This window comes from Phocoena sinus, chromosome 3, assembly GCF_008692025.1.
Source record: "Phocoena sinus isolate mPhoSin1 chromosome 3, mPhoSin1.pri, whole genome shotgun sequence".
Lineage (NCBI taxonomy): Eukaryota > Metazoa > Chordata > Mammalia > Artiodactyla > Phocoenidae > Phocoena > Phocoena sinus.
Genome location: NC_045765.1, coordinates 49,237,857 through 49,526,214, shown reverse-complemented (window position 1 = coordinate 49,526,214; position 288,358 = coordinate 49,237,857). Strand labels below are relative to the sequence as shown.

Genomic DNA, 288,358 nt, shown 5'->3' with positions numbered 1-288,358 from the left:
GTTCTGGAGAACCTAGGGGCAGGACAGGAATAAAGACGCAGATGTAGAGAATGGACTTGAGGACACAGGGAGGGGGAAGGGTAAGCTGGGACGAAGTGAGAGAGTAACATTGACATATATACACTACCAAATGTAAAATAGCTAGTGGGAAGCAGCCACACGGCACAGGGAGATCAGGTCCGTGCTTTGTGTCCACCTAGAGGGGTGGGATAGGGAGAGTGGGAGGGAGACGCAAGAGGGAGGAGATATGGGGATATATGTATAGCTGATTCACTCTGTTATACAGCAGAAACTAACACCCCATTGTCAAGCAATTATACTCCAATAAAGATGTTAAAAAAAAAAAGTAAAGCATTTGAAATCCAGATGTAACTTTTGGACAGGAGAGGACAAGCCCAGCCACTTCAGCTCTCCTCTCCAAAGTCACTTTCCCCGCGGTTCTGGGGCACTCACGTCCCTTCACTCCTCACCACAGCCTGTCCTGCAGTGGCACCTTTACTCACCAGCCATTCTAGGAGGACCACGTACACAAGAGCAGAGACAGTAGTGGAATAAACTGCCTCTACCCATGACTCAAATCTCAATGATTATCAATATTTTGCCAATTTGGGGTCATTTGTAGAGATGTGGATGGACGTAGACACTGTCATACAGAGTGAAGTAAGTCAGAAAAACAAATATCGTATATTAATGCGTATATGTGGAATCTAGAAAAATGGTACAGGTGAACCAGTTTGCAAGGCAGAAAGACACAAGTAGAGAACAAACGTATGGACACCAAGCGGGGAAAGCAGGGGTGGGGGTGGTGGGATGAACTGGGAGATTGGACTTGACATATATACTCTAATATGAATAAAATAGACAAGTAATAAGAACCTGCTGTATAAAAATAAATAAAATTCAAAAAAGATATTTTGCCAATTTGGTTTCATCTCATCCATCGCCCTTATTTCTAGCATATTCTAAAGATACTCCTGGAGCTCTGATCATTCACTTAATATCCCATTATCATTATCATTTGAAGGAATGGTAAAATTCACCTTTTTCACGTTGCAGTTGAGGAAACCGAGGCCCAGAGAGGTTCAGTGCCTCTCTCAGGGACCCAAGTCTGTAAGTTGTGTATTATATCTAGGGGCCACTTCCAGTCCCCAGACCAGATGGCTCCATTATCAGAAACGTTCTGCTGTTTGCCTGAATCCTGTCGTCACCAGTCATTCCTCTTTCAGCTCCAGAAACCTCCACATGGAGGTGAAAGAGAGAAACAACTTGGCGGAGAAAGCCAGTGTACGTGTGACCACAGTTTTTTTCCCCCTAAGTCAGAAAAGTGGTGGTGATGGTGGTGGGAGGGTCATTTGACTCATCTTCCCTCCCTCTGCATGGTGGACTTGGCTCAGTTTCTCGAGCCATATGGAAAGAGACTCATCCACCAAGTGCCACACCTACAGGAAAAGCTCTCTCTGGGAATGGAGAAAATGGAAGGGGGCAGAGTGGCCTCCCAGGAGGAGTGAGATGGCTCTTCCCTCTGTCCTTCAGGCTCCCACGCACCTCCAGCCCTCCCTCACAGGTGCCCTGTACCCTCCTGTTAGAAGAGATGGCAACCAAAATGCTTTGGTTCCCTGGAGAATTCAGTGTTCTGCCACTGAACAGCTCCAGGATCTGGCACCAAGCTCATCTCAAATGCAATCCCAAGCTGTGTATTAAAAACCAGCTTATGTAGGTAGCCAAGAATATGGCCATGAGCATGTCTGGGATTACCTCCTGTGATGGGGGAATGAAATCACCCCAAGGCAATCTCAGAGAAATGTCTGGAAGGAAAAATGAAAGCATGCTAATGGTGACCCTGAAAACAGGCTGCTGGTTATGAATGGTTCTTTCTCTGCCCACTGGCGTAAATCCTGCTTCCTTCCCCCTTTTCCTGCCCTAGGACCCCTGATAACTCAGAAAGAAGGCAGGAGAGACCAGGGGAAAGAAGACTGGCATATTCCTGATGCCTGATTGATATTTGATTAAGGGAGGAAGGAAGGAATGCCGTGCCCACTGACCCACAGTGGCAGGAGATAGATAAAGAAGGAAAATGGACAGACAAAGGATTAATCTCCAAACTATATAAACGGCTCATGCAGCTCAATATTAAAAAAATAGACAACCCAATACAAAAATGGGCAGAAGACCTAAATAGATATTTCTCCAAAGAAGACATACAGATGACCAAGAAGTGCATGAAAAGCTGCTCAACATCACTAATTATTAGAGAAACGCAAATCAAAACTACAATGAGGTATCACTTCACACCAGTTAGAATGGGCATCATCAGAAAATCTACAAACAACAAATGCTGGAGAGGGTGTGGAGAAAAGGGAACTCTCTTGCACTGTTGATGGGAATGTAAACTGATCCAGCCACTATGGAAAACAGTATGGAGGTTCCTTAAAAAACTAAAAATAGAACTACCATATGGCCCAGCAATCCCACTACTGGGCACATACTCTGAGAAAACCATAATTCAAAAAGAGTCATGTACCACAATGTTCAGCTCTATTTACAATAGGCAGGTCATGGAAGCAACCTAAATGTCCATCGACAGATGAATGGATAAAGAAGATGTGGCACATATATACGATGGAATATTACTCAGCCATAAAAAGGAATGAAATTGAGTTGTCTGTAGTGAGATGGATGGACCTAGAGTCTGTCATACAGAGTGAAGTAAATCAGAAAGAGAAAAACAAATACCATATGCTAACACATATATAAGGAATCTAAAAAAAAAGGAAAAAAAAGTGGTCATGAAGAACCTAGGGGCAAGACGGGAATAAAGACACAGACCTACTAGAGAATGGACTTGAGGATATGGGGAGGGGGAAGGGTAAGCTGGGACAACGTGAGAGAGTGGCATGGACATATATACACTACCAAACGTAAAATAGATAGCTAGTGGGAAGCAGCCGCACAGCACAGGGAGATCAGCTCGTTGCTTTGTGACTACCTAGAGGGGTGGGATAGGGAGGGAGACACAAGAGGGAAGAGATATGGAGACATATGTATATGTATAACTGATTCACTTTGTTATAAAGCAGAAACTAACACACCATTGTAAAGCAATTATACTCCAATAAAGATGTTTAAATAAAAACAAAAAGGAAGATGTGGCACATATATACAATGGAATATTACTCAGCCATAAAAAGGAACGAAATTGGGTCATTTGTAGAGATGTGGATGGACTTAGAGACTGTCATACAGAGTGAAGTAAGTCAGAAAGAGAAAAACAAATATCATATATTAATGCATATAGAAATGGTACAGATGAACTGGTTTGCAAGGCAGAAATACAGACACAGATGTAGAGAACAAATGTGGACACCAAGGAGGGGAAAGCAGGGGGGAGGTGGGTGGGGGGGTGGGATGAATTGGGAGATTGGGATTGACATGTATACACTAATATGTATAAAATGGATAACTAATAAGAACCTGCTGTATAAAAAATAAATTAATTAAATTAAATTTTTTTTTTTAAATCACACACACACACACACAAAGGAAGGAAAATGGAGAGCTGTGCTCTCCCAGGTCTGTACCTAGGACTAGAAGAAGAGAGGCTGAGACAAAAGGCTGGGGGGAGAGAAAAAGGAGAGAGATACATGACAAAAGTCACAGGACAGAATAGACTTTTAGATATAGCTATAAGGCCAATAATAAGAACCTTCCTTGCACTAGTTCTCCTTCCATCCCTCAGCATCTCTCACCTCCCTATTCTTCTCTATAACACTTACTCCAACTTGTAATTATGTGTATACTCGTTTATTTATAAGTTTGATCTTTGTTTCACCAGGTAGACAATGCCTGGCATGGGTGGCACTCAAAATGACGCCAGGTAAACAGTCTCTCTGGTCAGGCAGGATATTCCAGGGACTTAGAGAGTTTGGCCCAGGTCAAGGGCCAAAACTTCCATTGGAATCTGCAGGGTTTGGGTAACACAGACTTGCTGAGTTTACGGCATAAAGAAGTATTAGTATTAGCCCCAATTCGTGGATAATCCAAACTAAGAATCAGGAAGACTTAAGTGATTTGGCCAAAGTTACAAAAGCCAGAATGCAAACACCTTACTTGACTCTAACATCTGTGTTCTGTTGCACCCTAGTACCACCCCTGAACAAGTAAAATTCTCTATGAAGGAAGAAACTCACATGGTATGTCTCATAAGCCTGGCCTCAAATTTGAATGTCAGGATTCAGACCTTCTGGTGATCTCAAGCCCCCAAGCACCAGACGGTCTGGGATTTGTCAAGCCTTGATAGATCTGATGCTGTTGAGTGAGCACTGAAGTGTTCCCCCTCCTCACCAGAGAAACATGAGCACAAGGGCCAGCCAGCCCTTTCTAACATATGCTCCCTTGCCCCCGACATCAGGTCCAAAAGGGTTGCCAACATGAGGGAGAGATGCAGGATGGCTCAGTTGTCTAAGCAGCAGCTGGGAAGTTAGGGCCCAGGACAGTTAGCTGACCCTTTGCCTCACGAGTGGAATGAAATCACAGGGGAAGTCACATTTACTTTACCCAGCATTCCCCAGGCCCATTCTGCTAATCCTGCAAAGTGGTCCAGATGCAAATACAAGGTCACATTAGTGGAGTAAAACTTCTGAGAAGCCAGTCAGCAAAAGAGCCTGTGTGACTGGTTCAACTCAGTGATTCCTGAGCTTATTTGAGTATGGAAACCTTTTTGAGTATGGGTAGCACGAAATTGTTAAATTCAGGGCAATTGGAAAAGAGGACCCAAACTCTCCTTTTTTATTTTCTAGTTCATGCCACTAGATCTTTCCAATAATTATTATCAGTCATATTTATTAATCTTATATGCATTCTTTTCCTCCAGGAATGGCAATTCCTGGATGTTTCTTGATTAATTCACAAATTCATTCACCAAGCATTTATGAAACACCTGCTTGTGTCCAGGGCTCAGAGACAGAGTTTCAGAGGTGTTTCAGACACAAATCCTAAACTCTCGGGCAGAGAATTCATAGCCTGGTGAATGATACCTGAGCCAAAGGCCAGGATGTTTTCTCTTGGCTCCATTCTCCTGTGACGGGCCATCTCATGACCAGCTAGAGAGGTAAGCAGTTAGCTCAGCATGTTGGTTTTGGCCCCATCTGATGCCAGAAGTAGAGAACCAGGCCTACCTCTTTCTAAATAAGTGGGAGTGCCACTCATGCATGGTGAACAGTTCATTACACAGGAACAGGCTGAATGCTCACTCCAGCTCAGCTTTTTCCCTTGTCTCATCACTGTGATGATTCCAATCTTGGGCTCCTTTTCTCTTACCCTGTTATCAATCCATATGCCTCCTTCTTTATTTTCCAATTGGAAATAAGCTCAGAGCTCATTGGCAGCTAGTCCTCCTGCTGTTTCTGAATTCTGCTTTTTGGATATTTCACTGCTATGCAGTTTTGTTGTTTCTGGGTTTTTAATATGCATTAATCAGGACTTTTTCAGTTTCAGGGGTCAGAAAATAACTCCAAGCAGTTTCAGTAATAAGCAATACATTGAGGATATCATCTCATTTAACTGTGTATCCTTTAGGCACAGTTGGATATAGACATTCAAATTTTCTTGTGAAGGCTCTATCCATTACTTATCTGTTTATCTCACGATATCTCTAGTTCTGCTGCCTTCTGCAGCTTCACTCAGGAAGGTGTGTCTGCTGGCTGGGAAATATCACCACTGGTAGTCCAAGGCTTGCCACCTCCAGGCTCATGATCCAAAAGAAACACTCTCTTCTTGGGTGTCTATATATCAAACGTCAAAGAAGATTCTAACTGACCCTATTTGGGGCACACGCCTGCCCTGTTCCAAGCTTTATGCCAGGAGGATTTGGGCACTCTGTTGCCGAGCCAAACTTGGGTCCACTCACCCGCACAGTAAAGCCAATCTACTGACATCAGGTTGTGGTGAAGGAAAGTGCGGCGTTTACTGCAGGACACCAAGCAAGGAGAATGGGTGGCTAATGCTCAAAAGACCAAAACGCCCTGAAGGATTTCAGGGAAGGGATTTTCAAGGCAAGGTGAGGGAGAGGGTTGCCGGGTGCCGGATCAGCTCATGGACATTTTTCTGATTGGTTGGTGGAGAGGTAACTGAGTGGTATTTTGGGAGTTAACATCATCAACCTTTTGGATTTAACTGGTCTGGGGTCTACGTGTATATGGTCAGCATGCAGCTAACTTTTTTTCACCTGGGGAGGGTTTTAGTATCTGTAAAACAACTCAAGGACATGGCTAAAATATTACTTATAGTCCTTAAGGAGGAACTGAAGGTCCTTGACTTTGTATTATGGCTAAACTATTATGTTGTCTCACTTGACTGTTTTTGTTTCTGCATTTTCTCATTTTTGATTGAATTTGTTCTCTGGAACTCAGGGAAGGCCTAGGAGGCTAAAGCTCTTTTACAAACAGGAGGCAAGGGACATGGTGGGGGTGGGTGGGGGTGCTTCTGTCCCCAGAAAGGCCTTCACAGGGCCTTGCTCGGTTATATAGCCTTGTTCGGTTATATAACTGGCCAGCCTGGGCCACATACCCATGTGTATGCAGTGTGACCAGAGTGAATAACATGCCCATGAGAAGATGGAGAGCAAATGGGTGGATCCTCAGAGAAGGGATGGCTGCCATTTTATTACCAACACACGTAACTACTACAACATAATTTTACCACTAATGTCTCTGCATACCCCCTGCTTCCTTATTTCAGGGTTCTGTGCTTTATCTTCCATCAAAAGCATGGACCTCGTGTGGCTTTCACCTCACCTTACTGAGATGACAAATCAATAGACAAACTACAGGTGCATAGAAGTATTAATCCTTTTGAATCTCAGAGAAGGAAAGCTTTGTAGGCGCACACACAGCCTTCCACTGGATTATCTGGCTTTCTGAAAAACACCAGGAGAAACATTTGGTAATGACCTGGCTGTGAGACCGCCACACCCACTTTATCCCCATTCTCCCTCCCTCCTGCACCTGTCGAGACAGAAAACAATTGGGGTGGTGTTTTGTTTCACCCAACAAAACAACGGGTGATGGCTGCTGCAGAACTTGGAGTCATTTTCCCTTGAGAGAACCATTGCTGACTAGATAGAATCAACCAGCTGAGTCTCTCCAGGCAGGTGCTTAACTTTTATGCGAGGGCTCTAGAGTTCAATAATTCATGCTCGTGCAGCCAGCAGCAAGCAGATGGCATTCAAACTCTATTCAGATTGTGATTATAAAACATCACCCCAAATGAGTTTTACGATGGAAAAACATACTAGGTGACTTCAGCGGGATGAAAGAGAAATCAGGGCTTTGACGTCAAATGAACGGAAGTCAGTCTCGGGGCCGCTGTACATTGGCTGTGTGACTTTGCCTGAAGGTTGAACGTCTCAGAACCTGTTTCTTCGTCGACAAAATTAAGATAAACCTACTTCACAGGGCTTTGAGCTCATATAAATGAGATAGTACTGTACATGGAAAGTGCAGTAGTGCAATAATGTAAGACAAATTTCTATGGCTTGCCAGAAACACAATAAATGCTAATTTCCTTCCCCTCTTCAGATTCTTTCTCTCTCCTTCCCCACCCCCACCCTCTTTACAGCATGGAAGCCAATGTTTTCTATAAGTATGAATGTAGGACTGAGAGTAAAAGGGGAGAATGAAGAAAAGAGGTGATGAAAAGAATCTTCATGTTAAAAATAGAATTTACAGTTTGCTTCCACAATAGTTTATCTCAACTGAGGGGAGATAGAGAAAAGATGAAGATGGTCAGGCAATTAGTACTCTCTCAGGGTTTCAAAGTCTATGCACCTTCAAAGAGATTTAAGCATTTTGTGCAGTTTTAGTCTAATATACTTGCTCAATAGTCATTAAAATACATAAGCCACCTTGTATGGGAATGTCTTCCAGAAAAGAAAGGGAAAAAAGCAGCTCAGCCATTTACAAAACTACATCAAATCTCCATTTTAGTTAGAATAAGACATAACTCAGACCAGCGGCATCAAACTTGGATGGATGGGAGAGCTGGATAAAAATGTAGCTACTTAAACTGCCCTCTAAGAGATTCTGGTCAAATTGGTCAGGGATGGGGTCCAAGAGTCTGCATTTTTTACATTTCCCGAGACTGTGATCTAGGTAAACCACAGACTTCATTTTGAGAAACACTGGTTGAGTAGTTAAGACCTTGGGCTTGAGAATAGACATACTTGAGCTCAAATTCCAAAATCTACCACTTTCTAGCTTCATGAACTTTGGCAAATTTTTAACCTCTCTGATCCCCAGTTTTCTAATCACAGGTTGTTGTGAGAATTAAATAAAATATACTGTGGAGTGCTTAGCACAGTATCTGGTACATAGGAGGAAGCACTCAATAAATATTAGCTATTGATATTATCATTATTATGCAAAGTCAAAGGAGCTTCAATTCCTTTTTTCCTAATTTTTTCATTCTTCCTTCCTTTTCTTTCTTTTCCTTTTATAAATCCAAAATAACAGTGTATTAGCCAAGATGGAAGTTTATTTAGATTTCAGACACACGTCTGGAAGTAAAGTAGTCCAGGACTTGCCTGGCAGCTCTGCAACCCAGACTACTTTCTCCCCTTTTTAGGTGTGACCCTTATCCTCATTGTTCAAGATGGCAGCTAGAGCGCCAGCTCTGCATCCCACATAGCAAAATGGAGGAAAGAAAAAGAAAGTCAGTCTCTCTCAGTAGGGACACTTCCTAAAATTTGCTTATATCCCATTGGCCAGATGTAGCTGCCAGTGAGCCTGGTAAATGTGACCAGTGTGTGCCAGGTGCTTATATACCCATAAAAATGTGATTTATATCACAGTGTAAAATTGGGAGAAGGCTTAGGGACAATTATTATTCCCTGATATGTCTAACCCTGGGAGTCTAACAGATTCAGATCATTCCCCAGAAATCCTCTGTTCTCGATCTGCTTCTACCTGCTTACTTCTCAGGTAAGGGAGAAGCTTCTCCAAAAGGTAGTTACATGGTTTGTTGATCCCACTCAGCTAGGCTTATTTTCTTCCGAAATTCCTCCCATACCTTTCACTTCTCATCCCCCAGCTTCATTCATTTTCTTTTTACTATCCAATTGTAATAGACAGTACAATTTTTTCATTGTAGAAAACACTGCAAAGCACTTAGGGAAACTTTTTTTTTAATATTCAAAAATCTCATCATTTAGAAATAGCCACTCTTAAAATGTTAGTATATAGCCATCTAGCATTTTCCCCAGGTAAAAAATATATATGTATATTTACAAAGAGAGCCTAGTCTACATAACTGTTTTTAATCTCTTCTATTATACTTAACAGTATATTATGAGTAACTCTCAGTGTTATTAATTATAGATCAACATCATCAGTTTTAATAACTGTAGGGTTTTCCATTGTATGGATGTATCATAATTTATTCAACTGGTTCCATTTATCTACAACAGTGTGTTAAACCTCCTAGCACATACATCTTTGCTCATTTGTCCACCAGTTTCCCAAAGATGAGCTATGTTCCTGTGGTTTTCTAACTCCCCAGGGACCAGCAGAAAACCATTGCTCTGCTGCTGTCCCATCAGCAATATGATGCCATTCAGGCCTTGTCTCGACCCTGAAGCTGCTTGAAATTCCTTTTCAAATGAACACTGCAGACTCTGAAGGTCCTTGAAGGTCCCAGCAAGACTGTCCCCAGCAGAGGGGAATACTCCACCCAATGGCCGAGGAAAGCACAAAATACAATACAATCACAGGTGACACTGAAGGGCTTTCTATAAAACCTAAGTTACTAGAACTTTCCATTTGTCAAACTGACCTCAAACAAGACCAAAGTGACGCCATTTCTCTGTGGAGAAACCAGTTTCACTCAGGAAAAGAAATGCATTTGACTGAAATAATTATTTAGACTGACAATTGATTTGACAAATGACAATTCTTTAGCTGATTTTTTTTAGGTGCTTATTGATTTCTGACTATTAACTCATCTCGGTTGTGCTTCCTAAAGATCCAAACACACATGAGGTTTACACTTTCTAGACAGGCTGAAGACAACTTATAATGCATCACTCTCACGTAGCACTTTCTATTTTCAGGGGGTTTTCACCTCAATTTTCTTGCCATCAACACTGAGCCCTACATTACAGGTGTTAATTCTAAGAGGTGTCATTTATTGAGCACATACTATGTTCCAAGCAATACACAGAATGCATTATCAATATTTTTTAGTCCTCACAGCAACTCTAATGAGGTAGACATTCTATTATTACCCCATTTTTATAAATGAATGTGGTTTAAGAAAGATGAAATAGCTTGACCACAGTCACACAAGAGCAAAGAGGTGGAGCCATAATTCAAAATCAGTATTCAGATCCCAGAAAGAGTCACAGCCTCACTCAAGTTCACATAGTTGTGGAGTCAAGTCCAAAATCCTGTTCCCTGCATAGTGATTAAGAACAGGGTCTGGGCTTCCCTGGTGGCACAGTGGTTGAGAGTCCACCTGCTGATGCAGGGGACATGGGTTCATGCCCCGGTCCAGGAAGATCCCACATGCCGCAGAGCAACTAAGCCCGTGCACCACAACTACTGACCCTGCGGTCTAGAGCCCGCAAGCCACAACTACTGAGCCTGTGCGCCACAGCTACTGAAGCCCGCGCCAAGAGCCCGTGCTCCACAACAAGAGAAGCCACTGCAATGAGAAGCTGGCTCACCACAAGGAAGAGTAGCCGCGTTCACCGCAACTGGAGAAAGCCCGCACGCAGTAACGAAAACCCAACGCAGCCAAAAATAAATAAATAAATGTATATTTAAAAAAAAGAACAGGTCTCTAAAATCAGATTGTCAGAGTTCAAACCCCATATCTGCCATTTCCCAGCTGTGTCACCTTAGGCAACTTCCTAAACCACTCTGTGCCTCAGTCACCTCATCTTAGAAAGGGGAATAATAGTGTTTATCTCAAAGGTTAAACAAGATGACCCACGTACGGCACTTAGCACATAGGAAGTGCCCTGTATTTAGTTATTAATATGATCCCTTGTGTCCCTCCAGCCTCTAAGCCATACATATTTTATTGATCTGTGACACTGCAGGTGCCGCGAGCAAAGGCCTTGTGCAACTACCGAGGGCAGAATCCTGGTGACCTGAGGTTTAATAAGGGAGATGTCATCCTCCTCCGGAGACAGTTGGATGAGAACTGGTACCAGGGGGAAATCAATGGAGTCAGTGGGATCTTCCCAGCCAGCTCCGTAGAGGTCCTCAAGCAGCTTCCCCAGCCACCCCCACTCTGCCGGGCCCTCTACAACTTCGACCTGCGTGACAAGGACAAGAGTAAGAACCAGGACTGCCTGACCTTCCTCAAGGTAAGATTCTGGGCAGCTACCAAAGTCACCAGTGACCACATAAAGACAGGCAGAACCTCGAGTTTTTGTTTAATATTTGCTGATTGTTTTTGATTATATTTTATCCATAAATGTATAAATGTGTGCCTATATATGTAATGTGTATGTATAATTCAAACATATGGTAGTAAAGTTGCCAGAGAAATCTAATAGGAGTTTGACGGGAATCCTCAAACCTTTTCTATTGCAACTGCAAAACTAAGTATCCGCACACTCATTCATTCATTCTACAATCACTTTTGAGCACCTGCTCTTTGCAGACACTGGGGAGACAGCATGAACAAGTCACAGCACCTACCCTCAGGCAGAGTAGTGAGAGAAACAGACACTTGGACAGAAGATTACAGACACGGTTTAACAGCGTGCTGCGTAGAACTACAGATCTTACCTCTTCATTGTGTATCTGCAGGGGTATTCTCGCTGACCAAGTTCTGATCACCTAGTACTACTCGTTTACAACACTCTATTTTGTTTGTAAACATTGCATTCAAAACACTCCAAACAACACAATAACATAATTATGTCTTTACACATAAATCACCTCTTACAAGATATATGTTCTGAACACATTAGTTACCTTAAGGTTTTTTCCCTCTCCTTTTTTTTTTTTGGGTGATTCTTCAGCATTTGCAAGTAAGGACAAGTCTACTAAAGTCTAGACTACAACCATCCCTCGGTATCTGAGGGGGATTAGTTCTAGGACACATTGATTCCTGAAGATACAGAAGCCGCGGACGAGGAGGGTCGACTGTACTTTAAGTCATCGTATTCAGTACTTATTATTCCGTAAACATTTGAATTCTCTCTTAGAAACCAAAGTTGGGGTGATTTTCATTCTTTGCTACTTATGATAAGTAGATCAAATACAAGTACAAGTGGCACTGCTACCGTAGCTCAGGAAAGGTCTTTCGTTTTGTAAAACATTTTTATTCCATCACTACTGGAACTGAGATTTACTTAAGATTCACTCAAACTAGATAACCCCACTGTCCTCCATATTTTGAAATACTGATCTTTGTTATTGTCTTAGCACTTCAGAGTGAGTCCCCTAAGGAATGTCATTCTGTAGCTGACCTGTAAACTTTATACTTTGACTACAGCTGGAGAAGGGCAGTTCAATTCCACAAGCGTTTATTGAGTATTTACTTTGTGCCAGGCATTAGACACTAAGCTCTAGGGACACAGCTGGAGGAAGACATAGGCAGGAAGCAGTACCTGCTTTTTTGCCCTTTTCTGGGAATTTGCAAACTGGGACACTTACCCACCTGCTTGTTCATTCACTGAATCCATCCATGTGCCAAGCTGTCCACTGGAGATAAAGTGATGAGTCACTGTCCCAGTCTTCACGGAGCCAGCAATCTAGTGGAAGGAACAGAAATATAAATGGGAAATGAGGACAGAGGACCCAGAAGAGAGGATTTGATCCCTTCTGGAAGCCTACTGAAGGCCAAGACTACACCAGTATATCTCATGGTCTTCCTAAACACAGCATGTCCAAAAAACCTCAAGATCTTCTCTCCAGAAGCTTTTATTCCTAGTATTTTCTATCTCAGTAAATTTTCCAGTTTATTCACACATGCATTTATTCATTCACGCATGCATGCATTCAAGAAATATCGATTGTTTAAAAACTGTGATTCACTATGTTGTACACCTGAAACTTATATAATATTGTACATCAACTATACCTCAATAAAAAAAATTTAAAAAAGGAATGATTGGTTGACTGCTATAGGGGAGCCGCTATATAAGGTCCTAGGGACAAAATGAACAAAACAGATACAGGCCCTGCACACATGAAGTTTATGGTCTGATGGGGTGGACAGGCATTAAAGAAATCATGACCTATAAATATGTAATTACAGGTTGTAATAAGGACAGAGAAATCTAAGAAAGGGTATAATGCAGTAATGGATTTAGATCTGGATTTGTCTATATTACTAAGGGGCATAGATCAGAAGATCAGAGAGATCAGTGGATGAATATTCAGATTTAGACTGATAACAGGCATGGACATGGAAAGGTATTCCTGATGTGATATTAAGTGAAAATTCAATGTATCCTATATGACTTCATTTGTAAGAAATACAAAATAAGCCAAATGAATGTATTTGCTAGGAGTCAGAGTAGTGGTTACCTCTTGCTATGTGACAGGAAAGAGTACTAAAGAGCCATCTTGGTGCTGGAAGTATTTTATATCTCTTACTCTGGGTTGGGGTTTTGTGGATATATTCAATTTTAAAAATTCATCAAGCTTTACATCTAAAATGTTTGTACTTTATTGCAAGCCTATGCATATTTTCTGAAAAGTTTTTAAAAATCAGTGTGTCTCTATGCACATATATTTTATCCTCATAGAAAAGAATCTGGGAAAAAATGTGTCAAGCAAGATGTTAACAGTGGTTGTACCTATATTGTGATAGAATTCTTTCTTTGTTTTGCTTATCTGTGTTTCCAAGTGTTTCTACAAATCTCCATATAACCTTTGGTAATAAGAAACATTCAAATAAAAAGCCACGTTACGTTTGATACATTAAAAATTAAATAGGGGGACTTCCCTGGTGGTGCAGTGGTTAAGAGTCCGCCTGCCATTGCAGGGGACACAGGTCGAGTCCTGGTCCGGGAAGATCCCACATGTTGTGGAGCATCTAAGCCCGTGCACCACAACTACTGAGCCTGCGCTCTAGAGCCCACGAGCCACAACTACTGAAGCCCATGTACCTAGAGCCCATGCTCTGAAACAAAAGAAGCCACCACAATGAGAATCCCTGAGAAGTCTGCACACTGCAACAAGGAGTAGCCCCCGCTCGCAGCAACTAGAGCAAGCCCACATGCAGCAACAAAGACCCCACGCAGCCAAATATATACATAAATTTATTTAAAAAATTTTTTTTGAACACTGAAAAGTGTTCAAAATCTGAATGAAATTCATTCTTCCTTTAGCTAAGCCAAAATTCTATCTCCCTACCTCTTCCATCTTGGTTTCTCCATCAGATTAATTTAAATGAAAAGCCCAGATTCTGCTGGTGATGGAAAATTAGAGACATTTCCAAGTTTTCCTATAGGATTTCTTCAATGCTCCAAATTACTTCTACTCCTCTTTTGGTCTTGGTGACCCAAATACTGCCCTTTATGAAGAAAGATTATTTTAGTGGAAGATTTTGTAAATAAATTGTGAAAGAGTTATATTCCTTGCCCCTTACACCATCTGAGACTCCAAGCTGATCTCCACTGAAGGCTTTCAGCACCTGAAAACTGACAGTAAATGCTAACCAGGAGACTTTCTCTCTTTCAGGATGATATCATCACTGTGATCAACCGAGTGGATGAGAACTGGGCAGAAGGCAAGTTAGGAGATAAAGTCGGCATCTTCCCAATCTTGTTTGTAGAGGTACGTGACTATCAAGTCTACATCTGATTCAAGCTTACTCAGAATTATACATGTGCTACAGTGAGTAATTCCTATTTGATATGAGGCTTATTTAAGAACTAACTAAAGTCTTGAAAGAAAAGATGCTAGATGATAATACCCATTTCTGGCAAGAGTGTGGGAAAATGGGCCTTTGCGTTCTGCTGATAGGAGTACAAATTGGTGCCATCTCTCGTTTCCAGACTCAAACTCCTATCAAGGATGTTGAAAATGTACATCTCCTTTGAGTCATTAATTCCACACCTGAGAGTTCATTATAAGGAAGTATTAAAACAAGTGTGCAAAGATATGTGTACAAAATGTGCAAAAATGTTCATTGTAGCATTGTGCATAGTGGTGAAAAACCAGAAATAATCTAAAACTCAACAATAAGGATTTAGTTTTTTTAAATTATGGTGATGGAAAAATATATACCCATTAAAAATAATGTTAAAGGAGAATACTCAATATCATGGAGTATCTGGTATTATGGAAATATGTTTGTGATTTATTGTTAAGTAAAATAAAGTTTAATGAGTATAAAGTTTCAGATTTAGAAGATGAAGTTCTGGAGCTCTATTACAATGTGGATAAAATTAACACTACTGAACTGTATACTTAAAGATGGTTATTATAGTAAATTTTGTTATGTGTTTTTTACCACAATTAAAAAAAAATTAACTGCTTGAAACTAGCTTTGTAAATACATATGTGTATATATAAATGGATAAAGGGCTAGAAGACTATGTACCAAGATATTAACAGTGGTGATCACCAGATGGTGAGATTCTAGATAATTTTCATGTTCTTCTGCTGACTTGTATTTTGTAAATCTTCAGAAATGAGCACATATTACTTCTATTGTTTTTTCAAAGCTACTTTGAAAAAAAAAGAAAGAACACATGCTAGGCTATCTACCTATTTCTCCAGGATAGTAATATAACCTATAGCCCCTAACCTCTCTAGCCATCATTCTCACCCCAGCTTGAAGCAGGTCATTACAAATTTAAAAGAGAGGTTTCACTGTTTAACTGCACTTATTGGGTGCTTACCAGGCAGTGCTGAGCTATAAAAGAAGTAGAAGGTATGCTCCCTGCCCTCTAGGAGGGTGGGATGAAACAGAACAGAGGTAGAGTTGGAAAGAAGGGACCACTTCTACCATTCGTAAGAGCCGAAGTGGGTTCTGAAGTGAATGGTGTGCCCAGAACACTGCCCAGCTGTCAAGGTTCCCTCAACCTCTCATCTCAATCTGTATGGAAGAAATGAAAGATGGAAGGGAGGGGAAGAGGAATGGTCCAGAGAGGCTGGTCTTCCTACTCTCTTCACTAAATGATGGTGCTTTTTCTCTTGTTGAAGCCCCTTCCAGGTACAGCCACCCAATTCTCTCTACGTGTTCAACTTCACTCATTTTATGAGGCTCAGCTAGAAATCTTCTTTTTCCATAAAATTCCAGCAACTAGTTGAATACTCAGTTGTCTCTTTCTTCTCAGAATACCTGATGGGTGTGTGGCTTGTACTTCACAGGCTAGCCCAACACAGAGCAGGTACTTCATAAAAAAAAATTAGCTTCACAAGTGAATGAATGAAAAAAATAGTTGGGAGGTGGTCCGACTGACCAGGAAAAAAATTCAGAGAACATACCTTTCAACGTGACCCTGTCCTAAATATATATTCAATCATTCAACTTATTTTTCATTGACTGCCTGCCATGTCAGGTCCTGTGCTAAGTTCCAGTGATACAAGACAGATATGAGTCCCTACTTTCAAGGACTGTAGGGGCAGACATGAATAAATAATTATAAGTATGATGAATGATGCAAAGAGTGAAGGAGAGGGAACTATTGGGGGGAGGAGAGTATGATGTTCAACTTACCTGGGTAGGGTGTCGGCAAATGCCTTGTAAGCCAAGATCTGACAATGATGAGGAGCAAGCATGGAGGGAAGAGTGTTTTAGGGAATGGAGGTAACATGTGCAAAAGTCCTGCAGGATGAGGAAGTGTGGTGCCTCCAAAGGACCAAAGAATACTAGAGCTGGAGCTTAGAGAGTAAGAGAGAGACAAAAAAAAAAAAAAAAAAAAATGAAGCCAGGGAAGCAAATGGGACACACACCACAGGAGACTTTGTAAACCTTCCTGCATTAGTCAGGATGAGCTAGGTTATGCTATGGTAATAAACAGCCCCTGTATCTCAGTGGCTTCACAAAGAAAAAGTTATTTCGAATCCACATTACATGTTCAGCACAGAATGGTGAGAGGCTGTGCTCACACAGTCACTGAGGAACCCAGACTGATGAGGCTGGGCCATCTTGTAGCCGTGCCATCTGGAACATACGGACTTCCTAGGTTTCATGGCGGGGAAGAGTAAAGAAGAGTGAGCTGTGTATCAGCAAAGGTCTCAGCTCTGTGACATTTGTCACTCCCACTCATAGTGCATTGGCCTGAACCAGTCACATAGTCCCACCTGGCTTGAAATCAGCTGAGAAGTATAGGGGACTACTTGGAGTATTTGCTGAGCATCCTCACCTCTGCCGTATCATAAGAAGTTTGGACTTGACCCAGAAGTCAGAAGACACCACTGATAAATTTAAAGTAAGGCAGTGACTCCATCAGATTTGGGGTTCTTAAAGATTGCTCTGGATGCAGTAGGAAGAATAATTTGAGGAGGAGGGATTTAAAAAAAGCAGAAAGATCAATTAGGAGGCTACTACATGGCTCAGTTAGAAAATGATTGTAGCTTTGACTAGTAGATTGGAAACAACTGGACAGATTCCAGGACCTTTTAGGAGGTAGATCCACAGGAGCGGGGGATAGGGGTGAGGAAGTGGTCAAGGATCACGCCCCATTTTCGGATTTGTGTGTCTAGGTCAGTGGTAGAGCCATTTGCTGGATCAAGCAACATATGCTGAAGAGGAACAATTACGATGTTTGGGAGATAACCGTTAAGTCTCCAAGGACAGAGATGAGCTACAACTAATCCTAGTTGGATACATAGGAGGTGCTTAAATTTTTGCAGATTAGAGCTTGCATGGTCCCCTGTATTATTTCAAGAAGCTTCTTCATAGGTCTGGGGGAAAAAGGCATCACTGATTTCATTACCCATTTCTGATATCCTTTTTTCCCAAAACTTCTACATTTAATGATTATTCATTTGGATACTCTCCCCACTATTCCACCTCTAAAATTAGTGATTACAAGAACCCTCACAGTCATCATGAAACTAGGGTCCTGTTCTCCTAATTGCTAGGAGGGGAAAAGATATCAACTGGTTGCTCTAATCTGGGAACCCGGTTTTCAAAAATTACTTGAAATCTAAATTGAGCTTTTTAAAGCAGTACTTAAATTTTGATTCCAGTCATTTCATTAAGACCAGCACTTGCTGAGAACCCTTTAAATAAGTTTTGAACTACCAGCGCCATGCAAAGCAATTGGAAGGAAGGAGAGCTTTCTTCTGAGAGTGAGGTGGGCTTTTTGGCATAAACAGGATTTTTCTTGTTAATGTATCATTTGACTTATTGAATTGCATCTGGGTAAAAGGTGGTAAAACAAACGCGGAGCTTATGCCCGTTCTTGTCAGGACTTCTCCAGCGGGGCCTGCCTGGGTTATACGAACCTCGCTCAGCCCAGTGGACCTCAAGGATATTGTTTCAAATGAGTGGGTGCAAATTGAAGAGCTCTGCAGTCCTTCCCCGGCTGAGCTATTAATCACCCTGGCAGAGGACAGGGAGGACCTAGAGTCACACGGGGCTCTTTGTCTGTGTTGCTGATGGAAACACCCACGGTATTGCTCACCTGGGGGCAGAACAATTAGGTGAAGGCAGAAAAAAATTAACTTATTTCATCGTGGCTATGAATGACCAGAAAGAACTTTACTCAGTCAACTCAGAGAGCGTGTATCATCGTCTTACTGGGTGAACAGTGGCGGGATGGGTGCTCTGGGGGAACAAGAGACATGGTCCAGGCTTCCATCAGAAGCGCCCTAAATAATTTCAGTAATTTCCCAGTTGATCTCCCTCCTTCCCGTCTGGCACTTCTGCATAGCAGCCAGCGTGAGTTTTTATGTATTTATTCTTATTTACATAGAGTAAACTTTGCTCTTTTCGGTGTCTCTGCATTCTGATAAATGCATACAGTATAACCACACTACCATCAAGATATAAAATAGTTTTAACACTTGCCAAAAAATACGAGGGCAGGCTGCCTCTTGGAAGTCCGCTCCTTCCCTGACTGCAACCCCTGGCACCTACTGATCTGTCTTCTGTTCCTGCAGTTTTCCTTTTCCAGAATGTCACAGAAATGGAATCACATAGAATGTAGCCTTTGGAGTCTGGCTCCCTTCACTTAGCATAATGCCTTTGAGGTTCATCCATGTTGTCGGGTGTATTGGCAGCTCGTGCCTTTTCTTTGTTGAGTCATACGCCACGATGCGGATGTGCCGGAGTCTGTCATCCATTCGCCGACTGAAAGACACTGTGATTGTTTCCAATTGTTTGGCAGCTATCACTAAAGCAACTATAAACACGTGCATACCAAGTTTTGAGTGAGCCTGAGTTTTCATTTCTCTTGGGTAATTACCTAGGAGTGGGATGGCTGGGTCAGACGCTAAGGAGGAAACTGTCAAACCGTAGCATGAGCTTCTAAATAAAAGCATACATCAGATCATGTCACCCTTCCACCTAAATCCTGCCAAAGGCTTCCTATTACAGTCAATAGACTCAGAGCCTCCCAGTCGTATGCGATCCGGATCCTGCCTGCCTCCATGGTCTCCTCTTTACCACCTGTTCCTCACTCACTCTGGTCCATCCTTCTTTCTGGTTCTTTCACATCGTTTTCTCAAACAGGCTGAGCTTTCTCCCTCTTCGGGATCTTTCCACTAGCTCGCAATCCCTCTCCTGGAATGTTCTCATGCTTGTCTTCACATGGCTGGTTCCTTCTTGGCATCTGTGTCTCAGCTTGAATGTCACCTTCTCAGCAGGTCTTCCTTGACAGCCCCCCCCCCCGACCAATCTAAAGTAGCCGCCTCCCGCAGTCACCCTCTGACACATGAGAGCATTTATTACCGCCTGGTCTTTTCTTGTTTGGTTGTTTACATGCTGGCTCTGCCATGTATGTCACCCCTTCAGCTCTCTTGTCGTTAAAGTGGGCATAATAATGCCCCTTCCCCTACTTGATGGTTTCTTTTCACAATATTACAAGCTTCTGGCAGCAGGAACTACATCTTTTTAAAAATTTTCTATCTCAACTATATTAATCATCTTAATCATCCTCACATTGTTATTAAAAAGTTCTTAAATGAAGAAAAAGTTCTTAAAGGAGCAAACTCCCTTTTACCTCTATAGGTGAATCTCTAAACTAGAATGAGACACGTGCTTTTAGAGGGCAACTGGTGACAATCACCGTGATGGAAATTTAAGTAACTGTCCTGGAAAGTTTATTCACACAATCCCCTTTGTCAGCATATTTCCGATTTCTGAAGGACATGAACTCACAGGGCCCTTGGTGGGCAGGGTACTCAAAATACAATACAGTCAGTGGTGGTGCTAGAGTTGGCTGGAGCTAGATGGCAAGGGCTGGGTGTTAGGTTTTCAGGAATCTTGCTAGCCAGTTGTTAAACCATTGGTAGATCTTTACACCACAGAGATTGGTAAACTCTACAGATTGGGGTAAGGGGTGTCATTTGTTTGTTTGTTTTGTTTGTTTTTCTGATGTACCAGCACACCACTGACGATAAGAGGTATAGAACAAGAGAGAATGGTGATGAGGTAAAAGTATTTAAAGGAAGTAGTAAAAGGTGGTCTTAGCCTTAGGTGATCCAGGGTCCTGAATGGATTTACATTCTGGTTAAACACTTATCAAACGTATGAACTTGAGCAACTTCATCCACTCATTATTGCACAAACACTCACTGAGCACCCACTCGGGGATACAGCAGAGAACACATGTATAAGGTCTCGGCCCTCAGGCAGCTAACAGTCCAGCGGAGGAAAGGAAGATAAATGATTACCGTGTGGAGTGGGAAAGCATGGGGGCTGCAGGAACACTGAGAAGGACAAATAGCCAAGTCAAGGGTGGAGGGGGGGATTCAGGGGTGGCTAGAGGAAGAGGGAAGTGTCCCCCAGGTAAAGGAGGCTGGGACGATGCTGAGAGACGGGAAAATCAGAGTAGAGTATCATGGCTTGTTTTAAATTCTTCAGACTTCAATAAGAGTCATAGCTACGTTGCAGGAGAGTTGTGAGAATTGATTGATATAGTAAAGGAATTGGGATATATCGATAACAGGTTGAAGCTGACCAAGGAATGACAACTGAGGCGGTGGCATCTGAGCCGACTTCAGACTAGCCTGGGTAAGACACAGCCGCTCACACGAGATCAGGATGCCTAAATTCTCATCAGACCTTTTGCCTTTTCAGCCAAACCTCACTGCAAGACACCTCCTGCAGAAGAACAAAGGCCGTCAGTCATCCCACACAAAAGGCATGTCCCTGGTGTCATCTTCCAGAGGCAAGGCGACCAACGCACCCACACTCCGAAGGGGCCCGGGGTCCAGGAGGAAGGGGCCCGGGCAGTTCTCCATCATGACAGCCTTGAACACCCTCAACAGGATGGTGCACTCTCCCTCGGGGCGCCATATGGTGGAGATCAGCACCCCAGTGCTCATCAGCTCCAGCAACCCCTCTGTGATCACTCAGCCCATGGAGAAAGCGGATGCTCCTCCCAGCTCTGTGGGGCAGGTAGGGAACAAACCCCCGGGATAAGGGCACCTTGGAGTTGGGCACGTGACCCACACCGTGTCACAAGCAATATTGGATCTTTAGTACCTGCTAAGCCCCCATAATGCATTAATAACAACTAATGTCATTATGTGTCAGAACTGTCTACACATGATCTCATTTCATCCTTGAAACAGCCTGTGAGCTAGGTATTATTATTATTGCTATTGTTACCCCCATTTTACAGATGAGAAAACTGAGGTTTAGAGGAGGGGGGTTTGCTTTCCCTTGCTAAGAGCCATGGCATTGATTCCTGTCCCTTTGAGAACTTCCCTCCAAGGAGATAATGACATCTGTTTTCTGGGATCACAGTTTAACATTCACTGTTCCATCATGTGGCAGGGAAGAAAAAGGAAGAAAAAGAAATTATGGGTTATTGGGTGTTTTCAGGACTAGCTATATACTTTGCAAGGCCCAGTGAAAAATGAAAACGCAGGTCAAAAATGATTAAGAATTTCAAGATGGCAACAGCAGAGCATCAGACCAAGTGAAGGGCCCTTCCGAGCACAGAGCCCTGTGTGACTATACATGTCACATACCCTTGAAGCCAGCCCTGGTGGTTTTCATATGGAGCATTTAATGAGATAATGTATGTAAAGTGCTTAGCACAATGCCTGGCACATACTGAGTACCCAATAAGCATTAGCTCTTAATACTATTGTTATTAATACAACTGCTGTTATTATTAAGCCTGGCCACTGAGTTGCCGACTGAAGGGAGATAAGCCAAGGGGCCGTCCTGGCAATCCAGAAGCAGAACTACTTCTAACAGCATGAGGCTATTTAGGTTGAAGGATGCTTTAAAAGATGAAGGACCAGAGGTACAAGGCAAAGTAATTAAGAATTGCATGTCAGGTATTCTGCTATAAACACTCTTTGGAACCATGCAGGTGACAACTTGAAAAGACAAACCTCAACTTGCACTGATGTAATTTTTATTAAGCTGTAAATCTTGTTTTTAAACATGAATCTCTACCTTGGGATTAAATGACTTAATTGGACTCTAATCCCTTTTTAACAAGACAAGGAGGAGGAGAAAGTCAAGGGTTCCTCAGAGACCTGTGTGCTGGTCTAAAAGGAAAACAATCACCTGCTACAGCACTTCAGACCTTATACCACTGTCTGCATCTCTAGGAGGCTGGCTGTTGACATCATCCTGCCCGCCACTTGCACTACATACACACACACAATTACACTCTCCCCTCCCTATACACTCTCCTTGCATTAAAAAACTGTGAAATTCCCTTCCCTTCCTACACGTACACACTCCAAACACTTTTTTACAAGTACATACACACTTTGTGCCCCAAGTTCTACACCCCGTACACACACATACACACACATACATGCTCCAACATGGGAGCCTAGTGACTCACAGTTAAGCGAAAGACTAGCAGAATTTTTCTGAAACCATTCTTTCTAAATATATAGACATAGGTATACGAAGTACAGCCCACACTCAGTAGATCTAGGCTAGCTCACTCAGCTATAAGTTGGCTTCCCAAAGGATTTAACCAAGAGTCACTTTCCCTGTGCCTTTTTCATTCTTCTCCCTGGTCATTTACCTCATCAACAGAGAGGCTGGACTGAAGCAGAGAATCCTAGTAGATTCAAAACAAGTAGTATTCCTTCCTAATGCTCACAAATGGTGAGAATTCCAAAGTGTGGCATTGGCATACCCTATCCCCAGGGAACCACTGCACAGTACTGATAGCCTTTTCTCAATTCATATGGTGGTGGATTACAAGTGTTTCTACATGTTTGCCCAGATGTTGTCAAAAACACACTCTTAAAATGCCCCACTTATGAGCTACATCTAAAGATGAGTGGAAAGTTGAGCAAATGACAAGATCTCCTGCTTCCTTTTTCTCTAACATCCTTGAGAGCTGTGGTTGGGTCTGTCTTATCAAACTCCCCCTCCTTCCCTATCCCAGCACCTTTCATATTACATAGTCCCTAGTAGGTGGTCAGTAAATCAAGGAATCAAGACATTTGGCTTAAACATCTGGGCAGATGGTGGTGATGTATACATAGACAGGGAAGACTGGAGGAGGAATTGTTTCCTATAGAAAGATCACAGGTAAGTGTAATTCTTTCAACCAGTAGACATCTGTTGAGTGCTTACAATGTACTAATTACCAGACTGAGTCCTGGGGATTCTACTACCAAAACCTCAAGAACAGCAATAACAATCTCAAACATTTATTGAAAGTAAAAGAATTGATAGGTAGAAAAGGAAGGAAGGAAGGGAGGGAGGGAGGGAGGAAGGGAGGGAAGAAGGAATTCTTTCTTTGTTTCCAGTGTCCTGAGTCCGGCGCTCCATCCTAAAATATGGTAAGAGCCTTTGTAGGTGAGGTACTCTCACCACTTTACAGTGACGTAATTAAGACCCCCAAAGAAAAATGGTTGGGCCACCGTTCCTAGAATTAGTGAACAGTGAGAGTCTGTTCTGACCATAGAATTGTGTGATTCTGGCCCATAAGCTCTTGTCACTATGCTTCGCCATTAACAGAGACGTCATCAGGCAACACCGTTACATCAATGTAGTTTATCTTGAATGTCTGTAGCCTCCCTTTTCTTGCACATCTTCACTTGACTCCAAGGCCTTCCAGCATTCTCTTCCCTGCCCACCCCTCAGTAAAGAATTTGCCCTAAGTTTTCTGCACCTCAAGAAGGTTTTCATTTACTATCACTTTGTTCCTTTATGAACTACCGTGTCCAAGCATTGTGCACGGTACTGAAGGCACCAGGAGTAAGCTCTTGCCCACAAGGAACTCACAGTCTAGCAGGGATACAGAAAATAAATGACTTACTATGGTGGAGTTAGGGCTTCCTAAAATGAGATGAGCACCCTGATGGCACCCACACTGACTTAGGCGGTGAAGATACTTGGAATTTTACAACACAGAACTGTCGACAGAGAAAGTTACTTCCTTTCCAACTTTCCCCAAGCCTCTTGGTGATATCAGAAAGTCTTAGTTTGGTGCTAGTCTGTCTTTAACGTCCTTTCTCAGGTTTTGCTAATCTCCCTCTGTCAGGAAGAGAAAACCAGGCATCAGGCTCAGAGCCTTGGGCAAGCAATTGCCCATCTCTGAATTTCATAACACTGTATGTTTTCATCATGTTGTCGGATGGTTATCCTCCATATCTTACAAGTGATACCAGTTCTTGTTCACAGAAGTCTATGAAAATTTTTAATACTTTATTAACATGTTTAAGCTTTTTTTTTAAAGAACAGTGAGTTAGTAAAGGTACAAGTGATATGTGGATATGGCAAAAAAACATGGAGATGGGACACAATGCAGTTTAGAAAGCACCAATCCAGAGTAAATATATGCATAATTAGAACATGCAGGAAGTGCTACGGAAGCAGAGAAGAGGGCATTTGTTAGCTTCAGTCCTGTTCCCTGAGAGAGGGATATTTGAATATTTGAACATTGGTCCTTCTGTGACTGATGTGTAAAAAGTCCAGGAAAATGTTTTAGGGAAAAGCCTCTTTAAAGAATGTTCAGTCCCCACCAACTAAACGGAGGGGGCTTGGAGGATCAAGGAGTAGGTTTTCTGAAAACACCTCTAAAGAAACAACGAAGAGGAGGATTGTCCTTCACCTCTTAAACACCAAAGGGTAGCAGTTCCTATCTTCTCACAGAGAGAAGCTGAAGCAAGGAATTCTGTTTTCCTGTTGTCATTGTGTCCTCCCACCCTTGGGAAACCACCTGACACATCTGGCTGGAACGTCAGGAAGTGACCTTAAAGGTGAACTTTGGACTAAACACAATTGTGCTTGAAAATAATTCAGGATTAGACCTGAAGACTCTGAGTAGGTTCCATGGGAAACTGCACTGGAGGAGGTTAAGAAGGGGGATTGGAACCAATGTAGTTGGCCTTTGGGGGAGTCCTGGAGATTATCTCTAGGTCTGCACTGAGGACGGCGATGCCTTTGAAGGAGAAGGAAAGTCAACTGCATGGGACACGAGTTAGAAAGAAGTCCGTCAGTAATGCCTCTTAAGGGAAGTCACAGTGCCAGGTCCACCCTGGAGATTCCAAAACTGACTTCTTCAGGATGTGGAGTCGGTTTGTCCCATCTCCCCACTCACAGCACCATGAGGTGCTCTTGTTTGCTGTAACTCTAGCCTTCCTAAGACATTCTGCTCCCCCAGTCTACGCACCCTCCCTGCCCAGGGAACTCAGCCTCTTCCTCCCTTCCCCCTCCCGCCACTGCCAATCCCTCCAGCCCCCTCCTTCAGCCTGCCCCTTCCCCTGTATCACAGGCCCAGGTGAATGCAACTGCAATGCAGCTATATAGAAAGCCTGTCGTTATTCCAGAGTTCTCTCTTTCCCTCACCTTCTACATCCAGTTCGTCAGCAAGTTCAGTTTGCCACCTAAATTGCAATTGTTTCTATTCATCCCATCCCACTGCCTTAGTTTTGGTCCCCATCACTGCTTCAGTCTCTTCCTGGTCTCCCAGAACCTTGCTCAATCTCAACCCCTCACCCTGCCGACCCCCTCACCCCTACCCATTCTCCCAGTCATAGCCTCCATACTCTGGAAAACCCAAATCCGTTTGTCTGCTTCTCCTCCCCAGACCACCAATGGTTACCTACAGTCTTCAGAAGCGACAATACCTGCCATTAACTAAGTGCCCACTAAAAGTCAGCAACTCTCAATATGAGATGATTTACAGACATTATGACTATTCTCACAACTCTTCAGAGTAGGTGTTCATATGCCCATTTTACCAAACAGAAAAGGTTTGGGACAGAAAAATTAGATAACTTGCCCAAAGTCTGAAAGCTAGAAACAGACCCAGGATTTGGGGCCAGACCTGTGCCTTCTCTCCCAAATGAGTGAAGGCATTCTAAACCCTCCCTGATGTGACGGTAGCCTTCCAACCTCCCCCCATGTCCCCTGCCACAGGCATACACAAAAGGTGCAGTGACCTTCTCAACATTTGTAAGCATAGTGTATACTAGGCCACCTCTTGGCTTTTTGTCCTTGTACCCGGCATAGTGCCTGCATTACTCTGGGCAATGAACAAATGTTTGTGGAATAAATAAATGCTGTTCCTACTGGAATTTATTTTTGGTTCATTTGCCTGTCACAGTCACATGCATACCCCAAGCCCTGTATGTATACCATTTCTTCAAGGAAACTTCTGCCACCCCTCTTCTGCAGAATTAATATCTTTCCCCTGTGTTCACATCACATTGTTTACACTTGTGTTCTTAGTACTATAAGCATCCCGTATGTATCTTATCACCAGGCTTACTAGATTGAAAACTTGTTAGGGGCAGGAGTGGTGTTTTATTCATTTATGTTGCTGTTGACTTTCCAAAGCCCCAATAAAGTTTTCTAATAACATATTTTGCCTCAAGAATCAAAAACAAAGACAGAGGCCTCTGATTTACTTAAATAACTACCAATCCCTTTCCCCTCTTCTGATTACCCAGAAAATAAAAGAGGGAAGATAGAGAGGGGAAAGACAGGCCACTGAAATCATTCCTTATGATGTGATTCCCTCCTCCAGGCCTCCTCCATCCCATCCCAGGATGATAATGGCAAGTCCAAGCATCTTTCCTGGGCTCCTGGGAAGATGAGCTGTCATGTGCCTTAGGGAATTCTGAGGTCTGTAAAGCTGACTCTCCTTTCGATCCAATATTCAAAATATTCTGAAGAAAGTAATTTCTAGGAGCTTCAACTATAAGTCCAGATCTCCTGTGTCCCTTTGTCTCCATCTTTCACAGAAATCTCCCAACCCAACTTTAGGGTACTCAGGACAGCCATGAGAGATGGTTTTTACTGAGTAGTAAGATAATTTTTTTTTCCTTTGGACACAGTGTCAGTGCTAATGTATGTTTAAGATTCTTAGCTAATCCTCCTTCTAAGGTAATTTACAGACATAAACTTCCCCTATGCTTATATTCTTATTTTGATTATCTTCCAATATAAATCTTTATCTTTACAATTTTCACGCAACAAACCCCTGCTCACAAGTGAAGCTGTCAGAGCTCTCTTGAACTGGCCGGATTGGCCCCAAAGTGTCGTGAGTGTAAAGTGGGGAGGCTCCACTAAATGAACACCTGTCCCCTCAAACTGTTCTGTTCCATGTCATCATTATCTTCCCCAAAGTACCTTCTATGGGACCTAACAGGTGCTTGAAATATGTTTATTAAATTTTCAAGAACATACCCCTTGGGTGGAGACAGCCCCTTAGACTGTTCTCATACATTATCAGTTAATGTCTTAGCAGGAGTTCCCTGGCTGACATCTGAAAGCAAAAAAAAAAAGACACAGGGTAGAACCAGAGGGCCTCTGCTGCCCTCTGCTCTGCCAGATCCCCTGGGTAAAGAGCTGTCAGGAGCCACCTAGAGAAGCAGTGTTATGTCCAGGGGAAACCACTCCAGCCTTAGACCCAGACACCTCTCCCCTGTCTCAGCAGTGAGACCTCTGACAAGTCCGTAGCCACTCTAAGCTCCAGTTTCCATCAAAAAAGCAGGAATAAACCCCTGCCTCACAAGGCTGTCGGGAATATCAAAGATGTAAAGTGGGTGTAAAGTGCTTGGCTCCCATTTTTATCATTTTTGTTATTATTAAAAATGTTAGCAGTCAAAATTTCTTAGTAGTCAGTTGCTAGATTTCTCTTCAAGCACTCTCCTCCAGGTTTTTTGAACTTTTTTGTAAGAGAAAATTTCAAACACATATAAATGTTAAGAGAAGAGCACAGTGAACCCTCCGGTACATATCACCCAGTTTCAACAATTATCCACTCACAGGCCTATCTTATTTCAGTTATACCCCCCCCCCCGCCCCCGCTCATGAACCTGCTCCTAACTGAGTTATTTTAAAGCAAAGCTCAGACATAATATCATTTCATCCATACACATCTCAGTATCTCTTTAAAAATTTCAGGGAGTATTTTCTTCCAAGAGTTTAACATAAAAGTGATCCCATTATCACACACTAGAAAATGGAAAATAATTTCTTAAAAACATTAAATGTTCAATGCTCAAATGTCCATATTTGCCTTATAAGTTTCTTACAAGATGCTTTGTTTAAATGACATCTAAATGAGGTAAACACCTTGCATTGGGTTGATATGTCTATTAGATTTCTTTTATTCTACAGGTCCTCTTGCTTTTGCTTTCTCTCTCTGTCTCTCTGTCTCTCTCTCTCTCAGTCTCTGACTCTCTCTCTCTGTCTCTCTCTCTCGTCCTTTGCCATGGACAAGTAAAAAATGCCAAGTCATTTCTCCTGTTGAATTTTCCACATTCTGGGTAGTACTGGTTGAGCCTATGCAATGTTAACACATTCCTCTCTACCATTCATGAGGAACCATTCATGACCATTTATTCGGGGCTGCAAAATGGTGACATTCCAAATCTGTCATCCCTCCTGAATTTTTTTTAATATTTATTTATTTATTTGGTTGGTTGGTTGTGTCAGGTCTTAGTTGTGGCAGGCAGGCTCCTTTAGTTGCAGCTTGCGGGCTCCTTAGTTGTGGCATGCGAACTCTTAGTTGCTGCATGCATGTGGGATCTAGTTCCCTGGCCCGGGATCGAACCCAGGCCCCCTGCACTGGGAGTGTGGAGTTTTAACCACTGCGCCACCAGGGAAGTCCCCCTCCTGAATTTTTTTAAGCTGCAATGCTTCTGTAAGATTGACTACTACCTTCTAAGAGTTGATGATGTGTAAGATCCTATACTGTGAGTTTTAACTAAATTATTTCACAATGATCTCCAAACTTTCATACCATAGGCCCTCAGCATATACTAGGGAATCCAAAGTTCATGTCTTAACCACCATATATTTATTCTCTCCCCACCCGTCCCGTGTTTCTCTCTCTCTCCTCCTTGTTTGTTCCTGGGTGTTTCCCTAGTTCAAAGACAGGACTCATTTCTCACCACCTTCTCTCCTGGCATGTTTGCCATCACTGAACTGCTACTCCTTTTTCCACTGGCCACTGCCAGCTGGGCTAATCTCCCCTGCCTGCCTGTGCCAGTCTGCTTGTTTACATCCTTATCACTGCCCTCAGGCCGGCCTCCTCATCCTGGCCCCTTCAGCCGTGTGTTCACCCTTCTGCCCCTCCTGAGGACTGGTTCCCACAGCTGGGCTAAGACCAGGAGGAAAAGACCAGGTTTCTTCAGCATGGAGAAGAAAGGGCTTCAGTGTTGCTGTGGGAATAGGAGTTGACTTTACTTTTCCAAACATGGGTTTATAGACTGGTTTTGTGTTCCTGTGTCTGGAAGAGGAAAGGAACATAAATCAGCACATGAAGGATTTCATGAGGAACAGGGAGAAATCTCTCCCATCACATAGACTGTTAGAAACTAAGTACTGAAAATGCTGAAGGAGCCTGTGGGTGCTGCTGTTGGATTTTGGGGTGGTTTTTATTTTTCCCTGTAGAGGAAGGCAGCTTAATATAAACAGAAGGGCTCTGAGTCAGGCTAAGCTTCATGCCACGGCTTTGCTACCTAATAACTAAGTGACAGTGAACTAAGTACCTTACCCCATTGAGCCTCAGCATCCCCATCGGCAAAATGGGCAGGTCCTTCCATGCGAGGTCTTTTCAGGGATTAGCCATCACTCAGTAAGCTGCTGCCATTGCTCTTACCTGCTTGCCTCCAAGCAGAGTGTTTAGAATATATCATCATTGGTGTGATTGAGGAGAACCCCTGGCTTAAACCGGGCATTGAGCCAGACATCTTCCAAGATCCAGGTGACCCTTCCAACCTGAATTCCCTAAGGTATATTTTTCACAACTCCTGGCCAACACGGGGGTGATCTTGTCTCATTTTATATGTGAGAAAAATGGCAGGAAAAGGTAATTCCGTAACAGAGTCAACGTCTTCCTCCAAAATCAAATCAACTAAATGTGGCTTAAGACCAAACTAAGAGTCCTTTTACTGCATCATTTAATGCCTCGTCCGTGAGCCATGTGGTCCCAGGCTGCAAGAGTGATCATTAGTACAAGACAGGTGCCATCACCACCTGATGTGCCATGATGTCACCAGTTAGGCCTAGGGATCTGATCCGAATGCTCCCCTCCATCAGCAGCATGACCAGGGGTGGGGGGGGTGCATTTTGCCTCTCTAGGTCCCAGTTTTCTCATTTTCTAGGTGGAGTTAATAAAACAGACCTGGCAGAGCATTATGTGGCTCAGTTAGCGAATAGCACACTCTGAAGGTAAGTGACACCAGGAAGAACAGCTCCTATTATTTAGTTAATGATGGTCCCGGTGGTGATTCCTCTGGTCTTTTCTCAAGCACACTTTCACACAAGAGTTCTCTTTCCTTTCTGGCTACTGCAAAGCTTTCTCAGCCCCAATAGGTGTCAGGTAGAGATCTCCTCTAGGAGTTTTTTAACAAAGAGCTTTTTGGCACTTTAGGGAGAAACAGTATAGTAAGAAGATAAAAATAAGGGCTTTGGGGGTCAGCCAGCTCTCACTCTGCCTCTTACTGAGCAATATAACATTGGGCAAGTTACTTAATCTCTCTGGACCTCTGTTCTTCCATCTGTAAAATGAAAGTGATGTGGTGATTTTTGGTTTTTTTTAAACCTCTTAAGATCGCTGTGAGGATAAAATGAGGTGATGCATGTACATGAGATAATGGCCAGGGTTTGGCAGTGGTAAATGGCTCGGTAAATGTTCACTGTATGATTAATGTTGGGTCGGCTCAGGAAGCTATGACCTGCCCCCATGCCCATGCCCCAGGGCTGGCCTGTGCAAACAGGCCTTGCTAAGAATGCCGTCCGCCAGCAGCACGCTTCAGAAGGATGCTCCATCAGAGCCTGCCTGGGGTGCAGAGGCTTCCAAAAGTCCCCGTGCTTCCTTGTTAAGCAGTGGCAATTCTGGAAGTAGGGAAGGAGTATGGCTTTGGGCTTGTATCTTGCAGCCCCTTGGGGCAACTGTATTTGCTCAGCTCAGACCCTCAGCTATAATCCCAAGGGGAACCCGCAGGAGGGAAGCCATGAAAAAAGACTTTGGACAAAGGAGGAGACCAGGGTGGAGACTGAGGCGGGGCCGTGTTTCCACCATCTTTTTTTCGGCACCTTTCAGCTTTTTCTGTAAGCCACATCCTCATCTGATCTAGTTGCTCAAGCCCCTCACAGCCCACCAGTGAAGCAGCCAACAAAGAGTTGTCAGGTGCCCCCAGTGCTCCAGGCACAGGCAATACAGTGGACTAGGCAGACCTGGTCCCTAAGCTTGTGGAATCTCCAGACCAGCAGGGAAGACAAATACTAAACAAAGTATTATAAATACCTGATACAAGATTGTAAGTGTGCAAAGTTCTGTAAGGTTGAAGGATGGGGAATGAAGAGAGTCTGAGGGTGGTCAGGGAAGCCTACCTGCAGGAAGTGACCTTCAGGTAGAGAGAGACCTGACGGATAAAGGAAGTCAGCCTGGGGAAAGAAGGTGGTGAAGCGAGACCCGCTCCTCAGCCCCAGCAGCCCAGTTCACTTTATACTGAAGCTAACGCCAGAAGACAGCAATGCTCCTGGAGCACCATGAGGCCTGCAGTGCACAGATCCCCGCCCTGCCCAAGCTCCCTGAGGTACTCTGGGGAAAAACCATTCTTGTTTCTGGTGACCAAATCAAGTTCGGTAATTAACCCAGCTTGCTTCTTTGATTGAGCATTTCTTCAACAAGAAGTTAAACTTTACATCATCATTCTGCCCAATTAATCATGGCAGGTGAGCTACTCAGGGACCCCAGCCCTGCCAGGGTTGAAAAAGGGAGCGGCCTGGCCTGCACCACAGACATTTTAACACAGACTCTTTAGCCCCGGGAGCCAGGAGCAAGGGTAACTTATACCCAAGGCCACTGGGGCCCTTAACACACACACACACACACACACTCACAGAATTCAGCATGAAGGAAAAATAGGAGAGGAAAAATAAAATAGAAGGGCAAGAGAAAGAGAAAAGAGGTGTACAGGGCAACAGTCAGGGACAAGGAAGGTAGTATAGAGAAGGGTAGTACAGGAGACATGGACATTCCTTAATGGCACAGGGACCTTGTCCATGTGGCTCAAATTTGCAAGGACTCAGTAATAGCACCTTTCACACAGACCTGTTAGGAAAGTGAATGAGATATTCACATAGAGAAGGATTTGTCAACCTCAGTACTGCTGACATTTGGGGCCAGATAACTCTTTGTTGTGGATACTGTCCTATGCACGGTAGGGTGTTTAGCAGCATCCCTGGCCTCTACCTACTAGATGCCAGGAGCACCCACCACCTGGTTGTGGCAACAACACATATCTTCAGACCTTGTCAAATGTCCCCCAGGGTCAAAATTAGCCCCAACTGGGGGCCATTTATGTGCGGGAGATAGCACAGGGCCTGGCGTACAATACATGTAGAATAAACGGCAGCTGACATAAGGTCTGTGCAAGGCAAATGCCCTTTCTGAATATCAGACCCTTCTTCCCAAACACATGCCAAGAATATAAGGGCTTTGGAGAAAAACTGGAACTTTCCGTAGGTGGGACGGGTAGACTTGCCAGTGCCATCACTGGAAATGTGCAAACAGACTCATGTGCACAGGGATGCAGAGGCTGAAGGGACCTATATATTCACTGGATTGTTGGAACAGGTCCACTTTCCACTCTGCTCAGCTCAGAGGGAAAGGAGCTAATTTTGTGGCGTGGGTAGCAGGTGCCAGGCCCAGTGCCAGGGTCTTATATACAGACCAGCCTCTGTGAGTTCTGTGAATAGATATTATTATTTCCATGTTAGATGGAGGAACTGTGACCCAGAGAGGCTAAGTAACTAGCTCAGTGTTACTCAGCAAGTACATTTCAGGATTTGGGTCAGAACCCAGGTCTGACTCTCTTCCAAGCCCATGCTCTTTCCCCACCCAGGTGGTAGGAGTAGGGCTTCTCATATGCCTACTTGATCATTCACAGTGAGAGTTTAAGAGCAATTCGAGGGCAGCAACCGGGCTTAGTGGGAAGGAATGATGGGATTGATTAGCAATGTCTGCCATGGGCCCAGGAATAGGAAAAGGAGGCAGGTGTTCCAGGTGTTTGCCATCCTTGTACAGACCCATAATCCAAGATTCAGTGATTCTGTATCATCCTAGCTGGCATTTTCTGGGGTCTACACTGGACTAGGGGTACATCCCGGTTTGTTCAGCAAATTAGCTGCTTTCATGCTTTCTCGGGGCATAGCTGAAAATCAAGTCTTCTCCATAGGTGAGGGTTTCTACAGAGGGCACAAGGAGCCTGTTCTTAACACATTGTTCTCATGGAGAAACAAGGTATCACAACCCTTTGTTAATGCTTGAGGAATTTTATTTTTGATGATTAAACTGTTCTCAAAAAAGAAAAGGAAAGAGAAACTTCTGAGGAAATGGGCCATTTTTTTTTCATAGAAAAAAATGTTTGTTGTATTTCCAAAGCACAAGCTTTGGAAGATGCAATATCTATCCTTCTCCCTCTCTTCCCACTCTAAAATAATCCAGCCCTGGTGGAAAATTGCACAACTAGATGCATAACAAAACCTGCTTACACATGCAAAGAACTTTGCAAACACCAGTTCATCTGTTTCCAGACACTTCAGCTAGGGAAACGTGCTTTCTCATGGCTGAGTCTAGGGCAACCCTGAGGACAGAGAGGGTAGAGTCAGAAATGGGAACAGATCCTTCCCTCCTGCTGGGCTTAGTTCAAGCTGCCTAAGTGAGCTCTTGTGCTCCACCTTGGCCTTGACCTTGATCTGTGCTGGCACTGATTAGGGAAGGCTCCTTGCCTTCACGGTCCTGTTCACTAACACAGCGTGCCCACCATGTGCCAGCCAACCATTCATTCAATAAAGACTTACTGATTCCCTGTCATGTGCCAAGTTCTGGGCAAGCACTGGGGAGACCAACCCTAAATATATATGTACCAGGTCATAGAGAGCATTCACAATTTTAATCATTCTCTTGCATCCATTTCAAGTGGGTAGGACATGAATGAGATTGGAGAATGTCTACCCTTGATGTTCAAAGTCATATTCCCTATGACTGGGAGTAGGCCCTTGATGGGCCTCTCTATGCAAATAGAGAAAGCAGTCACCAGGGGAAGGACTATGCACTGCAAACTATTTCTGCTATTGGCACCTGGGAATTATCCACTATTCATTTATTTGCTGGGGAAGCGCTACAATAGGAATGGCAAACTACAGCCCACCAGCCAGATGTGGCCCTCAGCCTCGTTTTGTATGGTACAAAGCTAAGAAGGTTTTTACAGGTCTAATTGGTTGGAGGGTAGGGGGGAATCAAAAGAAGAATACTCCATGACATGTAAAAATTCCATTTTCAGCATCCAAAAGTAAAGTCTTGCTGTCACACGGCCACACTCATTCTTTTCGTATTGTCCATGGCCGTTTTCACACCACACAGCAGAGCTGAGGACTTTCAAAAAGACTGTATGTTCCACAAAGCCTAAAATATTTACTGTCTGATCCTTTACAGCAAAAGTTTGCCAACCCCTAGGTGAAACCTTGCTCTCTCTCTCGCTCTCTCTCTCTCTCTCTCTCTTCCTTTAAAATGCAAATACTTGCTGGTCTAGTGACATCTGAGGTCCCTAATGCCTTGGTGAGAATGCGTGTACCTGGTCACTTGCAGCCCTGCAGGGAAGAGGCCGCAGCAGATGCCTGGGAGGCACCAGCTGAGCCCCCGTAGCCATTCATACCTGCCTCTAGGTACACAGCCGTCACTTTACACCTTGTTTTGGCATTTACCTAACTGCTGCCTTCTTACCCTAAACTCCATAACAGCAAGGTAACTGGTGCCTCCTGACCCCCTCCAGGGTTAATCCTAGTTGAGCCTGGCATGGGGAAATATTTAGTAAATGTTAGTAGATGTCTGAGTGAGGAAGTGAGTGAAACCCAGTGAGTGTACCGATGTGTCTGAGTCAATAAACGTAAACAAGAGACTTCAGAAATGGCTGAAGTAAGGAATGATCAAGTGATCTAGGGGTTGGATGAAAGACAGGAGACATGGATGAGTGAGGGAATGCTTGTAAGAGTGAGGAACTGAAGAAAGGAGTATACAAGTGAAAGTGGGGGATGGGCTGTCTACAAATGCCACGTAAAGGAGATGAAGGGTGTCACCGCCAAGCTCTGCTGATCCCCTCATTTTGCTATTCTTGCTCATGCCCTGCCAGCCGTGGGGATTTTGTGCTTAATCAACACCCTCCCTTGCTGAGGGTGTGCCCATGCTTTAGTGCTTTAGCATCTAGGGCTTCTGTCAGAAGACAAAAACACCTGCGCCCCTGGGCGTGAGGCCGAATGGCTGTGCCTCCCTTACCGTGGCCTCCCATATATGGAAAAGATACACCTTCAGCTGATGCATCCTCAGCCCCATCCCTTCTGTGCACCGCACGGGAATAGGACCTACCCCAAAAGCTGAGGTCCCCACAAAGGCACACTTTCGCAGGGCAAGGAATGGGCAACATGTTGATTTGGCTGACATTCATGGCCACGGTCATCCTAACCAGGTGGGAAGACGTGGAATCAAAAACACCCTCTCCAAAGCCAGCCCCTCCCGGTATTCTGTTTCCCTCCTAGCATGTATTTTTTTTTTTTTTTTTATGCGTTACGCGGGCCTCTCACTGTTGTGGCCTCTCCCGTTGCGGAGGACAGGCTCCGGACGCGCAGGCTCAGCGGCCATGGCTCACGGGCCCAGCCGCTCCGCGGCATGTGGGATCTTCCCAGACCGGGGCACGAACCCGTGTCCCCTGCATCGGCAGGCGGACTCTCAACCACTGCGCCACCAGGGAAGCCCTAGCATGTATTTTTAAGTGTCTTTCCTTGTTTTTTGTTTTGTGTATGTTTATTGTTTTGCCTGTTCCCTCACTAGAATATAAGCTCCCTGAGGACAGAGCCAGGCACATGGAAGTCTCAATAAATACTTGGCGAAAATGAGTGAAACATAGTCTGGAAAACAAGTCATGTAAACCAACCGCTTGAACCAGCTACCAAGACAGGATCCCCTCTCCCAATGGGGACCTGACCTGACTCTGCCACCAAATCCCAAATATGACCTTCAACATGCCATTTCGCCTCTCGTTGGCTCAGGAGATTAAATTAGACTATCTTTAAGGTCCCTTGCAGCTCTCATATACTACAGTTCTAAAGCCAAGGGGAGGGGGCTTCAGATTTTTCAAGGTTCATATATAGTTAGTTAATAAGAACCTCAGTTCCCTGACCACAACTCTAAAAAAAAAACTTTAACTACCTGGCTCATGATGGAGATAAAGTGACACTGGGTGTGGTAACATCTCTGTTTTGGCCAGCGGCCACCTGAGCATCAAGTGTGACTATCCAAATGCAGCCATTCCTCTCCCTTAAGCTTTGCTGAACCTCTGCCCAGAGCCAAAGCCTGGCCTGACATCCCGCTGCCGGTGCCTTATGAAAGCCATGAAAGTGTACCATGAAACCCCAGGGAGAGAAACGACTGGGAAATCTCTTCTCAGCCATCCTTGCAAGATTCCCAGAAACCAAGCATACTTGCCCGGGCTCAGCCCAGCAAATAAGGTACAAACATTGGGAGAGGACTTGTCTGAGGGCTCCAACCCTCACAGACTCCTGCGCTCTGAGAACCCTCCAGCCCTGACAGCCTCTTGATCCAACCTCCAAACTGCACACACTGTTTTGCATACTGTAGGGAGTTCTGAGAGGGTCGGCTCTCAAGTCAGGATGTTTAGGTTTGAACCCCAGCTCTGCTTACTTGCTGGCTCTATGGCCTTGGGAAAATTACTTTCATGGGTTTTGCCTTGACTTTCTCATCTGTAAAATGGGAATGGTGATGACGATAATAATAGTATTTAGCCCTTTGGTGTGTTGTGAAGATGACCTGAGCTAATAGGGTGCTTAGGAATGGATGATCCCTAGGAAGCATTCAAATATTAGCCCTTGTGGTGGTTGTGATTTGCAAAATCTGGGGATGGTGATCCCCATCTTATCTCAGTGAGATTGTACACTCCTTAAGGGCAGGGACTACACCTTCCTCTCAACCCCATCCTCACATTGCCTCATCCAAGGCTGGGAACACTCAGAACCCTTGTCAGTCAACAGGCATCAGACATTCATTCTCAAACGTTGTAGGAGGTCTGCTAGTCAAAATCCATGGGCACTGGCACCTAGCCTTCTTTTGAGAAAAATGACACAGGTTGTGAGAACAGGCTGAGCTAAGGAACATCAAGAGAAGGTAAAGAACAAAAAGTAGAACTCTCCATCCCCCCCCCCCAAAAAAATATATATATACCTTGTTTGGTGTTAACAACTTCGTAATGCCAACAGAAGAGAGAACAAATAAGTGGCAAGAAATTAACTTTCTGAAGATACCAAGTGAACTTGACACTGTCACATGATTTCTGGGCTCACTGAATTCTTTTTCTGGCCATGCCATGTAGCTTGTGGGATCTTAGTTCCTTGACCAGGGACTGAACCTGAGCCCTCAGCAGTGAAAGCACCAAGTCCTAGCCACTGGACCACCAGAGAATTCCCTTCACTAAATTTTTTAGAAGGGAATTGTTTTTTTTAACTCTCCTTTAAGCCCTGCTTCAGTTTGCTTCTCCAGCTACCTCCCTCAAAGTGAAAGCCACAGGCCTATAAAGATTGATAGTCCTTAGAGAAAAACCTACTAAAACTCACCTAAAACAGATGAAGGAATTTAGGACCAGGTAGGTAAATTTAGGACTAGGTTAACTTCCCTAGGGTCACCTGGTAAAAGATTAATAAAGCAGGGAGCCATACCTAGGAAAATCTGAATTCAGAACCCACGTTTTTAGCGATTATGCCATATTGTCTCCTGACTGGTTTTGGTTTGCTGCTTTCCCCATCCAGCTCTCCCTGTGGGTCCATTTTCCTTAGTTCAGGAAATAACTGTCCGCCCCACTCTCTCTGCCATAAAAAGCCACTTTCTAAGTCATGGAGTCTGTATCAGAGGCCAGTACAGCATGTGAATTTCTAGATGTTCAGAAATGACTCCTCTTTGGGTTGCTTGTGTCTGGAAGATGTGCAGGCAGGACCCAGGTTCTGTCGGGTTTTGAGACAGAAGAGTTCTCGCACAGTCTGCGCTATCCTGGTGAGCAGTGGCCTTCGTCATCGATCCCCAGGACCTAGCACAATACTCGGTACTCCGTAGATGCATGACAAGCATCTCCCGGGAATAAATGCCATGAGAGGACCCACAGCAGATTTAAGAGGAACTTTGCTTGTTTAGATTTTTATGGCCCCTAATGAAGCCCAGGGAGAGGATTTAATTATAATTATTGCCAAGCAGTTACTTCTTCAAACGGACCGTTATGACTAGGAGGGCAAGGGTTATAATTAAGGTTTTGGTATACCGTGGCATTTCAAAAAGCACTAATAGCACTCAACTCATCAGATTCTGCTTTGGTACAAAATCCCACCTTGCAGGCAGCAGGCTGTTAGGCTCAGGAGAACATGAGGTCGAAAATGGAAGGGGGAGTGGCAGGGCTGGGGATACTTTTTGCCCAGCCAGAGGACCCAGCTTAAAGAAGGGGATTTTGCCTTTCTGGTTTGAGGTGTCGCCTTTTTTCTGCATTTTCCCAAGAAGCCAGTGCAGAGCACAGCTACAGAGAGGTGCCAGACCCCATCCTTCACTGGAAGCCTCAGGGTACATGAGAAAAGCCCAGTCCAGTGTCAGGAAAGGACTCCTGAATACATGTCCCACACACAGGGCTAGGTGCCCGTCACTCAGTCTTTCTCAAAGGGAATCTGGACTATTGAGGCCCTTGTGTCCCAGAGAATGAATATTTCCTCCTTAAAATCCAATCTCGTGTGAAGCAACTATACTCCAATTAAAAATTTTTTTAAATAAAAAATTTTTTAAAATCCAATCTCATTGAGAAAGTCCTATCTTCTGCTGCTTCTTCTCACACATCTGCTTTGTATGTCTCCCCTCTTGGAAGAGTAACAATGTTACAATTTGGGGGGTATTTCATATGAGCCAGATGTTGTGCAAAGTACTTTGCGTATATGTTCTGTTAAATTCTCACAAGAATTCTAAGGGATAGCTACCGTTATTGGCCCCTTTTATAGATGAGGAAACTAAGGCTCAGAGGAATTATGTCTGAGCCTCACACAGTTGGTTACAGTGCCAAATTTCAAACTCAATTCAGACGGCCCCCAAAGTCCATTCTCTTAGCTATGGTGGCCTAGTGTTTCAAGGACTTACAGAAATCCACCAAATCAGTGACTGTCCCCATGCAGTTCTTCTTGAGTAATGCCATGGGACCCTGGAGACGCTAAGAACTTGAACTGACAGTGTGGTGGTCCACATCACCTGGGTTTTTCCAAGCTTCTGTACAATTATTCCAGGCATCACCTTTTCTCCCCAACGGAGGGCACCAAGCAAATAAATTAATCAGAAATTTATCTTCAGCAAACATGCTTTATGAAAAACATTTTACATCTGGGACACAGTTCTTGGCAACTCTTTAGAATCGTATGATAACCGTTAAAGAAATTTACAATCTTCCCACAAAAAGAACCCCAGACCAAGATAGGTTTACAGGTGAATTCTTTCACGCTTTCAAGGAGGGGATAAATTCACTTTTTACAAACTCTTCTAAAGAATGGAAGAAAAGAAAACATTTCCCAACTCATTTCATGACGCCAAGATATTCTTAATATCAAAAACCAGAAAACAACAACATAGGAAAGGAAATTTTGAGTTCTACTTCAGTTATAAACATAGATGCAAAACCCCTCAAGTGTCTATTAGCAAACCAAATCCAGAAATATAGGAAAATAGAATATACCATGATTAAGTTGGGGTTTTCCCAAGATTTGAAAGGTTAATTTAACATTATGAAATTAATTGTATAATCTATCGCATTAACAAATTAAAGGAAAAAACATCTCTTCAATAGATAAAGAAAAAAAGTTTGATAAAATTCTCTACCCATTCATTACACATATTTAAAAAGTCTTAGCAAGGGCTTCCCTGGTGGCGCAGTGGTTGAGAGTCCACCTGCCGATGCAGGGGACACGGGTTCATGCACCAGTCTGGGAGGATCCCACATGCCATGGAGCGGCTGGGCCCGTGAGCCACGGCCACTGAGCCTGCGCGTCCGGAGCCTGTGCTCCGCAACGGGAGAGGCCACAACAGTTAGAGGCCCGCGTACGGCAAAAAAAAAAAAAGTCTTAGCAAACTAGGAGTAAAAGGGAACTTCCTTAACACGATAAATGGAATCCATGTAAAATCTACAGCAAACATCACACTTAATGGTAAAATGTTGAAGGCATTCCCTTTAAGATTAGGAAAAATAAAAAAATGTCTGTTATGTTTCTACTCAACACTGTCCCTCCCAGAGTACCTGGCCAGTACAGGAAGATAGGAAAAAGAAGTAAAAGGTTAAGTATTTGAAAAGGAGAAACATAGTTGTCATTATTTGTAGATGATACTGTTGTCTATATAGAGAACTCTTAGCTATGGAATCCAGAAAAATGTATTAGGAATAAATAAGAACTTAGCAAGGTTACTGCATACAAATCAATACAAGAGTGTTAATTGCACTTCTGTACTCTAAAAAGAAAACAGAGAATTCCCTAGCAGACCAGTGGTTAAGTTGTGCTTACGCTGCCAAGGGCCCAGGTTCAATCCCTGATGGGGGGACTAAGATCCCACAAGCTGCATGGCATGGCCAAATAAAATAAAATAGAATTATTAAAAATAAATAAAAAGAAAACATAAAAAGATACCATTTACAACAGCCACTCAATTTTTTGAATCCAACAAAAGATATGCAAGCCCTTTATGGAGAAAATGTATCAGACTTTACTGAAAGACATTAAAGAAGACCTAAAATGGTGGAGATGGGATGGATTGGGAGTTTGGGGTTAGCAGATGCAAACTATTATATATAGAATAGATAAACAACAAGATCCTAGTGTATAGCACAGGGAACTACATTCAATATCCTGTGATAAACATAATGGAAAAGAATATGAAAAAGAATGTATGTATGTATAACTGAATCACTTTGCTGTACAGCAGAAACTAACACAATACTGTAAACCAGCTATACTTTAATAAAATTAAAAAGAAGACCTAAAATAAACGAAGAATTATGCCATGCTCTTAGATAGAAAGACTCACTGTCTCCAAAATTTTATTTATAAATTAAAATCCCAGTGGATTCTTTGTGTGGAACTCAAAAGGTGATTCTAAAATTCAAATGGAAGGACAAAAAGCCAATAGCCAAGATGCTTCTAAAAATGAAGATGGAATTTGGTTGGGGTGAAGAGTGGGACCTACCCTATCAGATATCAAGTTTTATTTTAAAGTTATAATAATTGATGGCACGAATTTAGCATAGGGATTCTATTAAACCAATGGAACATACTGGAGAACCTAGAAACAGACAACATGGAGACTTGATTTATGACAGAGCAGGCTTTGCAGATCAGAAGGGAAGGATGAACCATGGTGCTGGGCTAATTGGGTATCCATGTGGAAACAGATGAAATTGGATTCCTCCCTTGTCAAAAAATCAATTCCAGGTAGATTAAAGACTTAAATGGGAAAGACAAAACTATAAAACTTTTAGAAGACAACATAGAAGTATATCTTTATGACCTTGGGATAAAAAAAATAGTATTCAAGATTCTTCAAAAGTATAAGCCATAAGAGAATATATTGTAAATTTGACTCTATTAAAAATAAGAACTCCAGTTCTTCAGAAGACACCACAGAGTAAAAATACAAACTACAAAAAATTCATATCCAAAATATTAGAAGTCCATAACTTAAGAAGAAAATAACCCAAGAGAGGGGTGGAAAAGCAGACAAAGGAAATGAACAGGCATTTCATATAAGAAACAAGAATGGTCCATAAACATTTGAAAAGAAACCCCAGCTCATCAGTACTCAGAGAAATTAATTTGAAACCACAATGAGATATCATTTCACACCCACCACAAACAGGTATTAAAAAGCTCAGCATTAACACACACTGGTGAGACGGTGGGGTAACAAGAATTGTCATTCACTGCTGGTGGGAGTGTAAATTGTTACAGCCATGCTGGGAACCAGTTTGTTATTGCCTAATAAAACTGAGCAGGCTCCTACCCTACGGCCCATCAATTCTACTCGTAGGTGTAGATCCTGGGGGAACTCTTGTACATGTGCACGGGGAACATATACAAGAATGTTCATAGCAACATCCTTCAGGACAGCCCCAAACTGAAAATCACCCAAATGACACATAAATGATAGGATGGTTAAATGGTGGTAGACGCATACAGTGAAATACAGGACAGCAGTGAAAACCAACCACAACAACTTGGTGTTAAGCCGAAGATGCGAGTCACAGAAGAACACACGCAATGTGAATCCATTCACACTGTTCAGAAACAGGCAGACCTCAACCACATATGGTTTAGGGATGTATACCAACGTTGTTAAAAATTACATAGAAAATCAATGGAACAATTAATAAAATTTCAGCATTGTAGTTAGCTCTGGGAGGAGGGAAGAGATCTGATTAGAGAGGAATATGCAGAGGGCCTCTAAGTACAGTATTCAATTCCTATTTTTATTCTGTTTCTTGAGTTGGGTGGTATGTATGCAGGTGTTAGTTTTGTTATTCTTCTTTAAATAACAAAAAATTATATACATTTATTTCTATGCCTACTGTATTTATAATTTTAAATGTCAATAACGAGGGAAAATAACAGAGTGGAGATGGGGGTGGGGGGCATAGAAAGGGCAGGGGTGACAGAAGCAGTGTGACCTGCTCAAGGAGCTGAGAAAAGACCCCACGGCTGAAGGAAGTGAAGCGGGGAGGGGGAGGGGAGGAAGGTGAGGCTGGAGAGCAGGGCAGGGGCTAGACCACAGAGCACATTCAAAGCTTCGATGACTACCTAGAAAATGGAGATATAGTTGGCTTCACAGCATTATATAATATTACCCCTGCTGACCTCGCTGTGTACTTTAGAAGACATTTTTCGAGGTGGACCTAAAGGGACCTGCTGCCAGCTCATGATCGAGTTTTCTTTTTCAGACAACGCTTTTACTCTCAGGGCAAATCAAAGCACTGGATGGTGGCTCCCTGCTCATCCAGAACAGGGAGGCTTTGCAGGCCGGACTGGTTCTGAGACAGGCTTAGAGAAGGAAGGAGAGCAGTCTGGCAAAAGGAGCTCTGACTCTGTTGGGACATCGCTTTGGCCAGGGAAGGAGGAAGATAAACAACAAAACAAAAACAACGTCATATTCAACCTCCCTCCAGATCTATTGTATATTACGGGGGACACTGGCCAGGGATGGTGGTTGTCATGAACATGATATACCTGTGAACATAAAAACAGAATGCTGAATTTGGCTACACGGCTTTTTCCAGGGATGCACAAACATGCCTCACATACTTGAGCCCTCTAGCCAAATGGAGTTAAGTGCTAACCTTGCTGATTCACAGAAGGGGCTCCGGGCCAGAGTCCTTGCTCCTGGTGTCAACTTAACCAGTGACTTGCTGGCCATCTCCTGAACGTCATGTAATCTTTCTATCTTGGCTTCTTCATCTGTAAAAATGGGAATTGATGACAGTGAGGTCTGTGTATCACAAGTTAGTGTTGGAATCATAGGCTGTGACTGAAATACCTCTTGGAGATCAAGGCAAGCATCTCCCAGCAGCGCCCAGAGCACCTTCAGCCCCACCCCTCGGCGGCGCCAACATGCACCATGTTTACATAACTATGGGTTTAAGTGTCTTCCCTGGTATACATGGTGAGATCCACCTGAGGAAGGAGCTCTATGTGTCTTGTTGGTTGCATTAACTCCAGTGCCCAGGACCAACTATGGCCCACACATTGCAATTGCTGACTGTGGCTCTTAAGCCTCTTTTTTTTTTTTTAATTTAGTTTTATTTATTTATTTATTTTTTAACATCTTTATTGCAGTATAATTGCTTTACAATGGCGTGTTAGTTTCTGCTTTATAACAAAGTGAATCAGCCATATGCATACATATGTCCCCATATCCCCTCCCTCTTGAACCCCCATCCCATCCTCCCTCTTGCGTCTCCCTCCCTCCCTCCCACCCTCCCTATCCCACCCCTCTAGGTGGTCACAAAGTACCGAGCTGATCTCCCTGTGCTATGCGGCTGCTTCCCACTACCTATCTATTTTATGTTTGGTAGTGTATATATGTCCATGCCACTCTCTCACTTCGTCCCAGCTTACCCTTCCCCCTCCCCATGTCCTCAAGTCCATTCTCTAGTAGGTCTGTGTCTTTATTCCCGTCTTGCCCCTAGGTACTTCATGACCTTTTTTTTTTTTTTAGATTCCATATATATGTGTTAGCATACAGTATTTGTTTTTCTCTTTCTGACTTACTTCACTCTGTATGACAGACTCTGGGTCCATCCACCTCACTACAAATAACTCAATTTTGTTTCTTTTTATGGCTGAGTAATATTCCATTTTATATATGTGCCATATCTTCTTTATACATTCCTCTGTCGATGGACACTTAGGTTTCTTCCATGTCCTGGCTATTGTAAATAGAGCTGCAGTGAACATTGTGGTACATGACTCTTTTTGAATTATGGTTTTCTCAGGGTATATGCCCAGTAGTAGAATTGCTGGGTCGTATGGTAGTTCTATTTTTAGTTTTTTTTTTTGCAGTACGCAGGCCTCTCACTGTTGTGGCCTCTCCCGTTGCAGAGCACAGGCTCTGGACGCACAGGCTTAGCGGCCATGGCTCACGTGCCCAGCAACTCCGCGGCATGTGGGATCTTCCCGGACCGGGGCACAAACCTGCGTCCCCTGCATCACCAGGCGGACTCTCAACCACTGCGCCACCAGGGAAGCCCCCTATGCTTAGTTTTTTAAGGAACCTCCATACTGTTATCCATAGTGGCTGAATCAATTTACATTCCCACCAACAGTGCAAGAGGGTTCCCTTTTCTCCACACCCTCTCCAGCAAGCCTCTTTTAATTAAAGACGAGAATGAATTTTTAACTTCATAAAGTTCAGTGGTCGACTCTAGATTATCCATAGTGTTGGTATAGAAACTACCGTATAATAGTTAATTTTCTGTCTCTAAAATGCAGCCCTTCTCCCGACCCTAAGTGAACACTCTGTAGGTTCAGGCCCTTGTTAGCTCCTGGGAATACTGAGATGCAGGACCACAAGGGCTTGGGAGTAGGTCACACTCTGTTGAGGAAGATAGTACCCCATACCCACCAAGCTACTGAAAGGCATGAGCCCCGGAGGAAAGAGCTGAGTGCCACAGCATGGGGGTGGGGTGGGGGGGAACAGCAAACTTACATTTGGGAAAGCCGGGGACCTGAAAACTCCTCTAGAAGAGTAGGGCTGCTTACTGCCATCCCCCACTGCATCCTTGGGTCCTGGTCTCAGTCCAAGACCTCGCGGGGCCGTCGCATAAAAGGAGCTGCTCAGCCCACCCCACCCCACCCCGCACAGCAGCTAATCTCTTGGTAGATCAAAATAAGTAGAGTTAATTAATATATACACACTACTATATATAAAATAGATAACCAAATCTAAAAAGAAGTACAAGTGAATGTATTTACAAAACAGAAATGCAATCAGAGACTTAGAGAATGAACTTTTGGTTACGGGGCAGGGGGGAAGGGTGGAGGGAAGGGATAGTTAGGGGGTCTGGGATTGACATGGACACACTGCTATATTTGAAAAGGATAACCAACAAGGACGTACTGTGTAGCACAGGGAACTCTGCTCAGTGTTATGTGGCGGCCTGGGTGGGAGGGGAGTCTGGGGGAGAATGGATACGTGTACATGTGTGGCTGAGCCACTTTGCTGTGCACCTGAAACCATCACAACATTGTTAATCAGCTATACTCCAATATAAAATAAAAAGTTAAAAAAAAAAAGATAACCAACAAGGACCTACTGTGTAGCACAGGGAACTATACTCATTATCTTGTAATAACCTATAATGGAAGAGAATTTTGTAAAAGAATATATATATTTATATATATATATATATATATATATATGTATAACTGAATCACTTTGCTCCGCACCTGAAACTAACACAACATTGTAAATCAACTCTATTTTAAAATAAGTAATATTTATTGAGCACTTGCTTATGATGCACTAAATCCTGTCCATGGATTCTTTTATTTAATCCTCCTAACAACGCTATGAGACAAATACCATTACTGCCCCCATTTTAACAGATGACGAAGTGGAGGAGCCACAGTGTTCAGTCCTTGCCCAAGATCACACATCCTGGAAAATGCTAGAGCTGCATGCTTGAGTACTAGGCTAGACCTGCCTCCAGACTCCTGGACGCGAGCTGACTCTGTGCCCACATGACTGACGAGGCTGGCACAGGGCCAGTGGAATGTTGCAGCAGCTCTGTGCCAGGCGCCGTGCCCCCTTCCTTCCTCACTTAACACCTCGAGACCTGAAAACACCCAGAGGCCACACAGCGGTGGATTCTTCTGTTCCCGATAAAGACTTCTTTTAAATGAGTCATTGCCTTCAAAAAGGAGGAAAAACTGTTTTAAGATCGCAGCAGAAATACCCACCCCTAGCCTCAAGTACATACACTTTCCCTGATCCTGCTCAGATCCCCAAATCCTATCCCAGGAAGCACCAGATGCTAGAGGACCTCGCATGCAGCCTCACAAACCCTTTGTAGCTCGGGGACCTGAGGTCACAACTGACCTCAGGAAACCACCCGCCAGAGGCCCGTTCACTCAGACAGGTTGGGCGTCTGTCTTGGATGCCAGTGACAGGAACAGACTTGCCTCCTCAGAAGTTGGCCGTCTACCTGGTTGTCTTTATTTACTGGGTGGCGCCTTTGTTTCTGTCTTGTTCTGTCTGTCCTCCTTCCCTGCCTTTATCTATCTTGCTCTCTTTTCCTATCACTCCATTCATTCATTCATTCATTTTTGTTTTCACCTTATTTACTGAGCTTCTGTCTGATGCATAGGTTTCCACCTTTGATTTCTCTCCTATTCAGGTGGCCCCCTGCCATGAGGGCCACTGCCTAGCTGTTCACTGTGAAGCTGAGCCATCACCCTTATCTCCTTCGCTGACCAATCCCAGAGCTTGGGCTGGGTCAAGCTATGGCCAATTGGATGTTTCCTGCCAGCTAGATAATATATTCCTATTTTTTTAACAGCTTTATTGAGCTATAGTTACATAAAGTTCAACGATTTTAAGCATACAGTTCAACGACTTGGCAGATGTAAAAAGGTAATGACTAACAAAATCAAGATGTAGAACATTTCTATCACCCCCAAAAGTTTCCTTGTGCCCCTTTGCAATCAATCATCTCTCCCCATCCCTGGCTCTTGGTAATCCCTAATCTTGCCATCACTATAGTTTTGGCTTTTTTTAGAATGTTACATAAATGGCATCACAGAATATGTAATTTTGTGTTTCATGCTTCTTTTACTTAGGATGATGTTAAGATTCTTCCATGTAGTTGCATGTATTCCTGAGGAATATTCCACTGTGTTTGTACCACAGTTTGTTTATTCGTTCTCCCATTGATTGGCATTTGGGTTGTTTCCTGTTTCTGGCTAAAATAAATAAAGCTGCTATGAACATTCATGTACAAGTCCTTGTATGGACATAAGTTTGCATTTCTTTTAGGTAAAAACTTGTGAGTAGGATGCTGAGTAGAGTGGTAAGTGTATATTTCACTTTATTTAAAACGGTCAACTTGTTGTCCTGTGTGGTGGCACCATTTTACATCTCCATCAGCAACATATAAGAATTCTAGGGCTTCCCTGGTGGTGCAGTGGTTAGGAGCCTGCCTGCCGATGCAGGGGACGCGGGTTCGTGCCCCGGTCCGGGAGGATCCCACATGCCGTGGAGAGGCTGGGCCCGTGAGCCATGGCCACTGAGCCTGCACGTCTGGAGCCTGTGCTCTGCAACGGGAGAGGCCACAACAGTGAGAGACCCACGTACCGCAAAAAAAAAAAAAAAAAAAATTCTAGTTGCTCCACATCCTCACCACCACTTGGTACGGTCAGTTTTTAACTTTAGCCATTCTTATAGGTGTATAGTGGTATCTCATGGTGGTTTTAATTTGTATTTTCTTGATAATTGTTGATGTTGAGCACTTTTTCATGTACTTACTGGCCACTCAATATATCATCTTCTGTGATGTCTTTTGCCCACTTTTTAATTGGATTATTTGTCTTCTGAATGGGTTACGAGTTTCCCCAGTCTTTTCTTAATCTCCCTTTTCTTCTTGTTTCCTCTATCCCTCTGGATCTATCTCTTTCTCCCACTGTGTCTCAGTCTCAGTTTCTGACTCTCTCCCCAACTTTCAGAGTTGTCCACTATCTCCCTCTCTCCCTCCCCCTCCTTCTCCATTTGTATTCTTCCTTCTCCTCTCAGACACCTCAAAATCTGAGAATCTGTCCTTGTTTCCCATTCCACATTAGAAGGAACTCCATCACAAGCCCAGTGATTTCAGTTCTGGCAGGGTTCCATGTTCCAAATAGGGGGAAAGATCCCCTCTCTAGTCGAAGACCTAGAGAGGTAAAAAGCCTGGTACAATGAAGGGATGACTTTTTTGCATGCTGGCATTTTCCTCCTCCCTAAGTGATTAACAGTGTTTATGGATGGCAGGGCTTTTTACTCAAACATAACACTGGAAAGTCACAGGTGTTAAGTGAGGTTCATCCTGCTTAATCAGTGGTCCAACAGCCTACACAAACATAAGATTAGTTGTTCACACAACAAGGCCCTCCCTTGGCACATCTCCCAATCCGAGCAGGGTTTTATCTTGCCCAGTTGCAGGGAAGGAGATCCTAGCCCAAAGCCAGCAGCTTGTTTAAGGAAACCAGTATGAAAGTGTTTGATTGCAAAGCTCAGAGCACTTTATGCAGTGTTAGAGGCTTTCAGATGGATAACCATGGAATAGTCTTTGGGGTTTTTTTTAAATACAATTTTTAAAGGTCACACTCCATTTACAGTTATTACTAAATATTGGCTATATTCCCCATGTTGTAAATACATCCTTGTAGCCTATCTTATACACAATAGTTTGTACCTCCCACTTCCCCACCCCTATATTGTCCCTCCTGCCTCTCCCCACTGGTAACGACTAGTTTATTCTTCATATCTGTGAGTCTGCTCTGTTTTTGTGATATTTACTTGTTTGCTGTATTTTTTAGATTCCACATATAAGTGATATCATACAGTATTTGTCTTCCTCTGTCTGACTTATTTCCCTTAGCATAATGCCCTCCAAGTCCATCCATGTTGCTGCAAACGGCAAAATTTTGTCCTTTTTTATGGCTGAGTAGTATTCCATTGTATCAATATACCACATCTTCTTTATCCATTCATCTCTTGATGGACACTTAAGTTGCTTCCATATCTTGGCAATCGTAAATAATGCTGCTGTAAGCATTGGAGTGCATGTATCTTTTCTTTTTTTTAATTTTTGAATTTAGTTTTATTTATTTTTTTATACAACAGGTTCTTATTAGTCATTAATTTTATACACATCAGTGTATACATGTCAACCCCAATCTCCCAATTCATCACACCACCACCACCACCCCCCTGCCGCTTCCCCCCTTGGTGTCCATACGTTTGTTCTCTACATCTGTGTCTCAATTTCTGCCCTGCAAACCAGTTCATCTGTACAATTTTTCTAGGTCCATATATATATATATACATATGAGTTAATATACGATATTTGTTTTTCTCTTTCTGACTTACTTCACTCTGTATGACAGTCACTAGATCTATCCACATCTCAGCAAATGACCCAATTTCATTCTTTATTATGGCTGAGTAATATTCCATTCTATATATGTACCACATCTTCTTATCCATTCGCCTGTCGATGGACATTTAGGTTGCTTCCGTGACCTGGCTATTGTAAACAGTGCTGCAATGAACATTGGGGTGCATGTGTCTCTTTGAATTATGGTTTTCTCTGGGTATATGCCCAGTAGTGGGATTGCTGGATCATATAGTAATTCTATTTTTAGTTTTTTAAGGAACCTCCATACTGTTCTCCATAGTGGTTGTATCAATTTACATTCCCACCAACAGTGCAAGACGGTTCCCTTTCCTCCACACCCTCTCCAGCATTTGTTGTTTGTAGATTTTCTGATAATGCCCATTCTAACTGGTTTGAGGTGATACCTCATTGTAGTTTTGATTTGCATTTCTCTAATCATTACTGATGTTGAGCAACTTTTCATGTGCTTCTTGGCCATCTGTATGTCTTCCTTGCAGAAATGTCTATGTAGGTCTTTGGCCCACTTTTGAATTGGGTTGTTTGTTTTTTTAATATTGAGCTGCATGAGCTGTTTATATATTTTGGAGATTAATCTTTTGTCCACTGATTTATTTACAAATATTTTCTCCCATTCTGAGGATTGTCTTTTCATCTTGTTTATGGTTTCCTTTGCTGTGCAAAAGCTTTGAAGTTTCATTAGGTCCCATTTGTTTATTTTTGTTTTTATTTCCATTACTCTAGGAGGAGGATCAAAAAATATCTTCCTGTGATTTATGTCACAGAGTGTCCTTCCTATGTTTTCCTCTAAGAGTTCTATAGTGTCCAGTCTTACATTTAGGTCTCTAATCCATTTTGAGTTTATTTTTGTGTATAGTGTTAGGGAGTGTTCTAATTTCATTCTTTTACATGCAGCTGTCCAGTTTTCCCAGCACCACCTAATGAGGAGACTGTCTTTTCTCCATTGTATATCCTTGTCTCCTTTGTCATAGAGTAGCTGACCATAGGTGTGTGGGTTTATCTCTGGGCTTTCTATCTTGTTACATTGATCTATATTTCAGTTTTTGTGCCAGTAACATATTGTCTTGATTACTGTAGCTTTGTAGTATAATCTGAAGTCAGGGAGTCTGGTTCCTCCAGCTCCACTTTTTTCCCTCAAGACTACTTTGGATATTCAGGGTCTTTTGTGCCTACATACAAATTTTAAGATTTTTTATTCTAGTTCTGTAAAAAAATGCCATTGGTAATTTGATAGGGATTGCATTGAATCTGTAGATTGCTTTGGGTAGTATAGTCATTTTCACAATATTGATTCTTCCAATGCAAGAACATGGTATATCTCTCCATCTGTTGGTATCATCTTTAATTTCTTTCATCCGTGTCTTATAGTTTTCTGCATACAGGTCTTTTGTCTCCCTAGGTAGGTTTATTCCTAGGTATTTTATTCTTTTTGTTGCAGTGGTAAATGGGAGTGTTTCCTTAATTTCACTTTCGGATTTTTCATCATTAGTATATAGGAATACAGGAGATTTCTGTGCATTAATTTTGTATCCTGCAACTTTACCAAATTCATTGATTAGCTCTAGTAGTTTTCTGATGGCATCTTTAGGATTCTCTATGTATAGTATCATGTCATCTGCAAAGAGTGACAGCTTTACTTCTTCTTTTCCAATTTGTATTCCTTTTATTTCTTTTTCTTCTCTGATTGCTGTGGCTAGGACTTCCAAAACTATGTTCAATACTAGTGGTGAGAGTGAACATCCTTGTCTTGTTCCTGATCTTAAGGAAATGCTTTCAGTTTTTCAACATTGAGAATGATGTTCGCTGGGGTTTGTCATATGTGGCCTTTATTATGTTGAGGTAGGTTCCCTCTATGCCCACTTTCTGGAGAGTTTTTTTTTTTTTTAACCATTTTTAAAAATATTTATTTAGTTATTTTTTTTGGTTGCATTGGGTCTTCGCTGCTGCGTGTGGGCTCCCTCCAAAAGCGGTGAGCAGGGGCCACCCCTCTTTGCGGTGCTCAGGCCTCCCACTGTGGTGGCCTCTCCTGCCGTGGAGCACAGGCTCCAGGTGTGCAGACCTCAGTACTGGTGGCACACAGGCTCAGCAGTTGTGGCCCGCAGGCTCCAGAACACAGGCTTGGCAGTTGTGGCACACGGGCCCAGGTTGGAGTTTTTATCATAAATTGGTGTTGAATTTTGTCAAGAGCTTTTTCTGCACCTACTGAGACGATCATATGGTTTTTCTTCTTCAATTTGTTAATATGCTATATCACATTGATTGATTTGCATATATTGAAGAATCCTTGCATCCCTGGGATAAATCCCACTTGATCATTGTGTATGATCCTTTTAATGTGTTGCTGCATTCTGTTTGCTAGTAATTTGTTGAGGATTTTTGGATCTATATTCATCAGTGACATTGGTCTGTAATTTTCTTTTTTTGTAGTATCTTTGTCTGGTTTTGGTATCAGGGTGATAGTGGCCTCATAGAATGAGTTTGGGAGTGTTCCTTCCTCTGCAATTTTTTGGAAGAGTTTGAGAAGGAAGGGTGTCAGCTCTTCTCTTAATGTTTGATAGAATTCACCTGTGAAGCCATCTGGTCCTGGACTTTTGTTTGTTGGAAGATTTTTAATCACAGTTTCAATTTCATTACTTGTGATTGGTCTGTTCATATTTTCTATTTCTTCCTGGTTCAGTCTTAGAAGGTTATACCTTTCTAGGAATTTGTCCATTTCTTCCAGGCTGTCCATTTTATTGGCATAGAGTTGCTTGTAGTAGTTGCTTAGGATGGTTTGTATTTCTGCAGTGTCTTTTGTAACTTCTCCTTTTTCGTTTTTTAATTTTATTGATTTGAGTCCTCTACCTCTTTTTCCTGATGAGTCTGGCTAACGGTTTATCCATTTTGTTTATCTTCTCAAAGAACCAGCTTTTAGTTTTATTGATCTTTGCTATTGTTTTCTTTGTTTCTATTTTATTTATTTCTGCTCTGATCTTTATGATTTCCTTCCTTCTGCTAAACTTGGGTTTTGTTTGTTCTTCTTTAGCTCCTTTAGGTGTAAGGTTAGATTGTTTATTTGAGATTTTTCTTGTTTCTTGAGGTAGGCTTGTATAGCTATAAACTTCTCTCTTGGAACTGCTTTTGCTGCATCCCATAGGTTTTGGATCCTCGTATTTTCATTGTCATTTGTCTCTAGGTATTTTTTTATTTCCTCTTTGATTTCTTCAGTGATCTCTTGGATATTTAGTAACGTATTGTTTAGCCTCCATGTGTTTGTGTTTTTTCAGTTTTTTCCTTGTAATTCATTTCTAATCTCATGGTGTTGTGGTCAGAAAAGATGCTTGATATGATTTCAATTTTCTTAAATTTACCAAGACTTGATTTGTGACCCAAGATGTGATCTATCCTGGAGAACGTTCCGTGCTCACTTGAGAAGAACGTGTAATCTGCTGTCTTTGGATGGAATGTCCTATAAATATCAATTAAATCTATCTGGTCTATTGTATCATTTAAAGCTTCTGTTTCCTTATTTATTTTCATTTTGGATGATCTTTTCATTGATGTAAGTGAGGCGTTAAACTCCCCCACTATTATTGTGTTACTGTCAATATCCTCTTTTAGAGCTGTTAGCAGTTGCCTTATGTATTGAGGTGCTCCTATGTTGGGTGCATATATATTTAAAATTGTTATATCTTCTTCTTGGATTGATCCCTTGATCATTATGTAGTGTCCTTTGTAACATTCTTTATTTTAAAGTCTATTTTATCTGATATGAGTATTGCTACTCCAGCTTTCTTTTGATTTCCATTTACATGGAATATCTTTTTCCGTCCCCTAACTTTCAGTCAGTATGTGTCCCTAGGTCTGAAGTGGGTCTCTTGTAGACAGCATATATATGGGTCTTGTTTGTTTATCCATTCAGCAAGCCTGTGCCTTTTGGTTGGAGTATTTAATCCATTAATGTTTAAGGTAATTATCAATATGTATGCTGCTATCACCATTTTCTTAATTGTTTTGGGTTTGTTTTTGTAGGTCTTTTTCTTCTTTTGTGTTTCCTACTTAGAGAAGTTCCTTTAGCATTTGTTGTAGAGCTGGCTTGGTGGTGCTGAATTCTCTTAGCTTTTGCTTGTCTGTAAAGCTTTTGATTTCTCCATCAAATCTGAATGAGATCCTTGCCAGGAAGAGTAATCTTAGTTGTAGATTCTTCCCTTTCATCACTTTAAGTACATCATGCCACTCCCTTCTGGCTTGTAGAGTTTCTGCTGAGAAATCAGCTGTTAACCTTATGGGAGTTCCCTTGTATGTTATTTTGTTGTTTTTCCCTTGGTGCTTTCAATAATTTTTCTTTGTCTCTAATTTTTGTCAGTTTGATTATTATGTGCCTCGGCATGTTTCTCATTGGGTTTATCCTGTATGGGACTCTCTGCACTTCCTGGACTTGGGTGTCTATTTCCTTTCCCATGTTAGGGAAGTTTTTGACTATAATCTCTTCCAGTATTTCCTCTGGTCTTCTGTCTCTCTCCTCCTTCTGGGACCCCTATAATGTGAATGTTGTTGAATTTAATGTTGTCCCAGACGTCTCTTAGGCTGTCTTCATTTCTTTTTTCTTTTTTTGCGGTACACGGGCCTCTCACTGTTGTGGCCTCTCCCGTCGCAGAGCACAGGCTCCAGATGCACAGGCTCAGTGGCCATGGCTCACAGGCCTAGCCGCTCCGTGGCATGTGGGATCTTCCTGGACCGGTTCACAAACCCATGTCCCCTGCATCGGCAGGCGGACTCCCAACCACTGCGCCACCAGGAAAGCCCCTGTCTTCATTTCTTTTCACTCTTTTTTGTTTATTCTGTTCAGCAGCAGTGAATTCCACCATTCTGTCTTCCTTGTCACTTATCCATTCTTCTGCCTCAGTTACTCTCTTATTGATTCCTTCTAGTGTGTTTTTCATTTCAGTTATTGTATTGTTCATTTCTGTTTGTTTTTTCTTTAATTCCTCTAGGTCTTTGTTAAACATTTCTTGCATCTTCTCGATCTTTGCCAAACATTTCTTGCATTTTCTTGATCTTTGCCTCCATTCTTTTTCCGAGGTCCTGGATCATCTTTACTATCATTATTCTGAATTCTCTTTCTGGAAGGTTGCCTATGTCCACTTCATTTAGTTGTTTTTCTGGGGTTTTATCTTGTTCCTTCATCTGGTACATAGCCCTCTGCCTTTTCATCTTGTCTACCTTTCTGTGAATGTGGTTTTTGTTCCACAGGCTGCAGGATTGTAGTTCTTCTTGCTTCTGCTGTCTGCCATCTGGTGGATGAGGCTACCTAAGGGGCTTGTGCAAGTTTCCTGATGGGAGGGACTGATGCTGGATAGAGTTGGCTGTTGCTCTGGTGGGCAGAGCTCAGTAAAACTTTAATCTGCTTGACTGCTGATGGGTGGGGATGGGTTCCCTGTGTTCGTTGTTTGGCCTGAGGTGACCCAACACTGGAGCTTGCAGGCTCCTTGGTGGGGCTAATGGCGGACACTGGGAGGGCTCACGCCAAGGAGTCCTTCCCAGAACTTCTGCTCCCAGTGTCCTTGTCCTCATGGTGAGCCACAGCCACCCATCACCTCTGCAGGAGACCCTCCAACACTAGCAGGGAGGTCTGGTTCAATCTCCCCTGGGGTCACTGCTCCTTCCCCTGGGTCCCAGTGTGCACACTACTTTGTGTATGCCCTCCAAGAGTGGAGTCTCTGTTTCCCCCAGTCCTGTCAAGTCCTGCAATCAAATCCCAGTAGCCTTCAAAGTCTGATTGTCTAGGAACTCCTCCTCCCGTTGTCGGACCCCCAGGTTTGGAAGCCTGACGTGGGGCTCAGAACCTTCACTCCAGTAGGTGGACTTCTGTGGTATAAGTGTTCTCCAGTTTGTGAGTCACCCACCCAGAAGTTATGGGATTTGATTTTATTGGGATTGCGCCCCTCCTACCATCTCATTGTGGCTTCTCCTTTGTCTTTGGATGTGGGGTATCTTTTTTGGTGAGTTCCAGTGTCTTCCTGTCGATGATTGTTCAGCAGTTAGCTGTGATTCTGTTGTTCTCACAAGAGGAAGTGAGAGTACATCCTTCTACTCCGCCATCTTGGCTCAGGCTCTCTCGTCATCTTCCACTTGTTGGTCAAGTTCCTCTAGGTCAGGAGTGCATGTATCTTTTCAAATTAGTGTTTTTTGTTGTTATTTTGTTTGTTTGTTTTGGACATATACCCAGGAGTTTAATTGCTGGGTCATATGTTAGTTCTATTTTTTTTTTTTGATAAACCTCTATACTGTTTTCCACAGTGGCTGCACCACAGTGGCTCCCACCAACAGTGTACAGAGGTTTACTTTTCTCCACATCCTCACCAACATTTGTTATTTGTGTCCTTTTTGATGATAGCCATTGTCACAGGTGTGAGGTGATATCTCATTGTGGTTTTGTTTTGCATTTCCCTGATGATTAGCAATGTTGAGCATCTTTTCACGTGCCTGTTGGCCATCTGCATTTCCTCTTTGGAAGCACATCTATTTAGACCTTCTGCCCATTTTTAATCAGTTGTTTGTTTTTTTTAATGTTGAGTTGTATGAACTGTTTACATATGTTGGATAGTAATCCCTTATTGGTCATATCATTTGCAAATATCTTCTGTCATTCAGTAGGTTGTCTTTTCATTTTGTCAATGGCTACATTTGCTGTGCAAAAGCTTTTAAGTTAATTAGGTCCCATTTGTTTATTTTTGCTTTTATCTCCTTTACTTTAGGAGACAGATCCAAAAAAATATTGCTACAATTTATGTCAAAGAGTGTTCTGCCTATGTTTTCCTCTAGGAGTTTTATAGTATCCAGTCTTACATTTAGGTCTTTAATCCATTTAGAGTTTATTTTTCTACATAGCAGGCGGACTCTCAACCACTGTGCCACCAGGGAAGCCCCCTTTCTTTTATATGTAGCTGTCCAGTTTTCCCAGCATCACTTATTGAAGAGAGACTGTCTTCTCTCCATTGCATAGCCTGTTCTCCTTTGTCATAGATTAATTGAACGTAAGTGTGTGGGTTTATTTCTGTGCTCTTTATCCTGTTCCATTGATCTGTGTATCCGTTTTTGTGCCAGTACAATACTGTTTTGATGACTATAAGCTTGTAGTATAGTCTGAAGTCAAGGAGTGTCATTCCTTCAGCTCTGTTCTTCTTTCTCAAGATTGTTTTGGCTATTCGGGGTCTTTTGTGTTTCCATACAAATTTTTAAATTATTTGTTCTAGTTCTGTGAAAAATGCCATTGGTATTTTGAAAGGGATTGCAATGGAGCTGTAGATTGCCTTGGGTGGTATGGTCATTTTAACAATATTGATTCTTCTAATCCAAGAACACAGTATATTTTTCCATCTATTTGTGTCATCTTTGATTTCTTTTATCAGTGTCATAGTTTTCAGAGTACAGGTCTTTTGCCTCCTTAGGTAGGTTTATTTCTAGGTATTTTATTCTTTTTGATGCTGTGGTAAATGGGATTGTTTTCTTAATTTCTCTTTCTGATCTTTCATTGTTAGTGTATAGAAATGCAACAGGTTTCTGTGCATTAATTTCATATCCTGCAACTTTACCAAATTCATTGATGAGCTCTAGTAGTTTTTCTGGTGGTGTCTTTAGGATTTTCTACTCATAGTATTATGTCATTTGCAAACAAGCAGTTTTACTTCTTCCTTTCCAATTTGCATTTCTTTTATTTCTTTTTCTTCTCTGATTGCCATGGCTAGGACTTCCAAAATTATGTTGAATATAAGTGGCAAAAGTGGACATCCTTGTCTTGTTCCTGATCTTAGAGGAAATGCTTTCAACTTTTCATCATTGAGTACGATGTTAGCTGTGGGTTTGCCATATATGGCCTTTACTGTGTTGAGGTATGTTCCCTCTTTGCCTGCTTTCTGGAGAGTTTTTATCATAAATGGATGTTGAATTTTATCAAATGCTTTTACTACATCTACTGAGATGATCATATGCTTTTTGGCATCTTTTTTTAAAGCTTATTAAAATATATTTCACATAACATACATTTAAGCCATTTAAGATGTACAAGTCAGTGGTTTTTAATATATTCACAGATATGTGCAACCATTTTCACCACAATTTTACAATATGTCATCACCTCAAAAAGAAACCCTGTATCCTTAACTATTATTTCTATATCCCCCTATATCCCCAGCCCCTGGAAACCACTAATCTACTTTCTATATAGATTTGCCTCTTCTGGTCATTTCATATAAATGGAATTATGTAATGTTTTTTGTGTCTGACTCCTTTCAATTAGCATAATGTTTTCAAGGCTTATCCATGTTCTGGCATATATCAATACTTCATTTCTTTTATGGTTGAATAATATTCCACTGTATGGATACACCACATTTTGTTTATTCATTCATTAGTCAATGGACATTTGGGTTATTTCCACCTTTTGTCTATTATAAATAATGCTGCTGTAAAATTCATGCACAAGCTTTAGTGTGGACATATGTTTTCATCTCTCTTGGGTATTGGACTTACTGGGTCATATGGTAATTCTATGTTTAGTCATTTGAGGAACCGCAAAACTATTTTCCAAAGGGCCTGAACCATTTTATGTTTCCACCAACACTGTATGAGGGTTTTGATTTCTCTACATTCTTGCCAACACTTGTTACTATCTGACTAGAATAGTTTTCTGATCCTATACCTGGATTGAAATGTCACACATACATACGCAGCCATACATATATTTCCACAGTCATTGGCACACACACAAAACTATACCCATTCATATTTGCACACACCTCTAGAGTTTACATACCTACGCACAGAATTCCAGATAGACATTTACAACCATACATACATATAATCACACAGAGTATACATGCTTATCAATCCACAGACCCACATATGTGAACATAATCAGACATACAATAGACCAGTGCCATCATACATGTACATACAATTGTCATGGGTTCTGAAAGAGCATACGCAATTGTAGAAAGAACCAGAGATAAATGTACTTGGTAATGGATTAGCAACTGCCCAAACACACATATGCAAATAATAGTTATACCCACAAAAGCATAGTCGTAAAAAGGCACACATATGTAGCTACCATCGCTTATGAGTTGACAACTGAAGACAGATTGAATGTATTTACTCTGGATGGCATGGAGATGGTTGAGGTTTCATCAGTCCTTGGTGGACTGGGTAGAAAGATCTTTTTGTTCATTTATTCATTCTTTAAGCTACAAGTACATATTGGTCACATAAGAAATACAATGATGAAAAAGACATAGTCCCTGCCCTCATGGAACTTACAGTCTAGTGATGGGGGATGGTCAGTAACTAAACAAGGAAACAATCACAGCCTGTGGTATATGCCAAGAAGGAAATGAGCAAGGTAAGATGTTAGACAACAGGCAAGATGCCAGGATAATAGGCAGTTTCCAGATACTTTTAGCATTATTGCTCCCTCTTTCATCCTGGAAAAGTAAAGAGGATGCAGATTTACCTTCCTTAAGTCACTGGGTAAACTGGTGTGTGTGTGTGAGTGTGAGTGTGTGAGTGTGTGTGTCTGTGTGTCTGTGTGTCTGTTAATACTGATAGTGTGGGCTCAGGACCTAGACAACCTGGTTTAAAAGTTTGTTTCATACTAGTTAGGTAGCTTTTCTTTCCCTCAGTTTCTCATCCAAAAATAGGGATGATAATAGTCCCTTTAATAAGGATTAAATTAGCTGATACTTGTAAAGCTCTTAAAACTGCCTGGCAAGTGTTAAGTTCTCAGTATTAGCTATTGTATCATTTTATAAGAATAGGTTTTCATAGAGGGAGGTGAGTGCAGTGGGAGATGGGTAGGGAGGGGCCCAGGGAAGAGATCAAGGATCCTGGCAGTACCCTGTTGACTGTAAACTAGACAGGTCTTCTCCTCTGCCCTCTTTGAGCAGTCTTTTGGATTGCGACCCTGGCATGCCACCCCAGCAAACGATAAACCAATCTACCACTACTTGGCTCTGCCTACAGCCCCAAACCACAGAGAAGACACATGCTGGGTGGTGCCAGGCGTGGCCCTTGGTTTTTGGTTGCGTCAGGCTGCCTCTGCTGTGGGCCTGGCTGGTGATGTTCACTGGTTCTGCCTGGCTTTTCTGTCTGTGTAGGTCAGCACTTATCACCCTGCACCTGCCTCCCCAGGACATTCCACGGCCATCATCAGTCTGCCCGGCTCCCAGCAACACCTCTCAGCTAACATGTGAGTAAAAAAGCTCAACCCTCCACTCCCGGTCCTGGCACAGAGGGGTCATCTTTGCCATCCCTCTGCCATCAAGCATCCCCCGTCCCCAACCAACACATCCAGAGAGATAACAGCTCCCCTTCTTTTACAACCTCCAAAGGGAATAATGGTGAAAAACACAAATTACCAAACCACATCATCCTGGCTCATTATTTTACAAAAGTAGAAAGAGACTGGAAGATTATATACCAAAACATTACAGGAAGCTTAGGTACTGAGCAATTTCTATTGTCTTCCTTTAGATTCACAATGCAAGATCATCAATAGATGTTGCTCTAGTAATCAGCAAGAAATAAATATAGCATTTTAGAGGGGAAAGGAACCTTGCAGATGAGAATACTCTCCTAGCCCCTTTGATAAAACCTTTCAGTGTCTCAGTCCATAGAGTCTAGAAGGACTTCCTAACATCCAGCCTGAGGCCATACACTGGTAACCCCGAACCTGGCAAGCCAAAGTGGGTTATTTTTTATTTTTTATTTTTTTTGCCGTACGTGGGCCTCTCACTGTTGTGGCCTCTCCCATTGCGGAGCACAGGCTCCAGACGCACAGTCTCAGTGGACACGGCTCATGGGCCCAGCCGTTCCGCGGCACGTGGGATCCTCCCGGACCGGGACACGAATCCGTGTCCCCTGCATCGGCAGGCGGACTCTCAACCACTGTGCCACCAGGGCAGCCCCAAAGTGGGTTATTTTTAATGCCTTTAGTCGGGCAGTTATTCTCCTACCACAGCCTCACTATTCCCCAGGGTCTTCACCCCCTGGCTCATACCTGGATGTCACCTGCCCAACTCCTGTGTGGAGAGGCAAGTTACTGCTCTAACCCAAGAACATTTCTACCATGTTTCAAGCCCATCCTCCTCCATGCCAACATGCAGCCAGTATTCCACTGAGTGCCAAACACTGAAATTAACACCCACCTCCCATTTTCCCATGTCCACCTCCGGCCTACATTAAGCTAAGCTCCTCGGGCCATTCCTGGGGGTCAGACATGTCCCTACCCTCAGGAGAGGGAGTGGATCAGAGAGGTTTCTCTTTTGAGCCCTCAGTTCCCTGAACCTTGATGGCTGTGACCATTGTCTTGGGGGATACTCTAAGCAGTGTGAAAAAGCATCCTAGATAGAACCATCACTTCCAGGTTTGAGACCCAGCTCTGCCCCTGATTCCTGGTCACCAACTCCTTTCTCTATTCTAGACCAATTTCCCCATTGTCAAAGTGCTGATGTGACCTAAATGAGTGATTTGCAGCTGTGGGGCACTCTGTGGAGGAGCAGGGAGGAGGTCGGGGCAGGGATCTGGGTGCCTCCATTGCTACTTCAACCAGGCTCCACCACTTTCATCTGCTTTACATAGTGAGATTTCAGTTCTTAAAAGGTGTTGTTGCTAAACACCGGGCAAGTGGGCTCTGAGTTTTCCTCTCGCTTCACCCTTCACTGGTTCCATGCCTTCTGCTCACCAGCTTCCTTTACCAATTCCTTGTGTCTCCCCAGGTTTGTAGCCCTGCACTCCTACTCAGCCCATGGACCCGATGAACTGGACCTGCAGAAGGGAGAGGGCATCAGGGTCCTGGGGAAGTACCAGGATGGCTGGCTCAGGGGTGTCTCCTTGGTGACCGGGCGAGTCGGCATCTTCCCCAACAACTATGTCATCCCCATTTTCAGGTGGGTTCTCTCCAATCTCAGGCATCAGAGGGTCAGGTCACCTAGGCCAGGTGCCATCTGTGGGTTGAATCTCTGAAGGACTCAATGCCCTTTCAGAATAAGGGCCAAGAAACAGCTTTTGCTCTACTACCCTCCTAACACTTAACTTAAAAAAAAAAAATAGCAGAATAGTTATCTTTTAAATAGCTCTTCACATTTCACAAGCACTTTTGCATCTCTTAACTCATTGGCTATGCTCAAGAATCTTGTTTAAGGTAGATGTTATTTTACAGATGAGGAAATTGATATGCAGAGTTAACCAGTCTGCTCAACAACTAGATTTCAGGTTTTCTACTATATAATGCCCTCCCCCAATTGCACCTCACACCCTGCACCCTGACACTTCACAATCATGGCACAATGCGAAAACACAATGATCAGAAGACCTCTTGGAGCACCTTGGGAGACTTCCTAGGATTCTGGTCCATTAGGCAGGGTTTTTGTGACTCAGACCACTATCCATCCATCCATACCCCAGGGTCACATGCTAGTTACCCTGAAGATCTTCTTCCCAAACAGCTTTTCTCAATCTTTTTCATTCTCTGGCACATTCATCAATTTCACTGGCATACAGTTTGTCCAGCCACCTCATATGACCACAACTACACACAGACCCCAAAACTATCCATGGTTCCTCCTACCCCCACCCCCACAAGTCCAGGCAAAGCCTGTCACAAGGTAGCAAGACCATCACTACACATACACTCTGTCTTTATGACATATCAGAGAGTCATAACTCCAAGGAAAGGGATAATCCCATTTTACTCTATGGGGGTCAGAGCTAGAGTCATATATGGCCAGTTTTGGGGACTTTCATGTAGGCGGGGCAGTGTGTCCAGCGGAGGGCAGCAATGGTGAGGAGACAGAAACTATATCACTGGAGAAACCTATAAAGAAAGTAGGATTATTTGAGCTGCAGAAGACAAGGGTCACAGGAACCATAACAGAATGTGTAGACCAGGAAGTAGATTTGTTCCATGAGGAGACAGTGAACCAGTTAATACAACTTAGAAGGTTCTGGTTCAATAAAAGACTGTACTTTCTAACCCATAGAGTTTTCTAATCAGTCTGGCTGGTGAGGTGGTGGATCCCCTTTCTAGAAAGACTACAGGTAAATTGTGGGTTCCAACAGATCCAGGCAAAAAGATTTCTTCACATGCCAGAAAATTGGAATAGAGGATCATAGTTACTCCTTTCAAATGGAAGGTTCTTGGAATTTGTTAGAAAACTGCAAAAGCTCCAAAGGCAAACTAAGGATGTCTACAACTGATGCTTTAATTCATTTATTCAACAAATATGTACTGAGCACTATATGTCAGGCACCTTTTTAGATACTGGAGAAACACCAGTGAATAAAAGACACAGTATCCTCTCCCAGTGGAGCTTACATTCTAGTGGGACAGACAGACAATAAACAAGGCATACAAGTAATATATGGCGTGCTAATGATAAGCTCTAAGAAGAAAAAAGAAGTCAGGGATAGAATTTGCATGGGGGTGATTACAATGTTAATCACTTGGTCAGAGATGGCCTTACTGAGTGATAAGAAGGTAGAATGAAGAAATGAGGGAGGTGTGTTCCAGGCCCAAGGAACAGCAAGTACAGAACAAAGGCCCTGAGGGAGGAGCACGCCTGACATGAAGGCCAATAGGACTGGGTTAGGGAAGTGAGAGGGGGTTAATAGGTGATGAGGTCAGAATGGTAACAGGGATTCAGATCACACAGAATTTCCTTGGTCATCATGAGGAATTTGGCTTTAACCTATTTATAGGGCTTTGAGCAGAAGCATGACATGATCTAACTTATGTTGTAATCAGAATCCCTCTAGTTGCTGGGTTGAAAGTAAACTATAGATAGGAAAAGGTTGAAGCAGAGAGACTAGTTAAGCTGATATTGTAATAATCCGATTGGGGGAGGGGGTGACGGTGAAATGAACCAAGGCGCTAGCTGTGGAGGGAGGGAGCAGTGGTTAGATTCTGGGTATATTCTGAAGGTAGAGACAACAGGATTTTCTGACAAATCAAATCCTGGGTGTAAAAGAAGAGAGGATTCATGGTGAGTCCACTTTTTTTTGCTTTGAGTAACTGGAAGACAGAGTTGCCTTTTACTGAGATGAAGTTGAAAACCCAAAGAGGAACAAACAGGTTTTGAGGTGTTGGGGGGAAGCAAAAGCTTGGCTCGTAGAAGATTAAGTCTCAGATGCCTTAGTATTCCTAGTAAAGACATTGGTAAGCAGTTGAGTATACACGTCTAGCATTTAAGAAAGAGGTCCAGCCTTGAGATGGTATTTAAAGCCCTAAGACTAGATGAGATCATCATGACAGGATCCATTGAGATGGAGAGAAGGACAGTGATCCAGGAGCTCAATTCCTCAAGGAAAGAGGAGAAATGATGGCTCCAACACGGCAGGGTGGTAGGTGGTGGAGTCTAATCATGTGAACCCAAGCTGGGAAGTCTTGAGAAGAGTGGGAGGATGATCCAGAAGTGACAACGAAGAGCAAGGACCTACCCTAACTCATGAACAGTCTTCCATGGAATCTTATCATGAACCCTCTAGGGACCATCTCTACTACTGGGGAATTTGCTTATGCATCAGGCCTTAGCCCAAAGTCCTGGATATTCCATAAAAAAAACATTAAAAGAAGAGTGACCATATAACTTACTATCCAAACTAGGATGCTTTTGAGATAAAAGAGGGACACTCTACCAGGAGAGCAGGTGTAAACTGAGACTCTCCTGGGAAAACCTGGACGTAAGGTCACCCTAACTAGAATGCATGTAGGACTCCATTCCAGTGTACTTCAAGGCTCCAGCTTCCCGTTTTCTCCTTGGCTTTTCTCCAAGTTAGATCTGTTCTTGGGCGAGTCATGAGCATCTAGACTCACCCGCTCCATGATGGCCACGTGTTAGGCAGTGGATGGAGTTTCAGCACCAGCATAGTTTGCCATGAGTCCATCCCCACCCCCAGCTCATAGAAACCTGCATATGTGCATATACTGAGATGCTACTTATGCTGATGTGTGTGTTTGCTTCTAGAGAGCCAGCATTTCTAAAAAGGAAAGTCCCTGTCACAGTATAATCTCCTGAGGGCTATTAGGTGACAGCAGATCAATGCTTTCTGTGTGTATGTGTTTTCCTTGACAGCCTCTCAGATGCAGAGAAAGTTCCCATCCCCAAAATCTTGGACGCAGATGACATGCTCAGTTTGTCTATCTGGGGGCAGCTCACCCTGTTCTTAACAGCCCTTCCCACTTTGGGAGGTTTAATTCCTCCCGCTTCTCAGGGCTGAATGATGCCACCCTTTGTCAGCTGAGTTTTTCCTACCGAGTGGGTTGGACTATGTGCGCAAGGCCCCTTTCTGTTCTAACGTTCTGCGTGTGTGAGAGGTTTTGCCCCACTTTTGTTGTCTGTTTGCAGTGATGGCTCTGCACTGCCACCAGCCCCCGTGGTGTACAGGGCTGCCTTTTATAAGACAGCCAGACCTCAAAGGTGTGTAGTGCCCCCTGAGCATTTGAACCTCTGCTCTTACTAGCATCATCTCCTAATGAACTGAGCCAGCCAGAGTTTAAGGATCAATTAGAGACCAGAGTTGACAAAAACGCCAGGGTTTTGATTTACAATTCAGCAAGGGAGCCTTTTAATTACTGAGAGAGGAAAGGCTGCTATGCTGTGTAAAGCTCCAGTCCTCTGTGCTCGGTGGTGCCACCAGCCTGTCCAGCTGTGCCAACCACAACTAAATATCTGCCACCATGACCTAGTTCCTGTATCCCAGAGTTATCCCCTGGCTCAGGTGGTACAGAACACTTGTCACGTTTTCATTCAAGCCCTTCCTAACAGCACCTACATCCCTTTGGTTTCCTCTTCCATGCACAGTCTCGGTAGAGGCATAAGTTTCCTCCCTTTTCAGAGGCTGCAGAAGCCAACTCCTCCCCGCTCCCCTCCCCCTCCTCCTCCCCCTCTGCCTCCTCCTCCCTCCCCTCCCCCTCCTCCTCCTCCTCCTCCTCTTCTCTCCTCCTCCCCCTTCCCTCCCTCTCCCCCTCCTCCTCCTCCTCCTCCTCTTCTCTCCTCCTCCCCCTTCCCTCCCTCTCCCCCTGCTCCTCCCCCTCCTCCTCCTCCTCCCTCTCCCCCTTCCTCTCATCCCCAACCTCCTCAACTCATCACCACAGGTGAGGGACAGGCTCAGCCTCTTGGGACTTGGAAACATGAACAAGGAAGGAACAAGGGAGGAGAGAATGTGGACAGAGTTGAAGGCCATTCATGGCGGGGACTCAAGGCACAGCACCTGATCAGACTCTTCCCACCTCCAATCCCTGCTGCCCAGCTCTCAGCAGCCTCCCTTGGATCCTGTTTCCAAGCTCTTTCCGCTCCCTCCTGTTCTCCCAATAAATGCCCTTCTGCCCAATAAGCCAGGATATTTCTCTTTCTGGCAACCTTCACTGGACACGTACGCCATCCTGATGCCTAAGGGGTGGAGAAAAGTGACACGAGGGCCACCACTCACTTTCCTTTAACTTTCTACATAGAACTATATAAAGATTGTCATGGTCCAAGCTTTTGCCTTACCAGGAGGTTACTGGCAGTGCTGAGCAGGATAGAGCCGCTGTGTGTCATGTCCCTTTCAAATACTGCGCAAGTTCTTAAGGGCTCATATCTCAGGTAGAAGAGGGGACACAGGGACCTGCACACTCAAAGCAGCCCAGCGGAGCAAATCAGAGGCAACACACACACCTCCCACTTAAACCCAGAATGTCTTTCAGTCTCTCCATCTAGAAAACAGGGATCATAATATCTGCAGGTCTGGGGTGTCATGGGGATTAATGAATATATGTTTGCAAAGTGCTTTGATGCTAGAAGAACATGCTGGGTAAGTGCTGAGCTTTTTGCCAAAAGACATAGAGGGACTCAGTGTTGGATGGGAGACTTGAGATTTAGGAGTTTCTGGAATCTGGCCTCATGCTGGGTCCAGAAAAATGAAGTTGCATCTTTGTCTGTAAACAGTTGTCCAAAGAAGGGACTGGTGGGATTAGGCTGGCTTGGGCCTCATTAACTGTATTCTGTCCAGGCTGCTGATGCTGCTGGCAACAAATTCGGAACCTGTCTTTGCTGTTGCCAGTCCATTTTGCAGCATCCAACACTTTGAGGCCTTTGTTTAAAACACAGATAGGGGCTTCCCTGGTGGTGCAGTGGGTAAGAATCCACCTGCCAATGCAGGGGACACAGGTTTGAGCCCTGGTCCAGGAAGATCCCACATGCCGCAGAGCAAGTAAGCCTGTGCACCACAACCACTGAGCCTGCGCTCTAGAGCCCGCGAGCCACAGCTACTGAGCCCATGTGCCACAACTACTGAAGCCCACACTCCTAGAGCCCGTGCTCTGAAACAAGAGAAGCCACCGCAGTGAGAAGCCCACACAGTGCAACGAAGACCCAGTGCAGCCACAAATAAATAAATAAATAAATTCATTTAAAAGAAACAGGTAGATGCAGACTCTGCCAGGCAAGCCAGTGCTGGGGAGTTCTCTCCAGCCCAGCCTTCATCTCCAGAATGTAGTCTGAGCTCTTCCTGGTGTACAGCCCACTCCGCCTCACTGACTGCATCCCCAGGGGCCAGAAGCAGGCTGAAGGCTGTGGACAGAAGCCCCTCTCTGCAAGCATCAGTTCCCAGCGTGTTTGGCTGCATGTGCTTCCTGGGCAGAGTTGGCTGCATTACATGCACCCTTTCCCATCTTGTACAACACTGGTGGCTCAGTATTAAACTACATATACTTTTTTAAAGCAAAACAAGGAGAGAAAAGGAGAAATAAGGGGGAATTACCTAAAGAGAAACCTGGAGGCATTGACAGGAAGGAAAATACGTGGAGGGCATCACTGTGCCGGGGCCTTGGTTGAACTGGTTATCTCCAGGGGATTAGCAGGGGTTATTTAATCAACAGAGTGACAAGGGGATTCATGGACTACTCGGTAGGGGCTGTGATGCTGGGGCAGGATGGTAAAAGGGCAAGAAGGGCATGTAAAATGACACCATTCCCCATGGGGTTCACGGAGTTGCAGGCTGGAAACATGGACAGGAGATTGGTGCTTTACAAAATATTAACACTGTTCTTAAAAATCAGAGCCTAAGGCTGAAGAATTAGGTCTTATGGAGGCATGTGTAGGGCCTACCAGCTCCTTTAGTTTGTTAATTTTCAAGTAGGATGCAGGGTTTTCCAAATGATGAACGCTCTAACTAGCCAGTAGGTAGGTAGCTTAGTGGTAGAGCGAGGGGCCAGCCTGGACCTGGGTTCAAATCTCAGATCTATTAATTGCTTGGACAAGTAACAGTAAATCTCTATTTTTTAACCTACAAAACAGTAGCACTAATAGTACCTACCTCAGAAGGCTGTCGAGAAAAACCTGTGAGATGATGTGGGCAGTGTTTGGCCAATGCTGGGTCTTACAGTGGGTATACAGTAAGTGCTTACTATGTGTGAGACAAAATGACTGGCTTCAGTGCTAAAAGCATCATGGCAGCCATTCAACAAACATTTATTAATAAACAATATGTGCAGAACACAGAGGCTATGAAACAAGTCATATAAAATCTCTGCCTTCAAAGAGTTTAGGATCTAATGGGAAAGTCACTGAAAGAACAAGAAATCGGCCCTGCAAAGCGAAATGAACACATACAAGATCTTGTGCTCTGAACTGAGGGCTGAAGGGACATGGGGTGAAGAGTGATTGGAGCTGAAGTGAAAGATGATGATATTCAAGTCTTCTAGTTCCACCAGGCCTCAGTATGAGACCCCCTCCCCTCCCTCAGCATGCCCACACAGTTATCCAGGTGTGGAAGCTGAGGCCTCCATAGTTAAGCCTGTGATGAAGACAAGTATAAACACACACATATATATATATATATACATACATATATAATATGTATGTAGGTATTTATGGGTAGGAATACGATGAGGAGGGACCACATGTGCTATACAGTTGGGAGCAGATCATTTTTTTAAAACAGGACTCTTTTTTTTTTTTTTTTTTTTTTTTTTTTTTGCGGTAGGCGGGCCTCTCACTGTTGTGGCCTCTCCCGCTGCGGAGCACAGGCTCCGGATGCGCAGGCTCAGCGGTCATGGCTCTCGGGGCCAGCCGCTCCGCGGCATGTGGGATCTTCCCAGACCGGGGCACGAACCCGCATCTTCTGCATCGGCAGGCGGACTCTCAACCACTGCGCCACCAGGGAAGCCCAAAACAGGACTCTTGACTGAACCTTTTCTTTCTCTATTTCTTCTCTTTCACAAAAAAAAAAAAAAAAAAATTTGCACAACCAGAAAGACATCTAGTGTTCCAGACTCCCGGAGCTCTGCTCTCTACACCACATGGACGTTATCCACCTCCTCTGTGTCCTCCCAAGGCAGCATTTCAGAAGGTGATCCGCGGCAGAGCCGGCCCTTCAAGTCCGTCTTCGTGCCCACGGCCATAGTCAACCCCGTGCGGAACCTGGCCGGTCTGAGGACCCTGGGGCAGGGTTCCCTCCGCAAAGGGCGGAGCAACATGAGAAAGAGTAAGTGGTGGCAGAGAGGTACGTGCCTAGAGCTAGGGGGTGGGGGTATCTCACACTGGCAAACAGAGTGCTTTTTGCAAAAACAAGGATCTTGGCTTTAAAACAAGCCTCTGTGAAGGTTGCTTTACACTTCCCAAATACTGCGTTGTTTTATCAGATGAAGCCAAATGGACTCAAGGTCCCCGCCCTCAGTCACTTCATACACACACGCTGACTGATTGGGATGATACCAGCCCTGAATGCCAACATATAATTAGAGCATGGCCAAGGTGGATGCTGGTTCTTATTAAGACAGGACAACTAAAGCACTTGCTGGATCAATGCTTCTTAAACTGTGCTCCATGGAACCCCTCAGGAGGTGCCAAAAGGGAAACAAGGGGAAGAGGAAAAGAGGAGTCATTGCTAAGAGCCCCTGAATCCCGCTTTGTTTAACTAATATATGCACAAGGTAAAAAAATTATATTGTACAAAAGTACCTTATATTGTACAAATGACTCCTTCATATCCTTCCCCCCAGTCCCAAGTTCTCGTCCATGTACATACATACCTTGTAATCTTAGTACACTGCTCTGCACCTTGGTTTTATTTTTATATAACATCCACATTGCACACATGGCAATTACATAGCTCCTTCACCTTCAAAGCCATGCTTTTATCTCCTAATATATTGAATTTCTGCATAAGGCTTCATTTTCAGGGGTTCTCAAAAAGTGGTTGAAACCCATTGTTCTATAAAACTTCAAGCCTCTATATTCATACAACTCTCTAGAAGAAGAAAACAAGCCAAACAAAGTCAACTTGATTTGTTCTACATCCCCTGACTTAAACTGGGCTCTGCCATCCCTCCTGCTATCTTAAAAAATGATTAAAGGTGGGCTTCCCTGGTGGCGCAGTGGTTGAGAGTCCGCCTGCCGATGCAGGGGACACGGGTTTGTGCCCCGGTCCGGGAGGATCCCACATGCCGTGGAGTGGCTGGGCCCGTGGGCCATGGCCACTGGGCCTGCGCGTCCCGAGTCTGTGCTCCGTGACAGGAGAGGCCACAACAGTGAGAGGCCCGTGTACCGCAAAAAAAAAAAAAAAAAAGATTAAAGGTGAAAATTCAGTACTAGTCAGAGCAAAAGATTCACATGTGGGATGGTATGCCACACAGACATTAAAGCAATTAGTGCCCCAAGACAATTAAAGCAATTATCTTAGTTCTACTCTTTCTCAGTGCTTTCTGATCATCTGCTTGACCACCAATCCCACCACTGTTGCTTCTTAATTCTAGCCGACGGTGCCTCCCTCCTCACCCTCTCCTCCACCTTCTCCCCACAAAACACATGTGCAATAAGTTATCCCACCACAACAGCCTCGGGCAAGTTACTGACCTCTTCGGCCTTCAGGTTTCTCATTCGCAAAATGAAAATAAAAATAGTACCTACCTCATCAGGGCATTAAATAATTCATTGAACACTAATGGCCCAGTGCCTGGCACATAATAAGCTCTCGAGAAATGTTAGCTATTTTTATAGTATAGCATTTTATCAGTATCAATATTGCTACTGCAGCTAAGCAGATCATGTTGGGTCCCTCCAGAATGTGAATGTAATTCACTTCACTTGTGTTGAAATGTTCACATAGTCTAGACCACTTTTGAATACCGGGGAGAAAAGCCCCTCGGCAATTGTTCACACTTCCTTTCGGACACTCCCTCTCTAACTTTGTGTAGATCTTGATTGGCTTGGAGTTTTGACGCTTGCATTATATGCACACGTAATAAGAAAGCATTAAAGCTCTTGGAAATTAGGAACCCGACAAGATAAGTAGATAAGGCGGTAAACTGATTTTTCACCCATTTCTGAGAGCCTAAGGACAGGTCTGCCTAGTGTGGCTTTGACCTTCCTAGGTCCCAGAGGCTTTCTCTCTCTCCCTTTTCCCAAGGTGAGGATGGTCAAGCTATCAATCTCCCCAAAGCAAAGAGAAATGACAGAGAATTGACTGTATGCATCTCACAGGGCTGTCAGTGGAAAAACAGACATTGACATTGAAAGGTCAGACTTGTGTAGTGGTGGCTGGGTTGCCAGTGGCAGCTGAGAACGCCAGCGGTGTTACAGGGAGCATCTGCTCTTCATGTTCACACCCGGCTTGATAAAGAGTCATGACACAGAACATGGCCTAGGCTCAGGCCTTCTGCTCTGGACACAGATGACTTTGATTCACACACGTGTCCATAGAGTGTCACAAAGAACTAACATCTCTGCTGGATGTCACCTATAGCTCTAAATTCTGGGAGACCCTTATGAAGAAATAGCCCACAATGCTTCTCAGGGTGTCTCCCCCACTGCCCCCCACAGAGCACAATGAGCTCTCGATTATTCTCCAGGTCACCCACAGGACATATGCTCAGAGGATGGGGATCTCCTGTCTTCCAGAGAATTTGAGGGGAAGGAATGGCTTCCTTTTACTGAGGGAGGACTATCTCAGTTTAAAAAAAAAAAAAAAAAAGAGCTCAGGGAAACAGAAGGGGCAAAACCAAACTCCTGGACCGTGCATTTTTAGAGTTTGCTTCTCCTTTACCTAAAAACACACACAAAAAGTTTTAAAACATGGGGCATTTATGATGTTCCAGGCACTATCCTAACGTTTTGCACACATCATAAAATGTAATCCTCACCCCAGGCCACGAGGTGCTGTTTTTAGCTCCAGGGGACCGAGGAGCAAGGAGATGATGTGACTGATGTGCTCCTGGCTCCCTGGGAGGAGATCTGATTCCAGAGCCTGTGTCATGGGACTTCACGAAGCTCATCCGCTCACATCCCTAACTTGGGAATAACCTTTCCAAATTTGCTTCCAGCTGCTGTCACGTTTGCCTGGTACACACAGTCCCTAAATTCCGCTCACCCTTCCTCCCTGCAGACCCGATGAAAAGCAGAGGTCCCACCAACACAGACCTAAAGCTTCCATCAGAATTTTCTTTAAGTAGCTGGTTGGAGTCCTCTGCCCTCTCTCCTACCCTCTCTCCCTCCCACTCATGCCTCTCCATTGACTCTCTCTTGCGTGTCTCAATTTCTGCTGTCTCTTTCTTTGTCTCTGCTTTTGTGTCCTCTTTGGTCTCCATGCCTTTATTTCTCACTGCAAAGCTCTCTCTTTAGGACTGTCTTCTTCACTTTCCATCTTAAAGGCCTGGAGGGAGAAAGTAGGAGTGTGTGTGTATATGTGTGTGACAGAGAGAGAGAGGGAGAGGACAAATAGAGGTGATATACCTTCTGACGCCACCCCACCCCCAGTATTCGCCTAGCCAGTCATTTGCTGCCAGCATCAGCAAACAGCACTAAAAAAAGAATAAGGTCACCTTTGAAAGACCCTGGGAGAATGTGAGCACAGTCAAACTGGGAAAGCACTTAACTATTCTGGGCTATCAGGACACATTGCTTACCCAGCTCCCACCCAAGCTGCTGTCAGCTGCCCCACTGCTGATATCTCTGTCATACAATTCCCCAGATGGATCCCTGCAGAGACCCGTCCGGTCAGGGGTCCACACCCTCATGGTGGGCTCCCTCAGACGCAGCCCCACCATGGTCGTCCGGCCTCAGCAGTTCCAATTCTACCAGCCACAGGGGGCCCCCTCCTCAGCCTCGGCAGTGGTGGCGGAGATGGGACCCAAGCCCACTGCCACTGGGGAGCCTGCCCTCACGTGCGTCAGCAGGGGCAGCGACACCAGGATCCACTCGGCGGCCAGTTCCCTCATCATGGAAGGCAAAGAAATCCCCGTCAGGAGTGAGCCTCTACCAAAACTGCCTGCATCTGCCCCGCCATCCATCCTGGTGAAACCAGAGAACTCAAGAAATGGCAGCGAAAAGGTAGGAGTAGGTGACATTAGGGGGGCCTGATTCTTTAGACCCCTAACTTTGCACAGTGTCCCAGCTCCTGAGATTTCACCGTAAATGGACAAGGAATCAAAACTGCAGCCTCCAAAGAATTCTCACACACAACCCCCCTTCCATATCCTCACATCACCCGCATCCTCCCCAGACATGTTACTGAATCTCTTTTATGCTTCCAGAAGATTTTATACATCCTTCTTTCGAGGCCCAGAGGCAACTTGGAAAAAACACGGCTTTGGCATCAGATACAATCTTGACTTGAATTCCAGCTGTGCTGCTTGCTAGCTGGTGACTCTGGTTAAAACACTTCACCTTTCTGAGACTCTTTTACCTAAAATGGCGGTAAGAAGAGTAATAGCCTCATAGGATTGGAATTAAATGAGTAAAGCACTTACATAGGGCTTGATACGTACTCGTTCACAGTATAGGAGAGGCAACTGAGGCACAGAAGAAGGTAAGTGACTTAGTAAGGTCACACTGAGTTATAACTACTCCAACAACTGTTATCGGGACCTTTGCGGTTATCGGTTCTAGGGCTTTTCCCACTAGAAGTCCTAAGAGTTTTTGTAAAAGTGTTATGTTCTCAACAATATCCTTGAGGCAGGGATGGAGGAGGTGGCGTGAAGAAAATTAGGTGACTGTTATCTTTTAGTGTATTGAACATCGCACCACCACCATTACTATCACTATCACCACCACCATCACCACCAACATCACCATCACTACCATCACCCATTTCCCTCCAAATGGAAAGATGGTGTGGTTTCCTCCTCTTTGTTAAGCATTTACTGAATGCTAACGACCTAGCAGGCACTGTGCTGAGTACTTCACATGTCCTATCTCATTTAATTCTGACAACAACCTTCTGATGTAGCTATAATTATTATTGTCATCCTCATTTAAAAATGAGGACATGAAGGCTTATGGAGTTAAAGTACATTACCCAAAAGCACACAGCTGACACACATGAGTGTCTGGAGTAGAACTGAGATCTGACACAAAAACTAAGCTATAAGCTTGCAGGGAAAGGCATTTGGAAAAAGTTAGTGTTAACTGATTTAAACGTTGAGAGTTCTTCTTCTGAATTACGGTATTCAAATAATTCAAAGTTTTCCAGACCCCACTTGTCAGTTACCCCCAAGCCATTAGATGCAGCCCTCAAACTGTCTTTAGTAAATGCCCAGACCTCTGCTGGATATGGTAAGGGTCAAAAGAATGAAGACATTTGGTCTCCCACTCACCTTTCAATCTCAAGACCCTGGGATTGAATTTCACAGGAAAAAGAAAAGATTTCTGAGCAGTAGCACAGAACACTTTATTAAGCTGTAAGATAGGGAATGGCCAAAGTAAAATCTAATATACAAGATCTATAACAGGCTAGGAAAGAAGGGAGAGAGGAAGGGCTTATGCAAACATCAGATCATTGACTCCCACATAAAGTGGGACCTGCTAATCAGCTCCAGCCAGTTGCTGCCAGAATGGGGCACAGGCCCCAGTGTGCCTGCACTTTGATTATCTTAAGGGATATATAAAATGCTGATTTTTATATGCATCTCCCAATTTTTATGTTAGCAACTAATTCAAACTCCCAGACTTTCTGCAGACTATATTCAGTCAGCAGTGTCCAGTTGGCTAACTCTGCTCTGAGGGTTTATGAAGGAACTGTCTGGATGGAGTCAGCAGGGAGGCCTTACTGGCAGGTGGGAAGGAGAGAGGGGAGGTGAAGGACCCTGTTCTCAGGTAGGTGGTTGTCCCCCCTATTTCTCGCAGCTAATTCCCAGTCGTTCTTCAGTTCTCGGCTGAAATAACTCTGCCTCTAAGAGGCCTTCTCGGACAAGGCCCATTCCAGCTTCAGGTGGATACTTCTCCGCATTCCTCAGCATCTTCTGCTTCCCCCGCAGTGGCACTGGTTATCATTGTCATTTGTCAGGGCGGTTTTGCTCACTCTTGGCTTCACAGCACCTGACAGAGTGGTGCTGCATGGTCGACACTCATGACAGACACAAGTATTTGCTGGATGAACACGTGAATGAGGCATTCCAGGAAGGGACAAGTGTAGAGAAACAGCATGAACCAAGTCCCAGGGGGAAATAGCACAGGTCTCCCACTCACCTATGTCCCTTTGCTCTCCTCTGTCTTACAGCAAGTCAAAACCGTGAGATTTCAGAATTACAGCCCTCCTCCCGCCAAACATCACACCTCTGGGAAGCCTGAACAACCAGCCACCCCGAAGGGGTCCCAGCCTGAAGCAGCCCCCTTGGGCCCAGAGATGACCGTCCTATTCGCCCACCGAAGCGGCTGCCATTCTGGACAGCAGACAGACCTCCGGAGGAAGTCAACCTTTAGCAAAATCATGGCCCCAGCGACCACTGCCTCGACCACGCAGACCGTGTTTCCCAGCAAATGAATCTACAGGTGGCTTTTCCTAGACCCCAAAGAGGTGAATTGCATTTAAATACAGTATGCCTCCACTGAGGGCGTCCTGCCATTCTTTGGGGACTCAAGCATGGGTCCTTGTTCTGCCCATTTTACCTCCAGGAAAGGACAGGTGGGAGTGGGGATTCCTGCCCTGGCTGAGAAGATAGACTAGGTGACCTTCCAAACATAATGACTCAATGTAGCAAGGCCACTACCCAGACCAAGGAATGGGAGCTCATCCTGCCCACTCTATCCCCCAGCGTGGAGTGTGCAGCCTCTCATTCTCTGGGTTCTGTGTAGAATTTCTATGATGTTATAAAAGGGGCTCCAGCCAGGGGGGTCACAATGGTGGAATGCTGGCATTACTTCTTTGACCTCAACATCTTAGAACAGCTTCTGCCATCTTCTGGGACCTAGACACCAGCCACTAGTAGCCACCATATCTTTGTGCCTCCATCAAGTCATAATCCTGGCTGCCAAGGGAGAATTTCTGGGAAGGGTGTGAGACAGATACTTTGAACATTCCAAGAACCCTCTAAACCAAAGACAGACAGCTTCCTGGCTTTGCTCCAAACAAGGTCAGAGAGAAAGCTGACTACTGTCATACTTTAAGCTTCTCAATCTGTTTGCCCACATATAATCCTACACGATAGATAAGCAGGAATCACGTACTTGTGGAGAGGGTCTTGTATGGTGTTACGGACAATTCATTCATCCTGGCTCTAGTCTGATTTCCCCAAGAAAACAAAGCATGATTAGAAACAACTTGGTAAGGGGTTTGAGTTTAGATATACATTCTGCTTGCATTGCAACAGTCTTTACTTTCACTGATTTCTTCTATTTGGGGCAGACTAGCTGTTTCACCAAGGTGCAGAATAAGGCAACAATGTCACTGAGAAGACGCCCATCCACTGCTGGGTTGGGGGTGCCTTCTAGAGGAAAGTTTCTATAAAAAGGGACTGGACAAATAAGGTTGGAGAGGAAAAGTGGGTAAGAAGGAGGAGAAAGGGAGAGTGAAGAAAATATGGAGGAGAGAGTGGGGAGGTGATGAGAGTGAGAGAGAAAGAGGATTAGGGGAAGTGTCAGGGAAGAAGATAAAAGAGTAGGAGAGCAGCCTTGACATTCTTGACAGGTGGGGAAAGAAGGATGGAGTCTGCAAAAGTAGGTGACCCCACTAAGATGGGGCTGAAGTGAGTGGGACCAGCCAGGCAAAGCCTTGTAAACGGGGGTAAAAGAGCACCCCAGAGAGTGGAGGCAATGCTGTAAGACAAATCATTAATTCTCATTTAACTTAATTGTTGTGATTTAACATTTATTGCATGCCCATCAATGTGGGCACTTTAGTGCATAAATGCCACTTGCTACTAAGCCTGAATGTCATTTAAAAAAACAAAAGGCTGGGCTTCCCTGGCAGCACAGTGGTTGAGAGTCCGCCTGCCGATGCGGGGGACACCGGTTCGTGCCCCAGTCTGGGAGGATCCCACATGCCGCAGAGCGGCTGGGCCCGCGAGCCATGGCCACTGAGCCTGTGCGTCCGGAGCCTGTGCTCCGCAGCGGGAGAGGCCACAGCAGTGAGAGGCCCGCGTACCACAAAAAAAAAAAAAAAAAAAAGGCAGGTCTAATTAGACCTTCTCCCTGGACAGTTCTTGAAGATCCTGGGATTAAAAACATCCATATTTTATGTACCAACCACACACTTGGCAAACTAAATTGTCAAGACTTTTCCAGGCCTCAATAAAACAAAAACCAAACCATAATCCTGCCAAGGAATACTGCACCTGTGTCAGACCTTTGGGGTTGGTAGAGCCAATGTGGTCACATGCTCTGGTGTTTCTGTGTGATAGTGACCCATGTCTATTCCACAAAAATTGTCAGGCCCAACTGCATGACTCAATGAGCTGAATATAGTAATCCAGATGGAGAAATGGGGAAAAGTCATAAAGACAGGCAGGCATTGTACGATTTGTCAAAATATGAGTACTTACACCTCGTATTTACCCCAAAAAGCACTCTCGGTGAGTTAATGAGTTTAGCAATCTACACCCAGAGTGGCAGATACACGGCATGCCCAGCCAACCAAACATTTAGTTTGTGCCTCAGTAGCAATGGAGTCAGTTAATTTTTAACTGTTGTGGCTGAAAATCAGGTTGTTTGGGCGTAGTGAAGATACAATCCATACCCTCCAAATGAAACAGAATATTCTTCCCATTGTCCACGATCTCTATAGAGTAACCTCTCTGAGAAATGTAAACAACGCCAGAGGCTGGCCATCCCCATTCCATCCAGCCTTCTTCCCCCATGCCCCGCATCAGACCCACTCCCTCCCAAACCAAATCCCATCTCTGCGGAGTCATATGAGGATTTGAAAGGGGCAGTACAAGTTGAACTCACTGGGCACTGCCCATCATTTATTCTACCACCATGTTTCAGATATTCCTATGAGCTGGGTACTGCAATGAAAACAAGAGATACATCCTCTCCTATAACGTCTACCATAACCTTATAAGGCAAGTACAATTGTCCCCATTATAGAGCCAAGGAAACTGAGGCTTGAAGGGTAACCACAGACAGTGACAGAGCGAGTTTGATAGCTGCCCTCACCCTATCTAACTTCAGAGCCTAACTTGGGACTACGCTACATGAACCAAGAGACCATCCTTGATGTCAGGCCACTGACTTCAAACTGCAAGGAGGTGGCATAATGCAGTGGTTACAATTGCAGGCTCTGCTGCACAAAGACTGGGTCCAAATCTTCATTTACCACACGCTAGCTATGTGATGCTGGGCAAGTTACTTAACCTGTCTGAGCCTTGTCTTCTTAAATAGGAACAATAATGGTGCCAACCTCACTGGGCTATTGTGAGGGTTAACTGAGATAATAAAGTGACTGGAACCATGCTGGCACATAGTGAACACCTGATAAATGTTAGCCTTGAATGTTTTTAAGGAAGCAGACCATCGAAATTCCAGGTGAAAAAGCCAAAAACAAGGGCCTGTCCAGGGATGTGGTGCTAAAAGGAGACCAGGTAGCCTAGTCATGGAGGTCACAACGCAGTCTTGAGTCCTGAAGGACAAGAAAGAGTCAGGCAGACAAAGGGGTGGGTGCCCAAGCAGGGAAAGCAGCATTTGGCAATGGGTTTAAACGTAGCAATCAGGCCAAGTTCTCTTGTACCTAAGTACAGAGGAATCTACTCCTTTGTGGAACATTCCCGGGATCCCAATTGGATCCCTAGCACCTCTCGTCTGAAGCCACATATTCCATCCTGTGAGAGCTCCATCCCCTCAGCTAAGACTCAGAGTCCCTAGAAGAGGTGCCCCTTCACCCCGTGATCAGACCTGACACCTCAGTGCTAGGAAAGCTGTGGAGGGCAGGCTCTGCCTGGGGGCGGGGGCAGAGAGCAGGGGGAGCATCTGAGAGGTGAAGGAGGGGCGCAACCAGCTGAGGACAGACTCTGAGGGCCACACCTAAGGAAATGGTGGAGTCACACTTGACTTGAGCGGCATCAAGGGCCTCACTTAAAACTTGTCTCCTTCCCTTATCGCGCGGTACCAGCTGCACCTCCTCCACCCTTCCCCCTCCCACAGACAGAGCTTTTGTAGCAGGAAGAGTTTAAAACGATGCCCTACCTGTGACTTGGTGAGATGCAGAGCTGACTCACCGACTTCCAACTTCCCTTGACAATTCAGAAGGTCCATCCACGCCAGGCCTGCGCTCCCGACTGGCAGCCATCTGATGGGGCTGCAATTGCCGTGAAACGGACATGCGCTCTTCAATTTGCCACGCAGCCCCAATAGCCTGCTTCACTCACTCACACGACCTGCACCTGAACTGGGCGTGTTCCCCTAGAGACCGCGTGCTTGACTTCATCTCCCAGAGGCATCATAAACCCCTTGAAAGTTACAGCTGGATCCCCAGGCATCCACTGATCCAGGCACACAGGTTTCAGGAGCATAGCAGGCCAAGCCAGGGCCCTACAGGGTGTCGTTCAGTAGTTTTGAGGTGGGGACTAAGCCTCTGTGCTTTCAACAAGCTCCCCAAGTGATTCTGAGGCACATGAAGTATGAGAATCAAATTCACCTTTCTCATGTGGTATAGCAGAGCTGACATTTGGATCTGACATTCAGCAGGAGTATGACCTCACTGGTGGTTAATATCTTAAAATCGTCCTGTACTGATAGGTGAATAGATGCTCTGAGCTCCCCAAGACCTCTCCCCCCTCCCACACCCTGGCCCTTTCTCCATGTCGTCCTCCCCATCGCTCTCCCATCCAACAGCTAAAAAGCTAAGGCCAGCTGCAGCTGAGACCTCCAGCAATAAAGCCCTTCTTCATGCTGATTGGCTGGTGCCTATGCCATACTGATTACTAAATATCTTGACTGTTACCCTATTATAGAGAATAAGGCCCAGAGGTTGAGAGCACTGCTGTCAAACCTGACACTCTTCCCAACCCCCATCCTGGCCACTGTTCATCCCTCGACAAGCACCTTCATCAGGCCCCTAGCTTAGGAAAGGAGCTGACTTGGAGGATGAGCATTTCCATGCCTATTCACATACCTTTTTCAGCTAAGAGTTTCATAGGCATAAGTAATGCACTTCAGCTTCCCAGCTCCTCTGGCATCATGTTGGCAGGTGTGGAAGCACATAATTTGCTTCAATAAGATAAGCAGGCCTCCGTCTTGATCCTCTCCCCAGTCCCTATCCACACGGGCAACCCCACAGCCTCTGACTCTCTTCCCAGGAAGTGAGAAGCTGAAGCAGGTAGAATAACGAGGGCCTCTCAAGCCTCTCCAGCTGGGAGCAAGTACTTAACAAGCTGGGCTTTCCTGGGGCAGCAGCTGCTGTCACTGATGCTTCTCTTACTTAGTCTTGAGAGTAAAGACTCCAGTTCCCCCTTGGGCTAAGTGAAAGGAGTGTTAGCACTTACAGAAACCTCTTAGGTGAGCCTGAAAGGCAGTCACCTAGGGGAATGTGTTTGGCAGGCAAGACTAAGCCAGAGGAATTAACTCCAGAGAGCCCTGCAGCAGGTTGGTGTCCCTGAGGATAAATCTCACAAGGACGTTTTTCTTGAAATAGAGCAATGTTAAATGATGATCAAAGCCAACTGCTGCTGGCCAGGCCATAGTATTGTGTCCTAGACCAGAGCAGAAACAAAATGTTCCCGGGAAGCCCTTCTGCCTATTGACCTATACTTTGACAAATGGAATGCAGCAGAGGTGGGATCCAAGATGATGGGATGGAGGAGCATTAGATTCACCCATCCAACCATCCATCCATCCATCCATCCATTCATTCAACAACAGTTCATTCATCACGTACTCTGGACCAGGCTCTATGAGAGGCAACAGAAATAAAGTAGTTACCAGGATAGATAAAAATACATATGGCCCTCACAGAATGTTGTTTCTTATTACTTTTTTTCTGGATTTGGGGCTCCTTTCTGCTTTTCTCACCTTTTATAATTAAATGTTCTATAGAAATATATAGGATAATAAAACCAATAACTATATACCCACCACCTAGCTTTTTAAAAAATAATTGAAACCTGCTGTGTGCTTCTCCCAGTCCCATTCCTTCCTTCCCCACCTCCCCACTTCCTTCACAACCACTATCCTGAATTCCATGCTTATCACTCCCTGTAAATTTCCCAATCATGTACCATATGGAACTCTGAGTGCAGCTCACAGAGGTACTCAGTAAGCACTAGTCAAAGCAAATATTGCAACCTGGGGCCATAGATACCCTGCCTGAATATTTGAACTCCCATCTGGCTTCTGTCACTGGGACTCTAAAGCTTTGATTCATTGCTGGGAATTGAGATTTTGATGCACCAGCATGTCTGGTTTTGAGAAGTTTAAGTTTAAAGGGGTTTTTACAAGAGTTCTTCCAAGTACAGCTGTTTTAGGAGACCTTGTTGCTCCTGAGTAGAGAAAATATGGGTTGTGGCTGTGCCTGCATTGTTTGAATACAGGGTTTTCTACCTAGCTCTCCTCTGGGTGTTGTCTGGAGCCTCTGGGTAGCCAACTGCAAAAACCAGAGTAGCTCCTCAACTTCTGAAACTAAAACAGATCTTGCTGCTGCTGCCACCAAATTCTTATAAGAACCTCGTGAAGAGTGCAGAGAAAAGTTATTTTTGTCCCCAGACTACAGATCAAAAAACTGAGACTCCGGATATTTCAATGCCTTGATTAAGGTCACATAATTAGTTTGAGATGGAAGGGAGACTACTGATTCTTCATCCAGCAATAACTGTCACCATTTACTGAGCATCTACTGTGTACCAAGCACTGTACATGCATTATGCCATCCAATCCTACCCAACCCTATGAATGCAGGTACTGCTATTATTCCATTTTAGGGATTAGAATTATGACTCACAGGTCAAATGACCTGTCCAAGGCAACAAGAACTAGAACCCAGGACTCTAAATCCAAACCTTAATCTTAAATCACCACATCCCTCTTCTTCAATAGCAACTGTAAGCACATAACATGGTTGAGGTTGGAGAGGTTGCACAAATGTGTGTGTGCTGCTGAGACCACAGGGGTGAGGATGGAGACAGGGGTGGGGGAATGGTTTAACTCAGGGGGTCAAGCCCTCCCAGAGAATAAGTGTTGGGTTGGCCAAAAAATTCGTTCAGGTTCTTCCATAACATCTTAACAAAAAAACCAAACAAACTCTTTAGCCAACCCATACAACGGTCTTATCATCCAAGAAGTAGGGATGGGAAAGAAGGTGACTGAGAGTGTTCTGTACAGAGAAATCCAAAAAGCAAATCTACGCCTGCTGCAAGGGCGGCCAGACACAGCCCAGCAACTTGTAAAAGAACCAAAGCTTGCAATGTGGTTCTGGATCATTGACATCAAAACACAATGATTATTTTGCATTCCTTAGATCTCTCCCTCTTCTTGAGTTTACTTCCAGTTTTGCCTGTCCTCACTCTAAAGGATACAGAGTCCAGAAGAAGGGGAACATGATTTCCAAAATGACCCCCACTTTCATCTTCTCTGTGGGAACAAGAGGACTCAGAGAGCTGACACCTTCCAGTGTTCCATGCTAGTATTTTTCCGAAGTTCAAAGGCAATTGCTTTCGGGGGTGGGGGTGGTGTAAATACACACCCACAGATGCAAGCTAATTATGCAGATAGGGTCACTGCTGGATGGACAAGAGCTGCAGCCTGGTAAGGACTAAAAGGATGCCAGCCAAGACCCAGGGAGAAAGACAAAATGCATTCGCAAAGGCCATTTTGTGTATCCTTGGTGAACGCTGTTAGAATCAATGCTAGCGTGACCGACCGACTTGATGAAGGCCACTTGCAATGTCAGAGTTTGACGGCTGTCAGTCGCACGTGTCCTAGAGGCCAGAGCCATCCTAATGTCCTTCCCATGAAAACAACTCCCTGGACCATCTGAGAGGATTGTGAGAACTATTTGCAGTCAGGAGACTCTCACAAATAAGCAAAAGCAAACGTGAATCAAAACACAAGGAGACAGCAAAAACGCCTGGGGGACCATAGAGGAATTCAAACAAATATCACCTTCAAAGGGTTGTACCTGGATCCCTACGCCTCCCCCACCCAGTTCCTTGGGAGATGTTTTCCATCTCTGTCTAGGAGAGAGCTGGAGGACCGCACTGCCTGAGGTCTGCCTGAGGAGAACATGTCAGTCACAGCTCGAGAGAGATGGCACCAGTTTCCATGACAAAGGACAGAGCAGTAAGACAGCCGGAAGGCACCATACTGTTTGGAATGGAAGGCTAATTTTAGATATCAAAACCACATTTCCAAATATTCCATCCTGCACATTCTATTTATAAACTGAATTCTTTTTTAAGCTTACAGTCTTTGTAGATTTGGCAAATTTGATAGCTTGGACCTTCTTCATGGAGACCTCCAGTAAAGGACTAAATTTTAACACATCAGTCAACAAGGATTTGGGGGTAGCTATTCTAGCTGTATTCCCAATCCACTAGAACTTTACAAGATATGGAGAAACAATATAATAGCTAGGGTGACGGGTTTTGGAACCAAATCATCTGGGGTTTGGTCCCAGCTTGTCACTTACCAGTTAGGTTTCCTTTGGCAAATGACTGAAGCAACTTGAGAAAGTTACACCACCTCCCTAAACCTGCTTTCTCATCTGTAAAATGGGAATCAGAACCTCCACCTCATAGGGTTCTCAGCAGGATTAAATGAGATCATGCTTGTACAGCTCTGATGGTGATACGGGGTACATCAAAGTGTTCAATAAATGGTAGCTATTACCCATAAGTGGGAATGGAGGCACAATTCAAAAACAGAGTACGAGAAAGAGCTAGGCTCAGAAGCAAGAGCAGGGAGTAATGAACGAGTGTTTCAGCTGTCAGGAGAGCTCCACTGAGGCGAAACAGATTCTGAAAGATGGCAGCATGGAGAAATGAAGAGGAAACCACCTGGGCTCTGGAATCACATATCCCTGGGCTCAAATCCTGGCCCCACCACTTCTTGGCTGTCTGACCTTGGACCAAGTTAACTAACCTCTCTGAGACTTTCTTTACTCATCTGAGGAGTGAAAACAATAATCAACACTTTACAGAGTCATTGGGAAGATTAAGTAAGGCCAGTTGCTGGCGTGCAGAAGGGACCCTAGCAGTGAATTCTGCAGTCATGACAAAGGCAGGTGATCAGGAGAAATGCTAAAATAAGAACAGAATCTTCTTACTACCATTCATTACACGTCTACTAAATGCCAGGGACTGAGCTAACCCCTTAGAGGGTCATTTACAGGGTGGTTAAAAGCACAGTGAGTCAGGTGACCGGGATTCAAATCCAGGCTCTGCGTTTCCTCCCTGTGTGATCACGGGGAAGTCATTTAAACTTCCCAAACTTTAGTCCCCTTGCTTGTAAAATGCAGGCTCTAACTGTGCTCTCCTTGAGTGGTTTGGTGGGGACTAAAAGAGATAATGGGCATGAGGTCATTAGCACAGTGCCCAGCTCTTAGAAAATGCTCTGTGACGTTAGCTATCATGACTGTTTACATGCCTTTTCTCATTTAACATTCACAACAATCCCATGAGTTGGGTGTTATTGTCCCCTATTTATGGATCAAACAGATCTGAGGCTCTGAGGATAAATCACTTGTCTAAGGTCACAGAAAGGAAGCAGTGGGGCTGGCTCTGTAAGACTAGAAATCTCAGCTTCTTTGTTCTCTTCACTTTTCAGATCAGCTGGTCAGTGGCACCAGGGTTGAGGAAATATGACAGTTATTTTTAAATGTATCTCATGCCATAACCCTCATCAGTCTTTTGTCTTCTGGTTGTCCCTATCACCTCACCTCCTCATCTGTCGAAGGTTTGAGGTTTAAGGTCATCTGTGACCCCGAATGCAGCCGGTGGGCACCTTGGTGCTGCCCCTCTGGGGACTCACTTGCAGCTTCACAAGGTTGACAAGGTTTATGAAATGTCCATTCTGATTTGCAAATAGGTCTGACATGGACACGCTTCCAGCTGGCTGGTGATTTCGATAACAACCGCTCCTCCTCGGTGCTAATTAACAGAAATTAAATGTCCCTGGCACACTTTGTAATTCAGAAAATGCATGTGCTGATTAGTTAATCCCCAGCTGGACACACCATTATGACCAAGGGGCTCCAGGCCAAAGTCCTAGCTCTCACTCCATCTCCATTTAAAGTCACAGAATGTTTTCTTCCTGGGTAGAAATCAGTGTCACCTCATTCATTTATTCATTCATTTTCATTCAACAAATACTGATTGAGCATCTATGTGTGTGAGGTTTTGTCCCATACAGTTGGGATACAGCAGTGAACAAAGCAAGTAATGTTCCTGCCTTCATGAACGGGAGTAAATGGTAAACCATTAAACACACAGGATTGTTTCTATATGACAGGAAACAAAGAGGTGGGACGGAGAATGGCTGGGGGGGTATGCACTACATTGGGTAGGGTGGCCAGGAAAGGATTCTCCAAGGAGGTGAGATTTCAACTGAGATTTGAAGACTGAGAAGGAATCGGACATGCAGCATAGTGAGATAAAGAGGAACAAGCTCAAAGTGTCAAGGAAATTCACTCATTTATCAAACATTTTTGATCATACATTCAATATGTGTTGAATGAACAATTGGAGAATAAATGAATCCTCTTTCTTGCCAAGAAGGACCTTCACAGGAAAGATGAATTTATGGGCGATGCCACAAGCTTAGAGGCAAGTTACTTCCATTTTCTCCAGCCCTGTTTCACCTCTCAAACAAGGGACTTGGCTCAGGCACTAGCATTCCAGGACTGCAGGATCTTAAGTACTCACCTTCCAAAGGGACTGGCCCTCACAGCTCTTTAAAGCCATGATTCTGCAGCAAGCAAAAAGCAATGTCATTTTTCTAAGCAGTCAAAATGGTTGTTTCGAATTATGTAGACAAGGCATAAAACGTCATCTGCTTTGTTATCATTAGGATATATGTATTGAATTCCCACGCCCACTTACTCATTCCAAGAATATTATTATTAGTTGCGAGTCTCCCTCTCCCCTTCCCTCCCTCCCTCCCTCCTCCTCCCCACCCCCCCCCCATCTCCTTCACTCTCTTCCGCTCACCTTTCTCTGGCCTAGCAGTGGAGATCCCAGGCTATAGAATCAGAACACCCATTGTATCTCAAGTGTGACTCACTGTGTGACTCTGAGCAAGTCACTTCACCTCTCTGAGTCTCAATTTTCTCATCTGTATAATAGGAAGAATAATAGAGGCTCTCTCCTGACAATCATATAAAGTAAATACTGAGCTATTGTTATCCTCATTTTGTGGATTAGGATGTAAAATTTTAAGAACTCTATTCAGGTTTTTAAGGCCAAAGAGACTCCAGTAATGAGTGTGACCATGAGCCAGTTTAATGATCTGTATCCACCACCTGTAGGGTTTTCCATTCTTTGAGATAATCAAGAACCAGGAACATAATAAATAGCCTTGAAGAGGTCTCTTAATTTATAGTAATACTTTTGAGCCAACAATGATAGACAGACCCCCTGCCTTGTGCCAGACACTTTTATGTGCTTTACTTATATTGACTGATTTTAAAATCTCACTACAACCATACAAAGTAAATACTATTACTATGCCCATTTTACAGGTAAAGAAACTAAGAGCTAGAGAGATTAAATAGTTTCCATGGGGTCATACAGTTGGGACTTGGTGGAGCTTGGGAATAAACCCAGGCAATCGGACCCCAGTGGATGCTGCTAGCTGCTTGCCACCTCATTTAAGATGAGACACAAAAGCTTTCCTGCAGACATCAGGGTTTTCTACTTCAAGCAGACCTGTCCCCTGAGTGCTCAATAAGCAAAGCATTATTACCTGCCTAATCCTAAAACCCCTGGCCTGTAGACACAGGACTGATAAGAGCTGCTACCCAGTACTGTACAACGCCAGCCATAGGTAAATTCACCCCTCCTGCCACTGACGGGATTTTTGAGTGTCCATTAAAATGTCAGTGGATCTTAGAGTTGAAGTTCTTTCTACATCATTTAGCACAACCTGGAAGATCAGATTCATGTGGCAGCTGGCCTTCCCTTGGCAGTTACTTCCTTATTACTTCCCTGTCCCTGCACTCACCCTCAGAAATGCTACATCACAACAAAGGTAGTTAAAGAGCTAACAAACCGCCACTACTCCCTTGAGATCCAGAAGCAGTTGTCTCAAATCACCTTGCCTCCAGTCTCGGAGGGATATGCCCCCAGCTGCTGATGCCAGGCCTGATGTGCAGATCAAAGCAGCCATTTCCAGGCCCCCTGTGATAGCAACGGGTTGACCCATCTCCAGAGGCAGGTGCCCAGCATCAGTGCCGGTACCCACTTAGGCACAGGGAGGAGAAGCAGACTATGTCTAACACAGGTGTCTTCCCTTTTTAGGGATAAAAGTTGTGAATAGCAGGCTGAAACTCCTGCCCATGTTTGGGGGTGTACGATGGAGACAGCATAACTACAAATCCTGTGTAACTTATCGTCATGATGGGACGCAGAATGCGTCCTCATAATCACAGGCTTTCTATTCATTCCTGCTTCTCGCGTTGAATAGGAAGCAGCCACCTGGAGCCTCCAATGGCTCTTACTTGCTTGCTGTTATTCTGAGTGGAGCACGTAAGTCCTGTCTTGCATCGGCAGGCCCTGAGAGCACAGAGAAGCTCAGTTGTTAGCCCAGATGTGGCTGCCTGCTTGAAAGCTCAGGCTCCTTCTGTATACTTAGTCTCTGTAGCCACAATTCATGCTTCTGCCTTTGGAGAGTGGGTTTTGATCAGACTCCCAAAACCGATACTTCCCATAAACTTTGCTTGCAAGATCCAGCTGTCCTGTGCCACCCCGCAAAGAATGAACCTGTCTGTGATCATCACTAAAATTTCCCCAAAGACAAAACTGGCCTGTTAAATCAGCAGGAGTCGTTGGATAGAAAAGGACTCAGGCTCCAAATGAAAGATATTGGGCAGGAGATAGAAAACTCCCTCTCCTACTTATTTCCTGTTTTACTGGGTTTTCATGGGAATTCACTTGTGGACAAACTCCGAGCCTGGGTCTTTTAGAAAGCAAATCTTTTTAAATGTTATTGGACCAATTTCCCGTCATCCTTTTAGCTTTCTCCTGTCCCCCTTCAGCATGGTCAGTTGGGACTTCATTTGCACTCAGAAGGGCCAAGAGCCAAGCACTGGCAGCAAGGTCACAGAGAGCAGCCAGCTCCTGTGATGCCCATCCAAACCGCCTGCCCTCACCTGGACAAGAGGCAGCTGGAAGTGTTGGCTGCACTTCCTTCCGAGCATCCTCAGCCTCGGGAAGAGAAGAGGCACCAGGGGCTAGGCAGGAAGGGGAGGACATTGGCTACACGTGTGGGGATGACAGGAATGCAGGTTGGGTTTGGATATCAAAAATAAAATATTTGAGGCTTTGGAGAAATTCTGGGGGCTCGTGAATTTTAACTTTATGTTTTAAATAATTTCAGACTTTTAGAAATGTTGCTAAAATAGTACAAGGAATTCCTGTATACCCTTCAGGACTAGGTTCCCTAGATATTAACATTTTACTATGTTTGTTTTGATCCTCTCTTTTATATATGTAGGTACATATGTATTAATTATTAAATTAAAATTTAATATAAATTATATATATAATTTTTCTGAACTGTTTGGAAGTAAGCTAAAAATCAAGTCCCCTAAACATTTCAGTGTGTATTTCCTAAAAACAAGGGTGTTACATAATCACAATGCAATTACCAAAATCAGGAAATTAACACTGATATAGCACTATTAACTACAGATCTTATCCAATTGTCCCATTCTTTTCCTTTACAGAGAAAACAGATTTTGATGTCTTGTCTAGGATCCCATCTAGGACCACATATTGTATTTGTCATATCTCTTTAGTTTCTTTTAATCTGGAACAGTTCCTCAAGATTCATTGTCTTCCATGATCATGGCATTTCAAAGAATATAGGCCATTTATTTTATAGAATGTCTCTCAATTAGGCTTTGTCTGACATTTCTTAATCAATAGATTCAGATTATTCATTTTTGGCAGTAATGGATGATAATCCTTACAAATAATCAAATAGGAATCCCTGAGTCCATACTATATAAAGAAATGAGGGAGAAGGAAAAGCTCTTCCTTACAGTACAGGGCCAACTAAAAATTGTAGAAGGAATGATGGAATTTTTTAAAATCCCAGTTTGACAACCACTGCAGTAACAATTGGTTCGAGCAAAAGTCATCAATGGATTAAAACTAGTGTATCAGAGTATCTCCTCAAAAGATAATTATTAATCACAAATGGGAAAATAACAATTTTATAGTGAAGAAAGCTGGTAGACAACCACCTTAACCAAAAGATCAAAGTTAGCAATTCCAGTAATGGGGAAGTAGATAGTGTGTACCTCCTGATATGACGAACGGAGGACACGACATCTCTTTTGTGAAATGAAAAGACAAATTCCTGCCCAAAAGACTTAAGAATTTTAAAGAACTACAGTTCTAACCAGGCTGCATTCACACACAATAGATTCTAAAATCCTTTTCACCTTCACAGACCCGACCTTGGAAATCTTCCCAGGAGGAGCTAGCAATAACCGGTTACTGAAGAGAGCAAATCGTCTGCTTGAATGGAAACCGCTCGGTACAGAGCTGTGGACCATGTGATACTCCTTGGACATCAGGGATGGTACAGGAATACCAGTAGGCTGGCCTCCAAGACAGCAGGGTAATAGGAGAAAAAGCAAATGTGTCTTCCCACAGTATCAATGGGTGGCGGGCCAGGTTGGAGAAAAGCACGTGAGTCATGTGCCGCTACACGTTACACCAGACTCCTGGCCCTTCTGTTATTCTGTTCTGCTGTCAAAGCCAAACGTTGTCTTGCCAATTTCTCACACCTTGGCACCTAACTGACAAATGAAAAGACCGAACATCAAATGCCTCCCAACACTGTGTCTGGCCTATTGCTCCAGCTCAGATTTAGAGCAGTACAGGGGATGGCATAATATTCTCCTCTCAGATGTTCAAGCCAGAGGGGCTAGTGCTTCTTCACAATGTCCCCAGCCTTCACTCCCTCCCCTGACTGTGCATCCTGCATCACACCACCACATCCACATTCTTTTCCATTCCAATTCCGTTCTGTCTTTCCACCCTGATACTTTCTGATCCAGAGGGTTCTTGTTAGAATATACCAATCAAGGAAATAAGGACTTAGTACATAAATAATCTCAGACAAGAAACATGCATGATGTTATAAGGGAGATGCCACAGACTGCAGTGCTATTTCAAGTCTAAAGATATAAAAATCAGTTATAACCATGCAGGCTTTTTTCTTCAGAAATAAGTCATCTTAAAAGAGTCAAAAGAAGATATTCTACCCCTATTTTTTCAAAAAGACTATAATTTAAAATATAAATTTTAAATTATCTGGGCTGGGCTTCCCTGGTGGCGCAGTGGTTGAGAGTCCACCTGCCAATGCAGGGGACACGGGTGTGTGCCCCGGTCCGGGAAGATCCCACATGTGGTGGAGTGGCTGTGCCCGTGAGCCATGGCCGCTGAGCCTGCGCGTCCGGAGCCTGTGCTCCGCAACGGGAGAGGCCACAACAGTGAGAGGCCCGCGTACCGCAATAAATAAATAAATAAATTATCTGTGCTAATCTGAAAGATTGTACAGATAAACAAAACGCACAAATACCCCCAGACTCTTTGAGCCATGTGTTTTCATCTTCTCCCCCATCTTAAGACATCAATAAGAGTTTCATCTCTAAAAGCACATGCCACCTTGATTATCAAAGACAATGACATGAATGCAGCATGATTTGGATATGTATTGACAGATGGTTTTGAAGTTCAGTATCATAATTTTGCACTGAAGCATCCCCAGTCTTTCATCCAGTCCTGCTGGTAAGGAGCCAAGCCAAACCATGAGCTGAGTAAGGACTGTATTTTGTGGTTACAGAAATGTTTTCCTCTGTGTGAAGCTGTCACTTGCAGGGCTCAAACTGGCACCTGTGTCTTAATGGGATGACTAACTTGATGGACTTCTTAATCATAGCCTTCTCTTGGTTAACCCCAGGGGAAGGTGATAATAGGCAACAAGAAGCCCCACAGCATTGGCTTTATCTGCCAAGACGTGAGTGAGAAGCAAGAGGTATGATGAGACCACAGAAAGGCCAATGCAGTGACAACATCTCCTTCTTACATGTGGTCCATGATGGTACTGCCAATTGTCGGTCATCCCTTTTCTCTGAACTACTGTGACTAAATGTTGGTTCCATTTCCTCTGGGATGAATTTGGGTTTGGCTGGCTCCTCAGAAGCAATGAATAGAGACATGCTGCCTTCAGATTCTGGCATCTACTTGTTACAGTCATGAGGCCTTACAACCCACCTATAGATAGGTTTCAAAGACTTCACTAGCCAGGGCAAAGTCATAGAGTGTCAGAGTTGGAAGGAATTTTAGTTTTATAGGTGATATACAGAAAGGTTAAGTATAGGCAAGCTGTCCACACAAAAGCAAGTTGTATAAGCTGGGTGGGGATGGGGGAACAATACAACTTTTAACGCCCAGAAACCATTAGACCACATTGGCTAATTATAGCTTTGTCCCCAAGGCCCTCTCGCTCAGACTTTCTTCTTCTTAGACTGGCTTCCCCCCCTCACATTTAGAATAACAGGAAACCACCACTCCTAATTTTTACATTTGCTGTTTTTTCTTCTCTGGGAACTTTCCATGTCTTATAGTTTCATGGAGGGTTTTATGAAGATTTTGATTTCCTTTGAAACTGCTTAGCCAAATAAACAAAATATTTTTTTTCTAAAGCACAAAATGAAGACTATGATTTGTTCCCACCCAAACTCAGAAGCAGAAGAAAAGCTCCCCCATTTGCTAAAGTTTTCATCTCCAGACTGTGAGCTCCAGCACATATATTCCAAATTGTCGTGGGTCAAAAAGTGCTGGAGGTGTTGGGAATGCAGCCAAGGATGAAGTAGAATGATTAGAATGAGGTCAGCCCAGAAATGCACCGGAGAATAGTCTGCTAACCATGAAGTCTGAGTTTCATCTTCTGGAATTGTTGCTTCTTATTACTGCATGCTGGGTCAGGGGGAGAGGGTGTTGTTTAGGGGGAAAAAGGAGGAAAGAGAAAATGAAAGAGGAGAAAACTTCACTCTTCCATGGAAATATCAGCAGAAAATCTATAGACTCTTGTGTCTCTGCTTCTTTTTTCAGTACAATGTTTTTAATAGACCAAAAGACAATCTTTATGATGTAATAGGTATGTGAATAATGTTTATAAAAAGGGTATATATAACATGTTAGTCATTATCAACTATTGTACAAATAAACCTTAGATATGTAAAATATATAAACACATAAAAATTATTTTATAAGGCAGTGGACACTTTTCGTATCTTCGTTCCAAAAAATAGAGAGTTCCAGGGCTGGCATCTTATTCTTCATTAGTATACTGCACTGTAAAGCCAAAAGGTTTGGTGGGGTTTCATTTGTTTGCTTCCTGGTTTTGTAATTTATAATAATCTGAATGGATTACTTTGAAATGTCTGTTGCATATGTGTTGGTATTGTTTGCCCACACGGAGTCATCAGAGATCCGTCCCACATTTTGCATCCTGGAAAATCAAAAGGAACTTTCTAGTGAGAAGAAAAACACAGAGAAGCCTCCACTGTTGGGTAACTCAAAATTGTACCTCTGACAGCTTCTTGTAAGTCTGAGGAAATGGGAAGTTTAAGATCAAATGTGTTGTCTCTCACTTAAGCACTGGGCGTTGGATAACTTTTCTGCTGGGAAGCAAGTACATATTTTTGTTAAGTTCTTTCTTCATGGACTTGACGTGTTCTAGGGGAAACTAGAAGTCATGGCCCTGAGCCACCTTTCTTCAGGACTACTCTCCACCATCCTGTTTTCAAAGAACCATCCACATATTAATTCTCTGATGTTCCGTGATTCATTGGCAAACTCAATGCTTTCAGAGCCCAGAGTTTTATTTGTTTGGGTTTGTGGCTCTAAAGAAGTGTTAAGTTTGCTCTACCACCGAGACTGATCAGAAGAAGCAAAGGGGAAAAGGGAGCTCCCTTGCTGGAGAGGTTCACTTGCACCTCTGACCACCTCTGACCACAGCCAAGAGAAGCACTGGGCCAGTAGCCGGTGTGTGAAATGCCATCTACTCTTCACACAGTGAGGGGTCATCGTGTGAGAGTGGAGAGGTCACCCAAGTCTCTTTTGCCAAAAATGCATATTGTTCCCAGCTGTAAGCTTGTGAAGCACAATATGTGTTTTTGCATGAAACAATAAAAGAGGTTTATTTTCACTTAATAGACCCGTCCCTCAGGCCTGGTGTTTTCAGTAGCTGGCTTGGAGCAGGGAGTACTTTATCATGTATTAAACGTCAACATTGCGCATTTTATTGTTCCCAAAGAGCTTTGGCCCCTGGCAGCTGCCCTGGACATCCAAAAGGAGGGCTGAGAGGAGTCCTTCGTCAGACAGGAATGGCTTAGTTTCAGTGGGGATGGCTGAGCGCAGGGGTGAGTGACACTTCCCCTCAACACTCACCAGGCTGAGTTCACCTCCCTAGAGCAAACTCCGGTTTGTGCAACCACGAGGGCCCAAGAAGGCCTCTTAGCCAGAAACTTTCTCTGCTTACTTAGTGCAGGAGTTAGTAGCACAGCCTCAATAGCCTGACTGCCTGTCACTTACCAGCTGTGTGGCCTTGGGCAAGTTACTTAACCTCTCTGTGACTCAGGTTCTTGTCTGGAAAATGGAGCTGTAATACCTCCTTCCTGAGGGATGTTAAGGATGAAATGTCTTAAAACAAGTAGAGTGCTTTGAACAGTGCCTGGCAATACAAGCACTCAATACAATTCATGTTTTACCACCTTCATAATGCTTGCTCTATCCACCAACCAATTATATTATTATTTACCTAATGTTCTTCTTTTAATTAACTCAATTTTAACCTAAAACTTGATAGAAAACTTTATATCCCAACTGTAAATGGAAAATTATATCATTTGCAGCAAATATAAGGTAACAGTAAATAGTAATAATAGCTGATATTTACCAAGTCCTTGCTCCTTCCCAGCCATTGTGCTAAGTGTCTTGACTTGTTAAAATACTCACAACCCTATGAGGACAGTACTGTCATTTTACAGAGGAGGAAACTGAGGTACTAACAGATTAGCAAATTTTCCTGTAGTTACACAATTAGTAAATGAAGGAGGAAGTTCAGCTTCAGACCCCAAGCTCCTCAGCATTGCTCTGTGCTGCCATGTTAACAAGAACAAAAGTATTCTATTCCCATGGTAGATAGTTGGTGAACTAGCTTCCTAGGGCTGCTGTGGTAACAAAGTACCACAAACTGGGTGGCTTAAAACAACAGAAACTTATTCTCTCACAGTTCTGTAGGTCAGAAGTCCAAAGTCAAGATGCTGGCAGGGTAGTGCTCCCTCCAAAACCTCTAGGAGAGGATCTTCCCTTGTCTCTTGCAGCTTCAGGTAGCCCTGGCATTCCTTGGTTTGTGGCAGCATCACCCCAATCTCTGCCCCCATCTTCACATGGCTGTCTTCCCTCTGTGTGTCTACCTCTGTGTCTCTTCTCCTCTTCTTGTAAGGACAGCAGTCATGTTGGATTAGGGCCCACCCTAATGACTTCACCTTAATTACATCTGCAAGACTATTTCCAAATAAGGTCACATTCACATACATGAGGAATTAGGATTTCAGTAGTTCTTTTGTGGGAAGGGGTTGGGGGGGCATAGTTCAACCTGTAACAGTGGCCCACCTATGGCTTTGAATTTGGGGCTGAAAATTTACAAATGCTGGAGAGCTGTTCATGATCAGCAACAAGCTGAGACTTTCTCCTTTATGCCAGTCAGGACTGAAGGAGTCAGGACAAGGGAAGGACAATGTTCCTGCATTACAGTGATATTTAGGGCCCAGTCCAGGTGCTAACTGATTCACTTTGCTGTACACCTGAAACTAACCCAACATTGTAAATCAACTATAATCCAATAAAAGTTTTTAAAAATAATAAAAAAATAAAATAAACCGTCTTCTGCCCCATCATTGGTACTTTGGGAAAAGAGGCTTAGCTTAGCCATATAATAGTTCTTCCAGCTTCCCAGACATCTCTTGTGAAAAGGGGAAGATGGGGGAAAATGCAGCCTTCCAAAACTCCAGGCAGGGTGATGGAGGGTAAAAAACTCACCTCTCGAATCTGCCTAATATGGCTGGGCTGGGATAGCAAATTCAGACAAATAACAGAGTCTTCATCGGGGGTACGTGTAAAGAAAGGACAACAGTAAAGACAGTAGTGGGAAATCATTTATTTTCATATTATTTCAGTGAAACCTTAAGAACAATCTCTCTACTAGGAGGGATTTGAGAGGAGGGTGCAGGAAAGTGAGGAGGAGATTTCTTGCTGTCAGATAAGATTTTCCTTAGTCGAAGGGGCCGCATAGATTTCATACAGTTGGGAGGTCCTCAACTTGAGTTCCCGGGCCACTTGGCAGATGGAAAAAGGCCAGCAGCAGTGCACTGCCAGCCAGTCCTCGCACAGCGTGCCCTAGGGGAGACCGGGTCTCTGTTCTGGCTCAATCGTACAGGCTCAGTTCCCTTTCCCAGGAACCTCTGCAGTATTACCTCATGGCCCATCCCACCCACTGCCCCCAAGATCCACCACCACCCTGAAGTCATCGCCCAGGGACACAACTCCACCGCGTTACCCAAGTGCCAAGCAGCTCGACTGCTAATCAATCCTTGCAATTCAGAGACCTGCCCTCAAGACTTCATACCTGAAACCACTGTCTCACTGACAGAAAATTCTCTGTCAACATCTTTTTATTTCCTCTTAGAACTTAATGTTTATAATTATTTTATTTACTTTTTTGGAGTAATAAATGCACATGGTCCAAAATCCCCACAGTAAGAAGGGATAGGAAATAAAAAGTAAATCCCCCCTCTTCTACAGCTCTCACCAGCCACCCAGTTACCTGTCGGGGGCTACCGTTGTTGGTAGTTCTTATATACACTTCCAAATAAATTCTATGTCTAGGCAAATATATAGATACATACAGATATATACACATTACATTTTACCTACACATATATAGTCTTTTTAAGTAAATCATTACATACTTATACGCCTTACTCTTTTGTTCACTTAAAAATATATCTTAGGGATCATTTCACATGAATATATAAAAAGATGCCTTTAACTAATGAGAACCTACTGTACAGCACAGGGAACTCTACTCAGTGCTCTGTGGTGACCTAAATGGGAAGGAAATACAAAAAAGAGGGGATACATGTATATGTGTGGCTGATTGACTTTGCTGTACAGCAGAAACTGACACAGCAGTGTAAAGCAACTATACTCCAATAAAAAAACAAATAAAATAAAAAGATGCCTTTTTATCTGTCCACATCTTAGTAGGTATGACATGTCTGTCCTCAATCTCTCATTGTACCTCAGTCTCAGCTGCACTGGAAATTGGCTCTTTGAAGGGTCCCCAGGGAACCCCCAAAGTGAATTCTGTATATGCTGATGGGCTACATTTTAAGTGAGCTTATCCCAAGTGTATCCTCCAAATTTGGTGCACTTCTACCTATCATCTTCTCTGGATGTAATAAGAGACAGAGAAACAGAAGTGGCCAACGATCTACATTATAATAGGTCCCCCTTGGAAATACCCTTCACGATGTGGCATTTTCGTTAATATACATCCTAGTAACAAATGAAGTCAGAAATTTCTTCCCTTTCCTTTCTCAAAGTATTCCACTAAGTGTGGTGTTTTTAAACATCCTCACCCACACCTCATTTTTTTAAAAAAATCACAGGTTTGAAAGGCATCCAGGTTCTCATACAGATCCAGCTTCACATATATATCCAAACACACTTACCCGTATTCTATGTCTCTCTCTGGTGCCAATTCTTAGTGCAAAGGTGGACCCAGGTAACAATGGCCAACAAAAACACTCTCCATAATGCCTGGCGATGTCACACTCAAGACACATGGGACAAATGAGACCACAGAAACCTGTCAATAACCACATAAAAGCAAGCTCAGGTTCTCAGTTGTGCTTGGAGCAACTTCACATCTCAAAGAGCATTTGTAGCCCTATGCCATCAATTTAATACTGCATTGTCCCCCTGCAATCAGGGACTGAGAATGAATAACCAATTTGCAAAACTCACTATATGAGAATTGCCGTAACTGAGCCACACCAAAATTGTCTTCTTTTGTTAAACACTGGCAAAGCTGAACCTGCTACAATTCTGATAACATTCACTACAGTAACTGTTTTTTCTGTCAAGAGAAAAGCATTAAATAATTTTTTATAGTTGAAACATAACTGTTGCTTCTCTTATGTTCATCTATCTAATTTCAATATTTAAAATAGACACAGTATAAGATACTTTTGAACAGCAGGCGTCTTCTTCTATAAATGTGATTGAAAGCTCTTATATGGTACACTGATTCTGCCTACTATTCTTATAAGGACTTTATTCTATTTCTCAGGCCAGAAGGTTTCTCTAACGTTTGCAGTTGCATGGAGCCACTGACATCTGCCAGTTCTAATCTGTAAACTAGTACAGGCTTGGTTCCTTGAACATCAGCTGGAAACAGTTGGTCATTTATTCATTCATTCATCTTTAACTACTGATATTGTTTCCTACACATCCTGCATGAACCATTAACACAGAGGTTCTCTTTTAAATACGTTTTGGGTCACGGAACCTTTTGAGAATATGGTGATAGGTATGAACTTGCTCCTGAAGGGGAGAGAAAAATACATGAACACAGACATGCAAAATTGTGCATTCAAAAAAAAAAAAATTGTGCATTCAGTTTCACGGGGTTCAAGGATCCATTGAAAACTATCACTGGACCACAGGTTAAGAACCCCCAGTAAACGATTAAGATGCTATATCATTGCAAAAGATAACAACCTTGACAAATACAAATAATTTGAACTATGAAAGAGCAAAAAAACTAACCATAACCTTTAAAAATGTATTCAATAAATGTTATTGAGGCAAAATTTATAAACAAGAAAATGCACAAATCATAAATGTTCAGTTGGATGAATTCTGACAATCATATTCACCCACGTAACCAAACGTGTAGAACACTGCCATCACGCCAGGGAGTTCCCGTGTGCCCCTTCCCAGACAATCCCAGTCCTCCCACCCCCACTCCAGACATATCACTATTCTGATTTCTATTCCCATAGATGAGTTTTACCTCGATTTGGACTTCGTATAAGTGGAATCATGTTTACTTTTGTATCTGACTTCTTTTGTTCAACATCACGTTTCTTGAGATTCATCTATGTTGTTATGTATATCTGCAGTTTGTTCCTTTTATTGTTGAGTAGCATTACCAATGTATAAATGTTCTACAAATTGTCCACTCTCCCACTGTTTATTCCATTTTTTGCTATTATGAATAAGCACTATGAATATTCATATACAAGTCTTTACGTGGACAAATATTTTCATTTCACTTGGGTGGATTCCTGGAAATGGAATTGCTAGGTCATGGGGTAGATTTATGTTTAATTTTACCAGAAATTTACAAAGAGTTCTCCAAAGTATTTGTACCATTTTAGCCTCCCACCAGCAATGTATGAGAGTTTGTTGTTCCACATCCTCACCAACATTTGCTATTGTCAGCCTTTTTTATTTTATCCATTCTAATGAGTGTGAAATGGTAGTGTTCATAGCCTTCTAGTGCACCAGACACAAAGGCTCACATGCCATGTCACTAGCATACTAGAAGAATTCCTTGTCAAACACCTGTCTCTGTTGCCTCATCCCTCCCTCCCTCTTCAACAGTGAGGAGTGCAGAGTCCCACTCCCAAATTCAGTGACAAAGAAGCAGAAATCTAGGAATGCCGTTTTATCTTAGAACCTCCAAGAGATGTACCTGGACTCTGGACTTCTCCAGTTTCATATAAGAGGTGAGGTAGAACATGTGCATGGAGGGCATGAGGACTGGAGTGGGGAGGGGGACAAGGAGCAGCCTATCTGAGAAACAGAACATCTATTTCGTCAGGAATCTTAAGAAAATCACGAAATCATGTATTATAGGCATCACTTGGCCCAAAGCAAACACTAAATTCATCCTTGATTAAGTCTGAGATGTTTTGTCCCACATTTAAAAAAAATCATTACTCCTAGCAAGATCAGCAGGTCCCACTCAGCACTGACAACTGGTATAAACAGGTCAGAGGACAGCAAATGGCCCATGAACGTGCAGTGAGTTCAGAGTGGTAATACTGTATGCAACCCTGAATTAGAGGACTTTGAAATCATGGCACATAAAAATCAATCAAAACTTATGCATGAATTACAAAATACTGTAGTGTATATCCCTGCAGATAAAAAATTAATCAAAAGTTGCATAATTATACAGCTAGCAAGCTAAGTGAGTAATAAATTGTCTTTACCCAATTGCCTGAGCTGCACCACTTTAACTGGCAGAGAGAAATACCCACCATCCTCAATAAGCATATTGTAAAGAAGTTGTTTTGTGCACTGAAACTCCTGTACCTTATTTTTATGACTCATATAACACACGCTGTTAATTTTATTTTTAAGCCTTTCCATTTGTATATCCAGGTTATCTAAGTGTTCATTATGAGGGAGTACTAGATACTGAGGAAACACACCCAAAATTCAATTACCTTGGGACAGAAGTCAGACATGATAAAAAAAAAAAAAAACTATAAAAGCCAAAGTTTTATTATATAATAGATAATATTTATACAGATTTCACCATGTGCCAAGCCCCGCTAAAAGTACTTTACATTTAGTAACTCATTTAATTCTCACAACAATCCTATAAAATTTACTATTATTAGGCCCGTTTTACAGATGAGCAAACGAATGCCCAGAGGACTTAAACCATTTGCCCAAGTTCATACATTTGTTAAGAAGGGGCAGAGGTCATGTTTAAACTCAAATAGTCTGGCTCCAAAGTCTTAACTACTACACATACCACATATGCCCAAATGTTCTCATGTTTTATGTATTTAATTAGTAAACAATTGTGGATTTGTGTGTTCTAAGACAGTGCCCTCACTACCACTGTTTGGTATTTATTCCTGTGGAGAATCTGAAATCATGCAACTTCTTTAGGAAAGATCCTTGGGTCAGATGTACCGAGATGGAGTGCTGTGGGATAAACACTGTGCTCAACAAGAGATGCACAAGGGTAGGATGATGGAATCCTTTGTCTTCAGGGGGCGCTAGGAGGAAATTTCGCTAAATAAATCACAGACCAAGGATAAGTATCCAGAACATACAAAGAATTCCTGAAAATCAATACATCAAGGATTAAACAGAAGAAGAAAATGAACACAAGACATGAACAGGTAAAGAACAAATACAAATGACCAAGAAAAAACACGAAAAGCTGCTCAATGTCGTTAGTAATCAGGGAATTGCATACTAAGACGATCAGAAACCATTTATTACCTATAAGAATGCCAAATTTTTCTAAGGTGTTTTTATTTTTGAATTTTGTTTTATTTACTTTTTAATACAGCAGTTTCTTATTAGTCATCAATTTTATATACATCAGTGTATACATGTCAATCCCAATCGCCCAATTCATCCCACCACCACCACCACCCCCCTGCCGCTAACCCGCCTCGGTGTCCGTAAGTTTGTTCTCTACATCTGTGTCTCACCTTCTGCCCTGCAAACCCGTTCATCTGTACAATTTTTCTAGTTTCCACATATATGTGTTAATATTAGATATTTGTTTTTCTCTTTCTGACTTACTTCACTCTGTATGACAGTCTCTAGATCCATCCACGTCTCAACAAATGACCCAATTTCGTTCCTTTTTATGGTTGAGTAATATTCTATTGTATATATGTACCACATCTTCTTTATCCATTTGTCTGTCGATGGGCATTTAGGTTGCTTCCGTGACCTGGCTATTGTAAATAGTGCTGCAATGAACATTGGGGTGCATGTTTCTCTTTGAATTACGGTTTTCACTGGGTATATGCCCAGTAGTGGGATTGCTGGATCATATGGTAATTCTATTTTTAGTTTTCTAAGGAACCTCCATACTGTTCTCCATAGTGGTTGTATCAATTTACATTCCCACCAACAGTGCAAGAGGGTTCCCTTTTCTCCACTCCTCTCCAGCATTTGTTGTTTATAGATTTTCTGATGATGCCCATTCTAACCGGTGTGAGGTGATACCTCCTTGTAGTTTTGATTTGCATTTCTCTAATCATTAGTGATGTTGAGCAGCTTTTCATGTGCTTCTTGGCCATCTGTATGTCTTCTTTGGAGAAATGTCTATTTAGGTCTTCTGCCCATTTTTGGATTGGGTTTTTTCTGTTTTTTCCTGCGGTATGCGGGCCTCTCACTGTTGTGGCCTCTCCCGTTGCGGAGCACAGGCTCCGGACGCGCAGACTCAGTGGCCATTGCTCACGGGCCCAGCCGCTCCGTGGCATGTGGGATCTTGCAGGACTGGGGCACGAACTCATGTCCCCTGCATCAGCAGGCAAACTCGCACCACTGTGCCACCTGGGAAGCCTGGGTTGTTTGTTTTTTTAATATTGAGCTGTGTGAGCTGCTTATAAATTTTGGAGATTAATCCTTTGTCCATTGATTCATTTGCAAATATTTTCTCCCATTCTGAGGGTTGTCTTTTCGTCTTGTTTATGGTTTCCTTTGCTGTGCAAAAGCTTTGAAGTTTCATTAGGTCCCATTTGTTTATTTTTGTTTTTATTTCCATTACTCTAGGAGATGGATCAAAAAAGATCTTGCTGTGATTTATGTCAAAGAGTGTTCTGCCTATGTTTTCCTCTAAGAGTTTTATAGTGTCCAGCCTTACATTTAGGTCTCTAATCCACTTTGAGTTTATTTTTGTGTATGGTGTTAGGGACTATTCTAATTTCATTCTTTTACATGTAGCTGTCCAGTTTTCCCAGCACCACTTATTGAAGAGATTGTCTTTTCTCCATTGTATTACCTGGCCTCCTTTGTCATAGGTTAGTTGACCATAGGTGTGTGGGTTTATCTCTGGGCTTTCTATCTTGTTCCATTGATCTTTGTTTCTGTTTTTGTACCAGTACCATATTGTCTTGATTACTGTAGCTTTGTAATATGGTCTGAAGTCAGGGAGTCTGATTCCTCCAACTCCGTTTATTTCCCTCAAGACTGCTTTGGATATTTGGGGTCTTTTGTGTCTCCATACAAATTTTAAGATTTTTTGTTTTAGTTCCGTAAAAAATGTCATTGGTAATTTGATAGGGATTGCATTGAATCTGTAGATTGCTTTGGGTAGTATAGTCCTTTTCACAATGTTGATTCTTCCAATCCAAGAACATGGATTACCTCTCCATTTGTTGGTATCATCTTTAATTTCTTTCACCAGTGTCTTATAATTTTCTGCATACAGGTCTATTGTCTCCCTAGGTAGGTTTATTCCTAGGTATTTTATTCTTTTTATTGCAATGGTAAATGGGAGAGTTTCCTTAATTTCTCTCTCAGATTTTTCATCATTAGTGTATAGGGATGCAAGAGATTTCTGTGCATTAATTTTGTATACTGCAGCTTTACCAGATTCATTGATTAGCTCTAGTAGTTTTCTGGTGGCATCTTTAGGATTCTCTATGTATAGTATCATGTCACCTGCAAACAGTGACAATTTTACTTTTTCTTTTCCAATTTGTATTCCTTTTATTTCTTTTTCTTCCCTGATTGCTGTGGCTAGGAATGCCAAAACTATGTTGAATAACAGTGGTGAGAGTGGACATCCTTGTCTTGTTCCTGATCTTAGAGGAAATGCTTTCAGTTTTTCACCATTGAGAATGATGTTTGCTGTGGGTTTGTCATATATAGCTTTTATTATGTTGAGGTAGGTTCCCGCTATGCCCAAGTTCTGGAGAGTTTTTATCATAAATGGGTGTTAAACTTTGTCAAAAGCTTTTTCTGCATCTATTGAAATGAGCATATGGTTTTTCTTCTTCAGTTTCTTAATATGGTGTATCACATTGATTGATTTGTGCATATTGAAGAATCCTTGCATCCCTGGGATAAATCCAACTTGATCATGGTGTATGATCCTTTTAATGTGTTGCTGGATTCTGTTTGCTAGTATTTGGTGAGGATTTTTGCATCTATATTCATCAGTGATATTGGTCTGTAATTTTCTTTTTTTGTAGTATCTTTGGTTTTGATATCAGGGTGATGGTGGCCTCACAGAATGAGTTTGGGAGTGTTCCTTCCTCTGCAATTTTTTGGAAGAGTTTGAGAAGGATGGATATCAGCTCTTCTCTAAATGTTTGATAGAATTCACCTGTGAAGCCATCTGGTCCTGGACTTTTGTTTGTTGGAAGATTTTTAATCACAGTTTCAATTTCATTACTTGTGATTGGTCTGTTCATATTTTCTATTTCTTCCTGGTTCAGTCTTTGAGGTTATACTTTCCAAAAAATTTGTGCATTTCTTCCAGGTTGTCCATTTGATTGGCATAGAGTTGCTTGTAGTAATCTCTTAGGATGCTTTGTTTTTCTGCAGTGTCTGTTGTAACTTCTTTTTCATTTCTAATTTTCTTGATTTGAGTCCTCTCCCTCTTTTTCTTGATGAGTCTGGCTAATGGTTTATCAATTTTGTTTATCTTCTCAAAGAACTGGCTTTTAGTTTTATTGATCATTGCTATTGTTTTCTTTATTTCTATTTCATTTATTTCTGCTCTGATCTTTATGATTTCTTTCCTTCTGCTAAATTTGGGTTTTGTTTGTTCTTCTTTAGCTCCTTTAGGTGTAAGGTTAGATTGCTTATTTAAGATTTTTCTTGTTTCTTGAGGTAGGCTTGTATAGCTATAAACTTTCCTCTTAGAACTGCTTTTGCTGCATCCCATAGGTTTTGGATCCTCGTATTTTTATTTTCATTGTCATTTGTCTCTAGGTATTTTATTTCCTCTTTGGTTTCTTCAGTGATCTCTTGGTTATTTAGTAACATATTGTTTAGCCTCCATGTGTTTGTGTTTTTTACATTTTTTTCCCTGCAATTCATTTCTAATCTAATAGTGTTGTGGTCAGAAAAGATGCTTGATATGATTTCAAATTTCTTAAATTTACTGAGGCTTGATTTGTGACCCAAGATGTGATCTATCCTGGAGAAAGTTCTGTGCACACTTGAGAAGAATGTGTAATCTGCTGTTTTTAGATGGAATGTCCTATAAATATCAATTAAATCTATCTGGTCTGTTGTGTCATTTAAAGCTTCTGTTTCCTTATTTATTTTCATTTTGGATGATCTGTCCATTGGTGTAAGTGAGGTGTTAAAGTCTCCCACTATTATTGTGTTACTGTCAATTTCCTCTTTTAGAGCTGTTAGCAGTTGTCTTATGTATTGAGGTGCTCCTATGTTGGGTGCATATATATTTAAAATTGTTATATCTCCTTCTTGGATTGATCCCTTGATCATTATGTAATGTCCTTCCTTGTCTCTTGTAACATTCTTTATTTTAAAGTCTATTTTATCTGATATGAGTATTGTTACTCCAGCTTTCTTTTGATTTCCATTTGCATGGAATATCTTTTTCCATCCCCTAACTTTCAGTCTGTATGTGTCCCTAGGTCTGAAGTGGGTCTCTTGTAGACAGCATATATATGGGTGTTGTTTTTGTATCCATTCAGCAAGCCTGTGTCTTTTGATTGGAGCATTTAATCCATTCATGTTTAAGGTAATTATCAATATGTAAGTTCCTATAACCATTTTCTTAATTGTTTTGGGTTTGCTTTTGTGGGCCATTTTCTTCTCTTGTGTTTCCCACTTAGAGAAGTTCCTTTAGCATTTGTTGTAGAGCTGGTTTGGTGGTGCTGAATTCTCTTACCTTTTGCTTGTCTGTAAAGCTTTTGATTTCTCTGTCGAATCTGATGAGATCCTTGCCAGGTAGAGTAATGTTGGTTGTAGGTTCTTCCCTTTCATCACTTTAAATATATTGTGCCACTCCACTCTGGCTTGTAGTCTTTCTGCTGAGAAATCAGCTGTTAACCTTATGGGAGTTCCCTTGTATGTTGTCTTTTTTCCCTTGTTGCTTTTAATAATTTTTTTTGTCCTTAATTTTTGTCAATTAGATTACTATGTATCTCGGCATGTTTCTCGTTGGGTTTATCCTGCCTGGGACTCTCTGCATTTCCTGGACTTGGGTGGCTATTTCCTCTCCCATGTTAGGGAAGTTTTTGACTATAATCTCTTCAAATATTTTCTCAGGTCCTTTCTCTCTCTCTTCTCCTTCTGGGACCCCTATAATGCGAATGTTGTTGCATTTAATGTTATCCCAGAGGTCTTTAAGGCTGTCTTCATTTCTTTTCATCCTTTTTTCTTTATTCTGTTCCACAGCAGTGAATTCCACCATTCTGTCTTCCAGGTCACTTATCCGTTCTTCTGCCTCAGTTATTATGCTATTGATTCCTTCTAGTGTAGTTTTCATTTCAGTTATTGTATTGTTCATCTCTGTTTGTTTGTTCTTTAATTCTTCTAGGTCTTTGTTAAACATTTCTTGCATCTTCCCGATCTTTGCCTCCATTCTTTTTCCGAGGTCCTGGATCATCTTCACTATCATTATTCTGAATTCTCCTTCTGGGAGGTTGCCTATGTCCACTTCATTTAGTTGTTTTTCTGGGGTTTTATCTTGTTCTTTCATCTGGTACATAGCCCTCTGCCTTTTCATCTTGTCTATCTTTCTGTGAATGTGGTTTTTGTTCCGCAGGCTGTAGGACTGTAGTTCTTCTTGCTTCTGCTGTCTGCCCTCTTGTGGATGAGGCTACCTAAGAGGCTTGTGCAAGTTTCCTGATGGGAGGGACTGGTGGTGGGTAGAGCTGACTGTTGCTCTGGTGGGCAGAGCTCAGTAAAATTTTAATTGGCTTGACTGCTGATGGGTGGGGCTGGGTTCCCTCCCTGTTGGTTGTTTGGCCTGAGGTAACCCAACACTGGAGCCTACCTGGGCTCTTTGGTGGGGCTAATGGCAGACTCTGGGAGGGCTCACACCAAGGAGTACTTCCCAGAACTTCTGCTGCCAGTGTCTTTGTCCCCACAGTGAGCCACAGCCACCCCCGCCTCTGCAGGAGACCCTCCAACACTAGCAGCTAGGTTGGGTTCAGTCTCCCTTGGGATCACTGCTCCTTCCCCTGGGTCCCGATGTGCACACTACTTTGTGTGTGCCCTCCAAGAGTGGAGTCTCTGTTTCCCCCAGTCCTGTCGAAGTCCTGCAGTCAAATCCCACTAGCCTTCAAAGCCTGATTCTCTAGGAATTCCTCCTCCCGTTGTTGGACCCCCAGGTTCAGAATCCTGATGTGCGGCTCAGAACCTTCACTCCAGTGCGTGGATTTCTATGGTATAAGTGTTTTCCAGTCTGTGAGTCACCCAGCCACCAGTTATGGGATTTGATTTTACTGCGATTGCGCCCCTCCTACCATCTCATTGTGGCTTCTCCTTTGTCTTTGGATGTGGGGTACCTTTTTTGGTGAGTTCCAGTGTCTTCCTGTTGATGACTGTCCAGCAGCTAGTTGTGATTCTGGTGTTCTCACAAGAGGGAGTGAGAGCATGTCCTTCTACTCTGCCATCTTGGTTCAGGGCTGGCCACACTTTAAGGTTTTTAGAGCATGTCAAATGCTGTGGGGCACCACAGAGAAATAGGTGCTCCATACACTGATGGAGATGGAAACTGGCACAGTCACTTTGGAAAGCAACTTGGCTGAATCTCGTAAAATTTTAAATACTCTGGGATTCAGTAACTCCACTTGTTAGCATCTACCCTAGAGTAATGCTTACACATGCACACAAAGAGGCTGGTACAAGGATATCCACTGCAGCATTATTTGTGGCTTCAAATTTAAAAAGAGTACATTAATAGACAAACGTGTAAATAAACCATGATGGTGCAGATCATACTAGGGAATAATTAAGAATGCAATGAAAGATCAATTAAGTACCAACAGAGATAAATCTCTGAGACATATTTTGAGTTAAAAAAATCAAATTGCATAATGATATTACAGCATAATACCATTTATGCTTTGTTTAAAAAGTTACAAAGCAATAGTATATGTTACTAATAGATGCACATGTAAATACAGAGAAAAAGATCTGGAAGAAAACACTCCAAATTGATTTAATAAAAAAGAGTGACATGGTTCCCTTTTCTGTAATGTTTCATTTCTTTAATAAAGTGAACATATTCATATGTTATTTGTGAAGTAAAAATATATATATATATATATGCAAGTATGTGTGTGCACGTGTGTGTGTGTGTGTGTGTGTGTGTATGTGTGTGTACTGTTTTTAAAAAAGAAGCTCAGGCTCAAGAGAGATCCATGCCATAAATTCAGCCTCTTCCTCTTCCCCCCAAAGGCCTAGTGGTCATGTCAGCTCCCACAGCCTAAACATTCCTGGCCTATTCTCTAACATGAACTCCACCCTCAAGCATGGAATGTGGTTCATCATTCATCCTTCTAACTCACAGGGGGAGTCGAGATAAAAAGAAGAAGGCTACACAAAACCACAGTGTGGAGCCCCAAAGAACATAAGTAGGAAAGGTGTGTGGAAATTGCAGCAAGGCACATTTCAGGTCAATTATCACAAAGAGGCAGAATCTAACAATAAGAGATGCTTAAAAAAGGAATGGTGGGGGGCTTCCCTGGTGGCGCAGTGGTTGAGAGTCTGCCTGCCGATGCAGGGGACACGGGTTCGTGCCCCGGTCCGGGAAGATCCCACGTGCCGCAGAGCAGCTAGGCCCGTGAGCCATGGCCGCTGAGCCTGAGCGTCCGGAGCCTGTGCTCTGCAACGGGAGAGGCCACAAGAGTGAGAGCCCCGTGTACCGCAAAAAAAAAAAAAAAAGGAATGTGGGGCTTCCCCGGTGGCACAGTGGTTATGAATCCGCCTGCCAATGCAGTGGACACGGATTCGAGCCCTGGTCAGGGAAGATCCCACATGCTGTGGAGAAACTAAGCCCGTGCACCACAACTACTGAGCCTGCACTCTAAAGCCCACGAGCCACAACTACTGAAGTCCGTGCGCCTAGAGCCGTGCTCTGCAACAAGAGAAGCCACCGCAATGAGAAGCCCATGCACTGCAAGGAAGAGTAGCCCCCACTCACTGCAACTAGAGAAAGCCCACATGCAGCAATGAAGACCCAACTCAGCCAAGAATAAATAAATAGATAAATAAGGAATGGGGCATGCTCATACATTGTGGGTGGGAGTGTAAATTAGTACAACTTCTAAATGGAGAGCCATTTGGAAACATCTATCAAGATTTAAAAAGGTACGTACTATCTGACCAGTAGGTTTACCCTCAGCAATTGTCCAACAGATAACTCACGCACATACAAAATGGCACCAATACAAGAATACTCACAAAGCATTGGTTTGAATAGCAAAAAGTCTGGAAACCACATAAAGATCCACAAATAAGAATTTTTGGATAAATAAATTATGGTACATTCATACAATGGAATCTATGCAGCAATTTAAAATATTAGCTTCAGAAGTGCTGATATGGTCTGCACAATATGGTCACCTATATTGTTAAATTAAAACAAAATAAAGATGCAGAACTGTGTGTGTTTACAATTCTATTATTTGTGTCAATTATATATACCACATATACAGAAAAAATCTGGAAGGATAGATACCAAAATATTAACAATGTATATCTACGACACTGGGATTACAGGATACTGCTTTCTTCTTTTATAGCCTTTTGCATTTTTCTTTTTTACCATGATTATATGATACTTTTATAATAAAAAGATTAATCTATTTTCATTAAAATTTTTTATATATTTATAAGCATATAGACTATATTGGGGCTCAGGTAAGAGTGGTGGCCTCTGAGGAGAACTGGGCAGGGCAGGAGGGCAAGGATGGAGTTGCTGCTTTTCATATACCTAAGGGGTAGGTACTTTTGAATTTTGCATCACGTACCTGGTAACCTATTAAAAATCTTTTTTTTTTTTTTAAAGCACTGAGATGGCTCCAAGGGAGAGGAGCCCTCCTCTCCAGAAATGTTCAGAAAGCCAAGCCTGTCAGGTCCTTACCAGGCTTGCTACAGAGGGGACTTAGACAAGCTGGTGAGGGGCCAGACCAGCTGACCCCAATATCCCTTCTGAATCTAAGTCTTTGTGATTGTTTCAATGAAGTGCAGGAAAGAAGGAAGCAAGTGAGAATACAGGTTAAAATTCATTCATAGATGTGTCATTCAGGAAATATTCATTAGCGCCTTCTATTGGTCAGGTGCTCTGCTGGCCAAGACCAATGAGCAGGACCAGTGGTCCCTGCTTTCAGACTGCAGTGTACAGTGTACAGTTTACCCAAGATACAGTTCAAGGACACAAATCCCAGTCTGAGGCCTTTTCATGCCTCCTTCCTCTTCCAGAAAACCAAAGAAATTCTTAGACTGCTTCACCCCACCCACGTTGGGCCTCTGATGGCTTCTTGTCCACACAAAGCCCTTTACTGCCTGGTGCTTGTGGTGCCTCCACAGGAAAAGTGATTTTAGTGGCTGGTTCTTTCGCATCTCTCAGGTATCAGCTTAAGTCAGTTCCTCAGAGAGGCCATCCTTTGCCCCCTGTAATTTCCTTTCAAAACACCTTGTTTACTTCCTCCACGGCACTCAGCACCACTGCAATTATTTTGTCTATTTGCTTATTGCTTATGTACTCAAAGAGACCGTCTCTATCTTCGTCACTATTATATCTGTAGCGCCTATCACATGACCATACATAGGAACTCAGTAAAGGCTGGCTGAATTACAAACCAGTGTTGATTATACCTTCCACATAAACCTCCTCTGGGGCAATATCACAAACATCCCCAGCTGGAACAGCCAGCCTTTCACCCACAAGGCCATTTCACAGCCACTTATTTCACCTCCACTTCAGCTTCACATCTGAGCTTTCAGAAACCACATCCTCAAAGGACACAAAAGCATCCATTTTCTCATCCCAGGGCAGTGTGAATTCAGAAGAAAGCACAGAGGTGGAAAGAGGGAGGCAGTTTAAAAACCAGAAGAGCAATTAAATGAAGAAGCAAAATGTCAAAAATAAATGGAAATTATCACTCTTCATAATGTACCCTTTGCTTAATGGATGACAAATTGTAGCAGTAATTCTCAACATTTAATGGTAAACTATCCCAAGATGGGAATCTGACGTGAAACAGTCATGGAAAGAAGATGTCCCTTTTGTTTCCAATTTTGTCACAAGTATTGTCACAGTGATGTGATTAAAATAAAACTTTGTGGATGACGTTGTCCTTTTAAACAAGGAAGGAAAAAAACCTAAGACTCATAGCACTCATACTCCAGCTGCATCCTGGGAATCATGGTGCAGATCACCAGTGTATAAATTGATACTGCCTATAAATTTTTTCTTGTGAGACCATTAGCTTAGAGATACTATGAGCAGTTACAAAATGGAGCCCCATCCAGGGAACAACAATTAGGACACAGTACATTTGAGATCAGCCGGTACTGTATATTCATGGCCTCTCCTCCACAGATCACGTCCAGCTGTAAAGAATATTGTATTCTCCACATGTCATTCCTTCTTGCCCCTAGAATGGGCTCTCCAATGGACAAGCAGGGACCCAGAAGACCCGTGTGGTTGGTTTCCTGAACACTGATGGGGGTGGAGTGCAGAACTAAGCAGTGAAACAATGTTTAAGGCTGAGGGGGTGGCATGTGGTCCTTTCTTTGGTCAACTTTTTAGGTACTCTTGGGATTGGGCAGCAACCAATCTAAGTCTCCTGATTCTATTCTTTGCTCTCAACACTCTGGAAAATAAAAATTTATAACAACAATGACATTAATACCTATGATTTACTAAGTGCATTATTGTATATTTGTTGGAATTTTCATAGTAACACACCCCAATAGTAAATTTAGGAATTTATCCCTTCCCTATTGTGGGAAATAAGAGAACTGTCATTCAAAATGCCCTGGCCTAGTCAAGCAGCAGTCATGACCTAGGCTAGGCAGATTGGGCTCCATTGCTGAAACAGCAATTCTCAGACAGAAAAGCAAAAGGATTAAAATGTTTGGAGTTGACCAGACTTTCAGCTATCTCCTGATAATGCATCTTGTCCCTCCTAAGCTTAGCTTTTAGTTGATTTCCTGATTTTGTGAGCTACCCCATAACCTTCTAATGAAATCCTATATTTGCTTGTGTATTAATTTCCTAGGGCTGACATAACAAAATACCACAAACTGGACATCTTAAAACAATAGAAAGTATTCTCTCATTGGAGAATTCTGGAGGCTAGAAGTCTGAAATTGGCGTGTTGGCAGGCTTCGTCCTTCTGGAAGCTCTGGGGGAAAGTCTGTTCCATGCCTCTCTCCAAATTTTTGGTGGTTGCTGGCAATCCTTGGCATTCCATGGCTTATAGATGCATTATTCTAATTTGTGCCTGTCTTCACATGGCCATCTTTTCTGTGTGTGCGTCCAAATTTCCCTCTTCTTACAAGAACACCAGCCACTGGCTTAGGGCCCACCCTAATCCATTATAACCTCTTTGTAACTTGACAACAATGCAAAGAACCTATTTCCAAATAAGGTCACATTCAGAGGCTCCAGGTGGACATGAATTTTGAGGGGACACTATTTAACCCAATATATAGCATGCAACCAAAAAAAACTCTGATCCAGTTATGTTCCAAGCCAGTGTTCTAGAGTGGGTTCTATGCATTATCTGCTTTAATCTTGACAATCTTTAAGGTGGGCACCTTTATTTACCCCCATTTCAGAGCTGGAAAAATGAAGGCCCTGAGAATTTGTTCAAGGTCAAATGGCCAGTAAGAAGCAGAGTTAAGATTCAAGGCAAGGTCTATATCCAATACAAATGTGCTCTCCTAACCACTACGTTATGTTCCAGGCTTTGCTCTACTTGGAAATGCACTGATACCCTCACCCCTCCAACCACGACCTATAAGCTATGAAAGGAAAATGGTCCACTCCCCAAACTGGGGCTAGGTCTCCACATCTCCACGTGGCTATTCTGCCTTCTCTGTACCACAGTACTGGGTGACAACCAAAGTCAGAGAATGTGGACAAGAACCAGGAAGAATCCTGAGTGATTCAGAGAACAGCTGCCATAATTGTCTGGTCAGAAGTACACATGGGTAGCTGTGGCAGGAAGAAATCTGCTGAGCTCTGGGTCAGATGGTCAAAGGGACAGCGATGGAGGGTAGTGTTTGGTGCTGGGCGGTCTCTTCTCTGTGAGGCCCAGGCAAACAGTGAAGGCTCAGGCTTGGATGATCAGAGCACCAAAAATTTTGTTAAGAGTTTCTGCCTCAGCCAAGACTCAGCTGAATAAGGACGTGGATCAGGTAGCAGCTCAGAGCTCTCTGGCTGATCCATCTTGTGAGGCTTTAGGATAAATCCAGGTCTTGCCAGACCCTCTAAAGGGTGGGGGAGCCATATTCTTCAAAAATAGTGGATCCAGAGTCTGTTGAACTTAAGAGACTGGCCCTCATCCATCAAAAAGGACAGTCCCCCACCCACCCCACCCCCACCCCCCAGCAAAAAAAAAAAAAAAGGTTCTGTGACCGAGTTACTCCCTAGGGCAAGAACATCAGGTCCTGGAAAAGGATACTGACATGTGGTACCAGAGATGGGTCAGAATGTCCTAAGGTAAAAATAGAATCAATGTGCTTTGAACTTCAAACCCAGTGGAAAATCATGCAGCTAGAGGGCAGTGTTGTTGGTACTTCTTTACATCTAAACCAGAGTCTGAAAAGATTTCAATCAACAAAGCAAGCTATTCAACCTAAATGTCCATCAACAGAAGAATGGATAAAGAAGATGTGGTACATATATACATTGGAATATTACTCAGCCATAATAAAAAGGAACGAAAATTGTGCAATTTGCAGAGACGTGCATAGACCTAGAGACTCATACAGAGTGAAGTCAGAAAAACAAATATATAACATCATTTATATGTGGAATCTAGAAAAACGATACAGATGAATTTAGTTGCAAAGCAGAAATAGAGACACAGACATAGAGAATGGACTTATGGATAAAAGGCGGGGAGGGGGGAAGGGATGAATTGGGAGACTGGGATTGACATATATACACTATTGATACTATGTATAAAATAGATAACTAATGAGAACCTACTGTATAGCATGGGGAACTCTACTCAATGCCCTGCAGTGACCTAAACGGAAAGGAAATCCAGAAAAGAGGGGATACATGTACACGTATAGCTGATTCACTTTGCTGTACAGCAGAAACTAACACAACATTGTAAAACAACTGTACTCCAATAAAACTTAATTTAAAAAAAACAAAGGGAGCATCTTTTTATGATTGGTCTTATTCAATGATTGGTCTTCCTCACTATTCTGTGAGGAAAGTGCTACACTTCCCTCACAGAAACTAGAGATAAGCAAAAAGAAAAATTATTCATTAGCGTACCATCTGGAGACACTTGGTGTAAACATTTGTATTTATATCCTTCCAGATATTTTTCTAAATATTCCCCCAAATTAATGTCTAATGTACATGGTTTTACAATCTGATTCTTTAACTTAAAATTGTATCCCAACATTTTTCCATCTCAGGAAGTATTATTCTACAACACGACTTTTCATGGCTGTATAATTCATTGTATTGAAGCCCCCACTGAACATTTAAGTTGTTCCAGATTGTTGCTACAATAACCAACGCTGCAACATTTAATGATGTTGCTAAATCTTTGCACATGATTTATTCCCTTCGACTAAATGCCTAAAACTGTAATTACTGGGTCGAAGACTACATAACACTTGAGGTCCTTTTTATAGGTGTTACTAACCATTCACTAGGAAGCTTGTACCAATTTATACTCCATCAGCTGCAGATAAGGGAGCCCATTTTGTGTGTCTTTACATGCAATGGATTTTGTCATTTAAAAAAACCTTTGAAGTCATCACTTATTTTATAAAAACAGCCACATCCCTAAAAAGCAAGATCATTCCTGCCAAGGAGTGTATTTGAGTCACTAGAATATTAGTCTAGTTAGTCTGAAACCATTTAATTTCTGTCCTTGTGCCTGACGCAGCTTTTCTACCCACTGGTGTCTTAGGAAAGAAAATAGTAAAGGAGAACTTAAAGGAAGAGAAAAAACATACAAATTCTCCTATCTCTGCAGACACTGAAGAGGCCGGTGCTCCAGTCCCCACCAGTCTGGACAATCGTTGTGACTGTGGTCCTGCCACTGGCTCCCCGGACAGGCTGCTTCACCACAGCCTGGGCTGGTGCATGGCTCCTGGAGAGTCAAGGATGGTGATTAACTTGGAAACAAAGAAGATGGTTCAGAAGGATAATCATCAAGCCAAGACACAGTGATAAAGAGATAGGGACCCAGTGATGCCCAGTGGCTCTTATTTCATAGCCCAAGCTGACTTCACCATCTCCCTCCCTCCTCCTCCATCGTACCTCCTCTGATTTTTTGCCCCATTTCTATTAGTGGCATTATTATTCCAAGTTCTGTCCCTCAGACTCAATGTCCAGTCTACTTCCTCAGTGTTTCTCAGTGTTTAATAATAAATTCACAAATTTGGAACCAAGAGTGCTCAGTTCAAGCCCCAGCATGCCACTTCCTGGAAGCCTGACCTTGGTTAAGCAGAAGGGAAGAGGATGCTGGGAGCACAGCATTTTGTTTGTTCAAATTTAAGATGAAAAAACTACCTCACAGGGTTATTATGTGGACTGAAGGACAGGTAACTTGTTTACTGTGCACACAGCCTGTGTAACAATGTGACCCTGAGTGAGGCTGTATGCAAGGATTTTGAAACTTTGTTGAAAAGACAAATAAGGAATTGGACTGAATGGTACATCTAAATCTGGACGAGGCTACTGAAGTGGGACAGGTAGTATCATTTAAATGAATAACCCAGACTTCAGAATATATCTTGATATCAAACCACTATATGGTTGTCCTCGTGCAGCCACATAGTACAACTCTGGTTCGATTTTCCCTGAAGGGCATAGACATTCCACTCAGTCATTCTGAAATAGAAATACAGGCCCAGGGGGTGGGCTTCAAAAGTGAGGTGAGAAAAAAACTTCCTTCTCTTTCTGGGGCTGAAAGTTAGATTTGCCTGAATGCCTACCATGGGGATACCTGGAGTGAGTCCTATAGTGAAGGGTAAGCTGTTATCTAGCCTCATGGAAGGGGCATGTCAAGAGTGGGATAGAGGGGCCCGAGAATGAGAATGAGTCTCAGCCTGTACATAGTAGCAGTTATTCTGTTTGGGGCTACCCTTTTAGCAAGCTTCATTAAGAGTTTTGTACCTGGTCTTTGATGTGTTATGAGGAAATAAAGAGCTTGCCTCATACTTGAGAGAAAATAAAAAGACAGCAGTATTTCTTCCTGTAACAGCTGTTGTTACAGTAATAGTCACCAAAGTTCTGCACCTGGGACACAAAACCTAGAGGCCAGAGTAGAATACTCCTGAGCATCCTTAAGGCAACACCCTGTGGGCATCTTGGAAACAGCTGTGGAGCCCTTTGAGAACCTCTGATTTGGGACATTAAATCCAATGGAATTTCAAGTTATCATAATATGGGGAGCTCTGTTCTTGTTATTAGGATCACATCTCTTTTTCATTCCACCAATACTACCCACACCCTCCCAAACCTGACAGCACATTGGCTTGTTAAAAAAACAAATTCCCAAGCCTCACCCCAGACCACTGTACAGGACTCCAGGGATGAGGTATAGAAATCAGTGTCCATAATAAAGTTCCAAGGCAACGCCCACGTAGTCATCCTGATAACAGCCTGAAACCTGATACGGGTGGACTTGGAGACCACTGATGATCACTGCAATGGCTTCTGCATCTCCTACCAGGTAGGTGGTGATGTCAATGTAACAGAGATGGCAAGGAAAATAGAATAGGAGGTAAGGCAGAAGGGAAGAGGATGCTGGGAGCACAGCCAAGCTACAGTGCCAGTGAGACATGAGGGGCATCCCAGCCAACAGCTGGGAATGCTGCACAAGAGCTTGGAAGAGCGAGTAGAGTTGGGAGTGACCTATCCAGAAGTGTGAAAGTAGAGCTATGAAACATCCCCACCCTTTTATCCATTTGGCATTATAGACAATACGTAGGGTCTAACAAGCTTTTCAAGAACCTATCAAAGCGTTTGAGACCTGGAATAAAGTATTGGCTACAAAATATAAAAACTGCAAAGTGGGGCTTCCCTGGTGGCGCAGTGGTTGAGAGTCCGCCTGCCGATGCAGGGGACACGGGTTCGTGTCCTGGTCTGGGAAAATCCCACATGCCGCGGAGCGGCTGGGCCCGTGAGCCATGGCCACTGAGACTGTGCGTCTGGAGCCTGTGCTCCGCAACAGGAGAGGCCACAACAGTGAGAGGCCCGCATACCGCCAAAAAAAAAAAAAACTGCAAAGTTGAAATTAGTTAATGCTCAATTAAACACAAAAACCTAGCATGATACCTGTCACATGAATGTCCAATTTGGAATTCACACATATTTTATTACATTTGAAAACAAATTACAATTCTCTCATTTTGAAAAAACAAAAAACAAAAAAAAAACCAAGAATGAATGACTGCTAAGAAGCAGCAGGTAATCATAAATTAAATTACTCAAAGCCAAATAATTTCAAAAGCAAAATTATTAAAATCCTTTCACTTAGTATACAGAAAAGAAAAAGGATATAACATAGGTATGGGTACATGTTAATATATTTGCTATGATGTGGGCTAAAGCTTACTGCTATGGATTGAATTGTGTCTCCCCAAATTCATATGTTGAAGATCTAGCTCCCAATGTGACTGTATTTGGAGGTAGGGCTTCAAGGAGATAATTAAGGTTAAATAAAGAATAGGAAAAAAAAAATAGAATAGGGGTAGGATCCTGGTCCAATAGGACTGTTGGCCTTATAAGAAGGGAAAGGCCATGTAAACACTCAGAGAGAAGGCTGCAAACCAAGAAGAGTCCTCACCAGAACTGGACCATGATGGCACCCTGATTTTGGACTTCCAGCCTCCAGAACTGTGAGAAAATAAGTATGTCTTCTGTAAGCTACACTGTCTGTGGTATTTTTTTATGAAATTCTGGGCAGACTAAGACACCTATGAAGACTTCAGATTGGTCCTGAAGAAACTACCTCTGTACATATCTTCTCTCCTCTACTTCCATGTGAACTCCTTGAGGTCAGGGGGCACCTGCTGCTTCTCCCTGTATCCCCAGAATCCAGTGCACTCCTTGAAAACTAGTGGGTGCACAACAACTGTTGAATTGGATTAAACTCAATTCACACATCTCTTCCATTATATCTGAGTCCTCCTCAAATCTAGCTACAGATTATGTGACCTTAACCATGTTTCATTCTCTAGTAAAGGCACAACTCTCAGGTGTGAATTGATTACATAAAAACATCAAGAGTCATTGCAGCTCTATTTACAATAGCCAGGACATGGAAACAACCTAAGCGCCCATCATCGGATGAATGGATAAAGAAGATGTGGCACATATACACAATGGAATATTACTCAGCCTTAAAAAGAAATGAAATTGAGCTATTTGTAATGAGATGGATAGACCTAGAATCTGTCATACAGAGTGAAGTAAGTCAGAAAGAAAAAGACAAATACCGTATGCTAACACATATATATGGAATTTAAGGGAAAAAAATGTCATGAAGAACGTAGGGGTAAGATAGGAATAAAGATGCAGACCTACTGGAGAACGGACTTAAGGATATGGGGAGGGGGAAGGGTGAGTTTTGACAGGGCGAGAGAGAGTCATGGACATATACACACTAACAAACGTAGTAAGGTAGATAGCTGGGGGGAAGCAGCCGCAAGGCACAGGGATATTAGCTCGGTGCTTTGTGACAGCCTGGAAGGGTGGGATGGGGAGAGTGGGAGGGAGGGAGACGCAAGAGGGAAGACATATGGGAACATATGTATATGTATAGCTGATTCACTTTGTTGTAAATCAGAAACTAACACACCGTTGTAAAGCAATTATACCCCAATAAAGATGTTTAAAAAAAAAAAAAAAAAAAAAAAAAAAAAAAACATCAAGAGTTTTTATTGAGAGTAGCCTAAAATCTTCTTGCATGCCTCCACATAACCCAGGGCATTTACCTCTCAACGTGATCCCTGCAAGCTGGGACTTTTATTATTACACTAAGAGTTTCCAGCAATTTTAGTAAAGGAGTTTCTTAGCGCTGAGCCCCTAGATTAGATTTTCCCCTGAAACGCACTTATAGCTTGGAGCCCTAGAAGAGAATTTTCTGCTTCTATCTCAGTATTATATGTGTAACACCTATTATGGCAAGGAAGCCTGTCCTCTAGCTATTGCAAATCAAATAACTAAGAGGGTAGCTTTTCCTTGGTGGGGGAAAAAAAGGGGGTTTTGTGTGTGTGTTTGCCTAATTTTGAACTCAAGAACTGTATTATTTTCTTTCCTTAATACTCTGAATCTTTGGTGATTTTTATATTAAAATGTTTGAATTGACATTCATTAGCTAAAACATTTCAGTTCAAGATTATAGCTCATGTGTCAAAATTAAAATAACAAGCACAGCTACCCTTCACCGAGTACCTGCTAAGTGCCAGGCACTTAGTAGTTCCTTTAAGAACTGAATAATTATTCAGGGGCTGCTACAGGTGTCAGACTAAAGTAGCTATTGCAGCTTCCTACATAGCTTTTAGCTCTGTATATTACTCTAGATAGATAGAATCTTACACTACCAGTAATAAGAATGAGTGGAAGCAGTGGGTGAAGCTGATGGTCACACAGTTTCTAAATCAGAGTAGCTATCCATTTGCCATCAAATTCAGCAACTTCTTCATTTAGTGTAAAGAGGACAGAGCTTCAATTCAGGCACACTAAAGTACAAATGTGGCTCAGCTGCATTCTAGTTGTTTGACCCTGTAAAATACAACTTGTCCCAGTCCTCAGCTCTGGTCTCCTCTTCCATAAAATTGGATTTAAACTATCGTGCCCCCATAGTCGCCCTGAGGATTAAACAAGATTATGTACTTGGCATATAGTAGGCATGCAGTTGATGGCAGCTACCGTTATTATTTAAATTAAGGATCTTGCACATACCCTAGGGCATCCTGACCACTTTTCTCAGAAACAAAGAACAGAGGGAGGAGATTGGGGGCAGTTTCTCAGTTGTCATATGTGCTACCCAAATACCTTAAAATTCAATCAGGGTGACTGATCATCCCAGTTTGCCCTGGCCTAAGGGATTTTCCAGGATGGAAAACTTTCAGTGTTAAAATTAGAACAGTCCCAGACAAACCAAGAGGGTTGGTCACCATAAAGGAGAGAAGCAGAGAGAGGCTTCTACTGGTGGGAGGCAGAGGACTCACTGCAGTCATTCTAGTTATCAGCTCCTACCAAACAACGGATGGGACACAAAGCCTTCCCCTTTTTCAGCCTTACCCTAACCTTCACCTCTTCTAGCAGCTAAACACATTCCCCACTGCATGTTCCCACACACCTGGTGCTTCAGCCTGGGGGGGTTTCATGTCACCCTCTACTTTAATGAAACTTGCAGTACTAAGAGTTTGTTCTGCCTTCCACTGAGGCCTCCTTGATGAACCATTTCAAACTCTTAACTGAAGTCAAAACTCTGGAGTTTTGGTTTCAAAAGGGTGGAAATTAATGGCAGCCACCAGAAATAAAGTTTCACTTGGTCAGGGTGCAACATTTTCAGTTAAGAATAGAGACACCTTTCCATCCAAGCCAGCTCTTCTCTTTTCACCAGCCAAGCAAGGCCAGAAGGAAATAATCAGTTGCCTCCTTTTCAAGCACACATGGGAAATGATAGCAGCTTTCTTCCTGAGCCCAGTTTTCTTTTTCCTGGCTCCTTATAGGAGGATATTGATTTGATATTCCAACCAAAGAGCAAAAGCTGGGGGTAAAATCACCCTACTCCCTACCTCAAGCTGGAAATAAAATGCTGTTCATCTTCAGATGATATGAGTGAAAGCAATAGAGGTGAGTGTGTGTTGAGGAAGGAAATATCCTCAGGAAACTCAGAGAAGTAATTTCCAAACCAATTCATAGTTAATAGGTATTTTCTTGTCACTTGGGATATCCTTTTCCCTTCAACAATAAGCTGACTGATTCTAAACTTAGGTTCAATCCAAAATGAAACATCTAAAGAATGTTGCCTTGATATTCTGGAACCTGAGGTCATAGCAGTGTAACTGGCAGACATCTTATTTCTTTAAAGACAGGTACACAGTTAACTGTGGGCATGTCCGTCTTACTAACCTGAAGGGAGATACTGCTGAAGATATAGTGTAAGTTAAATAAAAAGAAAACTACTCTTTGGTGGAAAAATCCCTTTAAGAGATAACGCTAGCAAACATTTATCTAGCTAAGTGTCACTTGACCTTTCCTTAGGGGACTCAAAAGGCTACAGATTTCCGCCATGCCTTGTAACTGAGAAGTAGTGGGGGCCTCTCATCATCCCCAGGGCTGCTGGTCCAATTCAGCAAGAGGGTATGAGTCCCACAAATAACCTGAAAACAGAGACAGAAAGAAAGGTCTCGCAGCACAGATATCGTGCTTGAGACCACCTAATAAAAGATGGTTTCCTAAAGTTTAAGCTACGCTAAGTTGTCCCAAGTCTCTAAGGATTTTTACAACTTCTAGAAATCTCCTACTCTTCCATGGACTTCATTGAACATGCCGGGAAAGTGTTGCTACTTCTTCCCTACACAGCCCAAATGGAATCTGGTGAACAAAGCAGGGCTTGGCTGGTGATCGCCTCCCTACTGCTCTGAATCTTCAGGGCCTTAGGAGCCTCTGAAGTATGTCTCTAGAGCATGTCTTATAGAGGCACGGACACCAGAAACACTGGGAAAATGTTCCGAGAGGAATAAAATTAGAGAAAATTGCACATTGAGGGGAGGGGTCTGTAATAAAAATTCAATGTTATTTATACTAGAAAGACAACAGGCGGAAATTGCCAACTCTACTATATATTCTCATCAGACCCATAGAGAATGATTGTGTACGGTTCTGAACTTCAAAGCATTTACTTGAACAGGGTTGTTAGCAAAAGCCTATATAATACCACCCAAATCAAGATCCTTCAGATACAGCTTCATAATTGTCTTCACTCACTAGGTTCTGGACAATTCCCATTGTCTTCTTAACTGTAAGGAAGCATCCCACATGAAGGACAGCCATGTTTCTTCTGCTTACCACTCTATTCCAAGTGCTTAACACAGTGTTTGAAACACTATTAATAAGCACTCAAGAAGTTGTTGAATAAATGTGCTATATATGAAAATTCAAGTTTATAAGAATAACAGAAATTAAGTGATTACTAGCTTTGCAAAAAGATTTACAATAAGATTCCTCTGAAGAATGAGCAACCATTGCACATGTAAGCTGATTCCATATTTTAAAATTTCATTTGTGCCAACTTTTCTAATCAAACATCTATTGTATGAAGTGACCAATCCACATGCCACACAGCTCTTTCACCTAAAAATAAATGAAAAAGAGAAAGAAGAAAAAGAAATGTTCTTCTTTATAGAAGAATGACAACTATTTATGGAAAAGAAATGGTAACTGAAACCCAGTCCCCTGAAACAGAGTCCCCTGATGAGTTTATGATTAACCACTCTATCTAAAACTTTCTCTTTCTTGTCCAGCCCCTCTTCCCCTCAGGACTGAGTAGTGTCAAAGAAAAGGGGAGACTGAAGTCGAGCAGGACCTTGCAGGGCCCTCTCAGGTACAAAAGTCCCTCCATGTTCCCTGTTTCTTATTTGTAGAAAATGGCTTTAGTCTCCTAGGCCTTCCCCCTAAGTTCTAAAGGGCTAAGACTAAGGCAATTACTAATTAGGGAAGTGATGGAATGCAAAAATAAAGGAAAAGCAAATAGTTCAGCAATAAAACAGAGGCCGAGCTCCTCCTAAAGGGATATACACACAATCTGATGCATATCTTCGAGTTGTTCTGCAGAAACTAAGACCGCCAACCTGGTAGAAGATGGTGACGATCTGCTGACCATAAGCACAGAAACCTCAGACTAGCTGGAACCAGAAAGTTGATGATTAAGATTCCCAAAACATTAGCCTGTTACCTCACCACCAACCAATCAGAAGAAAGTCCAGGAGCTACAACCCTCATCCCAAATGTTGCCTTTAAAAACTCGTACTTGAAAGCCATCAGGGAGTTACGGTCTTTTGAGCACAAGCTGCCTGTCCATTATCCTTGCTTGGCACCCCACAAATAAATGCTGCACTTTCCTTCACCACAACCCAGGGTCAGTAGCTTGGCTTTGCTGTGCAGCAGGTAAGCAAACCCAAGTCTGGTTTGGTAATAATTTTCGCATTAGAAAATCACCATTTTGCACAGTTTCCAACATAATTTATTCAGGAAAGGATCGGGGGTAATAAAACCATTAGGTAAAAAATTGGGAATAGGACATTTGCAAGGTGCTAAAACATCCTCTACAGATTTCTAATTGTAAAAGAAATAACGGATCTTAACTCTGGAGAAATACTCAAAATGTATCTTTACAATGGAAAGTCCTGAGAGTGTTTTTTTTTAATGTATCTTTACAATAAAAACTCTGAAAGTGATTAAAAATATGTATCTTTATAATGGAAAGTTCTGCAAGTGATCAAAATGTATCTTTAAAAGGGAGAGTTTGAGAAATTATCAAATTTAGCATCACTAAGAGTGGGACAAACTGATATTACGTATCTCTTGATATGGTACAACAGGAAGTAATGTTTAACCTAAATCTCTTTGTCTGTAGACCATGCTGTCCAACAGAAATAAAATGCGAGTCACATATGCAATTTAAAATTTTCCAGAAGCTACTGTTTAAAAAGTAAAAAGAAACCGATGAAATTAACCTTATTTTATTTAATCCAATTTATTCAAAATATTATTTCAGCATGTAATCAACATAAAATTGAGGTATTTTACGTTCTCTTTGTCATAAGTCTTTATTCTACGCTTTTACAGCACACGTCAATGCAGACTACTCACGTTTCAAGTCCTCTACAGACACATGTGGTTAAGTGGCTAAATTATTGGACAGCACAGCTCTAGACCTAACTCCAGTATAAGGAAAACAAGGGATACAACAAATCACCACTTAGTCCTCCAAAGTGAAAATGCAGTTAACTACTCCTTTGTCACATCCCTTAAGCCCTTAGGAGTAAGGACCGTGTCCTATCCTGTTTGTTTTTCATGTGTGTGTGTGTGTGTGGGGGGGGGGGGTGTTCCCTACCTTATAATCAATTAAGCTTTAAGGATAGCAGTGAGCAGTTAGAAAACTTAATTGATGCTGTAAGTCTTGGGTGGCATCTAAGTAGTTTCTAATACAGATGTGAAGTTATGTCCAAAGATATTAAGGAGAGAAAATAGCATAACAAAGTATCAGCTAACACTGAGAACTTACCTGAGCCAGGCACATAAGTATCTAGCAAATAGTCATCGGAATGACTAAGTGAATGAATTTTTCAAGTGAAAAACAGAAAGACAAAACTACTACAAACTATAAAAGACATGAAGGAACATATCATCTCATTCCCACCTAAAAATTTGCAGTGACTCTCTGGGTAATTAAATCAACTTCGAATTTCTACCTGGAATCCAAGAATTGTTATAATAAGGCCCAATTTACTTACCTGTTTCCAATTTCTCTCTCATTCCTCCAAGATAAACATTCCATTCCCAGCATTATCTCCCAAACAAGCCATGCATTTGCTTTCACCTCCTAGCCCTTATCCACACCTGGTTCTAAAAGCTTGGAATGCGGCCCTGCTCTCCTAGCTGCTGCTCCAATCCTAATCAACCTTCACGGCGCACCGCATCTGTGAAGTCTTATCTGACTCAAGTCCATAGAAACTTCTCCCTCTTCTGACCTAACAGCCCTGACATCGCTGGCCTTGGTCAAATACATTTTGTTCCCCATGCATGCATTCCTTGTTTAATAAGTATGCTGCAATGGACTGGAGCTATGGAAGCCAGGGCTCTAACACATCTCTGCCACTGATGTATAGGATTTGGACAGGTCACTTGTCCTCTCTAGACCTGTTTCTTCATGTGGCCTCTTTGCTACCCCCTCAGCACACCAGCTACACGCTCCTGCCTCAGAGCTTTTACACCTGCTGTACCCTCTGCCTAATATGCTTTTTTACCCAGATTATCTGCTAACAAAACTATATATGCATTTACCCTTGGACCTACAAGCCAACTTCCATAAATTTAAGATACACTTCCACAAATACAAAACCACATATCCACAAAGTTACTCACCATATAATTCTATACAGGTTCTATAAAATATCAGAAACTTAGAAACACCTAAATGCCCATCCATAGGAAACTAATTGAATGAGTTATGGTACACCTTTACAAAAGTATAACACAGAGGAGAGAAGAGGAGGGACAGAAGGGGGCAAGGGAGGAAAAGGAGAAGGACAAAGAAAGAGATCTCCATGACCTAAAGTAAAAAAACAAGTACATATATTTATCAAAAAATAAATTTAACTTAAAAAAGCAACGTATAAAATAATTATAACATCTACTTTTTACATGAGAAAGGAGGAAGTAAAGTACATATAAATAAATATTTGCTTATTTTTAGAAAGAGACACAGGAAAGATAATCTAGAAACTAGCGAAATGGTTAGCTATAGAACATGGGAATGTGGTGCCAGAGTAAAAATTCTCTGAATGGATGTAGTTTTGACTTTCAAACAGTGTAAGTACTTTACTTTTTCAAAAAATAAATAAAAAGGGGACAAACTCATAAAATTGAGTAAGAGAAACAAATGACTTTATATTAAAACCACAAATGAAAAGGAATTCATTCAAGTAACATTTAAACACAGTGCTTTGACTATTTCCCTTAGTGAGAAACACCTTAAGGACACAAAGAACTGCAAATTTGTTTTTCAAAAAATATATATTGAACTCTACTTAGTAAATTTGTTGTTCATAGTAGCACTGCATTGGCAAGTCTGAAATTACTAACAGAGCAAAGCAGTAAATATACTGAGGTTCTTGGGAACCAGAATTTTCACTGTGTGAGAAGAAAGATACAAATATTTTCAGGGAAAATGCAAGAAAGAATTGTGGTATTAGATAAAATTATGATTTTTATATATACATATTTCTTAGCTCTGCCTGTTGGAAAAGCCTATAAAAACCCTACAACTTAGTAGCAATGAGCACACAAAACACCCAGATCTTGCTTTCTTAATACCACTCTCCATTAAAATGAAGCAGAGGTCCTTGGAGAAAAAACTGATTCCTGTTCTGGGGACAGGAAAATACAAGGTGAACAGGAAACTGCTTGTGCCATTAAGCAAAGAAATGTTCCAAGACTTATGGGGAGATAGCAAAAGCACACAGGAACTAGCTTGAACGGGGCCCCCACTGGATAACTCCAGAAAATCTGAGCAAAGTATAACAATGGTAACAGATTATAGCATATATGAAAAAAAGAACCCATCAGTCCATAGTGGTTTGTAAAGAATGGTGAAAGGCAAAAAATGGAAGCAAAGGGGAAACCTCTTCTTTACAGAAGAATGATACCTAATACATGTAGAAGAAATGATAAAATTAAGAACTCACCCTATTACAACTACCCATGTAGTTACTGGCAGAAAGATGATCGATGAATGCTACCATTTCCTGAAAGTTTGCTGGTAAACAGGATATTCACATAAATTTTAAAATATCACCTTACAGGCTCCTTACTAATTACAAAAGAGAAAGATTCCTTTTTCAATGGAGAAATCTGAAGATACTACTTTAACCAAGTGATCAAACTTAGTATCATCAGTAATGGGAACACACAAACAATATATGAATCTGACAATCATCAATACATGATGCAGTGGGAAATATCACCCTGTAGTAGTCTTGCCAAGATTTTAAAACCTGAATCCAACCATGAGAAAACAGACAAATCCAGATTGTGAAGCAAACTTACTAGCAACCGGCATGGAGTCATCAAAAATGTTACTGTGATGAAAGACTGAAAAAGAAAAGCTGAGAAACTGTTCTAGTGTGAAGGAGATCAAGAGACATGACCACAAAATGTAATGCTTAATCTCTGAATAGACCCTGAAAAAAAAAACCTAATATTATTGCTAAACTATATTTTATATGCCCAATGTTACATTTCTTTGGCAAGATATATATATATTATACAAGATAATGTCCTAGTTCTTAGGGGTTACATGCTAAAGTATTGAAAGGTAAATTGTCATGGTGTTTGCAACTTACTGTTAAATGGTTCAAAATTTTTAAAAACTATATTCTAAATGCAAGGCGGTATCGTGGATAGGATCTTGTAATAGCAAAAAGACATTAGCGGAAAAACTAGTGGGACTTCCCTGGTGGCGCAGTGGTTAAGAATCTGCCTGCCAATGCAGGGGACACGGATTCTATCCCTGGTCTGGGAAGATCTCACACGCCACGGAGCAACTAAGCCCATGCACCACAGCTACTGAAGCCCGCGCCCTAGAGCCCGCGTGTCGCAACTACTGAAGCCTGCGCGCCTAGAGCCCGCACTCTGCAGCAAGAGAAGCCACTGCAATGAGAAGCCCGCGCACCGCAACAAAGAGTAGCCCCCGCCAGCTGCAACTAGAGAAAGCCTGCGTGCAGCAACGAAGATCCAACACAGCAAAAGATAAATAAAAATTTATAAAAATACAGGCATATTAAAAAAAAAGAAAAACTGGTGAAATCCTAATGAAGCCTTTAGTTAATGGCAGCGTACCAGTATTAATTAGTTTTGACAACTGAACCAAGGTTACATAAAATAATAACATTAGGGGAAACTGAGTGAAGGGTGTACCAGAACTCTCCATACATTAGATGCAACTTTTCTATAAAGCTAAACTATTCCAAAATAAAAAGTGCATTTTTAAAAATGTATGTTTAAAGAGAGAGAAAGCAAATGGAGCAAAATGTTAATAACTGGTAAATCTCAGTTGACAGGTATATGGATGTTTACTAGCCAATTATTTTAACTTTTCTGTAGGTTTAAAATTTGTCAAAATGTGAAAAGAAAATAAAGTGACAGAAGGTTAAAAGCAAAAGAATGGAAAAAGATATTCTACATGAACACTAACCAAAAGAAGACTGATGTTATTATACTAATGTTAGACAAAGTAGCCTTTAGGAAAAAATAAAGGAAAACTTCCTAATTAGAAAAGTTCAATTTACACGAAAGACAACAGAATCTAAATTTATATGCACCTAATCACACAGCATCAAAATTTATAAAACAAAAATTGTCTGAACTAGAAGGAGAAATATGTATATCCAGGGTCATAAGAGATTTCAGTACGTCTCCAAAACAAAGAGTACACCAAGAAAACAAAACGGTAGGATACAGATTTGAACAATTCAATCTGCAAGTATGACCTAATGCACGTATGTAGAATTCCACAACTGCAGAATAAACATTCTTTAAAAGCTCACATGGAACATGTATAAAGAATGTTCATACACTGGGCAATAAGCTTGTCTTTACGGGAGGAGGCGTAAGGCAGGCTTCCAAGGTGCTGGCATTGTGATATTCCTTGACAGGGTGGTGATTACATAGGTTTTTGCTTTGTTGATAAATTCTGTTTTGTAGTTCATTTTTTGTATGTATTTTATAAATTTGTGTGTATATTATATATTTCTTATTGTTGTTCAGTTTATGTGCATTACATTTTATAACTTAAAAAGAGTTAGAATCCTTTAGGAAGGTAACCATCTCCCATAAAACAATAAGCCCAATGCAGCTTATTTTTCCTTCAGCATTTCAACTAGTTGCTGGTTTTTGTTTCACACGTGATGAAGTAATAGGCTTATGCTTAGAGGCTTCCTTATACAAAACTTACATATCTTTAAACATAAAAAATATATTCAGCCCAGCAAGACATTTATTCTTAAGAGAGACACATAGGAATTGAGACTGAGGGAACAGAGAATCCATGAATCCCAGCTCACACTTAATCCAAGAAAGTATAGGTTCATAGGCTCAGTTAATAAAATAGGCACAATCACTTACAACAGTAAAATTATTTTCCTTTCACCTTTCTTTTTTTTGGCCAAGCTCATTTCATTTAATTTGCCTAAGTTAAACATTAAGTAGGCTTTAGGCCCCAGGAAGGATTACTTTGATGTTGGGAATAACTAAGGCTATGCAGACTGAGGGAGCAGAAAAGAATCTAATGGAGGGAAAACAAAACAGCTGCCCCAGAAGAACCAAACAAACATGACATGATTATGGCCCATAGTAATCTTAATATAATCTTTATATCTTAATCCTGATATAGTAGTAGTAGTAATAGAAGAAGGAGTATTCAGTAACATTTACTGAAGGCTCATCATCACCATATCATCAGTAACATTTCTAAAGGTCTACCACCTGCCAGGCACTGTGCTATATATAAGATTTTCCTAGATTGTTTCATCTAAACATCTCACAGTAAGCCCAGAAAGTAGGTAAATTACTAGTTCCATTTTACAGATGAAGAAATAGGCTGAGTAACTGGCCAAAACCACCCAAGTAGCAAGTGTAAGAAATGGAAATCTAACATAGCTAGCCTGACTTCAGAGAATGTAACCTTATCCACTCTGCTATACAGCCTGTTCCTAGCAGATAAACAATGATTTGCACTTAATGATCTCTAAGGAATATTTCAGTTCTAACGTTCTATGATTTGCTTTAATGATTCTATATTCGAGCATTCAACTAGGCCCAGTAATCTCAAACTGTATAAAGCAAAATAAGGAAGCTCAATAAAATCTCTTTACATGACCTGAAAAGTTAGAATTCAGGGTCCTTAGGATTATCAGAGTTGGATTTTCCCCATATTAAACCCTTCAAGAAATAGAAATGTTTTTCTTGTCTGTCAATCAATACCTAATATTTTTTCCTCATATGAAAACAAATGGCACAGACAATATCAAATGACATTCCAGAAAGAATAAGAGAATTTGCAATGCTGTTGGCTTGATCCTTTTTGTTTTGTTTTTTGTTTTATTTATTTATTTTTGGCTGCATTAGGTCTTCGTTGTTGGGTGCAGGCTTTCTCTCTAGTTGCGGCAAGCGGGGGCTACTCTTTGTTGCGGTGCTGCTCAGGCTTCTCGCTGCAGTGGCTTCTCTTTATTGTGGAGCACAGGCTCTAGGCACATGGGCTTCAGCAGTTGTGGGACATGGGCTCAGTAGCTGTGGCGCACAGGTTTAGTTGCTCCGTGGCATGTGGGATCTTCCCAGACCAGAGTTCGAACCCGTGTCCCCTGCATTGGCAGGCGGATTCTTAATCACTGTGCCACCAGGGAAGTCCCCGTTGGCTTCATCTTTAAACACAATTGGACTCAAGACAAATCTGATAGATGCAGATTTCTGGGGGAAATCCTAAATCCTAAAATTTCACCTAAATTTAGTGAAAATCAAATAAACTGTTTATAAACTATTGATATTAGCCTTGAAAAAATATTATTGGTGGTTAATTGAATATATTAAAGCTAAAAAAATTCTTATAAACATAAGACCTATTTGTTCTTTATACAAAATACTGAGTGATCATAATCAAGTCAAAATATTCTCATTTGTTCTTTTAAAATCATCATGAGAGTTCTTTTTAAAAAGCAAAACTAGCTGCCTAATTTACTCTTTTAGAAGAAAAACAGCTAACTCCACAATGGATATAATATAAAAAGTTGTTAGATGCTCCTTAGCCTCATAAATAATATGAAGTATACCTCATACAAGAAGCATACTGACACTTTTGTAATAATCTGAAATACTAGAAGCTTCTGGGAAATGGAAATAATTTGTTAAAAAACAAAAACAAAGTATGGTACAACTACTTCTCTTCAAGCCCTCAATAAGGAAAAAAAATTTATTAGGTCCAGCAATCCAAGAAAACTTGGTGTATTTACAAGTACATGCAGAATTTGATGGTTAGAAATGAAATCTATTTAGGTCCAGCCTAAGATTCTCATAGCCCATCTATAGGCACAATCATAGTAGTAATATCCCCAGAAACCAGGATAAATCTCCAATGTGCCTGAATTTAATGAACCAGATAGATCATTGTATCACCAATATCTGCCCATAGCCCATTTTCAGTAAGATGAATTTTCTTGCTCGTGAGGTCCACGTGGAAAACAGCATGCTCAGAAATGGGGGTCTTCTCAGCGTGCTCTTTTCCCAGGACGGGAACTCGCCGAGGCCCCAACAGTGGATCATCAAATCTCATCAGTTTCACTTTGGAAAGGTCTACAGCAAAAGAAAGTATCAATATGAACATTTAATTACAGTCTCTGACTCAAACCCATGCCTGAGCCTGATAATTCACACTGGTTGTTATATCTAAAACAATATTTTCATCAGATTACTAAATAGGACCCGATGTCAGAAAGCAAAGCTGAATCTAACAAATCTTCATCTTCTGTCAACTTTTACCCAGATCAAAGACCAGCAGAGATTCTGGATAACACATCTCCTGAATTACAAACCAAGGGGAGGGACTGATTATATTTTTGAGTATTATCCTATATGGTCTCTCAAATCACTTTTAATACACTTCAGTTAACCATTTTTCAGAATATTAAAAAGCCTAAAACTTAGTTATCTTGCTTGTCTTGCTTCCTGGAATACTTAAAAGTTCAAGAATTGTGGCTTTTGGGGAAAGATAATTTTGGAAAAAGAATTACTACTCTAAGAAATAGCATTACCAGTTTCTTGTTTTGCTCAAAGGATGAAAGTGTATTAACAAGCTGATGAGAGACAAGGAAAGAAGGGGAATGGCTGGGGGAAAGGGCGCAGGTTTTAGAATTTTGAGCTTTTGGATGAGTTCCAACCCTCCCTTGCTTGAGATTTTCCTGATCTGCTCTTATGCAAGCTGATAAGATGGCTCCTGGTAAAGACAGCACTTGTCCCTTGAACAAATTTATGATCCAACAATCCTGCCAACAACTGAGCCCAAAAGAAATGTATTTATTTCAGCAATTCTGAGACTTTTCAACATCAAATGGTTTTATTTTATATGGTAGAAAAACACCATAAATGACTACAAATGCTGATTCTGGATTTACAGCTCATTCTAAGTGTAGCATGGCTAGTTTATACTTAACCTGATCCACAGAAACTGAAGATATTTTCTGAATTACTTCCCACCCCTTTCTAAAGTAGATTGCTGGGTGGTCCCTGAGCTACACTCCCTCATGTTGCCTTGAGAGTATGAAACTCAGCATGAGAGGGATAAGGTTTAAAAAAAAAGATAAAAGGAAACATTAATGCAGCTGGCAGCTATGCCAGGAGTACAGGTTATACATTCTATTCTCCTTGGGAAACAAAGACTAAAGGACTACAAGTTTAGGGTAGGGATCCTGGGGCTTATAGAGCAATTATCTGCAACTACCATGAAGGCAAACCCTGCCTAAGAGTCTTTGTAGAGTCTCTGCAGAGGCCATACAATCTATCCCCATATACAGCACAAGCCCTGAAAATTAAAATGGGAAAGGAGCACTTACAGTCTTCTTGACAGCCATGGTCTTATTTGGGGGGAAGAACACAATTCATTTTAACAGCTACTGCAATTCAACATGCACATCAGTGATAGCAAATTATTTTCTTATGGAAGTAGTGACAAGTCCTACCGGCAGATTTTATGCACAAAGCCTTTTACTGCAGATCTGCCTCTGTCTCCCTCTCTCACTCTCTCTGAAACAGACCTCCCTCATCATTCCAAGCAATGCTGAATCAAACTATTTCAAAGAAGCCTTAATACCCAACCAGGCTTCTAAGTGACAAAACACATCTGCTTTGATGTTTCACCATGTAGTTATTACTGCCAATAAAATTATTGGTGCTTTCTTAGTGGTTTTACTATCTTTTCTTATCCCAGACCTCTCTTATCATTGAAAATGTTGAAATTTAAGTCTGCAACTACACAAGATTTAAGGCACTTAAAGATGAGAGTGATTGAGAGTCCCTAGGGATTGATAATGTGGAATGGAGCTTTTCACCTCCAAATTATTAGTTCACATGTGGCATGGGTGGTAAGTGATTTAAAGTCATTATCGTCAAATAGTTGCTCCATGGCCTTTGTGGACTGAATGACGATTTTAGCTAGTGCCTCCTGGACCTAGATCATAATCACCCTCAATACAATTGGCACTAACTGGATGACTTGCTGGCTATCACAGCAGACAGACTGAGAAATATGTTATTGAATTTCACTCCTTTCCCATCTCATATACTCAATATACTCAGTCCCCTTAGATATCAAAGTGTTCTGAGGGCTTCTGGAAAAGTCTTAAGTTTAGAGCTCTTCTGTAGATACTTGGAGGAATATCAACTGCAAACTCCCCCTAATATTTCTATTTTCCAAATTCACAGTAGCCACTAATACCAAACTTAAAGCACTTCATGATAATATTATTCACAGCTAGAATGACAAAGGATGTAAGAATTATGCCAGAGGCTCAGTGAGAAGAGACGAGCTAAAGAAAACACATCAGTACAGTTCTAAAGAACCTAGTGAGTGCTGCATCTGAGTGTATTTAAAAGGGAGTCAGGTTTAACATTATATTATATAATACAATTTCCAATACAGGAATAAAACCTCTTATGCACTATAACCTCATAATAATCCTATCCAGCATGTCCACACAAATATCTGTTTTCTTTAGAAGCCACCATATTGTTCTTCAAAGTTAAGAGTTCTTCCTATTACAAACATTTCTCATGACTGAATATATGCAATATAAAACCAAAAGGAAGGCCACAAAACGGCTTCCTATATGTTCACACTTCAAAATTTTCAAGTTCTGCTTTTTGTGGCCTATAAGTTCTAAGGATGGCATTATCATTCTACAGTACCTGGTTTATTGAAGGAACACGCTAAATGTCTACAACAAAATGGATGAACCTTGAAAACATTTTGCTAAATGAAATAAGACATACAAAAGAACAATATTGTATGATTCCACTATACAGGTACCTAGAACAGTCAAATACATAGAGTAGAAGAGTAGTTACCAGCGACTACAGGGAGGAAGAATGGGGAGTTATTATTCAATGGGTACAGAGTTTCAGTTTGGGATGATGAAAAAGTTCTAGAAATGGATAGTGTGGTGGCTGCATATCAGTGTGAATGTACTTAATGCTACCGAACTGTACACTTAAACAATGACTAAAATGGTCAACTTTATGTTATGTATATTTTACCACAATTTTTTTAAATGTCTGCAAACAAAAATATTCCTAGTCCTAACATATTGCTGGTACACAGTGAAAAAAGTATCAGTGTGGGCTTCCCTGGTGGCGCGGTGGTAGAGAGTCCGCCTGCCGATGCAGGGGACACGGGTTCGTGCCCTGGTCCGGGAAGATCCCACATGCCGCGGAGCGGCTGGGCCCGTGAACCATGGCCGCTGAGGCCTGCGTGTCCGGAGCCTGTGCTCCACAACGGGAGAGGCCACAGCAGTGAGAGGCCCACATACCGCAAAAAAAAAAAATGTATCAGTGTTTCCCTCATGCTAATACACATTTTCCCTTCACCCTCACAGGTATAATTCTCAAGGCCCTATCAAACAATGTTTTCTCCATAAAATCATGTCTGATCACCACAGCTGGAAATAATCTCACCTTTTTCTGTGTGTAAATTTTACTATATCTCTCTTACTGTACTCAGCAGTTTCTCCTTAGATTATGATTATGTACTTCAATAGCTTAGTCCCCTACTCCTTCACTAGATGCAGCCTCCTAATGAACAGTACTTTGTGGACTCCCCAAAGCCCCTAGTACCTACAAAGTAGTCTCTGCATACACAGTTGTCTCTACACACACTACACATGATATTCTCTCAAGAAATGACAACAGAAGGTACACGAATGACTTCAAGAGAACAAAAAATACATGGTAGAATGAATTCCAAAGGGCTATTTTAAGTCTTCTATGTAAATGGAATGTTGTTACCCTGAATATAATTCCATAAATTGGTCACTGTATAGGATTTGTAAATCTTTTCAGAAAATTTTATACTGATGGTATTTGGCCCAATCAACTCTTGATTGACATAAGAAGAGAAGAGAGAGATTATGTAAAATAGGGAATCTCAACATTAATTTGTCTTCATAATTTGGAAGAAAAATAATACAGAAACAAACTAATTCCCTTCACGCTCTTCTCAGCGTAAGACCAGCTGAGTAATTAAAAAAAGAAACTATACAATCCCACTACTGGGCATATACCCTGAGAAAACCATAACTCAAAAAGAGTCATGTACCACAATGTTCACTACAGCACTATTTTCAACAGCCGGGACATGGAAGCAACCTAAGTGTCCATTGACAGATGAGTGGATAAAGGAGATGTGGCACATATATACAATGGAATATTACTCAGCCATAAAAAGAAACAAAATTGAGTTATTTGTAGTGAGGTGGATGGACCTAGAGTCTGTCACACAAAGTAAGTCAGAAAGGGAAAAACAAATACCGTATGCTAACACATATATATGGAATCTAAAAAAAAAAAAAAAAAAAAAAACAGGTCTGATGAGCCTAAGGGCAGGAGAGGAGTAAAGATGCAGACTACAGAATGGACTTAGGACAAGGGGAGGGGGAAGGGGAAGCTGGGACGAAGTGAGAGAGTAACACTGACATATATACACTACCAAATGTAAAATGGATAGCTAGTGGGAAGCAGCTGCATAGCACAGGGAGATCAGCTCGGTGCTTTGTGGCCACCTAGAGGGGTGGGATAAGGAGGGTGGGAGGGAGATGCAAGAGGGAGGAGATATGGGGATATATGCATATGTATAGCTGATTCACTTTGTCATACCACAGAAACTAACACAACACTGTAAAGCAATTATACTCCAATAAAGATGTTAAAAAAAAAAAAAAGCTGTAAGTTGTTATATCAAATCTAATCATAGGAGATCTAGACTTAATCTTGCTAAGAAATTAAGATTATTTACATATTTTACCCGGAGGGACGCTGTCTAAAAGAAAGAATATGAGGGCTTCCCTGGTGGCACAGTGTTTGAGAGTCCGCCTGCCAATGCAGGGGACGCAGGTTCATGCCCCGATCCGGGAAGATCCCACATGCTGCCGAGCGGCTGGGCCCGTGAGCCATGGCCGCTGAGCCTGCATGTCCGGAGCCTGTGCTCTGCAATGGGAGAGGCCACAACAGTGAGTGGTCTGTGTACCGCAAAAAACAAAACAACAACAAAAAAAAAAAACAAAAAAAAAAGAAAGAATATGAGCTTTGGAGTCAAATATATCTAAGTTTGAATTCCAGCTCCAGGATTTACTAGCTGTATGAACTTTGCAAGTTATTTAGCCTTTCTAACCTCCATTTCATCATCTGCAAAAGGGAAATAATACCCTAAATGTTACAGGGTTGTAAAAGGATTAAATGGCCAATACATGGCAGACACTCAATAACTTTTACTCTGTTTCTCTTCCTTCCCCAGGAACAGATTCAGTCAAGCAGGTTAGTTTGGAATTAAGGGAATATGTTCCTTCATTCTGAATACTTCTGAGCGTTGGAAATTGCTTATTACAATTTTAAAGCTAGATGGAATCCTGGAAAAATATCTAATCCAGTGTCCTCATTTCACTAAAAGAGAAATCAGTTTAGAGCTTAAGTGACATGGCCAAGCCACCAAGCTACCAAGTCACAATGTCCCAAAAGAAAATATAGGTGTCCTGATTCTGGGTCCAACACTCTTCCACAACATTACATGACTGTCCCTAAGCAGGACAGTTACTTTTCTTTCACCCCTCTGCTTAGAACTCATCAAATCCACAAGCTACTGCCAAATGTGCACTTCAAGGAAACCATTTACCTTTGATTCCTCGGTCCACCTTCATTAAACGCCGGATTATAGAATCACGGTTATCTCCTTGCCTGATTTCAATTTTGGTTGAGAAGTGGCCATTGAATGGCTGAGAATTCACTAGGGAAACTGATACACCAGGCTAAGAAAATAAAGAGAAAATGACTGTTATAAGAAATCAAACTTGAATACTGCTGAGGGAGAAGGAATCTCTGCTAGATTTTTAATGCCCAATGAAAGACAGATTTAATTCTGGTATTCTAAAATCAAGACCAAGGGATACTCAAATATGAAAGAAAAAATGTACAAAAGCTCATGCTTATAACCAAATGCCTAGGTAAAAATGACTATGAGTACACATATCAATACTGATGATGAATAAAAACAATAATTCTATTTTCTCTTCTAAAACTACCACCATTTATTGAATTCCTACTATGTACCAGACACTGTACGAAGCACTTTATAGACATTATTCCTGTATCCTGAAAGGCAGTTCCTTAAGACCCTTTTTCACAGATGAAAAGCTGAGAACCAGAAAGATTAACGAAGTAGCCCAAGGTCACATAGCTAGTAAGAGGCAGAGCCTCACCTTTACTGAGAATAAACTCATTTCTATGACATACTAACTCCCACATAATATAAACAATATAGTTAAAGAACTTGCTCATTATTTTAAGTGGAAAAAGTCAACTGAGCCTTATGAAACTTAAATACATAGTAGCTTAATGGAATGCTTGAAAGAAGCTTGAAATAAACATATTTGTATGGGGAAAACTATTTCATGTACCTATATTCATGGCCCAAATGACTGTACTTTTAAAAGCCACCATATCTTAATGTAATGAGACTATTTATAATCTGATGATAAATTTAGGAGGTCTGCATGATCATGATTACTTCATTCTTTCAAAATAGACTTCTTCTGCTTGCTGCATTTTCAATTAAATGTGGTAAAAGTGGCAGGATATATGTAAGTCCTCTGTTTATCAAGAAAAGTAGGGCATTTTATGGACTCTCACAATGGCACTCCAGTGAACTTTACCAAATGCTGCCATTCTGAATGGATTCTTTAAGAGTTAATAAATAAAATCTCCCCAAACTTCAAAACCTATTTATCTTCACCAGTAATGGTCAAAGAATAAGAAATTAAAAAAGCATCTCCAGTATAATGGGAAATGATGCATCAATCTGTTTTATGCCAGAAACCAAAAGTCTTGAATACCATTACTAAACCAAAACTCATCTGAAATATGAAAGCTCCTTTTCACTGTTTAAAAAAGTTTCACATTTCAATGTCCACTATCTTTTTTTTTAAGTCAGGTTTTGAAAACCATATTCTTATTTTTAAAATCACAATCAACGTCTGATGCTACCTGTGATAGTAGAGTAAGGAAAAGTGAGGGTTGCATTAACCAGGGAATTAGAGGACCTCAAATCCAGACCCACTACTAACCAACTAAGTGGCCTAAGCCAAGCTAATCATTTAACTTCTCTGGACCTCACTTCTTTCCATCGTTAAAATGATGGTTTTAGATGTAAAGCTCTCTAAGGTCTCTTCTAGCTCTAAAATGCAACGATTCAGTGAGATTCTTTCAACTTACTTCTGTTCTAAAAACATTAAGTGGTTTCCCAGGACAGCAATCTTCCCTGACTTTATCTTCTGCTTCAGAGGCAAACTTGACTTCTATGTGTTCTAGCTAAGTAGAGGGGAAAGATGGAAGTCATTAGTATCACTTAATATGATTGGAATTAGTCATCACCTCATTTCACCAAAGAGCAAAACCAAGTTCTCCACTTATCATAAAATGGCCTGTGCAGTTTTATTATTTTCCATATAAACATTATATGAAACCTATCATCAAGTATTTAACACTCATGTTAGATGCCTCATACATAGTATGTTATTTACAGAGTCATGTTTACCATCTTCTATCAGGAAATCTGGCGTCTACCTGCTGCCTAAGAGAAAACAAAAATCAGTATAAAAGGCTTTCACTCAAATAAATGGAAAAACTCAGAAATGTAGCAAATTGCATATACCTGAATACAAGATGACCCTAAATAAAGTGTTCCCATTGTCCCAATGTAAATATCCAAGAAGTTTTTTGACCTCCATGAGTATATATGAACATTTAGAAATATACATAAAATAGATGTCTACTAATACTTTATTAACCCATTTATAATTACATGACATAAAATGCTTATTTAGAAATGCGTATTTCTTCCATTCCTGTATTTCATAAAACAATTTTATTCAAACTCTAAACCTGCACTTTTTTATTTATTAGTGTTTTCATTATTACTAGAACCACTTTTTGAATCCTCTAACACAATTTCCTATAGAAAATTATCTTTCCTTCTGCCTAAGGTGAATGAGAGACAGCATTTTTAGAATCTATATATTAAATTGTCACTGGGGCAGGAAGATGGAATGGGGAGAAACTCAGATATGTGAAAGCTACTGGTAATGTTCTAGTTCCTGAGTTGGGCAGTAGATTCATGGATGGTGATTATATTACTAATCAAGAAAAAAAAAAACGGGGCCAAACATGGACCACTGATAATATATAATGAATCAAGGATTCTAATTAATCCAAATCTGTGATTCTGAGGTCTTAAAGGGAGGGGGGAGGAAAAAGCAATCCAGAATACCCCATAATATGAGAGATTCTGAAAGCATTTGAATATAAGGCCTCTCCTCATTTCTTTTTACGGATAATTTTGAGAGGAAATCCAGGCATATACAGTTAGTATTTTAGGAACAGAATAACTGATAAGTGAAGTAAGAGAACAGATCATTTCCTCTTCCTGTAACTTCTATACCACCCATTCTCTTTCCCCCCAAAATATATTTGGCAAAGGTACTAAACATAGAAGATGAAATTTATAAAAAGGTTTATTATAAAACTAAAGAACTGGATAATCCCAGGCCCCTCTTACCTCAAGGGAATTGGTCAGATAGACTATATTCTCCATGAGCACTGCCTGTTCGTCAAATTCTAATTGCAAATCCAGAACACGAGGTCCCATCTTCTCCAGATTTTCCTAGCAGCCAAAATGGTTTTGAAAAACAAAATCACATTAAGAATATGATGAAAAGAACGTATTTCTCCCAAAGCAATCAGTCTCTCAAGTGATAATATCTTCAAATTTGAACAGTTAAAGGAAAGGCCTTGGACTCATGGTTTCCCTTATCTATGTTTGCTCGCTAATGAAATTACTCGCTGAGAGTAATTGTCATTTAAAGTATGATAAGATTAAGACAGCACTGAAAAGACTAGGACAAGGTTTTCAGATTTATAAAAGAAATATGATTTCATCATTGTTAATTTACCCTGACTTTATATGCAAACTCAAAGAACTCACTTTGACAAGGAATCAAACAAATGTCTTAAAATACCCCTTCAGGTAACAAATAAAATAAAATAAATTAAATGTTTCCAAGATACCACATCTGTAAAGCTATTTCAAGAAACAGTGAATTAATAATAACCAAACAAAACATTCCTATAAATTAAAAAAATTTTTAAAAAGTCAGATTATATGGTTACTCAGATAATCCTACGACATATAAAAAACCATTTCTTATTCTTAATTTTAACATTAAATATCAGTATTTGCTGCTCAAGATGTAACCTTCAAGACCTAAGTTCATATGCACAAATACAGCTAACTGCCTAGAACATGTTTCACTTACATGAAAGTGACCTGACATGATTCTTAATATTCACTACCTTCATTTACCATCCAAGTTGTTTCTTTTCCCATGAGGTGCTAGAAAACCCTTTTCTTATTCCCAGATTTATTAAACACTTTTCAAAGTTTCAAACCACTAATTTGCCTCATAATACCAAGTAATACCAATATTACTGAAAAAATATTTTACTACTCAAAAAATCTAACACTGGTTTTTCAAAAAGCCAACCTTTGAATCTAACATCATTTAAAATCAGTTTCACTGGATTCTACAAAGCATGCCACCAAAATTAATTGCCTCTGCAACCAACAATGGGATATTTTGTTCATTTCCCCATATTGACAATGGATCTGACATTATGACCAATGGCACTAGCTGGGAACCAATGAATTATGAGCATACCAGCAAATATAACTTATTTTTGTAGGTCAAGTCATGATTTTAAATTATTTCTGAAACTTCAAATACCATAAGGCTCAGATAGTTGACTCTGGTTCTAGGAGAATTAAAAGGCTTTCCTAAGAACACAATCTATTCCAATACAAGACAAGGTAAGAGTTTTGGTCTCTTATCAGGCAGGTATCTGTAGCCCACAAGATTCAATAATTAATCTAAAGTGTAAGAATAACTATTACATGCTTAGCCGGCTGGAAGACACTGATATACATTTTCTTTAAAATGTACTGAGCCTACTTTTTGACAGGTAGTATTAAAATGTATTATGTGTATTAATTCATTTACTCCTCACAGCACTCCTAAAAGGTAGGTTCTATTAATTTCCTATTTTATAGATGAAAAACATTGTGGCCCGCAGAATTTAAGTGATTTGTCTAAGTCCTCCAAACTAAAAAGTGACAGAAAACAGGATTTGGGCCAAGATTTGTCTGCCCCCAGAGTTTGAGATCTTAAGCAATATACAGTCTTCTTTCTGTTTCTCTTTGTCAGGAAATCCACCAGATCAGTTATATATATGAAAAAGACTAAGAGTTTAACCCAAAGATTCTCAATGGGGGAGCTATGGTGGGGGACTGATTTTGCTACCAGGAGATATTTGGCAATGTATGGAGGCATTTTTGGTTGTCATAACTTGAGTAGGGGAGGGAGAAATTCTACTGTCATCCAGTGGATAGAAGCCAAGGACACTGCTAAACACCCTATAGTGCACAGGACAGCCTCCCACAACCAAGAACTATCCAGCCTAAAATACACATAGAGCCAGTTGAGAAACCCTGATCTAACCACTATAAACAACGTTTAAACCGTTAAGCTAAACCTATAAAAATGTAGAATCTTGTTCCAGTAATAGGATCTAGTAAAAACACCCCAATGTAAGCCAAAAGACTATGCTTCCTCCTTAAAGTGAAAAGAAGGGAAGGTAGAATATGAAGAGAATCATTTAGTGCAGTAATTCTCAACCAATTTTTCTTCCACAATACATATTTTTCACACATTCAGCAATTCCACAGGTAAATCCCAAATCTGATCATTTCCACAACCACTGATTGAAAAGTGCTATTTTAGCAGATTTCTTGGGGAAGACTGTGCCCAAAGTGTTCCTCTTACTTCTACTATCCTATCTAACCATTACCCATGTGGTCACAGCTGAACAAGGTCCACAGCTTACCTTAATCATGGCGACAAATGGCATCACTTTCTTCATGTATTTCTTCAATTCTGGCAAATTGACTAGTTCACTAGCAATGACCTTGTTATCAGGCAATTTTCCACTGTTGGTCTAAAAAAAGAGTGGGAGACGAATGTGAAGAAAAATATTTTAAAGATAATATAGGATAGTAGATGTAGCCAGACATGAAATGGTGGCCTCTACCAATCTGCTAGAGAGCAGCACAAGAGGGTGCAGCCTCTAGCATCACGGGGAAGTGAAAGGTAAATGAATAATACAGAAAGGAGTCTCCTCTTTCCTCTAAATTCAAAGGACACATGTTTTTTCGGGTAAAGGAGAAGAGTATGTGCATGATGCTGAAATATTTAATTTTCCCTTACACTAATGATACCTCTAGGATTGTAACATTAGATCTTATCTAGTGATAAAATGGTCTTATAAAAATCCTATTTGTCTTCAAACTTAAAACTTCTCAAAGCATTTCATTAGTCATATCAAAATGAAAACTATACAACTATCATATAAGATGTATTATAATGTCTGCTTTTGAACACTCTGCCTTATAAATTGTTACCACAAATGTGAAAAAAGAATCTCTAGCTATCAACCTGTTAAAAATAATATAATTTCTATCTACCAAAAATAAATATCTATATCATAAGCATTAATATGCACAGTCCCAAATGAGCTGCCTGAATTCAAATTCACTCCTGTGAACATCAATAGAGGAGAAATAAAGTAAGCGGCCTTTCCAGACTTTTGGGTGACCTATTTTCTCCTTATTGTAAAAGAATCACACCAAAGCCAAGGGTTGGGAATAAATCTAAAAGAAAAGTAACATACAGTAAGATTTCCAATAATCTATTTACTTTCAATTCTAACCTTTACTAGAGTACATAGGAAAAAATATTTTCTCCACTTGCCAATACGTTGCTTTGAATTACATAAGAAAAAGGAGAGGGTGGAACACACTCTTTTTTCCTTATGTCACCAAAAAGGTGCCATATTGAACATAAGAACATTCTTCTTGATTATAAACTGACATTCTTTTAGTTCTTTTGGATGAAAACAAATGAAAATTTTAAAGGAAGCTGGTCATTCCAAATAATGCCAATAGATGATGTTGATTTCAAACTATGCAATCTAGTCAATAAATATAAGTAAAAATATAACTTCTAAAAGAACAGTGGTGATTAATTTTTTAATATCTGGGACATTACATGCCATATTCGGTTCTTCTGCTTCCTTGAAAATGCTGGTATGAATATATATGCCACTGAGGCAAAATTTCATTTTTCTAACTACCAAAGTAGCTTTTACTCTTTTACTTACCATAAGTCAAAACTCTGCAAGCAGATTCTAAAAGCTACACTCCATTTCTATCAAACGCAATCAAAGGAAGAGGTAGTTCTCCATAAAAACAGGTTCACATATTGTAGAATACAAAAATACTTGCTCTTCTCTTTCCATTAAATCTTACAAATATAAAAGTTCTTCTGAGTATTTCTTGGTTAACCATGAAAAGTACTGAGACAAAATTCCAATAAAGGTCTAGAAAATCAAAGCTAAGGATTTTTCCTTTATATTACCGCTTTATGCTTTGGCCATAATCCCTATTTGGTCTCTTTCTTTCTCTTTTTAAAGTGCGCCTTAATGGTTTCTGTCCACCAATAACTGTTGCTTATAACCTGAGCAAAAATTCTACAACATATACTTTGTTTCCATATTTTGAATGTGAAAGGAAAAAGGAAGGTGAATTTTTTTCTCTAGGAAAACCTAGAACTAAGTTTAAATATTGAGTTCCCTTTAAATACAACTATCATATTTAATAGCTATTTACCTGACAATCAAAAACACAACATCAAACTCTCCATTTCTATGGGTAATTATCAAATTGGACATTTTCTTTTAAATTACTCAAGAGCCAAGCTTCAAATTTTTTCAAACATAATAATGTTAAGGCTTCATGAATGCCAGTGTTCAAGGCACAACAAATGCAAAAGGCAAACTCAGTCCTTTTGCTTCATAATTTTAACCACACATATGAAAAAGTCCCACACCTTTTGATTACATACAACTAGATCTAGTATTTTTTTATGAAAGTTTCAGAAATGATGAAAAACAGCTTTTCCCTCGGCATCCATTTAAGAGCCACCAAGGATAACAAATGGCACTCCATGCATAAAGGTAATTAAACAAAGCTGCCTGTCTTTCTTCCCCTAGACGTTGCCAACATCCTAAAAACAAAAACAGCATAGGGAGAACACGACACTGCTGGGGTGAGGTGGGGGGGGAGTCTATTGAGAACGTCACCTCAAAGTGATGACGCAGAACTGACAGGGTGATATGTTGCCAAGACGGATAGTTCTTCGCCACATAGATGGTGCAATGTGAAGGTTTCTGAGGGAGCTGCTTGTCAGTCTTCTACAGGGCAGAAGAAAGAAAAAACATTTAATCACTTTCATATACACCAAAAATGAAAGAACCCTCTGCCAGTATATAGCACTACTGCCTTTAACGTTAAAAACTATGCATACAATAGAACTGCATTAGAAATGAAAATAGCCCTACATTAGCAATGAAAATGGCCCTAAGGAAAGTTGTCTTTATTTTCATTACTATTAAATGTTATTTGACCAATAACTTTTTTTTTTTTTTTTTAAATAATTTTATTTATTTCATTTATTTTATTTTTGGCTGTGCTGGGTCTTCGTTGCTGCACATGAGCTTTTTCTAGTCGTGGCGAGCGGGGGCTACTCCTCGTTGCGGTGCATGGACTCTAGGCACGTGGGCTTCACTAGTTGTGGCTTGCGGGCTCAGTAGTTGTGGCGCACGGGCTCAGCCGCTCCGTGGCATGTGGGACCCTCCCGGACCAGGGCTCGAACCCATGTCCCCTGCATTGGCAGGCAGATTCCTAACCACTGCGCCACCAGGGAAGCCCATGACCAATAACTTTTAAGGAATGACATTAAAAAAAAAAAAAACTTCACCTTCCCTTTAGCTGGTATCATATAGTTCTTGAGTCGCAATCTAAGGTCGTGTGCTACTTCCATGAGATACTGTGAGGAGCGTATCAAGCTTTCATCCACAGGACCTGCCAGAGGCCATGAAGCATTCATAACTGAGTCGGGCTTTAAAAAAAAAAAAAAAAAGGTTCAGTGAGATTAGACAACACAACTATTTTATGATTCTTGGTTACAGTTTCATACCAAGACATGGTGTGTAACTGTGTGCTCAAAGTTCAAACCTGACTACATATAACACGCGTCCACAGACCCTGATCTAATGTTCCCTAGAATTCAAGCTGTGAAGTCTGACTCTACATTCTTAATTAGCACCCATTTGTACAAGCATATTGATACCCACACACATATGCTCACTTTCAAAGAAAATTATGTAATGCTAATTGGCCTAAATTTAATCTTTGTTATATAAATTATGCATACTCTCAGCTTTTATCCTACTAATACATCCAGTACTGAAAGTATGGCTATTTGGAATATATATCATGAGCACATTTTTGCATTGTTCACACACTGAAAAATACAAAAGAGCTTGGCTAATAACGCTGGAAAGGAGTTATTAAACCAGCCAATCTGTTTTTCTGTAAGCCTGGGAGAAATAAATTTATCTTCACAGTAAGAATGCTAATATAAAATCCCTGAATATGCAGCCCTATATATGCCAGGAATTTTATATAAAACAAGAATATGTATGCAAGTATATACTTCTATCTTTGTTTATAAGCAGCTCATAACAGTTATTTACATCTTTCTCAATAATTTCACCTTTCTAAACAAACAGTTGAGAAAACAGTATTAGTTATACATGTATTCAAATACATTATAACATTTCCTAATAAGAATTAGGTGATAAACAATACGCACAAAGTCACATTATTAAAATATACAATAAAAATAAATAAATAAATTTTTTAAAAATTAAAAAAAGGGGGGGCCTCCCTGGTGGCGCAGTGGGTAAGAATCCACCTGCCAATGCAGAGGACACGGGTTTGAGCCCTGGTCTGGGAAGACCCCACATGCCACGGAGCAACTAAGCCTGTGTGCCACAACTACTGAGCCTGTGAGCCACAACTACTGAGCCCATGTGCCACTACTGAAGCCCGCGTGCCCAGAGCCCAGGCTCTGCAACGAGACAAGCCACCGCAATGAGAAGCCCACACACCGTAATGAAGGGTAGCCCCCGCTCGCCGCAACTAGAGAAAGCCCATGCACAGCAACGAAGACCCAACACAGCCAAAAATAAATAAATAAAATAAATATATTTTTTAAAAATTTTTAATAAGATAAAATATATACACCGTGTATAAATTAAGGCATATATACCCGATGTAGCTTCAATTTAAGCTGCTGTAATAATTATGAGATAATGAACCCAATATTATTCTTGAAATACTCATTTTCAGTCTTTCTCTCTTAAGTAACATTATTATCCCAATATTTATTTAATGAGGCCACAATCAAAACCACCCAGAACATCTTAAATGCATAAAGCTACCTTTCCCAGGAGTGTCCAGATGTGCTCACACAAATGAGGACAGAATGGAGCCAAGAGAAGTGTCTGAACTTCAATAAACCGGAACACGAGGTCTCGGTGCATCCCTTCTATGGCCAATTCACGGTACTTATCTTTCGCAGCCTACAAAATTTGGAGTTATTTACCATTTCTCTCCCCCACTTCTTTAAAATAAAATTATAGGAAAAAAAACTCAGTATCTCTATTTTAATGCATTTTTAAGTATTTAGTCTTTTAAAATTCCATAATAAACTTTACTAAAGGTTTTACTTTATTTTTAACAACCTGAAAATAAATGTGTATCAATCCTTAGGTTAAAAACAATAAATTGTTTAAATTTATACATCTTTGATAATCTTTGCTATTAAGCATTTCTTTTTAAGCACTTCTTAGCCATTCAGGGTTCTTTGGGGGGCGCTGTTTGTTCATGTCCTTTGGTAATTGTTCTTTGGACCATTAGTATTTTTTTGATGGGCTTGTCAAAATCCTGAAATACAGACTGTAAATAATTTTCCAGTTAACTGTGTATTCTTAAGATGATTTCAGTTATGATTTTCTTATCTATGTTGGCAAATTCATCAGAACTTTTATGGTTATTCCTTTCTTTTGTTTTTATGATTAGGAAATCTTTTTTCAATTCTAAAATCAAATAAATGTTCACTTAGCCCTGTTTTTCAGAAAAAAAAAAAGTAAATCAATCCTAACAAAAGGATAATGCAGTTTTATACTGATTCTCAAGAAAATCTGAAAAAGACATTTTGCAATGGACATAAAAGATGAACAATTTAAACTGTGTACTAAGGGTGAATGCTCAGTAGCATGTATTAATAGCATCAAATCAAAAAGGCTGTAAATATGACACACTGCTATGCTCAGCACTTATCCTTATTTAATCACATCTCTGAAAACCAAGTTACATAAATCCCAATGTGATATTTTACAAAACTGACTGAGGAAAGCTACATTTTTACTTTAAGCACTTGAACTGCCAAACTTGAGGATATGCTGACACCTTGTGGAAAACCTCAGAAAATGTTTGCTTTCAAACTAATAGCAATTATTTACAATTATGCCTTTGTTTTTCATCAACTTTAAAATGTTTTCCTGGAAAACGTGTCTAATTTTTAGATTTAACCTCTTTATTAACCCACAGCTCAACTAGGAATAGAATTACTTACATTAAAGAGACATAATATAAAAAGTACCCAAGAAAACTATTTAAAATCACAATGTCTTAAATATTTTACAAATTTTCAGTCTCCACTTAAGATGAGTTATAATGCTACAGCAGGAGGAGAAAAAACAAGAAATACATCATATTGACACTGACGTATTTTATAGCTACGAAAAGAATAGCCTACCTGAAACTCAAAAAACCCTGTTTTCAAAGCTTCTTTAAACATCATCTTTTCATAGTTTTGATCTGTTTTTATAATGCCTGCATTCATTTCACTATTGAATAGGAAAAAAAAGGTAATTGAGTTTAAAGGCAAGTACATATATATAGGTATAAAAAACTTCCACACACACTAATAAACATTAAAATGAGAACAATGCATGAAACATTTAAGACTGCTCAACCACAAAACCATCTTTGTATTCCTCAAAACTAACCACTGCAGCCTCACACTGTCTATCCACTCTTCAGTATTGTTGTAACACTACTTAGGGCTCCTGTTTATGACAACACAGTTAACCACATGCTTGTTTAAAAATTCCTTGATGGTCACCCTGATACCAAAACCAGAAAAGATACTACAAAAAAAAGAAAATTACAGGTTAATATCACTGATGAATATAGATGCAAAATTCCTCAACAAAATACTAGCAAACACAATCCAACAACACATTAAAAGGATCATACACTATGATCAAGTGGGATTTATCCCAGGGATGCAAGGATTCTTCAATATACGCAAATCAATGTGATACACCATATTAACAAATTTAAGAAGAAAAACCATATGATCATGTCAATAGATGCAGAAAAAGCTTTTGACAAAATTCAACACCCGTTTATGACCAAAAAACTCCAGAAAGTGGCCATAGAGGGAACCTACCTCAACATAATAAAGGCCATATATGACAAACCCACAGTCAACATCATTCTCAATGGTGAAAAATTGAAAGCATTTCCTCTAAGATCAGGAACAAGAAGACAAGGATGTCCACTCTCACCACTATTATTCAACATAGTCTTGGAAGTCCTAGCCACGGCAATCAGAGAAGAAAAAGAAATAAAAGGAATACAAATTGGAAAAGAAGAAGTAAAACTGTCACTACTTGCAGATGACATGATACTATACATAGAGAATCCTAAAGATGCCACCAGAAAACTACTAGAGCTAATCAATGAATTTGGTAAAGTTGCAGGATACAAAATTAATGCACAGAAATCTCTTGCATTCCTATACACTAATGATGAAAAATCTGAAAGAGAAATTAAGGAAACGCTCCCATTTACCAGTGCAACAAAAACAATACAATACCTAGGAATAAACCTACCTAGGGAGACAAAAGACCTGTATGCAGAAAACTGTAAGACACTGATGAAAGAAATTAAAGAGGATACCAACTGATGGAGAGATATACCATGTTCTTGAACTGGAAGAATCAATACTGTGAAAATGACTATACTAGCCAAAGCAATCTACAGATTCGATGCAATCCCTACCAAATTACCAATGGCATTTTTTACAGAACTAAAACAAAAAATATTAAAATTTGTATGGAGACACAAAAGACCCAGAATAGCCAAAGCAGTCTTGAGGGAAATAAATGGAGCTGGAGGAATCAGACTCCCTGACTTCAGACTATACTACAAAGCTACGGTAATCAAGACAATACGGTACCGGCACAAAAACAGAAACATAGATCAATGGAACAAGACAGAAAGCCCAGAGATAAACCCACGCACCTATGGTCAACTAATCTATGACAAAGGAGGCAAGGATATACAATGGAGAAAAGACAGTCTCTTCAATAAGTGGTGTTGGGAAAACTGGACAGCTGCATGTAAAAGAATGAAATTAGAACAATCCCTAACAACACACACAAAAATAAACTCAAAATGCATTAGAGACCTAAATGTAAGACTGGACACTACAAAACTCTTAGAGGAAAACATAGGCAGAACACTCTTTGACATAAATCACAGCAAGATCTTTTCTGATCCACCTCCTAGAGTAATGGAAATAAAAAAAAATAAACAAATGGGACCTAATGAAACTTCAAAACTTTTGCACAGCAAAGCAAACCATAAAGACAAAAAGACAACCCTCAGAATGGGAGAAAATATTTGCAAACGAATCAATAGACAAAGGATTAATTTCCAAAATATACAAACAGCTCATACAGCTCAATATTAAAAAAACAAACAACCCAATCCAAAAATGGGCAGAAGACCTAAATAGACATTTCTCCAAAGAAGACATACAGATGGCCAAGAAGCACATGAAAAGCTGCTCAACATCACTAATGATTAGAGAAAAGCAAATCAAAAGTACAATGAGGTATCACCTCACACCAGTTAGAATGGGCATCATCAGAAAATCTACAAACAACAAATGCTGGAGAGGGTGTGGAGAAAAGGGAACCCTCTTGCACTGTTGGTGGGAATGTAAATTGATACAGCCACTATGGAGAACAGTATGGAGGTTCCTTAAAAAACTAAAAATAGAATTAGCATATGATCCAGCAATCCCACTACTGGGCATATACCCAAAGAAAACCATAATTCAAAAACACACATGCACCCCGATATGTATTGCAGCACTATTTACAATAGCCAGGTCATGGAAGCCACCTAAATGCCCATCGACAGACGAATGGATAAAGAAGTTGTGGTACATATATACAATGGAATATTACTCAGCCATAAAAAGGAACGAAATTGGGTCATTTGTTGAGACGTGAATGGATCTAGAGACTGTCATACAGAGTGAAGTTAAGTCAGAAAGAGAAAAATAAATATCGTATATTAACACATATATGTGGAGCCTAGAAAAATGGTACAGATGAACCAGTTTGCAGGGCAGAAGTTGAGACACAGATGTAGAGAACAAATGTATGGACACCAAGGAGGAAAGTGGCGGGGATGGGGTGGTGGTGTGCTGACCTGGGAGATTGGGATTGACATGTATACACTGATGTGTATAAAATTGATGACTATTAAGAACCTGCTATATAAAAAAATAAATAAAATAAAATTTAAAAAACAAACAAAAAAATTCCTTCATGGAAACTTTATTAAGAAGCCCAAAATGCAACATGAAAATAGCTTTACTAAGGCTGTAGTCAGGTTTAATTGTTGCATTTTAAACAACTGACATTGGATTAAATATATATTCCTTACACTACCTCAGGCCCTTCATAATTTGGCCTAATATGGCCCCAACTTGTTTGATCTCCTACTTCTGCCCTCCACATACTGTACACTTCAAATAAATACCATACTCTTTCCATGGCTTTCTCCTCTCCTTCAAAAATTAGGTTTACTTTTCAAGAAACCCAGAACTCACATGCCATCTCCTCTAATTTCCCTCTATCCCTACTATTGCACTTATAATTGGTTGGGTAAGTGTTTTTCTCTCCTGCTGGACTACAATGAAGGATCAAGTCTTATTCATCTTTGTAATACCAGTGCTTCGGATGTTTCTGATACAAAAAGACTGATAAATGTTTTTTGAAGGAAAAAAGAAAAGACAATTCTTTTCCTTTAACCTGTTTTTCCTTTAACCATTCCACCCTCCTCTAATGCAAGACAGCATGGTAAAATGGTCATGAGAATGGGCTTTGGAGACAGAAACAAATTCATATCCCAAGTCTGAAATTACCAGCTTTGAGACATTTAATGAAATACTTAATTTTTCTAAGCTTCAATTTCTTTAACTATAAAATAGAGCTAATAATATCTTTATCATATAAAATTGCTAGAAGGCTAAAATCAGATAATGGATGCAAAGTAATTAGCATAGTACCTGGCACAAGTAAGCTTTCAGTGAATAGTAGTTATTATTAACATCTAATTTATTTAATGAGGAAGAAAAAGAAAACTTAAAAATACAGCAGGACTAAGCTACTCTAAAGCACAAAGTGGTTGAGGTCCATAGATTACCTGGCGAAAACTCTATCATTGAAGGTGTTGGCAGGACCACTTCTTAGGCTATCCCAGTTGGCAACCATTTCTTTCACCCATTCCACCCAGGTGTACAGACGGAGAATACCTGCATCTGCCATGGTTTCCACAAAGTTAGCATCTTCAACAGTGTCACCAGCATCAGCTAGAGCCAAGCGCATTCCTGGAAGAAGAAAAAAAAAAATCAATCGATGATTTAAAAATGAGGTTACTGCATATCAACTACATATCCAGTTGAGTACACTGCCAAGCCTACATATAAATTAAGAAATAACAAATGCTTTAAAGGACTGCATATATCAACAGCAAAAATAAAGATCACCAAAAGTAGAATCCATAATGATGTTGCTAAAATATTTGAATTTTCTCTATTGATTTGCATACATTTAGCATCAATATGTGTTTCTTCTCAGGCATGTTGAGTTAATGAGATAAAGTGATCTTTAATGAGGCAGAGGGAAAAAATGCTAAACTGGGGAAAGATATCCCTATCAACATCTCAGCCTCATTTATAGGTAGCAAAATATTATTGTATTTTAATGCATTAAGAACACACAGAAGTGGGCTCCCCTGGTGGCGCAGTGGTTGAGAGTCCACCTGCCGATGCAGGAGACACGGGTTCGTGCCCCAGACCAGGAAGATCCCACATGCCGCAGAGCGGCTGGGCCTGTCAGCCATGGCTGCTGAGCCTGCGTGTCCGGAGCCTGTGCTCCGCAACAGGAGAGGCCACAACAGTGGGAGGCCTGCGTACCACAAAAAAAAAGAACACACAGAAGTGCCTTATGTGCACAAATACAGATTTTCTTAGTCCTAAAAGCAGATTCTTCCAACTTTCCTACAAACGAAATATGACTTTTCAACCAAAATCTTCCATTCTAAAATATTGAAAAAAATCATCAATAAGAGTCTAAGTAAATTACAGGATATCCTTACAATGGAAGACTATATTGCTGTAAAAGAGTGAGGTAACTCTTGTGTATCAACATGAAGTGATCTCAAATATGAACTAAGTGAAGAAGGCAAATTTCAAAACAGTATGTAGGGTATATGCTACCATCTGCGCCTTAAAGGAGGAGATGAGAATATGTAACATCAAGTTATGTATGCATTAAACATCTTTTACAATACACAAGAAGCTGAACACATTTTTTTAACTTTTTATATTGAAATAATTTTACAGTTACAAGAAAGATGCCAAAGATGAGAATAAACATATACCATTTACCAGACTCTCTTAATGTTAACAGCTTACATAACCAGTTTCAAAAGCAGGAAGTTAACATTAGTATGATACTATTAACTGAACTACAGACTTTATTCAAATTTCACCAGTGCTTCCTCTAATATCCTTCTCTGTTCTAGGATCCAATCCAGAATCCCACCTTGCATTTGACTGTCGTATCTCCTTGGTCTCTTCAAATCTGTGACAGTTTCTCAGTCTGTCCTGGACCTTGACTTCTGATGAACAGTAGTCAGGTATTTAATAGAATTTCTCCCAACTTGGGTTTGTCTGATGTTTTCTCATGATTAAACTGATGTTATGAACCTCTGGCAAGAATATCACAAAAGTGATGCTGTGTGCCTTTCTCAGTGCATCATTATCAGGGAGGTAGGTAATGAGGAAAAAAACTTAAAAATACACCAGGACTAAGCAACTCTAAAGTACAAACCTAAGCAACTCTAAAGTGCAAACCTTCCTCACTTGGTCAGGTAGACTGCCTGCCAAGTTCCTCCACTGTAAAGTTATTGTTTTTCCCTTTGTGATTAAGAAATATCTTAGGAGAGATACTCTGAGAATATGCAAATAATCTTCTTTTTTTTTTTAACTTTCACCCATTCATTTTGGCAACCACTGATGGATCCTGTCTGTGACAATATTACTATGATGTTTGTCTAATGGTGATTTTATATTTCACTCAGTCCTTCTACTTTATTACTTGAAATTCTTCTGAAAGGAAGAACAGTCTCTACTCCACTTATTTATTTATTCAATTATTACTATACATTCATATGGATTCATAAATATTTAATTTATTCACTGGGTTATAATTCAATACTATCATTATTTACTTTGTTTCCTAAACTGCTCTAGCGTGGACAATTGGGAGCCCCATCAGGTTGGCTCCTGTGCCCTTTCAAACTGTCCCCATTCTTTTTTAAACATTTCCTTACTTTCTGGCATCATAAAATGTTCCATGCTCATCTTGTATGTTCCCTACTCCAGCCCTCAAATCAACCCTTCTCCTAGGAACCCTAGCTCCTTTTATTGGAGAATGGTGTTTGGAAACCAAGATCTGAATGCCAGGTGTTTCATTACCCATGGGCTCTCTCAGCAGAAAGAACTAGAAAAATAAATGCATGTATACTAACCCACACATAAATCTATGTTTATTTTTATATCTGTCTGTATGTAAAATAAAACCTGTGAGTTCATACTGATGTTGCCAATTTCAATCCAACACCACAAGGTTCATTCTAGCATTTCCTCTTGACCTATTTATAGCTTCTGACAATGAGCTCTCATCTATAATATATTTATTTGTTAAATCCCAGTAAACCCATAAAAGTTTCAGAATTGTTAATCTACACCTCTTTAAAAGAAAATAACTACAGTATTTGTGCACAGTTCTTTTTGCCTTACTGTGTTCAGTCAAAATACTGTTTTTCTAAGTAACTTAGGTTAGTTCTTCCCCATCCCCTTCAGTGCACTCTCAAACTATAGTAGCCATGATCAGCAAATGATCAGCCATGATGACCAAAGACTGGATTACATAAGAAATAACTGGTTCTTTCAGGTTAGACAGTGCATTTCTTCTCTTGACAAAGTAACAGTTAAATGGAAGAGTAATGAGGCCAGAGAAAACATATTTTTTGAAGAAATGAATGCTCCTAGGTTCAAGTCACTTACATGTATACCAAATATGGAGGAAATACTTTGAAAAAGGTTCTTACATACTTAAGATCTCTACAAACCAACTATTTTTTTTTAAGATTTTTTTTTTTTGATGTGGACCATTTTTAAAGTCTTTATTGAATTTTTACAACGTTGCTTCTCTTCTATGTTTTGGTTTTTTGGCCGCAAGGCATGTGGGATCTTAGCTCCCCAACCAGGGATCGAACCCACACCCCCTGCATTGGAAGGCGAAGTCCTAACCACTGGACCTCCAGGGAAGTCCCCCTACAAACCAACTCTTTAATCTTAGAAGTAGCATGAAATTAGGAACAAACCAGGTAGCACTTACAGTGAGTTTCCTTTGAAAGAAGACTAATAATCTTAGCTTAAATCTGTTCCTAAAAAGATCAGATCAGCAATTCTTATGTTTTAAAAATTACGTTCCTGTACACAGAAAACATGAATATTTTAAAGTATTGGTAAAAGCGAAAGAGAAAAGCAATGAAACTGAAACAATGCTAACTTGCCTTCTGTAAACTGAGGAGAACTGGACACTATGCAACTGCAATAACAAAAAAACATACTCACCATCGGCTGAATATTTGTCAAGAGCTTGGGTCAAAGTGAGGAAGTTGCCTGTGGATTTTGACATCTGAAAGAGAAAGTCAATGATCAGGCATTAGTAAGAGTATATATAAATAAAATAAACCAAATCAGCCACATCAAATTAAATGGGTTGGCCACAATCAGATAAAAACCAAAAGGATCAGAAGCATGGAAAGGAAAAGATACCTTATATTAACTTTACAGAGGAGAAAACTGAAGTGACTTGTCTGAGTCACTAATCTAGTCAGTGACAAAGCTAGGACAGCATCTCCAGTCTGATACTCAGTCCACGGCTCTTTCCATTAACCAATACTGTCCCTTAGGAATTGGTTTACACACATGGATGATTCTACTATAACTCTGGAATATTCAGCTGGTCATAAAGAAGAGCTTTAGGGCTTCCCTGGTGGTGCAGTGGTTAAGAATCCACCTGCCAATGCAGGGGACATAGGTTCGAGCCCTGGTCCAGGAAGATTCCCACATGCCGCAGAGCAACTAAGCCCATGCGCCACAACTACGGAGCCCGCGCGCCTAGAGCCCGTACTCTGCAACAAGAGAAGCCACCGCAATGAAAAGCTTGCGCCTCAACCAAGAGTTGCTGCAACTAGAGAAAGCCCCACTTGCTATAACTAGAGAAAGTCCGCGCACAGCAACGAAGACCAAACGCAGCCAAAATAAATAAATGAAAGAAAAATTAAAAAAAAAAAAAAAAAACACAGAAGAGCTTTATAGCAATTAGAGTCATTCAGTAATGAATGGACAAGCTCATGAGGTCAAAATTAGGGTTTTAGGGAACCTCCTGTCATTAGGGTCACAACTGGCTACTCAAGCTGTGCTCTGCCTGAAGGCAGCACAACTAAGGAGGAACTGTGCCCAGCCTAGCAATCTTTACTATTTAAAAAATGTTTATGTTTTTGTAACTTTGCTGATACCAAAGAGAGGTGGTCATTCTATCAATTTTCTACTATATGGCAGTAAAATACTTTGTTCTAATAAAATGAGTATAATGTACATATAGCACAACAATGTGGAGGCCAAAGGAAATGTCATGTTATAACAGGATTCCTATTTATATACTCACATATACATACACCCATATACACACATACATATAAATACATATATGGTTCACTTTGACCTACAAAGAACAAATGAGTTTGATAATCAAAAGTCCTTGTTGGGGCTCCCCTGGTGGTGCAGTGGTTGGGAGTCTGCCTGCTGATGCAGGGGACATGGATTCGTGCCCCGGTCCGGGAAGATCCCACATGCCGTGGAGCAGCTGGGTGTGTGAGCCATGGCCGCTGAGCCTGCGCGTCCGGAGCCTGTGCTCCGCAATGGGAGAGGCCACAACAGTGAGAGGCCCGAAGTCCTTGTTGATTTAACAAAATCTATAAAATAGCTATTTTTCAGCCTAATGTACAGATTACCTTACATGAACTTTTTTATTCCCTTTCAATATTAGGACACTGGTAAAAAATAACATCTCATTTTGCAATTCATATCATCTGCTATGTTTAAATCTATAACTATTTTCATTATGACATACCTATAGCAATGAATATTCTTTTACCATTAATATTCCATCAGATGTAGCAAGATTCACTGGTTGGAACAAATCCAACTTGTTGAAATTGTTATTAATGAGAAATAAATAATATTGTAACTTAATTTTTTTTGTTTAGTTGAGGAAGGGTGCCCCTTTCTAATGTACACAAAAGCATCATGGGGGAAACAAGGGCTTGTCAAGAGGTTGGCATAACTCCTGGTGAGGATATTGAATAATTAGGTGAAGTCCTATGTAGCATAAAAAAAATCATATATTGAATATATTAGTAGTGGTAATGAAAAAGGGAAGTTGCAGTAGTATGGGGAGAGAGATACCATCTGGAAAGAAGCATTAAATGACATTTTAAAATCCTATAAACTCCAAAATTCTATTATTCTAATTTAGTGGCCAGTCACAGTATAAAGCAAAAACCACCAAATTATTTTCTCAACTTAATGAGAAAGATATTGTTGGGTCACAATGCTAGGATCTTTACATTTCCTGTCCCTTTCTCTCTCTCCTCCCGTAAAAATTTGTGTCACCCTTTGCCACTCTAATACAAATGTTATAATAGGAAGTTTTCCCCATCCCGCCTCTCAATTAATACTATCTACTCCACTCACTCAATTTTAAAATAAACTTCTCATTTACGCTGGTAGTCCTAAACATTTTAAATGGAAGATATTTAACTCTCTGATTTTCACATTCTTTATTTCTTTAAAAAGTACAACATCCTAAATCTGAAAAACTTTTCTGTAGCATTTTAACCTTTCAAGAGGCAATGAGCCTTACCTTCTCAGAGTTGAGGAGGAGATGTCCGTTTGCTCTCACAGCTACAGGCCATTTATCACTTGACAGGAAAATGTTTAAAGATAGAAAATAAAACTTAATGATTATGGTTTAGGCTTAAAAATTTGAGGTAAATGCTAAAAGATTCATAAAAGATTGCTAAGGCAAATGTGCAAGGATATTAATTGAGTCCTGTTCATAACAGGAAACCAATGAAAGCAAGGAAAGTATCCATTAGTAAAGGACTGGTTATATTGATATAAACTATGGTACAGGAATACAATGAAATACTACATAACTATTTTTAAAATACAGGCACAGCTATATATATAAAAAGATCTTAGAAATATACTATTACAAGGAAAAAAACAGACAGAATACTGTCTATAATGTGGCATCTTTGTATAAATTAAAAAATAAACAAGTATAGATATCTGCTGCTGGTATATGCATACATACATTTTCCAGAATAAATCACAAGAAAGCAGTAGCAGTGATGAGCTTTGGGAAATAGACTAGTATAGGGAAAAGGGTGAAAGTTCACTTTTAACTTTGTACCTTTATGAGCTGTTTGAATTTTCAAAATATGTACATATCATTCATTCATTCTAACAATGAGATCAAGTAGAAGGTAATGTTAAGAGCAAGAGTTCTGGAGCCAGACTGCTGGGTTCTGCATCCCGGTTCTGCCATTGCTGGGTAACTCTGGGTGAGTCATTTTGAGCTCTCTATGCCTCACGAAGGTTCCTTGTCCGTAAAAACGAGGATATTACAGACCTTCCCCGAAAAGTTGTAGTGAAAATTACACGAGTTACTAAAAGTGATTAGAAGAGTGTCTGACAAAAGCACTTGAAGCTACTACTTATCTTTAATTTTTAAAACGCTAATACATGTCCAAAACTTGATGCAAGGGGATAAATATTCAACTATATTACTAACAAGTACTTCTGAGACACCTGATATCTCCAAAAACACATTTTAACCAATAGAGAAAAATAACTGGATGACAAGAACCACATCGTATTTATTTTATTCCTCTCCTTCAAAATCTCCCTTTTATTCTTGAGAAAGAAAATGTAATCTCATTCTAAATGCAATCTCATCCTAAATACAGAAAGTCCCATGAGATCGCTTTGGTTTTACAAAATAAAATTTGAACAGTGGAAGGGGTTTGTTTCTTCAGCTACTTGAGGACAGGAGGAAAAGGCACAGAGACATGTCTAGATCAAGAGGGAAGATGATAGAACGATTACTCTTGAGCACATGGTATTAAAAAACGCATCTTTGACCCAGATTCTAGTCAGAACATCACTACTTAATGCTGGAACCTTGGGGCTGTCAGCTCTAAAGGGATGTTTCCTTCCCATTCTAATGTCCTAGGCTCTGTCTGAAATCGCCTTTATTCCAGCATCTAACAGGTCAAATGAGTCATGTAACAGGTCAAGGGAATTACTGACAGAGTACCTGAAATGTGACATGCTTTGGTGGCCCAAGGTAGGTATGAAGATTTCTGGATATAACAGATAGGAGGAGGTGTGCTTTCTCCTTCAGTACATTTAAGATAAGAAAAAGAATGTAACTGTTAAATCTAACTATACCCCCCCACAATAACATCTATATATTTGAAGCCACAAGGCACCCTTGTCAATAACCAATAAATTTAGTCTGCATCTTTTTCAGCACTCACCTTTCTTCTGGCCACATAGCCACATGATTATAAAGGAAATATGAAAGATGATTTGGAATAAGATCCTTGCCAGAGGCTCGAAGATCCACAGGATACCAGAACTCAAATTCCTGCTTTAACTGATCTAATTTTTCCTTTGGGATCTGAGTTTTAGGAAATGGAGCCTCCTTGAAGAAAACATAATCCCAAACTTCCTTGGTCATCTGCTGTGGTCTGTATTAAAATAAAAGAAACAAACAAACAACAACAACAACATATATATATATATATATATATAATTTCTTTGAAAGAATCAGCATTCTAATCCAACCATGAAGTAGAAAATACTTTCTTAATGTTTTACAGTAACAAATGAGGACAACAGACTCCCATAAGAATGAAGAATGGATAAAAGAGAAGGGGCTATTTATTACTTTCTTTCTCAGTTCAATGCAAAAAAAGCAAAAACATCATGACAAAATTCCACTAAATGAATTCTTATAAAAACTAATTATTAGAAAGAATTTTCTGGCTTCCCTGGTGGCGCAGTGGTTAAGAGTCCGCCTGCCAAAGCAGGGGACACAGTTTTGAGCCCTGGTCCAGGAAGATCCCACGTGCCACAGAACAACTAAGCCCGGGAGCCACAACTACTGAACCTGTGCTCTAGAGCCCGGGAGCCACAACTACTGAAGCCCGTGCGCCTAGAGCCCATGCTCCGCAACAAGAGAAGCCACCGCAATGAGAAGCCTGCGCAATGCAATGAAGAGCAGCTCCCGCTCACCACAACTAGAGAAAGCCCAAGTGCAGCAACAAAGACCCAACACAGCCAAAAATAAATAAAAATAAAACAAATTTTTTTAAAAAAAAGAGAATTTTCAATACATAAATCAAAAGATCACCTCATGCTAACAAATTACATTCCTTCCCCTTATCCATTTACCAACCTGATGCCCAGTGGAGACTCTGTCTGTCCACGCAAGTTACCTCCCTGCAACAGATGTGCAACTGTGTAAAATGCCATGTAAATAGTGGAGTCAGAGAGTGATTCAATCAGCCACTGCTCATCCCACGGCAGACGAGTACCTGTGAGATAAAAAGAAGATAATTAATGCATGAGGAACCTAAGAGACACTTCATCTACAAAATTCACATTTTTAAGAGCAGGTCTATAGCACTGACAAAGCTACTTATTTAGGTTCTTAAATTTACTTGAATAATTAATATAAATAAACCAGTAAATTAAAAAAACAAAATGGTTGAAGCACTAGAAACTTTCTATTAAAAAAACTGCATCATAAAACCTATATGGGGGATTCCCTGGTGGCGCAGTGGTTGAGAGTCCGCCTGCCGATGCAGGGGACACGGGTTCGTGCCCTGGTCTGGGAAGATCCCACATGCCGCAGAGCGGCTGGGCCCGTGAGCCATGGCCGCTGAGCCTGCGCGTCTGGAGCCTGTGCTCCACAACGGGAGAGGCCACAATAGTGAAAGGCCCGCGTACCGCAAAAAAAAAGCTACATGGGCATTAGATGCTTCTACCACCAGGTAGATGGTAAGGGACCACATCCTAGTTTCCTTCACCCTCTAACCAAAACCTCTCACTTCCAATTCAGAAACACACTGGAAGAGAAGAAAAAAAGGTGAAGTTTTAATTTGCTGTGTAACTGGCAAAGTCATTCAAACAGAAAATTTTGAAGTTTGCTTACCTAAGCCGTAAGTTCTTGAGCAAGCATGCTCTTGCAGCCAATCTAAGGTAGCTTCAAAATTCCTCCTGGTCTCCTCACAGAACCTGGAGAGAGTAGAAGATAAAGTATCTCTCTTCACCTTCATTGTCTTCCATGTTTCTCATCTCCTTCCCTATCACTTTCTCCCATCTTACGTTTCCAGGTTCTTCAAGCACTGGGATGTCTGTTTTTTCCAGTTCTCTTCTCCATAATCCAAGTACCTGGGGGTGGACGAATTGATTAAAAAAAGAAATCAAGGATAAGCAAAGTGACAGGAGGAAATTTCTTCTTGCTATAAGAAAAACTAACCACTGGTCACACAGGGCCACGACGCATTCATCTGAAGACCTGGACATAACTTGTTTCTCTGGTTCCATGTAAATATATGCATCTCCCTAAACGAAAGTAAATAAAAATATATCAGATATTATGTCAAGGCAATCTCTACTCCTCAAGGAAAAGAAAAGTAACATTTTAGAAAAAAAAAATGCTCTACCACCCATAACCAAAACCCCAGGTTTTCATTATATCTTCCCTCTTCCCAGGGTAGAAGTTATCTGCTTTTCTTTCTGTATAACACTTGCTTCTGAAAAGGCATGCACCTTCATCAAATGGATCACCTTCTCTAGGTACAGCTTAATCCTTTTCAGAGTGAAAGATGTTTAACAGTTTCTAATGCTATGGTTTGAAGGTTAGGCTGCCTATGGCAGCCTTTTATTCTTGTTAAAATAAAAATATAAAGAGGAGGATATGGGGAGGGGAAAGGGTGAGCTGTGACAAAGCAAGAGAGAGGCATGGACATATATACACTACCAAACGTAAGGTAGATAGCTAGTGGGAAGCAGCCACATAGCACAGGGAGGTCAGCTCGGTACTTTGTGACCGCCTGGAGGGGTGGGATAGGGAGGGTGGGAGGGATGGAGATGCAAGAGATATGGGAACATATGTATATGTATAACTGATTCACTTTGTTATAAAGCAGAAACTAACACACCATTGTAAAGCAATTATACCCCAATAAAGATGTTAAAAATATATATATATAAAGAAAATAGATGCACAGAACCACTGCCTTTAAAAAAAAAGAGATGCACAAAAATTAAACACAGAAAATACTTTTACTAAAGATTTATAGCATCATGAAAAATTCCCACTAGAAAACTGACCGTAAATTTTACTTTTAGAAAAAAATGCAAATATCTTTTAATGTATTATAATCCCAAACTTATTAAGCTAGGATAATTTTTTAAAATAAAATTCAGCATTATTATTCAAAAAATGATTCATTGCTCTGTGTTCTTAATGCAAGTTCTTCACACTGAACTTAAATAGGTAGGACTTTGGTTTAAAGATGGTAAATTAAAAACAGACAATTAACTCTGCTCCCTCTCAAAATTCTAACAAAATAACAACAAAGAGGCTTTTTTTGTCTTAATGGTATGAAGCTACAAAGACAACAAGAATGGGAGAAGAAATAATATCAACCAAATTTTGGAAACTAAAAAGCAGAATGAGTGACAATTGTATTAGCAGATCAAAGGAAGCTAGCTGAATCCTAAGCCGACAGAAGAGAAGGCTGAAAAGCAATTCAGTCTGCATTACAGAACCTCCAAAAAGACTCAGGATTTGTGGCACAAGATAGTTCTGGAAGAGGAGGTAACATGAGACTGGAAACAGGGGGACTAACTGAAGTCTTTTCAAGAAATTAGAACCCCAGACACCCTAATCCCACACCATGCAGACAGGCAACTGCCCCTTCCTATGCCAGCAGAACAGTGAAGGTTTACTCTCTGGAGAGGACAAAAGAGAGTCAACCAGAGGACGAAGTTGAGGGTATGGGTATCATAGTGAAAAAGAGGGATTAAGTGAAAGTCAGCACACTGGGTGTTGGAACCCAACCTAGTAATCTTCCACCATTTAGCTCCCAGAATGTTCAGTTAGTTTAGACCCTTTAAACCAGAAACTGAAGAATCTTCTGAGGGGAATCTAACAAACCAAGAAGTCCTAATTAACATCAAGGCTAACATCAGGGTCTCCCTAAGGTCCAAATGGACCTTCCAGATCTCTCCCAGTGAAGCCCAGAGACAAGCCCTACCCATATCCAAAAAGGTTCCAATCATCTTTTTGTACCCACTCTTAAATATCAATAGTCTTCCTCAGATTAATAAGAGATTAAAGTTTCATACCCCTGAAACAAGAATAGCGGCATCCTATAAAAAAAGGATCAGATAACAAGAATAAGCTCTTAAACTGGCTCTGAGTTGGTAAATGCTGAAGCTGGGTAAAAGGTACACAAGAATTCATTATACTACTCCATTTTTTCATAAATTTGAAATTTTCCACACAAAGAAAAAAATTTTAATGAATTCTTAGAAACATTTATTTATACACACACACACAAGCACACAAGTAGCAGACATAAAAAACACAGAAGGGCTTCCCTGGTGGCACAGTGGCTGAGAGTCCGCCTGTCAATGCAGGGGACACGGGTTTGTGCCCCGGTCCAGGAAGATCCCACATGCCGCGGAGTGGCTGGGCCCGTGAGCCATGGCCCCTGAGCCTGCGCGTCCAGAGCCTGTGCTCCGCAATGGGAGAGGCCACAACAGTGAGAGGCCCGCGTACCGCAAAAAAAAAAAAAAAACAGTAAACGAACGAACAAAAACTCATAGGAAGAAAAAGGTGAGGGACTCACCCAGATAGAAGAGCAAAAGAACTTTCAGAGTCTAAGAGATCCAATATCTGAATAATAAGAATTCAGAGAGCAAAAATAAAGAATGGAAAGGGATAAAATAATTAAACAAAAAAGTCAAGAAATTTTCCCAAAATTGGAGAACATAAGTTTCCAGATGGAAGGAGCCCAGCATACAGCCAGAAGAATGAATGAAAACTGACCTACACCAAAATAAATCTTCATGAAATTTCAAAATACTGGAAGAAAAGAGAAGATTCTATAAGCTTTGGCATGGTGGGGGGCAGTGCAGGGAACAGTGGAGACACAGGTCACTTATAAAAGATCCATTATTACCAGAATGGTTTTGGACTTCTCAACAGCATCACTGAACCAGAACACCATGGGTAATGGCCTTCAAATTTTTAAGGGAAAATTATTTCCAACCCAGAATCCTACACCCAGGCATTCAAGTATGAGGACAGAATAAAGATACTTCAGACATGGAAGGTCACAAAAATTTACCTTCCAGGCACTGTTTTTCAGGAACACTACTAGAGGCAGAGCATCACCAAAACAAGAAAGTAAATAAGAAAGAAGAAGCCATGGGAGCAAGGAAACAACAGATCCAACGCAAAAGAAGCAAAGGAAATCCTAAGTAATGGTGGAGGAACATCCCAGATGACATCTGTGCACACCTACAGTAAGCAAACGGTGTGGATAATTACAACACGCCAGAAGGCTCTAGGAGAACTTTCTCTAAGATGTAAACAACAGCATACTCATGTGTTTGAAGGTACTGAGAGGAGAAATAAACAGTTGGGACAGAGTTTGGGGATGAAGTATTGATAACTGTATTTAAAAGTAAGAAAAGTGGGGGGGGAAAAGGGCAGTTATTAACTCTAGGGAAAACCAAAAGCTAGGGAAGAGAAGTTCTCATTGTATACTACATTATGGATCAGCCATGTCTCAAAAATGTACACACTGACTACTGCTCTAACATAAATTATAACATACCTATACTAGGAAGATGGGGGGTGGAGAAGTGTATACAAATGCGAGGTTAGAGAGGAAGCCACAGGTTAGAGAAGAGTTAAATCTTGATCTTCCACAGTAGGAAGTCTATGGCTGATGGCTAAAATTGAAAAATTTTTAAATTACACTACAAGTATTTAGATTAGAGATCTATAAGAGAGGCAGAGGTCAATACTAAAAGAAATAACTAAAAGAGATGCAAGTAAGCCTGTCCAAGGAAGAGAAATTTAAGAGAATGTGGAAGGATGGAGAGGAAATTGCTGCTTTTTTTATTTTAATAAGACTTACAGATCATTGTCTCTCTGTATTATGGGTATACACAACTGTCAAAGATAAAAATTCAATTTCAAAAGTTAAGTAACTCAACAGAAAAAAGTTACAACAAAAATGAAGAGGGGAAAAAGGATTAAAGTATAAAGTACTACATAAAGAACTATCAACTACCAGTACCTCGAATAGTTACTGCCAGGAAGCATCACTAAAATTCTCTGTGCGTGATTTGTACATGCCAACTTTAGAACGTTACAGGTGGGATGTTCAAGTTAAATGAATTGCTAAATAGGTCTCCAGTTTTATATATAAATAAAATTATATCTTTAATATAGCTCCAGGTTCTACTACAGAACTCACTGCTAAGTAACACTGTAAAGTCTATTAACTGAAAGCTCTTCTCCTAACACAGCCTTCAGAGGATAGCCTATTACATACAGTGTCAATCATCTTGTTTTTAATAGTCTTCTTTACATCTTGGACCTTCTGTCCCTTAAATCCATCCACCAACATTACCTAAAAGGATGAGAAGTAGGGAAAAAGCACATACAATTAAAATTTGCTTTGGGTGGCCCCCCTAGAACTTTCCCTAACTAAATTTACTTGCACACACAACCAAAATATTTTTAGTGTGAAATTTATCACATTTAGAACCATAAATTTTTATTTTGGCACAGCTTGGACAGCTAATATTTACAACACACTTGTTTTTCTTTCAGTATAACTAGGATAAGTACTATGAACACGATTAGAAAGAAATGCTCACTTCCTTCCCACTTCTCAGGTTTCCATGTGAAGAGAATTCCTCTACCCTAACTCACATCATTCCTGAAGGCTTTAGGAGAAGGAACTGAGCAAATGCAGCTCAGCCCCACTTAGGCTTCTCTTTACAACTCCGCCTGTTGCCAGCAAGCATTCTCCTTTGCTTGCCCATGTGATAAACTTGGCTCTTAGAGGAAGGCCTACTGTTTTTCAACTCTGCCTTTTATGTAGCGGGGAGACTTAATTCTAGGGCAAAGTAATGACTTGCCCATTGCTGTCACAGAGCAAAGCCACAATCCCCTTCCAGCTATTACTCTGACCTCCATCTATCTGACTCCTGTTGACTCTCTCAAATACTTTTTTTTTTTTTTTTTTTTGCCATTGGGCCCTCAGCAATGAGAGTGCAGAGTCCTAACCACTGGACCACCAGGGCATTCTTAATAGTTTCTATCTTAAGTGGAAAAGACACATGTTCTTTTTTCTGCCCCAGTTCTCTAACGTACCAAGATGCTTCATATCTACTTAATTCATCATTATGAAATTATAGTTATAGATCATTATGGCACAGGGGTTAAAAGCACAAATCTTAGAGCCAAGATGCCTAGTTTGAGTCCCAGTTCTGCCTCTGCCTGACTATCTGGCTGATCTTAGGTAAATTACTTAATCTCTTAGTGCCTCAATTTCCTCACCTATAAATTGGGAATAAGTGCCACTTCACAAGGTTATTTTGAGATATAAGTAAGTTAATATATAAATGCTCTACAAGTGTTGGCTTTTACTGTCATCCAAAACGTGTACGTTACTTTTAAAAAGGACATATAACCAATTCTTGGTTATCCAGAGAAATGAAAGTAAAGGTAAAAATAAAGAACATTCTCACTTACAGCCTTAAAAATCTTCATTTCAACCTCAAGTCACTAGCAACTTGACTGAGTTTTTACTTTCTCTAGCCTCATCTTCTTTCCATGGAAATGTAAGCCATGTTAACATGCACAATTGAGGAGAAAAGAGAGGTTCACAACTTGTCTGTTGTGCTAACATGGCATGGAATAGGCATTAACAAGTAAATTAATGAACTGAATGAAACTGCTTATTTAAAATATGAACTCCACAATTAAGAGAGCAAAAGAAGGGACCAGGTATGGTCCATCCAATAAACTTTTGGAATTTATTGTAAAATAATATGAACTAACTTTATCTTCTCAAGAAATTCACTCAGAGATTAGAGGGCACAAAAATGGAATTTCCGTAAATACTATTGGACCAAAATAGATTAAAAAAATAAATTTGGAAATAGAAGAATACAATCTTATAGTAATCCCTTCTCAAAACAGGATAGAGCTGAAACAATATTGAATTTTTCTATAGTTTTTTTCTAAACCACTAACAAGAAAATCACAGAGCATGGAGTAAGTAAATCAAATAAAAATGATAACAAAATTATTACTTACACCATCATAAAAGCCTCTTAGGTATAATTTCTCCTTTGCTTCTGCAAGTTTTTCTCGGTCATTCTGGCTCTGAACTTTCAACTCATCACACATGGTTACAGCAGAAAGCTGTCCAAAACCTGGAATTTCAATGACTGGCACCTGCAAAAAAGAGCAATGTCAGAACTTATTCACATTGAATAAACACAAAAACAGCCCTAAAGGCATAGTCCTTTTGCCTCTACCGTCCAATGAAGTAACTTCAGATCTTATATATCACTAGGGCAGTGTCACACATTAGGGACTAACATCCAGATGTGAATGTGTCTTCCTACTCTCCATAGGAACCCCCCGAATTCTCTGCACCAACCCCCGCACTGTCCCTCCCTCACTACACACACAACTTCCCCAGCTCTCAACCCCACACTGGCACATAATTAACTAAATAATGCTGAAACTAGCAAAACGCTGTAAACAACTAAATTTATGGATGGTCTTATTTCTGGTTTATATTAAGTCTTCTGGATTCTTCATGAAAATTATTCACCAGTAATTTAATTTTTTTTTTCTTCTGCAGATACTAATATGAAAACATAAAGATTCATGAGTAATATGGCAAAATTTTGTCTTTAGAAGCCTGGAAATTGGCTACACTAGAAAATAAGCTACTATAAAATTGGTAATGCTAAAAGGCTATTTGTTTGTTTCAGAATTACAGGTGCCAGGTGCTAAGAAAATGCCTATTGCTGGTTTTTCTTTTGCTCTTATCCACCACAGCAGGTATCATGTTAAAGCAAACCAACTCTTAAACTCCCTCTTATTTCATACTCTACCAATTATGTAATTCTGTGACAAGTAAAGTGCTAGCTGCTCTTTGTTCTCTAATAAAGAAATGGATATTAATATTCTGAATCATCTATGTACTCACAGGCTCAAATGGCAAGACCATGTCATCTCTAATTCCATATTTTGCTCGTAAAGCCTACAAAAAAATTGGAAGTTAATATTAATGATCAATAGTTCACTGGTGCAATAAGTCCCCTACATACGAACGAGTTCCGTTCCCAGAGCACATTCATAAGTCCAATTTGTTCATAAGTCCAATTTGCTCGTAAGTCCAACAAAGTTACCCTAGGTACCCAACTAACACAATCAGCTATATAGTACTGTACTGTAACAGGTTTATAATACTTTTCACACAAATACATACAAGACGAACAAACACAAAAAATAAAGAAAATATTTTTAATCTTACAGTACAGTACCTTGAAAAGTATATTACAATAGTACTGTACAACAGCTGGCATACAGGGGCTGGCATCAAGTGAACAGGCAAGAAGAGTTACTGACTGGAGGAGGGACAGGAGGTGGGAGATGGTAGAGCTGAAGGATCATCAGCAACAGGACACGGAAGGCAAGCTGCAAGTTCACTCATGCCTAACATGGATGGCACAGGTTCTGGTTCCTTGCTGGAACCAGATGCACATTCGCAGCTTTCAAAGTTCACAACCTGAAGGTTCATATGTAGGGGACTTACTGTATAATCATTAAGAGAAGCACCCTCCAAACATTTTAAAACTATTTTTGTTCTTCCCTCCACAGAGAACAATTTTTTAATTTTACAAAATATCTCAAGAAAGGACATATGATTTTAAAAAACTAAACAGTTTAAGTTAGAGTGAATGACTTAAATGATGAAACTGTACAGCCAAAAGCAAAAATGCACACACACACACACACACACACACACACACACACACACCACTTAAAATGAGGTTCATATTCCAGGTTGCAATGAAAATGTGAATATCAGAAAATTTTTCTCAAACCTTTTTTCTAAGTTTTACGAAATCCATCACATCAGCAGGTTAAAAAAGAATAATCACACAATCGTATCAACAGATGAAAAAAAGTATTTGGCCAAATCCAATACCTATTCAAGATAAAAACTCTCAGTAAACTAGAATAGAAGCAGATTTTCTCAACTTGGTAAAGACTATGTATAAAAAACCTACAGCTAGGGAATTCCCTGGCAGTCCAATGGTTAGGACTCCGCGCTTTCAATGCCAGGGGGCAGGGTTCAATCCCTGGTCGGGGAACTAAGATCCCACAAGCCACGCAGCGTGGCCAAAGAAAAAAACAAACAAACAAAAAATAAATCAACCTACAGCTAAAAACATACTTGATGATTTTCAAAAAATTCAAAGCTTTCCCACTAAGATCAGACACAATACATATCCCCTCTCACTACTCCTTTTCAACATCATACTGAATGCTCTTGGTAATTAAGTAAGGCAAGAAAAGAAAAGGTATACAGACTGCGAAGGAAGACAAAACTGTCACTGTTTGCAGATAGCATGATCATCTATGTAGAAAATCCAAAAGAATCAACAAAAAAAAGTCCTAGAACTAACAGGCAATTATAGAAAGGTTGCAGGATACACGGCTAAAACACAAAATTCAATGGTGTTCCTATATACCAACAATTAACAAGTGGAACTTGAAATTAAAAACACAATACCATTTACATTAGTAACCCCCAAAATTAAATACAGTTGCCCCTTCAACAACATGGGGGTTAGTGGTGCCAGCTACCCCAAGCAGTCAAAAATCTGCATATATCTTTACAGTCAGACCACTGTATCCGTGGTTCCACATCTGCAAATTCAATCAACAACAGATCACCTGGTACTGTAGTACATATTTATTGAAAAAAGACTTATAAATGGACCTGCACAGTTCAAACCTGTGTTGTTCAACTGCACTTAGGTACAAAACTAACAATGTAAATGTAAGATATGAGGAAAACTACAAAACTCTGATGAACAGCATCAAAGAAGAACTGAATAAATGGAGAGATATTCCATGTTCAAGGATTAGAAGACATAATGTTGTCAAGATGTCAGTTCTTTTCAACTTAACCAACAGATTCAGTACACTCTCAATCAAAATTCTAGCCAGTTACTTTATGGATATCAACAAACTGATTCCAAAGTTTACGTGGAGAGGAATAAGCCCCAGGATAGCCAACTCAATATAAAAGACGAATAAAGTTAGAAGACTGACACTGTGTGACTTCAAGACTTACTTATAGTAAAGTTATAATAACCAAGATAGTGTGGTGCTGGCAAAAGAACAGACAGATAGATCAATGGACCATAACAGAGAGCCCAGAAAGAGACCCTCATAAATAAAGTCAACTGATCTTTGACAAAGGAGCAAAGGCAATACAATGGAGCAAAGACAGTCTCTTCAAAAAATGTTACTGGAACTAGACATCCACAAGCAAAAAAATGAATTTAGACAAAGACCTGACACTCAACACAAAAATTAACTCAAAACAGATCATGGACCTAGATGTAAAACACAAAACTATAAAACTCCTAGAAGATAACAAAGGAAAAAACCTAAATGTCCACACATATGATGATGCCTTTTTAGATACAACACCAAAGACATAATCTATGAAAGAAATCATTGATAAGGTGGACTTCATTACAATTAAAAAGTTCTTCTCTGCAAAAGACAACATCAAGAAAATTGAAAGACAAACCACACACTGAGGAAAAATATTTTCAAAAAACACATCTGATAAAGGACTCTTAAATATACAAAGAACTCTTAAAACTCAACAATAAGAAAACAAACAACCTGATTTAAAAAATAAGGCTTCCGGGAGCAGGCTCTGGGGAAGGGGTGGCAGGCACCATGTTGGGCCCTGAAGGTGGTGAGGAGAAGCCCCTGAAGCACGCCAAGAAGCAAGCCAAGGAGATAGACAAGGAGGATAAGGCATTCAAGCAGAAACAGAAGGAGGAGCAGAAGAAACTCAAGGAGCTAAAAGCGAAGGCCACAGGGAAAGGCCCCCTGGCCACAGGTGTTATTAAAAAATCTGGCAAAAAGTAAGCTGTTCCTTGTGTTTGAGGCAATGATGATCCTAATTCCATTCCTGTTTAAACATATGGACTCCCTGCCATAGTATCTGTTGCCACTTATAGCTAGAATGAAGTGTTGTCTTGGAACCTATTGTACATTTAAGAATAAACTTTTGTTAAAAAAAAAATCATACAGTGGCTCATCTTGTCTTTAGTTCTTCTCAGCCATTTCTACCTTAGCTATGAGACCTGCATAAACCCAGCCCAGAAGCCTGTCAAAATGTGTTAAGTCTTGGTTCTATCCTGAATTCTGTACCACCTGTAATTAAAACAACTCATTTGAAATAAATAAGCCAAAGACCTTAACAGACAAATCTCACCAAAGATACACAGATGGCAAACAAGCATATGAAAAAACACTCCACAACATCTGCCATCAAGAAAATGCAAAATAAAAACAATGAGATATGACTACACACCAATTACAATGGCCAAAATCTGGAAAACTGACAATACCAAATGCTGACAAGGATGTGGAGCAACAGGAACTCTCATACATTGCTGGTAAGAATGCAAAATGGTACAGCCACTTTGGAAGACAGTTTGGTGGTTTCTTACAAAATTACACATACTTTTACCATATGATACAGCAATCGCACTCCTTGGTATTTACACAAAAGAGTTCTCTATACAATATCCTGCACACGGATGTTTACAGCAGCTTTACTCATAACTGCCAACACTTGTTAGCAACCAAGATGTTCTTCATCAGAGGAATGAATAAATGTACATCCAGACAACAGAATATTATTAGTGCTAAAAAGAAATATGCTATCAAGCTATGAAAAGACATGAGAAACCTTAAATACATATTGCTAATTGAAAGAAAATCTAAGAAGGCTACATACTGTATGATTCCAACTATATGACTTTATGGAAAGGTAAAACTATGGTGACAATTAAAAAGATCAGTGGGGGGCTTCCCTGGTGGCACAGTGGTTGAGAGTCCGCCTGCCAATGCAGGGGACACGGGTTCGTGCCTCAGTCCGGAAGGATCTCACGTGCCGCAGAGTGGCTGGGCCCGTGAGCCATGGCCACTGAGCCTGTGCGTCCGGAGCCTGTGCTCTGCAACGGGAGAGGCCTCAATGGTGAGAGGCCCGCGTATCGCAAAAAAAAAAAAAAAGATCAGTGGGGACTTCCCTGGTGGTCCAGTGGTTAAGACTCCACACTCCCAACGCAGGGGGCCAGGGTTTGATCCCTGGTCAGGGAACTAGATCCCACATGCTGCAACGAAGATCACACGTGTCCTAACTAAGACCCGGAGGGAGGGAGGGAGGGAGGGAGGGAAGGGAGGGAGGAAGGGAGGGAGGAAGGGAGGAAGGGAGGAAGGGAGGAAGGGAGGAAGGGAGGAAGGGAGGAAGGGAGGAAGGAAGGAAGGAAGGAAGGAAGGAAGGAAGGAAGGAAGGAAGGAAGGAAGGAAGGAAGGAAGGAAGGAAGGAAGGGAGGGAAGGATCAGTGGTTGCCAGGGGTGGGAGGGAGGAGAGACGAACAAAAAGAGCACAGAGGATTTTTTTTTTTTTTTTTTTTTTTTGCAGTACGCAGGCCTCTCACTGTTGTGGCCTCTCCCGTTGTGGAGCACAGGCTCCGGACGTGCAGGCTCAGTGGCCATGGCTCACGGGCCTAGCCGCTCCACAGCATGTGGGATCTTCCCAGACCGGGGCACGAACCCATGACCCCTGCATCAGCAGGCGGACTCTCAACCACTGCGCCACCAGGGAAGCCCGAGCACAGAGGATTTTTAAGGCAGTGAAAATCCTGTGTATTATAATGATGGACACATGTCATTATATATTCGTCCAAATCCACAGAATGTACAACACCAAGAGTGAACCCTAAGGTAAACTATGGACTTTGGGTGATTATGATGTGTCAATGTAGGTTCATCTTCAGTAAAAAAAAAAAAAATGTATCACTCTGGTGAGTGATACTAATAATGGGGGAAGCTATGCAGGCATTGAAGCAGGGGGTATATGGGAAATCTCTGTACCTTCCTCTCGATTTTTATTATGAACCTAAAACTGCTCTAAAAAAATAAGTCTTAAAGATTCTATGGGGACTTCCCTGGCGGTCCAGTGGTTAAGACTCCACGCTTACACTGCAGCGGGGCATGGGTTCCATCCTTGGTCAGGGAACTAAGATCCCACATGCCACACAGCACAGCCAAAAAAAAAAAAAAAGATTCTATAAATTTTACATTGATATTTAAAATTCAAATCATAGAAAAACATATAAATATCAAGAAACAGGTTAAAGGTAGCATCTCAAAGATACATGCATAGCTTTTTAGCCTAATCCAATAATTAGTTCAGTGGTACCTAACCAATGAGATGATGAAGAGGAAATAGGAACATGAAACACAGATACTCACTTGCTTTTTCTTCAAGTCTCTGAAGGCAGCAAAATCATCAGGGGAGTCAGAAGGAACACTTGTGACCACACCAGTACCTATAAAAGAAACTGTAGAATTAACTAATATAACAAGAATGTGTTTTGCAAAGAATTTCTAGAAAGAAATAAACTCTTTACCTTTATCCTCCTTGATGGTGAGCATTGGGAGAACATAGATCACCTTATAGGATGTTAAAGGCGCAGAAAGTGACGCACCAAGAATATCCTATGTAAGAAAAAGATCAGCATAAAACAGAAGTAACTTATTCTAATCATTAAAATTTAAAACAATGTTAACATTTTAAGCCCTGAGAAGCTAATAATCAACAACACTCATTCTTTTATACCTACTAGACTAAAAATAATTGAAAATAATTATAATACCCAAATACTGCAAGGTTGTGAGGAAATTAGTACACTTATACATTGCTTGAGGAAAACAATATAGGAATCCAACTTGGACCCAGCAATCCAATCCTAGGAATTTACCTCACAGGAAAAAGAATTATTTTTTCTTTGAGAATCTCCCCAATGCTGTGTTAACTACGTTAGCAAAACCTGGAAACAACTAAAACTTTAAATGATAAAAAAATCACTTAATAAAATATGAAACATCAACAAGATAGAATACTGTATCTCTATTTTAAATGATAATTAGGAAGACAAACTGAACTAAAAAGATGTATCTTAAAAGAAAAAATCAGAAGGTCGGATAATATTGGACCCATATTCTCATATATCAACAAACAGCTTGCGGGGCTTCCCCAGCAGTCCAGTGGTTAAGACTCCATGCTTCCAATGCAGGGAGCTCAGGTTCAATCCCTGGTCAGGGAACTAAGATCCCACATGCCGCTCGGCACAGCCAAAGAAACAAAACAAAACACACAAACAGCTTGCAGCTGCTTGTTTACCTAAGGAATTCCATATAGTTCCATATAGTTCCCACCCTTCCACTTTATTCATATACATAAGCTGCTTACGGAATTTACAGTCATATAGGATAAAGGCTAAATATCATAATAGCCTTAAAGGTTGAAAGCTATTTTTAAATTTATACCACCCATTTTCCTCATTCCAGAATCTGTTCAAATTAACATGGAAAAAAGTTGCATTTAAGAACAGGAAAAAAATGGTGTCATTAATACTGTTCCTAAAAACTTCTCAGACAGAACTCTAACATCAGGAACTAATAAGATGTAACAGCACTGCTTATAACAGAAGAAACAATTCAACTACCCATTATAGAGAATCATTAAACAATTTGTGGCACGGCCAAACAACAGAATGCTGTGTAACAGTAAAAAATAAGAACAAAGGGAATTCCTTGGAGGTCCAGTGGTTAGGACTCTGTGCTTTCATGCCAAGGGCCCAGGTTCAACTCCTGGTCAAGGAACTAAGATCCCTTAAGCTGCATGGCACAACCCAAAAGAAAAGAGAGAACAAGAAAGATGTTTACCTACTGATAAAATAATTACCAAGTTATAGTTAAGTAAAAAAGAAAGTAAAACACAGACAATGTGATAAAATACATTGCCATTTGTGTGTAAAAAAGAGGGCAAAAGTATATATATATACATATTTGTTTGTATACACATGAAATACTTCTGGAAGGATACACAAGACAGTGATTTTACTGACTGCCTATGGAAGGGAGAATTGAGTGACTGGGACTATTTTGTGTAGCTTTTTGTCTTTTTTTTTTTTTTTTTGGCTGCTCTGCATAGCTTGCGGGATCTTAGTTTCCCAACCAGGGATTGAACCTGTGCCCTCGTCAGTGAAACCATGGAGTCCTAACCACTGGACTGCCAGGGAATTCCCTCTTTTCATCTTGAATTTTGAGTCTTATGAATATTTAGTAATCTAGTCAAAAAATAAGTTTACAAAATAAGTAAGAAATAAACTCTCCAATTCAAAAGGAGAATTGAGATGGTATTCTACTCATCCTTTTCTTTTAAAGATTATTTATTAAGATACCAACGATCAGCATTTACCAAAGGGAATAAAACACACTCAAAAATACCGATAAGTAAATAAACTCTAAGGATAAGAGCTATGTAACCATCTAGATTTAGTTAAGGTCAACCAAGACTTCCTTTTCAGAAAAAAAGCAGCTGCAATTCCACTCCAGGAATGCAGGTAATCATATTAAAAAAGTAATATAGTGTCTACCACAGCTATTAAATCTCTCGGGGAGGACTGTCTGTATTTTTCAACCAGATAGTTACTGAGTTGCAATGTAAGATTCAAAAATACTATTTTACTGATATGGTCACACAATGAATACGCCACAGCAATAAAAAAAAAAAAAAAAACTACTCCTACACACAACATGGAAAAAGTATACTCTGTACTTTTTTGTGTTTAGCTTCTTTTAGCCAAAGAAGCTAAACACAAAAAAGTACAGACTATACAATTCCACTGTGTAAAGTTCAAGAAGAGCAACTAATCTTTGGTGACTGAAGTCATGGCAGTGGTCACCTCTGCAGGAGCAGGCTGAGCAGTGACATGAAATGGACATGACAGCACCTTCTGCAGTGCTGGAACTGTTCTATACCTTGATTTGGGTGGTGCTTACATGACTGTATACACATTTGAAAACACACCAAAAATATACACATATATGACTTAACACATTTGACTGTAACGTATACCTCAATTAAAAGGTTTTTTAAAATGTTTTCTCAAGCTTCATTTTTGACATTTTCCTCTAAATTCATGCACTAAAATAAAGCCTGCTACCCAACTTACCTCTCCCATTAACTCTTTAACAACAGGCACCACTCCGTTGTCCTTGGTAAAGCCCTGGTATGACATATTCCTTGCGGCTCTTTGGGTGCAGATGAATATATCTCCATTCACTGTCTCAAATCCAATGTACTTCATATGAGGGCAAACCCAACAGTTTGTCTGTCCAAACATGGTCTCAGGTCTGAGAGTAGCAGCTACCAAGAAGATATTTTTCCCTTTCAAGCCACTAAGAAGAAAAAATATACATTTATGCAAAAAACATTATGGATTCCATCACAACTATCTGATATTTCAAAAAGATGAAGCAACAATTCTTCTACCTATTAAGGTAGGTAGCAAACCTACCTTAACTTGGATGGGTATGGCTCAAGCACTTTCAACTTGATTAAAGTATATTCCTGAGGTCCAACACCCTAAACAAAATAAAACAAAAATTCAAGGGAGAAAGAAACGCTTGGATTACACCTACTAGTCTATGTGAGAGATCTGATTCAAATTTCTAAGAGGGGTTCCTGCATTGTTAGAATAATTCTTTCTTCCAATGAAGAGACTGCCAGTGGTGTGCTGACCACATGGAAGCCTAATGTGTAAAAATGACTTGAAGACCACCATCCCACCCCACACCAGACCAAAACCAATCGAGGAGGCCCAGACTGTACTAAGTAAGATTTGCTAAGAGCTCCCTTGAGAGGGAACAACAGCAGGAAAAAAAAAATGAAGTGACTTGGATTAATCAGCCAAAATAGGGTTTGCCAAAATGGGAGTTAGAAGATACAACCAACATCAATCCTACAGAGCAGTCATCACAGACATACACTGGACAAGGGGTCAGATGATGTGCATTCAAAACCTAGCTTGGGCCCTCACTTATGGCTTGACCCAAGGAGTCACAATCACTCTGAGCCTTCATTTCCTCATCTGTAAAATAACTGTGCTGTGCCTCATACAGGACTGTCCTGAGGAAAACCTAAGATAATGATAGGAAAATGCTGTGAAAAACTATGATGTACTATTGAAATTTAGGATACTGCTACCACTGACTATATTAAAACTTAGCATAGTAAACTGGGCCTCTGAAGGCCCTCAAATCTTTCAAAATTTTGATTAATGCTCATTTCTGTCAAAGAAGTTACATCATAATTGAAGGCTGATTTTGAAAGGTAGTTGCTAGACTACAAATGTGTTCAAAGGTGGTAACAAAGAATGACACACTCATAGAGACTGCAAAGTTTAGATCCTGCCATTGCTGTTGATTTACTGTGCCAAGGCTTTAGGCAAATGACTTACCCTTACTTCATTCAAGTATTACAAGGAATAATGTCACTAATGTGTCCTACAGGAATGTAGAATGAACTGATGTCATGCATGGCTGGAAGTACTTTGGAAATAAGTAAGCAGGCATGTGACCAAAGCAAGTATAAATGGAACCTGTGTACATCAGTTCACCACATATCTCACTATCTTTCCTCATGCTCTCCTTTTAGAGCAGTGCACCCTCCAAGCAGTTCTTCTCAAACATTAGCAGGCATATGAATCACACTGAGAACACATTAAGACAGGTTCCTAGGCCCCATCCCCAGAGCTTCTGATTCAGCAATTTGGGGGTGAGGTTCAAGAATCTGCTTTTCTAGGATTTCCCTGGCAGTCCAGTGGTTAGGACTCTGCGCGTTCTCTACCAAGTGCCTGGGTTCGATCCCTGGTCGGGGAATCCCACAAGCCAGGCACAGTAGCCAAAGAAACAAAACAAAAACAAAAAACAGACGAACAAACAAAAATGTGCTTTTCTAACACAAGCTGATGTAGCTGAACCTAGTGCTACTCTTGGAGTAGCAAGGTCCTTGACAAGATACAGGTACCTATGATAACATTCTGCCTCTGGCTTAACAGCCACAAGAGTATCATGACTATACACCTCAGCACTGAAATAACGTGATTTTTAGATTTCTAATCTATTTCTTAAACTCTATGCCCACATTAAGAATTATTACAATAGGGACTTCCCTGGTGGCACAGTGGTTAAGAATCCGCCAGCCAATGAAGGGGACACGGGTTCAAGCCCTGATCCAGGAAGATCCCACATGCCGCAGAGCAACTAAGCCCATGTGCCACAACTACTGAACCCGCATGTCAAACTACTGAAGACTGAGCGCCTAGGGCTCGCACACCTAGAGCCCATGCTCCGCAACAAAGAGAAGCCATCGCAATGAGAAGCCTGAACACCACAACAAAGAGTAGCATCCACTCGCCGCAATTAGAGAAAAGCCCACGTGCAGCAACGAATACCCAACACAGCCAAAAATAATCAAACAAGTAAATTTATTAAAAAAAAGAATTATTACAATAGCTACTCTATGGCACAAATAATTACCTCTCCAGTTTGTCTGTCATGATCCATACAAGGCTGTCCATCTTTTGGAGAATAAATGGTATACCTAAAAAATAAATAAGTGACAAATATTATTATAACGTACAAGTTTTATCCTAACATATTTGCCAGTGTTGCACCTAACCATCACAATATTTCTTCTAACTAAAACTTCTAACTGAGCAAATGTCTACATCATTTTTATGCTTTTATGGCGAGCTCTACTGCCAACATAGTTATTTAATGAAAGCTTTCTGCCTTCATCAAAGGTAATACCACTGAAAAATATCTACTGATCTTGGCTTTATGGTATGAAACAGAAGACTGTAAAATATAAATTTGCCTTTAAAATGAAAATAGCATAAGGCAGACAGCAGAAGAAGAACTACAATCCTGCAGCCTGTGGAACAAAAACCATATTCACAGAAAGACAGACAAGATGAAAAGGCAGAGGGCTATGTACCAGATGAAGGAACAAGATAAAACCCCAGAAAAACAACTAAATGAAGTGGAGATAGGCAGCCTTCCAGAAAGAGAATTCAGAAAAATGACAGTGAAGATGATCCAGGACCTCGGAAAAAGAATGGAGGCAAAGATCAAGATGATGCAAGAAATGTTTAAAAAAAACCTAGAAGAATTAAAGAACAAACAGAGATGAACAATACAATAAATGAAATGAAAACTACACTAGAAGGAATCAATAGCAGAATAACTGAGGCAGAACTGATAAGTGACCTGGAAGACAGAATGGTGGAATTCACTATTGCGGAACAGAATAAAGAAAAAAGAATCAAAAGAAATGAAGACAACCTAAGAGACCCTGAGATAACATTAAACACAACAACATTCGCATTATAGGGGTCCCAGAAGGAGAAGAGAGAGAGAAAGGACCTGAGAAAATATTGGAAGAGATTACAGTCAAAAACTTCCCTAACATGGGTAAGGAAAGAGACACCCAAGTCCAGGAAGCACAGAAAGTCCCATACAGGATAAACCCAAGGAGAAACACACCAAGACACGCAGTAATCAAACTGGCAAAAGTTAAAGACAAAGAAAAATGATCGAAAGCAGCAAGAGAAAAACAACAAATAACATACAAGGGAACTCCCATAAGGTTAACAACTGATTTCTCAGCAGAAACTCTACAAGCCAGAAGGCAATGGCATGATATACTTAAAGTGATGAAAGGGAAGAAACTACAACCAAGATTACTCTCCCCTGCAAGGATCTCATTCAGATTCGATGGAGAAATCAAAAGCTTTACAGACAAGCAAAAGCTAAGAGAATTCAGCACCACCAAACCAGCTCTACAAACAATGCTAAAGGAACTTCACTAAGTGGGAAACACAAAAGAAAAGGACCAACAAAAACAAACCCAAAATAATCAAGAAAATGGTCATAGGAACATACATATCAATAATTACCTTAAACATGAATGGATTAAATGCTCCAACCAAAAGACACAGGCATAGAGGGAACCTACCTCAACATAATAAAGGCCATATACGACAAACCCACAGCCAACATCATTCTCAATGGTGAAAAACTGAAAGCATTTCCTCTAAGATCAGACAAGACAAGGATGTCCATTCTCACCACTATTATTCAACATAGTTTTGGAAGTCCTAGCCACGGCAATCAGAGAAGAAAAAGAAATAAAAGGAATACAAATTGGAAAAGAAGAAGTAAAACTGTCATTGTTTGCAGATGACATGACACTATACATAGAGAATCCTAAAGATGCCACCAGAAAACTACTAGAGCTAATCAATGAATTTGGTCAAGTTGCAGGATACAAAATTAATACACAGAAATCTCTTGCATTCCTATACACTAATGATGAAAAATCTGAAAGAGAAATTAAGGAAATGCTCCCATTTACCATTGCAACAAAAAGAATACAATACCTAGGAATAAACCTGCCTATGGAGACAAAAGACCTGTATGCAGAAAACTATAAGATACTGATGAAAGAAATTAAAGAGGATACCAACTGATGGAGAGATAGACCATGTTCTTGGGTTGGATGAATCAATACTGTGAAAATGGCTATACTAGCCAAAGCAATCTACAGATTCAATGCAATCCCTATTAAATTACCAATGGCATTTTTTACAGAACTAGAAAAAACCTTAAAATTTGTATGGAGACACAAAAGACCCCGAGTAGCCAAAGCAGTCTTTAGGGAAATAAACGGAGCTGGAAGAATCAGACCCCCTGACTTCAGACTATACTACAAAGCTACAGTAATGAAGACAATATGGTACTGGCACAAAAACAGAAACACAGATCAATGAAACAAGATAGAAAGCCCAGAGATAAACCCACGCACCTATGGTCAACTAATCTCTGACAAAGGAGGCAAGGATATACAATGGAGAAAAGACAGTCTCTTCAATAAGTGATGCTGGGAAAACTGGACAGTTACATGTAAAAGAATGAAATTAGAACACTTCCTAACACCATACACAAAAATATACTCAAAATGGATTCGAGACCTAAATGTAAGACTGGACACTATAAAACCCTTAGAGGAAAACATAGGCAGAACACTCTTTGACATAAATCACAGCAAGATCTTTTTTGATCCACCTCCTAGAGTAATGGAAATAAAAACAAAAATAAACATATAGGACCTAATGAAACTTCAAAGCTTTTGCACAGCAAAGCAAACCATAAACAAGACAAAAAGACAACCCTCAGAATGGGAGAAAATATTTGCAAACGAATCAATGGACAAAGGATTAATCTCCAAAATATATAAACAGCTCATGCAGCTCAATATTAAAGAAACAAACAACCGAATCCAAAAGTGGGTAGAAGACCTAAATAGACATTTCTCCAAAGAAGACAAACAGATGGCGAAGAAGCACATGAAAAGCTGCTCAACATCACTAATTATTAGAAAAATGCAAATCAAAACTACAATGAGGTATCACCTCACATCAGTCAGAATGGGCATCATCAGAAAATCTACAAACAACAAATGCTGGAGAGGGTGTGGAGAAAAGAGAACCCTCTTGCACTGTTGGTGGGAATGTAAATTGATACAGCCACTATGGAGAACAGTAATGGAGCTTCCTTAAAAAACTAAAAATAGAATTACCATATGATCCAGCAATCCCACTACTGGGCATATACCCAGAGAAAACCATAATTCAAAAAGATGCATGCACCCCAATGTTCAGTGCAGCACTATTTACAATAGCCAGGTCATGGAAGCAACCTAAATGCCCATTGACAGACGAATGGATAAAGAAGTTGTGGTACATATATACAATGGAATATTACTCAGCCATAAAAAGGAATGAAATTGGTTCATTTGTTGAGACGTGGATGGATCTAGAGACGGTCATACAGAGTGAAGTTAAGTCAGAAAGAAAAACAAATATCGTATATTAATGCATGTAGGTGGAACCTAGAAAAATGGTACAGATGAACCAGTTTGCAGGGCAGAAGCTGAGACAGAGATATAGAGAACAAATGTATGGACACCAAGGGGGGAAAGCCGCTAGGGGGGGTGGGGATGGTGGTGTGCTGAATTGGGCGATTGGGATTGACATGTATACACTGATGTGTATAAAATGGATGACTACTAAGAACCTGCTGTATAAAAAAATTAATAAAATAAAATTTTAAAAAAAAATCGCAAATAGCTTTTAATGAATCCATATAATCAAGGAAGAACTTTATAGAAGATTTTATAGAGCAAAAAGATAAACTAAAACTCACATAATATTATTTTTCTGCTTGGCTAGAATACTTAAGAGAATCTTTAGTGAGAACGTAAGAGAGAATCTTTAGTGAGACCCCTATTCTCCCTGGTTCTATTTGTCACAAACACTAAGCAGCTCAGAGAAACTGAGACACCAGTCAAACAAAAAGGAATTCACAGGAAACAAGAGAACAAAAAGAGAAATTATAAAAAGAGAAAAGATAATGGAAAAAAGTAAGCTCTGGGGTACACTGAATTATAATGCAGGAATTACATGATTTTTACTTTATTATACTGAAGGACAACAAACTCACCGCTTCCCAAATTTAATTTTGCTTCTTTCTCTTAATGTTAAAAACTGCCACCTGACAAACGAGTCATAGTAAGGATTAACATCAGTGGTGATGAAGGAACGACGCCAGTCTACCTACAGAAGGAGAAAGGAAAAGGTAATTTTTGAGAAATTTATATGGTCTCTATGAACAGGAATTCCCATGAATCAATTATTTACTCTTCTACTCCTTATTTTCCAACTTAGAATTATATCAAAAATATCAAAGGAAACCAAAAAATTTCAAGTTCCACCTATTAAATATATAATACGTCATAATTATGTTAATTTGTGCTTAATATGTACGTTTTTAAACACACACAGTTACCTATTAAACATACAGGAATTATAATAAATTAAGAAGGAGCATTTACATAACACCTTTATGTATCCCTAAATATTCAAGCTACACTTGGGCTTCTTCTTATCTTTTTTTTTTTTTTAAATTTTATTGAAGTATAGTTGATTTACAATGTTGTGGGCTTCTTCATATTATTTGAATAGAATTCCTTTCTACTAGTTGTTAATATATGTATATACATTCCAAAACAACAAATATTGAAGTACTTCATTGCTTACATTGAGGCCCATGTGGTTCTAATCTGACAATAACAGTACTGAGCCATTACTGGAATATACTATTCTAAATTAAGAGGTAGTCCAAATCTCATTCAATCACACAAATATAATGTATTTTTCATATTTCCTTAAACTCTGGGGGTGATGGGCATACCTTCAAACCCATTCTCTTCAGATCCTGAACAGCCAGTGGTGGGAAATAGTCAAGCCAATATTCTGCTTCAGAAAATTTAACTATCTCTTCATCAGACAGACCAAGGGATTTCATAATGTCCCACTGGTATTTAGAAGATCCAGCTTTAGCAGCAGCTTTACTCTGAAAATAACAGCAAAACCAAACTCCATCAAAGAATAACTAACAACTGGTTAACAAATTCCAGGACCACAGTAATTTTAAGTGAATAATCCTATTTGGTAGTTTTTTTAAATCTAAAACAGTACTGTTGACATGTCAGAATAGTGCAGGATCTGGATGCACTGTTCTGTTTGCCAAACCATATAGTCTGATACCTGGATTCTGACACCAAAGATAACTATCAATACAGAGGTGGAACCATAAAAAGTTATCATCACAAAGATAAGATCTTAGCACCAAACCTTCTCTATTTCCTTTTTTCAAATACCACATGCACCTTTTTTAGTTATGAATAAGCTGCTAACAAGAGTTTTCTCCTTTACCAATATTTACCAATATCAAAAAGGTAACCACATGCCAGGGACTGGAGGTAGGCAAAAAGGCTGAATTATAAAAAGGTAGGACAAGGAATCCGGGGGCTGAGGAAACTGTTCTGTATAGTACTGTGGTGGTAGAAACATGACTCCATGCACTTGTCAAACCAACACAATGATACACTGCGAAGAGTGAGAGAGAGATGGAGGAAAGGAGGGAGGGAGGGAAGAAGGGAGGGAGGGAGGGAGGGAGAGAGAGGAAGGAAGAAAGGAAGGGAAGGAAGGAGGGAGGGAGGGAGGGAGGAAGAGAGGAAAGGAAAGGAAAGGAAAGGAAAGGAAAGGAAGGAAGGAAGGAAGGAAGGAAGGAAGGAAGAGTTTACATTAATTAAAAAAACATTTAAAAAATATAAAGAAATTTTTTATAATGTATAAAGAAATAAATACAGACACGTACATATAAGTGGGTTAGTAGACATACATATATTTCCTTGCTCTTTCTACTGAGAGGATCTAGAAACAATGAGCATAACTAACACTCAGAACTTAGTTTCTAAATACCATATTTCAATAAAAGGAAAGAGGACTCCTTGGAAAAGTGGTTGACTCTGGGGTTAAAACAGGGAAAATACAAAATGAGCCTGGAGCATCTTGTGGCACCTAAATGTATAGAAGTGCTCAAAAAAAAAAAAAAAAGAAAAGAGAAAGAAAGAAATAGAAAAAAGAAAAAAAGATGGGGGCATGTCAAATGGACACAGGAGCCCACTATAAGATTCCCCCAATGGCCATTGCTAGAACAATCTGAGCAATAACAATAACTCAAAAAAGCTCAATAGGATTAGATTATAACCCAAAGAATAAATATGCATGAATCCACACTGATATAAAAAAGAAATTAATAGATAAGTAAATGAGGGAGAAAGAACAACATTTCCTTTCAGAAGAATTCCAGATAATAAATATAGAAGGAATGAGGGAAACTGAAAATCACCATTAGAACAAAATATGCAGCAATAACCGCTGCAGGGAAGATCCAATGATGAATGCTAAAATTAGTGAGCAAATATATAAAAAGAAACAAGATATTGGGACTTCCCTGGTGATCCAGTGGGTAAGACTCTGCACTCCCAGCATAGGGGGCCCGGGTTCGATCCCTGGTCAGGGAACTAGATCCTGCGTGCATGCCACAGCTAAGAGTTTGCATGTCACAACTAAGAGTCCACATGCCACAACTAAGAAGCCCGCATGCCACAACTAAGAAGTCCACATACCATACACAACCAAAAGATCCTGCATGCCACAACGAAGATCCCGAGTGCCACAACTAACACCCAATGCAGCCAAAATAAATAAAAATCTTTAAAATATAAAGTATACAATGCAATAGTTTAAAAACAAAAAAAGAAACAAGGTATTATTTCCATAGCCTCAAAGTATCTCTCTCAAAACATACATGAATTACAAAGGGAAAAATAAAATCTTCACAGGAGAAAGACCTAACAGACACCACCCAAACCAAATAATCAAGGTTAACAGCACCAGTAATAAGATATATCAATATCTTATACTCCCTGATATGATGCACTGAAGACACATCACCTCTCAATCTACTCATGAGAAAGCATTAGACAAACCCAAAATGAGGGACATTCTATAAGTTATCTGACCAGTACTCTTCAAAAGTGCCAAGATCATGGAAGACAGAAGAAGAGACATGAGAAGGAAATGCAAAATGGGATTTTGGACTGGATCTTGGAACAGAATAAGGATATTAAGGAAAAACTGTTAAATCCAAATGAAGTATGTAGTTTCTTAAACAGTATTGTTCAATGTTGGTTTCTTAGTTTTGAGAACTGTACCATGGTTATATAAGATGTAACTCGGTTAAGATTCTAAGAGAACCCTGTACAATCCTGTAATTCTTCTGTAAGTCTAAAATTATGTCAAAATAAAAAGGGGAAAAAAAGGCAATCAAAAAGTGAGAAAGATAATTCTGCTTTATTACTTTTTAAAAATTACTGAGCATTTTTTATGTGTCAGGTACTATGCTAGTACTGGGAATGTACATATAAATCAAATATAAATATAAAACTTCAACCAAAATAAGTATGATCAAACCACCAAACCTTTTTTCCTTTAGCTTTATCCTTAATTATTATATCTTCTGTTTTAATACTGATTTCTTCTTCTTCCTCTTCCTCATCTGGAAAATCAGGGGGGCAACCATAAAGCTCTATTTCTCTTTTCAATTTATCAGCACATGCCTACAAAAAAACACGACATTAGAGATGGTAAAGTTAAAAATTCAAGGTGGAAACAATTTGAGTTTTGTTGTTGCTTCTATGGCCAACTAAAACTGACTCTGGGGCTTCCCTGGTGGTGCAGTGGTTAAGAATCCTCCTGCCAGTGCAAGAGACACGGGTTTGAGCTCTGGTCCGGAAAGATCCCACATGCCGCGGAGCAACTAAGCCCGTGCACCACAACTACTGAGCCTGCACTCTAGAGCCCTCGTGTCACAACTACTAAAGCCCGCGTGCCCACAACTACTGAAGCCCACATGCCTAGAGCCCGTGCTCCATAACAAGAGAAGTCACTGCAATGAGAAGTCTGTGCACCACAATGAAGAGCAGCCCCCGCTCACCACAACTAGAGAAAGCTCGCGCACAGCAATGAAGACCCAACACAGCCAAAAATAAATAAATAAATAAATAAATAGATTTATTTAAAAGAAAAACCTGACTCTGAAATTTAGGTAGATAGGACAGACATTAAGTTAGAATACAAATACTGAAAGATGAAGGGATTTATCCAAGGTTATAAAGCTAGTAAGCTGCAGAATTACAACATGAACCTGCACTTTCAACCCCAGCTCTTTTCAGCTGTACCATGAGTCCACTGTCACAAACAAAGATGACACCAAGTAGACAGTGTTGAAGTTACGAGAAAAATACAAATATAGAATTGTGAATTTCAAAAAAGGGAGGGGAGGGCTTCCCTGGTGGTGCAGTGGTTGGGAGTCCACCTGCCGATGCAGGGGATGCGGGTTCGTGCCCTGGTCCGGGAAGATCCCACATGCCGCGGAGCGGCTAGGCCCGTGAGCCATGGCCGCTGAGCCTGCGCGTCCAGAGCCTGTGCTCCGCAACGGGAGAGGCCACAACAGTGAGAGGCCCGTGTACCGCAAAAAAAAAAAAAAAAAAAAAAAAAAGGGAGAGGACACGTCTATGAAGAATTTCAGCTAACAAGAATGAGACAACTAGAAAGTCATCATTTTACAACCACAAATTCAATAACTGAAAGACAAAGATAATGAAAGGATGCTAAAACCACTGAGTTACTGGGTAACGAAATATTCAGAGGCTCTTAAGGTATCATCCCACAGATTAGTTTTTAATTAGGAAAAAGTTACCTTTAGAATGAGGAAATCTGGCAGTTATTAACTTAATATCACTAAAATGACACAAGTTGCCATTATATGACTTTTGATGTGATACAGTGGGAAGTTCCAACCTCATCAATGTAGTACTGGTGATAACCAAATGCAAAGTGTGATCCACAAAATAATAAGGAAAAAACCACCAGAAAGGATACATCAATGCTCAATTTCGTGGAGTGGATAATGGGACTATGACAATGTAGAAGAATGCCCTTGTTCTCAACAGATACAAGCTGAAGTGTTTAGGGGTGACATGTCATGATGTCTGCCAACTTACTTTCAATGAATTCATAGAAAAAGGGAGAAGAAAGTGTGCATGTATTGTATGTTGAGAGTCAGAACTAGAGCAACTGTGGCAAATGTTAATACTTGGTAACTGTAAGTGAAGGGTACATGGGTGCTCACTGCATTATCGTTTTACCTTTCCTATAGGTTGGACATTTTTCAAAATAAAAGACTGGAGAATAAAAAGAAATGAGATATATTTCCCAAGTCCCAAGGATTTAGGGAATCCTTTCAACTGTAGTTTTCTTGCCCATCGTTTATTGAAAATTATTTTTATTATGAATTTATGACAAATTTAAGACACTTGCAAAAATAACCAAAATATGATAGAATTGTTTATTATTTTATGCCAACAGTCTATATATGCCATGAATGCACAAAACACTGCCCATTTTACTTGTTAGTAGTTATCATCTAATTCTAAAACAGAAATATGAATACATAAGGAATCAAAAGATATCAGCATTACTTAGAAATCACTTAGACCTTAATGTGTGCCCTTAAAGCACTTTTCCAAATGTTTTCTAAAAATTAATTTTCATGATAATAAATTCAGTTCACTTCAAAAAACACTCTAATGTAATACAGAAGTACATATTGGAAAATCCTATTTCAAGCTCTTGAATTGGAGGTTTAACTTAAGCTTAATTTGCTCTAAGCTAAAAAGAGTACAAAGCAATCCCAAAAGCAATCTTACCTTAACAGGCATTCCAGTACAGTGTAAACCAAAGGGAAATAGACAAGTTTTTCCTTTCAATCTCTGGTACCCTACTGCAAACTATAGAAAAAAAATTCAATTTAAACTACAAATTTAAATGCTAGACGAATACAAAATTCTGACTTTTCACAAAGATCATGAGTTTTCCTCTTCACGTCTTCCTTTAGAATACCAGTTAGATTTTATAGTCATTCCAAAGTTATCCTTTTTTTTCTGTCTTTTCACCAACCTAGAAATTACTTATGAACATGTATACATACCTAGACCCCTGCACACACACACATACAGCATGTGAAAATAGAAAAATTAAATTACTTTAACATAAAAACCATGCTTAAAATTAAGGAATTCTAAGTTCCCTTAACAGGAAATAAATTCTATAGATGCTATTTTCTTTAAAATAGTATTTATTAAAGACCCTCCCATCCCATTATATTAAACATAGAGGAAGCTTTACCTCACATTTGGATAAAGAAAATGTATGTCCCAAGTGAAGGCGCCCATTCATATATGGATATGGGAAGGTTACAAAGTACTTGTCCTTGCTGCAAAACAATCGTAAAAAAGAAAGTACAAAAAAGAAAATGTTAAATTCCTTTTACAATGAAGGGTGGGGTCATGGGGACACTTACTATAAATAACTTGTTTAAATTTTAGTTATTTAACAGACACTGAAAATTAAATTTGTAAATCCAGAAATTAAAAGCTCTCTAAAATTGAAACTTGTTTTTGATTTAGAAAAACTAAGATATTTATAGGTGGCTATTAAAGAACTAAATATCCTTGTAGCAAATATTGGAGGTTTAACTTAAGCTAAAATACTGAGTTAAAAATGATATACTAAAAAAAAAAATTAATAGGGAGACTGAATTAATTTACTGTTTTACTGATTAAATGAGATATGCTTTCATTAGATATATATAAAGCAATTCAAAGCCTCTCAGGTAAAATAAAACATCCTCAAAATTACACGATATGTGGTAAGTTCCCTTAAAAAGCACCTTTTTAAAGCTGCTTAATGTATTATGTTATACTCCTTTTTTCTATGAATCAAGTGTATCTAACAGACATATGTAAGTTATAAAGCACACCTGTGCTTCATAAGTGACCACCTGTAAACACACCATCCAACTTATGAACTCACTGAAGCTACCCGTGTGCTACTCCCCACCCTCCCACCAGACAGAACCATTATCTTGAAATTTACTTTTGTCATTCCTTTGTTTTTGAATAGTTTGCACATAAGTCTATGCCTTTAAACAATACATCATTTAGTTTCACTCGTGAGCTTTTTTCATTCAGTGTTATATTTCTAAGTTTCTTCAGTTCATTTTCTTTCACTGAGCAAAAGCACTTTCTAATTCACTTTTGATTACTTTAAATTACCTTAGATTTGACCAAAGTTCTAGAACCAAACAGAAACTTCAAATTATAGTTTAAAGTATAACACCAGAGACTTTGTATTAGAGCAAATTCTTTTCCTCTCTTTAAAAAAAAAAAAAAATTCCATTAGAGTGTAGCTTAGTAGCAAGGATAGACTTTGGAATCAGAAAGTCCTGATAAGAAGTCCAAGCCCTGTCAATTCCTAGCCATGCAATCCTAAGCTGGTTACTTAACCTCTCTGTGTCTCAGTATACTCATCAATAAAACAAAAATTAAAATATTGGTAACCTTAAAGCGTTACTAAGAACATTAAATGAGAATATGCATGTTAAAAAATGGCCTATTTCCTATTGCCTTGGCATATTGAACAATACCTGTTCAATATTAGCTATTACTGCTATTGTTGTCAGTGCATTTCCTCAACTCTAAGAAGCACATTTTTCTACAGTCCAACGTATCTGAAATTGTGACGCATCTTATAATTGATGCATATATTTACTGTGGTACTGTGTTGCAGCAGTTACTTTGTTTTTCCCCAATATCATATTATCTATGGTCTGTCTTCTAATAAACAATTCTTAACATCAAGGCAATACAGATTTATAAAATAAGATCTTTAAATACAGAAATCCTTCAAAATTTATAATCTGTGCCTTTGGAGATAATTATCACTATAATATGAATCTCTGTAACAGAATGACTTGCTATTATCAGTCAGCAAAGATAAAACTTCAAAACATTTTCCTTTGTCTAACTATGAAAAATATTAGTTTTTAAAAAAACCTTTACGTAGGAAGAAATCCTTTAAGATTCCATAGGAAAGAGGATGCTAATTTGAAATAGAGAAAGTGGAAGTTACCTCCTGTTTCAGACATTGTAAATACAATCTGCCTTATTCCTTCCACAGAGCAGTCTCTGCAGCCAATGGTTCTGGAAACACAAGGTGTAGAGTTTCACAAACTATTACTCACCTAGTCTGTTTCTCTAAATTAGATGCATTGACCTCAAACACTTTCTTGGCATCCCATTTTTCTTGGACTTCTTTCTCAATCTTCTTCAAGAAGTCCACTTTGGTTGTTCTTTTTCTTTCCTATTGGACACAAAAGAGATAGAATAATACACTCTATATTTCAGCAGACTTGCTTTAAAAAAAAGAAAAAAAAATTTGGGTTCACACAGAACTGAGCTGTTTATTGACAATTAATTTTTCCATGGTTATCTTTAAATTTAAATGAGTAAGACTAAAAATTAGGGCTATCATGACCTGATAGGGTTATCCACTTCAGACGTCAAAGGGATGACTAAAGAATTACTTAAATACATAAAAAAGCTGTGAAATACTTGTTTTTAATTAGATACTACAATATAACACCGTTGTCAAATGTTCCTATTTAGTTAAAATAGATGAATACTTAGAAAAGCATAGGATGGTGCAGTGCCTGCTTGCCCAGCTGCAATTATGCCCACCAAAGGAGGATGGTGAGGCCTAATGGGTAGAGGCTGAGAGAGGATTAGTCATCTGCGTGTTCTTTTTTTCAAGGAAGCTGATGAAGAACTTCTCTCCAAAATGGTTAACAGGCTATTAATATGAAATTAAAATGAAACAGAATGGCAAACATGCCTCCAGCATATTGGATCTACCTGGCAACATTCCCATCATCCCTTATGCCACCCTTGGATGAAAATAAAAGGAAAAAACATACGTGATCACTCTAACTCTGAAAAAGAAGAAGGATTAGAACTTCCCTCTCAGTATGTGACTCTGTGAAAAAGAATCAGCTACTAAAAGCACGTGTGCTACAGCCGAGGTGGAACATGGGACTTATGTAACTGGCAACTGGGAAAGCTGGATACCAATGGACCATACACAATCTAATTCTGTTTTGAAAACTTAATATTAGTTTCTAGAATTTTATTTTCTTGTACAAAATTATCTGAACCGAAATTAGATTTTCTTCCCCTTCTTACACGCTAACATTTCCAGATTCTGCAGCATTTTCAAACGAGAAAATACCCTGGTTCTACTTATACTGAATACCTTTACAACCTACAGGGCAAGTGACCTTGCCATGTCATGTCATGTCTCCCTCTGTCCTTCCACCCAACTATTTAAAACATGCTTTCTACTCATATCACAGATATACTGGATTTTTAGACAGCTATTTTTAAAAATGGTTACACAAATTTGAAGTACTATGCAAACGGGACTTCTGTGCAATTAAAAAAAACCTAAACTTACCACTATTTCTTCAATAACTATCTTAAATATACCTTGTGTATTATGTAATAAAAATAAGAGTACTAAAGTTGGGTAAGATTCAGTACAAATCTACCATAGAGTTGTCAACTCTGTTTTACTATTTTCAGTTTTATATTTTTTTTCTTTCTTTCTTTCTTTTTTTTTTTTTGGCCATGCTATACAGCTTGTGGGATCTTAGTTCCCTGACCAGGGATTGAACTCCACCCTTCCCCACTGAAATCGCAGAGTCCTAACCACTGGACCGCCAGGGAATTCCTTTAGTTTTCTTTATTTTAAATCAAAGGATTTGATTAGTAAATCAAGTTTACCATTCCTTTTTATTTTTTTAAGCAAGTTTAAGATAGAAGAGGACAAGCAACAGAAAGATGAAATGTCAGCTTACAAGGGGAGGTGCAATGATGGATTAAAAGAACCCTGCCACAAAGGCAGAGAGGAAATAAGAAAGAATTCCACATTTTCAAAGTCATGGACATAAGTTTCTCTAGTACCAAAGGAAAATAAAAATGACAAGTAAATTTTTTATTTCTATAAATCCTGACCAGATCGTAATTGCTGTGAGTAGAACTTATATCAAAACACAAATCTGGGCTTCCCTGGTGGCGCAGTGCTTGAGAGTCTGCCTGCCGATGCAGGGGACGCGGGTTCGTGCCCCGGTCCGGGAAGATCCCACATGCCGCGGAGCGGCTGGGCCCGTGAGCCATGGCCGCTGAGCCTGCGACCCTGTGCTCTGCAACATGAGAGGCCACAACAGTGAGAGGCCTGCGTACCACAAAAAAAAAAAAAAAAAAAAAACACAAATCTGATCAAGTCAATTCCTCTTCAGAGGTTCTCTACTGCTCTCTGGATAAAGTCCATACTCTTAAACCTGGCACTCAAGGCCCTTCTTATCTCATCTTTGCCAGGCCGCTCCCTCTTCCCTCTCACCACCACTCCAGGCCTATTAAGCCACCTGCACTTTCCCAAGTGTGCCAAGCTCCCTCTCTCCCCTCTGGGCCTTTGTTTAAGCTATTCTCCCCGCCCTCATACCCCACCAATCTCTTTGCCTGGCTACCTCATCCTTCAGGTCCCAGCTGATCACCTGCCTTGATTCCCCAAGAGTGTATCAGGTACCATTCTTAATATGTTCCTACGTACCAGTATTACCTCTATGATAGCACTAATCACGCAGTATCAGTATCAGTCTATCTTCCCCATAGGACTATACGTTTGTTCACAGTGGGGACTGTGCCTCATTTCTCATTATATCCTCAATGTCTAAGCTTGTAGCAGCTCTCAAATATGTGTTGAACATTTAAAGATTTAAAAAGAGAAATGAGTAACACTGCCAGCTTTTGCATACCATGGCCATAACAAAATAACCTAAGACTAAGAACTGGGTTGCATATTTGAGTCAAGTTGCTAAGCAATTTGGACTCTTTCCCAAGAATTTCTATAAAACTAAATGTGGCTGCATAAGGAATTTCCTTTTCCAAGAAAGAATAAGGCCCTCCATCTATTCACTCTTTTCCATTCCTGCTACCAACCAACTTCACTTAGACCCTCAGCTCCTTGGCCCCCTCTTACTGCAAAATCCTCTTTTTAACAAGTAACCTGTAAGTTATAAGTAAGTCTCTCTATTCCTATACACGCTGACCCCTGTTTTCAATTTTAACATGCAAGAACTACCATTTGAAAAAAAGCTATGGCATAGACGACGGTTTGCCTATGCGATATCCATTCCCTCCCTTTCTTCCTCAGCAACAGACGCCCAACCTTACTTAGGGTAGTGCAGCAAAGGCAGTTAGGCATACTCTTCCATGGTTCCAGGAGAATTCAGATTGGAGCTATGTGACTAGGTTCTGGCAAAGGAGTTTTGAGCAGAAGAAAGTACGTCACTTCCACCTGGCCCTTAAAACAGCCTGTACAACTCCTAATAGCCAACTTAATCTGTAGGTGGAACAGGCACACTGCCTAGGGCCCACAATACTTCTAGGGGCTCAACAAAATATTTTAATATCTTTTAGAATCAGAAGAAAAAATTAAACTTTTGGATAGAAGAAAAATCTTTAATATATAATATTAATATATGTCTTTATACAACACAGTTGTCAAAGATAATTTCTAATATATTTTTTTTTACAGAGGAAGCAGCCCACAAAGGCAAAATTATCTAAGGCCTCATGAAGCCTTGTTGTACCTCCTATGCTAAGGTCATGCGTCATATGAAATCCCACTGTATCATTAGTAAATTCCTCTTTCCTTTAACCAACTTGAGTTGGCTTCCACTGCATGCAACCAAATCATCTCTCATATTTACCCAACTGGGTTGTAAACTCCTGGCAGACAGCAACTTTTAGAACATTTATAGTCACCTCAGCACCACATCCAATGCTAACAGACACAGAAGTTACATGACAAATATTTTTTGCTTAAAAATGACATCAACCACCATGAAAGCAACAGTCTTCACAAGTTACTTAGAACTATGTGTTTCTTTTCACTGTACTGAGCGTGCTAAATGCACAAAAGCTCTTCTTTGAGGTCTCTGCTTCTCAGAAAAACTTGTTCCTCAAAACTCAAAGGTCAATTGTAATGAAATCTGATATTGGCCCCAGCATCAACTTGTTGTATAACTTTGAGCAAGTCACTTGATCAATCTGAGTCTCAATTTCTTCATTGGTTGCTCAACTAATCAATTGGTTTGCTGTTTTGTCTCATTTTGTTTCATTTTGTTTTGTTTTGGGCCGCACTGCTTGGTTTGTGCAATATTAGTTCCCCGACCAGGGATCGAACCCATGCCCTCAGCAGTGAAAGCACAGAGTCCTAACCACTGGACAGCCAGGAAATTCCCAACAATTGATCATTTTAACTAGTTAAAAGGTTATTTAACAAGAGCAAAGTTCCTAAACTTTGGCCCTACTGACATTTGGGGCCAAATAATTCTTTGTTTTCAGGGGCTGTCATGGGCACCGCAAGATGTTTAGCAACATCCCTGGCTTCTACCCACTAGCTGCCAGTAGCATACCCCCAGTTGTGATAATCCAGAGTCTCCAGACCACATGTTCTCTGGGGGACAAAATCACCCCCAGTAAAGAACCAGTGAACTAGATAATAAACTTTTCCATATATTCATAGTATTCTGCAGTTCTTAAAACTTTTATGCACACTAACTTATTTGATCTTAACAACAACCCTAAGAGGTGGGCAACAATCGCCCTAAGAAGTGGGCAGACCAGCGATTACCATTTCAAAGATGATGAATCTGGGGCTTCCCTGGTGGCGCAGTGGTTGAGAGTCTGCCTGCCAATGCAGGGGACACGAGTTCATGTCCCGGTCCAGGAAGATCCCACATGCCGCGGAGCAGCTAGGCCCATGAGCCATGGCCGCTGAGCCTGCGCGTCTGGAGCCTGTGCTCCGCAACGGGAGAAGCCACAACAGTGAGAGGCCCGCGTACCGCAAAACAAAACAAAACAAAACAAAGATGATGAATCTGAAGCTCAGAGATCATTATGCCAGCAAATGGTCAGGCTGGACAAAAATCCTCATCTTCTTTTATTTCTGCTTTCTCTTAGTACTCTGGCCATATCCTAGCACCACTGGCTGTAGAACTTAGACAAGATCCTTAACCTCTTTAAGCCTCCATTTCTCTATCTATAAAATGAGAATAATAATTATATCTACCTTGTACTATTATTATGAGGATTAAGAGATAATATGCATGAAGGACTTAGCATAGTGCCGGCCCCATGGTAAATGCTCAATAATGCTAACCATTATCACAGAGAGACAACTAGACATCACGTGCTTTTTATCAGATATCAAAATGGCATTGTGGTTATGTTTTAAGAGAATATCTTATTATATTTTAAAAACTTACTGAAATATGTATGGATGAAATGATACAGCGCCTTGAGTTTGTTTAAAATGAATCCTGACAGGTGGAGGAGGAGGTTCTGGGGAAGGTACGACTGAAACGAGATTGGTCCTGAACTGCCAATTATTGAAGTTGGGTGATGGGCACATGGAAGTACATAACATTATTATTTCTACTTTGCTCACTATTTAAATTTTCCAAATGAAAAATTTTAAAACAAAAAATTTAAAGTTGACTATTATCTTTATTACAACAAATCCCCAGCTCTAAGTCTGACATGTAACTAAAAGGTATTAAAACTGTCAAAACCGGGCTTCCCTGGTGGCGCAGTGGTTGAGAGTCCACCTGCCGATGCAGGGGACACGGGTCCGTGCTCCGGTCCGGGAAGATCCCACATGCTGCGGAGCGGCTGGACCTGTGAGCCATGGCCACTGAGCCTGCGCGTCCGGAGCCTGTGCTCCTTAACGGGAAGAGGCCACAGCAGTGAGAGGTCCGCGTGCCACAAAAAAAAAAAAAGTTTAAAAAACCTCTATAAAATAAAAATTTCTATGATATGAAGGAAATTACATTGCTTGCTCTTTACAAATTCAATTATAATATAAAAACTAATTTTATATCCATGCTACTCCATGTTTATTATCTTATATTCTTTACTATTGGTAAGGTTTCTTCCAGAGTTAGAAAACTTTCGTTACAGGAAGGTGCTTGCAAAGGAAATTTCCCCATAGTTTACAATTGCAAATAGTACAATAATTAAGAGAATGAGCTCCAGAATGGGACCAAATGAATTAAAATTCTACTTCTTAGTAGATTTGATCTCACCCCCTCTATTCTATACAGGAACATCACTTTTCTCTATCAGTTTTCCCTTTCTACAGGACAATTTCCATAAGCATACAACCACTATATAATTTCTCCTGTCCTTAAAAAAAAAACCAAAAACAAACAAACAAAAAAAACTTCTTTTAACCTTCATCTATTACCCCATTCCTCTGCTCTCCTTTATAGAATTCTTCAGAAGAGTTGTTCATACTCATTATCTCCAGTCTCTCTCTTCCCATTCATTCTTGAACACACTCTTCAAACAGGACCTACAAGGCTTTATATGACCTACATCCACCCACCAATCAACCACCACCACCACTACCCCCCAACACACACACACACACACACACACACACACACACGTCATCATCATCATCACCTCCCCCTGGATGACAGTCCTTTGCACGTACAACCCTCCTTGTTTTTCACTCCACTCACACTGTTGGCTCTGCCCGGAAATCTTTTCCTCCGTATAGCTGCATGGCTTGCTCCCTTACCTTCTGCCACAATGCCACCTCAGCAAAGCCTTTCTTGATCTCCCCCTTCCTGATCTGTTTTTTTTGTTTATAGCACCTACCGGCACCTGACATATTTTACCACATACTTTAGAATGTAGCGCACATACACGTAAATGTTTGTCTACTTTACAAAGAGGCGCTCAAAAAATTTTTGTTGAAAGGAGAAATCAATGTCACATACTCCTCTTTCTCCAAATCAGTTTTTAGAAACTTTGGTGAAATAACACACGTGACATGAAGTAGTCTACAAAGTTAAAGATATCAGGGCCTCGCTCATCAGCTAGCAAGAAAAGGCACATCCTCACAACAGCCAAGCCTTAAACGTGGGAGGCAAGGCCTCCCCATTCTTTAGAAAAGGATTTCTTCCCTTCAGGACAGTGGCTACCACATGGGGCCCCTAGACTCTGGCAAAAGCAGGTAACCAGCCGTGTTCCAAGGCCTGGCCTAGAGGACCCTCTTCCCGCCAAAACTCACCGCCATGGCGCCGCCCGTCCGACTGTGCAAACCCACGACGGTGACTTCGGTGATCCCCCTCAAAGGAGTGGTTACAACCTTTCCCCTCCCTCTCTGCGAAGCCAGGCCTACCACGACACTAAAGCACACACTTCACACCTGATGAGGCAATCTCGGGCTCACTAATTAAGTACCTCCGGGGGCATCTCATAGCCTGCTGGGAATCGTAGTTCCCAGACCCGTAGACCCCACGTCCTGCAGGCATCTATTGACTACACTTCCCAGAGAACAACAGGCTACGGAAGTGTACCCGATAAGCCACTCAGAGGGGAACCGGTAGTGACGTCATGAGCATGTTGAACTACAAAGCCCATGATGCAGTTCGGTGTCGCAGACTGCCGCGAGTGCGCCCTGACTGATGAGGGGATAGCCCACGTTCAACCTTTTCACCGTATGGAGCTGGTTTGGGTGTCTTGTCAGGATGCAAGGTGTATTCGTCCTCAGTGACTGAGGTGCTAATTATGCGTTGCCGTTGTGCACAGATATTTATCACTGTCGGTGGCATTCAAAAGTCCAGAATTTAGACATTTTGTAGCCATTTATTAACAATCTCCATTTTATTAAAGGAGAGGCTGGAAGCCTTCCACCTGGTCCCAGTGCCAAGCTCAGACTGTTTCATCCGTGTCACCAACCAAGACTGAGCTGTCTGAAGTACTAGTCACTAGCCACATTGTGGCTATTTAAATTAATTAAAATTAAGTAAAGTTTAAATTTTATTTCTTCAATCGCACTAGCCACTTTTCATGTGCTGGAAAGTCCACGTGCCTAGTTGTTACTATATCTCTGGACAGTGCGGATATAGAACATTTCCATCATCAAACAAAGATGTATTGAAAAGTGCTGATCCGAGACTTTCACTTTCTGGTGGTCAGATTAGTTACTCTCACATGCATTCCTTTATTAATTCAATAAATAATCATTAAGGATCTACAAAGCACCTGGAGGGGTGGAGGTGTGCCCAGCCCAGAAGTGTGTCTTCCTAATGGAATAGAGGGAAAATAATTTTTAATAAAAATTTTAACAAAAATAAATTTTGAATTATATATGTGTAATATATATTGTATTTACATTTTCCAACAATTAGTTTTGAAATATAAATTTAATGATGGCCTAACACAATGCCTGGCACGTGGTATGGGCTCAATAAAAATTTGTTGAATGAAAGGAAGTTAAGAATGAACCTTAGGTTATAGAGAACCTACCAGTAGCTCTCCTGCCTCCAGGCTCTTACACGTACAAATACTCTGCATCATTTTCCACACTCTCTACCTTTAGCTACTAACCATTTAGACATCACTTCCTGACAGCCCAAGTCTGGGTTGAATGTCTGTTCCTAAATATTCTCTGAAGCACCCCCTTCCCGCCCTCCCTTGGGAAATTTATCTCACTGAATTTTAATTGCCTGTTGATTTATCATTAGAGTTAAGCTCTATGATAGCAGAGGCTGCCTAGCACAGTATCTGGCACATAGTAGGTGCCTTATAAGTATTTATTGAATGAATGAAAGAATCCTCATCATCCACAGCTCTTATAACTAGGCTTAGGCTTTCCTGTTACAATTCTGCCCTAACCAGTACTATTTGTCATCTTTGACTCATCAGCTTCCAATCCACGTTGGTTATTGAAATTATTCATACAACCAATATCTATTAAATACCTCCTATGAACATGACATAGAGGTAAGGTATAGTAGGGAACAAGACAGACACTGCCCCTGCCCTCATGGAACTTACAGTCTAAAGTGCATGAGGGGCTTCCCTGGTGGCGCAGTGGTTGAGAGTCTGCCTGCCGATGCAGGGGACACGGGTTCGTGCCCCGGTCCGGGAAGATCCCACATGCTGCGGAGTGGCTGGGCCCGTGAGCCATGGCCGCCGGGCCTGCGCGTCCGGAGCCTGTGCTCCGCAGCGGGAGAGGCCACAACAGTGAGAGGCCCGCGTACCGCAAAAAATAAAGTGCATGAGCCATTAAAGAAGAAAATAAAGAAGTGATGGTGTGATAACAAATTATGAAAATTATGAAAAACCTACCTCCATGCCTCCAACTGCATTTTTTAAAATTTTCCTATTTAAGTGACATATATTTTTCAAGGGTCACTTGGTTTTCATTCATTCGACAAAAATTTAATTCACTTATACTATATACAAGGCACTATCCTAGATGCTGGAAATACAACTCTTGAACAAGACAAGTGCAGTCACCTCCTTCTAGTGGAAGAGGCAAACACTGAAGCTATGGGAGCGATGGGAGGCCATGGAAGGGTTTTAAGTAAGGAAGGGACATGGTCCCATTTGTGTTTTATAGAGATCTTTCTGAAGAAGGGTTGAAAGGGAGCAAAACTGGAAGCAGAAGGCTGTTGCAGTTGTCCAGGTGAGAGGTGACAGTAGTTTAGACTTTAGTGGTGACAGTAAAGGTGGAGAAAGGTAAACAGAGTCAAGAGGTATTTAGAAAATGAAAGTTATTACAGCTTAGTAATATGGCTTTTTAATTGGGAATTATTGATTCTTTGCTATGCCATGTGGATTACCCCCTCTAGATAAATGAAATTAGAAAGGTAGCATAGTGGATATTAGCTCAGGCTCTGAATCAGACCAAGTTCATCATTTACTAGCTGAGTGACCTCAGGCAGTTAAATTAACCATTGTAAAATAAAGGTAATAATAGTAAGTACCTCATAGAGGATTAAAGAAATAATATGTATTTAGGTATAAACCCTGTATATATATGCCCAGCATACAGTAAGCACTTTAAAATGTCAGATATTTTTATTACTATTTTAGGAAAATTGATCTATAAACACTAATCTGAATCTGATTAAAATAGAAAAAGCTTACCTGCACCGCATAATAATCTCTTTCCTAGCCTAACTGAGCTAGTTATCACCATATAATTGTGTGGTATGCCTTCACCAACTATCAGACCATATTGTGCTCATTCTTTAAAATGCCACAACAGAACTCATTTCCGCCTTATTTTATTTTGTTTTTCTTCCAAACCCACCCCACCGGTCACTCTACTCAATTCAATTGAATCAGCATTTCTAAATTCAGATGCATAAAGCTATAACTAGCTTTGGCTTGTCTCTGAGTCTCTTTATATTTGTTTTTCATGCATATTTACCTAACCTCCCAACCTTTATATGACACAGTTCAAGGAAGGAATTGGGGGCATTTATTTTCATACTTGTTCCACAGACATGGCACTCAATAAATATAGTAGTCACTTCCCTATCCTATTAGACACCTTTTGTTTTTAAATGGGTTTTTTCCCCAACATTAGTGTTCTACCTTAACTTTTATGTTTCCTGAATGGTGAACAGTTTTGTCTTTTTTTATGACCTAGGCAATGAATATAAAGAGAAGGAGATCCTTCTAGGCTTTATGGACTTTAGCTGATCCCAGGGTTGCTCTATATGCAGCCTCCGACAGTTACTGGGCAGCAGAGGAAGCATGTGTGCAATGGCTCTGCTCACCGGCCTTGGAGTCAGATGCTGGGGTCTGACTTGAAGCTCTGTCCTGTGCTAGCTCTGCTCCTTCAACCTTGGGACTCTGGGTCCTCACATGTAAAATGTGTGTGATGATAGTACCTACTTCCTAGGCCTGCTGTGAAAATACAATGAGCTATACCAAGGAAGGTGATTAGCCCAATGTGTGGTTCATGGGCTAAGTGCTCAAGAAAAATTACTCTAAAGAGAAAGAAAGAGAAGTGGTGAATACTGGAAGCTAGTTTGATCAGTGCTGTGGTCTGGTCTGAATGTTTGTGGCCTCACAAAATTCATATGTTGAAATCCTAATGCCCAAGGTGTTGGCATTAAGATTTGTGAGGAGCTTAGGTCAGGAGGGTGAAGCCCTTTTGAATGGGTTTAATGTTCTTATATAGGAGAGCCCATAAGCTCCCCAACCCCTTGCACTTTGTGAGGATACAAAAAGGAGTGCTCGACCTGGAATGGGCCCCTCACCCGGCCATGCTTGGCACCCTGATCCTCAGACTTTTAGCCTCCAGAACTATGAGAAATAAATTTCTGCTGTTTATAAGCCACCCAATCTGTGGTATTTTGTTATAGCAGCCCGAACAGACTAAGACAGTCATTTAATTAATGGGAATTCTAAATCTGATTGACATGAACTAGGAACAAGTAGCCATATTAATTAGAGAGACTTTTATATTTAGACAAATGTAACCAAATTAGAGAAGTTGCACTTCTCAAGTACCAAATTTTTTTTTTTTTTTCAAATACCAAATTTTTGAGAAACCCCTGTTGCCTAGATTTCTCCTAAAGTGGTGATACTTGTAATTCTTAGGAATTAGAAATCACTCACTCATACCATGCCACTCCAGACTCAGGATCCATATGCTTCAGCCTGCTCTTGTCAACGTTGCACAGAGCATTGCCAGCCGTGTCATAGGGTCATATGGGAAATGTGACACTTGAGTTCCTAAATAACCTACCTATCTAAATTGTTACCAGCATTTCCATCACCATTGTGAAGTAGTGGCTTCTTAAGAAACACAAGTAGGGGCTTCTTAAGAAACACAAGGAGGGAAGGAGAGGATGGACAGATGGATGGAAAAGAAGAAAAGGAGGAGAAAAAAAGAAATAGGTAGGGGCTTCCCTGGTGGCGCAGTGGTTGAGAGTCTGCCTGCCGATGCAGAGGACACGGGTTCGTGCCCTGGTCCTGGAAGATCCCACATGCCGCGGAGTGGCTGGGCCCATGAGCCATGGCCGCTGAGCCTGTGCGTCTGGAGCCTGTGCTCCGCAACGGGAGAGGCCACCACAGTGAGAGGCCTGCGTACCACAAAAAAAAAAAAAAAAAGAAATAGGTAAAGACAACCAATAACATATCATTGAGCTTCCAATTTCAGTAGCTATATTTTTTAAATTTCTTTTGTGCATTTATGACATTTAGGATTCCTATTTTTACAATAACAATGAAATCAGACTGGTCTAAACTATGTCTTTTCCCATTGTCTTTTCCTACTAAGAGATTTTACCTTCCACATCATCAAATTTCATTTCTCTACTAGATCATACCAATCTACATTCATACATATCTTCTAACCTAATGCAAGCAAGCAGACAAGCAAAAAAACCAGAATGAAATGCAAACAAATCCTCCCTATCCCACCACACCTTTTGGTACCTTCATTGTTCTACTCCCCTTTACAGTAAAACTCTTCAAGAGAAGTGTCATACTATCTCTGATTCCTCTCTTCTCTTTCTCTCCTGAACTCTGACCAATCATGTGTTCACCTCCTCCGTTTCATGGAATTGTCCAGGTCATCAATGACCTTCATGCTGCCAAATCCAATGGTCAATTCCATGTCCTCATCTTACTTGATGCAAGAACTACATCTGACACAGCTGAAAACTCCATCTTTCCTGAGGCACATTTCTTCTTTCTCTGTTCTCCTCCTGCCTTATTGGCCAAGTCTTCTCAGTTTACTGGATATTATTCCCCTTCCTTCTAAATAGGAGAATGCCCTAATGGCCTTTCTATCTAGATATACTCACTTCCTAGGTGATCTTATTTAGGCCCATGGTTTCAACACACTTTACATGCTAATGAATCCCCAGTTTTTAACACAAGGCCCAATCTCTCTCATGAACTCCAGACTCTCAGATCCACCTGTCTACTTGGCATTCTATTTGGAGTTTTATATTAATCATCTATCATGCCTAAGAAATTACCCAGAACTTAGTGGCTTAAAACAATAATAGCCATTAATTATCACTCACAATTTCTGTGGGTCAGGAGTTTGGAAGCAGCTTGTCTGGGTAGTCCTGGCTTGGGGCTTTCATGAAATTGCAGTGAAATGCTGGCCCGGGCTGCAGTCATCTGAAGGTTTCACTCAGGCTGGAAGATCTGCTTCAAACATGGCTCACTCACAAGGCTAGACAGTTAGTCCTGTCTGTTGGTAAGATGCCTCACTTCCTCTCAATGTGGGACTCTGCGAAGGGTTGACTGAGTGCCTTTGGACATGATGACTGGCTTTCCCCAGAACAAGAGGTCCAAAATAGGAGCTACAATGCTTTTTATCCGAGTCTTGGAAGTCAATGACTGTCATTTCTAGTGTATTCTGTTGATCATACAGACAAGCCCTGATCCAATGTGGGAGCAAAGTATACCTGGGTGTGAAAACTACAAGGTAAGGATCATTGGGGGCCATCTTGGAGGCCGGCTACCACTGTGTTCAATGTCTAAGACAATGTCTGATGTCTAATTCACGTCCCAAACTGAATTCGTGATCTGCAAGCCAGTCTCTAAATCTGCTCCTCCCTCATTTTCCCCATCTCAGGCCAAACACCTTGGTGTCATCCTTGATTCCTTTTTGTGTTTCATACCAACAATTAATCTGTCAGCAAAACTCATTGACTCTACTTTTAAAATATATCCAGAATCCAACTTCTTCTTACTATCTCTTTCAGTGCTGGTCTAGTCCAAACTACCATCATTTCTTGCTTGGATTATTGCTTCCTAACTGGTTTCCCTACCTCCACTTTTGTCCCCTCCAGTCTGATGACCATGAGGCAGCCATAGTTATCGTGTTTAAAAATAAAAAACTAAATCAGACAATTTTATTCCTCTGCTTAAAACCTTCAGTGTCTTCCAGTTTCACTCAGAATAAAAATTCAAAGTCCTTATCATGGCCAACAAAGTACCCCATGATCTGGCTTCTTACTACTTCTCTAACCTCTTCTACCATCGCTTTCCTCCTGGCTCACTCTGCTCCAGCCCTATTGCTTTCCTCCTTTCCTCAAACTTGCCAAGTTAGTTCCTGCCTCAGCGTCTTTGCACATCCCTGAAAAGCTCTTCTTCCTGAAATCCACATGACTAACACCCTCCAGACCACTGCTCAGTCCTTCCCCATCACTCTCTCTCCCATCACGTTGCCTTATTTTTCTTTATAGAATGTATCGCCCCCAACATATGATATAGTTCTTTATTTGTCATCACTCTCCTCCTGCTAAAATAGATCTCCAAGAGAATGCCTATTTTATTCGCTGCTGTATCCCCAGGGCCTATAAGAGCGCTTTGCCTATGATAGGGTTGTAATCAATATTTCTTGAAAGAAAGAAAGGCTGAATGCAGGAATTGAAAGAGGCTAATCCATGCAGAATTCATTGGCCAGAGTGCCTGGCACACAAGGAGTATGAGTTATTATTATTTGATGTGTCCCAATCCCAAGGGGCTTATTCAATCCAAGGAAGAGAGGACAGTTGTCTTCTAACATCAGAGGAATAACCAGAGGGAACTGGTGTTTGGTCGGTCTACTGTTGCTATTTCCTGCTTAAAAAAAAAAAAGTCCCTACTGCAGTGGAGCTTTGCACATTCCTCCTGTTTGCTTTTCTAATCTGTAAGGATGGCAGACTGAGGTCCCTATGAAGATCTTTGAGAATGGGGCATGGACTATTTCTGGTACACACACATCCAGAGATGCCACTTTCAACCTTTTCTCCCTGTTGACACTGTTCTCTATGTGTGAAGCAACTTTCTTTTTTTTTTTTTTTTTTTTTTTTCCGGTACGCAGGCCTCTCACTGTTGTGGCCTCTCCCGTCGCGGAGCACAGGCTCCGGATGCGCAGGCTCAGCGGCATGGCTCACGGGCCCAGCTGCTCCGCGGCATGTGGGATCTTCCCAGACCAGGGCACGAACCCGCATCCCCTGCATCGGCAGGCGGACTCTCAAGCGCTGCGCCACCAGGGAAGCCCGCAACTTTCTTTTAAATTGAGATAATTGTAGAATCATAAGCAGTTGTAAGAAATAATGCAGACAGAACTTTTGCACACTTTTCTTAATTTCCCCCAATGGCAACATTTGCAAAATTCTAGTTTTATGATTTTGCAAATCATAATCAGAATATTGACATTGACATGTTTTATGTGTATTCATTTGTGCATGTCTGTGTGTCTAATTCTATACAATGTTATCTTCTCTGTAGTTCCCATACGCACCCCCACATTCAGGATACAGAACAGTTCCAATTCAACAAGGATCCCTCATGCTGCCATTTAAAAAACACGCCCAGTTTCCCTCCACACCCCCATCTCTGTCTTCTGCTCCTAAAATTATGTCATTTTCAAAGTATTATATAAATGGAAACATACAATATGTAACCTTTGGGGATTGGCTTTTTTCCTTACTCAGCAAATTCATCCAAATTGTTGCATGTATCAATAGTTCCTTCCTTGTTGGAGGGAAGCATGGAATCGCATTCCATGGTATGCTGTGTCACACAGTTTAACCATTCACCTGTTTAAGGTCATCTGAGCTGATTCTTGTTTGGGGCTATTATAAATAAAGCTGCTCTAAACATTTGTGTACAGGTTTTTGTGTGTGAACATATGCTTCCATTTCTCTGGGATAAATGCCCAGGAGTGTAATTGTTGGGTCATATGGTAGTTGCATGTTTAGTTTTTAGAGAAAATACCGAGGTGTTTTTCAGAGTAGCTACCATTTTACATTACACCAGTGAAGTGTGAGTGATCCAGTTTCTCTGCCTCCTTATCAGCATTCAGCACTGTCAGGTATTTTTGGGTGTTTTGCTTATGTTAGCCATTCTTTTTTTTTTTTTTTTGGCTGTGTTGGGTCTTTGTCGCTGCGTGCGGGCTTTCTCTAGTTGTGGCGAGCAGGGGCTACTCTTCGTTGTGGTGAGCGGGCTTCTCATTGCAGTGGCTTCTCTTGTGGAACACGGGCTCTAGGCGCGCGGGCTTCAGTAGTTGTGGCATGCGGGCTCAGTAGTTGTGGTGCACAGGCTCCAGGGCATGCAGGCTCAGTGTGGCTCGCGGGCTCTAGAGCACAGGCTCAGTAGTTGTGGCACACAGGCTTAGTTGCTCCGTGGCATGTGGGATCTTCCCTGACCAGTGCCTCATTCATTCATGGACTTCAGATGAGTCAGTTCTGTGCATACAACAAATAAAGTATATGGAAAATTCTGGGCCATGGCTACTGACCAAATCTGAACCAACTGTTTAGCAAATGGAGTGAGTCGGGCATGGGAGTGGGATTGCCTGTATTGTATCCCACTTCCACTTCTGGAAAAGCAACTCTTCTATAGATGCCACTTTCTCAAGACACAGTTTGGAGTTCAACATCTACATTCAAAATACTAGTTTATATCCATCTATCTATTTTATTCTATTCAGTTTATAAAAGTAGTAACATCACATTTGAAAAATAGGGGGAAAGGAATAAATTATCCAGAGTCTCCAAACCAAATATTGCTACTGTAATCATGTCTGTTCTACTCTCTGTGTTTGGTTAAATAATGCCCTTGGTCTCTAGGAAGTTGGTATCTCAACACCCTCACCTCCGAAGTAAGGCTTGAAAATTTTGTTCTATAAATACATTTGAAAAGTACTTTGAAATTCTTGCAGAGGAGTGATTTACTGTGATAAAGGCAATTCCTATTCCATATCAATCATGCTATCAAGTTCTTGCCTAGCCCTAGGCCTAATCAAATCACTTTTACATTTCTCTTTTTAAAATTTCTGTCATTTGGGGGTAACACTTCATCTCTGTAGTGGAAAGAAGTAAAGGGAAAATGTGGATAAGCATAAAGCAAGAAGGGGAGGTGAAAGGGAAGAAGAGGCAACAGTTGAATGTGGGAACGCTCTGGGCTTGCTGTTGGAGGATGTGGATGTTACTTCTGCTCCATTGACAGATGTGCAATTCTGCGTAAATCACTCAGTCTCTCTGGGCTTTTTTTCTCATACGCAAAGTTGGGGAGGAGGTGTCAGTGAAGGAGTTTCACTAGACGATTTTTAAGTGCACTTCGCTTTTATCACTGTATGGTAAGGGGTCCACAAACTGCGGCCTGCAAGCCAAACCATATTGGCATCTGTTTCTGGACACCTGCAAGGTAACAATAACTTTTACACTTTTAAATAGTTGAAAAAAAAATCAAGGGAACGATATATTGTGAAAATTCTCTAAAATTGAAATTTTCGTATGAGTTTTATTGGAACACTGCCATAATCGTTTGTTTACATATTACCTATGGCCTATTTCATGCCAAGAGGGCAGAGTTGAGTAGTTGCCAGAGATCTCATGGCCCACAAAACCAAAAATATTTGCTGTCTAGCCCTTTACAGAAAAAATTTGCCTACACCTGCTCCATATATATATAGCATGCCTGCTTATTTTGGGTTGACCCGTCTCTTTTACATGAGGTGTGTGCTCATCAGGTATTTTTCATAGTGTTATAATGCATTATCCCATATACTGTTCAGCTTTCTAAGAGGAGGGACTCTGTTTTGCTCACCATTGGAATCCTAGCGCCTTACACAGTGCTGGTATATAGCAGGTGCTCAGTATTTGTTGTTAAGTAAACATTCTAACACCAGTGCCAAGTCAGTCATTTCAAAACTCCAAATGGGATTTTTCATCTAGTACAGACTAAACTGTCTATTTCAGTGATTTCAATTTTTTAAAAATTATTTTTAAAAACTTTTTTTCTGACGAAAATCCTCCCTGCACTAAACTCCCACCGAATTTTAGATAGGCAATGAAGAGAGAATTTTTGTAAAAATTTGAATCCTTTTTCTTCCTAAATAAAAAATATATTTAAAATACTGGTAAAATTTAAATGGCCTCAGCGTTTTACAACCGTTGCGCCACGTTTTAAAAATGACGATTATTGGAGTCCAAAGCATGGTTGCCATAGCATTTTGCATAATTTAAGCACAGCAGCAAAAGATACCGGTATGTGTGCCGAGCAAAATGAGTGTACGAGGAAAAAAAGTAAAATTTTTCGTTCTGTACGATATGTCGAACGTGAACGTATTTCACGTTGTGTTGCAGATTTACTACAGCTGAGTCATTTCGGGACACGAGTGTGTGCTTCCAGGAAAAAACGAGAGGAAGGAGCCAGTCTGAGGGTCTCGCCGGATTCCCCCACGCACTTCCAGCAGCAGACAGCGGTATTCCGCGGCGGTCAGCGGCGTGGTCAAAAAAAAAAAAAAAAAAAAGGCGCCGCGGCCCCTTTAAGAGCCACAGCACCTTCTCCAAGATACCATCTTGCACCAGGAGTTCACTTAAGCTCTCTACCTACCTTGCTAAATCCCTCCTCCTTCACTGGGTACGACAGGCGGGCGGGGCGAACGAGCCTTTTCATTGGCTTTGCGCGCACGGCCCCTCTGTCTCCTATTGGTTCCCGCGCCCGCCACTCGACGCTGTCTCCCGCCCTTTCGTGCCGTCGTGCTACGTTGAGTGAGGGCTCTTGGGTTAGTTCCTGTTAGGCCCCGGCCGGGGGAGTAGGTTGAAGTCTCCTAAGATGCCCGGTGGGCTGGGGCACTGAGAGCTGTGAAGAAGGCGTCAGGAGGCGGCGAGGGGCGACCCGCGGCAGGCCCGAACAGGAGCGGCGGCGGAGCCCGCCTTCCCTGCACCATGCTCATAGAGGATGTGGATGCCCTCAAGTCCTGGCTGGCCAAGTTATTGGAGCCGATGTGAGTGAGGCAGGCTGGGCCGGGGCTGGCGAACGTGGGCGTTGGGGGCCCGTGGGGGTGTGGGGGGAGGGGAAACGGCGTGGGGGAGGGCGGAGCGGAGGGGCCGCGGTCGGGAGGTCCCGGCGACGTCTTCTCTGTAGTACTATCACCATTGTGAGGGTGGGGGGGAGGGAGAGCAAGGGGCGTAGAGGCGGTGTGGCTGGGGGGGCCGGGGGGGGGAGGAGTGCGGGGAGGACTGCGAGGGTTTTTTAAATGTAAATATTGGGGTGCTCAAAGGGGCTGAAGGAAGTGAGGGAATTTAAAACATTGCTCTTTGAGAACTGAGGGAGAAAGCGGGGCTGTCGAGGGATTTTAAAATTTGAATATCGGGATCTTGAAGGGAGTATCAGGATATCAAGGGCTTTACAAATAATATTATTACGGGACTAAAAGATCTAGAAGCAGAGTATCGAGGACCTTTTGAAAACATGAGGGGAGAAAGGGAGAGTAGGGACATTGAGAGATGTATAGCAAGTTCTGAGTTCTAAAGGTTCAAGAGTATTGAATTAAAATAGGGTGGTTGAAAGGGATTTGTGGGCATCGAAATGTTTTAGGAATTATTGGGAACCTGATAAGCCTATTGAGGGATGTCATTATTGAGGAGTTGATAGTGCCAGGAGAGCTGATGATTTTTAAATACCATTAGGGGTTGGGAAAATTGAGATTTTTGTAAGTTTGATTGGGGGTTGAAAGGACTACCCTGGTATCTAATATTATTGGAGGACGAGCTGGGAGGGGTATACCGGCAGCTTCTAGGGATTTTTGGTTACAGGTATCAGAGTGATAAAAGGAGGGGTAGTAGGAAGAATGAGTTTTGTAAGTCCTGAGAGGGCAACTGAAGATATTGGGGTGTAGGATTATCGGTGCGGGGCTTGTTTTTTAAAAAATATTTTGGGTAGTGTTGTGGAAATATTGCTGGGACCCTTGAAAGAAATAGCGGCAGTATATCAACTTTTGGTTGGTTTTGTAATCATTTTCAAGGGGCAAGGTTGTGAAGTTCTTATTTGGGACACTGGGGCACAGGTAGTCTCTGAAGCATATCTCCATGAGCAAAGACGAAAAGCTGGAGGGAGGGTTGGAGAGAGGTGCTATCTCACTGTCTCGGGAAGGAAGGCATGGGAAGGGATCATTTGCTGCCCCCTTGTCACTTCTTCTTACTTATCCTCCTAGTGGAGGGGAGGGCTTTCTGGCTGAAAGAAAAGGGGTAGATGAAGAGAAGGGTAGGCTTTGATTCATTAGATCAGATCACTTTAGTGGAAAATTTGAGTTTTTGCAGAGGCAGAAAGAAGGGGTAGTTGGGGAGGTGTGGAGGTATGGTGAAGTTGGGGCTGTTGGGAGACAGCTACTTCCCTGTTGGTATATTTCCTTGTCCTCCTGAGAAACCCTGTTAACTAACTTGTTGTTTTGCCGTTTTGGTTTCTTGGGTTGGGATGGTAACACTTAGGAAGACTCATCTGTAGTCCAGTGTGTCAGCCTTGTGAAGGAAGTAGAATGGGAAAGGGAGACAGCATTAGCATTTTGATGTCTGAAATGATATTTATTTGCTTTCTGAGGACGACGAGTGTGTGAGTAGAGCACAGATATGAATAAATGTACACTAAGAGCCTCTGAGTTTTACATTAGTGATGGTCTGATTAAAGTGAAAGGGACTTCTGGACACCCTTGAAAGTTTTATAGAAGAATATGGGCCTCTTGAGTGTTCATCATACTTTCCCTACACACAGTAACAAGCTTGGAGCACAAAGATGGAAATGAAGGTGGGAAATCATGAAGTAGATTTAGTGAAATTGACCATATATGGAAGAGGCTAGAAATAGAGAAAGGTCTATTGGAATATTCTTTACCTTTGTGTTTTTAGTATTTTGGTAGAGATCCTTTTGAAAGTATTAAATGTGTACTTTATGTTTTGGGTAGAAGGTGACAAGTTTTAACATTATAGTTAATTGCTATCTTTTTTTAAAGTTCCCTGAAATGTTTTGGTCTGGGTAATGTTTTTTGGTTTCTTTCTTAATATCAGAATTTAGTTTGGGTGGGAACTTAAACCTCCTAAGGGTGTTTTCACTAGGGTTTTTTTTGACTATTTACACTGATTTTTTCATAGATATTCTGTAATTTTCATGGGTAAAAATTATCTTTCGAAATGATTATTTCTGTTTAGTTTCCCCATTTGTTTGGAGTTATATGTTCAACTTAAAGCTCACATCATGCATCTTTTCTTTTAATAAAAATTTTGTTACTTTTTTAGGGTTAAAGATCTAAAGTCACTGCTTAGACTTTAATAATACAAATGATTTTCCTAGAACTACAAAATTAAAATACTTATTTTTAACTCATAAGTAATGATTTTGGATGAAGGTGTTAATAAGAAATAGTAAATGCAAATGCCGAGGTCACGTATATTTTCATTCTTAGTATGTTGTCATGGAAGATTATTTTTCGTTTAGACATCCTAAAATGTAATAAATGATATGCTAAAGTGGGTTGTATTTGTAAATTTACTTTTTGCATATTCCAGATTCAAGAAAATTTTCATAGGAGATTGGCATGTTGCTACAACATAGCATTTCAGAGCAGTTGTTAGGCTTTCATATAATGTAGTTGCAGTGGATATGTTGGAATCATACTGTAGCTGTGTACATCATTTCCTATTGCACTTTCTTATTTAGCTTAATTTGAAGTTAACTCAATTTAGGGAGTTCCCTGGCGGTCCAGTGGTTAGGATTCTGAGCTTTTGCTGTCATGGGCCCGGCTTCAATCCCTGATCTGGCAACTAAGATCCTGCAAGCCACACGGGTGGCCAAAAAAGAAAAAAAAAGTTAACTAAATTTATAAAAGTTTTTGATTTTTAGGGATTTTTAAGCATGGTCCACCTCGTCATAGTGAAACAAAGGCACGTAACAGGATATTACTAAGCCAATCCAGTTTGTATGTGATTATTCCCTGTAGACAAATAAGAAATCTCATGCTGTTAGAGTTTATCTGTTTCGTTCCACTCCTTTTGTAGGTGTGGGACATATCTATTACTTTACTAGAGGAAAATCAGAAGGAGGAAGGCTAGAAGAAATGACTCCTTAACTGGCTAGGAGAAACCCAGTACCATTTTTGTTGGCAGTGTAGTAAAGGGGAGAGAAACCATCTTAGTCAAGGAGTTTGTCTCTTCCTCCCACTGCATGAACAGACTGAACTCACAGATCTTCTTTGGGGTCCTCATCTTTCTTCACTTTAAAAACCTCCTAGGTATCCTAGTTACAGAGACTGTGTAGGGATTATGCTTAAGTAGGACATGTTGGGTTTCTTTATATTAGAAATAATTGCTCATTTTAAGTATTTGGACTCCTTAAAGGTAAGGGTCTAAGTAAACCTCGGGGATAAATCAATCACTAGAGAAATTTCTACAAGTTTAGGAAATGTTCAGGCAAGCAGTTTTCAACAACAAACATGCGTTTCTACCTAAAATGCTGTCTTTAATGAGGAATGTTTTAAGTTATTTATATTACATATGTTAAATACGTACAAATACATCTAATTTACTGCTGCTTGTTAGGCTTATTGTAAAAATTTGTCTTGTGATGGTCATTTTGTAATGTATAGAAATATTGAATCACTATGTTGTACACCAGGAACTAGCATAAGTGTTGTAGGTCAATTTTACTTCAAAAACAAACAGACAGGGCTTCCCTAGTGGCGCAGTGGTTGAGAGTCCGCCTGCCGATGCAGGGGACACGAGTTCGTGCCCCCGTCTGGGAAGATCCCACATGCCGCGGAGCGGCTGGGCCCGTGAGCCATGGCCGCTGAGCCTGCGCGTCCGGAGCCTGTGCTCCGCAACGGGAGAGGCCACAACAGTGAGAGGCCCGCGTACCGCAAAAAAAAAAAAAAAAAAAAAAAAAACAAACAGACAAACTCATACAAAAAGAGATCAGATTTGTGGTTACCAGAGGTGGGGGGTGGCAGGAGGGGAATTGAAGATAGTCAAAAGGCACAAACTTCCAGGTATAAGATGTATAAGTACTAGGGAAGTGAAGCATGACTAATATAATTAATACTACTGCGTTACATATGAAAGTTGAGAGTAAATCCTGACTTCTCATCACAAGGAAAAAATGTGTATTTTTTCTTTTATTTTGTGTCTATATGAGATGATGGATGTTCACTAAATTTATTGTGGTAATCATTTCATGTATGTAAATCAAATCATTAATGCTGTACACTCCAGATGTATATAGTTCTGTATGTCAATTATATCTCAATAAAACTGGGGGAAAAAAAGCTATGAATAACAAAAAATTGTCCTGATAATATGTTTTAAAAAGAGTGATGGGGTTTGCAATATTTTTGGACAGTTGTATCCATCTATTTATCTATCATCTATCTATTTTAGTAGAGCATCATTATGTGACTTAGGGCATTTAGCTTCTAGTTCTATATGTGATTCACTGTTTGACTTTGGAGAGATTGTCTAACCTTCCTGTATTAAACAGAGTTAATATGAGTATTATGATGCAGGCTATAAAAAGTGCTTTGTGTACCTCAGAATCATTAAATATAAATGAAATTTTATGGTTTTTGAAATGTGAAAATATGTTGAACTCTTTGCAAAAATATTTCACTTACTAATGTTAAGTGCTGCTGCCTCTTACAAAGTAATCAGTCTAGTGCATGACAGGGTTAGATTCTCCTTACAGGCCCTATAGGTAGGGACAAGAATTGCTAGTGAAAGGACTTGGTGTGCAGTTTCTGTGAGTTCAGGTCTTTGTAAAAAAAATGCACCAGGAGATTGACTGTTTCATTTCTGAGTATGATGGAAAAGGCAGCAATAAGGTTCATTTAGGTCATTTTATGACTCCGTGGTCAGCGGGTGTATACTTGGGTTGAACTCTAAAGTTTACATGCTGCTTATAGGTTTGCAGTCCTTACCAAGTTAACTCTGACTAGTAATCTTTGCAGTTGCTCAGATGGGAAGAAAAATCACCATGTAGCAGCTGTTAGATCACATCTCCTGATAAATAAACTACAAGGGTAAAATGAGTATTTTGTAAATATGTTCTTAAGATCAAAAAGTAGTGATAATTTTCTGAAATATATGTAGTGGCTTTATAGAATTGGTGTGCCTCTAAAGTCCTGTGGGACTTGTTTAAGGAGGCCGTTCACTATTTCACAGAAAGAGACTTATTTTGACCGGAAGACTTCTTGGCAAGTTATAGTATACTAAGTTAGGAAGGTATTTGTTCTTATGTCCTTTGGTCCGCCTCCTAAACATTTCTGACTTCATTCTCCCTGGCCCAATTGTTGTAGGCTAGAAGCCATATATTGCTTTTATAGCCTTATGTTTCCTACCACTGTCTTGCCTCATCCTCTCACAGTGTTGTTACTTCATTATTAATCTCTTTTTTTAAAGCATTTGATATTTTGTACTATAATTATTTGTTTTCATTTCCATCTCTTAGCCTTGTGACTGCAGGGCAAGGTCTGTCTTGCTCAAAGTAATTCCATTACCCAGCAAGATGCTTGGCATTTTGTTAAGACTCAGTAAATGTTTAAATGAATCAATGTCCTCATATGTATATTTAGGTTGGTCACAATTAGAAAAGTAAGATTATGTTTTAGTAGTCTAATTTTCTGGGTGTGCTTAGCTGAGGGCTACTGCACTAGGAGCCATAGTCCAAGTATCACAATGAGATACAACTGAGAGTCATATTTTCCCCTCCAGATAAATCTAGGGATATTTTCTTTTACATCATATTCATTTATGAAAGCCAGTAATTAATGAAGGGGAGTATGAAAGCTTTCATTTGAAAAGAAGTAGAAGTACCAATATTTGTGTTTCTTAATATGAGTTAACAGGTTCTTAGAAATTAATAGTTATTTATTCACTTATACTCTGATAAAATCAACTCAGATTTTACTTATTTTTCCAGTACTTTCTTATCAAAGGAATATTCTGAACATAGATCTCAGTGTCAGACTTCCTGTTTTTTTACTTTTTTATAAGTAGAAATAAAAGCATTGCATTACAGAAAATGTAGAAGAGACAGAAGAGGATAAAATTATTTGTATATATTTATTTCTAGTTTCTCTTCTGTGTATGAACTTTCATGTAGCTGTAATTAGACTCAAATGTAAAATTTTTTTTTTTTTTTTTTTTTTTTTTTTTTTTGAGTACGCGGGCCTCTCACTGTTGTGGCCTCTCCCGTTGCGGAGCACAGGCTCCGGACGCGCGGGCTCAGCGGCCATGGCTCACGGGCCCAGCCGCTCCGCGGCACACGGGATCCCTCCAGACCGGGGCACGAACCCGCGTCCTCTGCATGGACAGGCGGACTCTCAACCACGGCGCCACCAGGGAAGCCCTAAAATTTTTTTATTTTTGGCTGCATCAGGTCTTTGCTGTGGCACGTGGGCTCTTCGTTGTGGCACGTGGGCTTGTCTCTGGTTGTGGTGCACGGGCTCCAGGGCACATGGGCTCTCTAGTTGAGGTGCACGAGCTCAGTAGTTGTGGCATGCGGGCTTAGTTGCTCCGCGGCATGTGGCATCTTCCCAGACCAGAGCTCGAACCCATGTTCCCTGCATTGGCAGGTGGGTTCTTAACCACTGCACCACCAGGGAAGTCCTAAGTATGAACATTTTTAATGGCTTTTGATACACGTTAGGATCAGGAGGTTTTTTTCCTGTGGCCCAGTAGCGTAGTCATTAGTTGTCTCACCTCTGAAACAAAAATCACACTGAGAGGGGCTTCCCTGGTGGCGCAGTGGTTAAGAGTCTGCCTGCCGATGCAGGGGACACGGGTTCGTGCCCTGGTTTGGGAAGATCCCACATGCCGCGGAGCGGCTGGGCCCGTGAGCCATGGCCGCTGAGCCTGTGCGTCCGGAGCCTGTGCTCCCCAGCGGGAGAGGCCACAACAGTGAGAGGCCCGCGTACCGCAAAAAAAAAAAAAAAAAAAAAAAAATCACACTGAGGTAGAATGTAAAACAGCACACATTCAGAAACATGTAGTAGATTTTTCTGAAAATGGATGAGGTTTAGGTAGTCTTGGCTTTTTCCTAAAGTAGTTAGTGGTGTTTCTTGGCTTGGGGCTTAAGGTAAGGGAGAACCTTTACTCTTTGTCGTTGGGATTGGGTATATGTCTAAATCTGTAAAGCTGAGGTGCTAGCTCAGTAGATGTGTCAGTACCTGCAATGGAGATTTCATTTAGAAGGAAAAAGACAAATTTGAGGTTTTTACAGATAAGACATTTTTAGGACAATATTTCTGTTCACTTCCCCTAATAAAAATTAATTCTAGTCAATTTTTATTTTTTAAATTAAAAGATAGATAATTGAAACGTTCTTAGGACATTATTATGCAAGATGTGAATTTTAAGGAATCCTCATTTGTAACTTCCATTAAACTTAGGAAATTTCTTTTGTTGGTTCTTTATTTTAACTGAAAGGTGATTATTGGTTGAGACTTAGAACACATTAATTTGTTGTGCAGATAAACATTAGAAAAATGTATATGCTGTGATAGATTTTACTTGCATGGAATTGCAGCTGAGTTTTAGTTCCACAGGTAAGCTGTCTGCCTGCTCTTGAATGGATCACATGATTTGTCTTTACATATTTACAGATTTAGGTATCTATAAAATGAATAATGATTGATTATGCTGTTAGGGTCTTTTAAAGACTATAGTAGAATAGTAATTTTAGGTGGATATTATTACCTTTTCTAATCTCTTTGTTATAATGGAAGCCCCTTTTTGTCTAGAAACGTGTGTATTTAACATAGCCATGGCTCCAGAATTTTAAAATGTCTTTCTTTCCAAAATGTACTTGTCCCTGTAGTTAAACAGAAATGAATTTCCATAAGTTTTGGTTACAAATGAAGACCTAAAAGGTTTTAAATACTCTTCTTGGGTACTGCTTTTTGTGTAAGAGAAGTAGGAAGTGGCCCTGCATTTGATCCTATCAAGGATCTTAACCATGCTCAGATTTTTGTGACACACTTCTGGAAGTCTTGTTGGGCTACTATTAGTATTGGTACCATAGCTGCTACTGTATTGTAATTGTCAGTTTTTAAAGATTATATGGTAAGTGGTGATGAAAGAATAAATAAGAGCAATCATAAAGGTATAGAAAATTACAGCAAAAAACTCCCTAATGTATTTAAGTTTCAACATGACTCATTATTTCAGACTGGCAATTTCCTTCACAGTGCATTTATGGATACATATTAGGAGCTGTTAAATTTAAATGGTCCCATTCCTTTGTCTGTAAACATGCTTTTGTATTTGGTGCAGAATTCTAACTATCAGTTATTAACAGTCAGTTGTTCACTCACATTAAACAAATATTTAGAATCTGTGATCACTCTTTTTTCTTGGTGTCTAGTCTTTTTCTACTCCTTTTTTTACCTTCTTGTAACTATTCATCTTGAGGTTTTTTGGCTACGCGCAGGCCTTCTCTAGTTGTGGTGCACGGGCTTCCTTCCCACTGTGGTGGCTTCTCTTGGTGCAGAGCACGGGCTCTAGGGCACGCGGGCTCTGGAGCGCAGGCTTAGTAGTTGTGGTGCACGGGCTTATTTGCTCCGCGGCATGTGGGATCCTCCCGGACCAGGGCTCGCATCCGTGTCCCCTTCATTGGCAGGCGGACTCTTAATGACTGCGCCACCAGGGAAGTCCCCCATCTTGAGTTTTAACACTGTCACATCAAGAAGTATTTCATCAGAAGCAACCTAACTCTGCATTTGTTTTTCAGAGTCTGAATACTAAATATATGTATAAGATATCTGGGTTTGTTTAACTCACCTCATTTATCCAGTAATCTGAGTTTTGCCTGTTTCTCACTAGATACTTCACATCCTTACCCAGTGTTAATACCTGTTAGGTCATGAGACTCCTTGAAGGTCCCTATAACATGGGAAAATAACATTGCTTCTTTTCTTCCATTCTTACTTATTTAAAAAAATCCTTTCTCTCTGTGTTTAGAATATCTTCCTTATCTAGGATCTGAACTTTCTAAGTAAAGGTAGAGATGTAATTTCTTTTTCCTCTCCTCCATTTGAATGTTGATTAGAACTATACTGATCAAAGGTCTTACTGTTCTCAGGAGTGAAATGAAGTCTGTCTACACATCTCTATTTTAAGGTGTTTATGGAGGTGCCAAGGTTGGCATGGCATGGGCAACATTTTTTTTTTTTTGTGGTACACGGGCCTCTCACCGTTGTGGCCTCTCCCGTTGCGGAGCACAGGCTCCGGACACGCAGGCTCAGTGGCCATGGCTCACTGGCCTAGCTGCTCCGCAGCATGTGGGATCTTCCCGGACCGGGGCACGAACCCGCGTCCCCTGCATTGGCAGGTGGACTCTCAACCACTGCGCCACCAGGGAAGCCCGGGTAACATTTTTTGAAGGTGGAAATGCTATATATCTATTTTAGAATTTAGCAGTTGGATTTACTAAGGTAATCTGTTCATAATTCTCCAAAATGTAATAGTTTTTACTTAAAAATTCCAGCTTTTTTTTTTTTTTTTAATTTTTATTTATTTATTTTATTTATTTTTGACTGTGTTGGGTCTTCGTTTCTGTGTGAGGGCTTTCTCTAGTTGCGGCAAGTGGGGGCCACTCCTCATCGCGGTACGTGGGCCTCTCACTATCGCGGCCTCTCTTGTTGCGGAGCACAGGCTCCAGACACGCAGGCTCAGTAATTGTGGCTCATGGGGCCAGCTGCTCCGCGGCATGTGGGATCTTCCCAGACCAGGGCTCGAACCCATGTCCCCTGCATTGGCAGGCAGATTCTCAACCACTGCGCCACCAGGGAAGCCCCCAGCTTTCTTTTAATTAACATGTAGCTCATCATCTGTGTACTTATACTCCTAGTGCACTTTGACCTTTGCCCATCTTTTTTTTTTTTATAGTTTTGAGTTTTGTAAAATTGACAAAATTGCAATTTGCTCTCTTAGAATTTGGTACATAAATGTGCATGGATATTTAAAGAACCAACCTTGCCTGAAACAGTGTTAATATTGACAATGAAAAAGTCTGCTATTTTATTGGAATTATTAATTTTAAAAGTATACATTACACTAGAAAGGAGGTAAGGGTGCTGGTGCTTGTTTTTTATTTAGTAATCTCATAAAGTTATTGGAAATGTGATTGATACCTTGAACTGAAACTTTTTAACTTTCTGATTGATGGTAGAGGCCCAAGGATTATAGAATAAGATTAGTTAGATTTGAATAGTGTATTATAGGGATATGATCACTTTGCTTGCATAATGATTTTATTTACTGTCATTCTGAATTTTTTCATTTTACCTTCACAACAGTGCTGTGAAGCCACAAAGGATATGTTACTTAAATGTACATTTATGGGGGAAATAGAATATAAATATATAAGTGTGTGTATAATTTTTTTTTTTTTTTTTTTTGCGGTTCGCGGGCCCCTCACTGTTGTGGCCTCTCCCATTGCGGAGCGCAGGCTCAGCGGCCACGGCTCACGGGCCCAGCCGCTTTGCGGCATGTGGGGTCTTCCCGGACCGGGGCACGAACCCGTGTCCCCTGCATCGGCAGGCGGACTCTCAACCACTGCGCCACCAGGGAAGCCCTAAATTTTTTTATAAAATGGAAACTTTCTATTTCATGTAATATATATAAAATGTTACGTCTGGCAGATTGCTACTCAAGGATCATGTGCTGCCCTGGCATAGGAGATAATTTTGAATGTCAAAGTCAGGTTACTACTACTGACTAGAAAAAAAAGAAAAAGTGATGTAGACAAAGGTTATCTCTGCTGCCCTTTCACCACTTCTCTTGTCCTTTCTGTTCTCCCAGATCTTTTCTTTCTTGCTTATAGCTGCTAAAGTGTTTGCCAATAAAATTTAAGGTGACATCCTTCTTGTGTTCTCACTTTTTATCTTAAAAGATCCTTAAGATACTCACTGAGAAGATTAGTAGTGGAAATTGATTGCCATTTTTAGATGTTGGTGCTTGGGGTTATAGGGAATGGGGAAAGCTGTCGCATCACACTTTCCCTGCTTCTTCCTCGTTGATCATGTGGAACCAGTAGTTCCTGAGGATACTGATAGTGCTTCTACAGGCTGGGAGTCAAGGTGCAACTTAAGGGTCCGTTGCCACTCTTTCCCTATTACCACTGAGAGCACATAAATGTAGATTTGGTCCAAAATTCTAAGTATGATTAGAACATTGAAAATAGGAGGCAAATTATTTTATAAGAATAAGCAGAAAAAGAAAAACTTATTTGTACTATATATATGCTCTTTGTTAAAATAGTCGCCTTTGTTTGCAGTCACTTTTTAAAATAAAGTTTTTGGCTTGAAGCTTTCTAAAATAGTGGTGACTTCGTTAATGACATCAGTGTTTGAAAAAAAATGTTTAAAAATTGTTGTTTTCTCTTTGTTTAACTAGATGTGATGCTGACCCATCAGCCTTAGCCAACTATGTTGTAGCACTGGTCAAGAAGGACAAACCTGAGAAAGAATTGAAAGCCTTTTGTGCCGATCAACTTGACGTATTTTTACAAAAAGGTAATTATTATAGGCCTTCAACCAAGTATTTAAGTAAAGATTTTAAATTTAAAACTTCCTGATAAAATCTTGAAGATAAAGCTTGAAAGGAAGGAAATTGGTCAGGGTCCTTTAAATACTTGAATATACCTATTCATGCTTAATTATTTATTGTGTATTTTGGCAAAAATTTTTTTCCCTTTCCTTCTCTGCTTCTCCTATATTGAGGCAGTGGTAACTCAAGTGCTTTTTAGGTGAAGTAATGTGGAAATGTGATTGATACCTTGAACTGAAAGGCATTTTCAGTTCAAGCTGCATACTATACTGATCAAAGGTCTTACTGTTCTCAGGACTGAAATGAAGTCTATCTACACATCTCTATTTTAAGGTGTTTATGGAGGTGCCAAGGTTGGCATGGCATGGGCCATGCCACAAGCTGCAGGGTAGAGCCTGGTTGATGGTTGAGGGGTAGCAATTTAAGGATAATGAAGTTGCTTATTCTTACTGTTTATTAGGACAATGAAGGTATCTGTTTTTCTTCTTCTTGGCCGGGGCTTCTTGATATCCAAGAAGAAATGGGCATGATCCTCTTCTCTTTGTGTCTTTAACTTCATCAACTTATCAAAGTCTTGTCCATAGTCTGCGGAGCTTACTAGGGGCCTGCCTGCTGCTTCTCTGACCTCATCTCCTACCATTCCCCCTCACTTTTTCTATTCTAGCCACATTGACCACCTTGCTGTTTTTTCAGCATGGCAGACATGTTCCCAGCTCAGGGCTTTTGAACACTGTTTACCCTTGCTTGAAACATGGTTTCTTATGGTTTCTGGTCTCTTCTCAAATGTCATCTTCTCGAGTGGTTTTGCCTGAGCATCCTGTATACAATATAGTATACCCCATACCCCTAATCACTCTCTCTTCTTCCCAGCCTTGCTTTATTTTTTCATGGTACTTGTTACTCCTTGTCATGTTATATGTTTATTTGCCTGTTTATCTATGTGTATCTCTTTCCCCACCTCCCCTTTGTCTTTCCATTTGTTGAGATTGGTGACTCAGAACCTACAGGCTTGGCATGTAGAAGATACTCAATAAATATTGTTGAATGGACAAACAGGAATGTGGATAATTCATACTTACTAGTTCATCTAGCTGTTGGTGATGAGATGATACCCTTTAACTCAAATATTTACTGAGAAAGAAAAGATAGTAAATATGGCTTCTCAATCTAAAATACAGGATTACATATTTTGGGGGGCATTTTTAAGGCTTTTTATACATAATAAATCTAATGCAGGATTCTTCCAGTACCGATGAGTATTTTCTTTTCTAAATGTATTAATTTATATTACTTAGTTTTAATTAAAGATAGTAATGATATATGTCTTTTAAATTACAAAAGTAGTACGTGTTTTAAAAAATGCTTTAGAAATACAGAAGCATATGAAGAAGGTCTTCTGATCATGAAGGCTTTTGAATGGTCTGATTAATTTGTCTTAAAGTTATGTGTAACAAGAGCTCACAATTTTATATCATGGAAAATGCTTACTGCACAAATTAATAGCATAAAAAAGTTTATGAAAAGATGCTTTTCTGAAGAAAAATTAATTTGACATTTTAGAAATAGCTGTTTATGTAAAATGTGTAATAGTTGCAGTGTAAGCAGAGTCTGTGTTGTACTTCTGATATGCTCTTTAGCTGTTCCTGAGGGGTAGGACCAATGAAAGTGATTTAACTTTGGTTTGAATAACATAAATATTTTGACATTTAATTTGTAATAAATTCATCTGTTTCTCCCCATTCGATTAGTCTGAAGAGTTATAAAATAGAGCATCCCTTAAGTAAAACACAAAATGATATTTTCATATCATTTCTCATATCAAAGTTTATTTTTCAACTGAGTTAAAAATATTTTTAATTAAATTTTTGAGTAGGCAGTACATTTAATCTAACAATATAATGGTATGCCGTGAAAAGTCTCTCTCACCTCATCTGCTCCCTTCCCACCTCCAGTGCACAACCTGTCATTTTCATGTCCTTTCAGGGTTTTTTTTTAATGCAAATATAAATAGATAAAATATTTAATCTTATATCTTTGAGAGTTGATATTATCAGTACGCATTCTTTTTATAGCCATTCTGTGTTCTGTTCAGTTGTCATATAATTTATTAAATAGTCTCTTATTCATGGACATCTGGGTCGTATCCAATCTTTTACGTACTCAAACAAGCAATCTTGCATATAAATCATTCTGTACATGTGCAAGTATGTTCAAAGGGTTTTAAAACCCAGAAGAGGGGTTCTCCCCCATAAGGGTTAGGCTCATTTTTAGTTCCACCAGCAGCGTATGAGATGTCCCACTTTCCTCAGCTTTGCCAATAGTGTTGTCAAACTTTTGGTGTTTGTTTGTGTAACACATATTATTTCTTCTCCTAGAGACTTCAGGTTTTGTGGATAAACTATTTGAAAGTCTCTATACTAAGAACTACCTTCCACCTTTGGAACCAGTTAAGCCTGAGCCAAAACCACCAGTCCAAGAAAAAGAAGAAGTTAAAGAAGAGGTAATGCAGAGTTTTCTCTTGCCTGTGGGCGCTTCTTAGATCTTATTACCAGTATCATTCTTAGCTGGTAGTTGGCCTCTTTAGAGCTCTCTTGATGGAAGTTTCTGGGTTTTGGGCATGGTGCAGATTCTTTATCAGGGCTTCTTAGTTCCTTGGACTTGAGGAGTTGGAAGAATTTCAGATAGCTTGTTTAGTGTTACAAGAAATATTTTAGTAATATTGAGGAGTTCAGGGAAATCTTTTCCAGTGACTTTTAGAAAAAGAAAACTTGGTTAAAAATAGGCTTGACTACCTCAATGAGAAGCACCGCAACGAAGAGTAGCCCCCGCTCACTGCAAGTAGAGAGGGCCTGCGCAGCAACAAAGACCCAACGCAGCCAAAAAAAAAAATTAAATTAAAAAAAAAAAAAATAGGCTTGACTGAAAGTAAAGTATTAATGAAACCTCAAGAGAAATCATTACATCATTTTCATGTGAAGAGAAACCATTTCTTCTTTTTTAACCATATAGTTTTTTTAGTTAATGGAATTATAAACATCACTTTCAACATAGGAAAGAAAAGGAAAATAAATGTTTTTACAGTGTTGAAGTATAAAAACATGATTTAGATGGTAGTCTAATTGTTTGAACCAAGGAGGAAATTTTACAGAGTTCATTTGTAATTCTTTTTATATATAGATGTCATAGTATTTAGTATTACATGATGAGAATATGGGCTCCAAAATTAGGCTGTATGAATTAAAATAGTAGCTTTAAAATAAGTTATTCTTTGTTTCATTTTCACATCAGCAAAATGATGATCATAGTAGTACTTATCTCATTGAGGATTAAATGAGATTTATACACCATCCCCCACCCCGCACCCTAGTCCAGTGCCTGGCACATAAATGTTGGTTATTATATAGAAGTATTTCCCAACTTTTGTTTTTGTTATAATTATTTAATAAACTTTTTATTTGGAAATAATTTTAAACAGAAAAATTAAAAGAACACTACCCAAAACACCTGTTTGTCATCTACCTGGATTCATCTATTGAAGATTTGCCCTGTTTGCTCTCTTTATATATCCTCACCCAGAACTATTTTTTTTTGAATCATTTTGGGGTAAGTCAGATACATCATGACCCTTGATCCCCAAATACTCTGTGTATTTCATAAGAATAAGGATATTCTCTTAGATGGCTTTAGTACCGTTATCAGTTTCAGTAAGTTTATCACCTATAAAACACTTTTAAAAAAATATTTATTTATTTATTTGGCTGCACTGGGTCTTAATTGCGGCATGCAGGATCTTCATTGTGGCTTGCGGGATCTTTTTGTTGCGGCATGCGAACTCTTAGTTGTGGCATCCAGGATCTAGTTCCCTGACCAGGGACTGAACCCAGGCCCCCTGCATTGGGACCATGGAGTCTTAGCTACTGGACCACCAGGGAAGTCCCCTAACATCAATAAAACACTTTAATCTACTGTCGTCTTCTACTGTTTTCCAGTTTTGTCAATCGACCCAACAGTGTCCCTTTTTTATAGCATGTTTTTTTTTCTCTCCAGTACAGGATTCATTCTGAAGATCACATGTTGCATTTAGTTGTCATTTCTGATATATTTTTATTCTCATTTTTTTTTTTTTTATGGCTACACCATGCAACACGCGGGATCTTAGTTTCCCTGACCAGGGATCGGACCCGTGCCCCCTGCAGTGGAAGCGCAGAGGCTTATCCACTGGACCACCAGGGAAGTCTCTTTGATACAGTTTTAAATGCTAGCTTGATTGAACTGATCCAACATTAAAAGAAAACAAAATGTAGCTATACTTAATTAAGATCACTTGGGCTTCCCTGGTGGTGCAGTGGTTGAGAGTCCGCCTGCCGATGCAGGGGACGCAGGTTCGTGCCCCGGTCCGGGAAGATCCCACATGCCGCGGAGCGGCTGGGCCCGTGAGCCATGGCCGCTGATCCTGCGCGTCCGGAGCCCGTGCTCTGCAGTGGGAGAGGCCACAACAGCGAGAGGCCCTCATACCGCAAAAAAATTAAAAAAAAAAAAAGATCACTTGAGATTACTGTCACTTTTGTTTTTGGCTCATGCTCTCTAGTTGTCTCGTAAAGTCTTTTTAAAATAGAAGGGGCATGCAGCTAGAGATTATCATACTAAGTGAAGTAAGAGAGAGAGACAAGTACCGTATGATATCACTTATATGTGGAATCTAAAATATGGCACAAATGAACCTATTTATGAAACAGCAACAGCATCATGGACATGAGAACAGACTGGTGGTTGCAAAGGGGGAGGGGGCTGGGGGGGTGGATTGGGAGGTTGGGGGTAGCATATGTAAGCTTGTATATATAGAATGGATAAACAACAAGGCCCTACCGTATAGCACAGGGAATTATACTCAATATCCTATTATAAACCATAATGGAAAAGAATATTAAAAAAAGAATATATATATATATGTATAACTGAGTCACTTTGCTATACAGCACTAATTAACACAACATTATAAATCAACTATACATCAATTAAAAAAAAAAAGAAGGGGCCCCAGTATGTTTCTTCAAGTAATGGAAATAGGAAGAAACTTTACTTCCATACTTGATAGTGTATAATTTTTGGTTTAAGGTATAGGTTAGGGAATTCCTGGCTCCCCAGTGGTTAGGACTCCGCGCTTTCACTGCCGAGGGTGTGTGTTCAATCCCTGGTCAGGGAACTTAAAAAAGGTATATGTTAAATCTTTTTATAATAAGTTAAAATTTTTGCAGCGTATGTCCTTTTTTACAGTCATTGAAGGTCAGTGGATTGGAAGTGTCTGTTTGAAAGACAGCTCATTTGGATATGAGGAAAATTGCATTATTTTGAGTTTTGAAAGAACAGTTTAAAAAAACCAAATTGTTGCACTATTTCATTTTGTATCTTTGTAGTAAATTCTAATTTTGAAAATTATGAAAAATGGATTTCAGCTTCTGTATATGTATAACTACCCCAAATGATGCTGTCTGGCATTTCCCCCATTTTCTAAGCTTTTATACGTAACTTAATTGTCATTACTAACAAATAATAGCTTGTAGAATAGTGTGTAAATATAATAGTTTATAGTAATTGTTAGATAACATTGAAGGAAGGGGATTTGAGGTAGCACTGTCTTTGGCTAATTATCTCTTTTTCTGGTCTGTGCTCAGTTGATGCAGTTGCTCTGAGCACGGGAGCAAATCTGAGGACTAGCTGTTTTAACTTTCTCCCTTGGTCCCCAGCTACACGGTACCATCAGTTTTACAATAAAACTATTGGTCACACCGGGAACCGGGTGAGAGAAGTTGGATCATTGGCACAACTCATCCTGGGGCTGGAAAAACCCTTGGTATATATGTGCCATAATTTATGAAGCACAGTGTGTTCTATCTGCATTTGGAAAATTACTTCTGAATTTGCTGTGGTTATAATTAGCTGTCATCAAACCCTTTACCCTGTCTGTCTGAGTTCATGAACATACAAAAGAATAATCATGAAAATAGTGGATCTTTGATATTATAATTCCTTATTCACACTATATCACAATCATCTGAAACGTTAGAAGGCAGTTTTTCTTAGACCCACTGCATGGATTTATGACTGGAAATATGAGAGCCTCTGGCACAGTTTTTCCCCTGTTTGGTTTTTCTGAAAGTACCTTTATTTCACTTAATTAAAAAACAACAACCCTGTTTTAGAGACTTTTCGGTACACATCAAAAGGAGAATAATTTAATGAATTCCCAGTATTCATCACCCCAGCAGCTCATCAATCCAGGGCCAATCCTGCCTCATCCACATACCTGTTTAGTATACTTTTATATCTAAAATGGTCCAGTGGAATGGAGGCTTTCAGACTTGTATAGCCCTGATAGACGAAGATAATAAATAATTAAAAAGTCTTAAATATGTGTGTAATGATCAGACTTCTAAAAGAAGATGTGAGCTAGAAGAATTTAAGTCAGGTGGACAACATAGAAGAAAAACTTTTAAAATTAGCATGTCTGGTCATAATCTGATTCCATAAAGAAATTTACTTTTCATATTCTTAGAATACTAGGCTCAAAGTAGGTAAGAGGTTTTGGAGTATGAAGTCTTTACATATACTTCATATTAGTTCAAGAAAAATTGACAGTTTAGTGCCGTGTAGCTCATTTCAGAGTAAAAGTTTTAAATAATTATGGAAAAACATATCCTTACCGCAGGAAGTTCTGGAAATTTTATTTAAAATAGAAAAGAATACAGATTATTTTTGTTTAACTTATATAAAAAGTTTTTATTATGAAAATGCTTGAAAGAAGGCAGAATGTAATGAGTCCCCATGAAGCCCTCATTTCCTCTTCAATAATTATAGATCCATGGGCAGTCTTTTTCTGTACCTTCAACTACTTTCGATCCTCTTAAATTATTTTTAAACAAATTCCTGACATCATATTATTTCATCTGTAAATACTTAGCAGGTATCTCTAAAAGGTTATATTTTTAAAGCCCTCAAGTGTTCTTTCTTTTTTTAAAAAAAATTTATTTATTTTTGGCTGGTTTGGGTCTTTGTTGCTGCTCACGGGCTTTCTCTAGTTGTGTCGAGCGGGGGCTACTCTTCGTAGCAGTGTGCGGGCTTCTCATTGTGGTGGCTTCTCTTGTTGCGGAGCATGGGCTCTAGGCATGCAAGCTTCAGTAGTTGTGGCACGCAGGCTCAGTAGTTGTGGCATGTGGGCTTAGTAGTTGTGGCTCTTGGGCTCTAGAGTGCAGGCTCAGTAGTTGTGGTGCACGAGCCCTTAGTTGCTCCACGGCATGTGGGATCTTCCTGGACCAGGGCTCGAACCCATGTCCCCTACATTGGCAGGCGGATTCTTAACGACTGCTCCACCAGGGAAGCCCAAGTATTCTTATCATGTATAAAAATAACTGTAACTTCTTAATGTCATCAGATACTTAGTGTTTAAATTTCTATTTGTTCATAAATGTCCATTTTTTCCCCATTTGTTTGAATCAAGATCTAAATCAAGTTCGTTGAACTGCCTTTTTTTTTTTTTTAATTCCCTCTTTCTCATTCTCTCTCACTTCCCTCTCCCCAGGGTTACTACTACTCTTATTTCTAATACCATGTACTCCTGTTTTTTTCATTTTATGTTACAAGAATCACATAGACTTTTTTTTTATCTGTACAAATCAAGCATTTTATTTAGTTATATAGCAAAGGAGCACTCCTTTATTCTCCACTTAAATACCATGCTTGAGATTTAAAATCATGTTTGGTAGTGTACTGCAGGATGCTAAATCAGACTTCACCCATATTGCTTTGGATTTCTTGATATCTTTTTATGTTTTCCATCACCCATTAGAACGATTAGTTTAGCTTCTGTAACCTAAACTTGACACTTCCTGGATGTAGAAGTCATACAGTCCTTTGTCTAGCTTCCTTGTTAGCTCATTATTTTATGAGATTCATCCATATTGTGCATGCCCTTTGACTTTTTTTAAACAGCTTATTGAGGTGTAATTCACCAACTTTACAAGTCACCTATTTAAAATGTACAAATGTGATGATTTTTATTGTAGTCAGAGTTGTGCAGCCGTCTCCACAATCCATTTTAGAACATTTTCATCCTCCAAAAAAGAAACCCCATACTCACTGTCATCACCTTCCAAGTGCTTCCCTCCCTAGCCCCCACCCCAGGCAACCTCTAATCTATTTTCAGTCTCTATGGATTTGCTTATTTTGGACATTTCATATAAATGGAATTATACAGTATGTAGTCTTTTGTAACTGGCTTCTTCCACTTAGCATAATGCTTTCAAGGTTCCTCCAGGTTGTAGCACGTATCAGTACTTCTCTTTTTTTCATGGATGAATAGTACCCCATTTTATGAATATATCATATTTTCTTTATCCAGTCATCAGTTGATAGATATTTGGATTAATAGGCAAATGGTTAATACTTTTTGCCTATCATAAATAACGCTGTGGTGAACATTCCTGCACAGGTTTTTGTTTTGTTTTATGTTTTTATTTCTCTTGGCTCCTTTAACTTTTTAAGAATAGTTTTTCCTATTAGAAAAACTAATTAGAAAGTAGTTTAGAAAATTAGTTTCCGGGACTTCCCTTGTGGCGCAGTGGTTAAGAATCCACGTGCCAATGCAGGGGACATGGGTTCGATCCTTGGTCTGGGAGGATCCCACATGCTGCGGAGCAACTAAGCCCGTGTGCCACAGCTACTGAAGCCTGCACGCCTAGAGCCTGTGCTCCGCAACAAGAGAAGCCACCGCAATGAGAAGCCTGCGCACCACGACGAAGAGTAGCTCCCGCTCGCCACAACTAGAGCTGCGTGCAGCAACGAAGACCCAACGCAGCCAAAAAATTAAAAATTTAAAAAAACAAAACGAAAACTAGTTTCCTAAAATTAGAAAAATTTAGAGTGAATTAATACATGTCCATCAAAAAAACCTTAGAAAATACAGAACAGCGAAAAGAAGGAAAAAGTTCTCCAAGTTGATGTCTTTTAAGTCTCTTTATATCTTTAAATTCCCCCTTCATACTTACCTATATATCTACCTCTCTTCTTCCTTTCTTCACCCTCTTTTTTTCCTTAAATTTTGTTTTGTTGAAGAAACTCAGTCATTTGTCTTACGGAGTTTTGACTCTGGATTTTGCTGGTTGCATCCTCTGTATTTCCTGTAAATTGGTAGAAAGAACGATTTTTAAATATAGTCTAATAATTGTAGAGTGCTTTTGTCAGCACCATATGGTTGCCATATTGTGGCTGCCATTTTATGTTGCCTGAGTTTTACTAAATTGTTATCTTCTGTTCCATTCATTCACTTGCTTATTTGTGTATTTTTAAATGAGCTTCTCCATTAGATGGGCATTTGTTTACCTCTTCCAAATGTCTTTATTTCATTTCTCTCTGGTAAAGGCCATATATTTGTTTTGAGATTAACTTCTGTTTAAAAACTATAATAGAATCACTAGTTATCTATTTCTGGTCAATCTTGACTGTTAAGTTTTAAAAGAAGCCTTAACATTTCCAGTAATTCCAATACCATTTTTCCATAATTCACATGAAATACTTAGTTTTATAGCAGTGGTTAACTTAACCATTTGTTCCCAAAACCTTTTCTGTGAAATAAATCTGAAGTTCTCCTCAAATGAATTAATGTGTGAATGAATATATTTTGTAATTAGGAAAACACACACCATTTTACTATATGATACTTAGAGATTTGCTATTTTTACTGTTTCGGTTTAAAGAATGAGTTGCTGTTTTCCTCCTATTCTCTACCTTAAGTTAGCATTTAAAAATTAACATACTGCTGTTAAAGTAATTTCAGCATCTTTTTTACTTCTTCCTGTTGACCAGCTTTTGGGGATGTGATTTGACTTCAGTATTTCAGTATATTTGTGCCCTCTCGTGTGCTGGAAAGATTATCAGGTGGATGTGTTTTATAATTTATAGAAGGACTCTTCTTGTTTCTAATGAATATTTTCATGTAGGTATTTCAGGAGCCAGCAGAGGAAGAACGAGATGGCAGAAAAAAGAAATACCCTAGTCCCCAGAAGACTCGTTCAGAATCTAGTGAACGAAGGTTTGTGTTTATTTTTAATTAGGAAGACATGTATACCTCACTTTTCAGTTACCGTAGAAGGGCATTAAAGGAATTTTTAACATATGCTCTACTCCTCTCTCTACGCTGATTAAAGAAAGAAAATGTTTTTCCTTCCATTCCCTCTGTTTTTTTTTCTTTGTCATACTTTCTCTTCCTTTTATAAACAGTCTTCATTATGTGCTTTCCCCAAGAGCTCGGGGTGGGAGCAGTCTCCTTAGAGAATATTAATGAAATGTTCCATTTTGTTAGGGGTGCTCAGTATTAAAATCATCTGTAGCATTTTCTTACAAGTAGTGCAGTTTATATGTTGAATCATCAGCCTACCATCAAAAAATTAGTCTTTGTTTAGGAAAACTTTGTTTTGAGCCTTTTGTCTTTTCTAGTTTTAAATATGTTTTTCCTCTTACCCCTCCCCATACTTTGGATTCACCTCTTTTTTTCATTTCTTCCCACCCAGTGTACTTGTAGGGAATGTTTTTTTCTTTTTATATAATGGATTAGAGGAATTATATGGTAGTTTTATGGTTTCTGGAAAAGTATAGATGCTATGAATTTTGGTGAATCAAGGAGGATATTTCATACTACTGATTTGTTTTCAGACTTGGTTTCTATAGCATACACATGGCTTTCATATCTGTGTATTATAGGACACGTGAGAAAAAAAGAGACGATGGCAAGTGGAGAGACTATGACCGGTACTATGAGCGGACTGAAATGTACCGTGAGAAGTATGACTGGAGAAGAGGCAGGAGTAAGAGCCGGAGTAAGAGCCGAGGCCTGAGTCGAAGTCGGAGTCGAAGCCGGGGGCGCAGCAAAGACCGGGATCCCAATAGGAATGTTGGTGGGTCCATGAGGCTTCCCCAAAAAACTCCGTAGTTGCTTATCTTCCTATATCACAAGGGTGCCAGAGTGTCCCTTAAAAGTAACTGTACCTTTAATATGTTTGAACAATGTAAAATCTGGAATTGTCTCAAAAAACTTGATTTTTGCTAAAGACAAGGCTCTATTCTCAGGTTGGAGTTAGAGGAGTTTGACTAAGAAGAAGCTATCCATAAGTGTATCATTTATGTGAGTAGACTTAAGTCATGTTGTATAATTGAAACAAATGTCCTTTAGTCAACAAAACTGTTACTGGAGGAAGAGGGTTGCCTGCTCCCCTACCCCCACCCCCGACTGAAAATAATTGATTTGCTTTAAGGTTGCTTAGAGTATTTAAAATTAAAAAGAAAGAAATTTAAGTAGATTACTGGGATCCCAACCACTGATCTCCCAGGATAGCAGTTTGGAAGTCAATTCTTTTTTTTTTTTTTTTTTTTTTTTTGCGGTACGTGGGCCTCTCACTGTTGTGGCCTCTCCCGTTGCGGAGCACAGACTCCGGACACACAGGCTCAGCGGCCATGGCTCACGGGCCCAGCCGCTCTGCGGCACGTGGGATCCTCCCGGACTGGGGCACGAACCTGTGTCCCCTGCATCGGCAGGCGGACTCTCAACCACTGCGCCACCAGGGAAGCCCTGGAAGTCAATTCTTGGATAGCATTCTTATTAAATATCAGTAGAGAAGCAGGTCTTTCTTCATTTTGTATTGATGTTGATGTTATAAAAGGTGATTTTATACAAGTTACTGGTCAAAATGTGTCACACTGTTGATGTTCCTGGTTTTAGGATATATTAATAATGAGAGCACTTTGAAATATGGACAGCTCAGTAAGTTTACTTCAGTATTCTCATCTTTCTTTTTCTGTGGGAAAATAAACGTAGTTTAAGAACATAGATGTCTGATCTTATTTGTTTCTTGTTTTTATTTTGTCTCTGAAGCAGAACATAGGGAAAGATCAAAGTTTAAGAGTGAGAGGAATGACTTGGAGAGTTCCTACGTGTCTGTGTCTGCACCACCTCCGAACTCTTCTGAGCAGTATTCCTCTGGGGCACAGTCTATTCCCAGCACTGTTACTGTGATCGCACCTGCGCACCACTCTGAAAACACAACGGAGAGTTGGTCTAATTACTATAATAATCATAGCTCTTCCAATTCTTTCGGTCGAAACCCTCCACCAAAGAGGCGATGCAGAGATTATGATGGTAAAAGTTCTCTTCTATCTTGTACCCAGAAGTACTAGTAAAGCAAATGTTGCTAGTAGTGCATACCTTTTCATTACAGTCTGGATTTTATTAAAAGGGGTGAATGAGGAGGAGAATCTCTTTTGGCATATGCTTCTTGTTGGGTGTAATAGTTTGGCCCTTGTTAACAGAATGTTTAAATTTTACCCTTTAGTTTGTTTTTTGTTGTTCTTGTTACTTCAAACACTATAAGTATACCACAAACTTTGGTAGACACTAGGAATTTTAATTTTTTTGTGTGGTGTTTGTCCCTGGGAATTTGTTAATAAGCATGTATAACCTACTTAAAATTTTAACTTGCTAACTTTCCATTTGAATGAATGGATCAGGCTGTGTGTGTGCATGCATTTATTTTAATTTTTTATTATGGAAATATTTACAGAAGTTGACAAAATAATATAATTAACCCTAGTGTATCCATGATCTCGCGTCAACTCATGGGCAATCTTGTTTTTGTGTATACTTCCACCACTTCTCCCTGGCCTGTATTATTTGAAGCAAATAACAGACATCATAACATTTTTTCTCTAAATATAGAATGTATATATTTTTACATTTTATTTATTTTTAAGTAGGGAATAGAATCACATGATTCAAGCATTAAATCACTGTCACTCTGGTCTTCCAGCCACAAAGATCTCCTTCCCAAGGACAGTTTAATGCTGTCAATTTCTTGTGTCTTTCCAAACATAGTCTTTGCATGTGTACATAAACAAAAACGTATATTTCCCCCACTTTCTTTTTTACATAAATGCTAGTATACTATATACTATTCATACTTCATTCATACTATGCATAATGTTTTTTTCACTTAGCAGTATTTTCTGGAGTCATCCTGTGTTAATATATAAAGAGCTTCTTCAGTATTTTTTACACTTCTTAGTATTCTGTATGTACAAAAATGTGTTTAAACCTGTTTCTTTTTGATGGCACTTTTGAGGTGTTTCAAATATTTTGCTGTTACAAACAATGCTGCAGTGAATAACCTGGTACATAATGCTTAGTTGAATACTTTAAAGTTTCAATTCCTAGATATAGTAAAGAATGGTTGCTTTAGAATAATAGCATGAAAGTAGATAGTTGAAAGTAGATCATCTAATTCAAGTTCCTTATCCCTCCCCACCTTTGTTAAATTGTTATTTAAAATATCTGAATTTTTATTATGAAAACTCAATAGCGAATGGGTTAATCTAATAGTGGTTGGTAGCCTGTTTTTGATCCAGTTATTTGCTATCTCAACAAAGTGTAGTCTCACAGTATAGAAAGTAGAGAGTACACCTGCCCCTACTTCAGGGATATGCGATGGTTAACAGAGTAACACTCAGAAGGCTTTAGACTCCCTGGAGAAAAAACACTTCATAAATGAGATGGGTGGGTGTTTCAGGGACTTGTTTGTTTTCTAAACTCTGGGTAGATCATAATAAGATTTATCTTCTTACAGAAAGAGGATTTTGTGTACTTGGTGACCTTTGTCAGTTTGATCATGGAAATGATCCCCTGGTTGTTGATGAAGTTGCTCTGCCAAGCATGATTCCTTTCCCTCCGCCTCCTCCTGGGCTTCCTCCTCCACCACCTCCTGGAATGTTAATGCCTCCAATGCCAGGCCCAGGCCCAGGCCCAGGTCCAGGTCCTGGCCCAGGCCCAGGCCCAGGTCCTGGCCACAGTATGAGACTTCCTGTTCCTCAAGGACATGGCCAGCCTCCGCCTTCTGTTGTGCTTCCCATACCAAGTAAGTATATGTTGAATATTTCTTTAGTGGAGAATTATATTTAGAAGAATCCATCCCTTTTACCTAACTTGACACTAGATTTTAAGTTTTTGAAAAATAAATTATTAATAGAATTTGGAATATATTCCCATAATTAAGATGTTTTTCTTTTTTTTCTATCCAGTGTTACATTGCATTATTTGTAGTACCTCCAAGTGTAAATTTTATCAATAGTGGCCTAATCTGTATTGACCTGGAGTCAGAATCTTGCTAATTGATAGCATCTTAAGAAAGCCAGTGTTTTGAAGAGGTCAGAAAAAAAAGAACATGCCAGTAGTTCAGTGAAATTTCCGTCTTTAAAGAAAATCTCTGCAAGAGTATTGAAATAATCTTTAAAACATTTTATTATGGAAATTTTCTTTTTTTTCTTCCAGTTTTATTGATATATAATTGATGTACAGGACTGTTTAAGTTTAAGGTATTCAGCATAATGATTTGACTTGTATACATCATGAAGTGATTATCACAGTAAGTTTAGTGACCATCCATCATCTCTTATAGGTACAAAATTAAAGAAATAGGAAAAAAAATTATTTTTCTTATGGTGAGAACTTTTAGGATTTACTCTGTTAACAACTTTCATATATAACATACAGCAGCATTAATTATATTTATCATGTTGTACATTACATCTCTAGTACTTTTTTATCTTATAATTGGAAGTTTGTGTCTTTTGACTGCCTTCATCCCATTCCTTTTCCCCTCTATGGAAATTTTTGGATATACACAGATGTAGAATAATAATATACCATGTACCATCATCCAACTTAAGTGGTTATCAATATTCAGCTGGTTTTGTCTCATTTATTCCTCCCCCTCCCCACACACAATTTTTTTGCTTATTTTTTCTTTTTGCTGAAGTAAATTTCAAATGTCATAGCATTTCACCAGTATGTACTTCAGTATGAATCTCTTCAATGATAAAGACTTCAAAAAAAAAAAAATCAATGTGCTGTTACCACATCCACCAAAATTAAGATAAGGAATGTTTAAAAATGATCATTTAAAAAAACTTAACTGGGGCTTCCCTGGTGGCACAGTGGTTGAGAGTCCGCCTGCCGATGCAGTGGACATGGGTTCGTGCCCTGGTCCAGGAAGATCCCACATGCCGCGGAGCGTCTGGGCCCGTGAGCCATGGCTGCTGAGCCTGCGCGTCCGCAAAAAAAAAAAAAAAAAAAAAAAAAAACAACTTACTTAACAGTTGCTGGTTTAGCAGAAACAGAAATAAGACTAAATTTTTTAAATGTAACTGAAAAAATTCTGGGGCAGTCAGTTTACATGTGTACAAAGACATAAGAAAATATCTACCCAAAGACATTTAATGTTTTAAGAGTTAGCAAATTATTTTTAAAAATGGTTGCCATTTAATTTATTTAAGTTGTACTTTTTTAATTTTGGGGTTTTTTTAATCTTAATTTTTTTTAATTATTGCAAACTCACAAGAAGTTGCAAAAATAGTTTAACATGATTCCATGTACCCATCACATAGCTTTCCTGCAGTAATATTCTTTATAGAACACGTTTCATTAAAGTTGATAACGATTCGGAGACATTTAATGCATAGATTTGGTCAGTAGCAATACGGTTATTTTAACAGTGTTTGTTAGTATTTAATATTGTCACATGAATGGTATAATTATGAAGCTCAAGGTGAGATTTTATTTCCCAGATTAAAAGCCATCTTTGATGTATAGGAATTCTCACAGTATAAGATCTTAACCTCATTTTGGGAACATATCTGTTTAAAAGTTAAATCTAAGAATGTCATTTCCCCCCAACATTTTGCTATGAAAAATTTCAAGGAAACAAATAGCATCTAGGTTCTACAATTAACTAAAAATGTGATCTCTCCATGTTTAGTTTTGATGCATTTCACGGTATGTTGTAACATCAGTACACTTAAACATGTTTATCATTAACTTGAGAGTTCTGTAGAACTCTCTCACTGCAGAAAGTTTGTTCAGGTCCCTTGGTAGCCATTTTCTACTGCCCCTCCAGATGCAACCAGTTCTGCCATTTTTCCACCCTAGATTAGTTTTGTCCGTTACAGAACTAAAATGTCATTTAAATTAATTATGTACCCAGTGCTTAACCTGCACATATCAAATTCCTTAATTCTGTTCTAAGCCAAAGTAGGTATTTTAAGTGTGAATATCCAAATTAATACTTGGTGTAGTGAGTATTTTTATTAGCTGGGAAACATTAATGCTCTACCTTTCACTTTTGGTTGTCTGTAGGACCACCTATAACACAGTCAAGCTTGATAAACAACCGTGACCAGCCTGGGACAAGTGCAGTGCCCAATCTTGCACCAGTGGGAGCAAGACTACCTCCTCCCTTACCCCAGAACCTCCTTTATACAGTGTCAGAACGTAAGTATACATTTGATTTAAAATTACTGGGGTATAGAAAAGCCAAGTTTTCTCAGAACAGTCTTACACTTAAAAAAAATACAATTAATTTCTATTTTTATGGACTGTGCTATATAAAAATTATATTTGTGTTTAAAGGGCAGTTTACTGTGTGGTTATGATATATAACTATTTTAATTTTGTGTGATAATGGGAGAGAAGGGCAAGGCCTTCTGTATTGGAGAAGTCTACTCTGCTGTAGAGTAGCAACATTCCTCCACTAAAGGAATTTTATTTTGAAGCTTCTGTTCAAAAATTGTTCCTCTGATTGAATTTCCAAAACATAAGGCTTATCTCCTAAGAGTATACAAAAGATCCGATAAAATATACCTAATTATTTAACTTGTAATGCTGAAGTGAAGATAGCATCATTTAAACTGTAATATTTAGTGGTTAGGCTGTTTTGTAACATTTATGTTTAACTGTAATAATATGTTGTTCTTGGATCTTAATTCTCTTTTATTTCTTAAGTGTTTTTTTTGTTGTTGGTGTTGGTTTTAGTTGACTAAGGCTTAAAAAAATTTTTCTTCAAAAACATAAAAATAAGGTAGTTGGTGGTTTAAAATGTCAGACTGTGAGATTTTCTTTACAGAGCTAGGTAACTTTATAGATAAATACATCTTTTTTTGTAACTGTGTTTATCATAAACATTTCTTCATCTCTGTCATGACCTGGAGAGGCAACTTAGAAAAGTAATTAAGCCCAGGTTCAAATTCTGCTTCCATCACTTATGTCATTGTGACCTTAGGCAAGTTACTTAACCACTTTGTATCCTAATTTCCTCTTTTGTAGAATAGAAATAATAATAACATTACTCACCTCATTAAGGTTGTTTTGGGGAAGAAATGGATTAATACCTATAAAGCATCTAGAATAGTATCTGGCACCTAGCAAGTTACACGTAAGGAATAGTTATTATAATTTTGTAGTTATCATTGTCTCCATAAATTTCAGCCTCTCTGAAATCAAACCTGTTATCTTCCCTTAAGTCTTTACTACCTCCACAATGCCTGTCTTTCTTTGTTAATGGAAATAACACCCACCTTATCACCTAGAATTGAAACCCTGACATGACTGACTCATTGCTTTGCTTTTTTATATCTAGTTAATCGAAAAATTCTTCCTCTTTTTCTTTGAAGCATCCCTTTCTGTCTCTTCCTGCTGTGGCTTCTGCCCTCATCCACGCTTGAATCACTTCACATTTCGGATTATTGATACAATCTTCTTGAGTCCATTACGTTTCACCCCCATCTTCCCCCCATGTCACACCACATAATGCTGCTAAGCTAGTCTGCCTAAGAAAACCAGCCATGACAGCTCCTTATGAGAACTCTTCAGTGGCCATTATTTCCTCCTAAACCATAGATGAACCCCTTTCTATGGCTTCTCTTTCTATAATCTATTCCTCACTTCTTGGTAGTCTCTTTTCACTATTCCCTCATGTGTATTTTCTGTGGTCAGGCCAGTTATAACCCTGTCTGTGCCCCTGTCATGACTCAACTTTGTTTTCCTGTTTTCATTCTTCGTAATGTACTCCCTCTCCTGTTTTTGCAAGACCCAGATCTTCTAAGTATATGGGGAACATTACTGCTCTGTTCTGAACTCCTACAGTACCAAAAAGCATTTATTACATAATGACATATAATTGTACGTAGGCCTACTATTTGATTTCTTTTCATTTATGTAAATCTTATGTTCAGCTGTTCTTCTTCAGAACAGAAACCACATCTGATAGTTAAGTAATTGTCCATACTGTTTCACTTTTAGTATCTCACCGTCTTCTAATTACTATAGTGTCTTGTTGCAGTGCATATTTGTTTTACTGCTTCTCTCATTTTTTTTAATTATGGGAAATTTCAGACATATATAATAATAAAGAAGGTAGTATAATAAACTGCCACATTCCCATCACCCAGCTTCAACATGTTTCATGTTGATCAGTCTTGTTTCATCTATTCCCCCCTGAATCAGCTCTTAACATTACTTCTTAATGCCTTTTATTTATCTGAGAGTCTTCTGCAGATGATACATTTTCATATTGTTAAATTTAACATTGTGACTCACAATAAAAATTCCATTTTGTTTTTAATTTCTAAAAAATCTGGCGATTACCATTTATTTTAATATTGTTAAATTTAACATAGTGACTCACTCTATAAAAGTTCCCTTTTTTTTTTCCCAGCATGAGATTTTTATTTTCTATTTCAGATAAGTTATGGGGAAATGTATATCAAATTTTGTGCCCTGAAGTACAGCTTTTTTTTTCTTTTTAAATTTTTATTGGAGTATAGTTGATTTACAGTGTTGTGTTAGTTTAGGTGTACAGCAAAGTGAATCAGTTATACATATACATACATCTACTCTTTTTTTTTTAAGATGTTGGGGGTAGGAGTTTATTAATTAATTTATTTTTGCTGTGTTGGGTCTTCGTTTCTGTGTGAGGGCTTTCTCTAGTTGTGGCAAGCGGGGGCCACTCTTCATCACGGTGCGCAGGCCTCTCACTATCACGGCCTCTCTTGTCGCGGAACACAGGCTCCAGACGCGCAGGCTCAGTAGTTGTGGCTCACGGGCCTAGTTGCTCCGCGGCATGTGGGATCTTCCCAGACCAGGGCTCAAACCCGTGTCCCCTGCATTAGCAGGCAGATTCTCAACCACTGTGCCACCAGGGAAGCCCCATCTACTCTCTTTTAGATTCTTTTCCCATATAGGTCATTACAGAGTATTGGGTAGAGTTCCCTGTGCTATACAGGAGGTCCTTATTAGTCATCTATTTTATATATAGTACTGTGTATATGTCAATTCCAATCTCCCAATTCATCCCTCCCCACCCCTCACCCCTTTCCCCCCTGGTAACCACAGGTTTGTTTTCTACATCTGTGAGTCTGTTTCTGTTTTGTAAATATGTTCATTTGTACCATTTTTTTAGATTCCACATATAAGTGATATATGATATTTGTCTCTTTCGTCTGACTTCACTCAGTATGACAAAAATTCCATTTTGATTTTAATGAAAAAGTATCTGGCAGTTACCATTTATTTCAATGACTTAGCCTAATATTAATTCAGCAAATATTTATTGAGTGCCTACTATGTGCCAGGCATTGTGCTACACCCTGGGGAGCCAAGATGAACAAAATGTCTGACTTCATGTTTGAAGATGATTTTTCTGTTATTCCTTAAAAGCCAGACTATTTTTGGTATATCAGTAAAGTCCTTTTAGAACTGAAGTTTCAAGTTTCTGTTTTTCAGAGGCTGATAACATTTCTAAGAAAATTTGGGGGACCGATACAGTTAGCAGCTTCTTATTTTGCTGTGTTAAGGACTGCATATGAAGACATCTAATATTTTGATTTTAAAAATACATTTTTATACCAAATAACTCAGAATAAATGACAGTCCTTTTAAATTTGGCTTTATGAAATATCACATTTTTTTCCCATTTTTGTTTCAGACCAATAAAGGGCAATAGCTTCCTATTGGCATTTGTGAATTAGTGCTTTAGAAGATAGTCTTATATGCTGTGTCATTGTTTATAAAGAGACTTAGTTGGTGGGCAACTGAACATTTTGAAACTTATAGAATATTCAATATTGGGAAGTTTAAAACTGTACTATGCAAACTGCTTTCTTCCTTTCTTAAAAGTTAAAATGTGATTCCAAAATTTAGAGAGAAATTTGAAAACCTAGCAGATGGTTTCTGATAATCTAAACATAAAAAATTTTTTTTGGTGAGTGTAGTTTGTTATTTACAAATTTTTTGTATCTTTCTATTCAGTTGATTTTAAAACATCTTTTTTTTTTAATTACCTTTGAGACAGATAAGTTGAATTCTTTAAATTGTTCAGGTTTACTTTTTAAGCGCTATAGTTTATAATTTCAAGAAAATTAGAACTTGCTTCAGTTCAAATGAAGTAAAAAAGCTATATGTATGTTTGCAACGTAATAGGGAACTTAAGCTATTCTTAAAGTTTTACAAGTTGGGAAAGTTTAAGTTACAGATTTTTTTGGTCATTGAAACTATCGTTAAAATTCACAGCATAGAAAATGTGTGTAAGTGAAGAACAGCATATCAAATGGTATTTAGCTGTGAAAATTATGTCAATAGGGACCCAAATAAACATAGAAAAATGAAATCTGGGTTTTTGGAGGTAAGAATAGGAGTCTATTGAATGCTAGGTACTGGGAATATACAGATGAATAAGAAATGATTTTTCTCCTAAGAAGTTAAAATCTATTAGTGGGAAAGAAATATGTTAAAAATTACAAACCCACAAAAATCAATCACAGTGTATTTTGCTGTTAAAACTAAATGAACAGAGTGCCTCAGAAATACAGGTAACAAAGGAACTAATTCTGCCCAAAATAAAACCTTCATCTAGTCTGTAATTATCACTCATTTTTGAAGAGGTCGGTTGAATGTTAAAAGAAGAAAAAGAATTACCTCACTGGAAAACTGGGTAGGATACATGGGGCTCCTGGTAATGCTATTTAAAACTTAATGTCAGAAATGGTTATAATTTAGAAAAAGCTCTGAAATTTGGTTTTTTTGGAGTTAAGATGTCCTAAATACTCTGAAAAGGACTTAAATAATGAAACGTAGTTGGAATTATATGGAAAAACACTTATTAAAATCAACTATTTCCTTTGAAGTACCTAAACATTTTACCCAAATTTGAAGTCACCAATTCAGTGTATAGTTTTGGGGTTTTGGGTTTTGTGGGTTCCCCCTTCCCCCTGCACAAGACAGGACTATTTTAAAGTATACTCCCTTTTCTGCCTTAAATTTGACCTGTTTATTCTGCTTCTTTGAAGAAGTAGTAGTAGAAATATTTTGTAACTGCTAGGCTCGTTGTACTGGGTATGTGAAAGAGTGATAGTAAAATATAACATCCTAGATTTTATTTATTTATTATTATTATTTTTTTTTTGCGGTACGCGGGCCTCTCACTGTTGTGGCCTCTCCCATTGCGGAGCACAGGCTCCGGACGCGCAGGCTCAGCAGCCATGGCTCACGGGCCTAGCTGCTCCGCGGCATGTGGGATCTTCCCGGACCGGGGCACGAACCCGCGTCCCCTGCATCAGCAGGCGGACTCTCAACCACTGTGCCAACAGGGAAGCCCAACATCCTAGATTTTAGAGACTGATTTTTAGGTTGAAGGCAGTTGTCAATCTTCAAGTGAATTTACATAAAATACTTTTATCCTTCGGAAAGTACATTTCCTGTTATTAACTATGTCAAATTATTAAAACATTATATTCTTAAACGGGAGATTTCTCATTTAATTCTGTGGAATATATAACATTTTTCTGTGCACAATCATGGATTTTGATGTCTAGAAAAGTCATTCTCCAGTAGAGTCGTCATATATTGTCTAGAGTTTCTCTCCCCTTGTGTGTTACTTAGATTTGTGTTGCATTAGTTGTCATATTGCCCATTTCAAATAATGTCTAATGAATATCAAATAAAGGTATTCATCCAAAGAAATACTTAATTGTCATTGGGATACTTTTAGTAAATAAACTTTCATCCCTTCTTTAAGTATTGAGTCCTGCTATGTGCCAGGCACCGTTTAGGCCCTGACCTTTAGAAAGTGTGCCAGGGACCTTGTATTCTAATAGAGAAGACACATGATAAGCATGGCCAATAATTGGAAGGTATAGCTTTTTTATTTTTTCTGATTGAGCTTTTAGTTTAAAACTCAGGGGGACTTCCCTGGTGGTGCAGTGGTTAAGAATCACCTGCAGTGCTGGGCACATGGGTTCGATCCCTGGTCCAGGAAGATCCCACATGCTACGGAGCAGCTAAGCCCGTGTACCACAACTAGTGAGCCCGCGTGCCACAACTACTGAAGCCTGTGTGCCTAGAGTCTGTGCTCCGTAATAAGCGAAGCCACCGCAATGAGAAGCCTGCACACTGCAACGAAGAGTAGCCCCCACTCGCCGCACCTAGAGAAAGCCCGTGAGCAACAATGAAGACCCAACACAGCCAAAAATAAATAAATAAATATTTTTTTAAAAATAGAATTTTTTTTTCTTGTGAATACTCTTAAAGACAAAATCAGGAAAATTACAAAGAGTAGCTAAAATTTTAGTTTGAATAGACTGTCTACAACTGACTAGAGTTAACATTAAGAATGTGAGGGCTTCCCTGGTGGTGCAGTGGCTGAGAGTCCGCCTGCCGATGCAGGGGACAGGGGTTCGTGCCCGATCCGGGAAGATCCCACATGCCGTGGAGCGGCTGGGCCCCTGAGCCATGGCTGCTGAGCCTGAGCATCCGGAGCCTGTGCTCCACAAAGGGAGAGGCCACAACAGTGAGAGGCCGGCGTACCAGGGGAAAAAAAAAAAAAAAAAAAAAAAAAAAAAAAAAAAAGAGAATGTGAAAATGTTGCTGTCAGGCATGTAAGATACATGAATGACTCAAGATAGGAGTATGAACTTAGGATGTTTGCGGTTTGGAATTATTTAGTCACTCTACACTGATCAAAACTAAATTGAATGAATCTGGGAACTATACTCAATATCTTGTAATAACCTATAATGGAAAAGAATCTAAAAAAATATATATACATACATATTTAACTGAATCACTTTGCTCTACATCTGAAATTAGCACAACATTGTAAATCAAATATATTTCAATAAAAATTTTTTTAAAAACTAAATTGAATGAAGCTAAATTGTGACTGGCTTATCTTCACCATTATTGTAACCAATTTGATTTTTTTTTTTTTTTTTTTTTTTTTTTTTGTGGTATGCGGGCCTCTCACTGTTGTGGCCTCTCCCGTTGCGGAGCACAGTCTCCGGACACGCAGGCCCAGCAGCCATGGCTCACGGGCCCAGCCGCTCCGCGGCAGGTGGGATCCTCCCGGACCGGGACACGAACCCGTGTCCCCTGCATCGGCAGGCGGACTCTCAACCACTGCGCCACCAGGGAAGCCCAACCAATTTGATTTTTAAAAACTTTTTGTTATGGAAAATTTCAAATACAAGAGTAGAGCAAATAGTGTAGTTAATTGTCATTATTCATTTAGTGGCTTCAACATGTATCAACACACGGTTAATCTTGCTTTATCTGTAACTCACTCCTGACTTGATTATTTTAGAACAAGTCCCAAACGTAACATTTAATCTGTAAAATCTTCATTATATATCTCTAAAAGATAAGGGATAAACACACATGCACACAATTACTATACTTTAATCACAATCCCAAGATATTTATAACAGGTATTATTGTCAAATATCCAACCAGTGTTCATTATTCCCAGTTGTATCATAGATGTTCCTTTATAGCTGGTTCATTTGAAGCTGGATCCAAATAAGGTTACATATTACATTTAGTTAATATGTTTTTAAGTCTTTATTTATTTAATTTTTTTAAAGTCTTTAAATCTGTAACAGTTTCTCCTACCTCTTTTTTTTCTCCTTGACATTTATTTGTTGAAGGAACAGATCATTTGTCCTGAAGAATTTTTCCACAATCTGGACTTGGCACATTGCATCCCCTCGTGTTATTTAACACGTTCCTCTATCCTCTGTATTTCCTGTAAATTAGAGGTTTAGATCTAGAGACTTAATTAGGGTCACTTTTGCTTCCCCCCCCCCCTTATTTTGAATGAATATTTTATTGATGGGGTTTTGTACTTCCTACTGCAGTATATCATGATGTACATAATACCAAGTTGTCTCCTTTCTGTGTTACAAATATTGATCACTGTGTACAGGTGTTTTCATCCTGATGCATCCGTTTAAAAAGTTGCACGTGGTTATTTGTGATCCCTGCCTAGATCTCTTGTTTCATTTGGGGTTATAAAAGTGTGATACTCTAATTCTATTATTTCTTCTACATTTATTGGCTGGCATTCTACAAAGTGAAACTTGGGAGTTAACCATTTCTTTAACCTGAAATTCACTTTTTACAGGAAAGACAGGATAAATGCTTGTGTCCTTTCATTTATCACTTTTCAGAAAATGAGTTTGTTTCCTAATATCTTCCAGAGGTACCACTGTATTTTTTTTAAGTATCATAAAGAACTCATGGATTTCTAATCCCCAAAATACCAAATTTCTAATACCAAACATACTAATGTTTGGTATGTTTCACCCCATTATGGCCCTTTTTGATGTTCAAATTGTCTAGTTTTTGACCATGGGGAGCCTCTTCATGTTGGTTCTGCAGATTGCTTTGTTTTGTTTTTGACATGCTAGTGTTTGGTAGCCATCTTGCTTTTGGAGGGACAGGGTATACTAAGGTGTACCAGGCCCATCTTAGAAGTTTTTTAACCAGTCCTAGAATCAGCCTTTTATCTGAGGAACTGTTTCTTTTTGAAATACTATTTAGAGACCTGAATAGATGTTGTTAAAGAAAATCAGGCCTCATTTGAATAAACAGCCATCTTTCTGAAGTGTCTGAATGCATGTTTTTTGTCACTTGTTTTAAAAAGACATTGTACAAAGTAGCCTTTTAGTTTCTAATTTACTTTGAGACAGTTATTAATTAAATACACATGGTACATTGAGTGCTGTATCATAAATTTAAACTAGTCATATGGACTAGTTTGGGAGTACTAGTTGTACTTCCCATTTTTCTCTTTAGCTCACTACTGCGTTCTGCAAGGAATTCTCTGCAGTAGGTCATGCTTAAAACTATTTTCAGATCATTGAGGATATGTTAAATTGTTTTTGCATTGTAATGATTGATCCTTTTTTCAGTTTTGAAAGGATTGGTGCTAAGCCCCCAGTTATGTGGTCTGCTTATACAGTATGATGTCACCTCCTCTGCTCCGTATATAGGAAGAGAAGGGTACTAAAGTTTAGCACATCTATTTCTTCTCTACATTTACTGTGAAATCAAGTGGTGCTTTGTGACTTGTTTATTAAGGTGTATTAATAGTCTTCTGGATTGTTCACTTTATAAGGACATTTCATCAGGTATAAAAAAATTCTAAATTCACTTTGTTTTGTGTCACATAGTGAATGTCTGTCTGACTTTAGATATAAAATATTGAGTAAATCTTAAAAATAGGTCTCATACGAGGTAGTCAGTGAAAAAGATACTATTAAATAACCAACCAAAGGGGGTTTTGCTCCTTGATACCTTGTCTTTTTTAATCTTGTTCTACAGAATTTGGCTTCATTGTTTCTGACATTTCTTGCATCCATAAATATAGATTCTAAATGTGCTTTCTTTCCAAAAGTGGTCCTTAATATCTGAGGTAATTTCATGTGTACAGTGGCTAGTCTGTTCACCTGGGATTTTTTCCTTTTTTTCTTTCTCTATGTTTGTTATCCATCTGCTAGTAGGATAACAAATTTTCACTGTCTTGTTTAATTTTTCTTTTGAATATTTCTTATTCTCTGAGGGTATGCTTGTGGTGGGTTTCTTTTTTTTAAGTTCCTTTATTATTTTTCTTTTTTCTGCTCTCAGATAGGGAGTATAGTTTGTGCATACCTGAAATTATATGAGTTTGGGGAGGAGTGTTTTTATTTTTTTTAAATGGGTATGACAGCTTTCATAACCACATGTCTCATTGGATACAAAACTCTACATGAATAATAGCTCAAGGTTCCATTGTCTAATAACTTGATATGGTTGATTGTTCCGTTTTGGGTAAATCAGCACGTAATTATTCCATTTAAGATTATAAAAAATGGACGTTTTGCAGTCACACTATCTAATTCTTATTCTTTGTACCTCAATGCTTCCTAACCAGTTGCATGTCTATTTCTTGAGTTAGAAAGAATCTTAGTAACATCTTTCTTGGGTACAGTTCCCATTGGTATACTTTCTCTGTTCTTGGCTCAGGTCTCAGGAAGTAGATCATTGCTTACGAGAAGCTTGTGACTCTCAATCCCAGCTGCCCTCCTATTCTTTCCTCTGTAGGACAGCCCATGTACTCTCGTGAGCATGGTGCTGCTGCATCTGAGCGACTTCAGTTGGGGACACCGCCTCCTCTGTTGGCAGCTCGTTTGGTGCCACCTCGAAACCTCATGGGATCCTCCATTGGGTACCATACCTCAGTCTCCAGCCCCACCCCTCTGGTCCCAGGTAAGCTTTGCTACAGATGGCCATCCACCTCTGATCTTTTGTACCATAAACTGGCCAACCTAAGAGGTGATCTGGTATCCTGATCTGCTCTCACAGATTCCCATTAAAACTCCTAGGTAGTTTTATTTTCTGTTTCTCTGCTTCTTTGGTTTGTCCCTAGTGGCTCCTAGATGATTAGGTCTCCTGTGTGTCTGTCATCTCTGGTGTCCTTTGTATTTACTTTCCGTGCCTCTGTAACTAAGGTCATGCTAGTTCCTTGAACTAGTTTCTAATCCGATAGATAGGAAGAGAGTATCTACTTGAATGGTTTCTAATCAGTTACATGTTACAAGAAAACTAGATTAATTTTTCTTTAAAAGAAAACAAAAACATCTGGTTTCTTCCTGATCATGGATGAAAATGTCTTTTTCCCATCTGTCCCTTGTTGTATGGAATGGCTGTGTATAATGTGATTTCTTGAAAACTCTTCCCTCCTATTGACGTGTACATTTTGAAGATCTGTGGAGTGCTTTGAGGGTGTCTCATGAGGTTTTTAACATTTCTCACTTTGCGTTTAGATCTCAGTTCATCATGATTAACTAAAGGACTTTCAAGTTTCTTAGGGTTCTGTGTATTCCCAGGAATTATCAGATCGAGGCTATTTGATTATGTAACTTCTTTAAAACTTTCTGCAGCCTTAGTGTAGATTTTTCTGTCAAGAGTACCAAGTGGTAACTGAAAACTTTTAAATCATAATTTGCTGATCTTATACTCTGAATTATAGAGCTAATCGGCTAGTAATAAAGATCTGAATGTACCTTATCTTGTAGCTGAAACCTAATACGAGCAACAAAGGAGTTTTTCCACTAAGAAAAAAAGATGCAAGGATTTATATTGATAAATTACAACTGTGAGAATCGGCATCTTCACTCCATCTTAACCTTCTTTCATTTTATGTACGATGAAAAGGATATTTTGGAGATAAACACATTCAGAATTTTTTTAAACACTAACAAAATATTTATTTAGCATAAGAATTTTAAAAATTAAATTTTTAGGGACTTCCCTGGCAGTCCAGTGGTTAAGACTCCGTGCTTCCACTGCAGGGGGCGTGAGTGCCATCCCTGGTTGGGGAACTAGGATCCCGCATGCCACGCACAGTGTGGCCAAAAAAATACATAAATTTTTAGTTGTAGAGAAAACACAGAGAACATGATAAAAGTGGCACTGATGAAGCGGGTGGTAGTAAAATGATGATTACATTTATAAACATAAAATGTATCTTATTTAGCTGTTTGAAATAAAACATTTGAGGTATGTTTTACATATGAAATTGGCTCTTTTCTCTCCAGTTTAAAGTGCACATAACCAGGCACTTCCCTGGTGGTCCAGTGGTTAGGACTCTGTGCTTCCAATGCAGGGGGCGTGGGTTTGATCCCTGGTTGGGGAACCAGGATCCCACATATTGCGCAGCGCGGCCAAAAAAAGAAAAAAAAAGCAGATAACCAAATTAATAGATTTTTTCCCCCAATTAAAAGAGTACTGAGAAATTAGGTGAGACGTGATAACAGAGGAAACCCAGCCAGTCATTTGTATATGGCGTTCATGTATGTGAAAATTTCTCTTAAAAATGTGCATTTAAGTTTGCATTAGGTGATTAATATAGAGGACAAAAATGGCTAGGTAAACGAATCCAGAAATATATCAGTAATTCAGAATGGATTTGCATGTCTGTGTTTTGTGACCGGAACATTTTTGTTTCTTTGACTTCCAATAGGTTTATCTATATACTGTAATTCAAAGAGGGAAATATATATGGGTTGATATATTTGTTGAAGAAAATTCATTTTTCTGGTTATTTTATAATAGGAAATTATTTAACTACTGTTATTTGTTTCATGTTTTGTTGTTTTGTTTTCCCTCAGATACCTATGAACCAGATGGTTATAATCCAGAAGCTCCTAGTATTACCAGTTCTGGTAGATCTCAGTATAGGCAGTTTTTTTCAAGAACACAGACACAGCGCCCAAACCTGATTGGCCTAACATCTGGAGATATGGATGCAAATCCAAGAGGTAAGAATGCATTTAACTTTTTCTCATGCTAAATGTCATTTGGGCGTAGTATTTCTGACCTCACTAAGGTCTAAAAATACTTTCAACAGTCTCTCTTTGAAGGGTGCTGTGTAATCTCAAATGCTTTTGAATATCTCCAAATTTTACTTTAAAGCCATAAATAAAATAAAAATAAATATATTCTGCTTATATTTATTTTTAAATAAAAATAATACTAGTGTTAATTAATTGCTCTTTTTGTAGGACTTTAGGCTATTTTAGGCACTATGCTAGATGTTAGATATAGAAAAACGACATGATCCCTCACCCTCAAAGAACTAATCATTTAATGGCCTACTTTGTGTTTTAAGAGCTGTGCTTCACACTAGTAACATTCAGAATTTTAAACACTATGATAAAATTATCCTTTGACTATTATTTATGATTATAACCATATGTTAGGACCTTTATAAAGCATAGCCACAAATCTTAAAAGATTAAATGCAAGCATTGCCTTTAATATGGGTTGATACCATCCTTTCACCTCTGCTCAAAAAAAAGTTTGGTTAAAGCGTTTGATGAGATTCCAGTTTCTTACTTCTTATTATAGTTAGATTTCCAGTATTTAATTTCAGTTTGAATGACTGGCCATGTGCCATCCTGAGGATATTTTCCTGATTTAATTATATGGTGGACATTTTCCTTTTCTTACCTTCTTTCTTATCCTGATTTTATTAACTCTTCTTTACTGCCATTAATGACATTATTGCTCCTACCAGTTAACAGTTTTGTGTCAAGATTAAACTAAGTCCTTTTTAATATATTATTATCTCTCATATTCCTTACCAACAACTTAAATGAGGTACTATTTTTATTCTCTTTTTTATATATAGACATTGAGGCGAAGAGAGGTTAAAGAACTTGCCCATTATTAATTCTTTTCTGTTCTATTCTATTCTATACATCAGCGGTCTCCAGACTTTTTGGCACCATGGACAGTTTTCGTGGAAGACAATTCTTCCACAGACGGATGGTGCAGCCGGTGGTGTTGGGGATAGTTCAGGCGGTAACACGAGCGATGGGGAAGCTTGCTAGCCTGCCGCTCACCTCCTGCTGTGTGGACCGCTACTGGTCTTTGGCCTGGGGTTTGGGGACCCCTGCTATACATGACAGAACTAGCATTTGGACCCAGGTTTATCTAATTCCAAAGAATATGCTCTTACTTTCTGTGCTGTAATGCATATATTGTTACCAAATTACCTGAAATTAGTGGGAAGTTTGTATTTTCAGCCCCATAGTGATTATTCTTTGCTGCTGATTTTACTTTTGGTGGAGTCGCTAAAGTTATGGAGAATACTCAGAATATAACATGTGCAGTTTTGGGTTGGTATTTGCTTTTTGGTTCAACACACCTCTTTCCACTGACAGGTAACCTATCGTAAGGTCAACGTCTTATAGTATTTTAGTCTTAACTGTTGTGAATGGAATGTGTTAATTTATAACATTGGCTTTGAATTTTCCTTTCAATGTTTAGGTTTGAATAATCTTAAACCTACAAAAAAATCAAAAGTGCAATAAACACCTGAATACTTTCACTTAGGTTCACCAGTTGTTAACATTTTGTCAGCTTTGGGCATGAATGCTCACTTGTGTGCACTCTTCTCTCTGTCTTCCTCCCCTTCCTCCCCTCTCCCTTCACATTGTTTTCTTGAATCACTTGAAAGTAAATTTTGGAGATTGTGACACTTTAAGATCCTTTAGTTTACATCTGAGAATAAGACACAGTACTATATATGTGCAATATCATTGCCACACATAAAAGAAAATCATAATTCCATAGTAGTATCCTATCCATGTGAACTTCTTGTTGAATCCTATAAGGAGACAAATATTTCACTCCATTTGTGGCCTAATAAGTTTGATCACTTGCTGTAATTGTTAGAGCTCTCCATTATAAAGTAAATAATTTCTGGAGTGGTACTTTGGCATCAGATAAATATCTTATTCTCCAACACCCTTTCACTGATTTTTTTTTTCCTTCCATTTATGATCCTTGCCTGAATCAGTCATTACATCAGAGTTGGCTAGGAGTTTTTAAACGCGCATATTGTATTTTTGAAAAAGGAGGCAATTGATAATTTATTTTTGCTGTTAAACATTTCTGAAAAGGAAATGGTAGTAGTCAGGTGCTATTCACAGTGATTTTTAGCTTTTGGACTAAATAATCATTTGAAATTCCCCGAATACAACGCATAGTCAGTAATGTTAATTTTTGTTTTCTACAGCTGCTAACATTGTCATCCAGACTGAACCACCAGTTCCTGTTTCAATTAATAGCAACATAACCAGAGTGGTTCTTGAACCAGATAGCCGGAAAAGAGCTATGAGTGGTTTGGAAGGGCCACTGGCAAAGAAACCTTGGCTGGGAAAGTAAGATAATTTGCTAATTAGTAACATCTAATTGATGTTTCTGGTTTTTTGTTTACAGTAGTAAATTTGTAAAATTAAGAGTTGTCATTAATCATTAATTTTCAATCTATGTGCCTCAAAGCTAAGGTTCCCAAAGGCATCATTAGTATGTCTTAAACATTGAAAAGTTAACAGAATATTGATAATAGATACTAGTAATTTGTACTAATTTCTAGGCCTAACCCAGTATTAGAATTATTGAGACATCAGTCTTCTTTCTTTCTCTCTACCTGTTTGATTCCCATGTAATAAGGATAATGTGAAAATTACCTAGTCATTTCTGAAGAATGTTAAGTGCTTACAAAGGATACTTGAATAAATATAAACTTACATTCTTTGCTGATTATCTCTTGCCTAGGCATAATGTAGGAGAAGTAACCAAGATCTGTTAATATTCCTTTCAGGCAAGGGAATAACAATCAGAGTAAACCAGGATTCTTGAGAAAGAATCAGTATACAAACACCAAATTAGAAGTCAAGAAAATCCCTCAGGAATTGAACAACATTACCAAGCTCAATGAACACTTCAGCAAATTTGGAACTATTGTTAATATCCAGGTAGGTGTAGCTATGTTGGTGACAAAATCCATGTATATAATGTATCTTCAAAAATATTCCTATCAGCTTACCTTGCTTAAACAAGCCAGTGATTAGTCTGATCATCTCTGCTATGTGTTTTAAATTCCACTGTTTATCTGTATGCCCAACTTTATGACGGAGCTGTTGTGCTGAATTTGTCCTCTGAATTCATTTGGTTCTTTTCTGCAACCTCTTCCTAAAAGACAGTGGGCCAGTTATTGTATTTTTGTTCATAGTTATATCTCTGGACAGATGACTTTTTTACCTGCTTTAGTGTTCTAACTAAGTAGGTGAGATTTTTGGTAACTTCTAAGATTGTAAGTTTGTTTACTGACTGGCTTTTATTTTGTGAAATATTAATTGGTTAAGGATGGTTCTAATCTTGAGAATTTTAGGCACTGTAACATATAATCTAACCTCAAATAAATTGAAGCTTTTATATTTTGCTGTGTGTTTGTTAGATATTTGAATTTATCAATTTGTGGTTGGGTGTTACGCTGTAATTGAGGGTACTAGAAGGTCTGTTAAAGTTGGGATTTCAGTCAGTTACCCCTGACACGCAGTGTTGCCATCAAACCAAAATACGATTTATGTACCTCTCACTACCTTTTTTCTCTTAAGTTTTCCCTAGGTCATTATTCGTTATGGCATTTAGAAAAATTAGGAAGCTTTTAATGTAAATGAGTATGAGTCTGCTTGGGTTGCCATAACAAATACCATAGACTGGGTGGCTTAAACAACAAAAATTTATTTGCGGGGAATCCAAGACCAGAATACTAGCCAATTTGGTTCCTGGTAAAGACTCTCTGGCTTGGAGATGGCCATCTTCTTGCTGTGTGCTCACATGATGGAAGGAGAGGGAAGGGAAGAGACAGAGAGAGCTCTTCCTGTAAGGTCACCAGTCCTGTCTGATTAGGGTGCCACCCCTTTGATCTCATTTAACCTTATTTACCTCCTAAAAACCCTGTCTCCACATACAGTCACATTGGGGGTCAGGGCTTCAACATATGAATTTGGGGAGGACATAACTCATTCCGTAGCAGTAGGCCATAATTTATATAAGCACTATTCTCTATTTGGGGGAATTTATGTTGTTCTTACTATTTTTTATAAAAACAATGCTATTGTGAGCCTCCTTTTGTATAAACCTTTTATTTTTTTATGATGCATTGCTGAATTAAAGGGAATTTTGAAACTTTTTATTTGAACTGCCAAATTGTTCTCCAAAAGGGTTGTGCCAGTTGATGCTCCCTAACGCAATGTGTGAACCTCATCAAAACTCTAATATGGATCCATTAAAAATTTTTAGACCAGTTTCAAAAGTGAAAAATTGTACTTGCTTTAATTTGCTTTGTTTTTATTCCTAGGTAGACTCTAATTTATATAGACCATTTGCAGCACTTTTGGATTTACCTGTCCACTGTCTTTGCCCATTTTTTATGAAGGCATTTATAATAATGCTTTTCCAAACCTTTGCCTGTCATATATATGAAAATTACTTTTTTGTTTTGTCACTCATTTTGTTTGTGACAGGTTTGGACTGACAGTGGTTTAAAATTTTATTTGGTCAAATTCGCTGTTTGTCTTTATGGGTCCTGCCTTTATAGGTGTACATAAAAAGGCTTTCCAAAGCCTCAGATTATACAGATATTCACCTTTTTTCCCTGGGTTTTTTTGTTTGTTTTTTTGTAAAATGTTTTCTCTCTCTGGAGTTTATTTGGATGTGTAAGATACCAGGGAGGAACCTAATAACTTTTCCCCAAGTGGTTATATAACATCACTAGGATTATTTATTAAATAATCCAATATTCTTTCATATATAATGTTGAAATACACATGTTATCTTTTAAGGGATAGCTAACTTTATTTACATAGAATTCACAATGGATTTCAGCAGGCTGCTTTCTACTTCTGAATTTTTTATCAATAATTTATCAATATTTGCTTAACTACAATCATTAATTTATGTGTGTTGTTGTTGTTTTTTCTTATAGGTTGCTTTTAAGGGAGATCCAGAAGCAGCCCTCATCCAGTATCTTACCAATGAGGAGGCCAGAAAAGCCATTTCCAGCACTGAAGCAGTTCTAAACAACCGGTTCATTCGAGTCCTGTGGCACAGGGAAAATAATGAGCAGCCAGCACTACAGTCGCCAACACAGCTGCTCCTGCAACAGCAGCAAACACTTAGTCACCTGTCACAGCAGCACCATCACCTGCCACAGCACCTTCATCAGCAGCAAGTGCTGGTGGCCCAGTCTCCTCCCTCCACAGTACATGGGGGTATTCAGAAGGTAATCTGCTGGTTCACAGGGAATTAAAGATCCTTTAGTCCCATCCTCTAGATCATTGTTTCTCAATTTGTGGTCCTGGGGTCTTCTACATCAGAGCCATTCAGTTTGATTTGTAGACCGGCAGCATCTGATCTCCTAGGAGCTTATTAGACATACAGTTTCTAAGGCTTCACCTCAACTTACTGAATTAGAATCACTATGGGTGGGGCCCAGTAATCCGTTTTAACAGGCTTTCCAGGTGATTCTTATGTACCTTGAAGGTTGAGAAGTGCTGTGTTGCATCAAAATCACTTATCTGGGTGCACATTCCTGGGTCTTACCTTCTCAGATCTACAGAGTCAGTCTCTAGATATGGGACCGTAAATCTGCATATTTAAGAAATACCTTTAGTGATTCTTCTCAACACTAAAGTATGATAGCCATCCACGACCGAACAACTTTGAATCTAGAACAGCTTCTTTGTTTTGTGTTAGAATCAGACACTCTTTTTTTTTTTTTTTTTTTTTTGGCGGTACGCGGGCCTCTCACTGATGTGGCCTCTCCCGTTGCGGAGCACAGGCTCCGGATGCACAGGCCTAGCGGCCATGACTCACGGGCCTATCCACTCCGTGGCATGTGGGATCTTCCCGGACCGGGGCACAAACGCGTGTCCCCTGCATCGGCAGGCGGACTCTCAACCACTGCGCCACCAGGGAAGCCCAGAATCAGTCACTCTTATAGCGATCCTTTTGTCCCACTTTTTCTCATATAGAAAAATTCTGTTCTCTTTAAAACTGAAATGGGAGCTCCAGGAGACTGGGATTTTGTCCGTTGTATTCATTTGATCCCTAGTGCCTAAAACAAGGCCTGGCATACAGCACTCAAAACATATTTGAATGACTAGATGAACAAAGTAAAGAACAAACCACCATGCATTAAAACCATTCAGATATTGATGATAATGTTAATCTCCTCCTAGGCATTCTCTTGTTTGGATTAAATGCATTCAGATTGAAAAAAAAAGGATTCTTTAACAGTACATAGTATTAACTCCATTTATCATCGTGTTTATTTGCAGTTAAGCCTGCATTTCTTTGGTCTCTGCCCCATTTCATGTTAGGGCCAAAGGTAAATGTTCCCCCAGGTGTTGGCTGAATGGTATATGAAAGAGTGATACAGTCACCTCTGTGATCCATTAGACCCTGTTCTGTTAATGCAGCCCAAGATTATGTTATGTTTTTAGGGTGGCCATATCACATTCTTATTAAGCTACTGTCAATTAAAACCTTTAAGTCTTAAAAAGCATTACATATTGAAGGGAACATTAAGAAAATTATTAGAAAGTTTTTTCTGTATGAGTATATACACATATGCATGCATAATTTCAAACATCCAAAAAAGTATGGATACTAACAGTCATTTGTATATCCACCTCTTCACTTAAAAAAGTCAAACCTTACAGATGATTGAAGCACCCTTCCTTCGCATTTCCTTATCTTCCTCCCCAGGGTAATTACTGTCCTAAATTTGTATCATTCCTAGGCATTTAAAAGAACTTCCACCGTAAATGTGTTTATTTTGTATATGCAGATGATGAACAAACCACAGACATCGGGTGCATATGTTCTTAACAAAGTTCCTGTGAAACATCGTCTTGGACATGCAAGTGGTAACCAGAGTGATGCAGCACACTTGTTGAATCAGTCAAGTGGTGCTGGAGATGATTGCCAGGTATATATTTCTGTGGACCTTTAAATATATTTAGAGTTGTTCAGTGACAGAAAGAAATTAACAAATTGATTAGCACCCAGATTTATAATGTCTTATTTCCTCAATCAAGATAATTGTGAGAGCTAACCTAAATGTGGCCAGTAAACTTCCCTAATTTCCATGATTGAGCCAGAAATTTGCTAGTTAAATTTTCTTTTCCTATTGAAAGCTAAATAGGAATTTGAAATTTTTAGCCATTTATTAATAGATGTCTATTAATCCATTCCTTTTATAATGTTTCTTCTTTAATATAATTAAGAACATCATAAAGGGGATTCAGTCATAGTCAATTCAAAAGTCAGATTTTTTTTTTTTTTTTTTGCGGTACATGGGCCTCTCACCATTGCGGCCCCTCCCGTTGCGGAGCACAGGCTCCGGACGCGCAGGCTCAGCAGCCATGGCTCACGGGCCTAGCAGCTCCGCGGCATGTGGGATCTTCCCGGACCGGGGCACGAACCCGTGTCCCCTGCATTGGCAGGCGGACTCTCAACCACTGTGCCACCAGGGAAGCCCCAAAAGTCAGATTTTGAAATATGTTTTTAAGTAGTTTCCTTTCCTTTTGGGAATATATCTATATGATGACTGTCCAGATTGGTGATTTTGTTTTCCAAGAGAGCTAGGAAAACTGAAAAAGAACAGGTGGGGTTAGCCCTCCTAGACATTAAAAAATACTGTGAAGTCAGTATAACTCAAACAATTTGATACTGGCACATGAAGAGACAGACCAGTGGAATAGAATCGAAGACTGAGGTTATAGACTCACTCACAAATAGGAATTTATCATATGCTAATACATTATCTCAGTTCAGTGGGGAAAGTATGGACTCTTTGGTAAATGGTATTGGGATAACTGGATAGCCTGATAGAAAAAAAAAATTAGATCCATTTTAAAAATTACATAATAAACCAGGATAATGTCCACAAGGACCTGAAATTTATATGCTGATGGTAATGCTAAATGGTACAGCCTCCGTGAAAGGAAATTTGGCAACATCTAGCAAAATTATGTATGCATTTACTCTAAACCAATAATCCTCCTCTAAGAATCTGTGCCAAAAATATACTAGTCAAACTATGGAAGGACATATGAGCAAGGCTAGGGAATGTAGACTCTCTTCAATAGCAAAAGACTGGAAACAATCCAGTGTCCATCAGTAGGGGACTGGTTACTTAAAATGTAGTACATGCATACAATAGCATATGTGTAACTTTGCAAAGGAATAACGAATATCTTTATGTTTACCATGAGGTGATCATCAGGATACATTAAGTAAAAAAAGCAAAATGGGACAAAAAATGTAGAGTCGGCCACTGTTTATTTAAGAAAGTAGGGGCAATGAATACATTTACTTGCTTATGATAGAAAAAAACAAAAAAAGTAACCCATATAATTTAAGTCTTAGTGGTTACGGCAAGGATAGAAGAAGCTAGACAACTTTAAAAACCTCCGAAACATTTCTTAATTCTGTCCACCAAAAAGGTCTAGAAACTGACCCAGCCTGATGGTAATGAACCTTGACATGCCCCTTCCCCCAGCTCCAAAAAGAACCAGGGATCCTTGAAGAAATGGCTGTTCCCAGATTTGGGGTGACAGTGTTCCAGATGAGCCTAGAATACTTTGTCAAACCAGAAAGTGAGGAATTTGTCGAAGATTACTAGCATCCTATCAAAGAATGAAAAAATGTCATAAAGGCTCTAGAACTGCACACCAATTTAAAGGAAATTCAGAGGACAGAGGGACGAGTTAAAGGATACCATAGAATCCTGTAGTGAATACTGCAGGATGAATGACCTGGTTTCTTCCAGAAGTGATTTGCAAAGAAAAGAAAGATACAGAGAGGGAAACGGAATTAAAGGAGACTTTAAAGAGATATAACCAATTGCATTTATATGGACCTTAGTAGGTCCTAATTTAAATGTGAAAAGAATGTTTAGAAAATTATAATAGAATCTGGAAATGTGACTATTTAATGATATTAAAGAATTGTTATACCTTTTAAGTGTGACAACGGTATTGTAGTTTTACTTAAAAAAGAAAGGAGTCCTTATCTTTTAGAGATACAACTGAATTATTTACAGATAAAATAATGTGTGTGTTATGATGATGTAGTTGGGGGTTTAAATAAAACAAGGTTATTTTATATAAAATAATGTAAATGATGATTGTTTCTGCTTGCTGATGGATACGTCAGGCTTTTTATATATAATTTTGTGCTTTTGTTTGTTTCAAAAATTCGATACTAAAAGATAGAAAAACAAAAGCAATCTCAGACTTTGAAGTCACACAGCCCTTACTGACTTGACCTGCCTCTTACTAGCTGTGTTAAATAACTGGCGAGCATTGGTTTCCTTTTCAATAAACTCAGTTGCTATGGGGATTAAAAAATTTCATATTGGTAAAGCATAAAAGAGAAGTGCTTATTCGCACATAATAAGTGCTCAGTAACTTGTAGGTAGTGCCATTTTTATTTTGATAAATAGTAATAACAGCATGAACATCATCTCTGCAGGTTCCTACAGTACTTGAGAGAGTTTCCTGTGTATTTAAAGTAGGTTAAGTTTTAGGACAATTAAGTATTGTATGATTGAGATAAGTTTTGTATTTGTATATATTGCGTGATTGAATTTTCCATGAATTTCTTAGTATTATATCCTGTGTCCCTTATATCATATATCCAAAGTTCATTTAAAAATAAATTATAAATTTATTTATTTATTATAAATTATTTAAAAATAAATTTCTGTTCAGAAAGGAATCTAAATACCAAAACAAGCACAGTAAAGATGGTCACCATTTTACTTGCAAAGTTAGATCTGTGAGCTAACTACTTATGGTTGGTTGTAAACTCATAACATTTGATTAAATATAGTATTAAGATTATGACTGCAAAGTACCTTAATTCTTAGGAGGGTTTGCAATTAGAACATGCATTCTTATTTGGCATTGTGGAAAATAGCTTAATGACATTACCCTCCCAAAGACCTCCAGGAACACACCTGTAGTTGAACAACTCTTATTCAGTGAGGGAGTATACACAGTGAAACCATGGAACATCTCATTTAGAGGGTGTTAGCAAGGACTTCTGTTAGGATTGGCTGTGTTAGGTGATTTGTTGGAGGGTTAAAGGAAACAGGAGTAATTCTATGATCAGATTTCCTAGTAGTTTACCTAGAAGGAGGGAAGACTAGAATTATGCTAAAGCTGTGTTGGTAAAGTAGCTGTAGTCACTCATATTAGCCAGGGTAGAGAGATGTTTAGTCATTTGTATGGTTTGGATAGTATTCATGGTTTGTGTGTGTGTGTGTGTGTTCAGTCGTGATAATGGAGTGATCTTGTTTTTGCCTTGATCCACCATGGGCACAAGAGTGACCTTGTCTGAGGTTGATGTTCTATGAAAATTGTTTATGTTAACAAGGGGACACTAAGGCCTAGCTGTGAGTGGCAGTCTAGCTCCTAGATGTCAGGAGTTGTTGTTCTTTTTCCCACAATTAAAAAAAATATAAAGAAAAGAAAGATAAGTGATTGTATTCAGAAACACAACATTATTACTTAAAATTAGTTTTTGTTTTTATATTTGAATGACAATTGAGTTTATGTGTAAAGAACTTGTTTTATAAATGAAGTTTTTAAATGTAAAAAAAATATATGGAGTCTTTTTAAAAAATTATTTTAAGGTATTGCTAAGATTTAATTTAATTATATTTGTGTTTCATAGATATTTTCAGCTCCAGGCCATCCAAAAATGATCTACAGCTCCTCAAACTTAAAGACACCTTCAAAACTTTGTTCAGGATCAAAGTCTCACGATGTCCAAGAAGTTCTTAAAAAGAAGCAGGTAACAGCCTCAATTCTTTTCCTTCAAGAGGAAAGAATCTATTGAATTCTTTTTTTTTTTAATACATTTATTTATTATTTATTTATTTATTTTTGGCTACATTGGGTCTTCGTTGCTGTGTGTGGGCTTTCTCTAGTTGCGGCGAGCAGGGGCTACTCTTCGTTGCAGTGTGTGGGCTTCTCATCACGGTGGCTTCTCTTATTGTGGAGCATGGGCTCTAGGCACACAGGCTTCAGTAGTTGTGGCACGCAGGCATCAGTAGTTGTGGCTCGCAGACTCTAGAATGCAGGCTCAGTAGTTGTGGCGCACGAACTTAGTTGCTTCACAGCATGTGGGATCTTCCGGGACCAGGGCTTGAACCCGTGTCCACTACATCGGCAGGCAGATTTTCAACCACTGTGCCACTAGGGAAGTCCGGGATCTGTTGAATTCTTAAGTGATTATATTAACACCTCTGAACAGTTCATGTTGTTATGAAACTACATTTTAACATTTATTTAGCTGCTGCTTGATGCATTGTACACTTGAAAAAAAGATGAGCAAACAGAAAAAACGTTTTGCAGTTGCCTTTCAGTGGCTACATCAAGCACAAAGAAAGAACTTTTTCTATGTAAAAGTAAAAGACACTGAGCTGTTGTATCTCCCCCCAACCCCCACAAGGGAGAGAAACAAACACTTTTATTTCATTATTTTCTCTTTTAATTCCTTTCTGGCTTCGTAAGTTAGGTAATGTTTCACGTGAAGTGTAACAATTATGTAGTTATTATTCATGTGACTCAGTTCTGAGTTTCATTATCATCTTAGATTTAAACTCACAAAGAGTTTTTCAAATAAAATAGTTATTTATATATATTATCTCAGTATAATTGGAGATTTAATTAACAGAGGGGTTGGAGGCAACATTTTCCAGGCAAAAATCCATAGATTTTGCTATCATTTCTAATCTATAGCTGCATGTCACTTTTAGACTTTATTTTTAGACTTCAAACTTCAAAAGTAAGGATTTCTCTTATTATGTGGGGAAGTGAAAACTTGTTTTTCTTTACATATATATTCAGGTCATTTAAGTGAATAAACCTCATAGATACAGCTAATTACTGTTCAGTATTTTAAATATTAAAGTACAGTTACAAACGTAAACTCTTTTATATTGGAAGTGTTGGGGAAAATAGGTTTAAAGGTTTCATCTCTGGCTTCAGCTATTTTTTGATAAGGGATGACTCAGAAGAATGAGTTGAGACTGTAGTAGCCATATATATCATGGGCAAACTTAGTTATTCATTACTGATTTTTTCTTTACCTGTTCATACAGGAAGCAATGAAGCTACAACAAGATATGAGGAAAAAGAGGCAAGAAATGTTAGAAAAACAAATAGAATGCCAAAAGGTAGGATAAATGTTCATTATTTGCATTCTGGAATTGATGTATGGAATGGATTTTACAAAGATATCCCCAGTAAAGTTTTAAAGGTTACTTAAACTAAAATTTACTAAGCATAGTTTTACTTTTTGCTGTTTATTTTATAGATGTTAATATCCAAGCTAGAAAAAAACAAAAACATGAAACCAGAAGAGAGAGCAAATATAATGAAGACTTTAAAAGAGCTTGGAGAAAAGATCTCACAATTGAAAGATGAGTTAAAAACATCTTCTGCAGTCTCCACACCATCTAAAGTAAAGACAAAAACAGAGGTACCTATTTGCATTTTTCATTCAGCATGGGGTTATTGAACATCTGTGGTGTGCTTGGCACTTTAAAAGTGCAGTGGAGGCTTCCCTGGTGGTGCAGTGGTTGAGAGTCCGCCTGCCGATGCAGGGGACACGGGTTCGTGCCCCAGTCTGGGAAGATCCCACATGCCGCGGAGCAGCTAGGCCCGTGAGCCATGGCTGCTGAGCCTGCGCATCCAGAGCCTATGCTCCACAACGGGAGAGGCCACAACAGTGAGAGGCGCACATACCACAAAAAAAAAAAAAAAAAAAAAAAAAAAAAAAAAAAAAAAAAAAAGTGCAGTGGAATCCTTAGGTAGCTAATAGTCTAGTGTGAGACAATTATAAGTATCTTTTTTTTTTTTTAATGTTTCTGTAGATGCTGTACACTCCCTCTGAAAGAAGTGATAATACCCGGTTTGAACAAAGATGTTTTTTAACTGAATTTTTTTGTTCTCCATGCTGATGATGTAACTGCTTAGAGTGATGGCAAGGAAAGAGACATTTCCTATTTCAGCAGCTTTTTTCTAATTTTTTAATAATGTTGTAATGCAGCCATCCCTTTTAATATTCAAAAGATATCATTGACTTTAGTATGGGTAAAAATGTGGCTTTCTATTGAAAAGAATAATCAAAAGTTCTAGATCCATTTAAGTCTAATTTTGTTCATTTCTATTTGTTTCCTTACCGTAGAAGAATACTTGCTTTTACACCATGGTTCCATCATTATTCTACAGCTCTGTAGTGGGATTTTAGATAAATTTGCAGCCCTTTGAGAACTGGGAATAAATCTGTCAGATATATATATATAGAATGCAAATTTTTATGTACAATATCATATTACATTTGAAATTGTGGTTCTCTGTTATTAAAGGAATGTAAAGTGTTTCATTAAGATTGCTTTTACACAACATTGTAAATCAACTATACTCCAATAAAAATTTTTTGAAAAAGATTAATTTATGATCTAAAAAAAGAAAAAGTGATTGCTTTTTAAAAATATAATAAAATGTTATTTTAATTGAAATTTCCCCCAATTATAAAAAGAGCATTTAATTATGGAAAGAAATTTAAGAGAATATGGGGGAAAGAAAATCTCTCATAGTCACACCAGCTAAAGGCTGATAATTTGTTTCTTACCAAAAAAAACACAAAAGAGTGGCAATAGTTATAGGGTTCAGATCTGAAAGCAATTATATAACTGTTATGTTTGTACTATTAGTGAACTTTTATTGTGTAATTTATTTTGCCCTATTATGTTTCACTTATGATGGTTTATTATGTTCTCAGCTCCCTCATCTCAGATGACTGTTTCCAAGGTCTGATTTTTAGGCCATCTTTTTTTTTTTTTTCCCTCAGTGATAGTTTATTTATTTCACATAAAAATCCCCCAAAGCTCGTGGAAATGATGCCTTCATATCACGACAGTAATCAGAATGAATTGTTTTTGTTTTTAAAAACCACAAAACTTGCTGTCGGAAAGATGGGTGTGTGAACTACGACTTGGGGAGGGACTTATGATGCATCCCATGTGTCACAAGAGGAAAACTCAATGTTTCTTTACAAGGAGGGCTCGACATCTGTTGCATTTCAGCCAAAAGCTGCCCCGCAGATACAAATCTTTCGCAAAGCCGATTTCAGAGGGTGCGGGTAGCAGCCCTAGGTGCTACCGAGGACACAGTGGCCCCGTATGGACAGAGCTGTGCCTCAGAACTTCACACACCTGTGTACAAGTGGCCGACCTGGAGACAGCCACCCCGGGGTGGCTCTTAATTAAGCATTTGTAATACTGCTTGCTTATTAAGCAGTAATACTCTTTATTGTTACTACTGATAACATTATACTCTCTACATGTTTTCAGTATTATATCTGTACAGTTACTTTCCTTAAAACACCCATGTTTATTGCATGCTCTCACGTTTACCCAGAAGAGATGTGTGTCATTCTGTAAGTGTAATATTGTGAACAAGATTTTGTAGGTTGTCTAAAAAATACATTTTTACTCTTAATTTTTCCAAAGGCCCAAAAAGAACTATTAGATACCGAACTGGACCTTCACAAGAGGCTATCCTCTGGAGAAGACACAACAGAGTTACGGAAAAAACTCAGTCAGTTACAGGTTGAGGTGAGATTTAAGAGGAGTTACCCAGTACATTTAACATCTCAAAAAATAGTTTTCCTAGATTTAGTCTGATAATGTGTTGTATTCTGCTTTTTGTTGTTATTCAGGCTGCACGATTAGGTATTTTACCTGTGGGTCGAGGAAAGACCATGTCCTCTCAGGGTCGAGGAAGAGGCCGAGGCCGTGGAGGAAGAGGAAGGGGTTCACTAAATCACATGGTGGTGGACCACCGCCCTAAAGCACTAACAGTTGGGGGATTCATTGAGGAGGAGAAAGATGACTTACTTCAGCATTTTTCAGTAAGTTTTTAAAGTAGTAAATGCCAACTCTAAAAGCATTGTATAAGTTGTAAAATCATGGGTATTAGCAAATTCCTATTAATATATTTGAAGGTCAAGAAGCAGCTCATGCTATATTCCATAACACTTCACATAAATGCATTTGTAGCAACAAGTTACATTTGATTTTTGCTTTAGGGTTTATTACATGGTTTACCAGATGTTTATAGTCAGTAAGTCTGGGATGGAGACGAAATCCAAAGGAAGAATTCGTTAGGAGAAGAGTCATGTTTAGTTATATTCTGTGTACAGTGATGACCACTTGCTTTTAGACAAATATGCAAATAGATATTTGCCACAGGTGAATGTTTTTATTATTTTGCACATAAACAGTATATTCTCTTTCTAACCATTCATTAATTCATTCAGTAAATATTTTTTGAGTGTTATTTGTGCTAGAGCATTTTCATACATGATCTCATGTAACCTTAAATAACTGTATAAAGTGCAGGTAGAAACCCATGTGTACAGATCGGAAAACTAAAGCTTAAAAAAGTCACCCAAGATCATACAGTTAATAAGTGGCAGGACCAAGGTAAAAATACACAATTGACTGTTAACATCCAGGATGCCTATTCCTCAAACAACTTTTTTGAGAGAAAACATTTTCAGCCCTATTGAGTGTTAAAGATGGTGAGAGAAATCTTAAAGAGCAAGATTTCACTCCATAGTTTCTTATTAATTTGATGCTCATTAATCTTGTTTCACCCTGGCTATTAGAGAATGGTGGGTTGTTATAAGATGTCCAGATTTGAGAGCCACCTGGGCTACAGTCTGTTTACTCTTGAGCCAGTTTTTTCACTAGCCTGTTATTTTCTTTTTTTGTAAAGTGTGAGATTGTGTTTAAGTGACTTCTTTGAGGAGTAAAGAAGATAATATACGGAGAAGCACTGTACATGGGCAGGGTGTTCTTCTGGAGGCTGGGTGAATGTCGATTTTTGTCTCTCAGAGTTGAGTATATAATATTCGAATTTCCTTGCCAAAACTTGGGCATGGGCATTTAGACCCACTGCCAGCTCTGGTGAGGTGCATTAGATAATAATGTATAATAATATAAAGCAGAATTTTTATAAATTTGGCTCTGTAGAAAGTTTTAGTTACAAAAAGTAGGTAATTTTGTTAGGTAGGAAGCTGCATGCTCTACCCTGAGGGTTATATATAAATCTTTAAGTTTTAATCCAGAAGTCATGCTCAAATGGCTCTCTTTCCTTCTCATAAGTAGAGTCATTCTAGAGTATCTAATAATAACCAACTTTTTTTTTTTTTTTTTGCGGTATGCGGGCTTCTCACTGTTGTGGCCTCTCCCATTGCGGAGCACAGGCTCCAGACACGCAGGCCCAGCGGCCATGGCTCACGGGCCCAGCCGCTCCGTGGCATGTGGGATCCTCCCGGACTGGGTTACGAACCCATGTCCCCTGCATCAGCAGGCGGACTCTCAACCGCTGTGCCACCAGGGAAGCCCCAATAACCAACTTTTATATACGTATATTTGTTAAGTCTGAAATACGGCACTTGGTTTGCGGAAAGAGACATGTCCAGGCATTTGGGGAAGGAGCAAACAAAGCCAAGGCTGGTAAGGCAACTTCAAGAATGAGACACTACCATTGGTTTCGATGGTGTTTTGTAGTTTGTTTTTTGTTTTGATAGGGTGCTATCAGACAGTCTTGAGTGCTAGAAACACACTTACACTTGTAACAGATACTTGCAGTATAGTATGCTTTCTTTAAAAAAAATACAGAAATACATATGCCTAAGACATTATTGAAAGTAGGTTTAGCAAACCTATAGGGTAACTCTTCTTCAAGGTCTTTTATAATCCCACAAAGGCTAAAGTAAAATGTATATTTTCAGTATTCTTTTACTGTCCTTAATGATTGTGAAAGGATCATGGATCAACCATATCTGTATGAAAAGGTGATGGATGGGGTTTAGTGAAGCTGTTCTGAAGTGTGAGGACCTAATTCTAGAGTCCTTCAGTTTATTCTTGTATTCATTAATCCAGCAGTCACCAACCTTTTTAGCACCAGGGGCTGGTTTCATGGAAGACAATTTTTCCGTGGACCGGAGGGGAAGGGGGAATGGTTTCAGGATGATTCAAGCCCATTAGATTTATTGTGCACTTAATTTCTATTATTACTACATTGTAATATATAATGAAATAATTATGCAATTCACCATAATGCAGAATCAGTGGGAGCCCTGAGCTTGTTTTCACATGCCACTCACCAATAGGGTTTTGATGTGAGTCTGCAAGCAGTTGAATTATTAGGGTCTCTGTGCAGTCGAACCTCTCTGCTAATGATAATCTGTATTTGCATCCACTCCCCAGCGCTAGCATCACCACCTCAGCTCCACTGCAGATCATCAGGCGTTAGATTCTCACAAGGAGCGTGCAACCTAGATCCCTCACATACGCAGTTCACAGTAGGGTTCATGCTCTTATGAGAATCTAATGCCGCTGCTGATCTGACAGGAGGCAGAGCTCAGGTGGCAATGCAAGCAACGGGGAGTAGCTGTAAATACAGATGAAGCTTTACTTGATCACCTGCCACTCACCTCCTGCTGTGTGGCCCGGGGTTTGAGGACCCCTGCATTGATCCACTTTTAAGAATTTATCATACGGAAATTATGCAAATGATTCTGCAAACTGTAAGTGTGCTCAGTGTAGCACTTTCTATAATAGTGAAAATGAGAACTATCTAAACGCTCAACAGTACTTTGCTGCTATTAAAAACATGTTTTTAAAGAATAATGACATAAGAAAATTCTCAGGATTGTCTTTTAGGTTAAGGAAAGGTGGGATAGGAGAGTATACATAAGCTTGGAGTAGAACTGCTTTAAATTGTTAGTTCTGGGTGGGAGAATTCAAGTTAGTTTTAATTTTTTTCCCTTCTAGGCTCTTCTCTGTTTTCTGTGCTTTCCAAAGGAACATATCTTATTTTTAAAATCAGACTTTTTAACTTCACATTCATTTTTAAGATGAAACACCAGCATTTTTATACTGTATATGTTAAAACCAAATTTGAGGATATGTGTTAATCTTGGGCTTTACGTCCCAGATACGTACATGAAAAATATGAGTAAATTTAAAAATTGTTGACCTTTGAGCAGCATGGGTTTGAGCTGTGCTGGTCCACTTGTACACAGATTTTTTTCAATAATAAGGCTGACAGTAAGTTATTACCAAGATTTTTGACCGTATGGAGTTAGCACCCCAATCCCTGTGTTGTTCAGGGGTCAACTATATACACAAATTTAAAATCCAGAGAATGTTTATATATAATGGAAGTTATCTGTAACAACATAAAACATGTATAATAATATATAAATATTTTAATAGTATATATCACTAGTCAGACTTTTTCTAGTAAAGAACCAGATAGTAAACACATTAGGCTTTTGCAGACTTCATACAGTCTCTGTCACATTTTCTCCTTTTCCTCCTCTCTCTCCAAACCTGTCCTTCTCTCTTCCTCTTCCTTCTTCTTTTTCCTTTTCTTCTTTTAATAATTTTTTATAAATGTAAAAATAATTTATAGCTCACAGGCCACCAAAAACAAGGTGCTGGGCCATGTTTGGTCTGAAGGTTGTAGTTTGCAGACCCCTGGTATATATTATTTTATTACTTTATATATTAAATATTTGAGTTCAAAAATGGGAAATATGAGACTTCCCTGGTGGCACAGTGGTTGGGACTCCACACTCCCAATGCAGGGGGCCCAGGTTCGATCCCTGGTCAGGGAATTAGATCCCACATGCATGTCGCAACAAAGAGCTCGCATGCCACAACTAAGGAACCTACCTGCTGCAAGTAAGGAGCTGGCGAGCCTCAACTAAGGAGCGTGTCTGCTGCAACTAAGACCTGGTGCAAACAAATAAATAAATATATTTTTTTTTTTTTTAAAGGGAGGGCTTCCCTGGTGGTGCAGTGGTTGAGAGTCCGCCTGCCAATGCAGGGGACATGGGATTGTGTCCCAGTCCGGGAAGATCCCACATGCCGCAGAGCGGCTGGGCCCGTGAGCCATGGCCACTGAGCCTGTGCGTCCGGAGCCTGTGGTCCGCAACGGGAGAGGCCACAACAGTGAGAGACCCACGTACCACAAAAAAAAAAAAGTAATAATAATAAATTAAAAAATGGGAAATAATATCATGTAATATATAAATAGAATTTTGTATGTTTTAAAGATAAAATCAGTGAGTCCCAAAAGAACTTTTTTTAAAAAAGAATCCTTATTTATATATCTTTCATTTGACAGAGTTAGGAGGGTATCAAAGACCATGAAGAATTTCCTTTAAGTATTTTAATATTAAAGTTTAGGTAAAAGCTGAAAATTTTAAGTCATAGAGGCTTGCTTAGGGGCACAGATAGGATGAGAGCTTAGGGTGCTTTCCTTCACTCCTGGGTAAAGAGAGGTTCAGCTTAATTCAACAGGGAAAGTTATTTATACTGAACGTTTGGAATACTTGGACTGTACTTTGGCATTTTTTCAATAGTATGCATCATTTAACTACAAAGATTTTGAGCTATGGTAGTGTGGTTTAGAGTTGTACTCAGTAATAATAGAGTGGAAGTAGATTTTTTTTTATTTTCTTCTTCCTGATTATGAAAACAGTAAATGCTTCTCAGGATGCATTTAGTAGCTGCAAGTAACAGATAAATAACTTGGAAAATATGGACATTTATTTTCTTTTTTTTCAAGAAGTTTAGAGGTAGGGAGGTTTTAGGATTGATTATTCAAGAAACTCAGCTACGCAGGTTCTTTTCATATTTCTCCTCTACTATCCTAGTGTGTTGGCTTTCTTCCTTAGGTCTTTTTCTTCATGGTGTCAGTCAGGATGGCTAGTTAGGGTGTTTCCTGTTTTTTCACTGTTAATGGACAATGTTATATACATCTTACTGGATTTGGCGTTTTTGAGGGAAATAATGTTATGTGGACAGTCCTGTGCATTGCAGGACCTTTAGCACCCCTGGCTCTCACCTACTAAATACTAGTAAGTGCTCTTCAGTCAGCGTGACCACCAAAATGCCCTCTAGAGTAACATTATCGTCTCCCACTGAGAACCATTGCCCTAGGTTAGTTCATAGGAGCAAGATGACTGGATCAAAGGCATGCGTATTTGTATTTAAAATTTTGGTACAGCTTGCCAGATAACCCTCCAGGAATGTTGTGCTAATTTAAACTTGTAGTGACATTGGGTGAGAGCACCTGTTTGCCCATATCCTCAACAGCACTTAAGTTTTGTTTTTTCATCTTTGCCAGTCAGGGGATTGATGAATCATGACTGGCACAGATTTGGCATCAGTTTCTGATCTGGGAAAATGTCTGTGTAGGTGAATTTCTCTCTGCGTAACTTCTACCTCTAAGGTTCTACATGCTTCTAAGTTACTGCATATAATTTTTTATTGATGATATGTAATTGATTTGCTCATATTCACACATATTCATATATGTTAATATTTGATTTATTTTGAGGGGCAACACACATATACATAGTCAAAAAGAAAAGTACGTACAATGAAAAGTGAGATTTCCTGGACTTCTCTGGCGGTCCAGTGATTAAGACTCCATGCTTCCAATGCAGGGGGCACAGGTTTGATCCCTGGTCGGTAAGCTAAGATCCCTCATGCCGCGTGGTGTGGCCAAAAGAGAAAGAAAAGGAAAGAAAAATAACATTTCCTTCTACCTCCAGTCATATAGTTCCACTCCCCGTAGGCAGTCATTGTTAATTGTGCATATGATGTTGCTTTGTTTTTAATGGATGCATGGTGATTTATTGTATAGATGTACTGTACTAGATTTAATTAGTCCTGTATTGATGGACATCTGACTTTTCTCCACTATTTCATTATTTCAAGCTGTGGTATAGATATGCGTGTGAGAGAATATATATGTGTATATAGAAAAATTAGATATTTTGATAGGTATATGAGGCAAGTCCTAAATTTTTTAAAGTATTTTTAATTAAAAAAATCAATACATGCAAAGGGTCAAAATTCGGTTAATAAAAAGTAAAAAATCTCACCTCTTAATCTTGGCCTACTCTTACAAGGTAGTTATTATTCTTGGATATATTTATAGAAAAAAATTACGAATATAAGAATACATATATTAAGTCTCTCATCAAAAAAATTTTACCGGGGCTTCCCTGGTGGCGCAGTGGTTGAGAATCTGCCTGCCAATGCAGGGGACACAGGTTCGAGCCCTGGTCTGGGAAGATCCCACATGCCGCAGAGCACCTGGGCCCGTGAGCCACAACTACTGAGGCTGCGCGTCTGGAGCCTGTGCCCCGCAACAAGAGAGGCCACGACAGTGAAAGACCCATGCACTGCGATGAAGAGTGGCCCCCGCTTGCCGCAACTAGAGAAAGCCCTCGCACAGAAACGAAGACCCAACACAGCCGAAGATAAATTAATTAATTAATTTTAAAAAATTACCAAAATGGGATCATTTATAAATACAGAGGTGCATTCTAAACATTGCTTTTTTAACATAAATACCTTGGCTAATTGGTATTTTCTTGAAATTATGAAGATAATACTCAACTTAAAATGTTTATTGAAACTATACCAATAAGAAATGTATAGTTAAGTGATTTATCAGAAGGTACCATATTACCTGCCCCTCTGGTCAAGAAATAGAACATTCCCAGCACCCCAAAAGTCTCCTTCTGCCCCCTTCCAGTCACTATCTTCTCTCCTCCTCAGAAAAAGTCTAGCCTCACTTTATTATAATCACCTCCTTGCTTTCTTTATACAGTTGATTCTCATTATTCGTGGATACTGCATTGCACATTCACCTACCCACTAAAATTTATTACAGCCTCAAAATCAATACCTGAAGTGCTTGTGTGGTCATTTTCAGACATGTGCAGAACTGTGAAAAATTTGAGTTGACCAGTGCACAAGTTCCCAGCGGAGGTCAAATGAGGTGATGTTCTGCCTTCTCGTCTCAGCTCTCATCCTGTAAACAAGTCTTTTTTGCAGGCTATTTAGTGCCATATTTCTCTCATTTTTTTGTGCTTTCCATTGGTGATTTCACTGTTTAAAATGGCTTCCAAGTATAGTTCTGAAGTGCTGTGTAAGTGTTCAGTAAGGTAGTGATGTGCCTTATGGTGAAGATGTGTGTTAGAGATAAGCCTTGTTCAGGCATGAGTTGTCGTGGTTTGGGCCATGAGTTCAATGTTAATGAATCAACAGTATATATTAAGTAATGTCCTTAAACATAAAACAAGGTTACATATTGATCATTGGCAAAAATGTTTTGACCAGAGGCTCATAGGAACCTAACCCTCTATTTCCCCTAGGAACAATGGTTCAGTGTTTGCTAATTCAGTGCTTGGGTGAACTTTATGTGACTACTGCAAATAACGAGAATCAACTGTATTTTTATCACCTTAATGTGTATTCCTAAATGTTATAGTATTATTTTGCGTATTTAAGAAAATTTATATATATGGAACCACATAGTATATATTCTGTTGTGTCTACTTTTTTTCTTAACATTATGTTTGTGAGATTCATTCGTGTTATTACATGTAACAGTAGTTTGCTATTTTTATTGCTGTATAGCTTTCAGTTGTATATATATATATACCACAATTTATTTTTCCATTCTCCTATTGATAGGTATTTGGGTTATTTCCATTTCATTTTTATGAACAGTGTTGCTGTGAACATTGTTTTAAATGTCTTTTCATATATACGTGTACATTTCTGTTGGATATACATGGACTTGTTGAGTGAACTGCATCAGTTTTATTAGTTTAGATTCCCACCAGTGGTGTGTGAGAGTTCCTGACTTGGTATTATTAGAATACATCTCTATTCTATTTATTAATCTTATTTGTTACAAGTTAGGTAGTGGGAGTTTTATATTCTTAGTTCCTGACTGCATACAAATTAAATTTCTCCTTCTTCCTTCAGTAATATATATGCAGTACATCTAACGCCTTAAAATTTCTTTTGGACGATAGAACTGCTACCCTCTTTGGAAAGCAACCCAGTTAATATAGGTTAAAATTTTTTATATTGCTTTTTCTTGCTAATAAAAGTAATATAACTTTACTTAAAAATTCAAATAACAGGGCTTCCCTGGTGGCGCAGTGGTTGAGAGTCTGCCTGCCGATGCAGGGGACACGGGTTCGTGCCCCGGTCCGGGAAGATCCCACATGCCGCAGAGCGGCTGCACCCGTGAGCCATGGCCGCTGAGCCTGCGCATCCGCAGCCTGTGCTCCGCAACGGGAGAGGCCACGACAGTGAGAGGCCCGCGTATCGCAAAAAAAAAAAAAAAAAAAAAAAAAATTCAAATAACAAAGTTTAAGGACCTAATGTGTAACATGGTGACCGTAGTTGACAACACTGTATTATATAATTGAAATTTGCTAGGAGAGTAGAACTTAAATGTTCTAATAACCCCCCTCCCCCGCCCCCCTCCCAAAAGGAGGTATGCATGTGTTAATTAACTCGATGGGGTATCCTTTCACAGTGTATCAAATCATCACATTGCACACTTTAAATATCTTACAGTTTTATTTGTCAGTTACACTTCAGTAAAGCTGGAAAGAATTTAAATAATATAGAAACGAACAAAATACTGAAGAAATCTCTATAATTGGGCTGTACGTTAAAGGATAGAGTAAGGGCAAGGGATGTCTGTTACACAAATTACCTGTTTTTTTCTTTCCCCAAGGTTTATTGAGATATAATTGACATAAAACATTGTATTATTTTAAGATGTGCAACATAATGATTCAGTATACATATGCATTGTGATTACTAAAATAAGTTTAGTTAAAATCCATCACCACACATAGTTAAAATTTTTTTTTCCTTGTGATGAGAACTTTTAATGTCCACTCACTTAGTAACTACCTGATTTTGAAAAGATGGTAAATGTATATTTGGGTTAGGGCCATTTTGATACGTCATTTTAGTTTGTCCCATGAGTCAAAATGTTTGGTGTCAGGTTATAAACATTTACACCTACAAGGGATAATAGGAGCTTTTCCTTAAATCACAGGCTGTGGTATCAGCAGAGACAGTAATTGACTGGTATGCATCTGGCCTAATGTACATTCTTGCCATGCAATGATCTGAGTGTTCTATGGAAATATTTTGCAAATGCTTCATGAAGTTTATCAATATTTTTCCTAGAAAAGCTAGGGTGAAACCCCAAATTTAAAAGAGCCCCTTCTATTACATATTTTAGGACTGAACCAAGAATTGGGGATATTCTACAACCCAGATCTGTTGATAGGAAAGCTGTAGGAATGATTAAGCTTTCACTTTCATGAAACTTTGGGTCTCTGTTCCTTTGTCTCTATTGCTTTGTCCTTAAAATTAAACTTTTGGTTTCTCTTACTGAAATTTGCTGGGGAGGAAAAAAATGTTTAGACAGTAATAACAAGAAATACATTTGAAACTGCGTAGTTTTACCCTGAGATAGGATAATAGGTGTTTAACATTTGTGGGATGCGTAGATGAGCTGCAGAGTATTTGTCATTGTTATATAGCATTTCAGGAAAAGAAGTGGGAATAGTTTTAACAGATATAGATGGGGATATAAGAGATGTCATGAGATGAATAGATAATTTTTAAATTACTTATATTTGTAAGGTTTTACTCTAAATATGTAGATTATCAAAGCCAAAGGCCAATAATCATATTAAGACAGTATTTGTTGTCCTCATCATGACTTTTCTATGTAGAATGACTATATAATTTATCATCCAAACCAAGACAGATCTTAAAATTTATGTGACATCAACATTAATCATGGGCTATCCTGGGAAAACCAGACATGTGGTCTTCTAATTAAAAAGAACTTCACTTTTTCTAGCTCTCATTGGAGATTATTTGTAGATCCATTTTAACAGATTTTTTTTTTCCCTCAAGTCATTAAACTTTTAATAGCACACAATTTGAAGAAATCATTAGTAAGTGTGAGTACAAACTTTTGTGTTCTTCTAAAATCTATTTTAGCCTGCAAACCAAGGGTCAAAATTCAAAGACCGTCGGCTACAAATATCATGGCACAAGGCCAAGGTGCCTTCTGTATCCACTGAGACTGAGGAAGAGGAAGTCAAGGAGGAGGTAAATTTAACGATTGAAAATAAGAGTTGAACTAGATTGTTTTCCAGTTATATGCTTTTCTTAACATTAAGTAATATAAATTTAAAAATAAATATTGAGTTTTTCCATGCATGTAATTAATTAAGACTAGTCTAGAAGTTTATTAAAGGATCAGATTAGGTGCAGAAATAAAAAAGCTCTTTTGGGGGTTATTTTCTGGTGTAGGAGAGACTGTACTTTTTTAAAATTTGCATTTATTTTGGCTTTATTGGGGCTCTGGACGTTTTTATTTTGGTAAATGAAGACATGGATTAAGTGAACAAATTAAATTTTATCTGATTGTTCTAGTTTTAACTTATTCAAGTTCCATAAGTAATAGATTTGAGTTTATTTTCTTTCTACATATAGTTGGTTAAAATGAGAGAGTGTAAAGAAGATGGACATAAGAGGGAAGAATAGCAAAACCAAGGACTTAAATAATACAAGTACTAACCAGCTTCTTAAAACATGAGAATTAATATTTCTTTTTTACTACAGTATTTCTAATTAGTTTATTAAAATGGACACTTAGGCAGCATTGCAAGTTATTCCTCATTCATCCTAATTTTGGTTTTAAAAGATAGCATTTATGCCTGATCAAGAGTCTTCCTGACCAAGTGGGTAATTTTACATAACAAAAGAAGAAACATTTCCCTTCTTTAAAAAAGAAAGAAAAGAAAAATCTTGGTATTTTGGGAATGTTTGTAGATACTTATACTTTGTGTAAGATTTTAGATTTTTATGTAAGATTTGGAATGTCAGTGTCATAGGCAAAGTATTATATTCGTCCTTCACAATCGGATATTAGAGGAAAAGTTTAGACGTTCAAATGGTTATTTACTTTCCTCACTTTCAAGATAATAGAATAAAATTAATTTTATCAAAAACATGTTTCATAGATATCCCCCTCCCTCCACTAAATGTTCATATGTTATTTGTTTTTCTGATGATATTAGAATGGAAATCTATTAAACTAGCAAAATTAGCAGGGGAGAAGAATATATATACATATATATATATATATATATATATATATATATATATATATATATATATATATATATATATATATATAAATGTTTTGGGGTTTTTTTGCCCCCAAAGATAATTTTCATCACTTGTAAATCCAGCCTGGGCTTTGTATACTAGTCTGTTTGTCCTTTGGCCTAAAAAGCACTTTACTTAACTTGTGCCGCTGAGCAGATTTTACCCTCTCTTTTCTTCAGGAAACAGAAACGTCAGATTTGTTTTTGCATGATGACGACGATGAGGATGAAGATGAATATGAATCTCGTTCATGGCGAAGATGAAATCTGATGCGAGCTGTATAATTTTTAGGAATATTGTTTAGAAGAACAACTTTTTAAAATTATTTAAAGAAGTCAATGAGCCAAAAAAAATTTTTTTATTTTTATTTTCAACACAGTAGGTTTAAGGACAGCAAGTTTGCTATTTAAATACATCTCATAACTGTTCATGATATTAAAGCACCAAAGGCCTAGTGACTTTTACACAGTTGTGAAGATCCACAGGAATGACTTGGATAATCTCTAGAGCCTTATTTTTCCACACCACCTGTTTTTGTTGCTATTGGTGTTGGATTATGATGTAAATGACAGGGTGTTCAGAAATTTTATTTTGGATTATAATCTGCTGATAAAGTTTCATTAAATGTAAAAATCGCCTGGAATCTTTTATCTCTTAGCTATTATGGATGGGTCATCAGATAGTAGGAGATATTTGTAATTAAAATACCCTTTTGCTTTCAAGAGTTGTCTTGGAAGAAAAGTAAATTTAATTATTTTATTGAGGAGGAGCCCAATTTGTATTCAATCTGAATTCCGGGGGGATTTAATGTGCAGCAGTAAGTAATATTTTAGTGTAAATCGTAACTGTTCTTCAATGCTATAAGGCAATGGTAGCTAGCTCTGTGGGATTTCCATTCTGTCATCATATTAACTCTCCTGGACTTCTGCCACTGATTTTTAGTTTGCTTTGAAATTACTGAGCACTGGTTCAGTTGGTCCTTTTTTTTAACATTCTCAGAATATAAAAGGCTTTCACCTGTTGCCCCTTTCTCGTCCCCATTTTCTTTCTCCTGCCTTTTTATTAATAGCCTGACTTACCCATTATTGAGATAAGTGATTCTTTTGGGCCACCAAAAGTCAGTCCCCAATAAAAAGTTTAAACCAGCACCTTGATAAACAAGTGATATTTTGTTGAGAATAATGGAAGGATTTGTGGGGAGAGAGAGTCACCAGCTTTTTTTTTTTTTTAAAGCTTCACTTTAGTTAATAGTTATGCAGAAGGGTTTGAAAGTGTGTGAGATTCTTTCCCTAAATTTAAACCATGATGGTGAGGTGACTGGGGATAGGTTGGGGGTGGGATGGGGTAGGGGGATGGGTATGCTAGTAATAAATGGGAGTCATAACTTGACTTTGATCAGATGACCTTATATTTTCATAATTTTGTAGCTTGTTGCTATCCATGAACATATGCATCCTTCAGTAGACGGTTTCCTTCACTGTGTGCATTTTTACTGTACACTGTATAGAGTATCTGTTAAGTAAAATATATCTGTAAATTTATGTCCTTGTGTTCTGAATGTTAGATGGAAAGGCAGAGGAGCAACACTACACTGTATTGACCCCTGGGGAAATAAAATGATTAATGTACATAGGATGTTAACTTTTTCAAGGATATACACAGCTATGTTTTTATAGTACGTGTGGTGTGAAAATTTGAAACCTCCTGTTGGCTTCAGAAGGTTCTTGGTGATCACTATGTCGAGGATTTTGTTTCCTGAGGTGAAGACTGTTTCTCAAAATAGAAACTATTCACTAAGAAACTTAAAACCATCAGGACTCTAGATTTACTTGGCTACAAGAAGTTAAATCCCATGTTCTGACTATCTTTCCTCTTCTACATGTTTTCCTGGAATGATGTGTCAAACCAGGATCATTTTTAAGTTTTCATGTAATTTTCCCTTCATAATAATAAGGACTTCCTCTTTCTAGGTTATAGTTATATTTCTGAAAACACAAAGCTAAAATAAGCTTATAAAAGAAGGAAAACATTACAGTGGGGTAGAGTAAGCAATCTTGCTTCTTCCTCCTCCGTCATCTCTAACGAAATTTTCCTGATGTCTGTGGCTCAGTTGGTATATATTTTGAAAGATTCATTGTGGTGAATATTTTGAGTCCTGACAGTTTAAACGTGATAGAGGGAACAAAGGATTTATATATTTTTTGTACAAAGTTTTTTCTTAAACTGTATAATTTTGTAAATAATTTGTTTGGTTTTTTTGTGTACTAAAACTACCAGCGTATAGATTTCAATAAGAATTGTTGTATTTTTGTATTTGGAAACTGAAAATTACAGTAAATTAATGGAGCTGTAAGGAAATTTTCAGTAGACTGACAATTCAGCAGAGTGAGATTCCTTTTCATATGATTTTTTAACCTAAAATTGACATCTTATTACACTCTCAGTACAGAGAGAGTTGAGGATTTGTTTGACCTTTTTAGTTCTTGGGGGAGAGGGGGGTGAAAGAGAAGGATGTTAAAGTGAAGAATAGCTAGACACTTTTTCGAGTAAGTTTTGAGGCCCTTTATATAAAACTTAGTTTTCGATACACCTAAAATACTTCATAAACGTCTTTTCTAAGACTTCTAAAACATGTTTGACTCTCAAAAATATATTCAAAATATGCGTTAAATATAATATTAGAAAATTTAAGTTAAGGTTAGCATAAACTAGTTAAATGTATATATTTTTTCCTTTAGGACTGAGATCCCCAAGCATTAGAATTTCTCTTAAAAGCGAGTAACTATGACTTGTTTTCTTGGCATCTTCACTTACAGAAATAACATATACCATCTGAGGCAAATTCTGTTCTTTTTAATGTGTATGACATCTTTCTAAGTAGCCGTTGAGCAATAACAACCACCAGCCTGGCTCGGTCATCTTGGTTTACTAGTGGATTGCTGCCCAGGCTTAAGAGGTAACCCCGGGGAATGCAGAATTTCCCTCAATTTCTTCATGCTGTAACATTGAGAAAACATTGTCAGTAGCTAAGGTGATAAATTGGAAAACGTCTTGTTAGGGTGAAAAAAAGAAGTCCATGCTGATGGATCATTATTTCAAAAAAAAAGAAAAAAAAATCATGTGAAAAGGAATAGCGGTTCCTCTTGATGTATAGTATGCCTGTATTATAGTTTTTACAAAATTGTGAACTTGTGTAATAGTATAATAGGAGATATTGTTGAATTTCTAACTGTTTATACATTTAAATTCATATATGTAATGTTTGTTTTATCGATTACAATCTGAATTTCTAAGAAGCATGTTGACTTTTGCAATAAAGATGCAATATGGAATGGTTCACAATTGAAAAAAAAAAGATAAAAGTGTTGCAAATTTAAAAGAATTTGGAAAATTTATGAACCATTCCAAAAATTATAACAATCACCAAAAGAGCTGTAATTCTGGCTTGTTCTGGAAAGAAAGAAAACGTATGTGTATGCTTGCTTGAGTGTGAGAATGAATGAGTGATGGCTATGTGTGTGTGTGTGTTATGTTGGGTTCATGTACATGAGAGAATGCCACTCTATGAATTTGGGTACCGAAGTCACTGGCTATTAAATATTCAGTAGAATCACTCCTTTGACAGAGTGGTCTTGAAAATGAAAGAGAAGGGCATTAAAGTGTTAACTTACAAGTAACCTTTAACAGCCATATTTCTTTGTTCATGGATGGATCTTGGTATCCCAGATAAAAAGCACAATTTTATGAAAGCAATTATTTTAATATTATCTTGAGGATATTCAAGATGCCTGCAAACAATAGGAAGGACATTTTCCTTAAGCACAATAGAGAGAAGGGAAAGAACACCTTGAAGAGATGACCTAGGGCTTCCCTGGTGGTGCAGTGGTTGAGAGTCTGCATGCTGATGCAGGGGACATGGGTTCGTGCCCCGGTCTGGGAAGATACCACATGCCGCGGAGCGGCTAGGCCCCATGAGCCATGGCCACTGAGCCTGTGCGTCCGTAGCCTGTGCTCCACAACGGAAGAGCCCACCAACAGTGAGAGGCCCGCGTACCGCAAAAAAAAAAAAGATGACCTAAAGATATGACAGTTCTAATTGTGATGGATATTTGTGAGGAATAACAAGAGAAGGAAGTGATCTTTACCCAAAAGGACTATGTGGTGATGGGAAAAGGATGTATATATCACTTGGGCTCCTATTTTCTTGTTTTAAAAACTGCTTTTCATATAAAATTCCCCTCCGAATGTTTATGCATTGTCCAAGAAGAGTCGTTCTTTAAATCTCAGCTTATACAGGAAAATAATAAAGAATGGGAGTAAATTTCATTTTCATTATTTTCAAATAAACAAGTTTTATTCATATTTTGTGAATTAAGTAAATGGCAAATAAGCTGTGTGACCATTTGTTTTGAATAGATGATAATTTATCCAATAGATGTTTATCATAAACATGAGTCTAGGGCTTTTGGTGGGGGAGCCAGCATAATTTTGAACATAATTATATTTGTTTAATAGTAACAAATAGTACCAAAATGAGCTCTCATTAATTATTGGTTTTATGTGATTTTTTTTTTTTTTACTGCTTTTGATGTAAGTTATTCTATAGCCAAGGATAAATTTTGAATCACAAGCCCCAGTTTACTGTCTAGGCTGGATCTAATTATGTTCCAGTAAACATAAGACATGAGTGAGTATGTCAACCTGCAGGACCATTTTAGATTAGAGAGTCAGGGTTGCTTTAAACAAGTGGACCAACATTTTGCAAGTCAAACCTGCCCCATTTGGCATCATTTTTAGTCTCAAAGATCTACTTGAGGGGCCAACCAAGACTGACCCAAAAAAAGGCTATACACTGCTAATCCATGTATTACGAATCACCTTCATTTATGCTAAATCCATTTATTGCCAAGTGATCTCCTTTCTACAGGATCATCTACCATTTGGCCTCTTACCTGGTTCTGCAATCGACCTTAGGTTAACTAAACCATCCCAAGCATTCTGAGATAGGCGACTTGATACAGGTGAAATTAAGGTCAGAACAGTGTTTGGTAATTGTTTGCAGGATATTTGTGGTTTGAGTCTACTCTTATCTTAGATTTCTGCAAACAGATTTTTTTTGGTTGTGGTGGTTAGGAAGCGTGATAAACACTTTTTCTTTGTATTTATGTTATATTTTTCCTTTTATGAAAGGTGAGCAAGGGAAGAAGGCCCTAATCTAATAGCCTATTAGTTTATTTTCATTGAAAGTCTGTATTTCCTACATCACTGCAGTTTTCTAACCACTGTATAGAGTTCTTTTTTTTTATTAGGCCGCACTGCGTGGCACGCGGGATCTTAGTTCCCCGACCAGGGATGGAACCCGTGCCCCCTGCATTAGGAGTGTGGAGTCTTAACCACTGGACTGCCACGGAAGTCCCCATAGAGTTCTATTACTTTGATAGAGTGATCCATTAGTTCTTAAAACATTTGAGTTGGGGTAATGTTTAGTGCTTGATTGTTCAGAATTTTTGTTTTTTACTCAAATCTTTGTTGGGGAGTAGGGTTATAGAAATAAGCCTTTTAGTAGCCATGTTTCTGTTGAATGAGTTTTCAACACTGCTTTGTAAGCACTTCATAAAAATGAATGTCTTTTTAACAGTTTTCTAAAGTCCTTGTGATTCTATCTCTTCTTAGTTTGCCCCCAGACAGCTTCTTTTGTGAGATACTGATATATTTCTCTCAATTTGAAATGAAATTAGATAATGAGGGCTAACGTAGACCTTGCCAAATAAATGCGGTTTTTGAGGATGATTTGGCTTCAGGATTGAGGCTGCTCACACGTTTACTTTGAGTTCTTAGACCAAAGGCTGCCGATTTATCTGTGTAAGCTTCTGATCCTGTATAAACTATCTAGTGCTAGTTCCTGAACCAACCTCCAACAAAGGGTTATTTACTGTAGAATTCAAGATTTTAACATTTAAAGCCTGTAGGGGGCTCCAGAAGGCAAAATTTAGTGGGCCTTAGAGCAGTGACTGAATCTTTTTTTCACAGCAACTCAACAGTGAAAAACACATTTTGCACTGTGACCCAGTATATACGTACACACAAACCAAAGTTTACCAGACAATGCTTACCCTTACAACCCAGTATGCACCTGATATTTTATTCTTGTCAGGACCCACTACTTGGCTTTCAAAATTGCAGTTTGGAAAACACTAACCTATTGAGTTTCAGGGTGAATTGCATTTTTAAATCCCTCTTCCTGTGACAGGGTCAATACTATTTTGAGTATAAAATGATAAAATTTTATCTTCTGTGCTTTGCTTGGAAAAGTAGTCTGGGGTCTGAAGTTGACCTTTAGTCTAAAATTAAAGGTGAAAATAATGTATACATCAATCTCTTTATTGATTACTTGATGCTCTTGAGCATGAAGTTATTTTATAGTTTTTAATTTTTAAAATAGACAACTGTGAGTGACTTTTTAAACTTGCCTGTAGTTTTATATTTTTGTCATTTTTTGCTCTGGGAAGGGAGTGGAATGCTAGAATATTGGTGCTACTTTTTATGAAATCTAAGGCACTTTGCAGGAATTATTTTAAAAAAAAACAACAAACCTGCCCACGAAGTCCATACAGCTACAAATATTTAGTGTCTGTGAATCAAGAAAAGATTATTTGGCTTTGAATTTAATTTTGCATTTAGAGTTCACCTTAGCTATCAACGATTCAAAACAAACCAGGTTTGATATCTCTGAGAAAATTGTACATATTCCAAAATTGTTCCATTGAATTCACCCTTTTAAATCATATTCTCCCATAGGTTCATAAGAAATAGGAGATATTGATAAACTCATATAAAAAATAATTAGTCCTTGCCACTTTTTTTAATCTTGGGCAAGTGTGTCATTTGTGTATTTACATGTCTGAGCTTTTCTAGTTTCTAAAATGTAAAGAGAAAGATTGAGAACATGTCAGTGTGAAGGTTGCCATATTTTCAGAAATCCATAGAAGAAAACTATTGTCTGCAAAATAAATCAACTCTGGTCATGGAAATATGTTATTTGTACATTTCAGTATTTCTATCCTCTTGTCCATGTACATTCCTTTTCGGATTCCTTAAGCAATAAAACTTGACTTTCCTCTAATACCATGGTGACAAGTAAATATTTTTAATTAACTTAGTTGATAGTTTTAAGCTATTCACTTTTGTGAATTCAGTTCAGTACAAGTATTGAATGGAGACTGTGAACCAGATAATGGCTCAGTAGTTTGCCTGCATTCTGCTTGCAGCCTTTTGAAGAAGGTGCTCCCTGTTCGGCTTTGAAAACTGAGTTTAGAAGAGATTAAGTGGCTTCCCAGAGGTCACACAGCCTGTAGTGGTGGCACCAGGATTTGAACATGGGTCTGACTCCTGCGCTCATGTGCTTAACCTCTGTGCCCTGCTGCTTCTAATAAAATGGGATATTGCAAGTATGTAGAATGTCACTGGTCTTTTTCACTAGTGTCTGTCAAACACTGCCATTCTGGCTCCATCTATCTCATCTGCCCTGGATTGGAACCGGGCTCCCTTGGGGAGTGATACTTTAGGTAGCATATTGGAAACCACAGAACATAGCATTTATAGATGCTAATTTGTGGAGAAGCATTTTAAAGTAATAATTTTCTGTGACCTCCATAATGTACAGCCAGCCAATTTGATACCTTTGACAATAATTTGGCTGTATCATAACCTATGTTTATTTTATGTTCAATTTTATCTTAAATATTTTTCCTGTAGCAAACAGAATTATGATAATCTTGCAGTATTTCTACCTTGCTTCTTTGTGTTTTTCAATATTTCTGGTGCCTTCTTTCTTTTAACCTTGGCGTTAAAAAAATCATGTTGTACATAAATAAGTTTACATGCTTTAATTTAATGATTTTTCATACAGTATACTGAATTTTCTAGGCAGAAAGTGCTGAGAAAAGCAGTGTTTGTTCACAGTTATATTTATGCCATAGATTTTTTTTTAGAGTATATTCTCAGTGAATAAAACTGATGTTCATGTCATTGTTCTGTTGTTTATAGAGTTACTTGATTTTTTTACATGTTCAGATTTCTTATTTTAGTAATGTCATTCTGAATCCTTGTGGATTTCTAATTTTAGCTATTTTGGCAACTATGAGAGATGTTTATTGACTACTAATGATATGGTAATAATTGTCATCTGCAAAAAGGAAAAGATGTTAGCACCCTTGGGAGAAAGGGGGCTTTTTATTCTTTGACAGCCCATGAGAAAAGTAGGCATGTTCTAATAGATTCAACAGAAAAAGTTTTTTATTCTTGACAAATTTAGCAGCCATTGGGAATATTTCCAGTATGGGAACTGTATCAGGGAAATTGCTGAGACAAAAGAGAATGACTATAACATTCTGCTGGTAACAGTACAAGTTTTTAGAAAGGTGTTTCCCCCCAAATTTTGGATTATGTCATTAAAAAAAAAATCTCACTGTCGTCAAATGCTAAAAAAGCATACATGCTCTTTTTAAAAGTATTATCAACATATTTTGCTTTGAAATATCAAAGATGGGGAAGAATTTTATACATAGAACTTAATTTCTTAGAACTTTTTTTTTTTTATCTTTTGAAAAATTTCTACCAAAAACTTTAAGGCACTTCTCTCCCTGTGATTTATTTAAATCTTAATAAATTATACATTTCTGCACTTTAGCCATTCATGTGAAAATTATTTGGAGTCATTGAAATAGAATGGTGCTGTGTGGTCTCCTGAGGCCCCAAGTATGTCAAAGAAGTTTCATCCACTCTTAGTTTTACATTTTTCAGTGACTATTATTGATAAAGTAGATAAAGCTGGACAGAAGTCTGTAAAGATTGAAGTAAATGATTCAGATCTGTGTAGAAGTGAAGACTTAATTTATGTAAGGACTCTATATGTTTATGACTAGCTTTTGTGCTTAGTTCCTAGTGGTTTTGGAAAGCTATCTATGAGTTGTAGGCCCATATTAATTTCTCAGAAATGGCTGTATCTAGGAAAACAAAAACAAAAAACAAAGAACCCAACTGGTATGATCAAACATGTTCAGAAAACTTTGAACATTGTCTGTAAAAACAGTTCACAGTGTATTTTGTCTCTCCTGTTTTACAAACCAGGAGGATTGCCTTTTTATTCATTTTGAGGTTTCCATGATCATCACTGGCTGTAGCTTGATGCTTCATAGACAGGGTGGAAGAACTGGTTACAGTAGAGAGTTTCACTTGTTTTTCTTTCTTTGTGGCCTACGTGAATCAGAATCCAAAGAAAATTTGCACACTTAAAATAGGAGAAAAGGGCTTCCCTGGTGGCGCAGTGGTTGAGAGTCCGCCTGCGGATGCAGGGGACACGGGTTCATGCCCCGGTCCAGGAAGATCCCACATGCCGCGGAGAGGCTGGGCCCGTGAGGCATGGCCGCTGAGCCTGCGCATCCGGAGCCTGTGCTCCGCACCGGGAGAGGCCACAACAGTGAGAGGCCCACGTACCGCAAAAAAAAAAAAAAAAAAAAAAAAAAAAAAATAGGAGAAAAGTACAACGACTTTTGATAGTGTTCAACATTTTTGTAGGGCAATCCTTGACCGTTTTTGCCCAGAAACATAATGGGGTTTTTTTGTGTATGCCATAAATAAAAAATTAAGAAAACATGAGACAAGGAAGTATATAGCCTGCACGCAGAAGCCCTTTATTAACCGTTGAAAAAATGACTTGAAGCACCAGGAGAGGTCATAAAGAAAAACCTATTTCTGCCTTTTATTTAGGCAATTTTTGTTTCATTTCGCCACAGTCAAATTTTAATGGTGCTAAGAAGAAATAATTGTAAACTTGGAATTGTGAAGGCTATTTTTATTCCCTGATGTACTCCTATAAATTGTTATTTTTCAGTTTAAATCTTGGTTTCTTTAAGCATAGTACCATTTTTGTGTTGTACGTTTAATGTCACTGTTCCCAGTCAGAGAGGCATGGCAAGCGGAACTCCAAGGACCCACAGGTCTGATGGAGGTAACTCCTCTCCCACAACTGAGGTGTTCCTCAGCCTTTCAGGGGTCAAGTGAGCCCTAGCCTTGGTGTCAAAATAATATTGGCTGTGATTTCAGTGCTCATCATGTGACTCACTGTGCTGTATGGTTTCAAGCATTCTTATTTACTCTACAAGGTATACTATGATTTTTCCCTTTCTGTCCAAGGGAAATCTGAGGCACAGGCAGGTCACTGTCTCAAAGCAAAGCCTAGATTTGAAGCCACAATACATCTGACTTCAAAGCATGGCTTGTAACCACTGCTTGGTACTGTGCTCTCGTCCCAATAGCTGTGTGAACTGAGGTTAATTACTTAGTCCTTTGAATGCACAGTTTACTCATAAAATGGGCCTTATAATAACAGAGCCCATTTAATGGTCGCAGGATGGCAATAAGCATTAAATGAGATAGTATCTCTGAATGGAGCTGTTTTCAACTACAAGTGAATTTCTTACATTGGTTATTAAATCTTGTGGAATCACCTAAATAAATGTGCTTAGCAAATGTTGGAAAAAAGAGAAGGGAATACTTCATACCTGAGATTGCATCTTTATATTTCTTTAATATATCACATTAATCAAGTAGATAAAGACAACCAGACTCTAGGTACTGACATTTCCTAATCCTTAGCAATTGTTAGTGAACATTACATGTAGCCACGAGGTGGGTCAACTACCTCGTGGTAGACGGTCAGCGTGTTCTGACCGTCTTACAAGCCTCTAACTGCAGATGGGTGAAGGGGCTCCATTTCCTGTCTAGAATCCCCTTACCAGTCTTCCACAGAAGAACAAAAGTATTATATATACTTATGTGATGTACCACAGAAAAGCCTAAGTATTCCCCCAAAGTCTCAAGCCCTTTGATCTGGGAATTTACTTAACAGAGCCAATACTTCAGAATCACCCTCTACTGGTTGTTCTGTTTTTTGCCATATGATCTGCTCCTGCTGGATAAGTGTGAATCTCTTAGTGTAAATGAGATTTTTTTCCTTGTTTTAACAATTCTGTTAAAATTGTTAAATTGTGGTCAGTGAATTATGCTTTAGGGTGTGACAAAAGGAAAAAAATTTAAATAGAAAAATTAATGAAACTATTTTTCATAAAGAATATATTTGGAGGACACTGGAATTAGCACTTGAATAGACATATCACTAGTACAAATTATGTGAAATAAACGCATTGTTCATGGGTTTGGTGTCTCTGCGTAAAAGGCCGAAAATATTTAAAAGCAAGCTGTCATTTTCTCCAACTCTTTGTAAAATTATCATCCAAGTGTGTGAAAAGAATCACGTTAAAACTCTTAAACATTTCTTTTTTAGTGGGTTCTACTGTAATTATTTAAGCAAACATATTGATTTATTGAACATTCAGGAAGATAAAGTTTTGGGAGTTTTTTGGCCACGCCACTCGGCAGGAGGGAATCCTAGTTCCCCCACCAGGGATCGAACCTGCACCCCCTGCACTGGAAGTGCGGAGTCCCAACCACTGGACCTCCAGGGAAGTCTACGATAAAAATGTTTTAAACACTCAGATTGAAAATATACATGTTTTAGGATGGCACCTTCCCTCTCTTGCTTCCCCTCCTCACTTCGGACTTTACTCCACTATTAAAGTGACCAGAGGGAGACTTTCTCCTTTGCGACTCTTTCCACATCTCTATTTTACACTGCCTCAGGACATCATCTCTCTATTCGTAAACCTGCAGGATTTTGTCTTCTTTTTTTTTTTTTAACCTATTCCCTGTAACAAAGGATTCCCCTTCAGGAAGAAAGGAGGTCATAGCAACAGGCTTCTCTCAGGGATCGCCAGGGGCACCATGCTTAATTCACTGCTATGGTGGTACCATGCTTGAAGGAACCAAGATTCTTTCTTATTGTTGGAATGGCTAACCTAATGTGAATGCCCAGAAGCCATGGGCGGAGTTGCACTTCAAATTTAAAATTAAAGCAGGGGGATAGCAGGTGCGAACTTTTTGGTACTGGCTCTATCTGGACTAGATCTGGAACATTAGGTGAAGGGACCTTTTCCACGGGTAATGAATGGATTCCATTCTAATACTACACTGTAACCCCAAAGGGTAAGCACAGCAGAAGAAAAATGAGGCTCTCTTATGACCCACACACAGAGCTTTTTACAGGCAACAAACCTAAGAATTATGAAATCATTCAAACCTTTACAATGTTATAGTACTTTTCACCCTGGAATAACAGGTTATGAGAGAGGCTGGGGCGTTTATGGAAGAAAAGATCATTTACTGTTGTCACTCTATGCATTGGTGCTTATACTAAAAAGTAACTTACAGAATTTTTTTTTTTTTTTAACTTACAGAATTTTTGAAGAACTTAGCACCAACTGCATTGTGTCAGGAACAAATGAGTGTCATCTGCCCGTTTGTTTAAGGAGTATATTAACTTACACGATAAACACAGAGGGAAGATTCTTTCCCCTCATATGAGTTGATTTTGCATAAACTTATCAGTTCAGATTTTTATAAGAATTATCTCCTTCTTTCAAGCAATAAGAGCCTGGCAACACTGGGAAGAAGAGAAATTCTGGAATAGCTCTTTAATTTTCTTCCTTTCTCCCACTAGCTGGTTTAATTGTTATTGCAGTACACTCTGCAGGTATTTTAGTAATGGGTATAATTCTGGACGTTGCTTTTTAAAAGTGATAGTATCTGTCCTAAAGGAAAAATACCTGAGCAGAAGCTTGTGCAGATCACTGAAATGGAAGAGTGGTCTGGAAATTGTAATTTTGAATAGCTTCATAGGCAAATTAGAACATTTTGTTTTAATGTGGTACAAAACGTGAGTATTACCAAGTTTGGGTAATTAGCAAATATTTATCTCTTCCACCTTTTTTCATTTTTATGGTTTATAGAGTGTGATTCTCCTTCAGATTAATTCCATTCTGCACTGTGAGAGTTTATGTGTTTTTACAGATCACGTGGCAAATAAGCACGTCCTTCAGGTTAGAAATGTGTAGAGAGAGAAATGGAAATGTGACCAGTGTGGGTAGAAAGACCTAAATATACTGTTGCCGTATATCTGAGTGGCTCTTTGGATTCAGTTGGTCTGAGTACAGAAAGCAGTGCCAGTTACATGGCCCGACAGGTCGTGTTGTTTAATAAAACATAGAAGTGACACAGAAAGCTTTGGCAGCATGTGGGTTTGATTTTGTTAGTACAGCTAAGGGTG

At 39.8% G+C, this 288,358-nt stretch overlaps 5 protein-coding genes across 17 annotated transcripts in view; 3 read left to right on the top strand and 2 right to left on the bottom strand.

Annotated features, from left to right (window-relative positions):
* Positions 1-93,977, top strand: part of SH3RF2 (SH3 domain containing ring finger 2) — a 143,757-nt gene extending 49,780 nt beyond the window's left edge. The window contains exons 3-11 of one of the 3 annotated variants that reach the window (XM_032627944.1): positions 11,096-11,365; positions 14,700-14,795; positions 21,220-21,540; positions 60,461-60,552; positions 62,081-62,251; positions 69,595-69,827; positions 73,311-73,669; positions 75,837-76,133; positions 90,158-93,977. In XM_032627944.1, coding sequence (XP_032483835.1) covers positions 11,096-11,365; positions 14,700-14,795; positions 21,220-21,540; positions 60,461-60,552; positions 62,081-62,251; positions 69,595-69,827; positions 73,311-73,669; positions 75,837-76,100 — 1,806 coding nt within the window. In that variant the 3' untranslated portion in view covers positions 76,101-76,133; positions 90,158-93,977. Of the gene's footprint in view, positions 1-11,095; positions 11,366-14,699; positions 14,796-21,219; positions 21,541-60,460; positions 60,553-62,080; positions 62,252-69,594; positions 69,828-73,310; positions 73,670-75,836; positions 76,169-88,736; positions 88,774-90,157 lie in introns of those variants that run through there. The other 2 variants (XM_032627946.1, XM_032627945.1) reach the window with 2 other exon arrangements.
* Positions 93,978-95,997: 2,020 nt separating this feature from the next.
* PLAC8L1 (PLAC8 like 1) lies at positions 95,998-114,905 on the bottom strand. Its single transcript, XM_032625838.1, has 3 exons — positions 114,775-114,905; positions 97,518-97,654; positions 95,998-96,180 (listed from the first exon to the last, which is right to left on the bottom strand). The coding sequence occupies exons 2-3, from the start codon at positions 97,629-97,631 to the stop codon at positions 96,040-96,042; spliced, it is 255 nt and encodes an 84-aa protein (XP_032481729.1). The 5' UTR covers positions 97,632-97,654; positions 114,775-114,905; the 3' UTR covers positions 95,998-96,039.
* A 15,592-nt stretch (positions 114,906-130,497) lies between these two features.
* On the bottom strand, positions 130,498-197,643 carry LARS1 (leucyl-tRNA synthetase 1). Of its 7 annotated transcripts, none has more exons than XM_032625832.1 (33): positions 197,341-197,470; positions 190,382-190,500; positions 188,485-188,572; positions 188,007-188,087; positions 185,718-185,855; positions 183,080-183,241; positions 182,330-182,442; positions 178,304-178,367; positions 176,281-176,348; positions 175,936-176,161; positions 173,326-173,413; positions 173,168-173,244; positions 167,796-167,849; positions 166,889-167,029; positions 165,114-165,191; positions 161,012-161,097; positions 160,858-160,923; positions 160,685-160,767; positions 159,926-160,064; positions 159,003-159,215; positions 158,780-158,860; positions 157,319-157,376; positions 154,963-155,026; positions 151,461-151,644; positions 147,706-147,796; positions 146,327-146,467; positions 144,799-144,939; positions 144,122-144,232; positions 141,809-141,919; positions 139,428-139,532; positions 138,086-138,181; positions 136,491-136,623; positions 130,498-130,909 (listed from the first exon to the last, which is right to left on the bottom strand). In XM_032625832.1, the coding sequence occupies exons 1-33, from the start codon at positions 197,344-197,346 to the stop codon at positions 130,704-130,706; spliced, it is 3,612 nt and encodes a 1,203-aa protein (XP_032481723.1). In that variant the 5' UTR covers positions 197,347-197,470; the 3' UTR covers positions 130,498-130,703. The 7 variants fall into 7 exon arrangements, 4 of the variants coding, with proteins under 4 accessions (XP_032481723.1, XP_032481724.1, XP_032481726.1 ...); XR_004349087.1 differs by lacking the exon at positions 158,780-158,860 and adding an exon at positions 138,408-138,443 and having other exon boundaries at positions 130,516-130,909; positions 197,341-197,503; XR_004349086.1 differs by lacking the exon at positions 158,780-158,860 and having other exon boundaries at positions 138,086-138,443; positions 197,341-197,503.
* Positions 170,542-170,916, top strand: LOC116750761 (translation machinery-associated protein 7-like). Its single transcript, XM_032625837.1, has one exon. The coding sequence runs from the start codon at positions 170,576-170,578 to the stop codon at positions 170,768-170,770; it is 195 nt and encodes a 64-aa protein (XP_032481728.1). The 5' UTR covers positions 170,542-170,575; the 3' UTR covers positions 170,771-170,916.
* A 10,922-nt stretch (positions 197,644-208,565) lies between the features above and the next one.
* Positions 208,566-279,015, top strand: RBM27 (RNA binding motif protein 27). Of its 5 annotated transcripts, none has more exons than XM_032627358.1 (21): positions 208,566-208,821; positions 220,253-220,371; positions 222,781-222,905; positions 230,398-230,489; positions 231,158-231,351; positions 232,326-232,589; positions 234,070-234,357; positions 236,634-236,768; positions 246,690-246,854; positions 248,759-248,908; positions 251,173-251,317; positions 251,761-251,914; positions 253,930-254,226; positions 255,796-255,936; positions 259,692-259,811; positions 261,124-261,198; positions 261,339-261,503; positions 263,539-263,643; positions 263,748-263,939; positions 273,961-274,071; positions 275,316-279,015. In XM_032627358.1, exons 1-21 carry the CDS (start codon positions 208,763-208,765, stop codon positions 275,397-275,399), a joined length of 3,180 nt encoding a protein of 1,059 aa, XP_032483249.1. In that variant the 5' UTR covers positions 208,566-208,762; the 3' UTR covers positions 275,400-279,015. The 5 variants fall into 5 exon arrangements, with proteins under 5 accessions (XP_032483249.1, XP_032483254.1, XP_032483250.1 ...); XM_032627359.1 differs by having other exon boundaries at positions 208,568-208,821; positions 232,329-232,589; XM_032627362.1 differs by lacking the exon at positions 246,690-246,854 and having other exon boundaries at positions 208,574-208,821; positions 232,329-232,589; positions 275,316-276,453.
* The last annotated feature ends 9,343 nt before the right edge of the window (positions 279,016-288,358 follow it).

Coding starts and splice junctions, on each gene's coding strand:
- LARS1 (XM_032625832.1), bottom strand. Junction 136,624..138,085: donor TTAATGTTTTTAGAACAGAA/GTAAGTTGAAAG, acceptor TTATTTTCTTAG/CCTGGTGTATCAGTTTCCCT. Junction 130,910..136,490: donor GGTGGACCGAGGAATCAAAG/GTAAATGGTTTC, acceptor CTTTTGCTGTAG/ACCTTTCCAAAGTGAAACTG.
- LOC116750761 (XM_032625837.1), top strand. CDS start 170,576: ATGTTGGGCCCTGAAGGTGGTGAGGAGAAGCCCCTGAAGCACGCCAAG.
- RBM27 (XM_032627358.1), top strand. CDS start 208,763: ATGCTCATAGAGGATGTGGATGCCCTCAAGTCCTGGCTGGCCAAGTTA. Junction 230,490..231,157: donor TCAGAATCTAGTGAACGAAG/GTTTGTGTTTAT, acceptor TGTGTATTATAG/GACACGTGAGAAAAAAAGAG. Junction 234,358..236,633: donor TGTTGTGCTTCCCATACCAA/GTAAGTATATGT, acceptor GGTTGTCTGTAG/GACCACCTATAACACAGTCA.
- PLAC8L1 (XM_032625838.1), bottom strand. CDS start 97,631: ATGTGTCTTGAGTGTGACATCGCCAGGCATTATGGAGAGTGTTTTTGT. Junction 96,181..97,517: donor GAGAGAGACATAGAATACGG/GTAAGTGTGTTT, acceptor GGTCTCCCCTAG/GGCACGCTGTGCGAGGACTG.